Here is a 252,319-nt window from a genome sequence, read left to right on the forward strand (position 1 = left end):
AGAACGGGAGGAGAGAGTATTCAGCCATTCAGTAATATGCTTGTTTTACATGTGCCAAACTTCTCTTAGGTAATACTCTTTGCTCAGAGTGCCATGTGTCTAATTGTAAAAATCTGTCAGTATCATAGGATTCAAAAGACATCAATCATATTTGTCAACAAGAAAGAGTGATGGCTGCGTGGCTCTTTCAGCATGAAGAAAAGATGTGCTCAAGAGAAAAAAATGTTCAGGGAGGGCTGAGCAACTATCCCGTACGGGAAAACAGAGTTCCAGACTATAATTTCACCGCACATTGGAATGGAATGCTATATTTTTCATTTCATGTAGTTCCATGTGTGCAGTAAGACATTATGTAACGTGGCCCGTCTCGCCTGTGCAAAATCCACTAAGTGCTTTAAAGGGGCCATGGTTATGAAAAGTGTGGTGTATGTGGAGGCGTTTGCATGCTTCAGCTTTGGCAGAATGCAACATTGTGTAACGAGGTTAAGAGCTGGCCTGCATTCAACCTTTATTCCAAAAGGGCTGCCAGTCAAGCCACATGACCAACTGGTTCTCTTTTTCTCAAGACTTTATTTTAAGTGGACTAAAAACATTAAAATTGCTGTACTTGGACAGTTTTATGAGTGGAAAGGGAATTTTCCATATTTTAGTCCCAATTTATTATTTTATGCTAAGATTTCTGAATTATGCACAACTTGACTTTTAAAGACACCAAGACACAAATACCAATCTCCTGCGTTCTAAACCCAGCGACCTTAGGCTGGTTATTTTATTTCTCTGAACCGCTACTGTACTAGATGGTGGTGATTTTATTTCTCTGAAACGCTGCTCTAGGGAGGATCCAGGAGACTACTTACACGTGGTGTCACCAAAGCTCCTACTTCTTGATGGTGTCGCCTCAGGCAAGTTATTTCACTTTTTCGATCCTGTTTGCTTACTTATAAAATGGGCCAAATCGTGGCTACAAGTTGCAATAAAGGATTAGACAATATAGGCGAAGCTCCTACAACAGTGCTTGGCTCAGGACTACCAGATAATAACAATAACAACAATAATAATAGTGATAATCAAAATGCCACTGAACATTTCCAAAGTTAATGCGGTTGAGTTATGAAACTCTGGGAGAAGTCATAGTAAGATATCAGACCAAGAGAGAACGCGGGCCGCCCGCGCGCTCCGACCCCCTAGCAGGCGCCGCGACGCACCGGGCCCGGCACCGCTCGCCCCACCCCTACCAGGGCAAATCCGGTTGAAAGTTCCGGGCGGCGGCGCACGCTGCACCCCCTCTGCCTTCCGCTCCTCCCGCGCTCCAGCTGTGCCAGCTGCTGTGCAGCCCCAAGAATCCGCCGCCACCGCGCAGGTGCCTGGGCCCGCCCGCGCGCTGCAGGTAGGAGCTGCGCCCTAGCCCCGGCGCGCTGCGCTCCCGCGGGAGCCTGGTTTCCGGCGCTCTGGTCGGCCGCCCGGGGCAGTTGGCAGCTCCCCGCCCGACTTGGAGGAAACCTTGGCAGCGGCTTTCCCGGCGAGCGCCAGCTTCTCGCCGCCTTGAGGGCGAGATCGCTTGTGCGCGCCTCGGGGCTCAGCTCCTGCAGGGTGGACACCGACGACTTCGGCACGCGCGGTGCCAGGGCGCGCGGCCGCCTGCAGTGATGTGCCGCGCTGGCTCCGGGCGGAGGTTGGGGGCGTCCCCTTGCAGCCTGCCCCCGCCCATTCCGCCGCGGGATCCCCGGGCTGGGTGGCCGAGGTCCCCACGCCGTCTCGCGCGCCCGAGGCTCACGTGCGCTGCTGGGATGACGGGGACGGCGGGCCCTCGGGGACCAGCATCCCGGACCACCGGGACGTGCTATGTTCCAGGGCCGAGAGCCAGCTCGCCAGCTGCGCGGCCCCGGGCGTGTGGCCACACAGCTGTTCATTGTGGCGACCCAGAAGGGATGACACCGCCGAGGTGCTGCAGGGCGGGGCTTGCTTTTCTCTCTCGGCTTCGCGACCTGGGGTTCACTCCCGGGAGTGCGGGGCCTCGGGCCTCCTGTAGGGTTTGTGAGGTCCTTTGGAACCTTTGGAGCCGCCCTTGTCGCCCCTGTGTTTACCCCTCCTGGCCTCACTTTATTGCCTTCTTTACTTCTTCTGTCAAATACTCATGGAAGTAGATTCTAAAAGACCACGCAGGTTTTTGCGTTTCATCATCCCTAGGTCTTTCCCCAGAATGTGAAGTTCTGTTCACTTTATCTGCCTGGGCTGCGGATTTCTGTTCAGATAACTCTGTGGGCCTTCCTGGGGCCTCTGGGAGACTTAGTAACCAGAGCTGTATAAATTGGCTAATGAATGGTGGTGCAGTAAGAGTTTAAAGAGTGAAAAGAATCTACAGTTTGAGCTGTTAACAGACACTACATTTACATACTCCCTATTTGAATAAGAAGCTCTTTCAGTGCTAAATGTTTTGTAACATCTTTACAAAAGAATTTGTACACACCCTTTTAGCTTGAATTTGTACATAGTCTTTAAATGTTGTTTGGGGACTGTTTAATTGTGCTTCCAGCCTTTCTTCTCAGGATGGAGTACAAGTCACCATCCATATAAAAAGTGTGAGTAATTAGAATTTGAGGGAAATGTATTATTACCATGTTCGCCCCTGATGTCAGAATTTTTATGAACCATGCTAAGTGCTTCTGCTACACTCATTTACACTTTGTTGGTTCACTGTAACTAGGTTGTGGGATACCCTACATCTTGGAAGTTGTCTGATTACTAAGTATGTGTTTATTCATTAAAATTATTTGTTATATAAAAGCACTTTAACAGGATTTTGAAAGTTGTTTATTTGTATAGTGGGAAAATACACCCGGCAATAAATTTGTCATCTTAACTATTATTAAGCCCACCACCATTCCTCTACAAAACTCTTCATCTTTCTTACAGAATTTTAGTAACATTTTAATGATAATGAGTCTATTTATTAGGTTTCTCATTAACCAAAGTTTGAATTCTTTCTCATACCTTTAGAGAAAAGGTCTTTTACAGTGGAAAGGTGAAAAAACCATAACCAGACTATTTAATATTGTGTTAATGCATTCTAAAACACTAGTGTATTTGAGGATAAACTTGTCAGTTATTTCAATGTGTATATAAAAGGACGCTGAGGTTTAGCTATCAAGAGGGAGAAACAGGTAGAGAACTATTGTAGTTGATAGTTTCCTCCCCTTAATATTTAACAGAAAGTCATTTTGTCTCCTTTAGCAGTACAGTAGCACATGACTAAGTTATGCTTGAGTTCAGCTTGTGATACCTTTTTCGTGACTAAAAGCAGTTTTGATCAAGCTAGATGCTGGGTATAGTAATTTCTTCTTCACTTCAGATGTTTTTTTAAAGATTGATCTTGGAGGACTCAGCACATAAGATATGACACAGTAAACTTGCAGTTAGTCTGAGTCATTGTGTCCATGGCTGTGTGATACTTCATTTTATGTTTACAATCCATTAAGTCTTTGCATTGTTAAACAAAATATGTTCTGCTGGGTGTGGTTCAACTGTTGTTGCAGGGTGAAAATCAGAAATTCTTAACCTGAATTTTTCCCTAAGGCTGTGATGTTTCTGATGAGAAAAGGAGTGGTACAGATTGTAACTTATGGTATCTTGGGAGCATTCCATTATGTTAGTTTTGCTAAATTCACAGTGCAGTGTAAAATCTGAATTCCCCATGTTTTATTCCTGGATTTCTAATAAATTCTTTTTTTTTAAAGATTTATTTATTTTTATTTATTTATACAAGCACTGGGTAAAGTCAGAAGTGCGGGAGGGTGAGAGAATTCACCAGCTTCGCAACCCAGCGCTCAACCGCTGCGCCACCGGGGAGGCCCATCATTCCTGGATTTCTAAAACCAGTGTGTGTTAGTGTCACAGTGATACCGTAATTTCAAGTTTTCAGGCAGCGCTGAGTCCCAGCTACTAGACCACCATTTGCTGACACTCAGGCAAGCAAGCGAAAAGAAGCAAATTTGTTTAGAGAAATAGATATATAAGTACAAGTTTATTAAGAAAAATGGATCAGAAATAAAGTAGGACTCCCAAGCCAGTGGAACCAGCCTAGGGAAATGGAGTCATGCCTCAGGGAATATGTACCTTTCCCCCCTAATTATTCTAAAGCCCCTTCAGTCTCTTTGAGATTGGTTAGTTCTTGGTGGTCTCACTCACTCTGTCTTAATGCCTCTGTGCCTGGAATTACATCTTGCAACTCAGCCCTTATCTTAGAGTCTTTTTTCTTTAACATTCTTGTTCCAGGAATGTCCTGTTGCCCCTAGTGCAGGGGTGGGTGATTAGTCACTTTTGGTATTTGTTGTCCTTATCTCTGGAGCCTTCCTTATTCCTCCAAGGCTTTTCCTATTGTATTCTGACCCCAGAAGCTATCCCTATGACTCTCTTTCTGTTGTGATACCTTTTAATCAACAAACATTATAGTGATAGAATAAGATGAATTACTTATTTAGTGAACACTTGCATGGTGCTTACTGTGTGTTAGGCAGTATTCAAAGCATTTTACCAACATGAATGCATTTAATCTTCAAAATAATCCCATAAGGTAGGTCATAATTTCATCTCCATTTTATAGATGAGGGAGTTTGAGGCACAGCAAGATTGTACAATTAGCACAATGCAAAATTGGGGTTCCTGTCCAGGCAGCTGATCCCAGAGTTCCGACACTGCATTCTCACCAGAAAAATATAACCTGTGGTTCCATCCTCCTATCAGTTTTCTTTTTTCAGGTTGTTAAATTCCTACCTTGTCCCTGTTCCTTGGAATAAATTGACATAATTGCAACCAGAGTACAAATAAAACAATCAGTTCAAATCCTTTATTTTTCACAAGACGAAATTTAGGTGGAGTGTGGTTATGCTCAGGCCTGGGGTTGCTGGGGACCCTCTTCTAGGCCAAGTTTGATGTGGGAACACTGGCACAGGGCTCCTGGGAGGGTTCAGAGACCTGGGTATGTATTTTAGGGAAGGAGAGGGGAGGCATAGTATTTACTAATCAGGGGGGAAATGCCTTAGTATTTTAGTAACTGTCACGACTGTCCTGGAGCTAATCTGCTAACTACAGGCCTGGGTTATGTCGCCTAAAGAGAAGTTTCTGGCGCAGCCAGCCGTGAGAAGTCTTACTGGTTGGGCTTTGCAGTCCCAGACTACTTCCTCAGTTGCTGGTAAAGCCTATGACCCTGGGCTCCCCCCTGGATGCAGGGAATATTTGATGCTGTGCTCAGTTTTTGAGCATTTTGGATTTGGATTTGGGAACCTTGTGAAAGACTCTGACGCAAAAAGAAAACCAGCCAAGAGCAACATGGAAATAAAAATATCTTCAGTTAGTCAGTTCTTTTGCTGGGAGAGAGACTTCTTAGAGAATAAACTGACCAACTGTATATTAAGAACGGGAAAATCAAAGTTCAGTATTCAACAGTGATTTTTTTTCAGAAGTAGGATTTTACAGACAGTCTATTGCATGAAGGGGAGTAAGGAATAGACACGGGAAAGGGAAAACAGAGAAAAAGGAGGGAGAAACAAATCCAGAAAGGAAGAAGTGGACGAGGAGCACAGAAGTACAAGAGGACTAATGAACTCACCAGTTCTTTTTATACAAGCACGAGTTTAGTGTTTAGTGTGTTACCTCTTAACAAGCCCTTTGAAATGGCCAACACAATTGAAAATTATTTTTCCTTTGGTTTATCTTGAAGTGATCTTACTGTTGCTTGAAACCATTGCTGGGCAGCAAAACTTAGGGACAGTGAGATAGCAGGGAGCTCTTAGCCTCGGCTCAGGATGAAATTATGGTTTTACTTGACACCACTTTTGTATGAATGGCTTTTATTTAGAGCATGATTTTAGGATCAATGGGTTTGCAATTATTTTGTTTATCATCCATCTTCCCTTTTATTTGTTTATTTTTTGTTTTATTTTATTTATTTATGCATACAAGAATACAGAAGCAGGGGTGTAGGGCAGAGGTGTGTGTGGGTTGGGGGGCGGGTGAGAGCATTTACTAGAGACTGAGAGGGGAGCAGAACAGGCGGGTTGACTGAAATACATTGCTGAGGGGAGCAGCGGGCAAGACAGGAGAGGTCTGCTGTGCCATGTGGGTCAGCTCCCTGACTGGAAGTTGAACTCTCGCTGCAGTGGCTGCTGATAGCTGGATAGTGCTGAGACTTCACCCCTTGTGCCACCAGGGAGGGCCCCATCTTCTCTTTTCGAGGGAAAGGTCTTTTAGGTCACGGTCTGTTTTTGTCATTTTTATGAAACTGATGTCCATTATAGTGTATAATAGAGGTGAGCTGAATGAAAGAGTGCAGGATGAAGGAAAATAGTGTCATTTATTTTGTTACAACATATAGATATTTCCAGAAAACTAGATGTGTGGTTAATGTTTTATTTGCTTATTTGTTCTGCCATGCCATTTAACTATTCTTACACATACATTTGCAGATGTGGAATGGACTATCTAACATTTTGGATTATTATCTGTACTCATTTTGTTAGTCTTTTTCAGTAGTATTCTTTATCCAAGTTCTGATGCCTTTGAAATAAGATCTCTTATTTCAATATCTTGAAGTATGATATTGGGAAGGTACCAATGGATTGTGATGGGGGTGGATGTTTCTATGACTTAAAACAGAAAAATAATTCTAGATACATGGGGAAGTAATGCTGCAAATAAGTAGAATCTAAACTGGGAAATTAGATTTATAAAAGGAACTAAAAGAAGGAAAGATGTAAAGAGGAAGTTCAGATGTCATTTCTAAATCTTACCATTAGTCCCACTTTGGAATAAAAACTTAAACGCTAAGGTAAGGCTCTAGGATTTGGAGGGTGGAGTATTTTTTTGGTATTAGTATGATTGTGATGTCAAAGACATTTAAAAGCAAAAAAGGATGAGGGTAATTCCAGCCAGAATCCTACTATCCAAAGGGTATGAAACATCTGTTGTTAGGATTTGGTAAATGGCAAATATTTCAAAACTAGTAACATGGATCAAAGACTCTGTCCTAACCCTCACTCCAACCCCAAGCTGCCACTGTCTTGGCTGGAAATTCAGGGAGATGGAGCAATGACTAAGCAAAGAAAGGCAGAAAGCAAACCTTGTAAGGCACAGATGGCCCAACCATGCCCTCACTGGGAGGAGTATGACCAGGCCCATGGCTAATAGGAAGCTGGGATTCAGAGCCTACGGACTCTGGCTACATGTGCCCTAAGCTTGGTAACTTAAAAATCCATTTATGTGTTGGGCTTGCTATCTGAAAAATGAGGATAAGAACAGTACCTATCTCACAAGCTGTTGCAAGGACTACAGGAAGAATTACCTTAAAAGTGTTTCAATAGGACTAGGAACATAGAGGTGACAGTTCACCTCTTTCAACCATCACCCTCCCTTCTACATCCTAAATCCAGCAGGAGTGACATCCATAAATAACCAAGCAAACTGGAGTTACTGCTAGGAAATGTAGAGATGGAAATGTAGAGATGGAATGTAGAAATGGAAATGTAGAGATGGAATGGTAGAGATGGAAATGTAGCCCAATGGGAATGTGGGAGAGGAAGAAATTTGTTTTGTCCAGGAGGAATTCCTCAGTGAGAATGGAGTTCCATAAGACCCTCAAAAATGGGAAACAGTAGGAAGACTTCTGACAACAAAGTTGCAGACAACCAGAGATAATGAACTCTATGCCCTTGATAATTATACTTTTAGTTTATGTGTTTTGGCATTACTAGAAAATTTGATTTTTCTTAATACAGAAACATAGCTTAGCATTTAATAGAAGCATCAGCCATTGGTTTTCCCCAGTGGGTATATGCATAGAGGTATTTAAACAATTTAGTTAGAATGACGAAGAATAGTGTATATTTTCATGGTTAGAAGAATGAACTAATTAGTTCATGCCATGCTGGAAAAATGCCCCTCACATTACATTCTTTAGCTTCATGTTAAATGGGAAGACGGCATCCTTGGCACCATCAGCTTTATGGCGGCGTGGGTACCACATGTCTACAAAAATCGTGGATGGAAGTGTGGACTGTCAAGAATCCAGACCAGCAGTTTTCACACATTTTTTTTTTTAATGTGATTACTGTTCCCCATAACTAGTCCCAAAGAAACATTTTTTTCTGAATGAACTTCTAAAGCAGAGCTGTCCCTGACGTACAGTAGGCTAACTGCTCCGCCCTCCTCTCTTCCCTGCCAACCTGCTGGCATCAGCTGTCTCTCAGCTGCTGAAACTGTACGACTTCCAGTAACGGATGTGAAGGCACCGCTGTAACCTTGTAGGCAAGAGAAGCGCAAGACCCAGAAAGGAAAAAGCAAACGAAGAAAGACAGTGAACTTTAATCATTCTTTTTGCCAGTGGTGTGCTAGAACTGGCTCATACTGATTGCTGAATTTTTAAATTTTTAGGAATTTCATGAGCTGACTGTTAAACTTCTATGTTAGGTTTTAAACTGACCTTAAATAGGTTATATTGAAAACAAAAGTTAATAAATATCTTAAATCATCACTTACTAATTATTTGGGTAAATTTACTGCAATCTGTGCTCCTGAAGTGATTTACATCTGTTGTTTCTGGATGGTAAAAATATTGTAGCTACTGTACAGCTTTTCTCAAATCACATATCCAGTGACATTATGTTGGGAGCTTGAAGTTGGTCATGGTGTGAATATTTACTCATGGAAATTGGCTTCCCCTGCCCCACTGACGCTTTACCATCTCTTAGGACACACTGGCTTTCTCCATGAGACAACAGAGCTTCTCCACTACCTCCTTCTGTCTCCTGTGACCAATGGTATTTGACTATTTCTCTTCTTTTCACTGTCAGTGGTTCTGAACTGAGATGTACAGTAGTTGAGGGGAAAGAAATACATGTAATTCTGCCGTGTTTTTGTCTCATTTCCCTTAGCTGGTACAGTTATGGTTGGTTCCAAACATTTTAGATCTAAGCTGCATTCAAATTAACCCTTGAATCTATTCTTTTGTAGGGAAAGGGTTCTTCTGACCCCACTCCTCCCCAAGAACTTACCCTCTTCCCTGTCCTCACCTCCAGTTCCCCATTCACACCAGGAATCCTGAAATCTGTCTAGAAAAAAATCATCTGGGAGCTTGCTAAATTTCAGATTCCTAGGTTTCATTACATACCTATCAAATTGAGATTTGAGGTGAAGGGATACTCAAAATTAATTCTGTTGGGATTTTGATGATCATCCCATGCACTTGCTTGTCGTTCCTTGGGTCCTGCAGTCCAGCCCTGGTGTCTTCTCTGCTCTGTTTAATGGGTCAGTTGGGCTGCTGTGTCCTGACCATACAGCATGGGAGTTTTGATTTTTTTTTTAAGATTTATTTATTTATGCATACAAGACTGGGGTGTAGGCCAGGAGTACGGTGGGGGCGGGTGGTGAGAGGAGCCACCAGAGACAGAGGAGCAGAATAGGTGGATCTACTGAAATACACTGCTGAGGAGAGCAGCTGGTGAGATAGGAGAGGTCTGCTGCGCTATGTTGGTAGCTCCCTGGCCAGGGATTGAACCCGTGCTGCAGATAGCTTCATAGTGCTGAGACTTAACCCCCTGAGCCACCATGGAGGCCCAGGAATTTTGATTTTTATGTTGACTTTAAATTCCCATCCTGTGAACTGTAGCATTCAGAGGCTAATTCTTTGCCCCAAGAATTAGTTCTTTTTACCTTGGCTCAGTCCACTAGTCAGTGCACTGCTTGGAGAATAGCAGGGGAGTCAGGTGTTCTGGGTTTATTGCCACATAATATCAGTTTTCATCTTTCTGAACTATGGCACATTTTTTCCATGTGTGGGGATTGTCAGGAGGGTTTTGTTTCTGTGTCAGGTCCTTTGCATTGTGCAGTTAGGTCCCTCTGCCTGGAACACTCTCCTGTCTTTTCATGGCTGACAGCTCTTTGACATTTTGGTTAATGATAAAGTTCAAATGTTACCTTCTTAGAAAGACTTTACATGACCATAGAAACTGCCTTCTCAGATAGCATTGCTTTACCCACAGCCTCATCCCTTCCTAGTCTATTACCATTATTTTCATCCTAGCACTTATCACTATTTGAATTCTTTTTTATGTCCTTTTTTCTGGAATATTGTGTTTTCTGCATGTGAGCATAAGCTCTATGAGAGTAGGACCTTGCGTGATATGTTATGGGTATTTAACAATAACTTGTTAAATGAATGCCTCTATAAGTTTGTGTGAATCGTGGGCTCCTAAGTGATTCATCTGTTTTCCTAGTCATTCTTTTCTGACCCCACAGATGTTACCATGTTCATGACAGTGATTCATTGCTGAGATATTATTGCTATTTGGAACAAGGGCTGCTTTCAACCGATGAGGGATAGAGGGACACAAAGAAAATCATTCTGTAACCCTGTAAGTTCTTCTAGGCTGGAAGATGACCAAATAAGCAGACAGAGTCATAAGAGAAAAAAATAAGTTTAATAATGTGTGTGTGTGTATAGATATCTATCGCTATCTATCTACCTATTTATTTATCTCCTGTGTATATGGGAAAGACCCAGCATGACTAACTCACCCATCTTTAGAAGCTATCTTAGACAAGAAAGATTGGGGGGTGGGGCGGGGAGAAAAGGATTACGTGTGTTATAGGGAAAAGCAAAATAAATAAAAAATATTCATATTAAGTTCTGCCTTCTCCATTGAGAAGAGTCAAGGAGATCAGGTCTTCCTGGGAGATACCCTAATAGCCTCCACCCAGCCTTAAGAGCCCCTTCTGTGAAATTAACTCTTACTAAAAGGACTTACTTCGGAGTGGCAGATTATTGCTTCCCTGTAGTCCTGACTTTAGAATTTCAATAATTTTACATAACAAGTCTCAAGTCCTGAGAACAGAGCAGTCCATTTAAATTGCTGTGTCCCATGGTGATGGTTCCTAGGTGATATGATAGTGGGAGAACTATGTGGACTACAGTGATGTAAGAAAATAAAAACAGCTGTGTCCAATTTCTGGAGGCAGTCCTGTAGATGGGCCCCAAAGTTGAGTCTATATTATGCACATAGTAAGAGCCATTTCTGTGGGTACAAAGGGAAAACAAAGGCTAATCATTGAAGCAAATCACAAATCTGTGTCCTTTGTTGTGTTTGGTGCTAGGAGTGAACTTCTGGAGTGTTGATTAAGTTACAAAGAACATTTATTACTTGGCTGAGTATGAACTTGAAGAACTTCTATATTGTTTATTAGACTTGTGAAAAATTCAGCATTCAATCTAATTTTATTTTTGGAAAAAAGATTAAAGTGGTGGGAAAAATGTAAAGATTTGTCTGATAACAGAAGACATGAGATAGGTTTGACTAATGGTAAAGTAATTTTTATAGGTCTGTTACCCAGAGGGCAGTAGGATTGGCAGTGATGCTGTCAGCCAGTGTGTGCAATAATCCCAGCTCATGCTGGTATGGGAGAAATATCAAGTAGTCTTTTGGTGCCAACAGAGTACTTAGCATGTATTGTTGCATCTAAGATGCATTTCTGCCTGCAGAGAACTTATGGTTTCACCCAGTCAGCCAAAGGCAGGACTGAATCATGCAATGGAATCCTGCCAGCCCTCCTGAAATGAATGGCATTTTATAATGATAGTTTTTCTTGATAGTGATTTTCAAACTGCTATGCGTTTCAGGGACAGGCCAGGATTGCAACAGGGGCCGACACCAGGAATGCAAAGAACTGAGTTCTGGAACTTTTCTAAAATCTATTTTCAACAAGAGTTTTTTTATTAAAAATCACAATTTTGTGTATTTTCCTTTTTAGAAATAAACTTTTTGTTTTAGTTTTGCAGAAAACCTGTGAAGATTGTTATCAACTAAAGTCTATACTTTATTTGAATTTCCTTTTTCCCCCTAATGGCCACTTTCTATTCCAGGATATTGCATTGCATATAGTAGACATGTCCTCTTGGACTCCTCTTATGTTTTATGTGATAGTTTCTCAGACATTGAATGTAATTTGATGACCATAACTGCTTAAAGGGGTCCAGGTTAGGTATTTCATAGTATGTTTCTCAAAATTTTTATATTTTTTTATGATTAGTTTGAAATGTGGGTTTTCTGAGGAAGACAGGGACAAATATCTTTCTTTTCACATCTTATCAAGGTAACTATTGAGATGGCTTATCACTCTTGATGTTGACCTTGATCACCTAGTTGATAGTGTTTGTGAGGTTTCTCCACTATAAAATTCTCTTGTTTCTCTGTCTAAATACTGTACTCTTTGGAAGGAAGTTGCTATTCATCTGGGCAGTTATATTTCACTTCCTAAGAGGGGAGTAGCTACCTAAATCATTTGAAATTCTCTGTATGGAAGATTTGGTCATCACTGTTTTACATATTTATTGATCCAGTTATTTAATTTACATTAATATGGACTCATGGATATTTATCTTATACTTTGGGTTATAATCTAATATCATGTTATTTACTTATTTTTGCCTTTTGAAAGATTTTGTTTTTCAACATGTTTAAGATTTTCTTTAGTATTTCATTACTTTGTTTTGTTCTAAAAGCCAGTGCTCCTAGGTATTCTTGTTTCTGTGCCAATTAACACACAGACACACAGAAATACTTAAGTGTTAGTACTTGCAGGCAAGGCCTTTTTTTTTTTTTTTTTAATCACAGCTGTGGGCAGACATTTTACTCAGAGATCAGATGACCTGGCCATTTGTGCCAGAAAGATGTTTGTGAATCAGATGTTGGTTAGTGGCTTAGTGTGTGCTGGGTCTCTTGATCAGCCTGAGTGCCCTGATGCGCCTTGACGACTCAGGCTTACGAGGGGCAGCTCTGGCATTGTAGTGGATGGCTTGGGGAGAGATAGAATGTTAGTAGGAAGGCCAGCGAGGAATTATAGGGGTGGATTGAAGAAAACATGAAGGTGGAAAGGATACAGACATGTGGTGGATCTACACAGAAGCCACAGATTTGGTAGCTGATTGGTTGCTAGAGATGAGGGGGAGAAAAGATAGGAGAGTGAGGATGCAAGCTTGAATTGTTGGGGAAGAATGATGAGGCTTGGATCCCGCAGGGAAAATAGTTTGGATAAATAAATCTTTTTGGGACTTGTTATCTTTAGGAGATGGCTGGGCCAGATGCTCTTAAAGGTTGCTTTTTTAAATGACTGTTGTCAATGTTTTCAAGGTTGTTGATTATCTGAAATATTATAGAATATTTTTTTCCATAATTTTTTTTGGTTACTTTATTATTATTATTTTTTAAGATTTATTTATTTATTTATACAAGCACTGGGTACAGTCAGAGGCGCTGGAGGGTGAGAGAATTCACCAGAGCCAGAGCAGAGAGCAGAACAGGCAGAAGGACCGAGTACACTGCTGAGGGGAGCAATGGGTGGCAAGAGAGGTCTGCGCGCTATGTGGGACCCTCGCCCGGCAGCCGGGGATCGAACCGGTGCTGCAGAGGCTGCGGGCAGCTTCACAACCCAGCGCTCAACCACTGCGCCACCGGGGAGGCCCTATAGAATATATTTTTATAGAAAGTCAATGGTCTAGGACCTCCCCGGTGGCGCAGCGGTTGAGCGCTGGGTTGCCAAGCTGCCCACGGCCTCTGCAGCGCCGGTTCGATCCCCGGCTGCTCCCCGGCCACCAGAGGAGGGTCCCACATGGTGCGCAGACCTCCCTGCCGCCCGCTGCTCAGCAATGTGCTTTGGTCCTTCTGCCTGCTCTGCTCCCCTCTCTGGCTCTGGTGAGTTCTCTCACCCTCCCGCGCTTCTGACTGTGCCCAGTGCTTGTATAGATAAATAAAAAAAAAAAAAAAAAAAAGAAAGTCAATGGTCTATATATATATATGTACACAGGCACTCAGATATTTGTTGATTGGTTGACCTTGGTTGATAATTAACTGAAACATTCATATTTGTAAATAGCCTTTGTGTTGAGCCCTTCTTCATTTTGTTTATTGTTCTTTGTATGTTGACTTGCTTTTTCATTTTATGTATTGTGCATGTAAACACTTTTTGGATATGTATTCCTTGTATATATTTTTTTTAGGATTTATTTATTTATGCATTCAAGAACTGGGGTACAGGCCAGAGGTGTGGGGGGCTGGGAGGATTCACCAGAGACAGAGTGGGAAACAGAACAGGCAGACTGACTGAAACATACTGCTGAGGAGAGCAGCGGGCAAGTCAGGAGAGGTCTGCTGTGCCATGTGGGTAGTTCCCTGGCCCGGGGTAGAACTCTTGCTGCAGTGGCTGCAGACAGTTCCATAGGTTGCGTCTTAACCCCTTGAGCCACCAGGGAGGCCCTCCTTGTATGTATTTTAGATAATATACCATATTATAAGCCTCCTTGTCTAATTTTTCACACCAAAAGAATCATATCACACACTGTACACAGCCTTGTCTTTCCCATTAAATTATAAATCTCTTTTGAGTAAAGAACGTGTCATACTCATTTTGTCTTCCTCACTTTACTCATCAAAAGTGCTTATATAAACTGGCCAGTGAATGTTTGATGAATTGGATTGAATCATTGAGTCATTTTCTATCAACCCTTTAGTGAGATACAATGGCTCAGGCAATAAAAAGAAATGCTTTAAAGGAAAATGGAAATGAATGTATCTTCGGAGGTTAAAAGTGGAAGCATTTAATTTAGTAGACTCTCAGGACTATAATAGAGTTACTGATGGACACTCAGGAGCCAGAGCAGAAGCCCATAACAACTAGGGAGAGTGCTCATATTTGTCTTAAACTAGCCATTGAAAACCTTGGGCCAGACCTTTTTACCAGGGCCACAGTTTCCTCATTTGATATTGTGTTTCTAATAAATTACAGATTTTTATAATTATTTGAATGCCCCTTTGGGGAGACTTCCAAGAGAAGGAACATCATTAAGACAACATCAGAGATGGGAAAGAGTGTGTGAATTCTCTGTGCCGGGTGTGACATCTCTGCAGATGAGGCAGGAGCAGGGGACAGAGGCTGGTTTCAGAGAGCCATTGCAGCTACGACGAGGGGGTAGTCTCTATTCATTGGGAGAGTCTTATGCCAGGTAGTTCAGTGGGAATGGCTTCTTGAGAGTAGGTAGGCGTGAAGGACCAGGGAGAATCATATAGGGAAGCTGGGATTGTTAAGTTGGCCATTACTTAGGCAGCTGTTTGCTCATTTCAAGGGATCTTTTCAGAAGTCTTGCGAAATGCGTTAGCGCAATTCACCGTTCCTTATCTCCGACTGAGTAGAAGTGGCACCACTATTTCAAACTGGCTGTGGTTGATTGCCAGGAAACAGGCAGGTTTCATGGGTGTCTTATGAGGCAGTGGCAGAGGAGCCTGTGTAGAGAGAGACCCTCTCAGGTTGCCCTTGGATGAAGCTGGACTCTTCTTAGACCTGAATGTCTTTGCAATGGTAAGAAGATTTGAGGACATGCATAAGACAGTGCCACTGTCTGAAGAGTCCCTCTTCCTTTGGAGTTCAGCTGGTGCCAATAATGCCTAAAGGCGAGGAGCCCTCCAATTCATCCTCACTTCAAGAGTATGTGGATTTCATTTTGGGATCATACATCTGCCATTACTCTCAGTAGAAAAAATAAGGTGGAGTAGAAAAAAGGGTGCTGCCAATGGCCCTTGGGTGAAGGTTTGGAATAGGAAAGTTGGCCCATGTATGGCTGGACTTTGAGAAGAAAACAGGATGGAATTGAGATGCAAAGTAGAAAAGTTTAATCATGTTTAGTTTTTTTTTTTTTAAGATTTATTTATTAATGTATACAAGAACTGGGGTACAGGCCAGAGGTGTTGCGGTGTGTGTGAGAGGATTCACCAGAGACAGAGTAGGGAGCAGAACAGGCAGATTGACTGAAATACACTGCTGAGGGGAGCAGCGGGAAAGGCAGGAGAGGTCTGCTGCGCCATGTGGGTAGCTCCCAGGCCGGGGATCGAAGTTGTGCTTCAGTGGCTGGGGACAGCTTCATAGGTTGCGTCTTAACCCCTTGTGCCACCAGGGAGGCCCAATCATGTTTAGTTTTGAACCTGAGAAAACAGAGAGTTGTGGGCCTCCCTGGTGGCGCAGCGGTTGAGCACTGGGTTGCAAAGCTGCCCGCAGCCTCTGCAGCGCAGGTTCGATCCCCGGCTGCTCTCCGGCCACCGGAGGAGGTCCCACATGGCGTGCAGACCTCTCCTGCCGCCCACTGCTTCCCTCAGCAGTGTATTTCGTCACTCTGCCTGTTCTGTTCCCTGCTCTGGCTCTGGTGAATTCTCTCACCCTCCCGTGCTTCTGACTGTACCCAGTGCTTGTATAAATAATAAATAAATCTTAAAAAAAAAAAAAAACGAAAATAGAGAGTTGTGGGACCATTCAGCAGGTACTAAGCTTTCAGAGAAAGAGAGGAAAGAAGTGACAGTATTGAGAAAAACAAAATTGGTAAACCATGAAGATCTCTGAGACCTTCTCCCCATGAGAGCGTAGAATGAAGGTCAGCAGGTGAACTAGTAGAGTTCAGAACGCTGGAGAACCAATGTTTAAGGGTGCTGGGGTTAGGAATCTAAGGACTGGGCAGAGAGGAAGTCTAGGGATCTTTGAAAGGAAGAAAAGTGCATGAACAAAGGAGCTGAGGTAAGCAACTGTGGCTCATACTGGAACAGCTTGACCCATTGTGTTTGTACTTATAGCTTCTCAAGTTTGTGTATTCAGAATTATGGTCATGTATACTTGGTCACGGAATTATGGTCACTTCCTTCCCTCTCTCTAAAAAATAGAATAGCATTTGTGAGCCAGGGTCAAGCAGACATCTCACACTTTAGCACCTTGTTAATACTTTGATTCCGCCTTTTATAGTCAGTGTGAGGAGAAAACAAATTTGCTTTAAGTTAAAGGTATGGGAAATGTCAACATTTTCCTGTTGGTATTTCTTGCTCTGTTTTTTATATCAATCACTTCATTTTTCCCTGATGGCTTTTTCTCTCACAGTTGTCAGCTTCCTGGTGTGTCAGGCAGTTTTTCACCATGATGTAATGACACAATAGAACTCAAGTTGGCAAAGTTACCACCAAAAGTGTGTGTGACTCTTGGTGGTTATGTTCATGAACATCCAGAAATCCCAGTGCTACTGAACTGAATTATAGGTTTCGAGATGACCATGTGGCTCGCATTCAGCAAAAAATATACCCCACACATGTTCAAGGATTGCTGGTTTGGGGGAAATTAGATGACTCCAACATAAAAGATAGAGCCTATCTAAAGAGATAGTAGGGTGGATTTTCTACAGTACAAATCTGTTGAATAAGTAGATTTAGAGGAAACCACAGGCTTACCATACGAAATTCTATGCCCTGGGAATTAAAGTTAGTGGCTTTGTGAAGGCATTTATTGCAGACTGCAAAAACTTTTTTCATATTCTTTTGCCAAAGCATAGAAGCATAGAGAAATAAAGATGGGTTTTTACTTGACTGTTTGTATGATCTAATCCTTGTGAGCACTCAATGTGTCCTCAGCATAGAACAGTGAAATTAAACATAGCTTTACTTATAATGTAGCAATTTAGATGTGTTAAGTCTGTAGCCAAGGGAATTGGAAAACAAACTGGGGTGTAAGCCAGAGGTGTGGGGGGTGAGAGGATTCACCAGAGAGAGTGGGGAGCAGAACAGGCAGATCTACTGAAATACACTGCTGAGGGGAGCAGCAGGCGAGACAGGAGAGGTCTGCTGTGCCATGTGGGTAGCTCCCTGGCTGGGGATTGAACTCAGGCTACAGTGACTGATGATAGCTTATTAGCACTGAAACTTTAACCACCACTTCTTACTCACTAGTTGTCACTTAGGAAGAGAGTATAAAAACAAATGGGTATTTCTTGATTTCTAAAATCCTGTCATAAGGATGCTGAGTGTCTGGTGTTGTACATTTAAATTATTTTTTCCTAATTTTCCCCCTCTCTGTTTATCACAGATAACTAAGACTTAATTTTTTGATATTTTCACTAGGCTTGTCAGTTACTGTGAACTCATCAAAGTTAATCAAACAGAATTTGATTTTAAAATTAATGCCTGATTTTTTGATAATGCAAATATTTGTTCTCATTTACACCTTTTCTGGTCTTCTGAATGCACAGATACTAATGGACCCTTTCCTTCTTTATTCAAATCAATAATAGTTTTTGTAATTACAGCTTAAAATAGTAGCATTGAAAGTCTGCTGAGATGCTCATTGATCTTTTGTTGAAAGAGTCCCATATTCTTTTTTTTTTAAGTAGCAGCCTTATTGATATATAATTCACATATCATAAAAGTCACCCTTTTGGAGTGTACGAATTAGTGATTTCTAATATATTCTCAAAGTTGTAGATGGAATACCACTAATTCCAGATGGTCTATATTCTTTTATATTGATCATAGATGTAAATATGTTAAGACAAATGAAGAATTTGAAAAGCTCAGTTCTGTTGTCTCAGATTTAAATTAAAGTGCTGACTATTGGTAAGGACAGAGTTGCAAACATTTGGTCTTAATTTTGTGAGAATATGTATAAAGTCTTCATAATGGGATCTCCTACCGAGTTTATATCATTCCATCAGGTATAATTCAAAATTGTGGCTTCCATTCAATTGTTTACAAGTATTTATTGGACTTTTTTTTTTAATATCCATTTATTTATTTATACAAGCACTGGGCACAGTCAGAAGCGCGAAAGGGTGAGAGAATTCACCAGAACCAGAGCAGGGCACAGAACAGGCAGAAGGACCAAAGTACACTGCTGAGGGGAGCAGCAGGCAGCGGGAGAGGTCTGCGCGCCATGTGGGACCCTCGCTGGTGGCCGGGGACTGAACCGGTGCTGCAGTGGCTGCGGGCAGCCTCGCAGCCCAGCGCTCAACCGCTGTGCCACCAGGGGAGGCCCAGTATTTATTGGACTTTTACTTTGTGCCATGCCCAGTGCTAGGCACTGGCAGTCCCAAGTCAAACAAGACTTTCTCAGAAACCTTGTGTTCAAGTGGGCGGAAATACAGATAAAGCCATTCTGTTTGCCTTCCTGATGATAGCCTGACTCTAAGCTGAGCTCTGAGCTGCAGGGAGCTAACACACTCTGTGTACAGGGATTTTGTAACTAGAGATTTACAGGGGGGAAGTTACTGCCTCTGAAAGGAAGACTTTCAAAAGACATTTGAATATTTCATGGGTGACTAAGGTCTTCATAGGGGTTTGTTTCATTGCCTATACAAAAGAAATGAATAAGCTCTTTTAAGAATTGCATCCAGATTCTGAGAAGTTCAGTGACTGTTGCTGCAGTTTGTAAGATATGAATTGAAGGGAGCCCACTGCAATGTGGTTCACACCCTCACTTCCTTCAGATCTCTGCTTAAATATTACTAATCAGATGGCCCAACCCTGACCATCTCTCTAAAATGAAACCGTGTCCAATGTTGCCGTATCGTTTTACCCTGCTCTCTATTTCTTCTGAGCTCTGGGAACTTATGTATTTTGTGTTATTGCAGCATGCTCCACCCCTGCCTCAGTTAAAAAGAAAGGGTCATAAGAGCTCATATTTGGTTTGCTGTGCTCTGCCCAGTTCAGTATCTAGTACCACATCCGGCACAGTGCTAATAAAGATTCATTGCATGCATGAATGAAGGATCCAAGAAAAGGTGTGCTTATAGTCCTGCCTTAGGAACTTCTCAAGAAGTTCCACAATTCAGAAGTCAAATTATTTAATTATTTTATAGAACATTTCTCTCAGTCCTGAGAGTAGATCAGTCTAGTAATACCTAACATTGTATCTCTGAAAGTATGTGTGTTTCAAATTAAACCATTATATTTTAAGTTAGTTCTCATTGACCAAAAATTATTCTAGATCACATTTCTTTAAATATGTTTGGGTTAGTTTCTATTTTTATGAAGTTAGAATTTATATAGCTGCCATTTATAAACCAGCTACATATGAATTAATTCTGTTATTACCAGGTAGAAACATAAACATACATACAAATAAAAATAGATCTCTTAGTTTTCATTTAAAATGCTAACCATGTGTGCTTGTTTTAAGGAAATAGCATTTGGACTACCGATATTTGTGAAGATAAGAATTCTAATTAATTCAGTTTCTTAATAGTGCTTTCTCTTTACTTATCCTTTCAAATAAGAAACTACTCTTAAATTTTCAATTCTAAGAATTGCTCTTTGGTTCTAAAGAAAATGGAGGTAGAAAATTTGCATCACAGACATAGAATCTTGCTTCCTAAGAGCAGATTTTTTCTTCTCTAAATACCTAGAAGAAATTTGGGATGGTGTACTTTGAATTATTTCTGAAACCACACTTCTAGTCTTGTAGACTCCATTTATAAGACAAAGGTAGTTTATTTCCTTAAAAAAATTGGGTTGTAGCTTGTATATATATATATATATATATATATATATATATAAAAAATGATATGCCCATTTAGCTACATTTTTCTCTAATACTTTTATATTAAGGAAAATGTGTTCTCTATAAGATGGAAATTAAGATTCTTATTTAACAATTACTTATTTAACTTATTAAACTATTATTAACCATTCAACTACAATTAAAATGTCACAGACTTCAAGACTACAACCATTCCAAAGACAACCAAAGAAATGTCTTCGTTTCCCTGACGGTTGAGAATAGACTTCGGGTGGAGTAAAGTCTTTGTTTCTCTTCAGCCATATCGAGATTATGCCCAGTTCTCAGAAAGACAAGAGTGAAAGAGCACCTCATCCAAATCTGTGATTTTTCTTATGAAGAAAAAAGACAAAGGAAGAGTGTGAGAAAGGGGATAGATTGAGATCTTCTATTTTACATTCAGCTGTTTATTGCTGCTAATTAGCTTTGGATAAATTTTTCTTCTCTTTTGGGGCCTCCCTGGTGGCGTAGGGTTAAGTCTTAGTGTGACCACCAATGTAGTCTGAGTTTGATCCCCAGTCAGGGAGCTAATACACATGGCTCAGCAGACCTCTCCTGTCTCTCCCGCTGGTCCCCTCAGCATGTATTTCATCAGTCTGCCTGTTCTGCTCCCCGCTGTCTCTGGTGAATCCTCTCACCCTCCCGCATATCTGGATTGTACCCCAGCGCTTGTATAAATAAAATAAATCTTAAAAAAAATTAAATGTCCATATTTGTGTGGGTTTATTTTTAAGATCTCTGTTCCAATGGGCTGTGTTATTGTTTGGGTTCCAATACCATACTGTTTGATTACTGTCACTATGCAGTAAAACCTGAAGTCAAGGAGTGTGATACCTCCAGATGATTGATATAATTTCTATTTTCATGTATTTTTGAGACATAGCTCATATTTCAGCATATGATCTATCCTTGAGAATATTCCCTGTATAATTCAAGTGAATTTGTGTTCATTTATTTTGGGGATGGAACATTGTATGTGTTTAAGTCCATTTGATAAATCACTTTTGTTAATGCCATTCTTTTCTTGTTTACTTTCAGTCTGGAAGGTCTATCCATCAATGTAAATAGTGTGTTGAAATCCCCTACTGTTATCATTGTGTTGTGAATATTCTGCTTTAGTTCTTTCCTTTTTTAAAAAAATATTTATTTTATTTATTTATGCATACAAGAGCTGGGGTGTAGGCCAGAGGTGTGTGTGTGGGTGGTCGTTGTGGTGAGAGGATTCACCAGATACAGTGGGGAGCAGAACAGGCAGATCTACTGAAAGGCACTACTGAGGGGCACAGTGGCGAGACAGGAGAGGTCTGCTGTGCCATGTTGGTTAGCTCCCTGCCTGGGGATTGAACTCTTGTGCAATGGCTGCACATAGTGTCATAGTGCTGAGACTTAACCCCTTGAGCCACCAGGGAGGCCCTATTTGCTTTAGTTCTATTAATAGTTGTTTTATGTAATTAGGTGCAGCTGGGTTGTGTGTATAAATATTGATGATAATTAAGTCTTCTTGATGAATTGTTTCTTGATTATTATATAGTGCCCATCTTTGTCACTGATTATCTTTTTTTGTCTGAAAATCTAATTCATTAGACATAAAAATAGCAGTTCTAGCTTTTTTTCTCTGCATTGTTGACTTGAAATAATTTGTTCCAGTCTTTCACTTTCAGTCTGTTTGTCTTTAGATCTAATGTACAATTCTTGAATGCTGAATATAGATGCATTATGTTTTTAATTCAATATGCCATTCTGTTTCTTTTGATTATTGAGTTCAGACCACTCACATTTAGGTTGATTTTTAATAAATGAGGCCTATTTACTGCTTCTCTTTCTCTCTCTCCCTCCTTCCCTGTCCCTCTCTCTCTCCCTCTCTCATTTATCTTTCTACTGTTTCTTTTTCCATGTGCTTATATCTGTCTTTTCATTTGGTTGTCATTTTCCGGTAGTTTTCTTAGTTACTTCATTTCTTTTTCTAAGTGTATTTGTTCCAAGTTTTTGTTTTGTGGTTACCATAAAGGTTGTATTGAAATTTCTATACCTATAATAGTTCATTTTGTGCTGGTATTAACTTCTTGTCCTTTAGTTGTACAGATTCTAGCCTTTCCCCCCTCCCCTTTAATGTGTTTTTTATTCTCTCATGTTGTTCTTTTTTATGTTTCTGACTTTGAATTTCTATTTATCACCTTGTTCATGGTCTTATGTTCCTTTGTTTTTTCTTTTCATGTAGAATTCTTTCAGTATTTTTTGTAAGGCAGGTCATATAGTCATGAACTCATTAACTTTTGTTTGTCTAAGAAAGTCTGTTTCTTCACCATATTTGCATGATAATTGTGCAGGATAGAATATTTTTGTCTGGCAGATTTTATTTTATAGAATTGTGAATATGTCATTGTATTCATTTCTAGCCTCAAGTGTTTCTATTAAAAAATTTGAAGAGAGCTTATTGTAGATGCTTTTATAAGTTGCATGATTTTTTTCTTCGCTGCCTTTGGTACTTTTTCTTTATGATTGACTTTTGATAATTTAACAATCATGTGTCTTGGTGTCGGTCATTTCATATTTAGAAATTTGCATGTTCAGTCAGCATCTCAGATATCTGCGGTTAGTTCTTTTTTAAATTTGAAAAGCTCTAGCTATTATTTCTTTGAATAAGGTCTCTGCTCCTTTGTTTCTTTCTTTACCCTTAGGGATACCCATTATCCTTCTGTTTCTTCTTATAATAGAGTCTGATATTTAATGTAGAGTTTCTTCAGTTTTCCTACATCTTTTTTCTCTTCCATTTGTGTTTTTGTACAACTTTATCTTATATTTCTGAAAGTCATTCCTAGTAAGATTAAGCCTATCAACTAAGCTCGCCCTGGCTATTTTCAGTTCTTTCATTGTGTTCCTCATATCACTCATTTTTTTTTTTTTTTTTAGGATTGATTTCTTTGATGAAGAATTTCTTTCATTCCTGGAATTCTTTTCTGATGTTCCAAACCTTCCTTCTGTGTTTAATTGAGTCTTGACCTTTGTTGAGCATCTTCATGATTGCTCTTTTGACCTCTTTGTTACCTTCTTCAATTCTGAGTTACTGTCTTTCCATGCTGCCTTGCCTGAGTTGCACTTTCTTTTTTCTTGCCTTTTATTTTATCCCAGTAGGTGGCACTGTGGCTATAATTTTGGATCTTGTCTGTTCATCAAAATGGTGGGAGGGAGGATTGATAGGGAGTGGAAGTTCAGTTGCCTTGAGTAAGTGTTCACAGTCTTAGGTGGTGAGGGCGCATTAGGTCAGGAAACTCGTACCAATATTTCTGTCTGCAATCAGACCATACTCCATGCCTGGAGCCTGCTTCCCTGATCCCATTTCAGTATCTTGGAGATTCCCAAGGTTCTGATTTCATGAGAAAAGTACGGGGAGGGGGTTGGTGTTGCTTACACTGTAACTAGCCCATCACTCTGGGGCTCATTGATAGGTTCTAGGGTTCAGTCAGGAAGCAATATATTATTTCACACTTACCTTAGAGGTCCCAGTCTGCGCCAGTGTAGGTACACCAGAGCCTATGCCATCCCCAAATCTGTTCGTATGCTGGGAATGGCTACTGCCATGTACAAAGTTCCCATTCCCTCTCCCAGGTTCCAAAAACTTAGTGAGCAGCAGAACATTCACCTCAGGGAGAAAGATGCATAGGTCAATCCAGCCATGCTGTCAATGAGCTGATGATGTGTACCTGTGGGTTATGGTTATTTTCTTAGTTGTATTTGGAAGTAGGCAACTGTCTTGTCTTGCCATATCTTAGCTCCACATCCAAATTATTTTCCAAAAGGGATGTTTTGGAAACTCAAAAAGAGGTCTCTAGTGGCTAATTTAGAGTGCACTATAACCTATAAGCATCTTAGCATTGATGACCCAGTTTATTGTCAGTAATTTATAAGAGTACAGCAATAATCTTTGTTAAGCCATGATTTTAAGTGAAATTTCTGTATTTTCATGGTATTTAAAAATAGCCAAAGTACTTCCTTTTTTCCTGACATTTACCTTCCTTTCTTTCTTTTAACCAATTCAATCTTTTTCCAACAAGAAACTTAGATTTAGAACCCTGAATTATTCATAGGTCCAATATGCAATTTATTTTAAGCAGTTTAGTTTTCTGATTTAATTGGGCCTCAACCAACCATTAAGCATTCTTTACAGCTTACTGGAAAATCCAAAGTACTTTGCTCCCAGCATAAGACACAACAAAGGGAAAGACTCAAAATACATTAGAAGTTTTCAGCTAAGGCTTGCTTCCTTGGAGGCAGAACTATAACCTGTGTAGCTTTATGACTTCCATGAATTCCTGCGCAGTAGCTTTTACCTTAGCACATATTTTGAGACTTTTCCTTTTTATAATAACAGAAAATATAGAGCCTGGAGGTGATGGTCTCTTTACTCAGATCTCTGGACTGGAATGGCAAGAACCTGGAACGAGAATTTCCTTACCCATGGAATAGAAGAAAACAATAACTTAAGGTGGGAGATCTTCACCCAAATCTCAAGATAGAATTCTTTAACAATTTATCATGAAGCAGCATGTAACATACAACAACAAAAAGTAAGATTCTGGGAGAAACACAAACCAAAGGGTCAACCAAAATTTAGGAACAAAATATTTAAACCAAAGAGTTACTTAACACCCTATTAGCTAGCTTCCTCAATATTTTCTCTTTGCCATTCATAAATCTAGAGAGAGAAATAAAAAAGATTTTGCAACACTTGGTTTCCATTAGATTTCTGAAGGAAGAAAGAGATCAGGATTCTCAAGTGGTAAAAATCGTTACGTCACTTGTCAACAAGGACAGAAATCCCAGGTCTCATCCTCTGCCATCATCCCGTAAAACAACCTGGTGCCAGTCATTTGAAGATCTTTCCTGGTTCACCAAGTAGTCAGGGCACAAAGGAAATCATACCACATCCTTGTCGATTCTTCTAGGCTGGAAAATAATTAAACAAGCACTAGATGATTGAAAAGAGACAGTCAAAATTAAGTTTAATGATAATATGTATACCCTCTGTATACATGGGAGCAACTCAGCCTAACTAAATAACTAACCCACCTGTCTTCAGCTATCCTAAAAAGCTTAGCTAAGACTAGAAAAGTCCTTAGAAGGACTTTGGCAGGAAGAAGGGAATGTTAGGGAGGTTAATGGGTAAGGCACAAGAAACAAAAAGTATGCAAATTCAATTATGCCGTCTCCATTGAAAAGAGGTAAGAAGATTAGGTCTTTCCTACACAGCTATGTAGTTTATATGAAGATATCTTTTTCAAAAACAACCTTCAACCATCACCAATTTTCAGAGTCCCTCCCATAAAACAAACTCTTTGCCAAAAAGACATTTTGGGGTGGCAGATTTTTGCTTCTCTTCAAGTGCAAAGAATAGATTGTATTAATTAATTAATTAATTAATTAAATTTTGTTTAGAAGAACTGGGGTATAGGCCAGAGGTGCAGGGGATGAGAGGATTCACCAGAGACAGAGTGGGGAGCAGAACAGGAAGATCTACTGAAATACACTGAAGAGGGCAGCTGCTGGTGAGACAGGAGAGGTCTGCTGTGCCATGTGTGGTATAGCACCCTGGTCCAGGATCAAACTCAGGATAGTGCTGAGACTTAACCCCTAGGCCACCAGGGAGGTCCAATAGATTTTTTTTTTTAATTGTTGCTTATGCAAACAAATTAATTTTCTTAGTACTCTAGCTCTTTTTTTTTTGTATATTCATTTATGAATGATAATTGGGTTAGTTTGGTTTCTCTTGCAAAACAGCAGATTGAAATTTGAATCCACTTTATCTTTTCTCTTCCTAGACCTCAACATAATTCAATGTTCTTAATTTTCAGTCCAAGCTGAAAACAACTTGGACTTTGCTAATTGGCCCCATATAAAATGCATGCTTTGCAGCCTCACTTAGGACTTCCTTTAGAATGTAAGCTTCATGGGAGCAGATTAATCTGTTGTCTTTTGTATCTGCAAAGCCTAGAACAATGCTTGCCACACAGTATGCAGCAAATCAATTTCCTCCCCCTCTTAATAATTGACCGAATTTACAAGAAAACCTTACAAGTCACTAATCCCATTCATGTGGTTCCATTCTCATGATATAACTACCTTTCAAAGGCTCCACCTCCTTATGCCACCATTTCAAGGGATTAGGATTGCAACACATGAATTTGGGGGAGGGGAAACATTAGATCATAGCAAGAATTTTCTCAATGTGATTATGGTTTTTCAACTGTGTTTCTAGCCTCCCCATATTCAAACGCACTTCCTTTCTACCTTTCTCTTTCCCTCTTCCCTACCCTCTTTCTCTCTCCTGTTCTGTGCAGGGATTATCAAAGCCAGAGTATACCATGCGCTCTCTTTTGGCCTATCTGAACAGGATGTCCATCCTCCCTTGCTGCTTTCAGACAGAAACATCCTATACCTCTCTGAAGTCTTCCTGACTACCCATTTTTTTTTCCCCTGCATGCTGACTCACTTCTGCCCCCTGTGTTTACACAGCACTCTCACAAACACCATTCTTTGTACATAGTATGCTTTAGTTATTTAGCCATGGAGGTTGCCTCCTCTACTTTTATTATTATTATTTTTTTTTTATAGAGGCATGTTTTATTTATTTGTTTGTTTGTTTGTTTTGTTTATATATGCACTGGGTACAGTCAGAAGCACAGGAGGGTGAGAGAATTCACCAGAGCCAGAGCGGGGAGCAGAACAGGCAGAAGGACCAAAGTACACTGCTGAGGGGAGCAGCGGGCGGCAGGAGAGGTCTGCGCGCCATGTGGGACCCTCCTCTGGTGGCCGGGGAGCAGCCGGGGAACGAACCGGCGTCGCAGAGGCTGCGGGTAGCTTCGCAACCCAGCGCTCAACCGCTGCGCCACTGGGGAGGCCCTATTATTTTTTTTAAGATTTATTTTAGGGGCCTCCCCGGTGGTGCAGCAGGTTGAGCGTATCGCTGTGAGGCTGCCCGCAGCCTCTGCATGGTGGGTTTGATTCCCAGCCAGTCAGGGAGATTCCCGCATGGCACGGCAGACCTCTCCTGTCTCCCCCGCTGCTCCCCTCAGCAGAGCTTTCGGTCTGTCTGCCTGTTCTGCTCCCCGCTCTGTCTCTGGTGAATCCTCTCACCCTCTCGCACCTCTGGCCTGTACCCCAGCTTTTGTATAAAAATAAATAAATCTTTAAAAAATATATAAAGATTTATTTTATTATGCATACAAAAACTGGGGTACAGGCCAGAGGTGTGTGGGGTCGGTGGGTGAAAGGATTCACCAGAGATAGAGTGGGTTATAGAACGGGCGGATTTGTCTGAAATATACTTCTAACAACCATGATAGTTTTTTTGTTTTTTTTTAAATAAATTTTATTTTTATATTCCCCATACAATTGCAATCCCCTTATTTTGACCCCAATCCCTCCCCTCCCCGGCCCCCACCCCCCATAGAGTGTCTGGTTCATAGTTTTTTGTTGATTTTGATTTTCACTTTCTTATAGTTATTCATTTTCCTGGTCCCTTATTTAAGTTTTCTAGATTCCTGCTATGAGTGAGACCATCCGGTATTTTTCTTTTTCTTTCTGGCTTATTTCGCTGAGCATGATCCCTTCCAGCGCCATCCATGTTGCTGCAAATTGCATGTGTTTATCTTTTTTGAATGCTGAGTAATATTCCATGTTATATATGTACCACATCTTCTTGATCCAGTCATCTATTTTTGGGCATTTGGGCTGTTTCCAAAGCTTAGCTATTGTAAACAGTGCTGCTATAAACATAGGGGTGCAGGTGCTCTTTGGAATTGATGTTTCTGTGTCCTATGGGTAAATACCTAGGAGTGGAATTGCTGGATCATATGGAAGCTCTATGTTTAGTAGGTCCAGAAATCTCCACACAGCTCTCCATAGTGACAACCATGATAGTTTTTTAAAAATTCTTTTTCTTCCTTTTTTTTTTTAAAAACACAAAAACTAAGTTAATTCTCATGTTATTTGAAATTCACTAGAAAAGATACTTCCTTTTTCCAAATGAAAGTCCAGGCACAACATACTTGCTGCTTCATAGGAGGCATCTGTCTTTAACTTCCATCAAACTGCCTTGTTTATACCTGCCTCCTTCATATACATACAAGACTATGAACATTAAATACCATGAACACATACCAAGAACATTCCAGAGGGCAAAAATATCCTTAAATTTATTTTGTGTTCATGTTGGCATATAAATGAGTCAAAGAATATCCAAGTATACTTTAGATTCTTCTCCTGGAATATAAATCCACATTTTCTTTCAGGTTAGCATCAAACTAAACTGCAAATTCATAATTAAAATAGCATAGTATTGGAACAAAAACAGACCCACAGATCAATGGGATAGTATGAAGAACCTGGAAACAAACCCATACCTATATGGACAGTCAGTCTACAGCAAAGGAGCCAATAACATACATTGGAACAAGGAAAATTTCTTACATAAATGGTACTGGGAAAACTGGACAGCCACATGCAAAAGAAGGAAAGTAGACCACTATCTGACACCATACACAAAAATCAATTCAAAATGAATAAAAGACTTAAATGTAAGACCTGAAACTCTAAAATACATAGATGACAATAGAGGCAAACAATGACATAAATGTCAGTGATGTCTATGGATTCATTTCCAATAGCAAGGAAAACAAAAGAGAATATTAACATCTACATTAAATAAAAAATTTTTGTACAGTGAAATTATAAATAAAGTGAAAAGACACTACTGAATGGGAAAAATATTTGCATACCACACATCTGACAAGGAAATGATATCAAAGATCCTCAAAGAACTCATACAACTCAACTGAACAAATAGCCTAATCAAAAAATGGGCAGAAGAACTAAATAGGCACGTCTCCAAAGAAAATACACAGATGGCAAAAAGGCACATGAGAAAATGTACATCATCACTTGTCATCAGAGAAATGCAAATCAAGAGCACAATAAGATACTATCTCGTGCCTGTGAAAATGGCCCATATCAAAAAAGACCAAAAACAGCAAGTAGTCTAGAGAGAATGTGGAAGAAAGGGATCCCTCCTGCAGTGTTTGTGGGAATGCAGACTGGGCCTGCCTCTATGGAAAACAGTATGAGGTATCTCAAAAGGTTAAAAATGGATCTGTCTTATGACCTAGTGTTCCACTCCTGGGTATCTACCTGAAAAATTTAAAAACACTAATTTGAAAAAAACCTGTACTCCCCTGTGTGTTGCAGCACTATTTACAATAGCCAAACTATGGAAACAACCTAAGTGCCCTAAAACAGATGAGTAGATCAAAAAAGATGTGGTATGCATACTCAGTGGAATATTATTTAGTGATAAAAAAGATAAATGCATGCCATTTGCAGCATGGAGGGAACTGGCAGGGACTAATTATGCTAAGTGAGGAGAAAGAAATATATGGTGTTGCTTATATGTAGACTATAGAGAAAACAAACCCAAAAAAAGGGTCAGATAAAGACAAGTTTGAAAACTAACCCTTGAAGGCCTCCCCGGTGGCACAGCGGGTTGAGCACAGTGCTGTGAAGCTGTCGGCAGCCTCTGCAGCGCTGGTTCGATCCCAGCCAGCCCACGAGGGTTCCACATGGCGCAGCAGACCTCTCCTGTCTCACCCGCTGCTCCCCTCAGCTGTGTATTTTGTCAGTCTGCCTGTTCTGTTCCCCGCTTTGTCTCTGGTGAATCCTCTCACCCTCCTGCTCCTCTGGCCTGTACCCCAGTGCTTGTATAAATAAATAAATCTTTAAAAAAAGTTAAAAAAAAAACAATCCAAAAACTAACCCTTGAGTGTGGACGATAGAACTGAAACATCCAGAGGGGAAAGGGCACGGAAGGGGTGAAAACTATGTGGAGATGGAACACAGTGTGCTATGTTGGTGAACTATGGGTGATTTGGTGGTGGATAGACTATGGCATCTACATAGAAGAGCGAGATCCTATACTTCCTAAATACCAACTACAATGTAAACCAAAATTACTTAAAAAAAAAAAAAAAAGCAAAATTGCACTCATGATATTAGAAGAAAGAAAAGATAAGATTTAACAAAAAATTTATATGGTCATGAAGTTTTTCTTGGGTGCTGCATTTTGTAGACAGCTGTTGTCACATTGTTTTTCAACTTTGTTTCTAGCCTCCCCCGTGTATACACACACATCCACTCTACCTGTCTCTCTCATTTCCTCCCTTCCACCGCGTCTCTTTTGTCCTCTGTGCAGGGATACTCAGTGCCAGATCATAGTGTAAGAGAAGCATCAACCACTTGGGGGCACCCAGGTATTTCCTTAATGAAAAAATTGAGGGACTTACAAAGCAAAGGTAATTTGATCTGAAGAGAAAAGTGGGAAATAGTACAGATAAGACCATTTCAACACAATTAATGCAGAAAGTAGGTCTATGTTGAAAACGGATCACCATTCCTGAAGAAAGGAAATTCACCATTCAACTTAGTTTATGTTAAGTGCTTCTGCACAGCCATGAATCTTTGTGGATTTTAGGGGATTGCAGAGCTTGGCCAGCAGTGGAAAAGCAGATGAGCAGTGATTGGCTAGAGAATTCATCTGCCCACTTTCTCAGGATCAGAACCACATTTCCTCTTTATCTGTTGCATGCTGCTTGCCTAGCCCTCTGCTGGGAGCATAAACTCAATAAATGTTTTGTTTAAGGAATGCCTGGCTGGATGAATTGAATGAAGGTACAAAGAATCTAACCAGAAATGGGTAGACTAAGACTGGAAGGTTTAATGAAATTAATGAGAATGAGATATAACTATAAGACATTGCATATATTATAAGACATATTTGCTTGGTTAGCACTTTTTTTTTTTTTAGATTTATTTATTCATTTACACAAGAACCGGGGTACAGGCCAGATGCGCAGGAGGTTATAAGACTCACCGGAGACAGAGCAGGGAACAGAACAGGCAGACTGATGAAATACACTGCTGAGGGGAGCAGTGGGAGCGACAGGAAAGGTCTGCTGTGCCATGTGGGACCCTCGCCAGCCTGCCAGCATCGAACTAGCTCTGCAGAAGCTGCGGACAGCTTCACAGTGCGGCACTCAACCGCCTGCGCCACCAGGGAGGCCTTGGTTAGCACTTTTATCTGAGGTAAGGATTGCTAGGAAAATTCCCATGTTACCTATGCTAGTTGAAATTTTGTCAGGTTTGTGTTTCATATATATGTATTACACGTTGTAGACTTGTTCACTTGTGCTTTGAATATATAATCTAACAATACAAAAGCTTAAACAACATGGACATAAAAATTACAATATTTTGGTAACAGCCAGTGCATATTTATGATTATATCATTGCTTTGAAGCATAAGAGGTTCTAAAAATACCTCTTGAAATCTCAAATTATATTCAATTCTATTAAAAATAGTGTTCTTAATTCTTATTTAAATTCCTTGAAAATTGGAGGTCCAAGTAAACTGCTTAAGTAACTCAATTGCTTTATTTACCCCAGCTCTGGACAAACAGGACTCCAGAATGGAGGCTCTAGGTGGACAGAATGAAGAAGCCAGTCAGACAGGATTCTGTAGTGTGGATGAATGGTTGGCTGCTTCTTGGTTCCAGCTTTTTGAGTCTTTCTTCAGCTTTGTCCTTTCAGAAACTCACTTTCAATAATTCTTGGGTGAGTCAACCTGGACTAGAAATCAAACTCACCAGGTACTTAGGAAGGATGCTATTATATTTGTTCTGAGAAATTATTATTTCCATGTAGCACAACACTCTTGTTAATGGGTTAAATAGTCTACCAGGAAAATCTGCTGTGAAATCACATTAAGAACACAATCCTTGGAAAGTATAGAGCAGGATAAAGGATGATTTTCATCCAAAAGCACCATTTTTGGAAGCTCAGTCCCAGCTGCATTTATTGAGTGCCTGTGGTGTGTAAAGGAAAGGGTTAAGGGAGCCTGCTGTCATTGAAACCTTTCTACGCAGTGAGCTCTGTGCTTGATGCTTTTGCACACTTGGTTTTTCCAGGTTTGTGACATTTATCTCACTGAACCGGTCAATTACTGTGGAGAGTGGAGGCCTGAAGGAAGTGGCCTCTGCCCTTTAGGACATTCCAGACGTGTCTGTCCTGTTAGATACGGATGTACATGTTTATGGAGTCTTGGAATGTTGACCATACAAACGGAAATGTGTTCTTAGAAATCCATTGGATTTCTAAGTAGTGCAAAAGATCACTAAAACATTTCATTAATTTTTATATGGACCACATGTTGAAATCACATGCTATTTTGGAGGAATTAAGTTAAGTAAAATGTCATTAAAATTATTCTCATTTCTTTCTTTCTTTATTTATTTTTTAAAACAACTTTTTTTTTTAAAATTATTTATTTATTTATTTATTTTACACAAGCACTGGGTACAGTCAGAAGCGTGGGAGGGTGAGAGAATTCACCAGAGCCAGAGCAGGGAGCAGAGCAGGCAGAAGGATTGAAGTACACTGCTGAGGGGAGCAGCGGGCGGCAGGAGAGGTCTGCGCGCCATGTGGGACCCTCCTCCGGTGGCTGGGGAGCAGCCGGGGATCAAACCAGCACTGCAGAGGCTGCGGGCAGCTTCGCAATCCAGCGCTCAACCGCTGCGCCACCGGGGAGGCCCCATTTCTTTATTTTTTGAATGTGTCTACTAGGAAATTTAAAATTGCATTTGTGGCTCACATTTATGTCTTATATTATAATTCTATCAAATATTAATTATTTTAGTAAGGCATATACATGAATTGCTAGAACCTCATGGTGGACATTTTAATTGGGTAAACATTTTGAGAGATAATTTGGCAATAACTCCAACAATACAGTCTGTATCTCTGTAGGAGCTACCTTACTATAGACAGAATGCTGAGTTTAATAAAGCGTACCAAATATTATGTTTAAGTTTTTCTTCGGATGCTTTCTAAAATATATATTTGAACTATCAACAACTGTTTACTGACTGACTAGCTGTTATGCCAGGGCCTGTGTGAGACATTCTGTGTCCAACACAAAGGTAAGTCAGAGAGACCTGCAGATTAAAGTATTAGGTGAATTTCTCTAAGGAGGGAGATTCTGTAGGTACCCAGTAGCTGTGGTGCTCTAGGTAGATGATGTAAGCACAGGTGCAGCTTTGTTGGTTCCAGGGGTGTGTGGTCACTGGGCATGATGTCTGTGTTTGAACTGAAATCTGAAGGAAAATAGGATGTTTGTGGGCAGACATTGGGCAGGTGGAAGCAGTGTCCATAACAGAGAAAAACAAGAGCCAAAAAAAAAAAAAAAAGGTCAGGAGGAGGTCTTGTAGGAGGAGTTGTAGGGGCTGGGGAGTTTTCTTGCCTGGGACATGTGGAGTGTGAGTGTGTGTGTGTGTGTGTGTGTGTAAAACTGGACTTTAATAGAAGGCGGGCTAGGAAATCTAGACTTTTTCCTGGAGTACTTAAATGCCAGTGATCGTATGGTGACTTAAAAGAATTTTTTAAATATCCAATTAACAGTCCTTCTAAAATTCTGAATGCTTGAAAGAAGCATTTTTTTTTTTTTTTTTTTTTTTGGAGAGTGAGGTGACTTATCTTTTAAAATAAATACTCTTGAAATAATTAGATTCTGGGTTTTTTTTTTTTTTTCCCCAGAACTCCTTATGTGGTAATTTTGTTCCAAGTAGCAACACATTCTCCTTATGCTTGGGATATGTATGATAAAGAGGACTGTGCCGAGAGACAGGAGACTACATTTTCCTCTCGTAGACAAATTGTTGTGATGAAAAATCCTGCTGACTGTCTGTCATATTTCCCATTCTGTGAAAATAAAGAACACTTCTACAAAAATTATTTTTAAGGACATGAGGGTAAATAGTGCCGTTTAGTGTTGGAAGGACCAAATTGGCACAGATTGTCACACCAGAGAGACCAGAAGCGCTGACAGTGTAGCAGAATTTTCCAGTTCGGAGGTGAACTTATGACTGAACCATCTGGGTTCAAATCCCAGCTCCATTATCCACCCTTTCCTGTTTACTTATAATATGCTCAGATCAACAATTTTACCTCCAGTCTTTTGATTCTGCTACCTTTTTGCTTACTATCAATGCCCTGTGTATTCCAACTCCCCCTCCATTCACATTATATTCCATGGCTGTGTCACCTCTCTCCTGCCTTTTACTCTTCTGCAAAACCCAACCCTGGTTATTAAAATCATCACTATATGGGGCCTCCCCGGTGGCGCAGCGGTTGAGCGCTGGGTTGCGAAGCTGCCCGCAGCCTCTGCAGCGCTGGTTCGATCCCCTGCTGCTCCCCGGCCACCAGAGGAGGGTCCCACATGGGGGCGCAGACCTCTCCTGCCGCCCGCTGCTCCCCTCAGGTCCTTCTGCCTGCTCTGCTCCCTGGTCTGGCTCTGGTGAATTCTTTCACCCTCCCGCGCTTCTGACTGTACCCAGAAGTGCTTGCATAAATAAATAAATAAATCTTTAAAAAAAAATCATCACTATACAGGCAAGACTGCATTTTTCTCCTGTACATACCTGGAAAACAAGTGTGCGCGCGCACACACACACACACACACACACACAGAGCTCTGATCTCTGATGACATTAAATTGATCACTGTTCCCCCTCCACTGACACCACTCATTTGCAACCCCCCACATTCCCTGGTAAATTCTTCCTCCTCCTCTCCCAGGTATCAATTTCACAACTTTGCCTCTTTGCTCAAACTTCCAACCTCCCTTCTTGTCTCTCAGCTGATGATCTTGCTGCTTCTCTCACTAGGAAACTAGAAACATTCAGTAGAGAAGCATCTTATCACCCCACTACCCAGTCTTTCTGCATTCACCCTCAACTCTGGTCTCCCAACTCCCTTTCTCTGCCATGGATAAACTGTGTGTGCTCCTGGCTTGGGTGTACTGCACCCTGAAGCACCAGATACCCTGCGTCTACAGAATTCTCTCCCTAGCTTCCTTAAGGTTCCTCTTTTTACTAAACCATTGTCATTGTTCATTCTATAATACCTCACTTCTCTAAAACTAGTCCCCTTAATCTTTTGTTTCCTGCCAACTTTGCCCCAACTATTTCTCTTTAAAGCAAACCCCTCTGAATAAGTCCTTTGTTCTCGCTGTCTCTAACTCCTTACCTCACACTCTCCCTGCCCTCACCTTTTTATTCTGAACATTTTCAAACATACAGAAAAAGAGATTTTTAAAGTGAACACCCATATAACCACCACCTAGACCCTGTAATTATTGTTTTGTTTTATTTGCTTTAATACATCTTACCATCTGTTCATCCCCTTACCCTTTCATCAACCCATTTCATGCTCTGGATACATTTTAAACTAAATTGCAGGCATCAGTGCACTCTCTCCTTAACACTTCAGTGTACGTTATTATTAGATTTTGGGATTTGTTTATAGTTTTCTACTCTTTTGAGCTAAAATTTATATACACTGAAATGCAAAGAGTCTTAAGCATACCATTCAGAATTCTGAAAAATGCATACATCATCTCTGCAGTCCCAGCCCTTATTGAGGTATGGAGCATGGCTGTTACCACAGAAAGTTCCCTGGTGTTCCTCTCCACCTATTCCATGGTGTTCCCTGGTGTTCCTTTCCACCTATTCCTATTCCACCTCTTCGCCAGACCATGCACCTATCCCCTCACAGAAGTAACCACTGTTTTGATTCCCGTCCATCATGTATTATCTTGGCTTATTCTAGAAGATTATCAAAATTGAATCATATGCTGTGTATACTTTTGTGTGACTTCTTTCACTTAGCATAATGTTTTAGAGATTTGTACATATCATATGTATTAGTAATTCCACTTTCCGTGGCTGAGTATTTCTCCATTGTTTGTACAACACTTTGTTCATTCATTTTCCTACTGATGGATACCTGGACTGTTTCCATTTGGAAGTTATTAGGAATACCTTGCATAAACAAACTTGTAAGTCTTTACGTAGATAAATGTTTTCTTTTCTCTTGGGTAAATACTTACAAGTTAAATTTTTTGGTCTTTGGGTAGGTTGGTTTTGAATTTTATTAGAAACTGCTAGAACTTTTCATAAAATAGTTGTATTGTTTTACACTAAGGTTATCAGTATTGGTCTAGGTGAGAGTTCTGCTGCTTGCTTTATATCTGTGTCAGTATTTGGTTATATCAGACCTTTTAATGTTAATCCATTCTGGAAGGTATGTAGTGGTAACTCATTGTGTTTTGATTTAAATTTCCCTGATGAATATTAATATTAAGCACTTTTTCATATATCTACTGGTCATTAGTTTATCTTTCTTTGTAATGTGTCTGGTCAAACCTTTTGTTTATTGAATTATAGGTATTTATGATATATCCTACTTATATGTTTGTCAGATATGATTTGTATATATTTTCTCCCAGGCTGTGATTTGCCTATTCATTTTCTTAATGGCGACTTTTAATGAGCAGAAATTTTTAACTTTGATGGTCTAATTTTTTCCATTTATGTTTATTGTTTTCTGTGCCATACCTAATAGCTTTATAGATTTAGCTTTTACATTTAGGTCTGTGATCCATCTCTAATTAATTTTTGTCATATAAATATTTCATTGTTTTAGCATTGTTTGTTGTTGTTTTTAAATATTTATTTATGCATACAAGAGCTGGGGTACAGGCCAGAGGTGCGGTGGTGGGGGGGTGCGGGGGGTGAGAGGATTTACCAGAGACAGAGTGGGGAACAGAACAGGCAGATTGACCGAAGTACACTGCTGAGGGGAAACAACGGGTGAGTCTGGAGAGGTCTGCTGCGCCATGTGGGTTGCTCCCTGGCTGGCTGGCCCGCAGTGGATTGCTTCATTGGTTGCATCTTAACCCCTTGTGCCACCAGGGAGGCCCTTAGCATTGTTTGTTATAAGGCCATTTCTTTCTCTCTTGGATTTCTCTGTCTCCCTTGTGAAGATCCAGATGACCATTTAAGTATGGATCTGTTCTAAATTGCTCATATCTGTCTTATTGGTCTATTTGTTGATCCTTTTGAGACCCAGGGCAAGTTAGGGTTAATTAGGCAGCTTCAGGAATGGGGCAGGCAGGAACTTTGGGAGAGTTAAAAAAGCTTCTGAGGTAGAACAGAGAAATCCAGGAGGGCTAATGAGAACTGTAAATTTTAAGGCTAATGAGGGCTGTAAATTTTAAGGCTAATGAGGAGAGTAAATTTTAAGAGACCTTGGACAGGGCCAGTGAAAGAAAGACTAAGAGCTGTAAAGCTGACACAGCTGCCCAGGGATGTACAGCCACTGAGAGAGCCAATCACAAAGATGATAGATTATATAACAGAGAAAAAAGGTTTATGTGTCCCCTTGACACAGGCCCATTCAGCTTCTTTGCCCCTCCCTGGCCTGGTTCTACCAGCCCAGGAGTCCCACTTTATTTCTGTTCCTTTTCTCCTTAATCAACTTTTCCTTTCTCTAAACAAATTTGCCTCTTCACCTGCTTGCCTGAGCCTCAGCGATGTTCCTGCTGTGGCTTCGTGAGACACCAGCCTATGGTGGTTCAGTGGCTGGGACTCAGCGCTGCCACTGTAGCCTGGATGTGTTCCTGGCTGGGAAACTAGACCTGAAAACCTGAAATCATGGTATCACTATGCCAGTACCTTGCTGGTCCTGATTACTATAGATTTACTGCAAATTCTTGAGGTCAGGTAGTCTTTGGTCTTAGTTTTTGTGTTTCCTTTGGATATTCTAGATCATTTATATTTCTATATACTTTTTTTTAAAGATTTATTTATTTATACAAGCACTGGGGTACAGACCAGAGTTGTGGGAGGGTGAGAGAATTCACCAGAGACAGAGCGGGGAGCAGAACAGGCAGACGGACTGAAATACACTGCTGAGGGGAGCAGCAGGCGAGACAGGAGAGGTCTGCCGCGCCATGTGGGAATCTCCCTGGCCGTCCGGAAATCGAACCGGCACTGCAGAGGAGGCTGCAGACAGCTTCACAGCGCTGTGCTCAACCCACTGTGCCACCAGGGAGGCCCCCTCTATATACATTTTTCAATCAGCTTGTCCATGTCCAATGAGTCCAATGAGATGATTGGGATAAAAATTCTTGAATCTACAGATCAGTTTGGAGAGCTGACATCTTACTATAAGTTGGTCTTTAAATCAATAAATGGTTTATCTACTTATCTAAGTCTTTATTTTCTCCTAACAACATCCTGTAGTTACATTCTTGTTTGAACCTGCTTCATTTAGATTTTTGTGCCTCAAATTACACTGAAACCACTCCTGTTACCAGTGTCCTCCATGGTGCTATATCCAGTGGTTATTCAGTCTTCCTCTTTCCCCATCTCTGAGCTGCTTTGACATAAGTGAGCACTCTGTCCTTGAAGCATTCTGTTCATGTGGTTTTGATTCGCCATACTCTCCTGATTTTCTTCCCATTTAACTGGCCATTCTTCCTTGCCTCCTTTGCAAGATCCTTCTCTTCTTCTGAGCTTCAGTTCTCAAACTTCTCTTTTATTCATTCTGAGCCTCGTGGTTTAAATATGTTATTCAAAGCCAAGCACAATGTTTAAAGCCATATGATTTCCAATTTTGCATCTCAGTCCTGAATCCTGGACTGTATACTCAAACCTCAGACTTACATATCCAGACCCTACTATTTTTTACTGTCTAAACGTTATCTCAGACTTAATCCCTGCGAAATGGATCTCTTAATTTGCACCAAAAACTTACTGTTGGGGCCTCCCTGGTGGCGCAGGGGTTAAAGACACAGCATTATCAAGCTATCACCAGGCACTGCAACATGAGTTCAATCCCCAGCCAGGGAGCTAACCCACATGGTGCAGCAGACCTCTCCTGTCTTGCCTGCTGCTCCCAGCAGTATTTCAGTAGATCTGCCTGCTCTGTTCCCCACTGTCTCTGATGAATCCTCTCACCTCTGGTTGCACCATATGTACACCTCTGACCTATAACCCAGTTCTTGTAGGCATAAATAAATAAATTCTAAAAAAAAAAATTAACTTACTGTTCCTCCTTACTCTTCACCATCCACTGTGTTCCCTAGCTCAGTCATTTTTCATATATGCCTATCTTACAATGTTCCTTGACAACACTATTTTATACTCCACATTAGAAAATCCCCTTTACTCTATCATCACAATATATCTTAGACCTGTCTACATCTTAAGCTATCACTCTAGTCCAAGCCACCATCAACTCCTTCCTGGTTTACTACAGTATTCTAAGCAATAGGATTTCTTTCAGTCTAGTTATACATACTGAATAATCCTTGAAAATGTCACAGTATTTAGCCTCCCTGATTAAAGCCTTCTAATGCCATTATATTTAGGAGAAAAGTAACTGTGCAATGGTTTACAAAATCTTACATGATCAGACCTTCCTGTTTGCTTTTTGACTTCCTCCTTGTCTCTTGCTTTCTTTCACAACATTCTGACTTTACTGGACTTTATGTTATTCTTGAACATGCCAAGTTTGTTTTAGCCTCAGGGCCTTTGCAGTTTTTGTTTCTTCTGCATGAAACCTTTCCCCCAGATAATTACAGGACTTGTTTACTTGTTTGAGTCTCCACTTAAGTGTCATCTCCTCAGAGAGGCCTTTTTCTGATCATCCTACCTGAGGACTGTGTCCTCAACCCCACTCCATCATCTCCAGGCCCTTACCCTGCCTTGGTTCTTTCACTATTACCTGGCACTATCTGGCTTTCTATTTACTTGTTTTATTGGTTGATAGTCTGTCTCCTCTAGTAAAATGCAAGCTCCCTTAAGATAGGGAATTTCTGTTTCATTTCATTAATGCAGTTAACAACGCATGTCACATAATTGGTGCTCAATAAATATATGTTGATGAATGATCATAGGCAGATTAACTTTTCTGCACCATTTGCTTCATCTGAGGAATGGGAAAAATAAAGGTATCTACCTCATAAGGCAGATGTGAATGCCAAATAAGATATTGCATCCATAGTGGTGGCTATTGTTATATAACTATTATTAAATGCTGTAAGTAATTTAAATTATTATTGGTCAGCAAATAGATGTGAATGCTATGTAAGGCAGAACTGCCTGTTATCTGTTTTTTACAATGGTTTAGTTCAGAGGTGTAACTTGTGATCCACAGTTATTGATACCTAGAGGAGGCAGGTGTAAGTACATGAAAAGTTAAATACCATAAAATATTTAAATACGCAATCCAGACAACAGCAGAAATGTCCTAAGGTGTAATTTGTTGTCTAATAGAATTTATTGATGATGATTGCCCTATGTGTGAGCAATAAAAATGATTTTTAAAAAATCAGGATGGTCTGTGAAGGCTTTGTAGAAGATACAGGTCTGAGCTGCCCCTTGAAATGCTGGGGAGGATTTTAATGCTTTGCCGGCTAGTAGGTGGACAGTGGTGTAAACTCGATGGGGAGGAAGACTAGGCAGTTTGAAAAATGGAATAAAACAGTCTGGCTGCAAGGAGACATCTCATGAGGAAGTAATTTGAGAACAACACAAACATTTATCTTTAGGCTACAGGAATTGCCGGTGAGACTAGAAACCCTTCCTTACACGGATTGGGCAAGCCAGGAAGTGCTTCTGGTGATTAGGAAAGAAGGTAACATATCACAGGCTTGTTGCTGTCAGGTCAGTCCCGGGGTTCCCAGCAGCACAGATGGCAGGGTGGTACCCTCCACTTCGCACGCAATGGATGGGTGTGGAGCCCATGTATCCGCACAGAGGCAGAGCAGGAGGGCCCTGCTCTTCTTCTCGCAGGGCCAGAAACTAATTTTGGACTTTCTTTTATAACCCACAAGAATTCTTACTCTAGAGTTTAGGTAGCTGTTACCAGTAGACATGACTTTTACATGACCTCTTATTTTGTTTATACATATAATAAATAAATATATATATGCACACACACAAATCACTATGTTGGCGTTTTATTTATTTATTTATTTATTTATTTATTTATTTGTATTTTTGCATAGACCTGGGGTATAGGCCAGAGGAGGGGATAAGAGGATGCACCAGAGACAGAGTGGGGAGCAGAACAGGCAGATTGACTGACATGCACTGCTAAGGGGAGCAGCGGGCAAGACAAGAGAGGACTGCTGCGCCATGTGGGTATCTCTGCAGCCGGCGGGGATCAAACCGGCACTGCAGAGGCTGCAGACAGCTTCACAGTACTGCGCTCAACCCACTGCGCCACCAGGGAAGCCCTCTTTTTGGAATTTTATCTGTTGTGAAATCTATCACTTCTGAGGTCTGGTGGGGTAGTCTGTAAGGACTGGTGTTTTCTTGTAATGACAGTTCTCCCTATTCCCACCTTCTGTCTCTGTTTACAGATCTTCCCGAGCAGGTTTAATGATGCATTAATCACTTATACCCCACCTCTAGTTGTTGGCCTGGTGAAGCTTCCACCCTGAATTTTCTACTATAAGCTTCCATCATTATTACCAAGTTACAAAATGCTGTTTGTTACATTTTGCAGGATGAGAATAGATTTCAAAGCAATTTGTAGTCATTAAGAAAATGACCCTGTAAAAGTAGGAGAAACAAAATAAAATATAGATATGCGCCATAGCAGATGCTGCAGAATAGGGAATAGAAGTGAAGACAGTAAGTGACCTTGTCCTTAACATAGTCCTGGGAACGTGTGTCATAGATGAAATAATGAAGGCCAGCGGTGGGCACAGGGAGGGAGAACAAAGAGCACATTGTTTCTGCTTTTCTCTCTAAATCCTGGCTGGCCAGGGAGCTATCCACGTGGCACCGCAGACCTCTCCTATCTCACCCACTGCTCCCCTCAGCAGTGTATTTCGGTTCTTCTGCCTGTTCTGCTCCCTGCTATGTCTCTGGTGAATCCTCTCACCCCCACCCCCACCCCCACCCGCACCTCTGGCCTGTACCCCAGTGCTTGTATAAATAAATTTTTAAAAGAAATGTTTTTTAAAATTAAATTCAAACTAATTGCTCAAGTACATGCTTCTGTTCTGGTTATAGCCATAGGAAAATTAAACAGTTATAATAGTGTAAATCTTGTCATTCACCCTGGATAACCAATCGGAACTAAATAACTTTGAGCAAAAAATCCAAGTAAATTGTTAGCCTTGCCTGCAAATGGAAGTCTGAGGAAAAGCAGGATCTGCTCATTAGGCACTGAGCTCACTGTTCCTTCCTCTCCTGGAAAGTTCTTGCTAATGTGATGTAAGGGAGCAGCCGTACATTGCACTTTTCTGTGCTCATGATTATAACCCCAGAGAGCGGGGTTGGCACAGTGCTGGCAGCTGGGCAACCTTAGGTTTTAGTTTCTCAGATGGCTTAGGCAGGTTGAAGGTATCTGCCTTTTTCTACTCTGGGTCTTTGTGTTGCATAGCAGATACATATGAAAGCCCTTTGTTGACACAAATGAAGGGATTGTTATTTTTGTTATTGAGGGTGTGGAACTGGCAGAGTCAGAAGCCCTGGTCTATAATCCTGGGTCATCTTCCACTAAGTTCCCTCTTTTCTAATTGCCTTTATAAAGTGTCTGCTGTTATTTTTTCCTTCCCCCTTCTTAAATCAAATGTTCTTTATAGGTGTGTATGCTGTGTATTTGTGGGGACATCTGGCATTCAGAATAATGTTTAATGAATAAAATTAAGTGCGTAAGTTTAAATGCATAAAATTAAAATGCATGGGAGGGCCTCCATGGTGGCACAAGGGGTTAAGATGCAACCTATGAAGCTATCCTCAGCCTCTGCAGCATGAGATCGATCCCCCGGCCAGCTAGGGAGCTAACCCACATGGCACAGCAGACCTCTCCTGATTCCCCCGCTGCTCCCTTCAACAGTGTATTTCAGTCAATCTGCCTGTTCTGTTCCCCACTCTGTCTCTGATGAATCCTCTCACCCCTCACACCTCTTGCCTACACCCCAATTCTTGTATGCATAAATAAAAATAAATCTTAAAAAAAAAGACGGTTAAAAAAATGCATGGGAATACAAAGGAATGCAACTATACTGATATACAGGTATCAATATACTGAAAAATAAATATGTAATATTGTAATCGCATCTTTTATTAATGCATTACATACCAAGAGTTAGCGGCCTGTCCAGTTACTACAATAATTTTGAAGTAGTGATGAGAGGACATGATATTTTAAGATACTTGCATAATCTGATATGAAAATAGTTTCTGCCTGTGTCAAATCACAGGTATGGCTAATTTTAATGTGAATTGTTGCCTACTTTTGTTATGACGGAAATGCTAGATTTCAATTAGAAGTTAGTAAAAATTAAGGTGAAATTTTTCCCCACCCATGCTCTGAATCTGTTGGAGATCCCAGGAACTCCTTGCCTTAAATCTGCACCCTTTTCCTCCTGTCTTTTACCTTTTCAAGGGACAAACACTGCTTCTGTTCCCCAACTGCACACCCTTTTTATGTGCTGTGACTCCTGGATGTCCCCTCCTGTCCAGGCAGGTGCACCAGGACCTGTGGCACATCCATCCAGTGTGGCCAGTGTGACTTTACGCTCATCCTCCACAAGCTTTCCCCTTGGTCTGGTCATTGCTCACTTCCCTCCTTCCAGCTTGTGCATCCTCATCAGCCTGTGCATCCTCTTGTGCCCAGCTCTGTGGATGGCATTAACAACCATTGCATGCGTCAGGCCCCAAACCCAGCACGTATGAGGAAGGGAGCCAGCGGGCACTACTGCTGCCGGGGTTATCACCCCAGCCTCTTTGAGAAAGTTTGGGAAAGCATTTGCTTAAACATTTTAAAGTACTGGTCTGTCCTTCCTCCCCCCTGCAATGTCATCTAAATTTCTACTCCTACAAGGTCTAATTCCTCTTTACTAATCTTTCCAACATGTACTTTCTGATCACTTTTCGGTTTAAAATCTCTCATGCGATTGCCTCTTTGTCTCCATGATGTGATATCACAGGACTCTGGCCTCCCTTGAACCATTTTCTTCTGTCAGTGCCCCAGCCGCCTCACCAAATTCCCTCCAGGTGCTGCTTTCCCGGTCTACCCTTGAATGGCTGAGTGAGTGGCTTCACCTGAGCTTCCCTTACCTGCTGTATATAGGCCTCAATTCTCTGGCTGGTTCCCTAAAAACCTTTCCTTCTCTTCAGGAGCACCATCCACATTGCAGTTCTTGGTCAGTCATCACCCGGTCCCTTGCAGGTGGCCAGAGTTTGGCAGGGTTTCTCAAGGGGGATGTAGTGAGAAGGATAGAGTTCCTGAAGTACGTGGTTAGGAATACTGACTTGGAGCCAAAGGGCTTGGGTTCTAATCCCAGTCATACCCTAGCTGATCTTGGCAAGGTGCTGACACTAGAGGTGCCCTCATTTTCTCATCTGTAAAGCTGGCTGTGGGTTTACAACCTTGGGAACTTCCTGGGTGAAATCTGAACCTGGCCAAGTACTCGAAGGGCGGAGAACACCCCAGATTACTAGGTGGCAGTTTTAATAAGAAGGGATTTATATACAATACTTGTCTTAGGGAGCCTTGAGACAGTAGCTCTCAAGGCTGTACCCTCCATATCTTAAGTTTTTAGAGGCCTCAACTGGGTTTAGTGATGTTACAGTTCACATAGTCTCAACAATACATATCATCTCAAGATGTTGTCTTTGGGACAATTTCTAGCATAGAGAAGGCAACCAGAATGCACAATTCAAGGTCAGGGAGAGGGTGAGAAGCCTCTGATTGTCCAATCCAGCTATGGGGTCAATCAGTGGTCATGTCCTCTCAGTGACCTCCTCCAACACTGGTATAATAATGGAGTGGTGAGGTTGAAATGAGTTAATACTTATAAAGCTCTTTAAAGCCAGGCCGAACTCCAAGTGAAAGTTTGGCGTATATTAACAATTGTATAATATAATTTACATACATAATAATAATTCATTTTAGTTTTACTTGAAGGTTGTAGGGGCAGGACTGGACACTGAGCAGGTTTTCTATGATCCAGCAGACCGGGTAAAGGAGGAGTCCTGGAGTCTTCAGTGGCCTTTGCAGGTCTTTCATTTAGATTTACCAGGCACATGGCAGGCAGGGGTGTTGGGGGGCCGGGAGGCTGGCAGTGCTCCCAGCCCCCAGCAAATCCTCACTCTATCTGGGCTCTCTCTGGCGTTCTCTCTGCTTCTCTTCTTCTTCTCTCAGCTTCCGTTCGTTCTTGGCTTCTGCTGGCGTCCCCGTGACACCGCCCTTATAAACTCAGTCTCTCAGCCCAGGTGTGCCCACTTCAGGTGCCCGCCATCAGGCATGCATTCAGGACCGCAGGGTTCCCTCATCTATCCTAATGGCAGGAGGGCAGAAAAGCCTGATACTTTTAGGTCATATCCTACCATTCTTTTATTTTTTGTTGAAGTTTTATTAAATCCTGTAGTGTTATTTGGTACCAAATATTTAACTTCACCGTGGTTGATATTGGACATAGATCTTAGCAGAAATAACTTATATGAGACAAAAGGAAATATTTTTGACAGAAAGACAAAAAATTTGGGGGTTAAAGTCTTTTAACATAAATTAACATGATCCCACAAGTAGTTATCTAGTTAAGAATTTAATACATACTTTTTATGTTTTGTTGAACTCAGAAATTTTTCTTGCAGTTCTTTGGGCAAAGAAGACATAGATATTGTTCATCAGAATATTTCTTTGGAAATGCAAAACATTATGTATGTTTGCAAACCAGGTCCACACTGACGAGGTGGTTTTGAATGTAATTCAGGTCTTTTTTGCATGCACATTTCCATGTCTACTGGAAATATCTTATTCCTGTGGGAACAAAACTTTTAATGACCCTTGGCACACATCTTATGTAACGCTGATGTGCTCTTATCTCTCATTCTTCACTTCCTTTTTGTTTTTCTTCCAGCATCAAAGTGATATTTTCCTGAGGGTTTAACTGTTCCAGTCTTTCCTTGGTTTTGCCAGCAGGTGGGGTACTGGCTCCTTCCTAGAAGATGGCCACTGCCTTCAAGTTTTCTCTAAAATATCTGTCTTGAGTCCTTCATTCTAAAGTGACTTCGGGAGGAACTTTGGAACCCTGGCCTGGGAGTTGGTGAGGACGGGAGCTGGGGCAAAGGTTAGATCAGAAGGAGTCTCTGGTCTGTTCATGTCTGTTCTTGCTGAGCTAGTTATGTCAATGATTTATGTTTAAGTGTTGAGTGACTTGAATTTTACTGGAAATACATGTGAATCTATTAAACAGGTGAATTGAGTGTCCCTTGGACTATCTGGTCTGATTTTATGGTTGGAAAAAACTAAACTAATAGTAAAATTAGGTGACCTTCACCTATTGTGTTAAATAGGTCTTAATAAAATAGAAATAGAAACAATTAGAATTAAAACTGTTCTTGGGTTTGAAGGCTAGGGAAAAGTTGTATATGCTATGAAAACTTGTGAAAAAAGCTGAGCATGCATTCTTATTCTTTCTTAAGTCATAGGTGAAACATTATTGATTCAATTTTAAGATTTAATTGCCTTATGAGTGAAAAATAAATTTGTTTCTTATTTTACAAAGTGTATATATATATATATACACAAAGTGTGTATATATATTTAAAATATATATTAAATATATTTAAATATAATATATAATATATAAATAATATAATATATTTATTTATAAATATATATATATAGCCTTTAAATTTCTCACTTTGAAACCAGAGAGTGGTCATTTTGAAAGGCAACTGAATCTTTTTTAATTTTATAAATATAACCTAGATGTAGATGGTAAAACTGAATTGTGATTTTCAGGTTTACAGACACAAGTCAGAATCAGAAGTTGGATGTCCTTTGATACAGTTTTCATTTGAACTTTAGTGTTTATGAAGTTTTAGGCTTATTTAATGCTGTGTAAAAAAAATCTGATACTAATGATGGTCAGTGACTTCGATTCTCAGAAACAGTAATATCCTGTGTCCCTCTTGTGCAATATGAAATTGCAATTGTGTATGTTCCTGCACCACCACCCAGCTTTGACAACAATATAAAACTCCTTTCATGAACCTAATTGAGCCCAGACTATATTCTTCTTGTTTAAAATGAATGAGTCATTTAATACAGTCTGAGGGGGGGAGAAAGAGCAGAGCTCTCTAAGTTTGTGTGCTATCATTTTCTTGGGCAGCAAACACAAAAAAAGCCTGAAGTCTTCGTTCATTCTGTAGATAGGTGTTATTTCTCAAGGCAGCCCAGTGCCTATTTAGCATATGGGGTGTGGTTTACAATTTAATCCAAGAGTTTATAGGCTGCGGTGCTTTGTGGGTTTGACTCTGCTTGAGTTGCTAGTAGGGAGCCGGCCAAAAAGGGACTTGGGAACAGACTGCTTTCCCAGTTCTTGTAGATTCTCAACATAGTTAATCCCCGCCCTGCCCCCCCTTCACCCTCAGCTGCTGTGGAGATTAGTTTAAAGCGAGGACTCTCTTTAAAGCACTATGAAGCAACTACTTTCCCAGGGGCACCAGGTTAGTAAATAATGATTTGAACTTTCTGCTGCATTGGTTAGTTTTCTGTCTTCACAGGGCGCTACCCTGCAGTCAGCTAGCATTTGTGCTGTTGCAGCGTTTTTAAGAAAAGAATGTGAGTTCATGGATCCTGGAGAAGTTTGGGGGCGGGGGGTGGGTGGGTGGGTGTGTGTGTGTGTGTGTGTGTGTGTGTGTGTGTGTGTGTGTCTGATTCTCTACATGCATTGCTTGACAGTTCTGAATGCAAGTGGAAGCGGGGAGGAAATGACATGTGTGCGTTCGGGTTGCATTCTAGAGATTTGTACTTGTTTGTAAGCATTTTCAATTCCTTCTTCAGAATTACTTTTTTTGTGTCCGCCCACTACATATTGGAGGCATCAGTTTTATTCGCAATTGATTTTATCTCTTTTGGACAGTAGGCAGTAGTGTGTTGTGCGTAGCTGATGGTGTCCCTGGCCCTGTGTATACTTGCCTGACGCAAATTTTTCCCTCGGGCCTACTCTTTAGAGTTACAATGAACCAGAATATCACTTTAATGTTCTTTTTGAAACATCTGGCATTTGTCTAGAATGCCTCTTAAAACACCTATATAACCACCGATGTGGGTAGGGGCTACAGGTGGATGAAGCTGAACTGAAGCCCTTGCTGAGCTGCAGTTTTAATTCTTAAATGATTTGTCAAAATTCCAGATCATTTTAGGAGTAAATAAGACCGTGAAAGTGGAGAGTGCCTTGGAAAACATAAAAGCATTGTGGGTAGTAATGCAATGAGACTAAGTCAATAAAATTAATTATAAAAAAACTTCCTTAATTTCATTCACTTAAGAATCCAGAGAGCAACTTTATCGTTGTTAATTTGTCACCAAAGCACACCAGTTTCCATGAAACTTTTCTACAAGGGAGGTTCATTTTGATGATTTGTTATAGTTTGTGACACTTCATGAAATATGCTTGCTTTTATGTTGAGTATATGAGGTAATGTATTAGTTTTTTAAAATATACCGACATGCTTCTGATTTTGCCATCTTAGTCTTTTTTTATTTCCTACTGGGAAATACATTATATCATACAGTGTTCTTTCAGGTTACAAAAATGAAGGCAAAGAGAGAAAGAAATAGTTAAATTAAAAAAAATTCTTTCTGTCAATATGCTAAACATTAAAATTCATACTTCCCAGCTGTGTATAGACTGACGTGATAAAAGCTGGGGCTTTATACCTCATGACACAATTATGTAGGGGTAGATATTGCCTCTGCCTCTACAGTTATCTTCTTTAATAGCAAAATCACGATATCATTTTAGCTTTCCAAATAAAAAAGCAAAAGTTGCAATGACTGCTTAAAATATGCTATTACTGCTTATATCTGCTATTATGCCATTTTAAGTATTAAATGTTATTTAAATTTTAAAGGAAAACTTTTGTCAACCTGACTGTAGCTACCCGAGGATTTTATAGAAAAATGTGAAGCCATTTTACTCATTGATTGCTTGTTTGTAGTTAATGGGTATAGATAAAAGTCTTAAAAAGTTCACATAAAGTGCATTTAAAGCTGTTTAGACCTCAAATCTGTGTCCTCAAGTGCCTCACAGCTTTTTCATCTAGAGATGAAAGCAAAACAAGATGTCACAGAATAGAAACAAATTAGCAGGATGACAAAGTATAGAATAAGAGGGGAAACTCCCTAAAAACCAGAATTTAGGTTTTCCTTACAGGATATTCATTAAAATAAGTTTCCTCTGAATATGTGAAGAAAAACAGGACCGTACAGTCAAGTGTCAATGTCTGTGATTTGGGGATAAAATAAGCAAATCTTATTATTGATTCTGGATTTAGAACATGCTTTACAATTCTCATTCTCTTCTTGCCAGACTGGTTTTAGTTTTATTACATCCCTATCTTTTAGTTCAAATTAAGTAAAAATGGGAAATTTTCTCATTTGCTGTCTTGTAATTTCAAGTTAAGCTTTGAGCTGATTAATTTTTTTCCAACACACTTTCTTGTTGATGTTCAAAGTGCTTTGAATGCTCAAATCTCAGATGACTTGTGAATCCAGCTGATGATCCAGAAGCATGTGATCCTGTTTTCTTTTAAAATAAATTTGAGTTTTCAAGTTGAGAGAAATCCTTAGGCAAACTGTTACCAACATGAGTTGGCCCACTCCCCTAAAAATGGGGGAAATGGAATGGCAATAAAAGGACTTTGAGGAAAGATATGGAGAACCAGGAGTAATCCTGATATTGGACTTATTTTCTGACTGCTCAACTTTGATAAATTTTCGCCTATCGACAAGTTCCCTTTACAACCCTGTCAGGGGCAGGAAGTGGCACAGGGCAGGATTTCTAATCCAGCAGACGGGTAAAAGAGGAGTCCTGGAGCCCTCGGTGGCTTTTGCAGGCTTTTATTGGGATTTACCAGGTACATGGCAGGCAGGGGTGCTGGTGGGGGCTGGGAGGCCTGCCAGCCCCCAGCAAGTCTTCACTCTTTCTGGGCTCTCTGGCGTTTTCTGGTGTTCTCTCTGCTTCTCTGCTCTTCTCGTGATTCTGCTCTCTCCTGGCATCCCTGTGATGATGCCCTTAGAAGCCCAGTCTTAACCCAGGTGAATCCCATCTACACATGCCCACACCCTACTCCGGTGCCCGCCATCAGGCATGCATTCGGGACCACAGGGTTCCGTCATCTACCCTAATGGCGAGGGCAGAAAAGCCTGATACTTTTACCTTACCCTACAAGCCCAGATACCTGTCATTCTGCCCCTACCTCTCGATCTTCACAGTGCATGTTTTGGGAGGCAATAGCTCTTGAGTTGCAATTTCTTTCCTTATCAGATTCATTTGAAGCTACAACAAACATTGTGAACCTGCCCTTTTCACACCACACCCCCTGGATTCTTGCTCTCATTTCTGTTCATGAAATGTGCCAATGTGTGATGTGTGTGGGTCCTATATTTACATATCAGAAATTGGGGGCAGAAAGTGGGAAGATTGTGTTGCCACCCAACCCAGAAATTTACTATTTGAATAATGACAGTAAACACTAACCTCCCAGAGGGATTGCAATGCTGAGCACAGATTTTTACTGTTAGAGTAGATCTGACTAGGGGGTCTCCCAAGTGCAGAAGAACCCAATTTAAGCTTGACCTTCAGCCATTTCTAGGATTGGCAGCAATAGTCATCATGGCAGGAGTAGTAGAGGGGGTGGTAATAGCAATAATAATAACCAACACTTGAAAACATCCCCCGAGCACCTTGTTCTGAGCCTCCTATTATACAGGCCTCACTACAACTCTTATCTACTATAACCATTTTACAGTTGAGGAAGCTGTCCTGGGAAGGTTACAGAATTTGCCCCAAGTCATGACAGCTGGTTGGAATAATAGTATAGTGCTGAGAAGAGGTTTGTGGTGGGAAAATTCCACTATTTTTTATGAACAAGATGCAACTCTGTAAATATCGACATCTGTGCTGCTTTTCACGCAAAGATGCTTCCGTTAACTCACTGTCATGTCCATTGTGTCCTGTTTCTACCTAGTGGGGGTGAGCTTATGCTCTGTTTTCTCATCTGTTCTGCTGGGGACCAGTGGCAAGACTCTGGTAAGCAAAGGTAGATATAGAGGTGGCCCGTGACTAGTTAGGGAGAGCAGTGGTGACCAGTCCACACGTAGAATAAACCCACTGTCTCCTAACTATTTAAGCTAATTTTGAGACATTTTTTAAATTAATTAATTTATTTATACAAGCACTGGGTACAGTCAGAAGCGCGGGGGGTGGTGAGAGATTCACCAGAGTGGGGAACAGAACAGGCAGACCGACGAAGTACACTGCTGAGGGGAGCTGCGGGCATAGCAGGAGAGGTCTGCGTGCCATGTGGGACCCTCGCTGGTGGCCGGGGATCAAACCGGCACTGCAGAGGCTGCGGGCAGCTTTGCATCCCAGTGTTCAACCGCTGCGCCACTGGGGAGGCCCTAATTTGGAGATTTTTATTTTATTTATTTATTTTTTAAATAATAAATTTTATTGTTATATTCCCCATACAATTGCAGCCCCCCCATTCTGACCCCAATCCCTCCCCTCCCGCCCCCGCCCCCCTAAAAGTGTCTCTGGTTCATAGTTTTTTGTTGATTTTGATTTTCACTTTCTTATAGTTATTCATTTTCCTGGTCCCTTATTTAAGTTTTCTAGATTCCTGCTATGAGTGAGACCATCCGGTATTTTTCTTTTTCTTTCTGCCTTATTTCGCTGAGCATGATCCCTTCCAGCGCCATCCATGTTGCTGCAAATTGCATGTGTTTATCTTTTTTGAATGCTGAGTAATATTCCATGGTATATATGTACCACATCTTCTTGATCCAGTCATCTATTTTTGGGCATTTGGGTTGTTTCCAAAGCTTAGCTGTTGTAAATAGTGCTGCTATAAACATAGCGGTGCAGGTGTTCTTTGGAATTGATGTTTCTGTGTCCTTTGGGTAAATACCTAGGAGTGGAATTGCTGGATCATATGGAAGCTCTTAATTTTGAGATTTTTAAAGGCTAAAATGATAAAACTACTGAAGCAAGGAACTTGGACCTACTGATTGTTTAGTTTTAATTTGACCTAGATGAGTGTCCTCTTTGATTGTTTCCAATATGATTTCCTGCTGATAATCAAAGCTCTGGTGATTTTTGTCAGTTCTGAAGGTTGAGGGAAAGCCAAGAATATGAGACATGCACTTCCTTTAAAAACATAGTCATGTTGGGCCTCCCCGGTGGCGCAGCGGTTGAGCGCTGGGTTGCGAAGCTGCCCGCAGCCTCTGCAGCCGGTTCGATCCCCGGCTGCTCCCCGGCCACCAGAGGAGGGTCCCACATGGCGCGCAGACCTCTCCTGCCGTCCGCTGCTCCCCTCAGCAGTGTACTTTGGTCCTTCTGCCTGCTCTGCTCCCCGCTCTGGCTCTGGTGAATTCTCTCACCCTCCCACGCTTCTGACTGTACCCAGTGCATGTATAAACCAAACAAACAAACAAATAATAAATAAATAAGACATGCCTCTAGAAAATTAAAAAAAAAAAAAAACATAGTCATGCTTGTGAAAAACACTGGGCAAATAACTCACACTAGATTTGGCTAAAATTGAAATATGTGACAAGTAAATTTGGAGTCTTCAATACTATGTAAAAACATAATCCAGAGGGATTAAGGAGCAAAGTTAACAAAAAAAAAAGGAAAGAAAAACCATACATTGAAAGTTCTATTATTTGGTTGGAGAAGCACTTTCTCTTTCTAAAACCAGTAGAGGAAATTAAAAAAGGAAAAGGTTAACATTTTTAAATGTTAATGTAAAAAAGGGGCTCATTAAAGCATTATTTATTATGTGATAAGTTGGAAATAATAATATACGGTAGTTGAAAAAAAATTGCCTGACAGGCCATTATGCAATGACTACAATTTTATTTTGAAAACAAAATATAGCAGGATATGGTTATGATAGATTTTAAATTAAAAAGCTCAATGTTAAACAATTTGCACATCACATACCTTTCTTGCTTAAAATGTGCTACCTAAGTGTGTGTTCTGCTCTGGGAGAGAGCAGAAAGCAAGGTCCCTTTTAGTTGATGGTTGATAGGGCTTTAGGGTTATTTTGAAGGTGAGATTTCTGATGGTTTATATATATTTTTTGGCATATTAATACTTTTAAATATGATTATATAGAAACAAACTACTCATTGGAAGAAAGAAATGAGAACAAGATATACCAGAATTTAATCATAGGATGATATCCCCATAATCTATTGATCAATACTTAGGTAATACTAACTGTGCCTGCAAGTGTTATCTCTTTTTTTTTTTTTTGACCCTTTGTGTTTGATTTTCCTGTATTTCTCCTGTAAGTTAAACCATCCAATATTTTTCTTTTTCCTTTTGACTTATTTCACCGAGCATAATCCCTTCCAGCTCCATCCATGTTGCTGTGAATGGCATGAGTTTTATCTTTTTTTGATTGCTGAATAGTATTCCATTGAGTATATATACCACATCTTCTAAGAATGACTTTCATTTCCTCAACTACTTTGTAAAGGTTGGTTTGGTAAGGTTTCCCTTAATAAGAACTTATTATTTTATTATAAAAAATAAAAATGGCTTAGGAGTGACAAGTTAGAGTTTTATAAAGGACTTTTACTTTGAAGAATAATTATTTTGCTGCCTTTATGCATTATTTTAGAAGACTGTCTTGATTTTTATGAATCACGCCATTTAAATCTTTAGTGAATTATTATAACTAACAAAATTATTAGGCAGATATTCTATTTAATAAGGGATGTAGGAGGAAGCTAATTTAAATTCTCCAAGCATCAGTTAAAGAAAGACACATTCATGGATTCCATTGTGTCCAGATGTCTTGATAATGCCTGCTGGGTCTAAGAGCAATGGATGATGTTAAGAAACATGGAGACCATCCTTAGAAGAGATAATTCTATTGGAATAATGAAGATGGAAGAGAATATGGAATAGTGGAATTCATTCTTTCCCCTCCTTGTTTTACAGATGAAATCACTGAACACTCTTCCCCCCCCCCAAATGATTGAGTTTCCAAAACTACAAATCTTAACAGACTCAAATTGAGTTTTGGGGTCTTTTAAAGTGTCTTGAATCCCCATTGCTGTTATTTCTGATATTGCATCCTATTCATTTAAAAACATTTTAGTCATGATGAATGAAATATTTCTGTTTTCCTGGTAAAAAGAAAAATCTAATATTATTTAGCACTTAACCTAACAACATTTGAGAAAAAAAGCCAAAGACTGATTACCGCTTCTAAGGAAAATTTACCAAATTCACATGCATGATTCTTCTTCTCTTCATTGTTGTTTGAACATTTTGTTCTTGGGTACAGGCTTACTTAATGTGCATCTGGTTTCCATGTTTGTTCTGGAAGGCAGCAGCCACATGGAGTGGCTAGAGAACACTTGATACTGAGCCCTGGAAATTATTTTTAAACACGTTTATTGATAAACAATTTGCATGTCATAAAGTTAACACACTTAAAGTGTGCAATTCAATGGTTTTTAGTATATTTACATATTACATAATCTGATTTTACCACTATCATCACCCCAAAAAGAAACCTATACCCACTCTTCCTTCCCTTTCTTTCCCTCTTTCCAGCCCTAGACAGATTTTATTCTACCTTCTGCCCCTCTTGATTTGCTCATTCTGAACATTTCACACGAATGGAATCATTCAAATAGGTGAGAAAGCTGGGAATTTTAATTGGATGCTCAAATACCACATAGGCTCACATGACTTGATTACTATGTAGGCCCTGTCCTTTCTATAGTATTCTAAAATGTGAGATTGAGGCCAAGTGAACTCACTATTGTCACCTGTTTATTAGACTAAGTGACTTATTTTGTTTTCTGTAGTTCCTATATTCATGATTCAAATGATACATATTTAATATTCAAATTACAAGAACACATGAGAGTATATGAGATCCCATTAATATGAAATTGTTGTAGACTCTGCAAGGTTCTTGGTTTAGATCATTGCTTATTGGCTGAGGCTTTGTACTTATAGGTTCTTGTGAAGAATAAAATGAAACATATTTTATATATATAAAATATATGTATATATATTCCTTCTTACCACAATGCCTGATGCAGTGTTAAGTGAATGTTAGCTATTGTTATTAGTACCATTTATAATAGAATGTAGGATTATTTTGTTTCACTCTTTATAATTTCATGCTCTACTAAGAATTTGAGTTGGCTTTCAAGAATATTTGCAGAACATTAAAAATATACATGCTTACACACACATTTCTGGGAATAAAACAAAACCAGAGATGATAAAGTAATAGAAAGGTAGCATCAGAGAAAAATATAATGGCAATAGTAATGATAGCTAATATTTAGACAACAGACATTTATTTAGTGATTTTGTTAGTAGCTTGAGGGATTAATGCCAGATCAGAAATGGGCAGTGAAATCAAATGAGAACCCAAGCTGGGAAGGATCTCTAATGGGCTCCAGTCTACCTCATACACCAAGCAGGAGACATTGCCACAGATGACAACTCGGTGTGTTTTTGGAACTCAGTGTAAAGGCCAATTCTCATTTCATAAGAAGTACTGCCACTATTTATTAAGCACTTACCATGAGCTAAACTAGAATTAGGACTCAAACTGACTCCAAAACTATATAATTATGATGCAAACTTGCCTACTCATGGCAACAAGATTCTTTGTTAGTCTAGTGCAAGCATGCACAGGGTGGGCAGATTCACTGTCAACTGAGGCAAACACATAAAGAGAGTTTAAAGTCCCTGGAGGAGGCAGGTAGCCTCCCAGCCCTCAAGAATCAATCAATCAATCATGGGTGTATGGGTGCCTTGTGGAAGGAAATTCTATGGGGACTCAATCTGAGGGGGTGGGGGGAAGCAAATATTGTCTAAAAATGTAAAAAATGATTAAAAAAAGAATCAATCTCTCTCCCTCTCCCTCTCCCTGTCTCTCTCTCTCTCTTTCTCTCTCCTCTCTCTGGCATTCTCCCTCTCAGTCTTGTGTTGTCTTGTAGTCTCCCTTCAGTGTGATGCCACCCTTTTGTCCCTCCCCTCTTGGTATAGGTGCCCACACTTACATATTCATGTTTCTCTGGCCCAGATGCCCATAATCACAGGTGCATGTAGCCCTCACCTCGAGTCTTGGTCCTGGGCATCCATGAAACCTAGGGGTGCAAGACCACAGTTGGTAGCCATAAGGCCAGTGCTGGGACGGCATAAAAAAGCCTGATTCACTTCAATACCCTACAGTTAGTAAATCTGTTTTTTTTTTTTAAATGCTCTTATGCATATTAAACTGAAGTGTACAATCATGTAAGTACCCTCCTGTTCCTGATTCTCACAGTATCTTCTGCATGGAGCAGTAAACACTTACTCAGTCTCCCAGATACCTGAAAACATCATGGGCCTCACCCTGCCTTGCTTTCTTGCTCAAATATACAAGGTTACTTTTTATTGTTTTCTAGATTACATAGTCCAGCACACTGTAGCTGCGTCTTTCCCCTAGACTGTGCTTTCCTTTTGGTGTGCTCAGTAAACTCCTATGTGATCTTCAAGATTACTTCCCAAGGTACCTTTCCAGCAGTAACCTGCCCAGTCTTCAGAATGAGCACTTGTTCCTTTGGAGTCCACTATATTGTTCACACTCTGGGAATTAGCTACAGAAAGCCAGTTACCTCCCCTTGATTGTGAGCACCTGAAGGAGAGCTGTTGCGTTAGGAGAGCACTCCTAACTCCTATTCCAGCACTTTGCATGTGTCAGCTCCTCACTATAGTAGAAGAGTGAATTTTGATCTTCTTTTGTATGGATTTCTAACTATATCTGTTTTTACAGAGGTATCAATTTATAGGACTGTCTCTGTACAAAAGATGTATAGGTAAACCTTGATTGATTGAAGACTGAGGCACATAACCAAAAAGGCATAACCTTTGACTTCTCTTAGATTAAAAGTAGTGGCACCAGGAGAAAAAGATTGTGAAGGTCTTTGTCAGTTCTCATGCCATTGGTTTTCACTTGTTAACAGTATCCACATATTTCTTGATGTGATAAGGTGCTGATGTGTAAGATTAATACTCACTACCTTTGCTCAGAGACATTTAGATAAAATGACTAACACTGACAATGTGGTTGAATCACAAAGTTTATAGTAAGCTTAAATGCCAGTTGTTGTGCAACTATCCAAGGTTGGGCAGGTTGATACAGGCCTGTAAACCGGAGACACACTATGGTGGGGGAGGGGGGGTTAAGAAGGGGCGAGAGAGGAAGAACTAGAGTCAAAATAAGGGGATGGGGGTGCAATTGTATGGGGAATATAACCAAAATGAAAATTCATACATTGTACAAAGATGAAAAATGATGTAAGAATTAAATAAAATATTTTTAAAAAAAGAATATGGATTTCATCCAGAGTTTGTTATCATTCATTAAACTGGTCCATATCTTAACTAAATTCACTCCCATCCAATGGGAACATTCTACACAAAACAGGCCAGGCTCTGTGGTGTTAGCTGAGACTCAGAACTTGTAAAGTGCCTGTGCTGAGGTTCAACTTCATTCTTCTTCACTATGTGGACCATTAGAGGTATTGTCTTTTGCCACCTGAGCTTGAATTTACCAGTTTTCTTCATCCAAATTGAGTTTTTGCCTCCCATGTGAGTTGTTACAATACCAGGTACCCTAGTGTATCTATCTTCTTCGCCCATTTTCATGGTTTTGTGCTCCTTTTTCCTGCTCACTTCTTTTTCCAGAGAAGCCCATGCTAGTGGAGTCATCTCAGAAGTCTGCTTAGGTTTGGTGCAAGAAGAGCAGGGTTGCAATTCTAGAGCTGAATAGGATGAAGGGGCAATCTCTGAAACCACAGAGGCTTTTCTGTGGTGTGCTGATGCAGTGCCTCTCATAGGAATTCCCCATTTCCTTGGACTCTTCCATTTCCTGGAGAGCTCCAAGTGCTGGAAAATTCTACTTTTTGCTAGAGTGATAAGGGTTACTCCAGAATATCCATCCCTGTGTTTTCAGTTCTATCCCGAGAACCACAGAGGAAACATCTACTTATACCCACCTATTTTAACAGCTTCTCATTTTTGTTCAGCCTGAAAATGCCAGGTTCTTTCCACCATTTCTCATAATATCTCGTTTTCAGGTTTTTCTCCCAACTTGGTCTCTTTACTCTGACTGCCCTTGGTTTGCCCTTGTCGTTCTATGGCCCTCAGACAGAACATAGTGCTTACAAATATAAACTGACTAATGGGTTAGGATTATCAACTATTTTCCCGGGATGCTGCTCTTCTGGTAAGGCACCTAAGGTTGCCTCAGACCCTAAAAAATAAGAATATTGCACATGGCTTTCTGTGGGACAGTTGATCTTTTCAGGGCATTGTGCCAAAGTGACTTATGTTACTTAATTTAGTGCTCACGTAATACTGAGATTGGCGTTACTATTGCATTCCCTTGATTCTAAAATACTCTTCATAGCAAGATAAACTGTCAATTAAATTCCAGGTTTTCAGGGAAAACTAGAGAAGGAAAGTACCATCACATTAAGTGTAGACATAAAATGCAATCATCGTACCAATTTCAGAAAGTTTAAAATGTGTATTGGAGGATGAGGGCCAGAACTTAATAGAATCAAGAAATCAAGGAAATCAAGTACATTGTGAAAGGGTGCAGGGAGAGTTTTAGTGTGACTTAGACGCAAGGAAATAAGATATTTTCATTCTATTGATGAGAAGTCCAAGCTGAAATTTGATCACTTACCGTTGGCTGTGCAAGGGAGAGCAGGATTCAGACCCAGCTCTCTGACTGCCCTGTGTATCCCTACCATCTGCCCTACTCCTTCCAAGGAACCCAGAGTGACATTGGCTCATTCCCAGGGCTTTCTCACAAAACAACTATCCAGGCAGCCCCATCCTATACTTGTCGATGTGTCTAAACCTAAACACGGATGTTTACATTTATCTTTGTCAGTAAACAACTTTCTGCATATCCCCCTATTTTTAAAATGTGATTATCACATAAATATGTGTAAGTATTTTTTGGATCTGCAAACATATTACAAAGTTATGCCTGAAGGTGAGCTGTTAACAGTACAACCAGCAAAGAGGTTGGGTTATTGCAATTGTTGCTAGTGTTTAATATAATCTATTACTGGTCTCATTCTGACTGGCGGGTTTGTGCCTTAGGTATGTGGGTTACCTGGTCAAGGCTTTTATGCTATAATAGTTAATATGTGAACCTATGTGTTTCTGTAACCTCTGGATTCAGCCCTGAGTCAACGTCCTTGGGACCCACACCACCCTAAACTTTGCTCTGCTTCCCACTTGCCCTCTGCCTTTGAGCATGAGATGTTCTTCCTCTTTTCCTTATTGTAAAACCCTGAGTTGTTCAGTAGTGTTTATAGAAAGACTCTGAATCTAGAGCATGACGCACAATGGTAACAGAATAAATGGATTGATAATTAAAAGTGGTTCTTTTTATTGATCGGTTGTGGTTAAAAGAGACATTCTGCAAACATTTTAGGAGCTATCTGGATGATTAATTAGAAAGAAATCAATTCTAATTGTTCTAGTCAGGAATGAATAACTGAAGGATTTAAGGAAAGGAAACTGCCTGGTAGATTTCAAATGACAAAAGTATAGAACTCAGGAAGAGAAAGGATTCTACCTGTGTGCAATGCATTCTCTTAGCTCTGGGAACTATAGATTTGTGACTAGGAAATAAATATAATTAACTTTTATTTTAAAATGTGAGTAAAGTAGAAGACAAATATACATATCACCTTTTACTATGACTACTTTTAGTTATGTGCATGGTGTCAATGTGGAGTTACTGGGGTTTTATATCCCCAATAACCCTTCTATTTAAATAAGTAAAAGATAGAGAGTGAAAATCCATCAGATGGTTTTTAATATTCTGACTCATAGCCAACATAACTCATATGTACAAGGACATTTACAATCTTCCCCTACCTGACTAAAATTATTGGCAACTTTCTGGGTGAGTAAGCTGTGCCACTTAAAAAGAAAGTCATCAACCATATTGAAATATCTCAAGTTTAAAGTCAGATTTAATTTGACATTGTTGTTATAGTTCGTTAAAAAAATATTACTATTCAAAGGAATAAAGATACTTTAGGCTAGTTTCCACCTGTTACCAGATCTTGAGTTTAAGCAATAGCACATCTCTCTTCTTTTTTCCTTAGTGAGTGATTCAGTATTTGCCAAAGACTTAATGTATTTTTATTTGCTAGATGACACATACTTCCAGACAAAGATCTGGAAATTTTATAAGGGAAGGAAGTACAGATATACTCCCAACACATTCAGCTCCCCAGGGATCTTTCTAGATCCTTTATAAATCTGTGTGCCATTATTCAGGTGAATTAAGGTCCTGATACAGTCGTAGCAAGCTGGTTTTTATCTCAGTGAGTGGAATATTTCTTTCTTATTATCCTTTTCAGACCTTCTTTCCTCCTGTCATAAGGTCAATGAATCATTTTGGAGCTAGTCAAAAACAGTACCTTTCAAACCAGTGTTCATATCAATCACCTGAACATCTTGTTCAACTACAGATCATCTATTTCAGGGCCATGACCAAGATACTGCATTCCCTATGATCTCTAGGGTGCTGCTGTTTGTTTCTGGTCCATGGACTACACTTTGAATAACAAGGATCCTAAAATTTCTGCTGTCACTTGTCCCAGGAAGACAGGTGATAGGAAAAGACAAGCGATGAAACAAATATTCTATGGAGGAGCGTTGATTTGCTATGTTTACTTTGGCCGGTGCTCAGTTGAGTCCTGGGAGGCATCAGTGAACTTTAAGGTTCCTGCAGTCCTCACTCTGACAGCTAGCAGTTGAATCTTGGGTACATTAATAATCTCTCTAAACCTTGGTTTCTGGATTTGTGACATGCAGATAATAGGAAAACATACTTTATAAGGTTATCTTGATGATTAAATCATATAATACATATAGGTATTAGTAAGTGCTTGCTAAATGTTAGCTGTTAGCACTAATAACTCACAAAGTGTTTACTGAACACGTGCAGCAGGCCTGGCATGTCAAGGTAGGTAGGTAACGATTCAAAGGCAACTCTAATTTCAGCAGAGTTGAATTAGTTCACTTGAGAGTCCCTGGAGTTGAGATTAGTTCCTAAAACCTGATTCCAGGACCAGTGCTTCTCCTGCCTAACCTATGTGCTCCTTGGTTGTTTCTACTGTTGGGTGGCCATATTACAGCAAACCTAGTTTCAGACAACTTTTTTTTTTAACATTGTATTTATTTATGCATACAAGAGCTGGGGTGTAGGCCAGAGGTGCTGGGGGTGGGGGTGAGAGAATTCACCAGAGACAGAGTAGGGAGCAGAACAGGTGGGTTGACTGAAATACACTGCTAAGGGGAGCAGCAGGCGAGACAGGAGAGGTCTGCTGTGCCATGTGGGTCAGCTCCTTGGCAGGGAATAGAACTCATGCTGCAGTGGCTGCAGATAGCTTCATAGTGCTGAGACTTAACCCCTTGCACCACCAGGGAAGCCCCCCAGACTTTGTAATTTTTAAAAAAGATAACTAGTTGGGTAGAAGCTCCCCAATGTAACTGTCATGTTTGTGAAAATATAATAATCTCACTGAGCGGTCTTCAGATACTGAAAATGATGGAATTAAAGCAATCTTCTGCATAGGCAGCAACAAATTATGTTCTTTAGTTGCTTGACAATGTCATTTCCTCTTGTCCAGAGATTATAAGTAACAATTTGTCTGTTTTTTGTGATAAGAGGTATAAAAATGATTTTTTTTGCTGTAGGATCAAGGCAAATTGCTTGCTATTCTTGGTTGTATGGATATTATGTTGATTGATTTTTTACAACTGTTTATTATTCTTCTGTCTGAAGTTTTTTTTGTTTTCAAATTGGCTTCATGGTAATATAATTCACAAATTATAAAATTCATCCACTTAAAGTATACAATTTGAAGGTGTTTAGTACACTCACAGACTTGTCTTCATGGTACATATGTTTCTTCTCCTTCTACTGTGTTTTCCCAAACACCTCCACATTACCATTGTTTTAATCATTTGTGATACTACTTACAGTTTTAGGTAGATGTAGGTACCAGACCAGCAGATTAAGATTTAGTTAGTAATTTAAGGCACTTCCTGGTTACATTGTGGTTTTTTACTAACTGTATAGTAGTAACTGATTTAATGATGAATCAATAATCTGTCAATGATGGATAATATCAACCTGGTTTGTTTCTCTTTATGTCTGTCCTTTCCTCTCCCTAAACCTCACCCTCCACAAATGTCCATTGTCACTTGCTTACCTTAAATATTGCATTGTTTCTCAAATGTGGCAGAATGAATTCTGATGATTCTAGTAAGACATTACTTTACACAATCAAAAATCACTGTTGTCTGTGGTAACTTCATTAAGGAGAAAAGAGTAGGTTTGCTGTTTAGCCCAGTAATCCCTTGTGCCACCAGGGAAGACCCCCAGACTTTGTAATTTTTAAAAAAGATAACTAGTTGGGTAGAAACTCCCCAAAGTAACTGTCATGTTTGTGAAAATATAATAATCTCACTGAGCAGTCTTCAGACATTGAAAACAATGGAATTAAAGCAATATTTTGCAGTATCTTTTTTTGTTTGTGAAAAAACACCACATCTAGTTGGATAATAAAAAGATAACCAATTAAAAGTGATTTTAGTTAACCTAAAAATCCTATTTTAGGTAGCTCAAATGAACTGTTATTGAATGCTCTTTAGCTCCAAGCCTCCAGCATCAAGAGCAGGGAATGAGGGATGGGGGAGTGGAAATATTGTGATTAAATCTAAATACCTTAATATCACCTACCCTGTACCCTATACCCAGCTACATGGCACTGTTATTCATTTTCTTAAACCTTCCATGGTTATGAAAATAAAACATCATGGTCACATTAAAGAAATATTTAGAAATTGGCAGAATTTATTAATTGATTGAATATAAAGAGGGAAAGCATTGCTAAAGATAAGTTCCAGGATTCTTTTTATACATCTGGAAGGGGAAACTGGCGGTGGGGGGGGTGGAAAATGACAAATTCTCTTCTGATCATGTTAAGTTCATCCAATGGGGGAAGTTCATATGCTGTTGAATATGTAAGTTTGAAGCTTTGGAACAAGAACAAGACTGAAAACAGTCACTGAGTACCCAGTAGACACTTCTGATTGAGAAGATAGAGAAGACCTCTGGCTTCAGGAAGCTCCTGGTCTTCCAGGGGAGATAGAGGCCCAGTGGAATGAAATATACTCAATGGAGATACTCTGTGAGAGTTGAAGAGGCACCAAGAAAACACTAGCATGAATTGTAGCTATTAGAATGAATGAGATTACCCTCAGAGGTGAATAAAGGATGAAAGAATGACCCAGGACCACAAAGAAAACTAGCATGTAAATGGTGAGCAGCAAAAGAAAAGCCTCAAAGAAGATTCTGTTTCAGTGGCCAGAAGGGAAGAGGAAAACTAGAAGAGCTTTGGAGCATAGCGAGAGAGAAGACGAGAAAACTTGAGTCAAGGATTATGCAACAAAACAGTTTAGTATGATATGAAGGGGGAGGTGTTCTTTGAATTACACACTTTGAAGGTGGTTAGAAATTTTGGTGAAAGCTGAATGAGTGTAGAAGTGGAAGCTAGTTGTAGTGGATTGAAAAATGAAGGAAGAGAGGGGAAATATAAAGAGTAGGTAGGCAATTTTTTTAAGAAGTTGACCTTGAGAAGGGGGTGAGAAAGATAGCTGTATAGACTCTGCTGAGGTTGGAATCCATAAATATTGGTCCTTGAATTTGAATGCTTTTTCTGCAGTCATATTTGGAAACCTGGGATAGGAGCTGAGAAGGTGTAGATTTGGATTGGCCCAGAGTTTTTCCATGGGACTGCAACAGAATTACAGTGGGACAAGCAAGTAGAGGAATTTGGTTAAGAGGGGAGTTAGAGTGATGAGCAGGGTTATCAAGTCTGGAAATGTGTTGGAAATGCAGTAGTTGTTGGAGATCAGAGGTTTCTTGGTTAAAAGTTGCCTGTATGATATTCTCTCAGCTAACATGGTGATTTCCTGGTTTTCACAATGAGTGAGTCACAGGGCAGGGTTGCAGCCATTTCATCATAAGCCCTAAATTTGAGATGGTTTGCAAGTTTTATGGGAGGATATGATGCCATTAATCATTTACATTCATCCATCCTACCAAAGTCATTCTGACTGTATTTTTAACTTTTCTAGGTTTAAACAGAATCCATTTATGTCCCTTCTAATAAGTAGTTTGTTTAGGCACAAGACAGGCAGACTGGTTTCAGATGTCAGGTTTTGATGAGGAAAGTTTACAGAGAGTACATGTAACCTAAATGTGAAGACAGTAGCTTATAGGGGTAGAGGAAGTGGGGAATGTGAAGTTCAGGGGGTCAGGATTTGAGTTTCAGACTTACCACTTACACAATAAAACCCTGGCCAGACTTCCTCATTTGAATCACTGCTTTTTCAGCTGAAAAGAAGTTTAAAAATAATATTGTTTCTCCTGCAGGATTATTAGAAAAATAAGAGATATATATGAAAAATGCTTGTAGTCTGGAAAACATTATGCACATGTTCTCATTTTGCCCTCAAGTTGAGCTGTTCTAAGTCTACTCATATTTATTAATTCCTCATTTGTCCATAAACAGTAACTGAGAGTCCAGTAGAGATGGCCTTTCCCTTCAAAGAGCTCAGAGTCTCCTAGAAGGGACAGATAAAGTGGAAATGAAGGTTCCCAGTTGACTCCCGAGATGCTGTAGAGACCCTGAGAGGTATCCAAAGAAGCCTGGCAATCAGGGAAGGCTTCCTGGAGGAGGTGGCTCTGAGATGAGTCCCAGGGGTGGTAGGTGTTAATCAGGCAAAGAAAGAGATTGGAGGAAAGTGAAACTGAAAGGGGAAGGCCATGGGAAGGGCGAAACTGGGAAGGCTGAGATGTCGGCGAGCATGAAGTGTGTTTGGGTCATTCCAGCTGAGCAGCTTGACTGTGAAGTCACAGTGAGAGAGAAGTGAGGTAGAGGAGAACAACCAACAGGTAACTGAGATGCTTGAGAATGTTTTAAATGGTAATGTGGAAAAACCGACATGAGTAGGAGAGGTTGATTAGGGAGTTGATTAACAGAGGGTGAGTGATGGGTTGGAAACTAGTACAGGTGGGAAGAGAGACCCTCTGCTGGGGTGGTGGGGAGGGAGACAAACACAGGTGAGGCAGTGATGAGAGAGTGCCTTCCTGAGAGTCCCTCTTTTTATGGTCAAGTAAAACACGTGATGGCATTTTGTATCCCCAGTGCCTCGGGTGGCGCACAGAACATTGGGGTGCCCCAGAAATAACCTATTAAGTGAATTATCATCATCCAGAGCAGTCTCTTGAGAAACCCCACAAAGCTGCACCACTGGAGCAAGGTGGTGTGCCAACCTGGCTGGCACAACTGCCACTCCAGCTCCCTTAAGTGTGGCAGCCTGTCTTTCTGTTTGCCGTTTCTTGTAGCACTGATGCAGTCCACATGCTTCTGACTCTCAGGAATGTCACAGAGGCAGGTGTCACTAGAACGGCTCTGTTCCTCAGTGACATTCATGGGAAGGACTGTTTCTTGAGCAAGGACCAACTAGTTCTCTCCCAGTGAGACAGGCACCCATCCACACCCACTGCCAGAGTCTGGCTGCAGCTGAGAAAAAAGCAGTTTATCCTGCCTGTCTAGTCCTCCTTCTTACACATCTTGGACTTGGTTCAGAGTTGCATTATTAGGAAATAATCTGCTCCTACAACAGATTTGTGAGCGTGAAGGGTACATAAAGAGGTCAGAACTTCACTCTCTCGCCTTTCCTTTCTCTCCTTGGGTCTCTGTCAGCTTTTCAGTGCATTGAAGGGATTGGGATCAAAGAATACAAGATCATCAATAGATATTACTGACCAGGTTTTGTGTCCATTGGTTTCTTCAGTTTAAAGACTGTATTTTCATTTCTTACCCAATGTCTGCCACCAAAAGTATGCACCATCCGAGTTTATTCAGTTGGATTGCATTAGCTTCTCTTCTCAGACATACACATACAGACATGTACACACATGAAAGGAGGCAGGCACCCATGCATACAGAGAGCAAAAGCATTGCCAACTGATGATGTAATTCACTTTCTTCATTTAAATCATTTCTTTTCAGCAAATGCTAAAGATATGGCAGAGAGATGACAGAGGCATCATGCAGTCTTTTTTTTTTTTAATTAGAAGAGAATTTAATTTTTTTAAAGGATTTATTTATTTATACAAGCACTGGGTACAGTCAGAAGTGTGGGAGGATGAGAGAATTCACCAGAGCCAGAGCAGGGAGCAGAACAGGCAGACTGATGAAGACACTGCTGAGGGGAGCAGTGGGCAAGACAGGAGATGTCTGTAGCGCCATGTGGGACCCTCGCCTGTGGATGGGTTCGAACTGGCACTGCAGAGGCTGCGGGCGGCTTCGCAGCCCAGCACTCAACCGCTGCACCACCAGGGGAGGCCCATCATGCAGTCCTGATACTTTATGGGGTTTCAGAGCTGGCAAAAGCTTCATGGTCCAGAAGTGCCAGGGTGAAAGGAATTAGGTGGCCATATCGAGGCTCAGGGAGAAAAGTGGGCTGTAATCATGATGCTTTGCCATGAACATGTCATTGCAGAATCTGGATGCAAGTTCAATGTATTGTCAATATATATTCAATGTTATATATATAATGTTATAATCTATAGATATAGATATAAATATATAGATATGGTGTCCTTGGATTCCCAAGGAGCACTCAACTCTGGAAGGGTGAAAGAGATGTAAACAGATGACATTAGCAAAAAAATGTTGGATTTGGGCCTCCCCTAGGGGCGCAGGCAGTTGAGCGCCGTGCTGTGAAGCTGTCTGCAGCCTCTGCAGCCCCGGTTCAATTCTGGCCGGTTGGTGAGGGTCCCACATGGCTTGGCAGACCTCTCCTGTCATGCCCGCTGCTCCCCTCAGCAGTGTATTTCCTCAGTCTGCCTGTTCTGTTCCCCACTCTGTCTCTGGTGAATCCTCTCACCCTCCCGCGCATCTGGCCTGTACCCCGGTTCTTGTATAAATAAATAAATCTTTAAAAAAAATGTTGGATTTGTTTGATGGAGACCAAAGGAATGACAATTACAGAGTTTTCTACTTGCCACAGTTTGTTTGGCATTGAGTAGAGATGACTGTTACCAGGCTTTATTTTTTTCTTGATTTGATTGGGGTATAAATGGCTGATGTACATTTTCTATTAATGGTGCCAATAGTAATGCTTATATTTATATTATTCAAGATGATTTTGAGCTTTTGCTTTATGTCAGGTACTGGGTTAAGTACTTCATATGCAACATTCTGTCATCCTGTCAGGTAAGGTTGGCCCTTTTTACAGATTAAAAAACTGAAGTTCAGAGAGCTTCAGTGTAATGTAACTAAAGAAAGAGGTTACTGGCTACAAGACTGGTAAGAGGGAGAGCCAAAAGAAGATCCCAGCTTCTTACAGAGGGCCAGGGGGTACTCAGGGTCTGCATATTGGTTGCAGATAAGCCAAAGAAGAGAGATGGAGTGGATAAGGGGCTGAAGATAGGCATCTTGAAACAGGGTAAACTCAGAGGATTCAAAACTCTCATCAAATTTTTAATTGATTAGTATTTCTTTTTTATTCAGCAAGGAATTTTGTTTGCTTCCTATATCCCTCTGTGGGAATGACCCTGCATCCTGTCCCTAAGAGATTGTATTATCACAGATATGAGGCAAACCTCTGAGATACAAGTACTACCAAAAACAGAAGCCAAGTTCAAAGCTTACTGAAGGGACAGGTTACCTCAGCCTTTGGGGACTGGGCGTGCAAGAATCAGAAAAATTTTAGTAAGAAGGAGTGCGGAGTTTCATGAGGCAGAGAAACAGAGCAGAGGGTATTTAAAGTGAAAGTGAAGAGTGAAGTTACATGAGTGGGGGGGAAGGCAAGAATAAATGTACAATTCAGTGCATATTTTTCAAACAACACCCACATAACCACTATTCAGGCCCATAAACAGACCCGTGCTGGTCCCTGCACTAGCTGGTCTGTGTGTTCCATCTCCATGCCCAATCCTCATCTCCAAAGTCACTACTGTCCTCCCATTTATAGTTTCATCACCTAAGTGTGCATCCCTAGACACAAGAGTTTAATCTTGACTTATTTATTATTTGAAGTATATTTTGAACTTCTTTTTTAAATATTTATTTTCTTACATCATTGTTAATTTTGGGACAGTACAGTATTTGATTTCTTCCCTTCAGTGTAATCCCTGTAGTTCTGTCCCCACAATAGCACCCATGATCCAACTCCACAGTCCCTTGTGCTCTCCCCTCCCCTGTTTTGACACCTCTCCTCCCCCTACCCTGCTGTATATCTCAGATCTATGGTCAGCTTGCAAGTTTTGTCTTTTTCCTGATCTTTTGTTTGGTTTCTCTAGATTCTGAATATATAAGCAAAACCATCTGATATTTATCTTTTTCCTTCTGACTTATTTCACTTAGCATAATCCCTTCTAGCTCTATCCTTGTTGCTGCGAATGGCATGAGTTTATCTTTTTTCATTGCTCAGTAGTATTTCATTTTGTAGGCATACTACATCTTCTTGATCCACTCATCTGTTTTGGGTCATTTAGTTTGTTCCCACATCTTGAACTGCTTTTAATCAACAACTTCCCTTATACCTTTTCCTTGTAATTTTTCTGTTGAAGAACCCAGGCCATTTTACTGTACATGATCTGGGTTCTGCTGATTGCATCCTCACAGCGCAGTTGAAAATTCCCCTTTGTACACTGTATTCCCTGTATATTGGCCATTAGATCCAGAGACCTGATCGGACTCACACTCCATCCTAGGACCAGTTTAACCAGACAATAGCAAATGAGGAGAACTCAAGTGGGAATTGAGCTGTAAAAGCATTTTGAGGTCAGATCAGAAAATACCTTAAATGCTATGATAATGAGCTTGGGCTGTGGCATGTGTGTGAGGGAGGTGAGGGTAGGTAGGTGTAGGTATTTTGATAGATAATAGGAGGTGGGGAAACTTGAGGGAGCAACTTTGTAGGTTTTCGAGCCAGGAATAACATCTTTTAGAGTGTCCTTTCCAACCACATTTCTATACAAGAGTGACTCTATTGGTCATATATTGAAAGTGTGAAATTTTGACATAATATGCAGATGGTTGATTGTTATATTCTATAGAACTATGATATATAAAAAGGCTGCTAAGAAATTCCTATAAATGCAAGTGGAACTGTAATAAGGAATGGAAAGTTCATGGTATAAATGCTTCTTAGAGTAGCATTTTAAACATTATAAGAGAAGGCATAGGGAAAGACATATGAGTCTTAAATCAAGAATTATAAAAGGAAAAATATCTGAGAAAATGGTCTATTGAAAAAGAATTAGATATATACTTATTTGTTTAAGGAAATAAAAAATTACACTTCTTATTTTTTCCAAAATGGCTTATTGAAAAAATGTTCCCATCATTAGCAGGGCAGTGATCACACAAGTTAAATAAGGTAATATTCTCACAAGTACTATTTCTGAGAGTCTTGAGGGACTTCTTGGTTTCATTATTCAACTTATTATATTTTTTAAAGTCAGAAGAAACAGGAAAAATAATAATAATAAAACAACAAAACTAGCAGGCAACGATAAATAAGAGATTTTGTGAGGGAGGGGGAGGAAAAGGGATCAAAACAGGGGAGAGAAGAGCACAAGGGACTATGGTGATGGTTTGCAGGTGAATTGGTGGTGGGAATTTTATGGGGACTATACAATGATATAAAAGATATACATAAATTATAAAAAATAAATAAAAGTCAGAAGGCTAGTTTATAATAATATTAGCATGTGTTTAGCACTTACCTTGGGCCAGGTATTATTTCTAGCATTTTATATTTAACTAACTTAATCCTTACAATAATTCAATAAAGTAGGCATAATTACTACCACCACCACCCCCACCCCCGGCAATCACCGTTTTATAGATTGGGAAACTGAAATACAGAGAGATTAGGTTTTTTTTTGTCTAGTTTTACACAGCTAGTAAGCAGTGTAATGGAGATCCAAACTCAGGTAGCTGTATGTCTCCACTATACTTCCTCTCAGATAGAATCCAGTGGTGGCTGAGGCCAGTGGTTCAGACTTTTCCTTAGTAGGGAGACTACATATCTATTTTTAATCTGAAATATATTCTTTTCATTATGATTTAGGTTTGAATCCTGGCTCCACTATACCCTATAGCCGAATAATCTGGCACAGTGCCCTATCCCAACTTATAACTCAGTTTACTCACTTCTGCTGTGGAGATGACAAAAATACCTCCTTTATAGAACATTTTGAAGATCAAATGAAATCAAATCGAGGAGAACAAGTTAACAGAAGTAAAATGGTGTTTCTTCTATGTGTAGTAATTTTAGATGACATTGTGACTGGTATACTATAGAGACTCTGGACTCAGTTACATTCCTCTCAAGAGGCTTATGTGTTTTAAGCATGAAGATAACTTGACTTCAAGAAATCAAACTTAGTTTCTGTCTTTTCTGTGGTGGGCAGCTGCATAAATCTCTGTTGAATTCATTTCAGTACTTTCTGTTTCACTTTGACACCTACCCCATGCCTGCATAGTTCAAATTCTTTGTTAACAGAACAATCCCCCTATGGCTATCTCCTGCCCAGAATTTCCCTCTTTATTTTTCAGCTGCTGTTTTACTCGTGAAGCAAAAAGAGTGATTCCTCAAATCAGTTAAGATTATGGATTTTATATCTAGGTTTTATTTATCCGACTTGGCATGGACTGGGTCTGCCCTCAGACAAAAACAATGCCATTCCTTTCTCCCAAATGTAGATTTCCTTCCAGTTTCAGCTTGCTTTATTCTTCAGGCAGTTTTTTTTTTTTTTCCCTGAATTTTGTTGTTATATGAGGTGGCTGATCTAGCAGAAACCACACCTTCTTTACTGTAAGCTGGAAAATGTGATCCCTGAATAATTTTTATATAAAATTTCTCTTTTTGTAGCTACCACAATTCCCTACAGTTTATTCTCAGGGCTGCTAGACCTAGTTCTTCAAGTCTCTTTTAAACTGATAATGTTGTTCTTTGAGACTCTAGTTTTATTGTAGAAGTCTCACTTTCAGACCTTTGACTTCTACAGTCCTGGTATCATGTGTCCTAATAGTCAGTGGGGACAGAACTATAATCCCAGACCTTTTACTCAACATCAAAGCCCTTTGACTTGTTTCTGTATACCCATCTGACTTTGATTTATTTCTTCATTTTTTTGAAACTGGAGACTTGCTTTCATTGTTATTTTTCTTGCTGTGACTTCTGCTTGTATTCTTGACTAAGTATTTTATAAAAATGATTATGTGTTTGTAGTGAGAACAGGGTACTACATAAACTTAATCCAACTTGTTTCCAGATGTTTGTAACCGTGGTTTGTTTTTGTTTTTGTTTTTGTAATGTAGAGCATCAGTGCACCCTTAGACCGTAACTTGGGCTGCTAATTCCTGCACTCAGGAGAGAACTGAGTTCTGGTGTGGATACACAGACTTGGGGCAGGTATCCTGTAGCTCTTAAAATAGCTGAGGGCATAGGAACAACTAATGCAATTTCGGTATCTACTCTAGCCCATACTCTAAGCCAATCACTATATAGCATGTAATTCTTACAGTTCCTTAGTTCAAGCATATTACTTCCATTTCACACATTAGAAAACTGAGACTTAGTCATAAATGTAACTTGTTTCAGCATAAGTTGTTTCACTCAAAACCAAAGACCTTCTATGGCATCTTTCTGCCTCGATATTCTTCTTATTTTTTTTTTAAATTTATTTATTTATACAAGCACTGGGTACAGTCAGAAGCGCAGGAGGGTGAGAGAATTCACCAGAGCCGGAGCGGGGAACAGAACAGGCAGAAGGACCGAAGTACACTGCTGAGGGGAGTAGTGGGCTGCAGGAGAGGTCTGCACGCCATGTGGGACCCTCGCCAGTGGCCAGGGATTGAACCGGTGCTACAGAGGCTGCGGGCAGCTTTGCAACCCAGTGCTCAACCGCTGCGCCACCTGCCTTGACATTATTCTTAAAGTAATTATATAGATGTGGAAAATGGTGACTTTACTATGTTTATCAGCATTCGTAACAAGATTTGAGAGCTCATTAGCACTGGAGAATGTTTGTAGGAGTTTCACATGTCATTTGCCATCTCCATTCTTTTCATAGGTGAAAATCATATCATAGAACTTTAGACAGCTAGAAAAAATTTGAATAATAATCAAAGTCCATCTGACATTATGTAGGTTCTTTTAGCTAAGTGGACTGCCATCATAGGGTATAGAGATCAGTTTTTTGTTTGTTTGTTTTTTAAAGATTTATTTATTTATGCATACAAGAGCTGGGGTACAGGGAAAATCATGAAAATTGAGAAATTGTTTTATGCTAAAAATTGCCATATAGAATTGTTGCTTTTTTTTGTTTTTAGCTAGGAAGCCGGGAGAGAACTTGATTTCTAACTCAGGTTTTATGGACACAGTGACTGCAAGTGATTTAGCACAATCATCTACAGTCATGACTCCTCATGAACAAAAGCAGCATCAGTATTAAAGCCAAATGGAGGTATTGATATGAAGTCAGGAAAGAAGACAGTGGGAGCTTGCTGGGCTCTAGAGACTTCATGATCCATTGAGATATAAAGCTCAGGTCAAGAATATTGCTGGGGACTCAAAACTCCCATTTCCCAAGTCTGGGCTCAAAGGCTGTGAGCAGGTGATGCCACCTCACAGAGCATCTCCCTTTTCTGGGCATTCATGCAGGTAGAAGACAGAGATGAACAGGCCTGTGGTTTAGAGAAGCCAGAGGGGTGCTCGCCACTGACTGACTCTCTGAATGTGTCATCTCGATCAGCCTGTCTCATTATCTGTGAAGTAAGAATAATGACAGTTCCTATGAAAAGCCCTTTGCACACAGTTTCCATAGCAGTTTTACTGTCTTAGTTGTTGTTATTTCATCGACTTCTGTATTTCTTGAATGTTACTACTACTACTCCCAAGGGTTCTTTCAACCAGAAGCTTTTACATCTGAGATTATCTGTGGCATAGGAGAGCAGTGACATTTCTTTGTGGCATTCACTGGATATCCTAGAGCCGACAAATTTCTCTGTAAATACCTCACTGTTTAAGTCATTTAGTCAACAAATATTTATTTAGCAAGTACTCAGTGAGTTGTCAAAAATGGGCGATCATGGCTCTCCCCTCTCGCTCCTCCCCACACTGCATCCCTGTTTAGTGGGAAGAGCAACATGTCCATATGATTGGATCTCAGTCTACGGTGTTTCTCAACTAAGGGTTGAAGGGACATCCATGAATCTATGAAAATCATGCACGATACTACATGTGAGCAATCGTTCGTTTCCTTTCTGGGATGAGGGTTCAGAGATTTCATTGAAGTCACCAAGGAGTCTGGACTCAAAAGGGAGTAGAACCCTGCAGTGGATGCAGGTGCACAGTGCTGCATGCAAAGGAAGAAATGCATAAGCAGCCCTGGAGAGCAGGACTGAGGCCAGAGAGAAAGAGGAGGAAGGACATTAACTGGGTTTGGCTGATGAAAGCCTTTGGTGATTGTTTTTGTTGGGCCGGGCTTACTGGTTTCTCTGCAGTTGCTTTAGTCTAGTCCAGACATTTCAGGACTGGTTGAATGGGAGTTTTCCAGTCTTAAAGTAGCCCAGCCAGAAAGCCAGCTGCTAGATGACACATCAGCTTTGGGAAATAAATAAGAGATCAAAGGCAGAATATTTGCTAACCTGTCAGTCCTGAAAAATACTGTAATGAAAGAAACTCTCCTAAGATTTCTTTTTTTTAGGGATCACCTTGTAGTTGAATTAAAGTTACTGTTAGCAACCTACATTACCTTTACCTATAGATGTATATGTATTAACCACCCCTGAAGTGGGGATCATAGGTGGCACTATTTCCATTTTCCAGAGCACTGAAACCTTGGAGGGTGTAGTTGCCAGGTTACAGGGAGAATAGAAATAGCAGAACCCAGGTCACCTGACCTGCCCTACAGCGCTGACATTTCACGATCTGTCCAAGATGTATAATAAGCCCTTCATTGATATTTGTGGAACTGATGTTCTTTAAATAAAAAATCAAAGATCCAAGGAAAAATCAAGAGTCATTATTTTTTTATGTTATTTCTCAAAATATATAATCTGGAATGTATAATATGATAATACCATTTACTTTATTCAAAGTAAACTAAGCTCAAAAAATATTTATCGAAGGCTTACTTTGCCACTAGAGATTGAGTTTAATATATAAATCCACATCTATGATTTTTTACATTTCAGGACACATCAAGTCAATTCTGTATAAATCACTGCTGTGTAATGCATTTTGAAAGTTATGTAGCATAGATTTGCCAGTTAATTTCATTGTAATGAAAAATGGGAAAACAAGAAATCAACATGACTCAGTTTGGTGGGTTTTTTATTTTTTTAAATATTTATTTTTATTTATTTATGCATAGAAGACCTGGGGTATAGGCCAGAGGTGTGGGGACGTGGTGGTGGTGAGAGGATTCACCAGAGACAGAGTGGGGAACAGAACCAGCGGATTGACTGAGCTACACTGCTGAGGGGAGCAGCAGGCAAGACAGGAGAGGTCTACTGTGCCTTATGGGTTAGTTCCCTGGCCAGGGATCAAACTCAGGGTGCGGTAGCTGGGGATAGCTTGATAGTGCTGAGACTTTAACCCCTGTGCCACCAGGGAGGCCCTACTCAGTTTGGTTTTAAATGATCTAATGATAATTCATTTCACACTCATACATTATGATATGATTTTTAGTTTTAGACTTTTGGTGTATATTTCTCTTGGTATACACAAATAATATAGAAGAAAATATGGGGGCTTTGCCTATGTTAGCAAGGGGTGAAGCAAAGAATAAATCACAGTTATATTCATGGAACAACTTTTGAGTTTTTTGTTATTGTGCTTTTTAAAATTCTTTTATTCTAAGGGCAGATACAGTAAGGAGTAAAGGTCAGTTGTTGTCCATTCTTCCTGCCACCCCCAGTTCCACTCCTGGCTGGAAAGGTAATTGGACTTTAGAGTCAGATCAACTAGGGTTAGGTCCAGTTCCCTGTTTGCAGAAGTGTGATCCTGGGCAAGTTTCTCACCCATTCTAAGCTTCTCAGCTTAAATATGGAACAACACTTTGTATTGTGAGGCTTCAGTAAGATACTACAATTAATCTTTTTATATAGTGAAAGGCAAATAGTACATATTCAGCAACCGATTAGCCAGTCTGTTTTAATATTTGTAGCTATAGTGGACTATATTTTGCTAAGGCAGTGTTAATGTTTGTACTATCTGAAATGGACTATCTGCTCCCTGTGATGTTTCTTCTTCCTAAGCTGTTGAAAATTGAGATCAGAAGAAAACTCTAGATTTCTCTGATTTCATCACTGCATGACTAGAGGTAATTAAATGTTCCCTGCAAAGATTTTTAATTCTAGTATTCAATACCAGAAAGAAAAAAAAAACAACACAACCCTATTTACTTCCCGGATACAGATGCAAACAGAAATAAAACACAGCTGCTCTTATCTCTCCATGGGCACCATCTCTTCTTGGTACCAAAGAGATAATGATCTTGCAGTATAATTTTATAAGGAGGTAAAAAATCAATTACATTATCCCAAGTGTAAACACTGAAAGCCTTGTCCCAAGGCTGGTTAAGATAGGTTGTAACTGTGGCAACTGCTCATCCACCATTATAGATTATTTTATATGAAAGTAAACATTGGATAATAAATTAACATTTGTCAACATAGGAGCATAGATGTGCTTATAGCTTGGCAGTCAAGCAAGAAACCAGAAATACAATTATTAATGAAAAATCAACACAACACAAAGCAGCCATGGACACAACTGAAAGCAGTGAGAGGCAAGTAATTTCGCATTTTCTACTGTTAAATACTAAAATCATCACAAAAACATGAACAAATATGGAAGCCCTTTGGGTCCACTGAAATTCTGTGTAATCCTATGAAATCTTTTTTTTTTTTTTAATTTTATTCCTTGGTATTTCATTTTTTTTTTAAGATTTATTTATTTATACAAGAACCGGGGTACAGGACAGAGGCGTGGAAGGGTGATAGGATTCACCAGAGACAGAGCAGGGAACAGAACAGGCAGACTGACAAAATACACTGCTGAAGGGAGCAGTGGGCCTGACAGGAGAGGTCTGCTGCGCCATGTGGGACCCTCGCTGGCTGGCTAGGATCGAACCGGTGCTGCAGAGGCTGTGGACAGCTTCACAGCGCGGTGCTCAACCGCCTGCACCACCAGGGGAGCCCCGATCCTATGAAATCTTATGAACCACAAAAATGAAAGGTTAAGAAGAAATTCAGGAAGCTGTGAAGATATGCTGTTTCTATAATTATAATGACTGTGGAGTTATGATCTCTTTCAAGGTATGGTGATTAGAGAACCTCCTTTGTTGCTATTGGAACGTCATATAAAAGATTAACTTACAGCGCTCAACCCTGTAAAATAAAATCAGTATTTTTAAGCCTCTGTAAACAAATTCATGGCATTTTGGAACCAGACAAATATGCTTTATAAAGACAACACTTATTGTTGAGTTACCTCGAACAAGTTACTTTTAAATCTTTCAGAATAATCATAAATACCAGATGGTATCTTTGTCAATATTAAATAACATAAATGTGCAAAACTTTTTACTTACACATATTCAGCACTTGAGAATAAATGATAAGAGACTTTCTTTTCCCTCATTTTAAGCTTTTCACAATAGGCTATTTTTCTCTACCTGAAATCAAATTTTTGTTTTGGTTTGTTTCAGTGGTTCTGTATTTGTTATCCCAATTATCTGACAATGTGTGTAGATTACTCTGGTCTCTGAATGTTTTAAAATTCACTTGCATTTTTAACATTAACACTTTGTCCAGAAGGAAAGTCATATGGATAACCCTTGTTTTCTTGTGCTATGCTAAGAAAGTTGGCAAAGTAAACCACAAATCTTTTAAATCAATAGAAAATGCCTAAGTCTGTACAGATTAACAAGTATTAATGATATGATATAACCTCTTAATTGTTGTTCCTTGTCTCATTTCCTCTAAGTTTCCTATTGCCTTTTATTTTAAATAAAGCAGTACCTGACTCATGATTGGCATCAAATAAGTAGTAATTGAATTGAGGGGAAAGGAAGTATTTTCATTGTGACCAGATACAGCAGCTCCTCCATGGAGCCTGGGTAGATCCTGATTCAATTTTCTAGGTTAAACAACATTCTTCCACCTGCTTCTCATGCTCATATGAAAAAGTACTTGGGTTCATTTCTTGGGATAGGAGAAGATTTAGTTAATCACATTAAAAAAGAAGGCAGAACAATGTATAGCATCTTTTATCTGTAGTTAGGCTTTTTGTATTAAAGGGATCCTAGAGATGAAATGACTCAACCTCCTTAATTTATAGAGGAGGAAACAGAGACCTGTAGAATTTAAATGTCTTCTTCCAGTGATACTGAGCTGCAGGAGGAATTCACCTCTTGTTCTTTCCTTTTGAGTCAGTTCCTAAAGGGACTTGTTGGAGGGAGCTTGTTTTACCAAAACTTCCTTCAATTCAAAGGACAGGAAGAGAACATTGGTTTGAGGTCAGACAGACCTGTATACAAATCCCTTTTCTTAACTACCCTTCCTTGTGACCTTCGACAGATTGTCCAAAGTATTGGTCAAGTTACTTAATCTTTCCATGCCGCAGTTTCCTTACCTATAAAGGGGGGGGGGTCACAAACTCTTGATCATCTTCAAAATAGAAGTAACAAATTTTCATAGATTTGTTATTGATGATAAATGGGATAATATACATAAAGGATTAACACCAAACCAGGTACATAGTAAGCAATCAGTTCACATTAACGATTATAATATAAATCAGAAATGGGAGAAAAGTTAAAGGGTAGTGATACAAGCAACAATAGTCCCATATTTTGCTAATAGAAGGAAACAAATTTGACTCCAAACTTAATTTCAGCCAACATGGAGAAGGATGCATGATTGATTACATAGTTCAGAGAGAACTTAGCTATGGTAGGTATATTACCTGGCCAAACCAGAACCACCCTTCTCTACCCCATCTTTCGATTTCCAAATAATGTCTCTCTACAGACACAAGGTTCTAAAGACTTGTTGAGTTATAGTAAGGGATCCCCAAGTTTGCCTGAAACTCCTTAACATTTCTCACAGAGCATCTCTGCTTCTCCCTCCCATTTTCTTACGGTACACATAGGAAAGCAACCCGGCTAAGTGTCTTTTACTCAGCACATGTTGTTTTCAGGAAGCCTAGTACCTGCATGAGTCCAGCAATAGATCTGGGTTATATAGCTTATTTCCCTCACCCACTATCATGTGCTCCTTAATCATAGCAACCCGCCTTATTTATCTTTACATACTAACTCATTTGCATCCCACAGTGGTGAGTGCTGCGTAATTGTGATTTGCAGCCATAAGTGAACATGTGTGGAGGAGTTATTGGCATGAAAACACCCCCACTTTAGGGCCTAGCTGTAACTGATTTTTTTTTTAATCCAACACTAATGCCAGGGCTCAAGGCTTACATCTTAGTATTTTAAATGAAAAATAAAATCTTTATGAACTTTCCTTCCTGGGTACTGATGTGCAATGACTTGTGTTCTTAAATGTTGGAATGAAATAGAACTGGTTTTCTTAAAAAAAAAGAGGAGGCAAGTGTAATTCTAGCATGTCAGTATATTTTGGAATAGGTACACTAATCAATTTCATTTCAAGACCTGTATGTTATAACTCATGCAAAGTCAGGACAGAATCTCATATCTCAAAATGATAGCATTTCTACCTACGGAGGTAATGTAGGAAGGTATCAAAAATATTCTTAAAATGTATATTGAGGGCCTCCCCTGGTGACGCAGTGGTTGAGCGCTGGGCTGCAAAGCTGCCCGCAGCCTCTGCAGCACCTGTTCGATCCCTGGCCACCGGTGAGGGTCCCACATGGTACACAGACCTCTCTTGCCACCCGCTGCTCCCCTCAGCAGTGTATTTCATCAGTCTCCCTATTCTGTTCCCCACTCTGGCTCTGGTGAATTCTCTCACCCTCCCGCACTTCTAACTGTACCCAGTGCTTGTATAAATAAATAAAAAAAGTATATTGAAATTATTATAAAATGTCCTAAATTTTCATTAGAAAATGCTTATATTTGCTTATTTGATGTGATATTCCTTCTTTCCATGTATATATTTGAATGGAAATCAACTCTTCTTTAAATGTCTATTCCCAAAACAATGCAGCTTAAACAACTCCCCTCATTTATCCAAGTTCATAAAATTGCCTGAGAGATATGTTGGCACTTAATCGGTGTGCTGTTTCTTTTTTCTTTCTTGTTTACATTAAGGACCACACTCTAATTTATAAGCTAGGAATCCCTTAAATGTTCAACAGGAAAATCAATTAGAAGATTGAGATAAGGAGCTCACAGAGTCAGCTGACTTGCTTTTTGTGTGGTTCCTAAGCCTGGATTCAAACTGTACTCTAAATTGGGTTCTAGTTGACCAAAACAGCATTTTCCTAATTCTTTTCTTCTTTCCCAGCCCCTCTGCTCTTACCCTGTCCGAAGCCAACATGTCACTGAAAAATGAATCAAAGGTGAACACGTCTGCACTGAGGAAAATCGCTGCTGACATGAGTAATTTGATAGAAAATCTGGACACGAGAGAGCTCCACTTTGAGGGAGAAGAGGTGGAGTTCGATGTGTCTCCAGGTGATCCCAAGACACAGGAAGGTAAGGACTGATGAGCTAAGCCAGGAGAAGAGATTGTGGAGAGCACACATTTGAAATGTCTAGGAAAGGACTGCGCTTTCCTACAGGTGTCATAACACTGGGCTGAAGCGCTAGCTGTTTTATTTTATTTTATTTATTTTATTTTTTATTATTTTTAAAAATTTTTTTAATATTCTATTTCTTTAAAAAAAGATGCCCATGAAAGGCAAGTTATGCTAATATCATGCATTCTTCTAATCACTTTACCTATTTATTTCTTAGTGAATATCCCATTCTCTGCTATTTATGAGACTCAAGGATTTAAGGAACCTAACATACAGACATACCTCTCTGGCTGTCCAATAAAAGCTCAAGTTCTGGAAGTGGAGCGCTTTACATCTGCAGGAAAGGTCAGAGTGTTTATGGATGGACTCAGCTTGTATTTGGCAATAAATGTGAATTAATATATTAACTTCCATTTAATTCCTATTAACTATTACTGTGTTTTTAGTTTTCTGTAATCATTTCTACATCCTCCTCATCTCTCAGTATTTAAAGATCTAAGTAAACACCAATGGTCATTTTTTTTAATGTTATTTTTTCAAAATGTATAATCTGGAGCAGTTTGCAAGGTTAGTTTATATATTGCAGAGTACCACTCCTAGTCTTACTCTCTCCCAAATTTTTTGTTGAATTTGGATTCTTGGAGTAAAGTCATTTTTTCATCAAACGCCACTGAATCCTGGCTATAGGTCAAGGAATAGTTTAGCTTTCCTAATGCTGGTTTAGCAAAAATAAAATGATGCTGCTCTCTGGTGATAGATAGATAGATAGATAGATAGACAGATAGATAGATAGATAGATAGATAGATAGATAGATAGATAGACAGATAAATAGATACAGACAGACATAAAAGGAGCTGGTTTGGCTAGTGCCATAACCCAAAGCAGTGCTGAGAGAATTCCACTGGCATCCTCTGTCCCTCTGCTTTGTTCCTACTACCCTGCTCTTTCTGCCCCATTCATTTTTTCATCAAGCACTGGAAAGACTTTGGGAGTTAAATGTTCATCTTTATCAATACACCTAAAAGGAAAGAGCTTATAAGCATACACTGTAGAAAAATGAAGTGATATTTAATATATATATATATATACACACACACACACACACACACACACACACATTTGTCTTTATCAAGCAAAGTGCCTCTCTTTGAAATGGATTGGAGTAGGAGAAGCCATTAAGGTAGCTGGGTGTGCGCTGTTACTGCCTGGGTTCACACTGGTCAAGTCTGACGGTAGGGGGCATTGCTATAGAAGCTGGCCTTTGTGCCTTCACATTAATTCCTGGCCACAGTCTTAGAGTGAATGTGAAGGAACCTTTCTGCTGGGCAGGCTTGCCTCCCCTTCTTCCTGTTTGGTGGAGGCTGGTATGCGCTGCCTCAGTCCTGATGGTTTTGCCTATGCCCTGTCCTGACCGACCTTGGTGTCCACTTTTCATTCAGGTTCTTTGTTTGAGTAGGAAGTATGATTACTTCCATGGTTCATGTCTCCTGATACACCACAGAACACAGATCACCTAGGAATGTCTGCAAAGAGATGACCTTTGCCTTCCAATTTTGCCTACCAGCTTTTAAAATGAGAGGTTGTAACAATGAGGGTAGGGGGTTGGGGTTAACTGCACAGACTCCAGGGCAGGCCACATGATTTAATTCCTGCCTTTGCTTCATAATCTCCTGCAAGTTACTTCACTTCTCTGTTTCCCAGTGCCCTCAACTGAATAATGGATATACCAGTGCCAACCTTGTGTATTTATGAGAATTTAATAACACTAGTAGTGTTATATACATAGATTATATCTCATACTCTCCAAGGATACATTGTATAATACCATGGATTAGTATTATAAGGTATCTCTTAAATTGAAGATAAATATTCAAGCCAACTACCACACTGTCTTTGCTCATATTCTCCTGTTAGTCAAGTGAGTTTGGTTTAGTTCTGTTTTAAATCTTAGACTATATGAGAAACCAAAGAATCATTCTTATTCTACTTAGTGTTTAGTTTACTCAGACATACAAACTAAATTTGTGCAGTGTGAATGTGATTCCAAACAACACATTTTCTAATTCCTGAATACATTTACATGCCAACTCAAAGCTGGGCACTGTCTTTCTAGTCTCATGACAGATGGTACTACCTGCCTTTCCTGGTTGGAGCTCTTCTGCTTGCCCCTCTAGCCTTCCCTCCACCCTCTCCACCCTGCTCGTTGTCCCTCCAAGCTTCCTGCCTTTGTCCAAGGGAAGGACTCGGAAAATGAAGAAGCAAGACAGGATATTTGGGTAACCCTGGATTTGCTATGTCCATCATTCAAAGTCACCTGTACTCCAAGACAGCCTTATTCCCATCACTCCCTCCTTCCCGATTCTAGGAAGCTAGAATCGTTTCAAGTCTAGGGATGCTTTCATGAGCCCCAGGTTTCTGTCCTTTTTTTGTGATATCCTTATTCCTGTCACACCCTCCCAGGGTATCCATTTATTAAAACCCCTCAAAGTATTCCAATTCAAAAGAATCCCAATAGTTCTGCTGGGAGGTTTTTTGATAGATGTGACACTTGACTGAGGCTTCACAGCTGGCATTCTGCACTGCAGGAATTTAACCCTTCAAAAAGATGTGACAGCTGTTCTCTTTGTACCATACAGTCTCACAATTGCTAAGTGTAGTGTCAGATTTCCAGGTTTATGTGTGAGGAATAAAACGTGCCATTTGCAGTATTTTGTAAAGCTTCAGTTTCCTTAGATTGAGAAATAAAATCCTAGGAAATGTGGTGGCTTGCCTAACTTGTATAAATTTTCTTGTTTATTTAACTCATTTTAAATTGATCATCATTCACTTTAATGCAGTTTGTGATCACTCTCAGTTTTGCTGCATCCTTTTCCAAGAAACAAGATGGTGCTATAATGTTGTCCAAGGTGAAAGACAGCAGCAAATAATATTGAGATCCAGAACTGGGTTCCTTCAATTTCTCGTTGAAGTAACTCTTATAGATCCTAACTAAAGGCAAAGCAAGGGTTAGATTTGAATATTTGCCAGTGATCATTGGATTTCAGATTTATGAGCACAACTTGCATTGACTGTCATGCTGATGTTTTTATGTGCTACATCTACATAGAGTGGTCTTACTTTAGAAATGAGCAAAATGTCAAACATCAGTAATGAATGGCAGCCGGCCAGGAATCACCCAGAGGTTGCTGATACCAGAACCAGAATGAACCAGCAGAACAGGAGACATGTTCACTCTCCTACCACCCCACCCCCACACCCATGGTGTTGAAATCTCCCTGCAGGGGCCAGTGAATAGTAGGTAGTTCAGAGTGTTGACTAGCCCCCATCTCTCCCCACTCCCCACCCCTCCTACAGAACTTCTTTCAAGACCTCCTGTGCTTTGTAGGCATTCTCTGTCTTCGGATAGCTTTTACTGCAGCAAAACTCCTATTGGATCTATTAGCAATTTTGATTGAAAGAATTTCCTAGTCTCTAAGATAAAGTTATATTTTAATAAGGAGTGTTTAAAATTTCTAAAATGGAGATTGATTTTGGTTAAGTTTTCTGGAAAAAATTTTGTAGGTAGTTTTGCTCTTTTCCTTCTAATCATCCTGTATCTTCCCGGTGGCTGATGGTGCCTCAGGGCAGGGAGATGTTGGAGACAAGCTTGGTCCTAGGAATGCATGTCAGGAGGAGTTGGCATTTTTGTCATTTGTGAAGGGCAGATGCTACTTCTTCCATTTTTCTGTTCACTCCTCATACTTTTGGAAAATCCCTCATGGCTAATTAATCACTCTGTCTCCTTTACCTGATTTCTGCCTCTAAGTGTGTTGTGTGTATGTATTTGGAGCAATAGGATTTGTAGGCATTTGTCTTTGGTGTGATTCAGAGTTTACCTTCTATATATTTTAAGGTGAACGTTTAACAGAATATTATTTCTGCAATCAGTTGTTTTGGAAAAAATTTGCTTAAGTACTTACCCAAAATATGTAGATTGGATTAAAGGTATTACTGTTTACTTATTAATGAGCTTTTGTTTATAAGAGATTTTGAAATTTTAGTTGTTATATAAAATACCAGCCATTTTTAATTTATCACCATAGGATCCAAATATCAAACTTTACACTATTGAATTAACACATGGGGAATTTAAATGGCAAGTGAAGAGGAAATACAAGCACTTTGAAGAATTTCACAGAGAACTTCTCAGATACAAAGCCTTCATCCGAATCCCCATTCCCACCAAAAGGTAACTCTTTCTGAATTAATTATAAAGTTATCCCAGTATGCAAGTGGGGTGGAAGGAGTATTTCATTTATATTATGGGTTATCTAGTCCTTCTGGGATATCTTGACATTGAAAATATGGATATTTTTCAATTAAATGCGCTCTTTTAAAATTAGCTGTCTCAGGTAAGATACTGTGAGTCATGGCTCCAAAACCAATCTAATAGTTGTTGCGTTGTGTTTGTGTGTGCATGTTCGTGCGTGCCCATGTGTGTGTTTCAGACACACATTTAGAAGACAAAATGTCAAAGGGGAGGAGCCTCGAGATATGCCAAGTTTGCCCCGTTCATCTGAAAACAAGGACAGAGAGGAACCGTTCCATAGTAAAAGGGTAAGTTCTTTCACTGCTCTGTTGTTTTGAACTTAATTTTGTAGAAACATGGCAACTACTGATGGGTAAGACAAGCCTGGCTGCAACGTCTCTGACCCATTGGTCTAAACCCAGGCTGCTTTACCTTCTTTGGAACTGTTCACACCCTTTCTCCCCAAGCCACTCTGACCCTGGAGGTTACATAAGACCTCTGTCTGGTTCCCAGGAAGAGGAAGAATGTTCTTTGATATGATGAAGCTGCTCTCCTTGCAGGGACCTCGTGGGGCTCATTGTGAGTCAAGTTTGAGCTCATCTTTGAGGGTTTTGAGATCTACTCTTAAAATCGTGTATTTCCATATTTGCTTCAGTATTTGTAGTAGCTTGCTGTAAATATATGTAAAATCTCATTCCCAGACTCTGGATGGGGCATTTAGGATCTGAGAAGTGTGGGGCAGAGATCAAACAGGTACAACAGGACAGAAATCCCAGCCAGGGGACCCAGTCCACTCAGCTACCATGACACAGTACTGTAGACAGTGGGGGATTATTATTATTTTTTACTAATTCAGTTCTATTTTATAATCTGAGACTTTTATGTTCTGGAATGGGCATTTTATTTCTCCTTTTCAGCTGTCATCTTGCTTAAACTCTCTTTAGGAGTCTGGAAAAAATATGTTCCAAGATATCTAGGCATATAATATTCCAGTTTTGGATTACTGTATACGCATATTGAGTCCAGTTGAAAATGTTGAACTTTGGCTTTAACAGTTAGTGCTCAGTGTATACCAGAGTCCGTGTAATTGACATCCCCCACAAACATTGAGCATATGTAAAAGGAGGTTACAGTTCACTAGAAAAAATATCTTTTAGATGTCCTCTTTTTTTCCCCTGGAAAATCTGTGTAAAAATTGTAGTATATCTTCCAATAAATTCAGTTACAGAACTGAGGAAATTTAGGTTTTAATAAAAACAACAAATGCTTTAAGACCACCCACTATAGCAAAGCCTGTATTAGTAGTTAGGGAAAACAAAAAATATATACAGCTTGAGTCTTGTCAGCAGTTTGTAAAAGACCTAAGCATGTGAGAATTTCAGTAAGAAGAAGAAGAGATGTGCATGTATGTTTTTGATTGTAGAGTTGCATTTTTAAAAATTATATTGTTTTTGATTGAGTAAACATTGGTTCACAACATTGTGCATGATTTAGAGGTGTAGATGCATACCCAAGAAGAGACTTAAATAACGTCTCAGGAGAGGTATGGAAATAATGCTTAATGCTATTCAGAATTCCTGTTTGGTGACAATGTTAATAAATCTTTGGATAACATACAGAAGTTAAGATGTTACAATGATCATATCATTGTTCTTGCTTACATTTTCTGTGAATATAATGTTTTCTTATCTGAAATATTTGTATTACAGAAACAACTAGAAGACTACTTGACAAAATTACTGAAAATGCCTATGTATAAAAATTATCATGCAACAGTAAGTGCCATTCAGTGACTTAAATTTTGAAGTAATTTATAGAATAGTGAATTGTCAGCTGCATTTTAGATCATTTTATTAACACAAATGCTGTATACACTTATGTTTATTCCTTGAGTTTAAAATAGATGAAAGAATACAAAGTTGATTGACAGAAAAGATCAAATTTATGGTGATCAAACATAACTTGCTGTCTATAATAATAGAGTTAAATGAACTTGAAATGCTACTATAGTATAGGTTATCTAGAAATCAACCTTCTCTCCTCAGAGTTCCAGAGCCAAAAAACATTTATAATCCCAAAGAAAAAATATTGAGTAGTAAGTGGATGCAAACAGTTGAATAGCAATGAATACCCAAAGATTATAATGAACACAGTGAGATTGCCATATAATTGGCTTGTGAAGCCCTATAAAAAGCCTGTCTTTTCATGTGAAAGCAAGAAGCATGGGAAAAACTAGGGAGAGAAAAAACGCTTTAGGAAATCAAAGAATAAAGAAGAGGTGTAGGATCTTAGAAGCAACTTGGAGGCACACAGGAAAGAGCGGGCTTTATAGAAGGTATCAGAACACCATGAGCTCTACCCTTTCATAGGCCCTTAGAAGGGGGCTCCCCATTATCCAAAGGTTCAGGCAATGGAGACTGCACTGGATAATCATGTTTTGTACCTGTGTATATATAAAGTGCATTGTTGTGGGGTTGAATGTATTATTATGTGTATGTGCAGAATTTAAGAGTAGGTGCAAGTGATTTGACCTCTTCTTTAGAGAGTGGCCTCACGTCACAGAAAATGGCAAGCCCTCTATGTATTTACTGGAGGAAGTAAGAGCACTTGGGTTCTTTGGGAGGTTTGAAGACTTGCAGCTCTCACACGTTATTTGGAGGCTAGGGATGCTTCCACCTGGTCCCCTCTATACACATTGACCTGGGACAGGTTGACTGCCCACCTTCCATAGCTTGCACTGTGATGTTCATTGTACTTAAGGAGCTTCTGTGGCTTCCTAGTCCTGGAGAGGAGATTGTCTCAGGGAAGGCAGCAATTTGCATCCAAGATGGGGAATCTCAAAAAAAGGTTCATGAAGGAATTTTGTCCCTTCTAAGAGTCATGAATGTGTATTTTGAAAAATGTAATGAATTAGTATATTACTGCTATTATTACTAAAAATATTGCCACCCATTGTGTTCTCTGAAGTTAAATATTATTGTTTTCTTTAATAAAGAATTATTTAAATGTGTACTCATACTTGCATGAAATAATTTTCCATTTCTTTTACTTTTCTTCCTGCCAGTGACTTTGTTTATACTATTGCTTTTGGCTTTAAAGCAGTACTTCCTGAGTTCAATCTTCTCTTTTTATGTATATATATTATTGTATTTTGGATTCTCCTGTGGATGAAAGAATGTTTACTTTCTTTAAATGTTCATTTTAATTTCTTTTCCAATCATAAGAACATTTCCCAAGTTGAGCCATATTGTATTTAGAAACTCCGGGATGCCTTCTAAGCATTTCTTTTGGGAAGGAAAAACTGTCATAACTGACTATGTACATTACTCCTAATTATTCCGTCAAACAGGAGAATTCACCAAAATGACACGAGCATAGGACACCATTTTGTCTATGTTAATTCTCTAACTCTGTCTTCCTTTCCTACTAGATGAATCTGACCTATAGACTATTTTTGCAGGCTTCTACCTCATATTTGTGAAATTAGGTTAGAATCTATGTGTCTCCTTTCATAATTTTGAGAAATATTAAAGCTATCTGCATGTTATGAGTCATTTTTATATAATCACATATGCTCAGTAGTATACTCTGTATAATCACATATTTTTATAAGTGTAAAATATGTATATTATATGTATATTTGTGTCCCAAAGCTAATAGCATCATAGATCATAGCTCAGGGATTCAGAGAGGACCATGCTCCTAATTTTAATAAAATTTCAGTGAAACTTAGATATGGACAACTCATTTTTCTTATTTTTATATGGTCAGTGGTTGGGTAACTATTTAGAAAACAACCATTTCTTCCAGGTTTATGAAGAATTGCTTTTTTTTTTTTTTCCCTGTTTGAAGTTCTGGAGAACAAAGCAGTCTATAATTTTAGTGGATTCAGCATCGGACATTCCCCTCAAAGATTATTAATCATTCATTCTGTTTCTTGACTCACTTATAATATAGAGATAAATGTATTTGGCTTCTCCTCAAGGCATCAGTATGTAAAAAAAATTAATTATACAATAGTATATAAAATCTGGACAGGGTTCCCTTTGTGCTCTGTGCTGGGCATTTTAATTAGTGATGAAAAATACTTATCTTCAGGAACTTAAAGGAGGAATCATTAGAAACAGTTAATGTAGCTCTTTTCTGACTAAAGATTAAAAATTTAGCAATGAAACAAAATGCATAATTTCCAAGAGAAGGGCCCTAAGCTGATAGGATGATATAGCTAACTTCAAATAAACATCTGACTCTTGTTACCCAGACTCCTTACTTCTAAGGGGGTTATTTCAAGCTAATCACCATTCTGAAGATAAGGAATCTTGAGGGTAAATATCCCACAGATCAAAAATACTGAGTTCTCTTCCTTGTTTAGTAGGATGACTAAGTTTAGCTAGAGGGAAAGAATGGGTAAAGATTCATAAAGATGCTCACCGTGTTTCCATGCCAGCAGAGAAAAGCCGTACTTATTTAATAGGTGCATTGCAAATTAAGGGAAATAGTCATTCTTGTGATTGAGTCAGTTTTGGGAGGGTCGTTAGGCCTTGGGCAAACCTGTTACCTCCACAGATTAGATAGAAATTGTCTCTTTTCTTGGGAGCTCTGTAACCACTTTACCCAGAAGCAACCTTTCCTGGAGCACCTGAGCCTGCTTCTCCCCCTCACCACCAGGCACTACCCAATTCATGAACACTATGGGCTATCTTGCTTCTGAGAATGCCCTACTTTGTCCCTAGCTTGGGTTTTGGGGCGCCATCCACCCAAGAGTTAAGGGGGCCCTTGAGCCCCTCCCTTTCTAATTCAAAAGTGAGGTAAAGCTGCTTGTGAATTAATTAACAGGATGTGTTGTTACCCTTAGAGTTTATTTCTTGTCCCTTGTTATGGAAACCCTTTACTTCCCTATTTCCATAATATTTGACTTCTTACAAGTTTCTTTGGGGGGTAGAGATTGATTAGTACATTGTCCAGGAGATCAATAAGCCTTATAGAATATTTTCCAACTAAATTGATGATTAAATTCTTATTTCTGAGAATCACCAAAGGGAGAATGGAATTCTTTTCACTGACAATGCCAGCACTGAGAAGTTTGGAAAGCAGATCTTTGTTAAATTTCAAATTGTATTATTTAGGTTTCCTTTTAAATTGACATTGCCACAATCTGCTAAATCTGTAGAACATTTATTATCAGAGATAATAATAATATTATTATTTCTGTTTAATAAGCTAATTATTTCAGTTTGTCTTTAGTTAAACTTTATTAAACTGTGAGGTTAAATTTATAAACATCACATTACACGCAAATTTAAATGTTTTTCATTGCTAACATAAACTCTTTAATTTAGATAAAAATGTTTACATGGAATGATTTTTAAAATTTTCTTAAGTTTTGATTTCTGAATAATTTCAGAGAGTATTTCTGTAATCAACTATTTGATAATAAGAGAGCTATGTGAGTAAAATAATATACAGGGATTTATTTTATTCCTTGACTTTTGCTTTTTTTTTTCTTTTTTCTTCTTAATTTTTGTGTAGACCTGTTATGGCAAAATTCCATTATGGAACCAGGTGGCACTCAGAGAGGGGGAGGGAAGAGCCCTATTTACTCTGGCAGGCCCAGAGGAGATCTTTCTCCAAAGTGAACCACCAGCAATTAGGTAACAGAGTATTTATTGCCTCAGCAGGGGTACATTTACACTTTGGAGCATGCAGGGAGTAAAGGAGCAGGAGATTCCTAGTCTGTTATGTGGGTGTAATTCAGCTGTGTGTTCTTGAGAATGTTTATCATTTACTCCCTGGAACTTTCAGTCTACATTGAGGCTTTGTCTCAACATAACTTCAGCTAATTTACAGGTCAGCCTGATAATTTCCACTTCAGAAGAACTGAGGTGTAGGCCAGAGTTGTGGAGGGGACAGTGAGAGGATTCACCAGAGACAGAACGGGTAGCAGAACAGGCAGATCTACTGAAATACACTGCTGAGGGGAGCAGTGGGCAAGACAGTAGAGGTCTGCCGGGCCATGTGGGTTAGCAACTTGGCCAGGGATAGAACTCAGGCCATGTAGGTGACAGCACTGAGACTAACCCCTAGACCACCAGGGAGGTTCTGACTTTTGCTTTTTATTTCTTATTAGTTCCATCAACTACTTTGTGAATTTTCATAAAATAATCACATCTCTATAATGGTTTCTTCCAAAGTAAACCAGTATTAATTTTTTCTCTCTGTTCCCCTCTAGAGATAAAATGAGAAGTTATGGCTTAGGATTTTAAAACATTTTGAATCTGAATGCTCAAAATTTGCAGTTACTTCTGATAACCTATCTATGACTACATTTTCCAGTGAGAAAGCTTTTCCACAAACCAGATCTAAAAATGATTGCTACTGAATCACCATATTTTATACAAGGAATATAAAGACCTTGACTTTTAAAATCCTTATTAAAAAATACTATGTGAGAAGATATTTGATTAAGAGTGTTAAACTCCTTTTGAATTTTAAAGAGTTCCTCAAATAACCCTAAGAAAGTAATGTACTCGTTTAATTGGTCCTCATAACGACTGACAACTCTTAGAAGTTCATAATTTTTTCTTGCAATAGTTGATAGGTTAATTATTATGATGTTGATAATATTGTATTGCCAACCAGAACTACACAACCTTCATTTTACTTGTACCATTTAAAAGCCCAGTAGCCCTCCCTCTGTGATGTCATGTTAGCTAGGAAATAGTCACCCTCCTCTGTTCCTCTGTCCCTATACTCACATGCAATGTTATATTTCTTCCCACAGAACTTTGTAGATGTGGAGTGATTTCCGTGTCTGGTCTCCTTGCTGCTTTCTGAAATGCCAAGAACATTTCTTTTTGTCTTTGATTTTCTATTAAGGTTATTCACATGGTCTGTGACCACTGGCAGATTTGGGCTTACCGTGGCTACTTTTAAAGACAGTTCTGTAAATTGGAAGCAAATAATGTCCAATGCTAGTTGTTCCAAAGATTTTATGAGAGAAAACTTCTGTGTATGCTAAGAACTACAGAATTCTGATTTGTTTTTCTTTCTATGCCTCCATATTTGAATTTAGTGCTTAACTAACTAGAACAAGTTGATCAATTTAAGTAAAATAAATGTCAGATGACTTTTTGCTTTTGCAACTTAGTTTTGAGGATACTGACTGGTCTAAGCTGATGTTAACTCTACCCCTTGCTAATTATGTGGTCTTGGATAATTTACTTCATTTCTCTAAACCAGGTGTTGGCAAACTATGGCTTATGAATCAAAATCAGCCCACTGCCTGTTTTTGTATGACCTGTGAGCTAAGAATACTCAATACATTTTTAAATGGTAGAAAAAACATAGAAAGAAAAAATTTTATTGCATATAAAATCAAATTTACGTTTTATTATTCATAAGGTTTTATACTCTATAACCATGCTTATTCATTTATGTATCATCTCTGACTGCTTTTGTGTTCAGTAGTTTGTAGGGCTCATAAAGCCTAAAATATTTACTGTCTGACTCTCTGAGAGAGTTTGCCTACCCTTGTAAACCTAAGTTTCCTTTTTGGTACAAGGGGCAAAATTGTACCTATTTTAGAGAGAGGTTTGAGATAATTATGAAAAATGCTTTGTTTAGGATCAGCAGATAATAAATGTTAGCCATTGATGTTATTATAATGCTTATAGCTTTTAATCTGATTATAATTTAGACACCAAGGTGGGTTTACTGTATATAATATTTTTCTATTTGCTAAAAATAGAAGTGTCTATCATAATGTATTATTTAACTTATGTAATTATTAGAATTCTCTGTATTCCTGATGTTTGAAGATATCCTCAATTTCACCTGAACCTGCTTTGCGCCTAATTTTCCATTACCCTCCTTCCTCTCACTTACTGCAGCCTCTGTACAGCCTGTGACCTTCTTACACCATCTCCACTCCATTTCTCTCTGCCTCTCCATTTTCCATTACCTGCATCCAGCCCATCATCTACAACTTGGCATCAACATCATTCCCTTCACACTATCTTTTAATTGTGTTACAATGTGCCACACAATCCCTCTTTCTAAACAACAAAAATAAATATACAAGAATGTTAGAAGTAAATCTCTTTCTCTGGCTTTCTTGAGCATTTTGTCTAAACATCTTGAACATGAGTCACTTTCTTGTCTATATTTTAATTACATACAGACTTCTAGCCTGTACTCTTCCAGAGCAATTCTGTGGTTATTGATTTGTGCAGTGTGTAAAGTACCCCAGACATATCTGTGTTTTGAATGCATAAATTTTTCTCTTCTTAACTTTCTAAAGTATGGATTTTTGACCTTTTTTTCAGACAGAATTTCTTGATATAAGCCAGCTGTCATTCATCCATGATTTGGGACCAAAGGGCCTGTAAGTTCCAGTGTTGAATCTTTAACAAGAAGTGTAAAAAGTTGATGTGCATTAACATTATTTTTATTTTGTATATTTTTCATCATTCTTCATTTTTCTATAATGTATGCTTTCTCATCTTGGTTATAGGCCCTGTGAAATTCCCACCACTAATTCACCCATGAACCATCACCATAGTCCCTTGTGCTCTTCTCACCCCTATTGTGATCCTACTCCATCCTACCCCCGCCCCCGCCTGCAGAATGTCTCTGGTTTATAGTTGCCTGTTGATTTTGACATTTTACTTTATTGTAATTACTTTTTTTTTTCCAAATCCCTTATTTGGATCCCCTACATTCCTCCTATAAGTGAAACCATCTGGTATTTTTATTTTTCTCTCTGGTTTGTTTCACTGAGCATGATCCCTTCTAGCTCCATCCATGTTTCTGCAAATGCCATGATTATCTTTTTTGATTGCTGAGTAATATTCCATTGTGTATATATACTACATCTTCTTGATCCAGTCACCTATTTGGAGGCATTTGGGTTGTTTCTAAATGCAGATTGGTCCAACCACTATGGAAAGCTGTGTGGAGGTTCCTCAAACTGCTAAAAATGCATTAACATGTGTTTTATCTGCTTTCTGTGATGAGAGAGTTTGCCTGGCTTTACTGTGAGCTGCTTGGCTCCCAAAAGTCAGAGTAACTGAGGGGATCTATTTACACAAAACAAAGTGTCTTGCTACATTAAACAAGGGCAGCTGCTCCATCCTCTTTCTCATGTTTTTAAAGCACAGCTTTCCTTTTATCCGAAAGTAGCAGTGTTTTATGGGTAGCATATATATGTGTTGGAAAATGCATTAAAAATCAAATATACAAAATCTCTTCCTCTAATCCCTTTTAAAAGATATCTGTTTATCACTCATTTTCATGACTAAAAATAATACTATGTAAAATCTTATATAACAACATTAAAATTTACTGATTTTCCTTAATTATATGAGAACTCGACATTACAAGAACTTAACTTCTTTAGTAAAAGCATTGTTTACAGTTTTATATTCTTTCTACTACTTAGCAGTTACTATTGTTCTTTCTTTTCATATGTTTCAAGTTCAGGATAGTTCTGTTGTTAAATCTATAAGCTTTACTTTATTTCCTTGGGCATGACTTGACCTGAGAACTGTGGGTGAAATGAAGTAGAGATGCCCTGGAATCTGTGGTGGACATTTTCATTGGTCTTGACTGCAGCTGAACCAGCCCTGTGTAGGCATTTGGCAGTGTGCATAGATTTTTTCAGATGGCCACAATGACTGGAAGGCACACTCAGTATTGGGAGCCAGAAACCAGGAAGTCTTAATTCCTGCAGGGTGCCCAACAGAACAATGCTAACAAGCCACCGTCTGACCATGGTGCATTTAAAGATTAGCTGCAGAGTAACTAGGCTAGCTAGTGGCATTGAGGGAAGGAGGAAAGAATGGAGAGGAAAGTCACATAAGAATGAAAGTCTGTATTTAGTCGCAAGATGAGAGACTGTATCTGCTCAGTATGAACAGGAGATTTGAAGATGATGGGTTAACTTGACATCTCTTTCAGAGAAGGTATGATAATGAAAAGATCTGGAGGACACAGAATACCTGGTTTGAATTGCTGTGGTCACGGAAGAGCCTGCTACCGGTGGTCAAAAAGGTGGGACTTAAGAATTTTGTATGTTTGTTCTAAGAAACTGAATATTGGGAAATTTTCACATATTAGTTTAAGTTATATATCATATAGAAATCCTTTGAAAGTCATACCAGAGAAAATACTAATTTATTTAAACTTCCACATTTCAGCATCCATTTAAACATTCTGTTCAAACTTGGACTTATAGGCAATGTGTGCAGATTAGATTATATATGTAAAACCCAGTGGGTGTTGGGATTCAAAACTTGGTCAGCCAAAGAACTTACACATGTGGCCAATAAGTGCAAGTAAATATACGCTACATAATTTGTTATTAGAGGAATGCAAATCAAAACCACAATTAGATTCATCTTCACACCCACTAGGATGACTGCAGTAAAAAGGATGGACACTAACAAGTGTTGACAAGGATTTAAAGAAATTGAAGCCCTCTTACACTGTTGGTGGAAACTGGTTCAACTGCTTAAGAAAGCAGTGTGACAGTCCCTCAAATGTTAAATGTAGTGTTACTCTATGCTCAGCAATTCAATTTCCTGGTATTTACTCAAGAAAACTGAAAAAAAAATTGTCTATATCAAAACTTATACATGAGTGTTCATGACAGCAGTATTCAGAATGACTAATAAATCAGACAGCCAAAAGACCCATCAAATGCTATGTGGTTAAACAAAATGTAGTATATTTGGCCATTAAAAGGAAGGAAGTTCTTTCATGGTGGTGCAAGGGGTTAAGTTTCAGCACTATGAAGCTATATTGGCAGCCACCACAGCACAAGTTTGATTCACGGCCCACATGGCACAGCAGACCTGTCCTGTCTCACCCTCTGCTCCTCTCAGCAGTGTATTTCAGTCATTCTGCCTGTTCTGCTCCCCACTCTGTCTCTCATGAATCCTCTCACCCCTAGCACATCTGGCCTGTACCCCAGTTCTTATATGCAAAAAAATAAAAAAAAGGAATGAAGACTGTTAATGGGTATGGGGTTTCATTCTGGGTTGATGAAATATTGGGAATATTGTGATAGTTGCACAGTTTTATGAATATATTAAAAACCATTGAATTACATGCTTTTAAAGGGGGAGTTTTATGGCATGCAAGTCATATCTGAATTAAAAAATTGAAATTTTATAAAAACATAAGAATGAAGTACTGGTATATGCTGTTATGAATGAACCTTTAGAACTTTATGCCAAATTTAAAAAAAAAGACACAAAATGCCACATATATGATTCCATTCATATGAAATGTCCAGAATAAAGACTCTATAGAGACAGAGTAGATTAGTAGTTTCCAGGGACTGAGGGCAAGGGAAAATGGGCTGTTACTATAACTAGGTATAGAGTTTCTTCTTATGGAAATAAAAATACTCTGAAATTAGAAAATATTCTGAAATTAGTGGTGATCAAGCAAAACTTTGTGAATATACTGTATACTTTAAAAATAAACTTTAAAAAACTTGATCAGATTTTAGGGGTGGTAATTTTAGAGCTATATTTGTGAGTGTATATATTATATATACTATGGTAAGTGTGTATAGTCAGAGAGGTTTAATTCCTATTCCATGTCCTACGTAACTGAGAACCCCCTTGTGCAACAGTATTCTCACTGACTCTAATTTATGCCCTCAAAACACTTACCACAATGTTTTGAACATAATAGACAATGGCTATTTGTTGCAGTAATAATTTACTGGAATTAGAAAAAAAATTTTAAGAAATATCTCCCCAACCTTGAAAAAGACATGTGAACTCACATATAAATATGAAATTGAACTATGTGTTGATTAAAAATGTATAAATTAAAATTAAGATATGCTTTTAAACATATCTAAGATACAGCATACCAATAAAAAATATGATTAAGTTAAACTCTTATTTTCTGGGTCTTAAAGGGATCAAATAAATTATGAGCAAGGAAAAGGTCAAGAGATTAGACTAGGGAAAATTGAGATTTTTTTGGTGTAATGAAACATCAATTTCACTAATACAAAAAGAGATACAATGTGCTGAGATTATTTGATTTCAAATAAAATTCTGTAGCTTATATAAATATACCCATAAACTCAGAGTATAAATGGCATTGCAGAAAAATCAGAGATGCCATATGAGGTATTGTACAGAATCCTGGGAAATACTCAGAACACATGCCAAGCCAGGAGCTTAGTGGAGCATAGCCAGCCTGCCCTGTCCCTGCCTTCCTGCCCCACATAATGCCCCTTGAGGAGGCTGCTCTGTCCAGCCCACTGGGCCCTGGCTGAGCTTCCTGCTGAGCCATCCTCCCAGTCCTGGCTTTGCTTAAGGCAGCTGCTGCAGGCCACCCACAGACTTTGCCAGTCTTTCACTGTAGATTTGCTCTGAGCCGCTGAAGCCACCAGCCTGTGCACAGAGCAGGTAAAAGTAGTCCCAGCTCCAGGAGCAACCCCCAACCAAAGCCAGCAGGATCTAGCCCCTTGTCCCAAGAATGGGTCACACAGCACGTACTGTACCCTCTTCTGAGTTCCCACAGCAAGTTCACAGCCCAGTTTTTCCACAATAAAGTGCATGAAAGCAGAACCTAGATGACTTCCTCCTAGCTCTGCCCTATTTATGCTCCCTAATAAGTTCCCTAATCTGTTTCTTTAGCAATTACAATTGACCCTTGAACAACATAAGAGTTAGAGGCACTAACTTCCATCACAGTTCAAATTCCAAGTACAACCTAGTTGCTAATAGTCTCCTGTTGACCAGCAGCCTCATTGATAATATAAATTGTCCATTAGTACATGTATTGTATGTTATATGTATTATATGTATTGCAATAAAATAGAGAAAAGAAAATGTTATTAAAAATTGCAAGTGGTTTATCATAAAGGTCTTTATTCCTGTCTTCCTCACTGTAAATTTAGAAGGAGGAGGAAAAAGAGGAAGGGTTGAAAGAAAATCTATGTATAAGTGGACCTTCATGGTTCAAATCTGTTCAAGGACCAGTTGTACTTTCACTTACATGCTCGTCTCAGAGCTGGCTTCTGAGGCAACCCAATCTCAACTCTCTGCTCACCAGCTGGAAGGCATGGTCTGGGCCATTCACTTATGAGTGCCTAATCTCTGACAGGACATACTCCCTTCAATGTGGAGCTCACTAGAAGAGGAAATCAGGCAATGCAGAGCTGATAAGAACTGTAAATGATGTGGATGCAGGAAGTGATCAGAGATCTGAAGGAAAAAAGAAGCCCATGGGATAGTGAGGGACTTGACTGGAGAGTGTGGCTTTAGCTCTAGCAGTCAAGAACTGAAGTTAGAGTTATAACCTACATGAGAAGGGCCAGCCAGAAAAGACAGTGGGGGGTTTGGTGTGGGGAGATTTCATTATATAAAAGAAATATACCTTTTTAACTTTAATTTTTTTAAAGATTATTCATGCATATAAGAGCTGGGGTACAGGCCAGAGATGAGGGGGGTGAGAGGATTCACCAGAGACAGAGTGGGAAACAGAACAGGCAGACTGGTTGAAACACACTGCTGAGGGAAGTAGTGGGTGAGACAGGAGAGGTCTGCTGCGCCATGTGGGTTGCTCCCTGGACTGCAGGGGGATCGAAATCGTGCTGCAGAGGCTGCAGATTGTTTCATAGTGTGGTGCTTAAACCCTTGTGCCACCAGGGAGGCCCCTTTTTAACTTTTTAAACTTTGGATTAATTCAGACTTCAACACAGACAATCTAACAAGATATCATCTTTCCTGGAATGAAATATAAATCTTTCCACAGAAATTGAAGTCTTAGTTTTATATTAATAAGTATTTCCTGAGTCACATTCATGAGAGAGAAAATATCAGTAGCAAATAAAGTTGATAAAATAGAGTGACAAATTTAACTTAGAAAGTTTCCTATAGGAGAAGGCAACTGAGGTGTAAATGGAAGTAAATTTTTATGGTGACTATCATTTATAATTCTTTTTCATCTTTGTATCTGTAAAAGAATATTTTTATCACTTATTTATTCTGCATTGACAAATCAAGATAAGGCAAAACAGGGCAATTACACTTTTAATCAAATCTGATCATGACCTTGTCTCAAGGACAAGTAAAATAAAAAGAAAACTACAAGCATTTCCTGCAATTTAAAACCTCTGCATAAACAGCTCATCTATGGAGCAACTTCTTTGCACTTGGCAGTGGACTATAAGTTTATCTCAAATAAAATCTTAAGATAAAGAGATGTATAGATTTTTAAGATATAAATTTAGCATTTACTTAACTCTGAACTATGCAAAGAGTTAAAAATTTTGACAGTAACCCCATCCAAATTATTTCATTTACTCCCTGGGGCCCATTCATGTAACCGTTATTTAGAAAAGAAGGCTGTTTTGCCTGCAGACGTTCTCTGTTCTGCTGCATGGTTATTCCAGGCACTGGTGGGCAGACACCAGTGGGCACGATGGATGTGTGCATGCTCTCATGGATCTGACTTTCTAGTGGAAGAGACAGAAAATAAGCAAGCAAACAAATAATTCCAGTTAGTGATAAGTGCCAAGAAGAAGCTAAACATGGTGGAGTAAATGTGCTCATTCAGGCAGCTCTTTTAGATCAAGTAGCTAGCAAAGGCCTCTCTCTGCTGGAACATTTAAGCAGAGGATTGATGGACAAGAAGTAGCATTCCATGAGAAGATCTAGAAGAAACCATTTCTAGGTCAAGGAATAGCAAATGTGGAGAGCCAAGGAAGATCAAGTTTGGCAAATCCTAGGAAGAGCCAGACCAAGGCACCTGTGAACCATCACTATAGTCTTATGTTCTTCCCTCCCCTGTTTTGATCCCTCTCCTTCCTCCTCTGCTGATGAATGTCTCTTTTTATTTAAACAAGCACCTCAAGAGATTCTGCTGATCGGGCAACTTTCGGAAACACCAGTTTCAAGCTATAAAATTAGTGTACTCAGTATAGCCTTTGACTCTCCTCTGTGGGGCCTTTGTCCATTTTCCCCACCCTACATACTCACAAATTTCTCCTTCCACTTTCTTGAGACCCTGGCCTCAGTGATCTCTCTCTGCCACATGCAGCTTTTCACACCTTAGCACCTTTGCTCACTCCTCCCTGCATGTGGATGTACACCCTGACCATGTCCTTTGGGTGCCACTGGATGGCATCCATGCTGGTCTGCTCTGATACCACCTTTCTGGAGAATTTCATTAGCTCAGTCTCTTGCTCATCACATTCAAGAGTTCTCCTTGCCTTGCACCCCCAACATTTTGCATTTCTCTTCTAGTACCTTTCCCATTCGGCCAAGAATTATCCTTGTCTGTACTCAACCTACAAGCCTCACCAGCTTTTTTTTTTTTTTTAATTTTCTTTTTTTTAAGATTTATTTATTTATGCATACAAGAATTGGGGTACAGGCCAGAGGCATGGGGGGGTGAGAGGATTCACCAGAGACAATGGGAAACAGGACAGGCAGATAAACTGAAATACCCTGCTGAGGGGAGCAGCGGGTAAGTCAGGAGAGGTCTGCTGCGCCATGCGGTTGCTTCCTGGCTGGCCAGGAATCGAACTCAGGCTGCAGTGGCTGCGGGATAGCCTCATAGGTTGCGTCTTAACCCCTTGCACCACCAGGGAGGCCCCTCATCAGCTTTTTTGAGAACATGTCTGACTTGTCTTTGTGCTGTTTCTCCTGCTAGCGTAACTCTCCGCTTATCACTGTACATATCCATTATGAAGCTCTTAAATATATATTGTGTAAAATATTAAGTGGAAGTACTTTTGAGAGATCATGTCCAATTGAGCATCATTGATTAATGTTCCTTAAAATCACAAAGTTAAGTTGAAATGAATAACAGAATATGTGGAATAAAGGTTGCTTACTGGATTTTTTAAAGGGAGATTTTACTTATTGAGGATTTATTTGCCTTTTTCATAACAGTTTATGCTAGCAACTTCCATTCTTTTTAACAGCTGGGGCTCTTGCTGTCCATCCTGTAAACACTGTCTGCAGTGTCAGGACACTCAGCTAGACTTTGCCTTTCGTGTTTTAAGAGTTAGAGACCTCTGTGAAATTCCTTAGGATCAGTGTTTTTTTAGAAAACATAATAGAGGGACCTCCCTGGTGGCGCAAGGGGTTAAGTCTCAGCACTATGAAGCTATCTGCAACCACTGCAGCATGAGTTCGATCCCTGACCAGGGAGCCAACCCATAGGGCACAGCAGGCCTCTCCTGTCTCACCCACTGCTTCCCTCAGCAGTGTATTTCAGTAGATCTCCCTGTTCTGCTCCCCACTATCTCTGGTGAATCCTCTTACCCCTGCACCTCTGGCCTACACCCCAGCTTTAGTATGCATAAATAAATAAATCTTTTGTTTTAAAAAAAAGAAAACATAATAGAAATAAGTTTGGGATTGTTTTTTGTTTGATGGTTATTTTTAAAAAATGAATTCTTGGTATAAAACTAGAATTGTTTTTAAAGTCTGCTAGAGTGTTTCCTTCAGATTTATAATAATTTGTTGGTTTTGTTTTGATAATTCCCTACAACTTTAAAAATATTTATTGCCCTCTTACAGGTGGTTGATAGTGAAAGATTCCTTTTTACTGTATATGAAACCAGACAGTGGTGCTATAGCTTTCGTCCTGCTGGTGGATAAAGAATTCAGCATTAAGGTGGGAAGGAAGGAAACAGAGACAAAATATGGACTCCGAATTGATAATCTTTCAAGGTAAAAATTTCAATTTTTTAAGATTTCTATTAAAATTTCTTAAGGTTTTTTCCCCTAACCTTAAATGAAGAAGGAACTAAAAAATAATTAAAATGTTAGAAAATTGTTACTTAGAAATCATCCTTAATCGAAAGTTATGAAAGTTTTGAAGAACAGAATATTCTTCATGTGCAGTCACAAGAAATGATCCTGGGTAAGTTGATTTCAACAAAAAACAAAATAGACCCCTCAAAAATACCAATTAACCAATCAGATAAATTAGAAGTGATAGTTCACATTTTTTAAAACATAAAATTTTACTTTATAAATTAATATCTTTAATAGACCATATAAAATGTGATTTGATATACAGGATTTCTCTTTACTCACAGATTTTAAGAAAGGTATCTTGAAAGAATGCTCAAGGTACTTTTCCTTTATTATAGATTTTATTAGTGAGTGTGTGTGTTGATAAATGTTTCTTTCTGGAAAATTGTAATTATACAATATGCATGTGTCTTTCTATATATATGTTTGTCTCCATAAAGTTCAGGTTCATGCATATGAAGATATATATATATATTTATTTATTAATACATATTGACTGACATAGATATATATACCCTGGTAATATATGTGTGTGTGTGTGTATATATGAAAAAAATCCTGAACTTTCTGATCTTTCCTGACATTAGAAGCTCGAAAGTTGGGTATGGGGATGCCATGGAATTGCCATGAAAGCTTCTTCCTAGCATTGCATTCCTGCTTTCCTAAGAGCTATAGAAATAATTGGTCCCTATAGCAGTCACTTTATTGACTTATCTACATATCTTATTCCCAATTGTACATCATTGCCAAACAAATACATCCAAATCCAGCTTTCATCTGCTTCCTGGTAGAAGTGCTCTTCATTTTATCAAATAAGCCCAAATTTCTCCATTTATAATAATAATAATATATATAAATAAAATCAACATATATAATCTCTACATCTCTATGTCTATATAATATCTTTATATCTTTCTGCCTTTATTTGCAACCACACATTAATGCAGCCTGTCAGGTTCTGTGGAGATACTTCTCTTCACCACCTCTTCTCAACATTATTTTTCTTGCCTCTTCACCATTCCTGTCACCACATTTGGGATAGTTCTCTCTTATTTTTATGAAACAAAAATTGTGTTGGCTTAGAAGCATTCAAACTGTCAAGAAAACAGCTGCAACATTTTTTTTCAATTACAGAGTGGTATTCAGCTCACTGAACAATTATTTCATATAAGCTGCCTTAGAGACCATTGAGGAAGAGAAAATACCCACCCCCATACATAACTGTGCTGTGCACCAGCAAGCACCCGCTTTGAATTTCCACACCCACTTATACCCCCACCCCGTACCAGGCAAGGTTAGTGGCTATTGAAAGTACCGCCTGGATGGGGATGTCTCAACACATATTCAGTGGTGTGTTAACTACGCAAAAAACAACACTAGTTTAAGAACAAATCTCACACAGCCTACATTTCAGTTACTTTCTCTTTGAAAGGAGTAAATTGTGTACAGGGAAGTTAAGTGCTTTTTTTTTTTAAAGATTTATTTATACAAGAACTGGGATACAGGCCAGATGCACGGGAGGGTGAGAGGATTTACCAGAGACAGAGTGGGGAGCAGAACAGGCAGAGTGACGAAATACACTGCTGAAGGGAGCAGCGGGCGAGACAGGAGAGGTCTGCTGCGCCATGTGGGATTCTTGCCGGCCAGCCGGGATCGAACCCGCGCTGCAGAGACTGCAAACAGCTTCACAGTGTGGCGCTCAACCCACTGTGCCACCAGGGAGGCCTCTGGAAGTTAAGTGCTTTATAGACACTTAGCACCTGCTCTGGAGACAACTTACCTAACACCTTCATCTTTTTCCCCTTCCCCATCCTCTCATTTCCTGATCTTCCTCCTCTTCCTTTTTTCTTGCTTTGTTCAACCTTGACGGCTCCCCTTTTCTGGTTGCCTCAAGCTTTCCTTTAGCTCAGTAGGCTGCAACATCCTTTCCGGGTTTTTTCCTTCTTTTCATAAGGCTGCTTGTCACCTGAGCTGTGTGTTCCACACGTCTCCCAGTTTCTTTCCACGACCAGTGGGTAGGCCAGGATGTGCTCCTTTAGTTTTTGGGTGACACTCAGAACAGAACAAATAAAAGGCCAAAGGAGGCATCTTGGGTATCTTGGGATTCTTGAACTTCTTTTTTTTTGTTTCCCCTTTACTTGGGATATCAGTTTTGATTTCCCTTTCATTGCAGGCCTGTCTACCTTTGTCATGTCTTCAGACTTTCCTGTTTCTTTAGCAGACATGGTCTTCCATCTCTCTGAACACGTCTTAGAAATGCTGAGAAGTTGACTGAAGCATCTGGGTGCAAGTTTACAAAGAAAATGCTTATGATGGCGTTTTTCCTGTCAGCTTCTTAGGATCTTTTTTGTCCATGTTTAGGTATATTTTTCCTCAGTGAAGCACAGTTGCCAGCTGCTTGTTCCACTCTTACTTGCCCTGGCACTGTCTCTGCAGAACTCAATGTACTGCAGTGGTTGTCTTTTCCACCCCTTTGCTCTGATTCACAAGTGATACCTCTGCTTGTCACTTACCACTTTTACAGAATCTTTTTCTTGTAACTGGTTTTCAGAGGCATTTCAACTCCACTGTGTAGTACTTGTGTGGTGGCAAAAGTCCAGGGGCTTTTCACACCCTCTTGCCTCACCCCTAGAAACTGACATCTCCCCTGCCACACCTGATACTTCCCTTCTCTCAGCTCCCCACACCTCACCTGGCCTGTGTCCCCACCCCAGCAGTGTTGGCTCTTCATGGTTCAGTGGTTTTCAGAAAACAACTAAACATCAATCTCTGATGTATTGAGGAGACAAGTTTGGACACACCTAGTCTTTATAAATAGTTATTTTAGGATGTGTGAGTATAGTCCTCTCCATGCTTCTCATCAGGGTCATTGCATTTCTTCCCCACAGCATGCTCTCCTCTCACATTTACAGTATTATTCTTATTTTGGAACAGATTGGGTTTCTGTCTACATGGCAGAGAGATAGGTGGTTCCAACACCATGTTTTCCTTTGAACTGGGTGACTTCTTTTCACCTTGGTAAGAGTCACCTATACTGACATTTGGCATGGAATAACTTTTTGTAGTCTCCTATTCTGAATGTTTTTTAGCCCTTGTAGATTTGTGACTGTTCAAGGGAATTTACTTATTAGCAACAGAATAATCTAGTGAAAGTTGACTTACATCAGAGAGAATTAATGAGCCTCCTTTGCATGGGTCATTGCAAGGATCAAACTATGCCACTGAGTCACCTTTTCCCAGGTTTTTCCAATAATGCTTCCTGTGGATCTGCTCCAATCTTGAGCTGGTCCACTGGTCCTAGCAAGATGGCCACCTCCCACACTCAAACCAAATTCAGTAGAAGTCAGTCTCTGGCATTCCTGGGCAAGTTCATGTGTGTATTCTCACTCTTTGGATGGAACTGACTGATGTACTTATCCCTGAACTAGTTCTAGGAATCAGGGGCTGAAATATGCCATTTTATTTGGCTTCAGTGGACTCAGAGTGATGGAGGTATTACTCTCCTCAATCACTATCAGGATGATGGCTCCAAAAGCCAAGGGAATGGACAGAGACAGTACAAAGTGAGATTATTTTCTACAAGAGTGAACAAGTCTCTAACTAACCTTAGCTCTCTTTTAATATCCGCCTCACAACCCAGCACAGCTCTAGGTCTATAAGTACCTTTATATTTGTTTGCATGAGTGAATGAGTGAATAAATAACCTGAAAATTTATTTTTGCTTTATTGAATCTATTTTAAAGTGCTGCCAAAAAATATTTAGAAGTTGGATTTTTTGCAGTATAAGATGCCTAAAATGTTTGCTGCAGTACCAAAACAAAATGAGGCATGTTTAATTTTCATATTTGTTTAAAGAGCCAGAACACAGAGTGATTATTCTTTTCCACATTTTTCTTTTCTTTGAAGGACACTTATTTTAAAATGCAATAGCTATAGACATGCTCGGTGGTGGGGAGGAGCTATAGAAGAATTCATCCAGAAACATGGCACCAACTTTCTCAAAGAGCATCGATTTGGGTCATATGCTGCTGTCCAAGAAAACACTTTAGCCAAATGGTAAGATCTTTTTGCTCCAAGGCTGTCAAGGTTGCTGTAGCATCTAATATTATAGTGGTTTGAATTCACCTGGTCTCAATTTTTGAATCTGTGAAAAGATATACTTGACAAGGGCCTCTTTTTATAAGACTACCTCAGCACAGCTTAGTTTTCCAGTTTTTAAAGGTCTTTGCTGTGAGGTTCAAATAGGTAGTTCTATTTAGAAGTTTGATTTTAAAAGCTAAATGTGATACATTTGCTTAGTGATGCAAATAGAAGGTTTATTTAAGTAATTAGCCATAATTTAAGGACCTGAACTTACCTGCAAGATATTTCTTTTAAATAAAATTTTGTTTAGCATGTTTTCTACCATGGATTGGAAACTGATCTGTTTTTAGTCTCAGAAGAACAACCGTGTATGAGTTCAGCAGGATGGAAGATCATCTGCCCCTAGAGGAAGACAAGGAAATTAATTTGTTGCTTTCACAGCAGAGAAGAATCATGTCACTTCTGTCTACTTTGCTTCCTAGGTAGCAAATGGAAAGTTATCTTTTCAATTCTTGTTTTCCGGATATGTAAAGTAAACTGTTGGTTAATGGAGACACTAAACAGTGCCTTCCATCTTTTACTTTTCCATAGAATATCTTTCTTTCTTTTCTTTCTTTTTTGGTTAAAAAGTCAAGAGAAAAATTTGTCTTTCAGGTATGTTAATGCCAAAGGATACTTTGAAGATGTGGCCAATGCAATGGAAGAGGCAAAGGAAGAGATTTTTATCACAGATTGGTGGTTAGTATTTGTCCATGGGGATTTTGTTTGAAGGTCTCTATGTTTAGAAAAATGTGCTCTTCTAGAATGGTCCATTATGAAAACTGGCATTACCCACAGGTGGTTTGGCCAAAGTCTCAACCAATTAACTGTAATAGCTTTCAGTGAAAGGCCTTTTCACAAAACTTGGCATCTGCATATATTCTTAAAATATTTAGGTTGAACAATTTTTTTTTGTCTTTTTATTTGGACACAGACACTCAAATATTCACTTTAGTAAAGATTACATTGCAATGCAAATATATTTACAGAGGTAAGGGAAAATAATCTTCTTTGGTGTCTTTCCTCATTCTGCATATGTGTTTCCTGAGCCAGTGAATAGACTTCCCCTGAATTGTCCCATTGAAGTTGAATTAATTCTATTCTGACTATTACTATTAAAATGTCCTTGGTAATGACTTTTTGGAGATACATCACTTTAAAAACATCAGTGAGAGTTACAATGCTTATTAAAGCCACTGGAAGTCTTATAACTAAAACTCATCTAGCTTTTGGGAAGTTTTACTCCTGGAGTTGCTGCTGCCTTTGTATTCTGACTTTAGCTCCAATTATCCATCTGTCTGGTTAGTTAAAACCCATTGCAGATGCCAGCTTTGCCTACAATGAAACTTAAAATGTCTGAAATGTGTTTTCTTTCCAAGAACTTAGTTGTTTCAAATGCCTCTTAGTTTTTCTGTTTCCTTCCAAATGCTACCTTATATATGAACTGTGAACATATCATCTTAATTCATTTCATTCTAGTTTTAGATTTTGTGGGATTATTTAGGAATATGAGCTTCTCTCTTTCTACTGTTTTGTCTCAGTGATGTGAAAATTTATCATGTAGAGAGAGCATGCTTTCCCAAATGTGGTAATGACCATTGGGGCCAAGGTTATTGGATAGTTGGAGAATGTCTAGCAGCTTCAGCTTCCCTGACTTTTATCCGCTAGATGCCAGTGGCAAGTTCCCAATTGTGGTAACCAAAATGTCTTTAGACATTACCAAATGTACCCTTGGGGCAAAGTCTCTCTTGGTTGAGAATCATTAATCTACAGTCAATAGATGATAGTCTGCTGCCCATGAGCCTATTTATTCTTATGTTTAAGGAAGAAATTAAGTTTGGGCTTTTTATTCTTGCCAGACTTTATCTCTACAGTCCTTACTGAAGTAAAAGAAAGTTTCACACATAGAAGCTATTTCTTTGGTTGAGTACTTACTAACCACTTATAAAAATAAACTCAAGTTTAAGGAAATACTATAGTCTTTTAGAAAAATATTTCTGAAAGTTTGGCAAAAACATGATAGCATGAAAATAGTTTTTCCATTGAACCCATATTTTCGCGCCTTTTTGCAAGAAAATACTCTCTCTCCAGAAAGTTACAAGCACCAAAATACAGACTCTCATTTAGACATATAAAAAGATGGAATCCTGAATGTTTTCGCCTTTATTGTCAGTGAGAAAAAAAATAAGGAAGTTACTTCTTCTTCATGATGATGCTGGGAGAGCATCTTATTACAACATTCCCTTTGAAATAAAACCTATGCAGTGACTTCCGTTATACCAGTGAAGAAAATTCTTGGTATGCAAGTATATTGCAAAAGAGAGTTTTCAGAAACTTAATCAACACTAAAATATTTTGTTCTGAGAGTGTAAAGCATAGGTAGAGGATCCACATACCCCTTAGAAGCTTCTAATCTAATTCTACTTAAGTGAAAATTACGTTAATATGTTTCTAAAATAATTAGCATTCAAGAAGGGCATATATAGTAAAATGAGAAACAACCAGGGACCTAGAAGTACTTACTTTCTTTGTTCATGAATTCATTTTACCATCTGTCCATTCATTTGCCATTCACTCATTCATTCCAGAGCCATGTAGTGAGCAGTCACGATGTGTCAGGCCCTGAGCCAGGCGGAGTATAAGTGAAGACGAGTAAGAAGCAGTGCCTATCCTGGAACAGTATGGAGTCAGGAAGTCAGATACAGAAACGAAGGACTAGGGAAAACTCACTGAGAAGGAGACATGGAGGGAGCACAGGAAGTGGCAGTGACTGAGTCCACAGGAGTGTGGGAGCTCACTAGCAAACATTAACTGGTGAGTGAGTGAATCGGCCAGATGAACACAGGTGAATGCTTTAGCCAAGAACAAAGCACAGACATGTGGGGAAGCAGAAAGATATTGGAGGAAGGCAGAGGCTGTGTACAGCTTAACTATAGCGTCTTTTGTGATAGTGGGCAGAGTTGACACGCAAACGATGGGTTAGGGCCAAATGGTGGACAGTGGGTGATCTGCTAAGGAGTTTGGACTGAACCCCATTAACATTGGAAATCACTGAAAATTTTTAAGTATGGGAAACACAATCACATTTGTTTTCTAAAAGGAACCATTCACTTCATAGTGTTGAAGAGGAACTGACCAGTACTTATAGAGACCATTTAGAGAACTATTGTGTCATTCATGAGGGAAAAGGTGCTCAGAACACGTTAGGGTGCTGAAGTACTAACCTGGACAAGTCATGTCAACCTTTCTACAAGGTAATTTCTAAGGCATAGTCAAAGTAACATCAGTAGTAATGACTACTATTTGGTGATTTCTAACTAAATGTTAGAGACTAAGTTATAGATGAGAAAAGTGAAGCTCAACAAGACAGATCAGCAAACATCTTTTTACATGAAACATATTTTCCTGTGATTTTTAAAATCATATTTTATCTTTTTTTGAAACATATATTCAAATCTTTCTTTCCCTTGTTTTTATTGGATTGTTTTCTTAATATTGAGTTGTAAGAGATCTTTATACATCTAGTTACAAGTTGTTTCACTTCATTCTGGTCTCCCTGGTTTCTGATGAGAAATTCAGTCATTGAATCATTGCTCTAAGTTGTTTCTCTTTTGCATGCTTTCAATATTTTTTCTCTTTAATTTTCAGTAGTTTATTATGTTTGGGTGAATCCTTTTAGGGGATCACTGAGCTTCTTGAATCTCGATTTATGTCATTTACCAAATTTGAGAATTTTTTTTTAAAGATTTATTTATTTATTTATTTATACAAGCACTGGGTACAGTCAGAAACGCGGGAGGGTGAGAGAATTCACCAGAGCCAGAGCAGGGAGCAGAGCAGGCAGAAGGACCAAAGTACACTGCTGAGGGGAGCAGCGGGCGGCAGGAGAGGTCTGCGCGCCATGTGGGACCCTTGCCCAGTGACCGGGGAGCTGCCGGGGATCGAACCGGTGCTGCAGAGGCTGCGGGCAGCTTCGCAACCCAGCGCTCAACCGCTGTGCCACCGGGGAGGCCCAAATTTGAAATTTTTTTTATGTTGAATAACATTTTTAAATTGTACTTTTTTACAATTATAATTTTAATGATGATTTATAAAATTGAATATTATTTGGTTGTGTGGGTTGATATCTCTCCAGATGAATGTCACAACAGCACACCCACCCCCAAATTACAAGCTATTATTTCTCTAGGCTCTTCCTGCACTTCTCTCTTACTCTTCTCCTTCTGAGCCTCCTCTTGTACAAATATTGTTATTTAGTATTGTCCCATAGGTCTCTGAGACTCTTCATTTATTTTTTCAATTTTTTTCTTCTCATTATTCAGATTAGATAATGTCTATCTATCTTTAATTTTATTTCCTTTGTCACCTCTATTCTGGTATTGAGTCTGTCAGTAAGAGTTTCTTTTCTGTAACTATATTTTTTACCTTGAAAGTTTCTCTTCAGTTCTTCTATATATATATTTTATTTCTTTGGTGAGATTTTCTATCTTTCCATTTATATCAAGAGTATTCATCTTACTTGTCAGAACATTTTGAAAATATCTGACAAGGAATTACAGTAACTGATTCCAACATCTATGGTATCTTGGCATTGACATCTATCAATTGTCATTTTCCTTTAAGTTGAGATTTTTCTGATTCTTGGTATGCCAAGCGATTTTTTTTAAAAAAAAATCTTATCTAGAAGTTTTGAATGTTAAAAGATTCTGGGTCTTTTTTAAATTATTTTTTTAATAATTAAAATTATTAAATAAAAATTATTAAATGAAAAATTATTTTAAAATTATTTTAATTGAGTTAACATTGGTTTACAACACACTATGTGGTTCAGAGGCATAGGATCACACCTCCTAGATACATGTCACCACATTACACCCACTCCAAGGCACCTATCATCCTCTCCCATAGTCCATTATACCTGCTCCCCACTGTGTTTCTCCATTCCACCTCTTGTGCCTCAATTCCATAGTCAGATTTGTAGGATTTGTTATTTGTTTGTTTTTGTCTGACTCTGGATCTCATGCACATCTTGTGGATAATGTTGACACTTTTGTTTAATAGACAGTTGACTCAATTTCAGGCTGAAAATTCCAATTAGCCATCTAACTGTGTGGTTCTAATATCAGTTTTGTTTTCAAAGTCTTTGCTGTGTTGTTCAGACATGACCACTAAGTGCTCCACCTAGTGGCTGGTCTGAGCCATAATTCACTTCTTCCTGTTCGTGAACACTGGAAAATATTTAGGATCAATTCCATGTAAAGGCAGCTTAAGGGCCTCCTTGGTGGGGGAAAGGGTTAAGCACAGCACTTTGAAGCTATCCGCAGCCTCTGCAGCATGAGTTCAATCCCCAGCTGGCCAAGGAGTTGTCCATATGGTGCAGCAGACCTCTCCTATCTCACCCGCTGCTCCCCTCAGTAGTGTATTGCAGTCAGTCTGCCTGTTCTGTTCCCCTCTGTCTCTGGTGAATCCTCTCACCCCCCACACCTCTGGCCTGTACCCCAATTCTTGTATACATAAGCAAATAAATCTTAAAAAAAAAAAAAAAGGCAGCTTAAGCTGAGAACCTCCCCGCTACTTTTGAACCAGAATCTCCCCGCTACTTTTGGGATCCCTGTGGTTTCTCTTTTTAGTTCTCTACCTGGAAAGGTGAGTCTTTATCCTGGTCAGCCACACACTGTGCAATGATGACATCAACATATCCATCACCTCCAAAAGTTTCTTCTAATCCTCTATTTTGGTGATAAGAACAGTAGACATAAGATCTTCTCTCTTAGCAAATTTCTAAGTATACAATATAATATTGTTAACTGTGGGCACTGCCCTGTACAGTAGATCTCAAGGAGTGTGTCTCCTGCATAACTGAAACTTTGTACCCTTTGACCAAGACCTCCATTTCCTGCTTTCCCGGACCGCAGTCCCTGACAATCACTCTTGTTGCTGGGAATGTAAATTGGTACAGCCACTATGGAAAACACTATGGAGGTTCCTCAAAAAATTAAAAGTAGAATTACCATGTAATTCAGCATTCCCATTTCTGGACTCATATATCCAAATGCATTGAAATCAAGGTCGGGAAGAGATATCTGCCCTCCCATGTTCATTGCAACATTTTCACAATAGTCAAGAATGGAAGCGACCTAAAATTCCATCAAGATATGAATGGGTAAGAAGAGGTGGTATTTCTATACAATGTAGTATTATTCACCTTTTAAAAAGAAGGAAATCCTGCCAATTGTAACAGCCTGAGTGAACTAAGTCCCACGAAGAACACTCACTACATGAGGAATCTAATGTTGTCAAACTCCCTTTTAATCTAGCCAGAAATTTATCAACTTTATTCATCCTATCAAAGGGCTAGTTTTGATTTAAGTTTTCTCTCCTATTGTTCTGTTTTATATAGTTCTTACCTTATTTCTTTTCTTCATCTTATTTGAGGTTTAATTTATTCTTTTTTCTTCTTATGATGGCAGCTCTGATCATTAATTTTGAAATTTGTCTTTCTCATATAAGCAGTTAAAGCTTTAAAATCTTCTAAAAGGAACATTTTCTTAAAAGTACATTTTAACATCTCTGAAAACAGGATGTATCTTGTACTCAACAAAATCTTACAGTTACAACTCATCATTTTTTCCTTTTTTGATACACACAGTAATGATGTGTCTGATAAGAATTGGCCCTGACTCATTGAAAAGCACTATTATACAATTCCTTTAAACTTTGCTTATCTAATTATTAAATTAGTAAAGATCCTGACATAATGATGCTTATGAATTATACTTGCTCTCCTTGCCACAAAGAAATTATTTATACTTTGTTTATAAAATGTATTATCTTCTACATTATTATCCATGTATTATCTTTTAATGTATTATCTTTTCATGTATTATCCATGTAAATTAATGGCTCCTTGAGAGCTGTCTTAAGATACTTCAAAGTATCTAGTATAAGGCCCTGCATCCATGATACACACTTGTAGATTAAATAAAGATTAATGAAGACCAAGTTGTAAAGTATAACCTTGAAAGTGGATCCAGATCTTAAGCTCATGGAGTCCATAATTAATATGAACATTGAAAAGTTGCAGATAGATGATAGATAGAATCTGTCTTATCTTTCATGAACCAACACTAGAGTGAGGCACTTCTCTACTTAAAACATATCTCTTTGAAATTCATCTTAGATCTTTTCATATCAATTGCTGGATTTTTTTGTATGTGCAGATAGTTTACTTTTGAATTGTCTCCTACTCTAAACTAAATGTGCAAGTATTTATACTGCACGAAATGCTCCATATGTCTATTTTCTTATTAATCTTACCCAATATGTCTTTTTATTATTCTGTGTATTCTATGTCTGGATTTTGATTTTCTTTAACTGAATGAAATAGAACATAATATTATTTCTTTCAATCTCTTTAGTTTTTAAAGCCCTATCTTCTTACATGCATAGAAGACATGCTGGCAAGACAATAGCCCAAACTAGAACTCTATAAAAGTTCAGTATTTACATAGCCTACTACTGCTCCTATAGGACGTCTTTCAGCATGTAGTGGTTATTTTTATTGTTCATTCTTTACTTGTTTTTCCTCTCATTATAGGGGAGTAAAATTACATAGTTAACCCAGACACTGAATTTAGAATTCAACCCCAAGGGGAAAAGTGACTCTTGTACTTCTAGCTGTATGTGGCTTTACTAAAGACATGAGCCTGAGGATCCATTCTCACACTGGGAAAAGTTCATTTATCCATTAGGTTACCTTCTCTACTCAGAAAGTCTGAAGATCCATGGACACTTGTATAGGAAGTCAAGTGTATCTATAGCTATCAATTAGAACACTTACAGCTTGGGTTAAGAGAATGCTCAACTAATAATCGAATGCTTAAACAGGTATTTATTTAACTCATTTGATAAGAAATCCAAAGTCAGGCAATCCTAGAATTGATGGAGGGTCTCGTGATTTTAATTTTCTGGTCTTCCCCTTAGAAGTTCAGTGTGGCTGCCTCACTAAAATCATTATGCCGCCATACAACTTCCTTTTGAAAACCTCTTTTCCTAGCGCTCTCTCTCACTGTGTGTGTGTGTGTGTGTGTGTAGGTCTTTTACATCTAGGAGAACAAAATTTCCCATTAACCCCATGCATCCCATGCATACCTCCTCATGTATCTCCCTGTACAGAATCACATCATGTTGTGTTCTAGCTTCACGGGAACCTGGGAAAGCAGGTATAAAATATTCAGACTCTAGTGGGAGGTAGACTCTGACAACATAAAGGAGAAGGTAAAGAATGACTGTGGGTTGGGCAACCACTGTTGTCTGCAATTGTGTGTGTTGTGTACATGTCTGCTTAAAAGAGAAACCTAAATTGGCTTTTTGCATGGAAAAAGGCTTTTTGTTCCCATTGAAAGTTGTAGGGTGGGGGCCTCCCCGGTGGCGCAGCAGTTGAGCGCTGGGTTGTGAAGCTGCCCGCAGCCTCTGCAGCACCAGTTCGATCCCCGGGCAGTCTGCCTGTTCTGCTCCCCGCTCTGGCTCTGGTGAATTCTCTCACCCTCCCACACTTCTGACTGTACCCAGTGCTTGTATAAATAAATAAATAAATCTTTAAAATAAAAGAGGAAGTTGTAGGGTGGACTTAAACTTTGGATGACTCATCACCAGTGGAGGATGATGATAGCATGAGGGCTAAAATTACCTTTGCTTCCAGAACTTTATATTTTGTTTCAGTTTCTTGAAATCTTGGTTTCATAATTTCAGGTTGAGTCCAGAAATCTTCCTGAAACGCCCGGTGGTTGAAGGAAATCGTTGGAGGTTGGACTGCATTCTTAAACGAAAAGCAGTATGTACTTTCCAAACAACTGCTGATATAATTTTAAAAATGTTTGTGCCTCTGCTATGTCTTTTCTTTTTCAAACTGCTTCATATAAAACTTATAATGTTTCTTTATAATTTGATAGAAAGTAGAATGCTTACTGATTTTAAGGTCATTTTTTTCTTTTTTCTTATTACTCTTGAGTGCATAAATATTTTAGCTTAATTCACAGCACGGACTATATTAGCAGCTCTAATTTTTGCTTTAGAACCAGTTATGGACAGTTAATTTTATAGGCAGAAAAATGTAATAACATTTCATCATTTATTAATTAATGTAACACAACAGTTTATTTTCATTATTCTGGCATTTGAGGAAAACATAGTCATCTAGAGAATAATTTCAGTCAGATGATGTTCAGTGAGATGATATTAAAGAATATCAACGAAGAGAGACATTAAGAATTGGTGCCGTTTGGTTTCAGTTTGGGGACAGTTCATGGAAATAATATGACATTGTTTCCTGTGTAATTAACCCTATAGATTCTGGGTAAGCACTGAGTGTGCTCTTTTTGTTAAAAAAGAAAATATAAATGAGTAGAACAGAATAAGCTTACCAACAACTACTTTACAGTGATATTTCTAATCCTCTTTTTAAGTGTAGTTGATCTCAGCCATGATAGAGTAAGTTGAATTAGACTAGATCTGGATTTATTATAAATTATGTGTCAATTAGGGAGTGCTAGCCTTTTCACCATTATTTAAAACTGTCTCACAGGCTTCATTTTTTTCCTTTCTCCGTGACTCCTTTCTCCACTAACCTTCTACCTTCTTTCAGTGACATTTCCTCATACCTTCCCTTTGGCATTTCTGGAGACATTCATTGATATAGTTCCACCTCGTTGTCCATATTGAAAGTAAATGAGTTGATAATTTTTATTTCAGACATGTTTTGCCCAACAACATCATTTTCATGGCTAGCGCAATTCTTTGTCTCAACCAAATTCTATTCATAAAATTGAAAATTCTGGTCTTGAAAAGTATTATTTGTCTATTCATTTAATAACTCAGCATAGAGTTATTGAGTGCCACACTAATTAAGGATGCCACATGTGAAAAGGATTCTGTCCCTGCCCACAGAGGGCATGCTGTGGTACTCATTTCCTGAGTTCAGTCCTGGACATACCAACCTGCATACTATATATTAAATATTATATTTTAAATGGGCCATAACTTTTCCACATTTCTCTCTCTGATGTGGCACCTTCCACTTTTCTCCTGAAGACTCCACTTTAATTGGTTTTTCCAGTCTTGCCTCACAATCAGCACCCTTAGTACTTATCCAATACTTAGTACTTATCTAATATCTCACTATAGGTTTTTTGTAAAGATTTATTTATTTATGCATACAAGAGCTGGAGTACAGGCCAGAGGTATGGGGGAGGTGAGAGGATTCACCAGAGACAGAGTGGGGAACAGAACGGGTGGACTGACTGAAATACACTGCTGAGGGGAGTAGCAGGCGTGTCAGGAGAAGTCTGCTGTGCCATGTGGGTCAGTTGCCTGGCCGGGGATTGAACTTCTGCTACAGTGGCTGCTGACAGCTTTATAGGTTGTGTCTTAACCCCTTGCGCCACCAGGGAGGCCCCTCTCACTATAGGTTTTAATCAACATGTATTTGCTGAATACCTACTGTGTGCGGGGCACTTGACTAGTCATATGGGAAGTAAGTAAATAAAATACATGATTCTTGACCCGACACAGCTTAAATATCTGCACAAGCGTCAGCTTGGTACAGAGTCAGTGTCAAGTTTCAGGAGAAAGATTACTGGGCAGGTCGGTAAGGAAGCCTCTCCTCTCACAACACAAGGGATTTAGGCTTTTTAGGATGGGCAAGTGATTTTGTAATGTAAAGAAGAAATTTTTGGTGTAGGAAATGTTCTGGAGACAGGAGTTCAGATGGTTTTGTCAGTTACAGCAAGGTGACAGGGCTAATTAAGCCTGGGTCTTAGTGTAGGTAAGATGGCAGATTCAAGCAAGAAAGGCAGATGGCAGTCAAGAAGTGGAAGTTTTGTGAGCCAAGTGAGCCATTTGCTTGGAGCAGTGGAGAACTACTGTAGGGGTGGGACTGTGGGGGAGATTTTATGGACAAAGGGTGATGTGATCAAAATAAGGTATAGGTGGGGCCTCCCTGGTGGCTCATGGGCTTAAGATGTAACCTATGAAGCTTTCCGCAGCCACTGCAGCATAAGTTCAATCCCTGGCCAGGGAGCTACCCACTTGGCACGGCTGACCTCTCCTGACTTTCCCACTGCTCACCTCAGCAATGTATTTCAGTCAGTCCACCTGTTCTGCTCCCCACTCTGTCTCTGGTGAATCTTCTCACCCTCTACACCTCTGGCCTGTACTCCAGTTCTTGTATGCATAAATAAATACATCTAAAAAAAATACAGTGTTGGTAGGGGCACCTGGTAGTGAGAAGAAGTAAGGAAGATTCAGGTGAGTTGGGCATGAGTCACCTATCAGACATCTAAATGAACTCCACAGCACTTAGATAATGAACGCAGAGTCAGAAGGAAGAGCCTGCAGACTTGGTCCTCCGCATCCTGTTAGCCAGCACATGCTAGCTTGTTCTCAGTGTACTCATCCAGTTGCCTTTCTAATGCAATACTTCTCTTTGCTTTAATGAGCCGTGAACCCTGGTGAAGTCTCAGGTAAAAACCATGTCTAACTAACTCTCATTGCCCGAAATGGGGCTTTGTTCCACTTTTCATTTGTTTCCTGAAACTTACAATTCTTACAATTTTTAAATTGCTCGTAATTATTTGAAAAATTTCTTCAGGAAATAATAATACTATTAAATATTAATTTCTCAGTAGTTCACTTAGCAGAATTTCCTCCTTAATATAGCTACATCATATTATTTTTCATAAATTTTTAACACTCAGATCATTCCAAACTGACATTCCAGATGTTCATAGCACTGCTTCACATAAATAATTTAGCTTCACAAAACCGCTAGCTTCGCAAAGTATGGGGTTGAAAACAACACTTTTTCTTGCATTAATGAGTCCCAGAGGGCCACAGATTGATTACAATATATGATTTTTTTCTTCTGCCTGATTGTGCATATTTTTTTAAAGAGCAATTTAGTTTCTCTGCCTCATATAAGATGAATATAATTGCTGTTTCATAGGGGCAAAATGTAGTATTTTGTTTTCTGGCAATAACAAAATTGATATTTTCCTGTGTCTTTGACCTTTTGATATCAATGTCATCATTTAAAATAGTACAAGCCAATCATGAGAGACAAACTGTTTACAACCCAAACCAGCATCTGAGGGATTCCCACAGTTCTGCATTTACTATTTGAAAAAGTGAGATATGTTAGCTCCTAGTTATGGTAATTGTATGTCTGTACCCAACTTATATATTTCAGCCTTAGAAATAAATACGTGTTAAAGCTGATGAGATTTGCATCAAAGGAATCTTTGAAAGTAGCATCTTGGAGACCTACAGAAACAGCTTTAGGTCCTCATTTTAGAGTTGTGATCAGTAATCAATAGGAGGGAAAGCTGTCTGGGTTGTCACATGAGATAAAACAGAAAAATAAGACTGAATCTTATCCAAGTGGTGAGCTAGGAGAACATGGTTGGAAAGGAGAGAATGTGTCTTCATCATTGAGAACTGCAATTTAATCAAACCTGGTAAAAAGGAAAAAACAACTGACCATTTGGGTTCTTATATCCCAATACTTTCTGATTTTAAATCACAGGCTACAACTCCTTGTTTTCCCCTTTACTTCTCATTTTCTTACATTATTGGAAATATGTCCTTGGGGACTTCCTTGAAAAGTGATACAATTACTGATTATCCTGGGGATGTGCCAACTAAGCTCTCTTTAGTCAAAAGAAACTGGTTGCATTTGGGAAATATTTTGATTGTAGCACTTTGAACAATCATTGGGAAAAAACTGGCTCAAAAATAAGCCTCATTGATTTCACGATAAATTTTTTTTTTTTTTATTTTCATTGTCTGGACATGTGCTTTGTACATGTAAAGCTCCTAAAACTTCCTATTGTTTCTAGCATTTTCTGGTCTACTTGATTAAAAACTAATGCAAAAATAGGTCAGAACTTTCATCCTTTGAAATTCAGATCTTGTGAAGTTTATTCTGTGGAGGCTTCATGTTATCAGTCGTTGAGGTCAGCAGAGATAAAACTGTGGCACCACATAGTCAACTCCAGGCCATCTGTTTTCCTACTTCCTCAATAAATACTTCTCTCTAAATAATAAACAGTTCTCCTCAAGGCCACTAAAAGGCATTGGCAAAACAGACAACAGATGCTTTAAAAGTGCATTTTTCAAATTTCTGAGTTAACACCAGTTCTTTTTTTCTAATGTTGGGTTCAGTTGTACAAATATTTCCCACATTTTGTATAAATCCACATTCTTATAACTTTCATTGCCAAGGAATTTTTCCTTTGCCCTTATAGCTCAGAGTTTATGATAGTGTTATGATACTAAAAGAAGAGTAATTTATTGTTTTATTATCACAGAAATTCTGTCACTAATTAACTGTTTATTGTGAATAAGGGAGTAAATAGCTGTTAACCAAACTACATAAAAACGAACTTTTTATATTTAATTAATTCCTTGTTAGTCATTTATATTTAAGCTAAAAGATTTAAAAGTCTGTACCACATTACTTTTAGAGTTAATTTATTTCAATGAGAGAAGACACACTATAGAAGAAAATGTCAAATATTAATAGAGGGAGGCTAATAATATAATCCATTAGGCTAACATCTCTATTATCTCAAAAATCCATTAGTTAGGAAGGTAGATGGTAAATTGTAAGATTCAGGACATTCTTAATTTGCAGCTACCACCTATGAATAATAATCTCCTAAACCCAAGATGCAGAGTTTCATCCAGTTGAAACAAATGAACCGTGCGTGATGAAAGGTGTCAGGTGTAATGTGGTGTAATTTAGGTTGAAATTTTGGGTTTTAAACTTTGTGCCATATAATTCAATAGGAAGGTTATTTTGTAATTGTTACTCAGTATTGAATCCTAAAATATTAAAATAATGAAATAAACCTGAATAGTAGGGGAGAAAAATAAAATAATGTTCTAGTTTTCATTCAGAGCTCTCAACCAGTGGTTGTGGGGAATTCCTCAGCCATTAGAATTTAATCTGTTCTCTTCTTACCTACATTTTCATTTCCTGACTTCTTTAAACAAGTCTATTCTTAAGAGTGTGATTGCAATAATAGCTGCATTGTAATAAATAAATAAGCAATTGCAAAGGTCAGCTGTTAGCCAGAGATAATGGAATGACATACTTTTTTTAAACAATGTTTTATTTATTTATTTATTTATCTATCTATTTATTTATTTATTTATTTATACAAGAACTGGGGTACAAACCAGATCCATGGGAGGGTGAGAGGATTCACTAGAGACAGAGCAGGGAACAGAACAGGCAGACTGATGAAGCACACTGCTGAGGGGAGCAGTGGGGATTCTCGCCGGCAGGCCAGGATTGAGCCCGCACTGCAGAGGCTGTGGACAGCTTCACAATGCTGCACTCAACCGCCTGTGCCACCAGGGAGGCCTGCCATATTTTTTATCCAGCCTTTTTTTTTTTCAGAGCAAAATTGGGTTTTCTCCTAGTACTCAGACTTCCTTAACACAACCTTCAACATAAACACAGTGTGTCCCTCCAAAAATATTTTATATTGCAAATTTATATTTTTATTTGTATAATGTCTCAAAAATATTTTCAGATATTGCTAACATTAAGAGAGAGCTTATTAGTATTTTGAAGCAATATTACATGTTAAGAACATAAAATATTATTATATTTTATAATATATTCTATGTCATATGTAATTATTAGGAATGTAGAGGCCAAAACATGCTTGTTAGTATTAACCAAGCAATATTGGCAAGCTATATATGTGCTTGGTTTACTCCAAGATTTTATATCCTGTGACCATTTAAAAAATATTAACTTATGTTTATTTCACATTTTTATAGCTTTGTAAAATCTTTCAGTTCTAGTAAATTAGGTATGTTCAACCAAGTAAGGAATCTTAAATTTGTAACTCAAATTTCCATTATGAGTGATGCCTAATTACCAGGGAATATTAATTTAAACAGTAACTAAAGTATTCTTTATCACTATGGTTTATTAGATACGCCTATCTTTCTAATATTCTAGAGCGTATTATGGAAAATTTCTTTCCTTTAATTTCTAGGGTATTAAATGCCTGGTTGTAGATACATAATTGAATATGTATGCAGAAAGTTTTGGAATGCTTTCAGAGACGCTGGATAACAAGAATACAAATTAAAATGTTGCAAATCACAAAGCAATACTGAGGATTCAAACCAGAAAAGCACAAGGATTTAAAGGGTGGGGGTAAATAAGATAGGTTTAGCAACCTGTCACCATCCAGAACTAAAAAAGAAAATGCTTCCTTTTAGTACTTCTCTATACTACCAGCTGTTGGGTATTATTTATATAGCATGGTAACATTTACCAAGCAGTTTTGATTTACTGGACTCTCCCAATGACCCTATTTTCTTTTATGTCCAAGATCTACGATAAATCAATGTTAATTCATGTGCTGCTGCTAAACAAGTTTTTTGAAAGTCAGAGAAGCTGACTTGTGAAGAGGTTATTTACTAGTGAAACAGATAATTAACAATTTATTTATGAGCTCAGAATATGAACACATTCATCTTTGAGGATTAAATAATTATTTTCCACTTAAATAATTTTAAATAAAGAAAAATTCTAGGAAAAATAATCCCTGAAACTTTTAAGCAATATTTAGCATAATTTATTGCATCAGCGTTTTGGAAACACTATTATTTCAATTAATTGAAGTTCATTGAAAACAAAAAAAACCTCCTACCCTCTATAGCATAAATTAGGTCAAAACTTTTCTCAATGACAGGTGTTTGGAGATATGCAAGGGTATAGACTATCAGACACCTTTAGCAGTTGAGGTTATAATCTCAATTTTCTAACTGTAATTAGTCAAATACTGACATTTTGTCTTCGTATGATAAGTCATGCCAAGGAATGGAATGAAAGGGAGATACATTTTTATTTCTGATATTTGTGTTTTAATATACACTTATGTTTCACCTCCTACTGCCTTTTTCATTAAATATTTTGTTATATATTTTACTTATATAAAAAAGTTTGGAAAATACATGCACAGAAATGAAGACTAAAAAGAAAATCATAATTTTTACATTGTGTAAAAATTTTAATTCCTCATTGTGTTTTCTTTTCTTACAGCAACAGGGGGTGAGGATCTTCATAATGCTATACAAAGAGGTAGAACTTGCTCTTGGAATCAACAGTGAATACAGCAAGAGAACTTTAATGCGTCTGCACCCTAACATAAAGGTATTTCTGAACGTTGTTTCTTTATAAGTCTGTAAGTAAGAGTTTTTCAGATATGTGTTGTTTTGAGTAGTGGTTAATCTGTTGAATTCACTAATATATATTTTGAATAAATAGCATTGTGTCCTTCTCAGAAATAAAGCAAAATACTATGCATGCTAACCTTCCAACGTTGATGGATTCAGGAGAGTTCACAAGTTTTGCGTTTCTTACCTTGATCATTTAGCTAAGAACCTGCTTCCTAAAGTTGTTTTAAAAGTGAAAATACCATGAGATTATCAAGTTCAGGACCCCTCAAGAATTTGTCAAGTTCTACATTCTTCATTAAGAAAATCCTGGAATCTCTTAGATGTGTTCATACTGTGACATCCCTAGAAGGCTAAGAGCAACAAAGAGGGCTTCTCTAGAATTTAAAGAGGTTTTAAAAATAACATTTCCTGTAAGATACTAATAAAATAATAAAAGTGATATGCAATTTAAAAAGCTACATGCTACATTAGTAAAGACCTAAAGTCTACAATATTGGCTAGTCATTGTGAGACATCAAGACAAACTAAATCTCCAGTAAGCCTAAAGTATGTAACAATTATATATTTTGCTTTGTTAAAAAAATGAAAATGTTTCCCCTTCCCGAGAATTTGAGTTATTGATAGCATCATTTCCAAAAATTATTCATTCTTTTACCAGATTTCTTTCAATTACCTCCTATGGGCAAGAAACTGTACTTGTAAGATGAAAAGACCCTGTCTTTAAGTAACACACAGCAAATAAAAGTTGATTACAAGTGAAAATGTGTTGTTGATCCCACCAACCACTCTACATTGTATAAAATGTATTAGAAATAAACACAGTTAGAGGGATTAAATTTTTCAGCTCAGATCTTTCTGATTCTGATCTTACATTTGATTTCCTCCTTTAAAAATGATGCTTATTCTAGCTCTGCTACCTACTGTGACTGTATGGGTGCCTCTCTCTTTCCCCTTTTCCCAGTAAGCCTGTACTTAATTGAAAAAAGAGATACCTTAAGGCTTTGATGAATGAATTGAACAGGCTATCGCAGTGTGACAGAGGGTCAAAGACAGTGCCAAGTTAGAGGACAGGTCACTGTTGATGGATTCTCACCTGCACACATAATTGCAAGACCACTCAGTCTCAGGGAACAACAAAAATGGGGTTAATTAGCAAACAGGAGACTGGGAAACAGAGTTTCTAAGACCACAAATGGCCAGCTATCTCCACCCCAGATAGTGTCTGCAGTGTCCAATAGTCCCAAACAAATACCGCTTGTTCATGATGGCGCTGTCCCGTCAATGACAGTAACAGCCCATACCCCAATTTCCCAGCTCTGGAGCAAATAGCCATGCATGTATTTTGGAGTAACTTATGGGAAATAGGGGGAGCAATAAGGATCTTGTTCTAAAAAAATTGGGGGTCTGTGTTCTGATATCTAAAATCTATTGTTGGTCATGGAGATTTAGACACCTTGGTGGGCTGCATTACTGCATACCTTCTACAGCTATTGCAAGTTCCTACCCCTCTGGCTTTAGCTACTTCCAAAGGATTAAAGAACCAGTGTCCTCTTCTTTTTCAATTTTTTTTGTTCCCTCCCCTTTCATATTTCTCCTTTCCCCCCTTTTTTTGCAGTAGATACTTAAAGTCTGGGATATTTAAAAGAAACCATATAAACAGGGGAATTTAGGAAGTCTCCATACATGCTCATGGAAAAGGACTGTCTCAAAAAAAGAGCTAAGAGGACCTTCAGATTACACCTCAGGCTGAATCCTGGCCAGAGACAACCTACAACAATCAAAAAACAAAATAAAAAATCAGCAAATCTTATGAAGGGGAGATTCTGATTTCCAATTACATTATTAGATTCAAATATCCAATTTTCAATGACAACAACAAAAAACATAAGGCATACCAACTAGATCTAACAGACATAAAAAACACTCTACCTAACAACAAAATATATTCTTCTGAAGATCATATGAGACATCTTTCCAGGGTAAATCGTACGTTATTTCACAAATAAACATTAATATTTGAAAAGGCAGATATTGCACAAGAGTAATTTTCTGAACACAGCAGGATGGGATTAGAAATCAATAGCAGAAGTAAAATTGAAATATGTACAAATTTGTGAAAATTAATAAAAACCTCTTAAGCAACCAGTGGATCAAAAAAGAAATCATAAGGGAAATTAGAAAATATCTGGAGACAAATTAAAATGAAAAAATACTGTACCAAAACTTAGGAAACTCAGTGAAAGCCTTGCTAAAGGGGAAATTTATAGCTATAAATGCTTATATTTAAAAAGAAGAAAAACCTCAAACATACAACTTTAGAACTTAAAGAACCAGAAAAAGAACCAATTAGACCCAAAGTTAGCAGAAGGAAGGAAATAAGATTGGAACAGAAACAAAGGGAATAGAGAATTAAAAAAAAAGAGAGAGAGAAAATCAGCAAAACCAAATTAATTCTTCAAAAAGGTTGACAAGATTGATAAACCCTTAGCTAGACTAAGAAAAAGAGTAAAAACTCAAATTAATAAAATCAAAAATTAAAATGAGGACATTATTACCAATGCTACAGGAATAAAAAGGATTATACAGAGTACTATGAACAATTAAATGCTACCAAATTGTATAACCTAAATGAAATGGGCAAATTCCTAGAAACTCAAAATCTATCAGAACTGAGTCACAAAGAAACAGAAATTATGAATAGACTTTCAACTAGTAAGGATCTTCAATCAGTATTTAGAAATCTCCCAATAACAAAAATAAAAGTGTTGTATCTGGAGACTTCATCAGTGAATGAAGCACTAGCATTGGCAATAATGTCCTTATTTTAATTTTTGATTTTAGTGTTTGAATTTTTAACTCTTTTCCTTAGTCTATCTAAGATTTTCTCAGTTTTGTTGATCTTTTTGAAGAACTAATTTGGTTTTGCTGATTTTCTCTATTATTTGTCTTTTCTCTATTCCCTTTATTTCTGTTTCACCTTCATTTCCTTCCTTCTGCTAATTTTGGGTTAGCTTGGTTCTTTTTCTATTTTCTTAAGTTCTAAAGTTAGGTTGTATATTTCAGATTTAAATATAATGTTCTACCAAACTTTTAAAAAAGAGCTAATATGAATCATTCTTAAACTTTTCAAAACAAAGGGAGAAGAGGGAATACTTCCTAATTCATTGTGTGAGGCAAGCTAGCCTGACAGCAAAGCCACTGTTAAAAAAGAAATCCACAAACCACCATCCTCTACAGACACTGATACAAAGATCTTCAAGAAAACACTAACAAATAGAATTCAGCAACATATGAAAAGGATTATACACTACGACCAACTAGACTATACACCAAAAGGATTATACACTACGACCAATTATACACTACAACCAACCCAAATGCAAAGATGGTTCTACCTATGATAATTGATCAATTTACTATACCACATCAACAAAATGAAGGCAAAAATAATTTGATTATCTCAACTGATATAGGAAAACATTTGTCAAAATTCAACACCCTTTAATGATAAAAACAGCAAAAGAAGAATTAGGAGGAAACTACTTCAACATATTAAAATTCATATGAAAAACTCATATCTTAGTGGTGAAAAACTGAAAGATCAGAAACAAGCAGAGATGCCTGCTTTTACCACTTCACTCAACACATATAAAACTTCAAGGGATCCTGAATAGATAAAACAAATTTTGGGGGAAAAAAGTTGGGAGGCTTACACTGAACTGATTTCAAAACTTCCTACAAAGTTACAGTAGTCAAAACAGAGTGGTTGGTAGTAACATAAAGATAAACACATAGACCAATGGAAACAGAATAGAAAACCCAGAAATAAATTTTCTTTTCTTTTTTTTATAAATTTTATTGTTATATTCCCCATACAATTGCAACACCCCCATTCTGACCCCAATCCCTCCCCTCCCGCCCCCGCCCCCCTAAAAGTGTCTCTGGTTCATAGTTTTTTGTTGATTTTGATTTTCACTTTCTTATAGTTATTCATTTTCCTGGTCCCTTATTTAAGTTTTCTAGATTCCTGCTATGAGTGAGACCATCCGGTATTTTTCTTTTTCTTTTTGGCTTATTTCGCTGAGCATGATCCCTTCCAGCGCCATCCATGTTGCTGCAAATTGCATGTGTTTATCTTTTTTGAATGCTGAGTAATATTCCATGGTGTATATGTACCACATCTTCTTGATCCAGTCATCTATTTTTGGGCATTTGGGTTGTTTCCAAAGCTTAGCTATTGTAAACAGTGCTGCTATAAACATAGGGGTGCAGGTGCTCTTTGGAATTGATGTTTCTGTGTCCTTTGGGTAAATACCTAGGAGTGGAAGTGCTGGATCATATGGAAGCTCTGTGTTTAGTAGGTCCAGAAATCTCCACACAGCTTTCCACAGTGGTTGGACCAGTTTGCACTCCCACCAACAGTGCCGAAGAGTTCCTTTTTCTCCACACCCTCGCCAACATTTGTTGTTGCTAGTTTTTTTAATATGTGCCATTCTCACTGGTGTAAGATGGTATCTCATGGTAGTTTTGATTTGCATTTCCCTGATGACAAGTGATGTTGAACATTTTTTCATATGCCTGTTGGCCATTTGCATTTCCTCTTCAGAGAAGTTTCTTTTTAGCTCTTCTGCCCATTTTTTGACCGGATTATTTTCTTTGTTGTTGTTGAGTCTCATCAGCTCTTTGCAGATTTTTGTGATCAGTTCTTTATCATTAGTGTTGGGTGCAAAAATGTTCTCCCAGTTGGTGGGGTTTCTCTTTGTTTTTGTTATTGTCTCTTTTGCTGTGCAAAAGCTCTTTAATTTGATGTAGTCCCAGCTGTTTATCTTTGCCTTCACTATCACTGCTTTGGGTGATGTGTCTGTAAAGATGTCTTTGATGTGCAAATCACGTAGTGTTTCGCCTATATTTCCTTCTATATATTTTATGGGAAAACCCAGAAATAAATTTTCATATAGATGGACAAATGATGTTTAGCAAAGATGCCCAGGACTATTGGAACACTGGGAACACTGGAAGTCTGCACACAAGAGTAAAGTTGAACCCATACCTAACTCCACATACAAAATTAATTAAAAATGGATGCAATACCTAAGCATGCAGCTAACACTATAAAATTCTTAGAAACAACATAGAACAAAACTTTACCACAGAGGACTTGGCGGTGATTATATAGGTAATCTAAGAAAAAAAAGGCAATTTGTATTTCATGAAAATTAAAACTTCTTTAGCGAAAGACTCTTATTGGTAAAATGAAACCCTACAGATTAGGAGAAACTATTTACAAGACATATCCATTTAAAAATGGATTAATAGCCAGAATATAGAGAAAACTCAACAACAAAGAAGTAAATGACCTGATTGAAAAAATGAGCAAAGGATATGAATAGATATTTTTCCAAAGAAGATAAATGGTCAATGAATAAATGCAAGACACTCAACATCACTGTCATTAGGGAAATGCAAATAAAAAACCCTACAATGAATACTACTTCATTTCCATTAGGATGGCTATTAAAAAAGAAATATGATAGGTATTGACCATGATATGGAGAAATTGGAACCTTATATACTGCTGAAGTGAACATAAAACTGAATAGCTTCTGTGATGGTACCTTAAAATATTAATAATAGAATTACAATATGGCCCAGCAATTCCACTTCTAGTTATATAGTCGTATCAAAAGCAGGGTCTTGAAGAGATATTTGTACATGAGATATGCATACATGTTCAAAGCACTATTATTCAACAATAGCTAAATTGCAGAAGCAAACTAGTCTCCATCAATAGCTGACTGTATAAACAAGCTATGGCCTATATATATATAAAGGAATATTATCCAGCTATAAAAAGGAAAGAATTGATGACATGTGCAAACACGGTTGAAACCTGAAGACATTCTAAGTAAAATAAGTCATCCCCAAAAAGATAAATATTATATTGTTGCATTTATAAGGGATGTCTACATTAGTCAATTTCATAGAGAAAATGGAATGGTGGTTGCCAGGGTTTGCAGAAAAGAGAGAAGGGGTTACGATTATGGCAACTATAGAGTTTTTAATTTCATGAAATGAGAAGAGTTCCCAGATGGTGATGGTTACACGATATGAATGTAATTAATATCACTGAAATGTACACTCAAAAATGCTTAAGGTGGTAAACTTTATGTTTTTTATATTTTACTTTAATTAGAAAATATGATGTTAAAAAAGAGTTCTCCAAGGCTTTTGGAATGTTTCTACTTAAAGATAAAGTGGTTGCTCACTGGGTTGCGAAGCTGCCCACAGCCTCTACAGCGCCGGTTCGATCCCGGCCGCCAGGCGAGGGTCCCACATGGCACACAGGTCTCTCCTGCCACCCGCTGCTCCCCTCAGCAGTGCACTTTGTCAGTCTGCCTGCTCTGCTCTCCCCTCTGGCTCTGGTGAATTCTCTCACCCTCTCATGCTTCTGACTGTACCCAGTGCTTGAATAAATAAATAAATAAATCTTTAAAGATATAGGATAGAGATCCATCTGGAGTGAGAAAGAATTCCACTGGAAAGCAGGAGGTTGATAACTTCTCAAAGTACCCTTCAAATCAAAAGCTGCCAAAAATATCTACATGCTTATGTTCATGTGCTTACTATTTCAACTCAGTCACTGCCAAAATATCAATGCACTTATTAAAAATTTCCCAGAGTTAGATGTTGGATTTTTGTTTAGGTTTTCAAGATAATAGTAGATATGACATAATCTTTCTTGGAGTTGGTGGCAGGAAAATCAACTATGGATATTATATTTGAACTTTGTTGAACTATATTGAAATGTGTTGCCAACTTCAAACGAAATGGAATGCAGTTGTCCTAAAATAAGATAGGGCAGTCGAGGCTTGAAAAATGTAATTAGGAGTCTTCTTCCCCTCCTCAATACTGAGCATAAAATTAGATGTCTGGATGGGTTTTTTTTTTTGGGGGGGGGTTTGTGTGCATGTATACATAGCACATTTTGACATTTGAATTCTAGAGAATGCTATTGAGGTGAGAAAATGGACCTATTTTACTATAATATGAAGGACATTTTGAGTGGTTACATATCGGGGTTCATTTTCCTCTCAAGGTGATGAGGCACCCCGATCATGTGTCATCCTCTGTTTACCTGTGGGCTCATCATGAGAAACTTGTCGTCATTGACCAGTCAGTGGCCTTTGTTGGCGGGATTGACCTGGCCTATGGAAGGTGGGATGACAATGAACACAGACTCACGGATGTTGGCAGTGTGAAGCGTGTTCCTGTGGGGCAAATCCTGGGTTCCCTCACGGTAAGATTCACCATTATGGAGTTGCATGAAATGGAAATAATTTATACATATGTCTTAATAACATGGCTGATTGGTTGAATGAAAGGTGGCTTGTCTCTGCAGGAGTAAAGAACATTGAGTTGAACATCAGACAGAGCTGAGTTCAAAAACCAACCTGTCACCTAGCTAGTCCATAACTTTAGATCTCTTAGTCTCAGTCTCTCTGGTAAGAACAGAAAATAGCTCCAATAGAACATTTGCTACCTTGTAGTCAGCTCCTTTGTTTTCCACTTAAGGACTGATTTCCTATTTGGAAAAAAGTACATAAACAAAATTGAGTTGCAATTGAGATTTAAGTTAAATAACAATATGCATTCTTAATAGAAGTAAATGCCAAGCTATTTTTGTACTTTAATTACCTGAAGACTTGCAAAAAATAGAAGAGTGTGGTCCTTTAGGAATTCTGGGATCAGTCTGGGGTCACTTAGGAATTCTACTTGAAAGCAGGTTAACAGCGCCTCAGAGTGCCTTTCAAATCAAGAGCTCCCAAAATATCTATATGCCTGTACCCATATGCTTATTATTTCAACTAAAATGGCTACCAAAATATCAGTATTTTCATAAAAATTTTTGACAGTCTTCATCTCATTTTACTGCTGGAGCTGATGGTCACTTTTCTGAGAAAACAGCAATTTAGTGAATAGGTAACAGGGAAAATGATTGCCAGAAAAAGCATGACTTAATGTTAATCAAGGGAAGACGTTCAGAACCTCAACAGTAAGTGTAACTCATGTAATTGTATTTGAGATAAGAAGTTAACTGGTATGCAATTTCAGGAATTTGGCCTACTAAAGGAGAAACTACAGTGGATCACCTGGAATTCTTTTGGTAGTATTTACACAATTCACATGCTTCCCCCATTGGGAATCGGGTGGCTGGGGCTGAACCACACATTGTGAATCTGGAAGGGAGCCTCCATCACGTACACTTTACACCCTAGCTTGCCTTGATATGCAGAACCATATTACAGTGTAATGTGTCCTTTCTTTATGCAATGTCTTTTTTTTTTTTTAATTTTTTTCAGGGTGAAACAACAGAGTCCATGGAATCCTTAAGCAACAAATATAAAAATGAACCCAGTAAAAATCTGCCCAGCCCAAAGAGAGATGAAATGGATTCAAAACTGAAAGGAATAGGAAAGCCCAGTAAATTAGCCAAATTCAGCCTCTACAGGCAGCTTCACAAGCACCAGCTGCACAATGCAGACAGCGTCAGCAGCATTGACACCATCTCCAGTAAGTCAGTGTCTTTGCTAGAATTGATCTTATTTACATTCCTCCATAGCCAGAAACTATATACCTTCTTCTAAAATCTGTCTTTCTATAATAGAATAGAATGAGTGGCGTTGGAAGGTCACTAGCTCATCCTCTGCAATATCATGCCTTTGTTTGCATCATTTTAGAAGACTTATTGTTTTATTCACACAAAGTAGTCATAAAACCACAATTCCTATTTCTGACAGTAGCAGAATGACTAAGCATTTCCAAAATAGTACCGGGTTATAAAGGTAAAAGAAAAGTATTAAATGGACTTTCTATGCTTTTCACAGAAGAAATTTCATTTCTATTTCCTTCTAGAAATGCATCAACTCTTATCCTCAAACATCAGCTTCTGTATCTTATAAATTTACTGTTCTTTTCAAATCTGTTTTAAAGCCCTGCAATTTTCCATTGCACAGAATTTGTGAGGGATTTTATAACCTTGACTAGTTTTAAAAATGATTGAACCTGTTTTCCAGTTTTAAAAACTTGATCCACACATACATATTTCTTTGTAAAAAACAGAACTCTCAACTTTCTCCAGGTTATTGTAATCACTGTAGAAGTCGTCAGAATTTAATCCATGGTCTAAAACCCCACTTGAAACTCTTTCACTCTTCCAATGGTTCTGAGCAGGGACTCGCTAGACCTAACACGGGTAAGTGCTGCATGCAATGGAAGATGTGCCTTAGACTTCAGCTTTTGCTGCATGCGCACATGAGTGTGTTTCTGGATTGCTATAGGGACAAGGGATCATCATAATAAATAGCACCCTTAGTAGAATTGCAAGCTGGCTTTTGTGCAAACCCAGCCCTTCTCTGACTGGATCATCTGTGGAGCCTGGTAGTAATAGTGTTAACTCCTTTTTATGGTAGAGGAAACTCGGGATTAGAAATGATTAGTGACGTTCCAAGGTTCATGACTCAGATTTGTGATGACATGCAAAAATCTACATTGTGACTTTTGGCTGAGTTCCCAAGGCCATGGTTCTAGTGTATGTTTAGAGCCCCATTCACACGTCCGGAAGTGAGTCACTTGTGACTGACTAGAGCTAATAAACCTGGTTAATTAAGCTAGACCTTGAGCAGTGGTTTCCAGCATTCTTTCATCTAGGGAGCTTACTTTCCTTTAAAGGTACTGTGTTTAACTATATACAATGATCTAAAACTCCTGTGTAACTATTAAATAAATTTTTTTTAAAGATTTATTTATTTATACAAGCACTGGGTACAGTCAGAAGTGCGGAAGGGTGAGAGAATTCACCGGAGTCAGAACGGAGAGCAGAGCAGGCAGACTGACGAAGTACACTGCTGAGAGGTGCAGCAGGCAGCAGGAGAGGTCTGTGCGCCATGTGGGACCCTCACCCAGTGGCTGGAGATCGAACTAGCACTGCAGAGGCTGTGGGCAGCTTCAGAACCCAGCGCTCAACTGCTGCGCCACCGGGGAGGCCCTATTAAATAAATTTGTAGATTGTAAATTATAACATTAATCTACATTTAAAATGGGGAAGAATATGTACAGGAAAATGTTTTACTTAGCATAAATTAGTATTTGATGCATATACAAGTTCAGGGACAACTCACAGTAACACCTGTGTTTAGTGGAGTTTCAAAGCCCTGATATAAATGTAAGGAGGCATTTGAGCAGCATAGGTGCGAGGTCAGGGCAACTGAGGTGCAGAGAGTAAAGGTAAAGTGTTGGGAATATGTAGTGGTTTGTAATTCCAATGTGCACCTGTGCTGCTTTAGAACAGAAGTTACCAATAAGAGAGAGGGATGTGGTTGAGGGGTCTGAGTTATTACTGTTAGTGTTGCAAACAGCAGCACTGGCAGCCAGTGGAAAAGAACATGCAAGCCAGGTGCTGAATAGTTTAAGGAACTAAAGCCAGTGTCAGCCTGTGGGAAGTGATCCCACAGTAGTGATCTGATGACATCTATATGGGTGGTTTTCAGGAAGCTCTCTCTCACAAACTAGATACATGTCAGTTGTAGAATTTCTTATTAAGAAAGAGAAAGTAATCTAAATATCAAGAATAAGGGAACGGTGAGGAACATAATAAGTCATTTATCCCCTTGATGGGGATGAATTTTAACTTATTTTAACTTAGAGTTAAAAACTATAAGTGGGGATATAAAAATAAGTGTATATGACTCATTGATTCACTAAAGAAATATTTATTGAGCTCCTATACAATATCTCTGTTCTAGATACTAGAGATAGGAACAAAACAGATGAAATTCAATTAACTAGTTGGAGGGTAAGTAGGGGAATTTTATATGCAAATAAATCATCAAGCACTATATGTCAGATGGTGAGAATTATCGTAGGAAACAATGGAGCAGAAGGGGAAAGGCAAAGGAGAGAAACTAAAGTTTTCTTTTCATGGTCAAAGAATGCTTCCCTAACAAGGCATGTTTTTAACAGAGATCAAAAGGAAGAGAAGAACGAGGAGCAGAGAAGGTCTGCTTCCAGCCAGGGCACGGCATTCCAAGCAGGAGGAATAGCAATTGTAAAGACTAAGAGGCAGGAAAGATTGGTGTGTTCCAGGAGTTGGGCAGGAAGAGTAGAGTGGGGGAGAAAGTTAGAGAGCATTAGGAAGATTATGTAGATAATGCAGCTCTTGAAAGGATCTTGGCTTTTACTTTGAGTGAGATAGGAAGACATCAGATGGTCTGGAGCAAAGGATGGACAAAATCTGACTTACATTTTTACAGGCTTATCTTTCAGAGTAGACCCAGGTAGCAAGCAATGACCTGCCAGCTAACTGCCTTTTGAGAGTGGAGCTGGCAACACTTGCTGATGCATTGGATATGGGATATGAGAGAGAAAGGGCTCTTTCCATTACATAAAGAAAATTGCATGTAACTTCACTACATATAATTACAAATTTAGTTTTTTGAAGATTTTTTTTTTTAATTTATATAAGAGCTGGGGTACAGGCCAGAGGTGTGGGAAGGTGAGAGGATTCACCAGAGAAGAGCAGGGAGCAGAACAGGCAGGCGGACCAAAAGCACTGCTGAGAGGAGCAGCGAGTGAGGCAGAAGAGATCTGCCATGCCATGTGGGTATCTCCCTGGCCAGCCAGGAATTGAACCCATGCTGCAGAGGCTGCAGACAATTTCACAGCGCTGCGCTCAACCGCCTGCGCCACTGGGGAGGTCCCACAAATTTAATTTTTTAATATGAAAAAAGTTACTTAAAATGAGATGCAAAGGATAGTTGAGTCCTTCTGGAGAGTTCTTTGTACACTCTAATCCTTAGACCTGGGGTTTCCAAGAGACCCTGAGGACATGCCAAATAAGTGGTCTCAGACCATCCCACCTCCAGTGGTAGCAACTTCAACCAGAATAATTCCACTTATACTAAATTCTATACTGAAGATCCTTATGAATTTATGTTGGAAAAAAAGGAAGGTTTCGGGCCTCCCTGGTGGTGCAGCAGGTTGAGCCCTGCGCTGTGAAGCTGTCCGCAGTCTCTGCAGTGCGGGTTCGATCCCGGCCTGCCAGCAAGGATCCCACGTGGCGCGGCAGACCTCTCCTGTCACGCCCACTGCTCCCCTCAGCAGTGTATTTCTGTCATCTGCCTATTGGAGTATGCATGCAAGATCTCTATAGGTTTTTACATAGAAAAACTGCACTAAAATCAATTAATTTTAAATGTGATTAATAACCATGCTATATTTCTGTAGTACCTACATTAATTCAAAATCACTCATCTATCTTCACATTTTTCTTTCAGAATTATTTTGCAAGAGGGATAATTTCAATTTTCAACTTAATTTGCTTGATACTGTTATTTTTAAAGGGTCAGATTTTGTTCTTATATTCAGCAACATATTCTGTTTGCTAATCTTTTCCTTTTATGCAAGATTAAAGAGATGGTGGGGAGGGAAATATAATTTTTTGCAATTCAGTTGAGACTGGTTCTTTAGATCCAGATATCTAATCATAGGGGATAATAAATAATAAGTCATCTCTAAACTCTGTTCTCAGATTTTCAATGCTATAGGATGTATATGACTTATTTTCTGCTGTCAGAGAGCATATTATCTAATAGGTAAACATCAGTTTGAAATATCTTACTAACGTATGCTTTAGTAACTCCTCAGTAGATACCCCGACTGATAAGAATGTTCCACAAATATCACTCCTGACCCACAATTGGAAAATCCAAAATTTTTGGAAGCTAAAAGATTTTTTAAAAATATAACTCATCAAGGACCTCTTTAGGTACTGGCTATCTGTATAAACATGTAAGTTCAATAGGCAGAGACTAAGAAGGTGGAAAATCTAGCATTCCAGGTAAATATTATAGTAATATCTTAAGGCACTGACATGGAAAATACCAAATTCATTTCAGCATCTCAGACCTGGATGTGGAATGTGATAAATACACAAACATCTACCATCTCTTAGACAAAATCCAGGGAATCAGATGTGTTTCAGGAATTAGGAGATTCTAGATTTTAGAAAAGTAATGCAATACTTATTCCTTACATTATGGTACACTCCTAGCAGGGTTTGGGAAATACCTTATAAGCAAATTATTTTTATTTGCTCAACGCGGAGTAGGGTGAATAAAGACAATACCTTCTTGTCAGTTTAGGTCAGGTTTTGCTAGTAAATGAACTGTGAGAAACATTTGCATATTCAAAACTTTGGGGTTTTAGAATTTGTGTAGATTGAGCTGGTGGAAAATATGTGTACCAATACCTGGATGGTCTGGAAAGTCAGGCTGAGACCTTGAGATTTAACCACTCAATGCTGGAGAATTCCTGGGAAGTGGGGGGTGAGGTTGGAATTTGGGGGGGTTGGGAGGTTAAGGCAGTGTTTTGCTGTGACACAGGAGACACAGAGTGTCTGGCAAGCTTGTTCTGGTAGACCCAAAATCAAATACTTGGGGGAAATTTTTTCCAAAGTAGGAGTAAATAGGATTTGGGAAGGGGGGGAGTAAGGGAAGAGTGGACAAGATAGTGAAGAGAAAGGAGCCAAAGAAGGCTGAAGAGAATGCAGTAATCTCAAGGGAAAGCCTGTTTTTATGGAGATGATAATGATTGCAGCGTTACCTGTGATTTGTAAGTTCTGGTGGTACAGCCGGTAGACAAGGTCAAGTGAGGCACTGGGAGGTTTGTGGTTCTGGAGTCAAAAGAGAAAAGAGGGTGAGAAGGGTGCATCTAGGAGAAAATTGGGGAAAACCTCACCAGTGGGGAGGATCTTGGAAAGAAGGTCAAGAGGATGGTCTGAAGGGATGGTAGGGGGATGAAACCTTGGAAGCAAAGAGAGAAGGATGTGACAAAGCCAAGAGATGCTGGTTGAGGTGGGTAGGAGGACATGCTTTCCATGACCTTTAACTGCCAGTATCTGGACAAGATTGCAGAAAACAGTCACTGCAGAAAGCCCAGCCTTGTGTCAAAAGGCAAGGCAGAGCCTCCCTGGTGGCGCAGGCTGTTGAGCACAGTGCTATGAAGCTTTCAGCAGCCTCTGCAGTGCCAGTTCGATCCCCACCAGCCAGCCGTGGAGATGTCCACATGGCGGGGCAGACCTCTCCTGTCAGCAGTGTATTTCAGTCAGTCTGCCTGTTCTGCTCCCCGCTCTCTCTCTGGTGAACCCTCTCACCTTCTCGCACATCTGGTCGGTACCCCAGTTCTTGTATAAATAAATAAATCAATCTTGAAAAAAAAAAAGGACAAGGCAGATGGTGAGTACCAGAGCCAGACTGATGAGAACCCCTCAGGTCCACATTGCTGAGGTGAAGAGTTGGTATTCCCTGCTCACAGGTGACCTTGCCATCCTCAGTAACCAGGAGTATTTGGCGTTATTGCCTTATTATGTCATTAGTTCTGAGGAGGACCCTGATTTATTTGGAATAATTTTGGCCATGACTAAAAATAAAAACAAATTGGAATTGTGAGCAGGTTGAATTTAATTAGAGTCAAGATAACTTCCTGAGACTAAGAATTTGCACTGTTTTGTTTCTCTTGTAAGTGATTTAGAAGAAGATTGCTCCTTTTCATATTTATTTTTTCAACATGATTACATTTATTAAAATAGATATACTTTTTAATTTTATACATTTTACTATCACAATAATATTGAGAGGAAATATACAGATTATTAACAGAGCTGATCCCTAGCTAATGGAAAGATAGTTTCAGTTCAGTATATTTTTAACTTTTCTACAATAAGCAAAAGTTACATGTATTTTTATCCATCTGACTTTGGTAACAAGGAAAAAAGAAAATTAAAAAAAAAAAATGGTGACATCTTCTCTCCTAATTCAATAATTACCAAACAATTTTTGAGCAGTATTTAGTCTCTTGAGGCACCTACCTTGTTCCACAGTTAGGCAGTCAAATAAATGTAGCAGTGTAAAGTGAACACTAGCCATCAGGGTGTGTATTTTCTCTTTTGAACATGGTCAGATGTATTACTTTCTCAGAATCTAGTGATTCCCTAGTGGTCTGCTCAGATTAATTCTTTTGAATGTGCCCAGCTGGGTATAAGAACCAGACTCGTAGGAACTGCAAGAAGTTGTCTAGAACCCTCCACACCACATGGTGGCTTCCGATCATCACTATGAGAGAGATTACTCTAATTCATGGAGGGAAATTATACCAGGGATATGAAGCTGTAGGATCTGGCAGAGCCAGGGCACTGTGAGATCCAGCACAGACACCAGTGGCACCACCAACCACAGTCCTGGCCTGGGCCCTAAAACACACCAGAGAGAGCAGACTGGTGGTAGCAAGAGAGGAATAAGGGAGACACATTCCAGGGTTTTTCCCACAAGGACTCTGAAAGGAAACATGGAGGAGATTGTTTTCTGGTGTTTTCCTTCTTTTGGGTTAGGGTCACAGAGAAAAAAGACAATGCGCCCAGAGTAGAACCATCTTCTTTCTTTTCCATGAACTCTTTGCATCTTAGCCATCCGAGTGCAGTGGTGAGTGAAATGGATCAAAGAACCAGACTGACTAAGCTTGAAAGCTGACCCTACCCCTAGTGAACTGTGGATATACTTTCTTCACCTGCCTCCCCCGCAAAATGAGGATAATTGTACCTATGTCAAAGAATTATTAGAAGAATTACATGACATGATGCATATAAGTAGGTGTCAGAACTGAGTTTGGTACCAAATAAGTGCTTTTTTTATATGTGTCAGTTACATTATCACTATCATCATTATCATCATGGTCATCATCATCCTTATTATCATCTTTACCAGTACAAGGAGAGAGAGTCAACAGAGACCAAGTAGAAAATTACTGTGTTTCCTTAAGTCTGGAATAGCAGGGAGGCATTATAAAGGTTGGCATCATTAATCTGAAGCAGTTTATATGACACCTTTGTGCAAATTAGAAAATGACACCCCCTCTCAAGACACTTCCCACCTACTTTCTGGAAAACTATCCTAATACACACAAACATCCATGATGTCTTTTCTGGAAAAGGTTATGCAGTGCACAGCTCTCATAGCTGTACAGTAACCTGGATTACCCTCTGGCAAAAGAGACCTGGTGAGCTGTGATTTGCTGAATAACCCAGAGAGGGTGGGGGTGGGGGGTTAAAGGGAACTTGAGTTGTCCCGGAAATGCCTGGATATGTGCACAAATATTCCAACAAGGGTATGGCATGAAAGTATATGTCCAAGGAGAAGTTTCATAGCTTTTCTCAGATGTTGAAAGAAATTATGAGCCCCCCAAATTTAAGAGGACCCATTCCAGAGGGAGGAGATGAGATGAGGTAGGTGTATGGAGACTGAGGTGTTGCAGGAAATGAAGGCAGGCTTTACGTGCAGCTCTAGACAAAAGAGAGCCACTTAGTCCCTGGGAGGAGTTAGAGCTGGGATTCTTGGAATGTGGGAATTCAGAAACCCAAATGGGGCAACTGAAAGTCAACAAAGAAGGCCAAGAGCAGAGAGTTTATATTTGTTAGGTCCAAGCTAAGGAATTCCACAAGTACACCCTCTCTCTCTGAGTCTCTGTCCTCTCCCTACAAGGGACTTGCAGGCTGCTCTGCATCCTTTACCTAAGATGCAGGCCCGCGACTCCTCTCAAAGTCTACCTTTCTAGAATTCTAACAAAATCTCAGTAAAGAAGATAATGACACAAACAGCCAACCCGCTAATGACTTCGGTGACCAGGGTGCCAGAGCACGAGGCTCCTCGCCATAGATGTGGCTGGCCCTGATGCTCCAGAAGGTGACATGAACACGTGAGCCCATGCTTCCAGGCTCTGACTCACCTGTAGCTCCAGCTGGCTAGCCCCCCACTGGGCACAGGGCTCTACACAGAGACTTCCGCCCTGATTTCAAGCCACAAGCTCTGGTTGTTCACTTAGCCCAAGGCCTCAAACAGGGGCGGCCCAGAGTTCTTCTCTGAGGTGCCCATGAAAAGTTAGTGCAGAGTGTGCCAGGGTCATCTTCCTGGCGTGAGCAGTCAGCAGGGGGAGTAGCAGCAGAAACAGTGTAGTGCCCAGTGTAGTGGCAGGATGGGCCAGAGCAGGATCTCTATGATCCTATGCAGAATGGGAAAGGAAGGAGAAGTCCTGGAGCCCTCAGTGGCTTTTTCAGGCTTTTATTGGATTTACCAGGTACACAGAGGCAGGGGTGCCGGGGGGGGGGGGTGGGCAGGACACTGGCAGGCTTCCCAGCCCCCGGTGAGTCTTCACTCTTTCTGGGTTCTCTGGTGTTCTCTCTCTCTCTTGTTCTTCTGGCATCCCCGTGATGGCGCCTTTGCAGGCCCACTCTCAGCCCAGGTGAACCCACCTAAGTATGCCCACACCCTACTCCAGGTGTCTGCCATCAGGCATGCATTCAAGACTGCAGTATTCATCATTATTCCTAATGGTAGGAGGGCAGAAAAGCCTGACAGTCGTTTACCCTACACCCAGCTCAGACCTCATCCTGAACTGCGCCTGAATGTTCCTTTTTAGACAAGTGTATGTGTACATGAAAACTTTGGCTTAGAGTTTCTTAAATAATAACAAATTATCAATTGTGGTTGTATTTTTTTTTTAACTTGAAATTTGGTCTTGTTCTTTGTCCCTTTTTCTTTTCCTTTTCCTTTAAAAAAAATGACCTGGCTATTATAAAGAGCCTACAGGTGAGCAAACAAACTTACCAGCACTTTGACCTTTCAGTCCCATATGGCAGAAAAATAAATCACTAAGTCAGCAGAATTCTATTTTTAACATGATTTAGTTTTGTTAATCTTTAACATTCTGTTTTCTTTTTTAACAGTTTTTTTTTAAGAATTATTTTTATTTATGCATACAAGAGCTGGGGTGTAGAGCAGAGGTGTGGAGGGTGAGAGGATTCACCAGAGAAAGTGGGGAGCAGAACAGGCAGATCTACTGAAATACACTGCTGAGGGGAGCAGTAGGCAAGACAGGAGTGTCTGCTGTTCCATGTGGGTTGCTCCCTGGCCAGGATCAAACTCATGCTGCAGTGGGTGATGATAACTTGATAGTGCTGAAACTTAACCCCTGAGCCACCAGGGAGGCCCTAAGTTATTTTCTTATACAGGAAATTTCAATAGCCTTTGGATGATTAATTATTCAAATTGAAATAGGATATCCAGCAGTGTTTGTGGTGATTGTATTAAAACTATCGGGCTGTCAGAAGATTCCTGACGTATTTTTTTTTCTGTTTTGTATGCAAAAATGCGTCAGGACTCTTCTGACAACTGAATATTTCCCTATAAATACTTCTTAATTACCAACTTGAATGCCAGGAGCATACCTGGCAGAGAAGGCATATACTGTCTAGCACTGAGGAGTTTGTAGATCAGCGAGGGGCAGGGAGGGTGCCTCTTTATACAGTTGTCATAGTTAGAGGCACTGGGGTGAGCACTATTAGTGACTTGGAGCAGTGCTAGTGAATGCCTCTCCTGCTGGCATCTGAGGAATGTGTCCTGAGGGCAGGTTCTGCTAAAGTGACTCTGAAGGATAATGAGATTAGGCCAAGAGGGAGGGAAAACATCCCATACAAAAGGAATAACAAGTGAAATGAGTGAACTGCTCAGAAGCTTGACAGACTAGACCTGTTGAATGTCAAATGAGGGGAACGTGGGGCTTGGGGTTGTATGTGGGGAAAATAAGAACAAGAATGAGATATTGGGAAAAGCCTTGAAAAGCCTTCTATGCACACTAATTCTTATGACTTGATCCCCAGTAAGCAACAGGTGATCCTGGAATTCTCTGAAGTGCAGAAGAATAGTTCTGGGACATTGTGGTGGTGGGGACCAGACTAGTTCTATCAGTAGCTTCTGCAAGTGGTACCATTTATTCATTGAACAGCATAATTTTGCATGCAATGTCTACTTGTGCAATGTCTCTCGTGTGCCAAGCGCTGCATTTGTGATTTGTAGTTCTGCTAGTCTTCCTGCTTAATTTTTTTTTTAAAGATTTATTTATTTATTCATTCAAGCACTGGGTACAGTCAGAAGCACGGGAGGGTGAGAGAATTTACCAGAGCCAGACCGGGGAACAGAGCAGGTAGACTGATGAAGTACACTGCTGAGGGGAGCAGTGGGCGGCAGGAGAGGTCTGCGCGCCATGTGGGTCCCTCACCTGGTGGCCAGGGATTGAACTGGCACTGCAGAGTCTGTGGGCAGCTTCGCAGCCCAGCACTCAACCACTGCGCCACCAGGGGAGGCCCTGCTTAATTTTCTTTATGGTCAACACATCTCATAAAAGTACAGACTATATAAGTCAAAGTATTTACACTTAATTAAAACAGTCCTGGCAAAGGTCTTTGTAATATGGTGCAGTAGATTGCTGCTTTTGCATGTAGTGGTCTTAGATTACTGCCTGGTAGTGTGACTTTTTTCTAATGGATGTCATTTATGATTTTAGGAATATAGGATATCAGAGACAAAAAGACCTTACATTTTCATCTAGACCAAATTCTTCCTTTCATTTGTAAAGAATTTCTGACCCAGAAAGTGAAGCTTAGTGTCCCTTAGCCTTTCAATTTCAGGGCTGAAATGTGGGCTGTCTGCAAATCTGAAGATCTTGCTTTTTGAGTCACCAAAGGCAAGAATTGTGTATTATGTATGCACTGTATCAGTTGAGGAAAGGCAAAGGCATGACTTCTGCAGGGTCCCTGCATTCATGTTTCTCTGACCTGGCTTTACTGCTCTCTCCTAACTCCTCCTAGTGAGTCCGTTGTTCACAGTTTACCCTGTGGTCCATTTCTTTCAGTGATCTAGAAAGTCAAACTTTTTTTTCTGCCCCCTCCTCACCAGAAAGTTAAACTTCATTGTCTAATGATGAACCTGATTGTAACCCCAAATCCCCGCTGATACGAAACTTGTAAGGGTTGTGAAACCTTTTCAACCCACAAACTCATGGGCTGGACACATGCTGCCCTATTTAGGAATCTTAAGAAGAAAAGTTGAGAAGTTTTCAGGTGTTTAGTAAATGAGAGTTGAGCCCCCCCACTTGGGGGCCACATGACCCATTATGTCTGAGCAGGTTTCACTGTGTTCACAGACACCAGCTCCGTCCGCAGTTTACAGACAGGTGTGGGAGAGCTGCACGGGGAGACCAGGTTCTGGCATGGAAAGGACTACTGCAATTTTGTCTTCAAAGATTGGGTTCAACTTGATAAACCTTTTGCTGGTGAGTACCATGGTAGTGAGTAGCTACTTATAATTTGTCCCTTGTCAGCATCTCAAGAAATACACATGTTCATGATCTGTCATTTCCTTTGATTTGTTCTGAATATTTGGTAAAACTTTGGAGACTATGACTTGGGACTTTCCCTTGTAGATATATTTTAAAAAAGGAACATAAGGCAGAACTGACTTGTCTGAAACTTCCAGGTCTCCTGCAGGCATATTTGGTGGGGGTGGGGTCATAGTTTATTATTTTCTATGAGATGATATCCTTCCTTTAATCATCTTTTTCTGGTTATCACCTTCATCTTCCCACATTAGAATAACACATTTTCAGATGATCATTTTGCTTATATGTCTAAGAAGACATAGAGACGGCCCAGCATAGGTAACCTGGTATTGTTTCACCAGGATGCAAAAGAAAAATGTAATATCAAGTAAACAACATTGGATAATTGTTCTAACTCATGTCCATCTTGTCTAATGATTACCTGTTACTAAGTGAATGAAACATATTTGTGGAAGGTGCACGGGAAACTGTGTTCCTTAATGTGAGATGTGTGCTTCTGTTAGTTATAAAGGAATTGTTCCACCTGAACCAAAAAGGTACACATGGTGGCCATTAACCATTTCCTTTTACGTAACATCATTGGACGAGACTGGGGCTAGATGACTGCTGTCCTGGCACACAAGTCAGTGACAGTGCTTGCCTGCTGCACCTGGGCAGATTTCATTGACAGGTACACCACTCCCCGGATGCCCTGGCACGACATTGCCTCTGCAGTCCATGGGAAGGCAGCTCGTGACGTGGCGCGTCACTTCATTCAACGCTGGAATTTCACGAAGGTATGTGAATGGTTTTGTTGTGATTCAGTCCACTTGATGAGAGACAGGCCTGGTGGAGGAGAAACCTAGAGGGTTGGCAAGAAGGGGCTGCCAGAGTCCCAGCTGTGCCACCATCCACAGTTGGGTGCTTGGTTGAGAGTGCCGGGGCCTCTGGACAAAAGACAAAATTACACCACTGACAATTTAGAGCACAAAGGTTAAACGCCACCATCAGGACCTATAATTCTAACTCCTTTTAATATCTACTACACTAAGTGTTGATTAGGTGTGTTTGGCCTGGACCCATAGTCCTGTAGAAGGTTGTGGTGTTTCCAATGGAGAGTCTTGCTTAGGTGAGATGAGAGTTGGGACTTTAAAGCCCTTCAGCCCTAGCCTACATGGCATTCCTGTTAGCATAGGCTTCTGAGGGGGTTGCAGGCGAAGTGAGTTATATGACAAGGATGGGGCCATTTTTTCCCCACCAGATTGTGTCTTCTTTAGTTTGCCTTCATTACTTGTAAGAACTTGACCTAACTTTATAAGTTAAGTAACTATCATACGTTGTTTTCTTTAAATAGCGGTGAGGCAGTAATCTCCCCGACAATTTGTGAAAAAAAGATTCAGCTTTATCAACAACAGTGTCTGATCTAATTATTTGCCTATATAACATTATACAAATTAAGTGGGAGCTCTTGGAATTAATGGGTATATTTTTAACAATAATTTAAGAGGGATGAATTAATAAATGAAGCAGTATTATTTGTAGCCTATTGGCCTGATAAAGAAAAAAAAAACATTTCTAGTACTTGAGTTTGGGTTTGGGATTTTTAGTGCTTATTCTGCTCCTTGGACATCAAGAAGCTTTTTAAATCGGGACTAAAAGGACAATGGTGTAATAAAGGAGAGGGCTAGGCTTTTTTATGGTGAAATGAATGTATTATATATACATATTGATTTTCAGTGGTGCACTCTTGAAAATTATATAATGCTATAGTGCATTGTTACTTCCTTTGGAAAAAAAGGCCTTTGAAAAAGCATACAACTCTTGACTCAGAACATCTATTTCAGATGTTTAAGCTTAAGAAGCAATAATAAATAAGATAATATATTTTGATATTGTTTCTAGTAATTCAAACAAAGAGAGAGTGGAAATGTTCATTAGTAGGATGTTATTAAATCATGACTGTTCCATAGCATATTGCTATGAAATTATTAAAAATGGTATATTGTGCTATATTGCTATAGCAAGATATCTACAAAATAGTAAAAAAAAAAAAAAAAACAGTTTACAAACACTAATCTCATATTTGCAGTTATATACCTCTAAGACCAAAGATTTTTTAAAACATTCTTTACAAATATAAGGGACTACGTGGTCACTGAAAAAGAGAAAAGAAGGAAATGTAAGAACTAGAAAACAAAAATAAATAATTCACAGCCTCTGACATTATTGTTTTTCTCTTTCAAATGAATAAACCTGGATTTTTTTTTAATAATCACGAAATAGGGAAGAATGAAACTTTTTTTCATTTGAATCTTTTTTTACTGTTTTTCTTTATTTTAGATTATGAAATCAAAATATCGGTCCCTTTCTTATCCTTTTCTCCTTCCAAAATCTCAAGCAACAGCCCACGAATTGAAATACCAAGTACCTGGGTCTGTCCATGCTAACGTACAGGTAAGTTTGATTGTTCTTTTTCTCAAAGTTTCACTGGGTGAAATTACTCTTGTTGCACTAAGTGCCATTCATACTGGCCTTGTCAGTAAAACAACTCCAGAACAAATCTGAATCAACCTTTTAAAATGTTGTATTATATTTCCTATTTAAAATGTATTCAATTCACTCTTTCTAAAATTTCTTAATAAACATAATAAATTCATGTACTTAAAGGAATGCCAGTCAAGAAGAGTCTTGTCCTGTATTCCCTCTCAAGTGACCCTAGCAAGTGATACCCAATAAGCCTAGAACTGATACTGGTTAAGCACCAGACAGGTGGCTGAAACTTAGCATCTAGGTAACTAGTTATAATTCAATCTAATTTTTGTTTCTAGTTAACCAAATGCCTTTTAGAGGCTCTTTCAGTAGAATAAAGAATTTGCTTAATACAGTCAGAGAATTTTACCATATCCAGTCCAACCCTTTGAAATTACAAATCAGAAAATTCAGACCCTCTGGAGTTATGAGACTTTCCAGTAACTTGCTTGTTATTGACAAAGGTGGAGCATGAAATCCTAATCTAGTTCATTGTTACTCAATCTGCTCCCTCTACCAATTCCAGCTCAAATATCTTGAGGTCATACAGTGACAGAACTAGGATAACCACCTTCACCATTGCCCTTGATTCAAAGTTATCACTGCCAGGATCAAAAGCATTGCTTAAACAGAGATCCAGCATTCTGCTGCTGCAATCACAAATCAGGCTTTATATCATTTGGACATGGAGTCTAGTGAATAAGTTCATATAAATGAAATGCCTAAATCAGGTGCTTTGTACTATGGGCAAGTAGAGGTATGTGTATATAAGAAATAAAAAGATATTCCAGACCACAAATCAATAATAGAACAATCAAAAAGATAAACCATTTGAGAGAAATCCCTGTAGGAAACACTTAATCATCCCAGGCTAAAGGAGACAACAAATTTAAACTTAGAGGCACAGATAGATATGCATTCCTATATAAGTTAATGAATATTTTATGAACCTATTTAATTGTATTCTACTTGGAAGGGAAAATTACCCGTGCTGTAAGATAAAATAGGAACCTTGATATTAAAAAGAGAGAGAGAGAATTTAAGATTTGAGATGGCATTAAATTGATTCAGTGATCATCTTATCAAAGTTAGCAAATGTTCATTAAGCATCTGTTGGAAATGCTTTGTAGGGAATTGTGTGTATTTATGATCACCAAAGGATCTTTTATCCCAGGTTGCATATGCATATATATATATATATATATATATATATATATATGTATATATATATGTGTGTGTGTGTGTGTGTGTGTGTGTGTATGTCTTCTGATGCCTTTTGGTAAAACCTTGTTTTGCATATTCCATCCTGCTGCCCTAGTGTGATAGATACTTTGCATAACCACTGCACGAAATACGAAATGCCTCTCGAGAGGCATTTTCTCTGCATTAGTAGATGCTGTGTTAAGAGTGGGACCAGATCACTGATGTCCTCTGATAGTCTCATGGCTTTATCCCTATTGGGCCCAGGAAGTCTGGACTCAGAAATCTGCAAAACCAACTGATTTAAAAGGAAATTTACCAAGATGCACTCCTTCATGAATTATTTATTCAGTCAACATCTGTTAAGTGCCATTTGTTTGCACAGTGAAGTTACCAGCACACACTTAGATGCTGAGGGGGCCACTGAAAAGGAGTTCTCTGCCTCTGGGAACTTAATTAGCTGGAAGAGAGAAAACTGCAATATTAAAAGGATTCAGTTAACAGTGCAAGGAATGGTCTAGGACTAAATGCCAGTATGAAAGTGTGGGCCACACGCCATGAGGGTTTGAATAACGAGAAGGACAGGACTGAATGTCCTAAGGAACAGCCTGCCTGCCAAAAGATGGGAGAACCAATGGTAGCAAGTCATCTGCTCTTAATTGATGATTCATGAAGTTTAGATGCAGAAGGTGTGCCCCGGTGTGTTCACTTGCTTAATTTCAAACTGATCCTAGAGACATTAGTGGCCTTTGGAACTTTATTTTGCATTCGAGGAAAAGCTTGATATATGAATTTTTTACGAAGATTAACTAAATCAGAGCTTCCCAGCTGCGGTTTACCTGCTAATAGCTATTCCACTAAAATGATTTCCATGGACAAATAAGTTTTTGCAGATTTTTTTAAATACAGAACTTTTTAAGTGCCTTTTTTATTCTGGTGTGTACCATGAATGAATGTGATGCTGCATGCATTTCCCAAGCTTCATTGACTGAGGAGCTCTCATTTTGTTGCACATCTGTTTCTGTTTCATTCCCCACACTCTTTGGGACTGAAATTTTTTACATATGAAGAACTTACTAGACTAGAAAGAGAACAAAGGCAAAGCAACAAGTACAGAGGCTGTCACAGTAACTTAACATGTACTAATTTTGTATTTGCAAATCAGTATTCTTTTTCTTAAAGAAAACTCTTTTCCACTGCAAATTTAAAAGTGTTAGACCTCATAGAACCTGGATCCCTCCTGGTTGTCAACAGATAATTTTCAGAACTACCAAAATAACTCCAGTTTTGAAGATAATGGGTCCAACCCAGCAGGGTATCATTTTGAAGACAGGAAAGTTTGAGATGACCAGAAACTGACATAGTTCCCTGATCCGTTTCTCCTTTTGGGTTACATTCTGAGCACAATATTGTTTCACTTCACATTACTTGCTGGCTCTAAACATTGTTTATCTTGTTCTAGACATGGTTGTTTTCTAACCATGAACATAGCATGCTTAGCTGGTGGAAGCAATAATCTAATCCAATCCCTGCTTTTCCAGAGAATCCAGAAGGGAGCAGGAGATAGACACTTGGCTGTGTGTGGTCTACTTAATTTTTGGAGCTTAAGTTGTCAAACACTGGTCTCGGTTTCCCTCAGAGTTTGAGGAAAAGGAAAGTGGTTTCATTTGTTGACAGATGAGGAGGGCAGCAGACTCGTGTCTGAAAGACTACCATCCTGCTCTTTGGCAGAAGCCAGGGATATTTATACAAAGGAGTAAAAAGGGTTGATGGGTGAGGGTCAGCCTGTCCTTTAGATGCAGGCATCTGGAGATTTCTAGGGAGATTCAGGTGGGGGTCAGCTTGATTTGACATCTGGTGTTGTTATCTTCTTAGGAATGTTCTTTCTTTTCCTTAGAATGTAAGGTGAAAGGTTGTCAAACAGGACAAGATTGTTAAACAAGGAGGGTAAATAAAAGAAATAGGAATGCTTATCTTGGTGGGGCAGGAAGAGAGACACCTCCTTTTATCACTATATCATTTAGGGTCATATTTTTTTAAAACTTTCACTTTCTTCGCTGTTGCATAGCAATAGCCAAATGGCTGTTACACACTCTTGGTTGAAGAATTTATTAATATTCATCCTTAGGTTTATTGTTTTTAACATAGGTTATTGTTCATTATTTAATATAGAGACAACAAGTTTAATGAATTATAAAGGAGTAGTATAATGTAGTTAACAGAAGAGTATAATGTAGTTAACAGAAGAGGCAGATTTTAGGGCCCAACTTTGTGTTCAATTTCCAGCTTTGCTACATATTAGTTGTGTAACCTTGGAGAAATTGTTTCACCTCTCTGCATGCATTTCCTTCATCTATAAGCAAGGATCATAGTAGTACCTGTCTCATATATGATGGTTAAATAAGCCAACCCATGCCAAGCACTCAGAAAATTGCACTAGTTTGAATTATTAGCTACAAGCATTCCGCGTTCTTTAGTGTTTTTATAAGTTTATAACAAAGAAGTTGACATTTCTCTGTCACCAAGCTAGCTCTCCATCCAAAATCTTTATACTATATATTTATTGAAAGGGAAAGAAAGAGCATTTGACGAAATAAGTAATGGATACAATTCATATTCTTTCATCTGTAAAAGGGAATACAGCTATTTAATTTTTAATACAATGGGCCTCCCCGGTGGCACAGCAGGTTGAGTGCTGCGCTGAGAACCTGTCCACAACCTCTTCAGCATGGGTTCGATTCCCAGCCGGCCTGGGAGAAACCCACATGGTGCAGCAGACCTCTCCTGCCTCACCCGCTGCTCCCCTCAGCAGTGTCTTCTGTCCATGTGCCTGTTCTGCTCCCTACTATCTCTGGTGAATTCTCTCACCCTCCTGCGCCTCTGACCTGTACCTCAGTTCTTGTATAAGTAAATCTTTAAAAAAAAATAATATTGGGTCCAGTCACCCATGGGCACCTACGGGTGGTAATTCCATGCCTGCCATGATGCACAGCTGTAGCAAAAAGGTGACGCAGCCCACAAGGAGCCCAGTGCTGTGGCAGGCATGAAAGGTACTCCCCCACCGACATGAAGTTCTGCTGCTAAAAATGTCATCTAGACCTGAGAGCTAACTTCAGCAGCTTCCACTGACTCTTGTAAAATAATCTTGGGTGTTTCCCTTAGTGCTGGGCATTCTCAGAAGCCTGCCAAGAGCTCAGTGAAAACATAGCAGGAGAAAGGGGTTGGAGGAAACTTGGTTCTGAAACTGCTTATACACAGAGTATATAAACAACTTGTGTTCTCCCAAAAATGATTAACTAGATTGTAAATGCTTTCATTAGCACTTCAGATACATAACCAAGACATGTCTAGTAAAGTAAAAGAAAATGCCTGATGCCAAAGCGATGCCATAAGCGATCACTACATGGAAATAAACCTTTTTCTTAAGTTAGGCAGCTGATGTTTCATAGTATAGCCAGAGACATTAGCCATTAACTAGAGCTTTTCTCTTAAATGGGGAAATTGGATTTATAGAAATTGAACTGTATCTGCCTCTTTCAAACACACTTATTCAGATTTTTCTCAAAAAGTATTTTTTTCAGCCAGGAAAATTAAAATTTACTAACCCTTTTTTAAAAAGTTAGTACAAAATTATAGCAAAAAAAAAAAAGAAGATGAAGGGCCTCTCCTGGTGCCTCAGGCGGTTGAGCACAGCACTGTGAAACTGTCCCCAGCCTCTGCAGCGTCAGTTCAATCCTGGCTGGCCAGCTAGGGTCCCACATGGCGCAGCAGACCTCTCCTGTCGTGCCCGCTGCTCCCCTCAGCAGTGTATTTCGTCAGTCTGCCTGTTCTGTTCCCTACTTGTCTCTGGTGAATCCTCTCACCCCCTGCACCTCTGGTCTTTACCCCAGTTTTCATAAATAAATAAATCTTTAGAAAACAATGGTCTCATCAGGCTTATATCCCTGAAAAGGATATAAGACAAGGCAGGAGCCATCTTGATTCATTCAGGAGATGACTTCTCTTTCTCCTGCCCTTCCCTGTTAACCTCAGGGGAGAGTATGTGTCTGCTAGTTTTAATAAGTGTTTTTGCTTTGTCAAATCATTTTCTCTGTAAATACCCAATATTTTTCTTTGTCATTCTAACTTGCTTAACCACACATGGTTCCCTTGAACTCCTTCCATTTTGCAGCAAGTGGTAACATTTTGCCTTTCTTTCTGGCTGAATAATACTCTGGAATGTGGATATGCCACATCTTGTTGATCCACTCCTCTATCAGTGAGCACTTAAGTTGTTTCCATGTCCTCACTATTTCAAACAATGCCTTAATAAACATTATAGAGCATATAATTTTTTAATTTGATGGTTCATGTTCTTTGCTAGATGGCCAAGAGTTTATGTTCGTTGCTAGATTATTGGGTCACTCTATTTCCTTTTTTAGCTCTTTAAGGTAAAATCCTATCACTTTACAAAGTGGTTGCATCAGTTTACATTCCCACCGACAATGCATTAGGGTTCCTCTTTCTTTGCATTCTCCCCAGCTTTTGTTTTATGACATCTTTTTAATATATGCCATTTTCATGGGTATAAGTTGGTATCTATGTTGGATTTGACTAGCATCTCCATTATCAAAATCCCTAAAGAACATTTTTCCATGTAACTATTTGCCTTGTCCATATCCTCTGGTGAATTATCTGTTCAGATATGTTCCCCATTTATCAATTACTTTTTTATTGCTAACTAGAATATATTTTTGATGTATTTTATATATTAACTCCTTGTCTGTTATGAATATTTTCTCCCATTAATTATGACATTTTTTTTAAAGATTTATTTATTCATGCATACAAGAACTGGGGTACAGGCCCAGAGGTGTGGGGGGAGGTGAAAGTGTTAGGGGGAAAAGGATGTCCCAAAGCAAATTCCATATAGGCTTTGTGGACTCCACCCCCACCCCAGGTCAAAGCCAAAGACACTGGGAACTCCAAATCCCATCACCACCAAAGGGAAGGTGGCTGGGACCTGAGGGTGGGGTTAAGCAGCCAGGTGGATACAAAAGACAGACACATGGGCTTTGGGGATCCCCCATTTTTGGCGCTCGGCCAGCTCTGAGAGTGACTTTGGGTTTCCAGGTCGTCGGATCGGGTAGGACGCATTAAAGACTTTATTTCCCTATTTTCTCCCTGAGTTGTACATTTTCCTTATTTCTTTTTCTCTTGTAAATAAACCTTTTATTAACCCTTTAGTGTGTGTCTGTAGTAGAGTATTCATAAGTCCCTTTAAAGGGTGCGGGTGAGGACCCACAGCCAGAAACCCGTTTAATATCGGGGTTGCTCTATAACAAAAGGACCCACCAGAGACAGAGTGGGGAACAGAACAGGCAGATAGACTGAAATACACTGCTGAGGGGAGCAGCGGACGAGTCAGGAGAGGTCTGCTAAACCATGTAGGCGGCTCCCTGGCCTGGCACTGAACTCGCGTGGCTGCAAATAGCTTCATAGGTTGAGTCTTAACCCCTTGAGCCACCAGGGAGGCCCTAATTATGACATCTTTTTAATCTACCTATATTTTCTTTATCTCTGTAAAAGCTTTTTTGAGATAATCCAAACTGTTTCTGATTGCTTTTATTTCTCTTGCTGTAGGAGCCAAGTGCCCATAAACATTTTTATCACATATGTCATGGAATTCACCACTATGGTTGTCTTCTACATATTTAATTTTTTGAAGGTCATCTAAGTCTTTATCTTGAATTTATTGTTGTGCATTAAGTTAAAAAGTGGGCCAACTTCATTGTTTTTCTTGTGATTTTCCAGTTTCCACCACCATTTTTTAAAAAGATTTCCTTTCTTTGTTGTGTTGTTGTGACTTCTTTACCATGAATTAACTATTGATATACACATGGGTTTATGAAATTTCAACTCTGTTCCATGGATCCGTGTGTCTAATTATTTTAAAGATTTATTTTTATTTATTTATGCATACAAGAACAGAGGTGCAGGGGGTAAGAAGATTAACCAGAGAGAGTGGGGAGCAGAAGTGGCAGATCTACTGAACTACACTGCTGAGGGGAGCAGTGGATGAGACAGGAGAGGTCTACTGCGCCATGTGGGTTAACTCCCTGGCCTGGGGATCTAAATCAGGCCAGGTCCCAGTGGCAGCTGATAGCTTGATAGCACTGAGGCATTAACCCCTATGGCACCAGGGAGCCCCCACCTCCAGCATGTGTCTATTTTTATGTTAATACCATATAGTTTTAAAGTATAGTTTAAGTCAGTTGATGTGATGCCTTCCATTCACTCTTTTTTTCTTAGAATTGCTTTCACTATTTGAGATCTTTTATGATCCTATATAAATATTTTTGATATTTTTGTATGAATATTATTAATTAAATTTGAAATAAACTTAATTCAAACCACCTATGATGACCTGATCAGGAAACTTGTAAAAGTCTTCAAGTCAGGAAAAGCTGCATCCAACCTATTGTCAATCAGAGTTTTAAAGGTCACACAGTACTTTCTTCTCCCTAGAAGGTCTTAATTATCTTGATTGACAGAGTCCTGCATTCAGTTATTATAACTGTTTTGTCAGTTGGCCTGAAAGCAGCAACAATAGCAGAGTTAATTTTTAAAATTGCATAAAGACAACACACATAGAAGAAAGTATCTGCTTTTTAGATTTTGATACTAGAGGGCATGCTTCCTATAACCACCACCTTATAGTGCAGAAAGCACTGGATGCAATGAGAATGTAATCATATTGAATTAGATGCATTAGGAGTTAGAAACAAGAAGTTAGAAATCTTGTATGAATTCTCTATGTATCTATTCTCTAGGGATCCTATGCTACTCTTGTTATGAAACTGAAGTACGTATAGAAAAAAAATCCTTTCATTATGCAAAACTTTACACTTGTGAAAACAATTCAGATTGTTTCATCTAAGTATAATTTTTTTCTGCAGGTATCATCCAAAATTCCCCACAGACAAGACTTTCATCCTCATTAGGAATTGACTTTAGCCTAACCGTCTGGGACTCTTCTATTAAATTTCTGCCAGGGTTTTACATCTGGTTAGCTCCACTCTCTAGAGCACATTCTCTACATTAAATGTTATTGAAACTGATTTCTACTCCATACAGATGTTTTTGCAACAGCAATTAAAGTTTTTCTTCCATAAGTTGGATCCTCTTAAGAAAATTATTGCAGTGATTCACTCTGTACATGATTGCTTCCTGCACTTGTATTCTTTTAATTGATTTTACTCTCCCAACCATGGTGTCTCTCCTCTTCATCTTCCCCAATAAAACAACACATTGTTGAAAATAAATTAATTAATTGGGTAGCTTAGAGAAGAAAAATCATTCCTTAGGCAATCATTGCTGAAAAGTCCTACCAATTTGAGGGAAATAATTCCACTGGTGTTATGTCTTTGTTCTCTTTGCCTATTAAAAAGTCAAAAAAAAGAAAGAAAGAAAAAGAAAAGGGGAAAATTATGAGCAAATGTGAATGATGTCCAAATTGTACTGCTGGAAAATTTTTTTCTTACACTGAAGAAATAATGTCCAAATGACATCCCAAAGGATGTAAAGTAAAAACCAATCTAAATTTCAAAGGAGAGCAAAATGTGTTATATTGTGATAGATTAGAGTAGATAGGTGAGGGTGAAATAATACCACTAAATTTATTTCTAAGGACCAGGTCTTCATGCAGTAACAGTTCTGTGCTTGTTCCGTGCCCTTGGCTGGCTAAGTCTTATTAATGGGGAGTGCCCATCACAGTATTAAACTTTTTTTTTGGGTTCTCATTTATTATCCATGCCTATAAATTACACATGTTGCAACCCTCTTTACAGATGAGGAAACTAAGCCTTATAAAGATTTTTTTAAAAAAGCATAGCACCAGTTAAAATGGCATATATTAAAAAAAAGCAACCGTAAGTGCTGGTGAGCTTGTCGAGAAATAGTAACCCCAATACATCCTTTGTTGCAGTGTAAACTGATGTAGTCATTTTGGAAAAAGGTCTGGACTACCTTAAAAACTAAAAATGAAAATATCATATGACTCAATAATCCCACTTTTGGGCACCTATCCAAAGAACAGGTAACTACCAACTCAAAAAATTATATGTTCTACATATATTTATATTATAAATTATATTTATATTATAATTACAATAGCTAAGACATGAAAACAACCTAAGTGCCCACTGATAGAGGATTGGATTAAGAATATATGATATATCTACATGAGGGACTACTATCAGCTATACGGAAAGACAAAATGTCACCATTTACAGCAAAATGGAAGGAACACAAGGGAATTATGTGTACTATATTAAATCAGAAAGATAAAGACAGAGAGTGATGGAAGTGAAGAATGAAGATCACCAACTATGCATAGACTTTACAATTTTCTTAATCCCCACTCAGACACAGCCTACCAAGAACCCCATTCTGCTTACCCACATGTACCTTTCCCTCCCCTGGAGAGGATAGGACTTCTCCATGTGCTCTGATAAGAGGACTTTTCAGGACATAAAGCCAGTGTGGGTAACCCTGGGGTATTTTGTTTGTTTATTCTTTGAGATGAATATGGATTAAAATTCTGTGATTTTATATAAAAAAGAAAGATAAAGACAAATATTGAACATTTCCATGTTTTTGAGTAAGACAAGGAATCATGGCAGATAAACTGACAAAGCAAAATAATGATAAATTAGTGGGCATAAATGAAATGCAATTTCTGAGGTTAAGAGAGTAAGGGAAGGGAGGAAGAGTCAAAGGGGTATAAAGGATGGTGGTGGGAAAAAACAGCACACAGTGAGTTAGTGCTGGGGGTAAGGCTGGATTCTAAGCAGACCTACTCAGTGCCTGAGGTTGTCACAGTAAGAGCAGAGAGGCTGCGAGCGGGGATGATCACAATCACCAAGGCTGCCTTTTGAAATCATCTTCTGTTGCTATAGCCCCAAACCCATCCCCAAATCTCCTGTTTTCTCTTTCTTTTTTTTTTTTTTTTAAGATTTATTTATTTATTTATGTATACATGCACGTACAGTCAGAAGTGCGGGAGGGTAAGAGAATTCACCAGAGCCAGAGCAGGGAGCAGAGCAGGCAGAAGGACCGAAGTACACTGCTGAGGGGAGCAGCGGGCGGCAGGAGAGGTCTGCGCGCCATGTGGGACCCTCCTCAGGTGGCCGGGGAGCAGCCGGGGATCGAACCGGCGCTGCAGAGGCCATGGGCAGCTTTGCAACCCAGCGCTCAATGGCTGCGCCACCGGGGAGGCCCCTGTTTTCTCTTTCTCACTTCCCCGAGTCCTCAACTATAGTTTTTTCTTCCACCTAGAACTTCTCAAGAGTAAAGGACTCTCTTTCAGCCTTAACTAACTTATCCCTGCTGTTCAGGCAAAAAGATCGCCCTATTCAAACAGTTACACACTGTGATACAAATGGGTGACAATCAACTATAGAAAAGTGGTTATTTAAAGAAATAATTTGAGGATAGGCAGCAGATTTTTGGACAAGGTCCATTTCTTGATACTGCTTGCCTACTGCTGCTCAATCCAGGATAAAGGATAAAGTCTAATCTGAGTACTTTCCTCTCTCCCAACCCATTTCCACTTGTGAGCTTCTATGTGGATGCCAGCTTCTGCTTAAGAGACATCTGAAAAGTGCTTTTGTTTCAGCAGGCTTTCTTCCATGTTTGGACTTGGGGGCTTAGGGAAATAAAAGGAAATTAAGATATATACCAAATAATAGGGAATAAAAGCAATCCTGAAAGCAAAAGAACTTGGAGTAAATACTAAGGCAGGTTTGAATGTGGTTCTTCAAGAATAGATTCCTTTATTTCAGTGTGGGTCGACGGTATGTAAGTGACTTGGGCTGTGGATAAGATAGGGTTATCTGTTAAGTTTGAAAAGTAGGACATGATACCAAGGAAAATGACTAGTTCTAGCTACAATTTTGAGGCTAACACATGGAATCAGAAATATGCCCTTTTTTATAAACTTTAAAATTATATATTCAAACTTGAGGTTTGAAAATTGTGGGTTAGATTTGATTCTCAGTAAACTTGCAGCAGTTAGATAAGCCACATTTCTGCATGTCGTTTGAGGGGAGCATGAGGTTTTTCTTGGCTACATTTGTTTAAAATAGAAATGCAAGACAAGTCCTTCAGGTCAGCCAAGAAAAAGAAGAGAGTAAATCTTAAATTGAACACAAAAGGAAGTCAATCAAAATACATGACATATTTGACTGTTTACAAACTTTCAAAACCATAAAGTGTTTAAAGGGTTTTAGTTGGTTTGTGCATACCATTAGGGTTCAGTGGTCCCGGGGTAGAGGCAAGGCAAAGACAAATTCATATTTTCAATATGTAGGCAGATTTTTTAAATATTAGAGTAATAGTAAAAGAAATAATCCCAAGTATTATTTCCTGTATTACTTAAAAGGCAGATTGACATTTAACCCAATATGGTGACTTTTTAAAGTTAAATGAGCTTTCATTGTGGAAAAACAATAGTGGTGTGGACTCCAACAAAGGGATAGATGATGCTGTGTGACCTCCCACATTCTGTGGCTTCAAAGGATCAGGAAATTTCTCCTCCATTTTTCGCATATGTTTTCTCACAGGCTGATAACAATATGTTCTTTGTTTGGCTTTCAAATTCACTTATTTTAAACATTTAAATGCCTCTGTGAAGGGAAATAGTTACTGTTATTCTTCACAGAAAGGATGGCCAAAGTCTGACATTCATGCTTTCACCTTCATGGCAGCCTTGGCCACCTTAGATTTCTTCCCAGTATATCTTATTCCAAGAATCCCTTCTTCACCACATCTGTCCATGAAGCCACTTGAAGTCAAATAGACTTGACTTGTGAATTGAAACTTGCTTCACACTCCTAATTTATATCTTATGTAGATGTGTTTTTAAACCTTTGGATAGAGCACATTTTGAGAGTGAGAAAGGAAAGAAAGTTCACAAAAGGTTTCTGGATTTGAGAAGTCTAAGAAGTTATAGCTTCTTAGGTGGTATATAAGCTTCCCATAACTTTTTACAGAGCTGGCCATCCCGTACGGTGAATATCAACTGTCTGCCACATATTATAGGTCTTTGTGTTTGTTATGCCATTTTATTCCTTCACAGTAGCTATGTGTATGAGTGTGTTTGGGGAAGGAGAGTGGGATTTCATTTATACTGTGGAGGTGAGGGCACTAAGACCTAGCCACTAGACCATAAGGGAGTTACAGAATTATATTGTGGGGCCTCCCTGGTGTCACAAGGGGTTAAGCACCACACTGTGAAGCAATCCACAGCTTCTGCAGCAGGAGTTCTATCCCCAGCCGGCCAGGGAGCAACCCACATGGTGAAGCAGACCTCTCCTGTCTCACCCGCTGCTCCCTTCAGCAATGTGTTTCAGTCAGTTGCCTGTTCTGTTCCCCGCACTGTCTCTGGTGAATCCTCTCACCCCACAACAGTGGCCTGTACCCCAGCTCTTGTATGCATAAATAAATAAATCTTAAAAAAAAAAGAATTATACTATGAAGGAACCAGGGCCTTTGTGATATTAACATGACTTATTCAAGGAAAAATTGCTAATAAGTGCAAAACTATCACGTAGATCACACGAGTTCCTATCTTTCTGCTGTACAATTCTATACAGTGTTTCCAGAGTTACATAGAATTAGATCTATATGAGTGGTGTAAGAATCTTCTCAAAGGAGTCTATATTTTCAGGGCTATGCACCTTAACAACAAAATTCAACATAAATCTGAGTGAACTGAAAACTGAAACCTCTATTTCTCAACTTTTGTTATTTCTACTCATGAGCAATAATGTTTAGACATGATGTGAAATCAAGGTATTTTCCCAGTGTGGATCATATTTGTTGAAATTTTCCTTATGAGTTTTCTTTTGAGACATTTAAATATTTCTGCTAACAATAAAATGTTCCAGTTTTACTGCACGTACCTTATGAAATTAACTACTTTGAGGAAAGCTACTTTGTCATAAATACCTCATATTGAATAAAGAAATATTTTGAGAAAAATGCAAGCTATGGTTTTAGTAAGTACTACGTTTTGAATTTCTGTAGCTTTAGAGATGCAATTCTTTTTTTTTTTTTTTTAAGATTTATTTATTTATACAAGTACTGGGTACAGTCAGAAGCATGGAAGGGTGAGAGAATTCACCAGAGCTGAACAGGGAACAGAACAGGCAGAGTGACGAAATACACTGCTGAGGGGAGTAACGGGCGTGGCAGGAGAGGTCTGTCTCGCCATGTGGGACCCTCACTGGCGGCCGGGGATCGAACCGGCGCTGCAGATGCTGCGGGTAGCTTCGCGGCCCAGCATTCAACCACTGCGCCACCAGGGGAGGCCCTAGAGATGCAATTCTTAAGGTTATTGATTAGAGAAAGAGTTTTACCAAATCTTTCATATGTGGTTAAAAAAAAACTGACTATCAGATCACTTTATGTATTCCTGTAATTATGGACCATTCTTTTCTTTTCAATTTCAGTTGATCCCATAAAAGACAGTTTCAATATTCATTTCAAATCAGAAATACCAAAATTATTTTTATAGTGAATCTTCTGTGATATCGTACTATTGCCTAAGGAAAGTCAATAAGTATTTATTGAGCACATACTGTGTGTGCCAGCATTGTACTGCCATATTAATCAGAATACTAAAAAAATTATGACCAATAGTTTCTTAGTGTCGAAAAAGGCTTTTATGCTGTCTTTCTCCCATTCACAGCCAGAGTCTGCTCTGAAGAGTCTCTGACATGATCCATTACTTCTCAAATACATCATCTGATGTTCTCATTCATAATAGCAAATATACATACTGCTTGCTAGCTACTAGGCCTCCTACACACGTCACATTAATTCACTGAATCCTTTCTACAATACTAAAAATTGCTGCTGAACTTTGTAGAACAGAAATCTGAGGCACAGAAGTTAAGAAACTTAACCACAGCCAAAACCAGTAAGTGGTTGAGTTAAGCTTTGAACCACTGGGTTTCTGTGCATCAGTGTAATTAACATATGGTCAAGTATCTGCACTGGATGCTCTTATTGTAATCCAGGCAGATGAGAGTCTGAATAGAGGGAGACAGTTTGAGTGAGACAATTGAAGGGACAAGCCAAGAAGCAGACAGCTGATTAAAGGCAAAATCAAATTTAGATGTCTGAATCAATTTGTCTTTTAGAATATATTAATCTGAAAAATATGTTTTTGGGGAAGAGAAATAATCACCTTATCAACTCAGCTGTAGGGTGACCATATCATGTGGTTCAAGCCAAGTGTTAAAGTGATACTATGAGTAAATGTACCAGAATAACAGGTATTCTGGTGAAACTGTGGAGCTGTCACGAAAAAGAGTCTAAGTGATCCCGCTATTCTAGTCACCTTCCATTCATTAGAACCAAGTGCAGTCTAACTGATCCCCCTACTTTTAGTCACCTTAAATTCATGATAAAAGTCGTGAAAAAAGTACTCCTGAAATACTCTTTGAAGGAAGCATACCTTGTGGTTTCCAATTCTGAATGGAAATAATCCTTGGGTTTGTTCAGGACACAATTTCCAGCTGAGTTCCTTTGTTATGGATTATATCCAAGGACCTACTCTCCTATGGCCCACACATGACCCCCAAGCCACTGTAATCATTCAGTGGTCTAAAGAAAAGGATTGACTTCTTTGTAGTAACATGTCTGGTGTCTTCCCCATTGTCTTCTGTTCATCGTTTCTGATTGCTTCCTTGTAGTTGCTACGGTCTGCGGCTGACTGGTCTGCTGGGATAAAGTACCATGAAGAGTCCATCCACACGGCTTACGTCAATGTGATAGAGCATAGCAAGCACTACATCTACATAGAAGTAAGTCATGCTCATGTGAAATAGCATGACAGCCTGCCTTTCTACAAACATACATGCAAGACCTGCTGTACTAATTTGTATTGATGTGTGAAGGGGCTTCTGTCATCTGAATTTTACCTTATCCAGCGTGCCTGACAATTCACTTTACATTTTCATTAACTAGAATCTAATAGAAGTCTCACAATTTCTTATTAAAATGCATGAACTCACTATAATATAAAACAAAGTATTCAAGTGTGGATGCATATTCTTTGATTTGGCTTGAGTTGCAGGGTGTAAGTGTGAAGGCACATGCTGGTTTAGGAGAACACGCACAGGGGTTAGTTGCTAAAATAGAGACCCCTGGAGGCCACTGACTTGGAGATGTGGTAGAAACAGTGCTGGAAGGGGAACATGGAAAAGAGAGATGTGAGCACATTCAAGCAAGTACCACCTTCTTCAGACATGTGTGAACCCTGTTATTATCGAGCTTCTTCAGATCCCAGAGTTTGTGTTCAGAGAATAGGAGAAAATCTGGGCACACTGGGTTTAGTTTGGTAACCTTAACTGCACTTCAAAGTATAGCACTAAGCTTTTTTGAGAGCACTTGGAAAATCCATAAAAATGAAAAATCCATGATAGAAGTCATGAAAAATAAAACAAAACACATATCCCATCTTTATCTTAGTCTTCTCATTCCTGTTGATTTTTTTTTTCAATGTGTGGAAGGAGATGGACTAACCCTTCTAACCTATTTTCCTTCCTCTTAAGTCCTGGCCCACTACCCTTCCATTCATTAGAGCCAAGGAGGAAAGAGTTGCAGGTTTATTTCAAGGCTTGAAGAAAAAGAGAGCTAATTAAAAATATTAGTAATATTCCATGGTATATATGTACCACATCTTCTTGATCCAGTCATCTATTTTTGGGCATTTGGGCTGTTTCCAAAGCTTAGCTATTGTAAACAGTGCTGCTATAAACATAGGGGTGCAGGTGTTCTTTGGAATTGATGTTTCTGTGTTCTTTGGGTAAATACCTAGGAGTGGAATTGCTGGATCCTGTGGAAGCTCTATGTTTAGTAGGTCCAGAAATCTCCACACAGCTCTCCATAGTGGTTGGACGAGTTTGCACTCCCACCAACAGTGCAGAAGAGTTCCTTTTTCTCCACAACCTCGCCAACATTTGTTGTTGCTAGTTTTTTTAATATGTGCCATTCTCACTGGTGTAAGATGGTATCTCATGGTAGTTTTGATTTGCATTTCCCTAATTGCAAGTGATGTTGAACATTTTTTCATATGCCTGTTGGCCATTCGCATTTCCTCTTCAGAGAAGTTTCTTTTTAGTTCCTCTGTCCATTTTTTGACTGGATTATTTTCTTTGTTGTTGTTGAGTCAGCATTCAAAAAAGATAAACACATGCAATTTGCAGCAACATGGATGACGCTGGAAGGGATCATGCTCAGTGAAATAAGCCAAAAAGAAAAAGAAAAATACCGGATGGTCTCACTCATAGCAGGGATCTAGAAAACTTAAATAAGGGACCAGGAAAATGAATAACTATAAGAAAGTGAAAATCAAAATCAACAAAAACTATGAACCAGAGACACTTTTTGGGGGGTGGGGGGAGGGAGGGGAGGGATTGGGGTCAGAATGGGGGGATTGCAATTGTATGGGGAATATAAAAATAAAATTTATTAATTAAAAAAAAATATTAGTAGACCAAATGCAGTGTGATATTCTGGATGGGCTCATGCAGTAGGAAAAGAACATTAGTAGAAAAGTTAGTTAACTCTGAATAATGTCTGGAGTTTAGAAATACTAACACTTTTTGTAGTATTAATTTGAACAACTACACCATAAGAATGTAGGATGTTAGTAACTGTCTCACCAGAATTCTTTCACTTTATCTCTTTTTTAAAATCACCTTTATTTTTATATGCACCACATTACTTAGTGATGTCATTAATGCTATGTAGGTACTCGTGATTTTGGCCATGAGCCTAGTTGAACTCTCCTTAGCCAAAGTTAGAGGTCAGCAGTCACCCTGCTCTCGCTGCAAATTGCAGTAAAGGACATGGCATGTGACAAGGGTGTGTTTATAGCTGCTGAGGAATGTTAATCTTCTTGGTAATACTCAGAAAAACAAGCATGGTTCAGTTGCTACTTAGATTTGGATTGTTTGATGCCCTAAGGGGAAACACTCTCAAACAAGTTTCTGCACAATGTCTTCTTGCAAGTTTGTCTTGTGGAGGCAGTTTGCAGATTCATGCACCAAAGCATAGAAAGGGTATAGTAGTAAAATGCCAATGTTGTAAAAGGATGACAGTCATATTTTTCTATCAGTGCTTATGTGTCTCTTGATTTTGAGATAATTAGTCAAGATTGTTTTGTGATGACTTACCTTATTAATAACAAGTATAACAATCTATGTAAATAGAATATGTAATATTCACAATACTTGTACCCAATTCCTATAAGCAGCAGCTAAGTCTTTTTGTAGTAGCTGTTTGAAACAATGTGTTATAGATACATGAATAGCAGAAGTACATAAAGAAAAAAGTATTTTTTCATTTTATTGCAATATACATATATAAGTGCACATATATACATATATGCACGTATTTACAAAATAGATTTGAAGCTATTAAAATAGAAGTTCAGAAATAAGAAAACCAAACAAATGAGGCAAGGCAAATGATGGCAAGGCAAAAAAAATGATGGCAAGGCAAAGGCCTGCCATCTATCCTGTTTACAAAAAAAAAAAAGTAAACTTAGCATGCAATAGAATGTTTGCCAACGTAGAACTTTTAATCATAAGTATTTACATAATGTGTGAAACTGAAAAAAATCAAACTTCCTTATCAATTAAGTTTAGAAAGTCCCTATTCTAAGAATATAACCTAAAAGGAATTTGCATGACGAAATAATAGTTTAGCCATTTACTTAACGAAGATGTTATATGTTATATTATCTACAAATGCATGAGAACTAGTAAGATTGTTACAGGGCAGGGAGAGGGACACCCCAGAATCCCCAAATCTGCCTGCTCTAAATAGGTTCTACCACCCGCCACATCAAGACAAAACATGTAGACCTTTTTTTTTTTTTAAAGATTTATTTATTTATGCATGGAAGAACTGGGATACAGACCAGAGGTGTGGGGGGGGGGGGTGAGAGGATTCACCAGAGACAGAGTAGGGAGAACAGGGAGATTGACTGAAATACACTGCTGAGGGGAACAGCAGGCAAGTCAGGAGAGGGCTGCTACCCATGTGGGTTGCTCCCTGGCCGGCTAGGGGTTGGAACTCATGCTGCAGAGGCTGTGGACAGCTTCATAGGTTGTGTCTTAACCCCTTCCACCACCAGGGAGGCCCAACATATAGACCTTTCATGGAAAGTTACTGTAATACAATTAGTGTGGAATACAGAAAAGACAAAGAATATAGTTTCCAAATCAAGCACCCGAAGTTATCCATCTCATCATGGATAAAAGTCCAGCCAAACAGGATTGGCCCAAAGCAAGGCTCAGAAGCCTGCCCCAAGTCTAAAGCACCTTCCAGGGAGGCAACCCATGGAAAAGGGTCAAAAACAGTCAGACAAGTCTGGGAGGAAAAGAGCAAAATCAACATCAAGATAAAAGCTGCCATTGTTAACCTCCCCACGGCTCTCACCCACATCTCTTTCAGCCAGTCCATGACCAAAAGAGCAAATGCAGCTTCTTCACATGTCTCTCTGCTCCAGGTGCCTCCTCCAGGTCTCCTTCTTGCTCCACATCCTGCTTCCTTCCTTCCCCAGGCTCCTCTCCAGCTTCTTCTCCTCTCTGCTCAGCTCTACCTTCCCGGGGATCCTGGAACCTCCCCTTTTCCTGGGGACCATCTTGTTACAAGATGAGGACTTTTTTATTCTGTCATTTACTTTCCTGTAATGATTATAGTAATTAGGACATGGCTACTGTGTAAAACTTTTTAAAAATATAACAATATAGTTTTTGTTATATATATGCCACATTAATGTATACAAGTTGGATATAAAGTATGCATATACTGAACTCAGAAATGCATGATTATCCTATTTATTTCTCATAGAACCAGTTTTTCATAAGCTGTGCTGATGACAAAGTTGTGTTCAACAAGGTTGGCGATGCCATTGCCCAGAGGATACTGAAAGCCCACAGGTAATGTTCTGACTTTGGTAGGAGTTTTACTGCAGATAATACTTGTGTTTGCTGTTAAAATGCCATTGGAAAGCCCATCTAAAAAATACTGTCTTTTCCTAGCAAGCTTGTATTTAGTTGAGCTAGAAGCAGTTTATTGATTCCTTAAATCTGAGTCAGTTGCTGAGAATTTTTTAATCTATTTTTGAGGCAATTTGAGTTTTTCCAAGGCATCGGCATTTTTCTTTCCGACACCAGTCCCTTTCCCAGGTATGAAATTTGGCCAGCATTGAGCTATGGTCATTTAAAAACCAAAGCAAAATAAATAATCATCTTATCTCTCTATGGATTACATTGAAAGTCTTATTACCCCCTCTCTTATGTCTTTAATTTCATGGAATTGTTTCTTTAATAGCACTTTTGTTAAAATATAATTCACATACCATACACTTCACTCACTTAGCATGTATAATTCAGTGATTCTAGTATATACATCTAGTATATTTATAGGTTTTTGCAACCATTTCCTAAATAACTTTAGAACATTTTTATCACCCCAGAAAGAAGCCCAACACCCATTAGCAGTCATTACCCATTCCCACTTCTCTTAGTCCTGGGGACCACCACTAATTTACATTCTTCCTCCATAGATCTGTCTTGTCTGGACATTGCCATTATAACTTGTGGGCTTTTGTGAATGACTTCTTTTGCATAATCTAATGTTCTCAGTATTTATGGTGTAAAATGTGTCCATATTGAATTTATTTTTATTGGCAAGTGATAGTTCACTCTCTGGATATGCCACATTTTATTTAACCATTCATTAACTGTGGATTAGATAGTTTCCACTTTTTAATTGTTATGAATATTGCTGCTATAAAAATTCTGAACTGGTTTTTAATCAGATATTTCTGTTACTCCAGGGATAGAATTGCTGGCTCCTATGGTAACTTCATGGTTAAAATTTTGAAGAATTCTAAAAATTTTATCATTTTTGTTCTTACATTTAGGTCTTTGATTCACTTTGAGTTTTAAAAATATATATATTGTATGGTAGATAATACCACGCATACATTATATATATATCTACCATATGGTAGTAGATAACATGCAATATATACATTTTATGCATCTACCATATGGTAGAGAAAGTCTTATGGTAAAAGAAAGTCACCATAACAGCTGCTTCTGTCCAGTTTTTACATGTGGGTATACAGTTTTTCTAGCAACATTTGTTGAAAAAATTATTCTTTCCCCTTGGAGTTGACATTTAAGACTATTTTATTTTGTGGCTGATTTTAGCTCTGTGTTACAACAGCAAAATAAACAAACAAAATCATTACATTTTATCATTTCAATTCATTGAACACATACAGTAGAGAATATAAAGTATATACACATTTGGGATTAAGACATTTTTTTACTTACAGTGTCATACAGTACTTTGATTTTTTTTTCAAATAATATGATTTTTATAGATAAGAACACTTTAAAACAAAAAGTACCAGAATTGTATATAGTTCACAGTTTATATCTATAGTCTTAGTGCATCTTCATAACTTTTCATGAAGATCATATCATTTTGTTATTGTCATTGTTTTTATTGCTGTCCCCACTTTCAGAGTTAAAAACTGAGATTCAAGAAGTGATGTGACTTGTCTAAGTCACTAACAGCAATAGGTAGAAATGACTTTGCACCAGGCTTTGGACTTGTGACCCAGTGTCTCCCTGGACACAGGTACCTCCAAATCATTGACAGTTACTTTAATGACCCCTTTGGGGTCACCCCAAATTCCGGCCTCTGGACTGTGCCTTTGCCGTCCCATCTTCCCAATGACCATTTATTGGATGCAGCCTGATGCCAGAGAATGTACATGACCTTGGATGAGGCAGGCCCTTTGGCCTATAAAAAGCAATTCCTTGAGCAAGGGTCACTGTGTGTGGCCAGCACTCAGCGGTCAAGAGCTGGCACTCTGATCTGGGGTGAGCGCATGGCAACACGTTAGTGTAAGCACATCCTGCAGAGTGTAGATCTCACCTTTCGCTACGTGTCCAAATCACCATTGGGCCTTTACAAAAATACAGGGCGCTGACTCAACTCCAGGCTTAGTAGTTCAGAATTTCCTGGAATGGGGCCCAAACACCTATATTTTATGATGTTCTTACAGGTAACTCCAGGGCACAGCAAAGACTGCTTAGAACAGTGACATGGCCATGAGTATTAGTGGTGTTCTGTGCTTTTACAGGTGACCTTTCTCCTTTGCCTTCTCATGTTTTTTAAAAGAAAGTCAACATTAAAGCTATTTCTGAGATGACTTAAAAACAGTCTTGTTTAGGGGTAAACATATGTGAGCACACAGATTTCCTTCATCCTTGCCAGTCTCAGTGTATGTCTAATTTACAAAGTTGCATTGTTGAAGTTGCATTGTCTTCCTGTCACCTTTAACTATAGAGCACATGTGACAAAAGAGGAAAATAATTTTTCACGTTATTGAAACAAGTCGCAGAAATACATTGAGCTCATTGGCCTGAGCAGTGAATCCTGAATTTTGGAACTGTGAACTGCTAATAAAGAGAGTTGGATGAATCTTAACATCAGCCACTCCCCTTATTAGTTTTCTTTAGTGCAGATTGAATACGTACCTATAAGATTTGTTTTTAAGTATTTGGGAGCCTGAAATGATTTTTTTTCTTTAGCATGTTAATTTGTCGTTAAAAATCTTAGCATTTTAAAACTGGAAGGAACTTTCAGATGGTTTATGATTGAACATTTCCCAGTGATCTGTGAACTTCTCCTGAAAGAAAAAGGAATTTGCAGTAAGAGAGCATAGTATGGTAGCATCTGTTGCAGATTGGATCTCATTCTCAGAGGTTTGCAGAGCACATTAAAGCCTGGCAATTTCAAGCTTCCTTTGTAGAAAACGAGTCTATCGAATTTCAAATTGTGTGTCATTTAGCTCTCATCTCTCAGTGGTATCACTTTCTTTGACAGTCACATTTCAAAATGAAAGTATATTTCACTTTCAGACTTTTAGTGGCTATACACACGTAACCTGGAAACATTTTTTATTTTCCCCATCTGCACATTATTGTTCATCTACTGTGTTATGTCCAACTGTAAATTATGTTTTCATTTAATAACTTCTAATCTGTGGATTTGGATTCTCAGGAAAGGGAGAGGTAGTCTCAAGAAGCTCCTCTTGCAGGCTTTCGGCAGTGGGGGGCGGGCCTCCTTTTTCACTAAGAGTCACGATGTGCTATCCCCAAGCTCCCCCGACTCCTTCCCTCATTGACTTCTCTGTTCTCCACTCATCTGAGACTTGGAACTTCCCTGCCAAAGTCACATGCCTAGCAACAAGTATAATTTTGGCTGTTGGAAAAAAATAGAATAAAGCACAAAGCAGATGGAGGGAAATGACAGTCAGCATTCAGTCTGACCAAGAACACAGCCTCTCTTCCAGGGCCCTCCCACCCTGGAGACACGGGGGTCTTTAAGCTGCCAGCTCCCTTAACTGAGCTGAGCCTTTATTTTTCTGCCACGGCTGGAATCCAGCCCCACACCAATTCCCTGACGTGATTTCTCTGCTTCCCCCGCCCCTTCCTCCCAATTCCTTCTCAACAGACATAATTCTTTCTAGAAACAGGTCTTTGCAAGGCCTCCATATCCTGATCCATGACCTAGAACCACAGCATATTGTTCATCCAAAGCTTAACTAAGCATAGCTGTGGAAATCTCTGCAGAAAACAAAATGTCTGCTCTAATAAATAAACTATGCCAACCCCCAACTGAATTGAAATCTATCTTTAACAACTCAAATCTGACTAGAGATCAGGAAGAAGAAATTGTAAACTAGAATCTAAAATCATCTGACTTATATCATGAGCGAATAAGCCAAAAGAGACAATAAAACAAACTGATCCAGGTAGAAAACAGTTTCAAAACATAGTGTGCCATGAATGACGGGTGTCTCAGGGTGAAACCATTTTTGCTCATGGAAATTTGACACCCATGTTTTTGCTGTTTTGGTAAACAATCTGAGAGCAAGAGTGCATTTTGTGCTGTAATCACCACAAAGCCGACACAATGAAAATAAGCAGTTGATTTAATGCCACTATATATGAATATTAAACTGCATTAAAAATTCACAATTTTGAAAATTGTTCAAACTCTTCATGTTTCCTTCAATTGTAGCAGTGTCAGGTCTGAAGATCATAGAGGACTAGGTGTGTGAAGACCTCTGTTCATTCCAAATATGTCATCTGTGGATATATACCCTTCTGAGCACATTGATTTGTCTTTCTGCCACTATTTTTTCACCAATAAAGAAATTACATGCCCAACCTAGCTCATAGGAATGGATGTGGAAGCAATTTGGAAACCATAAAGTACCAGCTCGTTTGAGAAATTACTGTTATTTCCAGGAAGTTCATCATCTGGAAATAAACTGGCACTCTATAAATTCAAGTAAGGATGAAGAATGCTCAAAGCAACTGTTTCAGAATTAATATTTATGCTAGCAACAGAACTGTTTTAACTAAAGATTTGTTCACGGTGCCTTATTTTTAATTATTAGACGGCTACTGCTGGTTAAGGAAAACTTGCTTCAATTTCCTACCACTGGCACTTGCTCATCCTGTGATAAGTGTAGACACGTTATGAAAACACAGCATAGGAGAGTCCAGCCAGAAATCTATACCTGAATCCTCTTCCTGGGAATCAATTTTGATTCCCTATTGTTGATCTGAGAACACCCTCCCCCAAAGTATAAATTAAAATGAACAGTATCTGAAGCATAATATGAGTTCAGTTTTGTTTCATTTTAAGCACTACTTACTTTATTATTCTTTGAAGGTAGATCAGCTTTCTAATAGAAATCATTGGTTGTTTGTTGAATGATAACGTTATCAAATAAATTTCTAGTCTTTCTACATCCAAGGTATTTGACATGCATTCAATCTCATATCAACCTTATGAAATGGTTGTAAAATTATTCCAATTCTACAGATGAGGCAGCTGAAGCCAGGTGAGATCAGGTACCTTGTCATACACCTATTGATGAGTGGAAGTGATGCCCAAACAAGGTGTTTAGATCTTCATCCATGGCCTTCACCACTCAGCTCTAGAGCTTTCCTCACCTCAAGTGAAGTAGAAATTGCCTGAGAAGTCTCCCAGAATTCCGTGACACAACATTATTTTAAAAATCAGGTGTCATAGGTGAATTGGTGGAGGAAATTCTATGGGGACTACACCTGAGAGAGGAAAAAAAAAAAAGCAAACATTGTTTAAAAATGAACAATGATGTAAAAAATATATGAATTAATTAATTAGAAAATCATATCTAATGAATATTTTATGTTTTAAAGTAATTGCTTGATAGGTAAAAATTTCTAAGGTTTAAGGAAACATTTACATCCTGTAATTATCATATCCTATAATTAGTGTACTTAGCTGGAAGGAAATACCAGGTATGTTTCGGAAGCACTGTCTTAAAGAAATTTGAACTGCAGCTATGATGAAAAGAATTAAAAACATTTAAGTATGCCAACTACCAGTTTCACTTTTTTCTTGTAGGATAACCTCCAAGTTCAATAAAATTCCTGGAATAGAGGTTACATTGAGACAGAGATGACAAAAGTTCAGGGCAGATGAACTTTTAATTTAAATCATTTAATTTTTTTATTGTATTCCAAAATTATATAAATGGCAATTTCTGTGGATAGGGAGATGTCAAGTTTAGCATGGGGCACAAGCCAGCAGCCGTTTTGAGCTTGAGCACCTGCTCTGGCAGAGAGAAGAAGCAAGGGAGAGACACTTTTAAAAAAGGAGAATGAAAACAGGCTCGTAGTGGAAACAATTAAATATGAAGTTTGGTCCACTCTTACTTGGAGCATTGAGGGACATCCCTGCCAAAGTTTATCAAGTCCAGAGTGAAGCTTGAGTCATATCCTCTGGGCTAACCCTAAACACCCACCCTGTGACAGGTTGCTATTTTCAAAAGATAGGCAATGAGAAATAAACCCTAGAAATATGACTGCAGAATTGAGGCTCCTGGAGGTCTGGGGGAATGCCAGAAGGACTATAGGAGGAGAGGGCCCAGTAGTCTGGGGTAAAGGGCTGTGATTGCTTTGATGGTGGGGGTGACTTGTTGACATACGTCAAAGTGGTGTGAACCTATCCCCCCATCATAGTGTTGTAAACCAATGTTATCTAAATAAGGGAAAAAGCTAAAGTAGCCAATGAAAAAGTTACAGGTGTGTTCCCACAAGCATGAACACACAATACATACTATGTCCTCTAGTTGCATGTATAATAGACACAGCTGTTACTAAATAGAGCCACCATTTCCAGTGTACTAGTAATGACTTCAGCCCGCTCCCTTATTACAGATGAGAAAACTGAAGCTCTGAAAGGTCACTTGCATTTTATAAGATTTGCCAAACTGTGTCGCAAACCACTGAGGAGCTACAGGCCCAATTCTCACATAACTGATACTACTGTAGTATATAAAGTTCCCCTACAATATTAAAAAGCTATACCCAGCAACCACAGTTCTTATTTCTGGCAGCATTCAAGGCTGCCCGACCCTACCCTCATTTCTTTGTACTCCTCTCTCAGCTCAGAGAATCTCTCTCTAGTCCCACAAATCTTGAGAAGTTGACATATTTGAGTCCTAGTTCTTTTGTGAGAGGTCCACGCTAGGAACAATGGCTGCTTCATATCCCCAGCCACAGAAAGGGGAAAGTGATCCCATTTAAGGGGAAAGATGTTAATAATTTATAGTGTCAGCCTGCCATAACTCTAATTGCCTTGGAATTCTAACAGCTTTGAGACCATTTTAACATAGTGCCAGTGGTATTTTGCTAGTAAGTCATCATACTGGTCATTTTAGTGACTGCAAAAGGTTATATCCATTGAGTGGCTAAAGTGTAATTTAGTTAGCTATCCCCCATTATTGGACATTTATTTCCAATTTTTAGCTATTATTCATAGCACTGCTGGAAGTGTTAATGAGTTTTGAAAGAAAAATGTATGTTAACAAAAAGCCTGAGAATACAATTTGATAAATTGTCTTGAACTAAAGTGGATGAAGCAATTGCCTGCATGATGGCTTGGTGCCCACTAGCTCTTATCTTGCATTTTTAAGATTATAAATAAGTGCAGAGGAGCTCAGGTTCTTGTTCTGAGCCGATTGCTGTCATTTGTACCATTCTGACATTATGAGGGTGCAGCATTGCACGTTAGAACCCTCAGCAGCTGGGAACTGTTGTCTTCCGTAGATTAAATTAAAGAAGCAGATTGGACATACTATCGCATAGAATTTTCTTTTCATTGGCTTAAACAGACACATTTTTATGCTTTGAATTCTTAGAGCCCTTTTCTCTACAGCAGTGAAAATCTAGGACGTTTCTGTTAATTTGCTAACACAATTAAAAAGTTTCATCATTCAGGCAATTCAAGAACTGCTGCATGATCAAAAAGCAAAAACTTTGATATGGGTATAGCAGAGGCCGAAGAACAAGAAAATGTGAATATGCTGATTCCCATAAACAAAATTTGCAGGAGCATCTTACCCCAAAATATAACGTTTTTATAGGACATTTCTTAATAACCTACACATGAGGTTTCCCTTTTGAAGCCACATTTGCTTTATAAAACACAAAGATAAAAGGAACCACCTTTTACAAATAGAATCACAATACTTCCTGCTCAAGACCAGCAATGCTTCTAAGATTTTTCTAACAAGAATGAAAGCTTATGCAGGTGAGCACACATAGAGAAATATTATACTGAAGTAGCTAGAAATTAGAAACAATCTACATGTCCACTGATAAAGAATAGGTTTAAATACTATGGCACAGATGTTGTTAAAATATGAGCTCTTACGCTTTGCTATAAAGGATTTTCAAGATACACTGATAAATGATAAAAATAGCATCAAGTTTTTACAGTATTCTACTATTTATATATAAGGAAAGACTACATATATATTATGAATTTTATAAACTCTTTCTAAAAGAACATGAAAGATATTAGGAAGAGGGAGGAGAGAATGAGGCCTGCAAACAGAAGAGTGAGAGAACTATTTTCATCCTGCAATCTCCTTTCCCTTAAATTTGGTACTGTGAGCATCAGGTATTCATTCAAAAATGTAATTTATTTGGTGGCTCCTGAAAAAGTTAAACAGTCTGATTCAGAAGTTAAAAGTCTGATTCAGAAGTTCCATTCCTGGGTATGTATATATATCCAAAAGAACTGAAAACAGGGACTCCACAGACACTGTCCACCAGTGTTCACTGCTGTATTATTCACAGTAGCTAAAAGGTAGAAACAGTCCAGGTGCCCATGAGCCATGACTGGTATATTCACAGGATGGGACATTATTCAGCCATAAGGTAGGACATGCTGGCACATGCTGCAACATGGGCGATCTTGACAGCATTATGCTGACTAAAATGTCAGGCACGTAAAGACAACTATGATTCTGCTTAGATAAAATACCTAAAAATAGGTGACATCACAGAAGCAGAAAGTGGATGGAGAGGTTACCAGTGTCGCAGGGCGGGGAATGTGCAAGTTACTGTTAATTAACAGTTTCTGTTTGGGATAATGAGAAAGTGTTGGAAGCAGATGTCATGATGGTCACACAACCTGGACATGTAATTAATACCACAGAACTGTGTGCTTACAGATGGTTAAATCACAATTTGATAGATATGTTTTACCACTAATAAAAAATTTCAAATAAAATGCCATTTAAAAAAAATATAGGGTTTTTTTTTAAAGATTTATTTATTTATTTATGCATACAAGAACTGGGTTACAGGCCAGATGCATGGGAGGGTGAGAGGATTCACCAGAGACAGAGTGGGGAGCAGAACAGGCAGACTGACTGAAATACACTGCTGAGGGGAGCAGCGGGCAAGACAAGAGAGGTCTGCTGCGCCATGTGGGTAGCTCCCTGGCGGGGGATAGAACTCATGTTGCAGTAGCTGCAGATAGCTTCATAGGTTGTGTCTTAACCCCTTGCACCACTAGGGAGGCCCTAAAAAAAATGTAGTTTAAAGAAAAATGCCTGTGCCACTTAAGGGTCTACTAGAGCCTTCCCAGAAACAAGCATCCTTCCAGCCTGACCTCATCCTCTGAAAGTGAGCACCACCTCGTGCCTACTATGTGCAAAAGGCCTGGACATGGCCAAAAATAGAAAGATGTACAGACATACTTCCTGTGTTTCAAAAAAGCTTATCACCTCTCCCAGACAGCAGATGTTTGCATCCACTGATGTATCAGCCAAAGGGGTGCTGATAGAGTGTAGAGGCACGAACAAACAAACTTGGATTGGAAGAGTCAGGATGGTTTGACCAAGAAGAGGCTGTCAGCCCCCCTGATGGCAGTGGGATTCTGCAAGTTGGAGAAGGGTATTCGAGGCTCAGAGGGAGATGAACCAACCTTCTTAGTAAAAGGCTGCACTGAGCAAAGGATGGGAATGTCCTATCCCTAAAGTTGGGCTGGTGGGGATCCTGGAAAGTCAGCTGTGGCCAGATGCTGTCAAATTTAATTTGTCTGGACTTTTAGGTACTGGCTAGGGAGAAATATCTTAGGTGATTTTTTTCTCTTCTTTTCTACCATACCATATACCATTTAGGAACATGAGCCTCTTACCCTTATCAGGCAGAGAACCTTTACAGTTTACATTTCTTCCCTTTTTTTTTTTTTTCCAACTCAAACTGTGTTTGCCATCTAGTGATTAATCCATGCCATTACAGCCACCTCCTCCAGATCCCAGTGTCTGCACTGCAGTTAGGGGCACAGGCCTCAGACTCCACCCTGCTGACTGGCATTGGCTCCAACCTACTTTTCTCACTTGCCCTGAAAGGCACATGACATTCAGAGAGATCAGTAATGAAATCTGACCCCTTGGAGACAGGTAATGATGTCTCATGAAAGAAAATGCAAGTGGTTTAGCAGAAAGTGACCTTCAGATATTAAATATCATGAAAAGTACATAGAATTGGATTTGAAGATTAACCAGTGGCAGCACCTTTGGGTGAGTATATAGACACTCAGATACATGGACGTGTTTCCCACAACAGTCATTCCTACCCTTCTCTTCTTCCTGCGTCTCTTATAAGTGGACACAAGGACCTTAATAGCTTTGCTTCCAATAGATCAACATCAATCTCCAGATTTCTGACTTTCTAAATGCAGGTGGAAGTAAGGAACTACCCTTTGTTCTTCGGCTGGTGACATCATTGAGTAGCCAAGGCAAGTCAAGGCTTTTCTTTCCAAGACTGATAACTAGTGGGGAGAGTAGGCCAAGAAATATTGTGTTTTATATATAAAGGATGAAAAGCCAACATCAGTCGCTTAGAACTCTTGAAAGCCCCCGGGTAACATTTTGTACCTGAATTAGTTTTCAGAGCTAATCAGAGTTTCTAAACAATGGTGATTTCTGCACTGAGAATGTACTGGGCCTAGTAATGTATTTTTGCCCCTGAGAGCTAAGCTCTGGGAACTCATTTGCTCAACAATAATTAACTGAATGTTTACTATTTGTCAGACTCTGAGCTAAGACTATAGCTGCAATGTGTTATACATAATTTATTATGATGACATAGTTCTCAAAACTTTTTTATCACACTCCCTCCCCCCACCCCCAACCTTCATGGGATTCAGACAAGACTTTCCTATAATGAATTTTGTTCCAGAAGGATTATGCTGCAGAGAGATAGTGGGTACATGTCCCACTTTACTGCCAAGTTCAGCTTATTTTTCAGGTTGTGTGACTGTTACCTGGATAACAGTTTCTGGCCTCCAGTTCAACAGCTGCCTCTAAGCCCTGAAATGTGACAGAATGTATTGTAGGAAGCCATTCACCCGAACTCTAAAACCATGTGAACTGCTTGGTTGTCATTTTAAACTGTCACTCTATCTTTTTTTGGTGAATCTGTCTGCATCTGACTTTTTCAGGGAAGGCCAGAGATACCGGGTGTATGTTGTGATACCACTTCTGCCAGGTTTTGAAGGAGACATTTCAACCGGTGGAGGAAATGCTCTACAAGCAATAATGCACTTCAACTACAGGTGCCGAAGTTCTAAAGTTGTCTGTTTTCAGCTTTCCATCAGTCATGCATATAAGCTGGTGAAAGAAATGAAAATGTTTCTTCATATCCATTCAATAGAGCATTAAAATGGACGCTTTCTTTTACTTTTGAATCTTGGCCTGTTTACTAGTTGATTAAATTCAAATCAACCTGAAAGTAGCAATGCTAGGCCTAGGATATAGTGCAAATATAAAAGACCTAAATAATAATTTCTTTTTTGTATTCTTTGCCTGTCATTTCTTTTATATATATCTTACCTGGTCTCCATTCTCCATTTATAAGATATAGACATACAGATCGATTGATTGATCAATCTCTCTCTCTCTCTCTCTAATAAATGGCGACTAGGACACACACAAACACACATACACACACACACACATTATTGATTTACCATTATCTTTAAGCCAATAAATAGTTATCAGTTATTTCATATTCTTTGCAGTAAGTAGAGAAAACAATTAAATGCTTAAAATGTTGTAGTTTGCACCTATGTTTTTATGATTCTTTAAGAGGAAGGTTCTCCAGCTAAGTTGGTAATAGTAGCTTCTGCTAGTTAGTGAAGCATGAAGGACCTTTCCTATATCCTGGAATTTTAATCATTTTCTCTACTACATCTTTGTTAAGATTTTAGGGAAGGTGGTATTGATATTCTAACAAGCAGTTTCCATATTCACTTTGAAAGGCATGGGAAGCTTTAGGGTGCCTCCTGGTGGCACAAGGGGTTAAGTCTCATCACTGTGAGGCTCTCTGCAACCACTGCAGCACAGAGTTTGATCCCCGGCCAGGGAGGTGACGCTGGTGGCACAGCAGACTCTCCTGTCTCCCCTTCTGCTCCCCTCAGCAGTGTATTTCAGTAGCTCCACCTGTTCTGTCCCCACTCTGTTTTTGGTGAATCCTCTCACCTTCCGCAGCTCTGGCCTGTACCCCAGCTCTTGTATGCGTAATAAAATATTTTTTTAAAAAAGGCACAGGAAGGTCTAGTTTGCTTGGTAGAGCAGTATGAAGTGTTGAGTAGTGCTAGCTGGGTAGGCAGGGGCAAAAAAGTGCTCTAAATATGACCTAAAGGCACCCCTGCTTCTTTCTGGGTCACATAGCTGGGAAAGAGTAAGGGAGGGGAGAGAAAAGTGGACAGGCCTAGGTTGAATCCAAGTTCCCACTTACAGGTTCTGTAACCTGAGATACAAAAGACCCTGCCCTGATCACACTTTTAATGCAGCACAGTAATGACTAGACTGAATATTTTCTTTTATTCTCTGTTTTTAAGCACCATCTGTGTTTCCCACATTTCCAATTAAACCATTTTTGTGGGAAGGAACAAAAGAGAACTTACAGAGAATCCCAGTGGGTAAAGGAGATAAAGGCTCAGATTGGCAGTGGGGACTTAGATGCCCTCTTGCTTGAACCCTCCTCCCTAGAAGCACCCTCTGCAGGATCTGATAGTCCTCTGATACATTTGAATGCCCCATTATGGTGGAAATAGTTTTTAAAAATTCCTCTTGCTTCTTTCTCACCCTTTAGCTTGTGTCTATCTGCTACAGTTTCAAGTAAAGAATTTTTTTTTTGTTGTTTCCTTTAAGGTCATTTTGCCTGGTTACAGTACGTGAGAACTTTAACTGTGCTTTGCACTATACACTTGGATTGAAGATTTGCCTGTTTCTAAGATTATTTGATTTATAACAGTACAAACAAAACTTTTCAAGTATTTCAGGCACTGACATAATGTTTCATTGGATATTATCCACTTCCTTTGTCATTCTAATATTATTTTTGGAATATTGTCAATTGTAATTATTTTCTATATTTTTTTTGGTTTAAACCAGCTGAATGAAATAACAAGCTTGGCTTTTGTTCAGCAACCAAAACTATAACCTTTTATTATGCAAAAAAATCCCTATTTGCTGGCATTATCTTTAATAATATTAACATTTCTGAGAAATAGCTCTATTTTTAATTACTTTCATAGAGCAAGCAGATGGGGCATAAAATTTTTTATTTTGTCACCCTTTATAATTCACTGACTATTATAAGAGACTAAGAGACAAAGTCATCAGCAGAGGCAGTTATTTGAGACCATAATTTTCACTTTTAAGGGGTTTGTTTATTATTTATTATTACAGAGATAGTCCAGGTATAATAGATGTTTTTTAATTCCAAAAGTGTTCTACTAACTGAGCACTCTCACCTCTAAAGCTTTTCACCTCTAAAGCTATGTGATTTTGTAAGTATTCTTGTGTACTGAAGCATTCTGAATTTATTTTTTCTATCACCCAATTTTCTTTAAGGGAAAGATCATTCATAACCCATCCTTTAAAAAGCATGTCTTTTTGAAATCTAACATCAGTTTTATAACTTTCCCATTTACCAATCTCAAAACAATTACTTTGTGCCATTCATAGAATTACAAAAATGACATTCATATGTATTTTAAAATTTTTAAAGATCTATTGTTTTTTCTATTTTCACTTGTATTAGAATTTTACCCCTATGTTTTACAGATATCGTAATTGGGATTGGTTCATTTGAAACCTCCATAATCATTTCTTTCCTTTATTTTTAGAACCATGTGCAGAGGAGAAAATTCCATCCTCGGACAGTTAAAAGAAAAGCGTAAGTTATTGCTTTTTTTCCCTGCATGACCATTTTTTTTTTGTTTGTTTGTTTTTTTAAGTTTTATTTATTTATTTACACAAGAGCTGGGGTACAGGCCAGATTCCTTGCATGACCATTTTTGGTGAGGTATCAGTAGTCACTAATGTTTTCACAGTGTGATTATTAAATTCTGTTCACAAACAGTAATCCACAAAAATTTCAACTGAGGTAAATTACTTATTCTCATAGCATATCAGAATATAGAAAAATGTATGCATATTTCACACTTAAAAATAAAGAGTTGGACCATCAGCAGAAATGGCATAGTAAGCATCTCCAAAAATCTACCTCTACACAAGAGTGACAAAAATTGTCAAAGTCCACTTTAGTAATGTGAAGAGTATTTATTCAAGAAACACAACATAATCCTGGTAGCTGATTAATAGGCTGTATGTTGTTGTGTTAATTCAGATTATGTTGTTTTTTGATAGTCAGGTTAATGGCAGTAGTATAACAGTTGGTATAATAATTTTTAACATTATTTTTGTGGATTTTAACTAGCTGTATACTCATCTCCCTCGCCTCAGTGCCAAAGTAAACTTGAAAACCAATTGTTCCTCAATCTTTGTAAAAAAAACAGCAGCTTATCTGGTATTTTTCTTTTTCTTTCTGGCTTATTTCACTGAACATGATCCCTTCCAGCTCCATCCACATTGCTGCAAATTGCATGTGTTTATCTTTTTGAATGCTGAGTAATATTCCATGGTATATATGTACCACATCTTCTTGATCCAGTCATCAATTTTTGGGCATTTGGGTTGTTTCCATAGCTTAGCTATTGTAAATAGTGCTGCTATAAACATAGAAAACCTAAATAAGGGACCAGGAAAAAATAACTATAAGAAAGAAAAAATCAAAAATCCACAAACAACTATGAACCAGAGAAACACTATGGGGGGTGGGGGGTGGGGAAAGGAGGGATCGGGGTCAAAATAAGGGGGTTGCAATTGTATGGGGAATATAAAAATAAAATTTAAAAAAAAATTGAAGAAGAAAAAAAAACAGCAGCTTAGCAGCACTAAAGAGAGCTAAGTGGGTTTAATACTCCTATCCCTTCACAAGTGTTAGAGAATTATCATAATTTGACCTGTCTGGTAATTTAAAAACACTTTAAAACAAATACTTTAACTCTGCTTAAAGGACTAAAGGAAATAGCTAAAGAGCTACAGGGAAATTTTTTTTTTAAGGTCTCCCAAGTAGAAAATATCAAAAAATTAGATTTTTAATTTGAAAGTTTATATGAAAAGTTTATTTTAATAAAACAACCAAATATAAATTCTGGAGTTGAAAAATATAATACTGAAGTGAAATTTTCACTAGAACAGTTCTACTGGAACAGGAAGAAGAAGCAACAAACTAGAAGGTAAGTCAATTGATAAATTGAAGAACAGTAAGAAAAAAGAATGAAGAAAAATGAACTGCATCCCAGAGAAGAGTGAAACATTATCAAGCATACTAACAATGGGGGTCCCAGCAGGAGAGGTAGAGAGAAAAGTACACATAAAATATTTGAAGAAATAATGATGGAAATTTCCCAAAGTTGATAAAAGCATAACTCTACTCATGTAAGAAATTCGACAAAAGCCAAGTACAATAAAATTTACGAGATCCACACCAAAACGTATCACAATCAAATATCAAAAGACAAGGACAAAGAGAGAATCTTGACTGTAGCAAGAGAGAAGCCAATTGTCAAGTATAAGGGATACTTGACAACTAATTTCTCATCAGAAACCATGGAGTTTAGAAGGCAGTGTGATGATATATTCAAAGTGCTGAAAGAAAAGACGGTCAACCAAGAGTTCTAAAGCTCACAAAACTGGCCTTTAAAAGTGAAGGCAAAATTAATAAGCAAAAACTGAGACAATTTATTACTAGCACATCTACTCTATAAGAAATGCCACAAGGAATTCTTCAGACAACAATGAAAGGGCGCTGGACAATCAGTTGAGTCTTCATGAAGAAATAATACCAATAATGATAACTACATAGATAAATTAAAAAGACAGTATAAATGTATTTTCTGTCTGTAATTTGTTCTTCAATCTAGATTAAAAGACAGCTGCTTAAAGCAATAATTATAAATCTGTGTTAATGAGTATAAGAATGTAATGGTTATGTTGATCATAGCATAGGCGAAGCAGAAAAGAATGGAGCTATGTAAGGGAAATATAAATGATGTTAATCCAAACTATATTGGTATGAATCAAGATATTAATTGTAACGTGGGCTCCAGCTGTGTGGCAGTGAGGCAGCGCAGATTCTCAAAGGCTCTCAGTAGACTCTGGCCCACAGACACCAAGCATATATCTGCCCCACAACCACAGTGCCCAAAAGGAAAATCTTCGGGCTGTGGGGAGTGACAGAGGAGGTGCTGAAAGGAGATCAGCCAGGTGTCAACCAAACCTGCATCTGTAAATGTGAAAATGAATCCCAAAAAGGTGGCAGGAAAGGATAAATCTTCAGAAAAAAAAATGCAAAGAAAAGGGAAGAGGGGAGCAATAGAAAGGAAGCCAAGAAACTAAAGAAGAATGGAAACCTATAGAGTATGGAAAGACTAAAAACCAGGAGAATCCAACCTCTTACACCAGGAGAGAAGGAAGTCAAGTATGATTAATATCATGTATAGGCTCCCTTCTTGTATAATCAAGAGAATTATTTCTATCAACTATTTTGTAAATGCAAGTTTTTTAGTAGCTCTAGAAACATTTTCAGTAGCTCTAGAAACATTTAAGACATTATATACTAGGAAACATACCTCAGTCCATTTTTTAAGTATAAATGCTTTGTGTTGTTGTTAGAGGTGAAATCATTTGCTGGTTATTTATTTTTTTTTAATACAACCAGAAAATAGTGGAATGTTGAATGTAGTTTCAGCTAACATTCCATTGATGGGGTCATTTTAATATCCTTGTTGTACAAAACAGATGAGATAGCAATTTGGAGTCACAGTTCTTCATTTAATGTCTTAAGTATTCAAAATTATTTCTATTTCTATGTTGTTTTTGGTAGAATTTTGTCCTAATCACTCCTTGATCTGGGCTCTCCTGTCAGAATTTTATGGATACTATAACATCGTGGTCCTGGTACACCAATTTTCCTAGTAAATGTGTTAATGTTCTATGAAAGACTAAAAATTTTAATCTGTAGTATATATGACACTAAATTGTGTTTTCGTAGAACATACAATGTAAAAGCTTATCCACATTTGAAGATATTGGTACTTGATATCCAGTAAAGGAAAATTTGTCTCTAAATTTTAAGCTAGAAATTTACTGGAATAATTATTTAGAAAAGAATCACAATTGCATGGATCTTTAGGTTTTCAGTTTGAAAAGAGTTGTGTACAAATTGGAATGTCTGTGTACTGATTCTCAAAACAACCAACAAAGTCTTATGAAAGAATTTATTGAAGCACATGAAAAAGATATTAATTGTAGTACACAGGGAAAGCTCTAGAAATTAACTTAAAATACAGTAAAAGAAACAACAGGAGAATTGAAATTATATACTAGAAAATATCTTTTCGAAACAAAGGATACGGAGAAATGAAATTCAGGAACAAACAATATATAATACATGGAAAACAAAGGAAAAAATGGTAAAGCTAAGTCCTTCCTGATCAATATTTGGTTGGATATAATTAACTCTCCAGTTAAATGCAGAGATTGGCAGAATGCATTTTTTTAAATGATCCAATTGTATGCGCTTTACTAGAAACTCAGTTTAGATTCAAGACATAAATAGATTGATAGTAAAAGGATGGAAAAGTATATTTATGCTAACATCAACCGAAAACATAGCTGGTGGGGCTATACCAACATGAGACAAAAGAGATCTTAAGACAATAATTTTTGTGTGAAGATATGATATAAAGATAAAAAAGTTAATCCACTAAGTAAATACAAAAATCACAAACATATATATACCTAACAATAGAGGCCATAACGTATATTGCTCAAAAATGGACAGAATTAAAGAGATAAATAAACAATTCAAAAATAATAGACTTTTCAATACCTCATGTTCAATAATGTATAGAGCAACTGTACAAAATATCAGCATTGAAACTAAAGACTTAAGAAGACTGTAAACCAGCTAGACCTATAAGATATCTGTGGAAGACTCCACCTAATATTAACAGAATGCACATTCTCAAGTATTCATGGAACATTCTCCAAGATAGACCATATAATAGACTATAAAACAAATCTCAATAAATCTCAATAAATCTAAAGGGATTGAAATCATGCAAAGTAGTTCTGCTGAAAATAGGATGAACTTACAGATCAATAACAAAAGGAAATTTTAGAAACTCACAAATAGACATTAAACAGCATACTCCTAAATAACCAAAGAATCAAAAAAGACACTGCAAGTGTTATTAGAAAATATTTTGTGATGATGAAGATGAAAAACAACATATCAAAACTTAGCAGACACATTTAAGTCACTGCATAGAGGGATATTTCTAACTGCATAAACACCTGTATCTAAAAGGAAGATAATCTTAAACCCATAACTAACCCCTATAGGTTAAGAAGCTAGAAAAAGAGCCACAACTTAGATTCAAAGAAATAATGAAGGAAATAATGAGGACTAGAGAGTAAATAAAATATAATACCAGAAGTTCATTTTTTGAAAACATTGCCAAACCAACAAACCTCTACCTTTCCAAAACTTCCCAAATCTCTGCATTCTCTGAATCTCTAGATCCAACACACTCCCAATCAAAATCCCAACTGCCTTTTTGCAGAAATTGATAAATGGATCCTAAAATTCATGTGGAAATCACAAGGCATTTAGAATAGCTGAAACAGTTGTGAAAATGAAGAACACCCCAATTTCAAAATTCTACAGTCCTACAGCAATAAAAACAGTGTAGTTGTGACATACAGTCAAACATATAGATCAAAGGTAAAGATTTGAGAATTCTAATATAAATTCTTATAATTATGATCAATTGGATTTCAATGAGGTTACCAATAAAATTCAGTGGGGAAAAGTAGGCATCTCAGTAAATGATGCGGGAACCTCTGGATAGTAAAGAATGAAGTTAGATTCCTACCTCATGACATTTATTTAAAAAGTCAAAATTGATCAAAGATCTAAATCTAAGAGCTGAAACTATAAAATTCAACAAAACATGGGCATAAATCATGACCTTAACAGATTAAGTAATGAATTTTTGGATCTTACGCCAAAAGCAAAAGCAAACCTAAAGAACAAAATAGAAAAAGAAGCTTTTGTGCTTCTTTGGACACATCAAGGAAAATGAAAAAATAAGAAAATAACAGAATTAGAGAAAATGTTTGCAAATAACAATGCCGTTTATAAATGGGCAAGTGCTCTAAATAGACATTTCTCCCAAGATATCCAAATGGCAAATAGCCATATGAAAAATGCTCAACAACATTAGTTATTAGAGAAACGAAATAAAAGCCGTGAGGTACAACTGCATACCTACTGGGATGGCTATAATTTAAAAAACTTAAAAGGTACTGATTAGACTGTCAAGCTAGTAGGAATTCCTTTTGGTAATTCAAAATGGTGCCGTCTCTTAGGAAAACAGTCAGACAGGCCCTTAGAAGTGAAACACCATATCACCGTGAACCCAGTAATTCTCTGAATTATAATATCCCTCCCCCAACAAAATTTTTAATAAAAAATAAAAAGGAATTTACAGATACATGTTGTAACATGGATGAACATCTAATATATTACACTAAGTGAAATCAGCCTCAAAAGGCCATGTATTGTGATTCCATTATTTTTAAAGATTTATTTTATTTATGCATGCAAATGCTGGGCTATAGGCCAGAGGTGCAGGGCAGGTGGTGAGAGGATTCACCAGAGACAGAGTAGAGAGCAGAACAGGCAGATTGACTAAAATACACTGCTGAGGGGAGCAGCAAGTGAGACAGGAGAGATCTGATGCGCCATGTGGGTTAGCTCCCTGGTGGGGGATCGAATTTGTACTGCAGTGGCAGCAGATAGCTTCATAGTACTGAGACTTAACCCCTTGCACCACCAGTGAGGCCCTATATGACTCCATTTTTTAATGAGCTATTTTTATAAGGCAAATCTATAGAGACAGAAAATAGATTAGTCATTGCCGGAGCCCAAGGAGAGAATGGAAGAGGGAGTAACTGACAGGTATGGCTTCCATTTCTGAGGTGTTAATGTCTTACATTAGATGGTGATGATTGTGATGCTTTGTGAATATACTAAAGAAGGCCTGGACTTGTACACTTTAAAGGTGTGACTTTTATGGTATATGGATTTTTAAGTGATTTGGAAGTTTAAAAATTTAGGAATTAAGTTTTTGATTCATGTATATGTAGATAGGTGTTTAATACTTTTTCACTAATGGTCTTCTCAGTCTAAAAATCTTCAGGATCACTTTTAAACATAAGAAACAATCATCACCAATAATAAACTCTTTCAAAAGTTGTATGTAATTGCAGCCAGGACAGAGAAGATTTACCAGTGCATTATCCCTATCTCTATTCTCTAATGTCTTGAAATGAAGATGATAGTGAATGGATAAGTATATAAAAGATACAATGATAAAACCAAAACCAAGAATGCCATTCAGTGTGGGTAGTGGCTAGTAAAAATGCAAAAGTGAGGTTATAGAAGGATAAAAAGTCAGAACAAGCCTATTATTTTGTTCCTCAACCATAAAAATGTCCTGAGCATATTATAAAGCATTTCTTTTGGTTCTGGAACCTTTTCCTGCCTTTGCCTATTCAGGGAGGAAAATTGGATTGGGTTTTAAGAAGTAATTTCAAGAAGTAATTTCAATGTTAAACCCTTGATGAAAAGACTTTCAAGTACAAGTCCCCTGAGAAGAAGTCAAAAGCAGGCATCTCAGTGGGGAAAACGTTGATACTCTAAACATGAAGAATTAATTACATAATACCCCTTTTTGAGGTACAGTGTTGCATTCTTACTTTTGTTTTTGTAAATGTGTAGTGGGCTTTAAATACATGTGCTAGCAAATCTCTAATTCAATAGAGAACTATAGTTCTCCACTGTTTTAATTTGTCAGAAATAACAAAACTGCTGCTATGAATATGTTAAAATTCCTGAAGAAAATAGTAGCTATGACTGTATAATTAGCAGATACTCCAATCTTCAGGGATTTAGTGCTTAATTCAAAGCATTTCTTAATAATTTTTATAATTTTTGTGAATTGTGGCATTTAAGCAGCCAATTTAGTATAATTTAACACAAAATATAAAGGTAGTTCAATCAGGATTACAAATGTAATAAAGTGCTATAAAATTTTTATTAGCAAAATCCTATAACAATTCTTAAAGGCCTTTCACAAAATTTCCTTATAAACATTGAGTCCTTTGTAAGTACCAGTGTTTATAACAGGTATGCCTTGAGGGTCCATATGAACCTCTATTTTCTCAAATAACCCCATGACATATCATCTAGAAACTTCCCTGATACTTTTAAACATCCAGCACTTTATATCAGTGCTTGTACATGCTTCTGGCTTTCTTGTATGTTCTTTGAAAGTCAGTCATTTCCTTAATATATGTCCACACCACACATTAACATCGCCAACTTTCTTATCTATTACTTGTTGAGCCAGTTTTCTTCACAGAATAAAGTACTGTCTGAAATAAGCTCTCCCACTTGCTTTTACTTCTCATGTGGTATGCATGGTGGATTCATCAACATCTTACAAGGATGCCCCATTACATTTGCTGGGCCAAATGTCCACTTTGGCCTGGAACACTTATCTTTTTGTGAGGATTATGTTACTGGTACTAATCGTTAGCTGTTTTCCTTAGGAACCTTTATATATATATATATACACACAAAGTTTTTATCACTTCATAAGAATTATTAGGTAGGAATATAGAGGATCCAAATAAGGGATTGGGGAGAAAAGTAATTATAATAAAGTGAAAATCAAAATCAACAAGCAACTATAAACCAGAGACATTCTGCAGGGGAGAGAAGGGAGTAGGATTAAAACAAGGGTGGGAAGAGCACAAGGGACTATGGTGATGGTTCATGGGTGAATTGGTGGTGGAAATTTCATGAGGCCTATAACCGAGATGAGAAAGCATGCATTGTACAAAAATGAAGAACAATGTAAAAAATATATAAAATAAAAAATTTAATATTAAACAAAAGAATTATTAGGTAGGCACAGATGAGTGGGGTGTAGGTTTGGACTGTGGGCTGAGGATCTCTAGCTAATGGTTATGTTGTTGGTGCTCTTTATAGAGCCTCCTTCTGGAATGGCACTAATATGTGCCTTAGAAAATTACAGTGTATTCCATGTCTTCCACCCTCAGGTTTTTGACAACTTGTCACTATTACTCATCTTAAGAAAATTGTTTTTAAATAATTTCAGTTTGATGGAAGAGTGTCCAGAACTGCCATGTATTCTTCATCTTGATTTTCCAAATGTTAACATTTTTCCTTCTTTATTGTATCGTTTTTCTTAATAGATAATAGGATAGATAGGTGGGTTTTTCTCTTGAATCAGTTGGGAGTAAATTGTAGCCATGATGCCTATTTACCCTTAAATACATAAATGTGTTTCTGAAAATCAAAAGACATTTTTAAAGCACCTATAGTTCGGTTACCAAAATTAATGAAATTAACATTTACATAATGCTATTATCTTGTTTAAATACCTTTCTGAATTTTTTGCAATTGTCTTACCACTGCCCTTTATAGAAAAAAGGGGACAAATGGCTTATTCTGGCCCAAAATTCAATCAACATTCATGTGTTTTATGTATGGTCACATATCTTTATCTTTCTTTAATCTGAAATAATCCCTCACTCTTTTTTTTTGCAGAAGGGGGAAATTTCATGATCTTGGTATTTTTGAAGATTGCAAACCAGTTATTTTGTAGACTAGCCGATAATTTGGGAGGGTCTATTGTTTCCTTTTGATTTGATACAGATTATACATTTTCTGTATCATAAAGGGGGGTATACTTTGTGCCCCAGGTCAGGAAGAATATGTTGTTGATTTTCCCTTTACTGGTTGTATTAACTTTGCTCATTTAGAGAAGGTGGTATCTGCCAAGTTTCTCCACTATAAAGTTATTATTTTTGTAGGAAAACACATTGAGAATAAAAAATTGCCTACTTATCATCAAATAGTTACCCCCTGGCTTTAGCGCATATTAATGCTTCTTACCTGAGCCAATTGTTAACTCTAATAGTTGCCAAACACTATTTTTTAATTCCATCATTTCTTTTATATTTTTTACTTCCTACTAAATTTTTTAATTGAAAGTTTTCCCTTCCTTCTTCATTTATGTATTTATTCATTGAAATATATTAGTATAGATTTACAAATTCCTGTTTTATTAAGTGGGTTATAATTTTGGTGAGGTTTTTTTTTTTTTTTTAAGATCTATTTATTTATGCATACAAGAGCTGGGGTGTAAGCCAGAGGTAAGGGGGGTGTGAGAGGATTCACCAGAGACAGAGCAGGGAGCAGAACAGATGGACTGACTGAAATACACTATTGAGGGGAGCAGTGTGTGAGACAAGAAAGGTCTACTGTGCCATGTGGATTAGCTCCCTGGCAGTAGATTGAACTCAAGCTGCAGTGGCTGCCAGTATCATAGTGCTGATACTTAACCCCTTGCTCCACCAGGGAGGTCTGTGAGGGACTTTTTAAGCTGACTTGTTTGTGCTCTGACACATCCCAACAGCTGTTTTTTTTTTTTTTTAAGTTGGTACAATATGATTCCAAACTCATCTTGTATATTCCCTTACTTAGCCCTGAAGCTAGCCATTTCTGTAAGGGACTTGGGTGCTTTCAGTGGAAAGTGGCATTTCAAAACCAAAATCAAGCTGTTTGATATGACTGCGGTTCTAGGATATCACTTCTTTAGGTCCCTGTAAACATGTGCACGTATGTATACAAATTCAGCATCTGTTGAGTTAATCATGTGTTTTGTTTGTTTTGTTTTAAAGATTTATTTATTTATACAAGCACTGGGTACAGTCAGAAGTGTGGGAGGGTGAGAGAATTCACCAGAGCCAGAGTGGGGAACAGAACAGGCAGACTGACGAAATACACTGCTGAGGGGCGCAGCAGGCATGGCAGGAGAGGTCTGTGCGCCATGTGGGACCCTCGCCAGTGGCTGGTGATTGAACCGGCATTGCAGAGGCTTCAGGCAGCTTCGCAGCCCAGCGCTTAACTGCTGCGCCACCAGGGGAGGCCCTAATCATGTGGTTTTTGCCTTAGATTCATATCGTGTTTTATATTAATGAATTTCCTTACACCGAGTACATTTCTACCCCTGGACTGCATTTCACTTGACCATGAATGTGTATTGTTAATCTTAAATCTACAAATACCAAGGCCACATTGCAGTGTCATTCAAAGAATTATATCCCCTAACACACTTATGCAATTATAGATTTCTACTGAACCAAAACCTTTGGAGGGGATTTCCAGATTTTGCTTCTAACAAGTCCCCAAAGATATGGTCCTAATGCACACTGAGAACTACTGGCTCCAGTAGTTAAGTAATACCAGTAGTTAAAGTTAATTCCAAAAAACTGTTTATTTTAGCAAGGGATTTGGCCCATAATACCTTTTGCAAGCTGCTTTATGTCTTAAAATTTTAGGTCATGAGCCAATTGCAGGAAAGTAGGTGATACAGAGAAATCAAAAACTAAAATACTAACTTTCATCTGAATATTCATTCATCCATTCATTTATTCAGTTGTTTTTGGAACTATGTGAAGATTCAGGATGTAAAGATATATAAGACCCCCACAATAGTAAGAGAAATGGAAGATTAAATAAATATTTGTAAAATAATATATTAGGTGCTATATTAGAAATACTTTCCAGGAATTTTATGGGCACAAAGTATATAAAAGAGGATTTGCTTCTCTCTCCTAAATCAAAGAAGACTTTAAAGAAGAGGAGATGCTTTAGATTAAGCATCTTTCCAGTATACCTTAACAAATAGAGAAGTTTATTTTCAAAAATCTCATTACATAAAAATGTTTAGAAATGCCTTTCTTACACAATATGTACTAGCATACATCAGCTCTTGGCAAGCACTGCTACAATATCACTCATATAAAGGAAAGGGTCAGCTGTAAATGGGGGAATCTGTGTATAAACCTATGAATGAGTTTCTTTTCAAGTAACCAAATTTTAATAGAAACAATGAATACCACCAACCATAAAATAGAAAACACCAGTAATACATGAAAATGTCAGTAAATTGAACATGAACTACCCATTGCTTCTTTGAGTATGCTTCACTATCTAAAGGGGCAAAAATTTTCTATTTTCTTTCTATTAGAACTTGTGATGGTTTGGTTCCACTCCATTTATTCTTAGTATCAGGCTTTGCTTACCCAGAACAACTACTATGTGGGAGAGAGCCCATAAAATCTGTGACTAACACTCATGCTTGGGTAATGATTATGGAATGACTTGAATGCATTTTTTCTTATCACCTAAATGGCCCTCACATGACAATAGGACAATATTTTAAAGTACAAACCTGGTACTGCTTGTCCTGAAGAAAATTCTCCAATGTCAAATGTAGCCAGGATACTTTCATGTCCTAATTTTAATAATTTAGGAATGGACTTTAATTGCCAACATTTCTATTTGCTCAAAATCTATACAATTTAAATATGCTTTGTGCTGAATATGCTGCAAGCTATATATATATATATTCACATCAGGTAGTTTGGATACACATCTTGAGTCTGATTTAAACTGCAACAGGTGTCAACCAAGATGCCAAATGTCACAGTGAATTCGTGGGCAATCTCCTCTGGCTCAGTTTTAACTAGCACTCTAGTAGTTACAAACCAAATCATTACAATAAAATGTTCATATTTGAATATATTTTTGGATTGCCTTGACTAAAGGAAGACATAGTCTAGGCCTACACCCTATCAATACTACATAATTTCCAACACACACATACACACACACATGCACACACGCACCCCTTCCGCTCTGCTCTTCCACTCTGTGTCCTGATTAATGATATGCAAAATATAGACTAGGGAAAAAATAGTAAGCATAGAGACAGCAATATAATTTAAAGACATCCAATTAAATATGATTTTTTAAAAATGTCTACCCACCCATACTAACTGTATAAAACTATTTTTTTAGAGGCATTTTTATTTATTTATTTATTATTTATTTGTTTGTTTGTTTTGTTTATACATGCACAGTCAGAAGCCTAGGAGGGTGAGAGAATTCACCAGAGCCAGAGCGGGGAGCAGAGCAGGCAGAAGGACCGAAGTACACTGCTGAGGGGAGCAGTGGGCGGCAGGAGAGGTCTGCGCACCATGTGGGACCCTCCTCCGGTGGCCGGGGAGCAGCTGGGGATCGAACTGGTGCCGCAGAGGCTGTGGGCAGCTTCGCAACCCAGCGCTCAACCACTGCGCCACTGGGGAGGCCCTGTATAAAACTCTTTAGATAGAAAAAGTAGATCCATGGTTAATTCTGAAATATCTCTCTCTCTCTCTCTCTCTCTCTCTCTCTCTCTCTCTCTCTCTCTCTCTCTCTCTCTCTCGCTCACTCTCACACACACACACACACACACACACACACACACTCTTACTACAGCCTATTCTTCAGTTTTTGAAACCTGGGTAAGTAGTATATTAATTTTGAAAGACAAGAAAATTTTATGTGCTTTTACTGAGTTTGGTCATACTGATTTGAGCAATTTCTTCTTTAATTTACAGTTGGTAACCAGTGGATAAATTACATATCATTCTGTGGCCTTAGAACACACTCAACACTAGAAGGAAACCTAGTGACTGAGCTAATCTATGTCCACAGCAAGTTGCTAATTGCTGATGACAACACTGTTATTATCGGTAAGTACATGGTCTGGAATTACACTCCTTGCTAGTTGACTTGCCCCACACAAAAATCTTTCTCTGTATTCTTCCCAAGCTCCCTTTGAATTGAGAGGGATGGTCGGGCAATATCTAAATTTTTCTTAGGTAGTTTTTTTCTTCTTGCATCCTAACTCATTCCTATTTTTATCTATGAAGAAGCAGTGGTACAGAGCAATTAAATTGCTTTTGTGCAAATTACAGTACCCAGAGGCAGCAACTTAAACACAGCAGTGCAGTAATATGTCTGCTTTCATTAATTCCTTATTATCCCCTCATTTTAATTTTGAATCCAAGTGCCTGGATTTGTGGGATTGGAATTGGAGAACAGGGAAGGATATGTCACAAATGAGTAACTGATGATAATTTGCATATGTTTGCATCTACTAATCATTACCTCAGATCTGAGTTATAAAAGAGTCAGAATTAAAATGATACTAAAATATTGCTGCTTCAGTGCTTACCGTTGTTTCCTTAGCCTATGTTTTGGATATCACTAATTAGGAAGCAGAGAGGAGCAGCTTTTTGGGAGAGAGAGAGAGAGAGTGTGTGTGTGTGTGTGTGTGTGTGTGTGTTTGTGTTTGTGTGAAATTGTGTAGTACTAATGTGATATAGACTAAAATCTGCCATCATTTCTTATAATCAATACACAGATTTCTCAAAAGTCCTCTCCCTACTGGCAGGTTCAGGAGAGAGAGAGTTACTGGTTGTACATTCTATACAGATTAGATCAACACGGAGAGTGGATGTTCAATTTCATTCTTTTATACATATGAAAAGCTTCATTTTCTCATCATTGAATTATTTTGCCTTCTACTACTATGTTACACAAACAATGAAAAGCCAGGATGAGAAACTGAGTGTTAATAACCAACTAGATAAGGGAGTTGACCAAAAAGAGAAGTCATGTCAGTGTTCGATATGTCCCACTATTGGAATTCTGCTCATCTGTTTTAAATAAAATATAACTGCAACTAAAATATTTCCCTATTCTTTAAGAAAGTAAATATCGAGTAGCGTTTTAAAGTTTTAAGCGGTAAATGTGCTTTGGCCATCTTGATCCTGCACTTATTAAAGAAAAAAAAAACCTCATGTCTAGGAATAATGAGATTTTCCTATCTGAAACGAATTTGAAAAGAAAGAAAAAGTAGTGGTGGGCCTCCCTGGTGGCGCAAAGGGTTAAGCGCTGCACTATGAAGCAATCCGCAGCCACAGCAGCATGAGTTTGATCCCCGGCCAGGGAGAAACCCACATGGCGAAGCAGACCTCTCCTGTCTTGCCCGCTGCTCCCCTCAGCAGTGTATTTCAGTCTGTCTGCCTGTTCTGTTCCCCACGCTGTCTTTGGTGAATCTTCTCAGCCCCCCCCCCCCCCCCAATCACTGGCCTGTGCCCCAGTTCTTGTATGCATAAATAAATAAATCTTAAAAAAAAAGAAGTTGTGAAGTCAGAAAAATATATACACTCTGTATATACATATACTCTCACATGCTTGTGTAGGCAAGAGCTTAATACTTATTGAGGGCATTTAAGAAAAAATACATCTTCAATATCTTGCTTTATAGGGATTGAAACTCCCTATAGGGGTTTATTTCTTCCCCTAATAAAGAATGTTTCTCTTATTTCCCAAAGCTACTTGCCTTGCTCTTCAGAAGCCAATCTTACAATTTTTTTATATTAAAGTTGGCAGTGACAGTGGGAAGGGAAAAATATTAATGTTTGCTGAAATGGAAAAATGAAACAAGCCAAATAAAATACACTGGATCTCTTAAGTAAGGTTTAAGAACTCTTGAAGTAAAAATTGGCAGATATAAATATTTTCCTTATAGAGGTCATTTTGACTTTCAACCTGCTTTACTTTATTTTTTTTTAAACTATTTTTTTTTAATAGAGGCATGCTTTATTTATTTATTTGTTTGTTTGTTTTTTTTGTTTATACATGCACTGGGTACAGTCAGAAGCGCGGGAGGGTGAGAGAATTCACCAGAGCCAGAGTGGAGAGCAGAGCAGGCAGAAGGACCGAAGTACACTGCTGAGGGGAGCAGCGGGCGGCAGGAGAGGTCTGCGCGCCATGTGGGACCCTCCTCCAGTGGCCGGGGAGCAGCCAGGGATCGAACCGGCGCCACAGAGGCTGCGGGCAGCTTCGCAACCCAGCGCTCAACCGCTGCGCCACCGGGGAGGCCCACAACCTGCTTTACTTTAAATGAAGCAGAAATGCAAAGTAGTTTTCAGTAACAGAGCTAACAGTTAAATAGATTTGTTGAGATTGTTGATTCACTTGCTTTCTAGAAAAATCTTTGAATCCTCAAAGGCAGCAATTTATTTAGACTAGCAACAATTGATCAATTTGTATATAATTCTTATTAATTCTCTTGATACTAAGGCTGTAGCCTAGTGAGGATGGGTAGGTCTCCCTTCAGTCTGTGAAGGCTGGGTCTTTCTTTAGTCCTTCCCCAAGGGAAGAACAGATTTCCCCTAAGAAAAAGTCTGTAGGTACTTTTTTTTTCCTCCCTGGAAACTTTAATTTAATTTAAATTTTTTTAAAGATTTATGTATTTATTTATACAAGCACTGGGTACAGTCAGAAGCGCGGGAGGGTGAGAGAATTCACCAGAGCCAGAGCCGGGAACAGAACAGGCAGACTGACGAAACACACTGCTTGAGGGGAGCAGCGGGCGGCAGGAGAGGTCTGCGCGCTATGTGGGACCCTCGCCTGTGGCCGGGGATCGAACTGGCGCTGCAGAGGCTGCAGGCAGCTTCGCAACTCAGTGCTCAACCGCTGTGCCACCAGGAGAGGCCCTGGAAACTTTAATTTTAAATGGGATTTTCATTGCTGTTCTCACATATTGTTCATAATACAGAGAACCATGTTTAAAATTCTCATAGAGGAGTTTGGGAAGTTAGGTTGAGAATATTTTATCGGTCTTAAACATAAAAGAAGTTCAAGTAACCTGTGATTAATTTTGTACCTTGGCAAATTTATGCCAGAATTATTGAATAATCGACATAAGAAAAATGACTAATTATCCTCATTTTTTTCCTCATTAGCAAATATTTATTTTCTCACATTAAAAATATCTTTCGTGTATAGATTTCATTATCTGTTGCCCTGGGCGGCCCTACTAGTCATGAAATCTGTGACCAATTCTGATTTTCAAGTCCATTTTAATATTGGCACTTAACCAAACTTGTATTTACTAACTTTCCTAAACAAAACAAGACTAACCTTAAGTAGAATTTAGGTTGACTATCCTTTTGACTGAGTGAAACAATTTTAATATTCACTAATCCCCTGCAAAGCACAACAGGGAGCTAGCAACCATGATGGAAACTGCGTCACTGCCCTACAGATATCGACGCTAGAGGAGAGTCAGGTAGTCTATCCACCTGCATGAGAATCAGCAGGATGGATATTGCGGTGATAGGGGCAAGCAGATCCAGAAGCAATCAACAAGGGTGCATAGGTGGAAAACTACGAATTAGGGATCACATTCGATCTGGTCCTAAGAGTCTCAACCCTGGCTGCATTAAAATCACCCGAGGTATTTAGAAAATACATCACTTAGGGGAAAGTTTATTGGTGTCTGCAAATTTACTTCAAAGTATATCTCAAATTTGTCTGGATGTGAAGGTATACTCCTAAATATTATCTGGGCTATAAACCAGTGGCCAAACAATTAATGATAAAAATAAAATAAATCCCCCAAAAGATATATTAATGGACGACAGATAAAGCGACGGAGTGGTATTGGGAAAAATATTGATGACTGGTTCATACTTTCAGAAGTTCTGATGAATTGGTCTGGTTTGAAACCCAACATCAGGATTATTTTGCTTCTGTTTTTGGCATAATTATGTTTAAAAAATTCCCCGGTGATGCTCACTCACGTGCAGTCTTGGCATAAACTTCTCATCAGGAGACACAGGGGACACAAGTAGGTGGAAACTATGGAGTACCTATTTGGGATTAGTAGGAGAATAAGATTTTCTTTAAAGCAAATATACAGGATTGAATTTGGTGTATTGGTTGTCTGTCACTGCCATAACAAATGACTGCAAACTTAATGACTTAAATCAGCACAAATACATTATCTAACAGTGCTGCAGGTTAAAAAGCCCACCTAGGTCTGACTGGGTTAAAATCTGGGTGTGGGCAGAGCTACAATCCTTCCTGCAGTCTTAAAGGAGAGTCCATTTCCTTGCATTTTCTAGAAGCTGCCCACATTCCTTTTCTGGGACAGAAGACAGAAACATTTGAAGACAGAAACATTTCCTAAAGCATTAACCCATTCTTCTGCAATCATTTCTCCCTCTAACTCTCCATTACCTGTAAGGGCCCTTGTGAGTACATTGTTTTCACCTAGAGAGCCCAGGTGACTCTCCCAGTGTTAAGGGCGGCTGATTAGCGACTTTAATTCCATCTGCAGCCTAAAGTCCCATTGTGATGGTAACATAATATATTCACCAAAGTTGAGGACTGGGACATGGTCATTTTATAGGTCACTATTCTACCTGCCACAGAAGGATTCACAATGTCTTTAAAAAGTTCTAAAAAAACTCATGAACTATGAAGGAAAGATAAATCCAGCTGAATCCAAATCCAGAACTTCATTCATTAAAATACACTATAAAGAGAATAAAAAGAGAAACTATAAATTGAAAGAAGATATTCACAACACACAATGTTCAGAACACACAAAGAACTCCTATAAACCAAACAGAAAAGATAACATTCAAAAGAAAATAGGCAAAGGAAATTGTATAGAAACTTCATGAAAGAGGAAATACCTGAGGCCCATAAACATAAAAGATGTTCATTTTCATTAATATAATGAGATAAGGAACAGTTTTTAAAATTACCAATTGGCAAACATGAAAAAGTTGGACAATTCAAATACTGATCAGGCTGTGGAGTACCAGGAAGTGGCCTCCACTGCTAGTAGGAATATAAATTGGAAACAGCTAGAACATTCTGCATGATTCTTAACAAATAAAGTCACACACAGCAGCTCACAGTGCACTCCTGTTTATAAGAGCCCCAACTTCACTTGTGGAACCAGGAAACAGACACAAAATCACGTAGAACACAATTGTGTATCAGAGCAAAACTCTGAAAGCAACCCACATCCATTAACAAGAGAATGAATAAATAAATCCTGGTGTACTCATTTCAGGAAAATAATGCATTATAATTGCAGACAGATAATCCCAAAGTCTTAATATTGAGTGAAAGATACAAATCTGAAAAAGGATTATTTATCACATGATTGCATTTATAAAAATTAAAAATAAGTCAAAAGTGAACTTTTTTTGATTAGGAAAATATGTAGAATATGATGAACACAAAATTCTTTAGAAAGTCTTCCTCTCGGAAAGGGCTCAAAACAGGGAAGGGAAGAGCACAAGGGACTGTGGTAATAGATCATGGGGGTTATGTTGGTGGGAAAACTATGGGGACCGCACCTGAGGGGAGAAATCAAATGCTGTCCAAAAAATAACAACAATGTAAGAAAATAATGAATTAAAAAGTAAAAAAAGAAAGTCTCCCTCTCCGGAAGGGAAGGACATACATTGGAAGACACTTGAGGACTTCCGGATATGGTACTGTTCTGTTTTTCATCCTGGGTGATAAATTCAGTCCTGTTTATTTTATTATTGCCAAAGTTTTGCAGATGTGTTTTCATATACTCTTTTGCATTTTGCAAAAGAGTTTTAAAAGTTCCATGACATTAGCAGATTTAGCATAGATCATTTTCTAAAAATTAAATGGCTTTATTTTTAAAAGTTATTTATCTAATATTTTTAATTGAGATAAACACCAGATGTTGTCACTAATATGTGGACTATAGAGAAACCAAACTGAGAATCAGAAAATTAAGTGGTTTTAAATTATCAAGTCCATATCCAAATAAAAACACCACATAAAATGTAATACATGAGTCCAAAGCATATTGTTGTAAACAATTCAAACTCTAAGGGTGTGTATAGAGTACAAGGTCAAAATTCCCCATATTGTCTTCATCTCTTTGCCAGAAGTACTTGCCGCTCTTAAAAATTCAATACCTTATCTAGATCCCTTCTTCTCTCTTCCTCATTTTATATAGAATTGAGAATATACCATATCTGCTGTTCTAAAATTATATGCAGAATATGGGAACATTTAACAAGACTGTCAGTAGCATTTAAATCCATCAATACCTCATTTTCAGTATCTGAGCAATTAAATACATCTATAATTTTCTAAATCTTTCTTCACAGTCCTGTGGGTAATTCCATGTTGGCCCCTGAAATACAAGCACCGCACCCTGTGTCAAAGAATTCTAGCTCAGCAAGCCTGAAATGTATTCCTCCCTCTGCTAGCATGGGAGCCTGGAAGGGGGGGGGGTGCGGAGAGAGAGAAAGAGAGAGAGAGAGTGTGTGTTTAAACCTTCCCAGGGTGGCTCACACCTCTTTTTCCTGACAGTGAAAAGGTTCTCCCATTGCAGCAACTCCCAGCAGGAGAGTGGCCTCTGCAGGGACTCTAGGTCAGTACAGTCCCAGACCATTGTTAGAACTTTACCTCCTTACACTTCACACACCTGAGTGGGAAATGATTAACCCAGAGAGATTTCTTTGATACAAATGTTACATGCCAACAAATTTTGCCTTCCTATGGTAGCATTCTCTGATGCAGGTATTAGAGTTAACAAGTACTTGTTAATAATGCCAATGATAATTAACATTTGTAGTTTATAGATCAGAAAGTGCTTTCACATGATCTTGCTTAATTCTCACAAAAACCCTAGGAGGTCTACATTATGATCTCAGTTTATAAAAGATCAAATTAAAGGTGAGAAAGATAACATGACCTTGCCCACTTTAATGTTAGGCCATCTGTCAAACCCAAAGATAGAAGCTACGAGATTTATAACATAGTCAAATGTTAATTACAAAGGATTATTTGTTGTTCACGAAACAGTGTTTCAAAGATTCTCACTTTACAACACTTGCACAGTGCTGCCATATTTCTGTGAGGTGTTCCACTGTTGGCCACCCAAGGCCACTGTGGGCCACCATTCACATAGCAGTTAGCACAGATTTGTGTATTGACAATGGCCATAAGGTCATCAAAGGGGCAGCTTTTTCTGATGACCCATCCTTTGGGCATGTGGTCGAGCTGCTTTCTCCTTACACCCTGACTGTCTCCTCATGGAGAATAGACTTGCAGCCATTTAGCCCCACCTTTGCCCCTTGTCTGCAGAAGCAGTGAAATGTGTGACTCAGGAAAGAGGGGAATAAAGGAAAAGGGGTCACTCAGGCCCTTTCTGTTGTTTGTAGGACTTTGGAGATTCAGAAACATGAATCTGCAGTGATGAGTGCAAAAAGCAAACATGAGGTCTCTGAATACATGACTGAGGAGCACAGGACTCACGGGGTTGAATAAACATATTTGCCCTTCACTTGGGAAAGTCAACATTCTTGGCTCATTTGGATTTAAAAATAGGATAGAGGGAAATTGATACTGAAGCTGTTGGCACAATCCACAGGTGCAGCTAGAGAATAGAAACCCCAAGGCAGCAGCGCTGATCTGTTTGTGAGAGTATACTCTATTGACTGTTAAGAGGCTCTTGGGTTTTGACATTCGTGATTGTGTGACATGAATTACAGTGTACAGAGTCTGATTCTTAAGTGTAAAAGCAAAGCCATCTTCTCTATTGAGCTAGTCAACTTGTGTGTCTTTGTGTGTTTGATGATTCTATCAGTCAGAATCCTCTAAACCACAAGATAGAAAACTCAACTGGAAATGTGTGAACCAATAATGAAATGTATTGTTTCACAGAATGGAAGGTTAGAAAATCCTAGGGTTACTGATTTAAAGACCCAGGGTCTTGCTTCTTTCTGCTCTGCCATTATCTGTGGCAACATTATTTGTTACAACGTGGCTTCAGCAGAGCCTGGAATGATTTCTTCATCCAGGCTTTCAAGTCAAAATATCCTAAGGCTGGAAGAGACAACATCCTTACCTAATGTCCAATTATAAAAAGGAGAAAAATTTCCTTTTGGGTCACACTGACTAAAATTGTATCAAGTGCCCGTAACTAAGCTAATCGCTGTGTAAATAGTGAATTTACCTTGGCTGCCTCAAAGTGGTCAAGATTAATCCCTGGGTTAGAGGAGGGTTTCTCCTCTTTAAAGCATTACATCTCTTGACAACCTGAACAAATTTAGGGTTTTCTTAGCAAGAATTTAATGGGGAGGGCAAATATGTATAGGGAAAATTGTTCAATTACACTGTACCCCATGTAGGCTCTGCCAACATAAATGACCGAAGCATGCTGGGAAAGCGAGACAGTGAAATGGCTGTTATAGTGCAGGACACGGAGATGGTCCCTTCAGTGATGGATGGAGAAGAGTATCAGGCTGGCCGGTTTGCCCAAGGACTTCGGCTGCAGTGCTTTAGGTGGGTCCTCTATAGCTCTGTCTCTCACGGATTTCCACTGCTCTAGGGTCTGGAAACCAGAGGACACACACCATCTTCCCCAGGTTCTTTATCTGAAACTGTCCCACAATACCACTGCCCAATGTCCCTGTGAACCATCATTGGTATGAGATGACTTTATGTGGCACAAACATGTTATATTTTAATAGTTCTTGTTATTTTTATTGAAAACCAACACTTTATTTTTAGCACTATTTTTTATTTTATTTTATATATTTTTACATCATTTTTCATTTTTGCACAATGTATGCATTTTCATCATGGTTATAGTCCCCATACAATTCCCACCCCCCTTATTTTGACCCTCCCCCCCTCCATAGTATGTCTCTGGTTTATAGTTACTTGTTGATTTTGATTTTTACTTTATTATAATTAGTCTTTTTCCTGGTCCCTTTTTCTGCTCTGCCATTATCTGTGTCCTATCCTCAAATGTTGCTCCCCAAAGCTTCTTTTCTCCTTGTTTACTCTTCTCCTTGTTCACACACATGCTAGGCATCCCCTCTTGTCTGTGCAGCAACCCTACTTTTCTCCACTCCAGGTGTTTGCAGTGAGTCACAACTCTCACTCTACAACTACATTTGCCAGGATGGGATTTCAGTGGGCACTACGGTGAGATGCATCTAGTGTTCCTGATTGAGGGCAAACTTACAGAAGGCACTGCACAGAAGCACCTCCCAGAGCTACTGCTTTAACCCTTCCAGCATATGGTCAAGTTTGGGAACTGGCTTCTTTGTAGATAGTTAGGTGGTCATTGAGCATCCCCACTCCCTGGACATGCTGGCAGCCTTTTCCTTCATGTCTAACAGTCCAGAACTAAGACATGCTTCTGTTCCAGAGACTTCTTTCTGCTCTCGCTGCCCAAGGAGCTCAGCAAATCCATTCTTCAAAATCTGTCAATACCTTTCCGCAGCTTTTACTGCTGTGTCTATTGCCTTTGTTATTGATTGTTTTGCCAGTAAGATTTTTTTTTCAAACCATTGACATTTCAATTAGCTTCTAATGTGAATTTTTTTTATTTAGCAGGGACTGAGTTTAAAATTAACGTCTTGTTAATCAACACATCAATTGCCTACTGTAGCATATATAAAGGAAACATTTTCTTGTATAAACTAAAAATAAATGTCATGCATGTTCAGTTCCTAGAGAACTTAAGTATTCTCTGCAGAGTAGTGGACTTCTTTTAACTTACTAAATGCAAAATAATTACAGTTAGAAGGTCCTGATTACAACCTATTTTTATGTAGAAATTTTGGAAAATATAGAAAAGTGTTAAAAAAAATTAACTTCCTCTGTAATCCCACCATCCACTGCTGAAAATGTTCACATTTGATATATGTTATTTCACTTTTTCTATGCAAATATTACTGTACTGTATTTCTTTTTAAAACAACATAATTAGGATCTTGCAGTTCTACAACATGATTTGTTATTTAAATAATAGCATACTTTACCATGTCATTAAGTACATTTAGCAGATGTACTGTATTAAATGTGCTGTAATAAATAGAATGAGTATGCCGTAATTTCTTTAATTAATACCTCATTTATAGGCAGATTTTTTTCTTATATAAAAGATGGTTATATCTGCCTCTTGTTTACCTTCTTACTCATTTCCTTGACTAAATCCTAGCTAGGGAATTTCTAGTTAGAGGAAGTGTGAAGTTTCCTTTTGTCCTCTAATTTCTTATTGTTTCACCAATAATGTTTTAGAGAGCTTATTCTCCACCTTAACTGAGTCCTATTATTTACTTAATCTTTACCAGTTTGGTAGATTTCAAATGAAATTTCATTATTTTAATTTGTGTTGTTGAAGGTTTTTAAAAATTTTTTCTTACTTACCTGGCAGGGGAGACACCATGATCGTGAAGGTGGTCTTCACAGATGAGGCTCCCCCATTGCACCCCAGGTGTGCTGAACCCTGATTTCCCCAAATGTGGGAAACTCCACTGCATAATTTATGGTATTGGGGAACTGCATTTCAGCTCTCCCATGAATTTTTTGGTTTAATTAAAGTAGTTGTTTTTGACAGTTTTCCTACCCCTCTCCCCAAAAATGTTTGCTCATTAATCATATGTAAGTGTCCTTTTGTCAATTACCTTTTCTGTTGATGACCTTGGCCCATTTTCTTGGAATATTTCATTTTCTCATAATGATTTATAAGAATTTAGGTAGATGAAGCTAACGAATATGTCTTCTGGGAATTTTGATCCAAAAATGATTTGTCAGTTGCCCTTTAACCATATTTTAGGAAACTTTCAATTCTTGTTAATCAGTTTTTTATTGTTGTTTTTCTCCTTTTATGCTATATTATAACTATACCAGCCCAAGATCAAATATTTACTCATATTTTCTTCTAGTGCTTGTTTGATATTACTTTTTATATGTAATATCTGCAATTTATTTCAATATAAGAAATAAGGCGGTAACTCTCTTTCCCCTCAATAAACCAATTGATTCAGAATAGTATGGTGCTCTGTGTCCCTCTAATATGGAATGCACCTCCAAACAAAATTGCCAAATATCCCAATACATCTCTAAGTCTATTGAATTCTGATGAAAGTCTATTTACTTTCATGGCAGTGTGATACCATTTTAATTATTACAATCATACATTTTAATACTATTTCTTGCCATACCTTTTCCCAAATAAGTATTCTTTTCTATAGTAATCTTGTCTACTCTTAAATGTTTATCCTTCCACGAGGACTCTAGAATTATTTATGCAAGTTTTCTTATTAGTTTTTATTGGGATTACAGTGGATTTAAAGCTTAATATAAGAAAGGAAGGGCATCCTATGGGAGGACAATGTATAAATTTCAGTCTATCCAAATTATTTTATTTTTAAATAAGCTCTAGTGTTTTTATTATTGGGAGTGAGGGAGGTTCTTCAATAATCACTAGAGTTTTCTTTTTCTTTTTCTACACATATCTATTTCATGCTACATTTATTCCTAGGTGCTTTTAGTTTTCCTGGTAATTTTCAAACTGCCATAAAAAGACAGTTGTTCTTGAACAATCATTTTCAGTTTGCCTCAGTGGCAAAATCAGATACTATGTTAAAAATCACCACAAAAACTTTGTGTTGATTTTAGGTCTTTTTATTAGATGTTCTCCAAGATAAATATTGTAGCCTAGAGTACAGTCATTTTCTCTCTAAAAAAAAAAAAGAAATGCAAGTTCAGTCTGTTTTCCATCTGGGGCTATTTTTGAATAGAAACAGAGACACATTTCAATGTGAAATCAATTCTAAATAGAATCCACCATCAGGGTACTGCACTGAATGTCACAACTATGTGCGGAGCAGTTCATTACGTCCTAGAAAATTATCCAAACTGTACAGATGAAACCATCCCTCAACAGAAGTGGTTATCCACACAAGCAGAGCTCAGAATCATTTAAAGTGATAGACATGCAGAATGGAAAGAAAGGAAAGTATTTTCTGCAGTTTCTTACTGTCCCACTGATGCATAAACGTTCTGTAATTGAAACATCAAAATAATATCAAAGTAGTTTTCTCTTAAGCCCTAGTCTTCCAAAGAATATCCAGAGTACTTTATGTTAATTTGTTGTGCATTTTCATATAAATTTTTCGCAATTAAAAAGCTGACAGGGATGGGCCTCCACAGTGGCGCAGCAGTTGAGCGCTGGGTTGCGAAGCTGCCCGCGGCCTCTGCGGCGCCGGTTCGATCCCCGGCTGCTCCCCGGCCACCAGAGGAGGGTCCCGCATGGGGCGCAGACCTCTCCTGCCGCCCACTGCTCCCCTCAGCAGTGTACTTCGGTCCTTCTGCCTGCTCTGATCCCCGCTCTGGCTCTGGTGAATTCTCTCACCCTCCCGCGCTTCTGACTGTACCCAGTGCATGTATAAACAAACAAACAAATAAATAACATGCCTCTATTAAAAAAAAAAAAACTGACAGGGAAAGTAACTTACTACCTAATACTATCTGTGTAGACTTTTTTTTAAAGATTTATTTATTTTACACAAGAACCGGGGTACAGGCCAGATGCACGGGAGGGTGAGAGGATTCACCAGAGACAGAGTGGGGAACAGAACAGGCAGGCTGACTGAAATACACTGCTGAGGGGAGCAGCAGGTGACACAGGAGAGGTCTACCGCGCCATGTAGGTAACTCCCCTGCCGGCTGGGATCAAACCTGCGCTGCAGAGGCTGTGGACAGCTTCACAACACTGTGGTCAACTGCCTGTGCCACCAGGAGAGGCCCTGTATAAACTTATTTAAACATTTTTTTTCTACAGGTAAGCTCTTAACTGATATTTTCATGTACACATTGCCTTACCTCTTACCTAAATTGAAAGGAAAATCACAGAAATACTCTTTTCAATGTTCAGCTGGTTAGCACTGACTCAAATGAAAGGAATTATAATTGACTTACTGTCATAACTTGAACTGTCCTTCAAATATGATGCAGTATAATTTTGCTTTGGGTCTTAATAACTTTGGGTCTTATATAACTACAAACATCACCCCTTAAATCCTTTTTAAAGTCATTCCTTTATAGTCTGAGGGAGACATTATTTAATGTAGAAATAAAATTTTAAGGCTATAAAACTCTAAGAATCCTAGTGAAACTGTGGTGCCAGGTACATTTATTTTAAGGATTTTTTCCATAGTAGAATAAGTGAAGACCGATAGTAAAAATGAAATGCCCTCTTATCCCTATAAAACTGACCAAGATTTTTCAGGGATAGATAATGTTGGAAATTATTAGGAGCACCTGCCCGGTTAATTAATAGCATATGATTTGGAACTGCCATTCTTGCAGTAAATTTTGCCTATTCTTTGACCCAGGAATTTAATTCTAAAATTTTTCTTAGTGAAATAATTGAAATTCACAACTATTATATGTGATGAGTAAATTATGTTCATTGTAGCATTGTATGCAGTAAATAAAACCTGTACACCACCCAAAGTGCCACAAATAAAATAATTGGTTAAATAAATTTCCCATGAATGGAAATTATGGAGCCATTAAAAATGATGATGTAATTCTACATTAATTTAACTACAAAGAAGATAATACTATAATGACCTCCACACCATTAAATCCAGTGGTTAATTATCCTCTGAATTTATCATAGTTCTACATGATATACTACTTTGTGTAGTTCTAACATATCACATCCTCTGCTCACTAGCGGCTCCTCTACTGTTGAGATTCATTGGGTCCTCATCTCTGTCTACACTCCTTTTTTTTGCATAGAAGAACTGGGGTACAGACCAGAGGTTTGAGGGGTGAGAGGATTCATTAGAGATAGAGTGGGGAGCAGAACAAGTGGATTTACTGAAATATACTGCTGAGGGGAGAAGCATGTGAGACAGGAGAGGTCTGCTGCACAATGTGGGTTAAGTCCCTGGCCAGGAATTAAACTCATGCCATAGAGGTGATAGCACTGAGACTTAACCCTAGGCCACCAGGGAGGCCCTATGCCCCTTTTTAAACCTCAGTTAAAGTCACATGGCTTTATGACTATATATGAGGGTAGATATTAAATTTATATCACCTAGCCAAGTTTTTCCTCAAACTCCAGAGTTATTTGTCCAACTGCCTACATGGCATTGCCACTTGAATATTTAATAGATGTCTCAACAGGTTTCAAATTGAGTTCCTGATCTTCCTCCACAAACTGGTTCTACCCTTAGAATTCCCCATCTCAACAAATGGCAACTGCATTGTCCTAATTGCTCCAACCAAACACCTTTTAGTTTTGGTTGATGTCTGATTTTTTTATACTCAATCAATATCTTCTCTATTAGTAAAACATGTTGATTTTGATCTCCACCCTCCAAGCCCCCATCATTTTTTACCTATATTACTGTAGTAGCCCCTGTCTGCTCTTCCAGTTTTAACTCTTGCCCGAAACAGTCCATCCTCAGTACAGTAGCTTGTTTAATAAGTGAGTCAGATCCTGTCACTCCTCTGATGCAGTATCTGCAGTAAGTATATGTTTTACTCAGTATAAAAGTCAAAGTTCAGGGCCTCCCTGGTGGCACAAGGGGTTAAGACGCAACCTATGAAGCTATCCACAGCCACTGCAGCACAAGTTCAATCCCTGGCCAGGGTGCTACCTACATGGTGCAGCAGACCTCTCCTGACATTCCTGCTGCTCCCCTCAGCAGTGTATCTTGGTCTATCTAGCTGTTCTGTTCCCCACTCTGTCTCTGATGAATCCTCTCACCTCCCCCACACCTCTGGCCTGTACCCCACCCAGTTCTTGAATGTATAAATAATTAAATAATTAAAAATAAGATAAAATAAAAGTTAAAGTTCTTCTGAGGGCTTTTTCCCCTCTGCTCTATCCAGTGCACAAGCCTGTTTAATAGTCCTTGAACCTAACAGGCATGTGAGAAAAAGTCTTTGAAATACAACAAATTAAAAAGCATTTGTACAGCAAAGAAGACAGCATCCAAAACAAAGAGACACCCTACAGATTGGGAGAAAATACTTGCACACCATAAATCAGATAAGGAACTGATGTCAAAGATCTACAAAGAGCTTACACAGGGCCTCCCTAGTAGCTGAGGGGTTAAGTCTCAGCGCTATCACGACTGCCAAAGTTTGATCCCCGGCCAGGGAGCTGACCCACATATAGTGCAGCAGAGCTCTCCTGTCTTATCCGCTGCTCCCCTTAGCAGTATAGGTCAGTGAATTCATCTCTGCTCCCCAATCTGTCTCTGGTGAATCCTCTCACCCCTCCCCCCAAACTTCTGGCCTACAGCCCAGTTCTTCTACACAACGTAAATAAATCTTAAAAAAAAAAAAAAAAAAAAAAAAAGAGCTTACACAGCTCAACAAAAACAAAGCAGACAACCCAATCCAAAAAAATGGCAGAAGAGCAAAAAAAAAACCACTTCAGAGAAGACATCCATATGGCCATCAGGCACATGAAAAAATGTTCATCGTCACTTATCATCAGGGAAATGCAAATCTAAACTGCAGTAATGGTGTACTCATAGCAGTGTGTAGGGTATGTTAAAAAAAAAAAAAAAGAAATATCAAGTGCTGGTGAGGGTGTGGAGAAAATGGAACCCTCCTTCACTGTTGGTGGGACTGTAGACTGGTTCAGTCCCTATGGAAAGCAGTATGGGTGGTCCTCAAAAGAGTAAAAATGGATCTGCCATAAAATCCAGCAATTCTACTCCTAGGTATCTACCCAAAGAACACAAAAACACTAATTTGAAAGGAATCCTATACCCCATGTTCAGTGTAGCACTATTTATAGTATCCAAGCTATGGAAACAACCCAAATACCCCAAAACAGATAAGTGAATCAAGAAGATATGATGGAATATGAGTCAGCTATCAAAAATATATATATAAACTCATACCAGTTCAGGCAACGTGGATGGAATAGGAAGGGATGATGCTATGCAAAATAAGCCAGAAGGAGAAAGATAAATACCAGATGTGGAATATAGAGAAACCAAAGACAAGCTTTAAAACCAACTCTTGAAAACTGACCTTTGATCTGAGTCATCCAAGAGAGGAAGGGAGGGAGTGGAACAGGGGTGGGGGTGGAAGGCAGGAGAGCACAATGAACTATGGCAGAGGCCGGTGGGTGCTCTGGTGGTGGGAGAGCTCAGGTGACCACACCTGAAGGGAGAAATCCTGTATTGTCAAAATGTTAAGAAAGATGTGAAACAATAGCACGGAACTAAATAAATCAAATTGAAGTGACAAACTGAAAAAAAGTAAGTTGATATCTATAGTTGGGTGACTGAATTGCATCACCAGTATAAATAATGCCTTACTGCAAACTGCATTATTTTAATTTCTCAATTTGGAGGTCACTTGTGTTTCAGGGTTGTCCTTGGCTATCTTTCTGACCCAAGTGAGGACATTCAGGATCCAGTAAGTGACAAATTCTTCAAGGAAGTGTGGATTTCAACGGCAGCTCGAAATGCTACAATTTATGATAAGGTAGGTTTACATAATTCTCCCGTTTTTTTTTTTTAAACTGGAATATCATTACAAAAGCACATAATTATTTCTGCAAGTTATTTTTACACAGTATTCTTCATGAGTGTAAAAAAAACCAACACACTGGGCCTCCCCAGTGGCGCAGTGGTTGCGCGCTGGGTTGCGAAGCTGCCCGCAGCCTCTGCAGTGCCGGTTTGGTCCCTGGCCACCGGGTGAGGGTTCCACATGGCGCGCAGACCTCTCCTGCCGCCCGCTGCTCCCCTCAACAGTGTGCTTCATCATCTTCCTGCTCTGCTCCCTGCTCTGGCTCTGGTGAATTCTCTCACCCTTCCGTGCTTCTGACTGTACCCAGTGCTTGTATAAATAAATAAATAAATAAATGTTTAAAAAAAAAAAAAAAAACCTCTAAATTATGGTAAAATGCCTTTTGTAGACGCTTAAAAAACAGTGTCAAAAAACATCATAGTTAATATTTTAAAGAAGCATATGATACCAAAAAGTGAGTCAGATCAAGGTTCTATCCAGCTCACAGCTCACCAAATCACTGTTGATATCACCACGTATAGTGACTTGACTTTCTGAACCTCTCTTTTACAAATTGGGAGAGTGATTTTTTGCTAGGGTGATTATGAGAATAGAGAATAATCTGTTAAATGTATTTAGCACTTACTGTATGGTAAGTGGTTTCCATTCTTATAATGAAATTTATTAATAATGAGTAATTTCCTTTATTAATAGCTCTAATTTGGGAGAGGTGTTTTGAAACCAATTCCATTTGTTAGGAAGGCCAAATGCATCTTCTGCTAAGTTATATCCACTGGTTATGATAAAGAACATGCAAAAGTTAAGTTGTCCCACAGTGTAACAGGTTACTCCATTAAGTAGCCAGATTCCTGTCATAGAAAATATTTAAACTGAGATCCATTGACCATCTATCAGAAATTGGGGAAGAGTGAGTTTTCCTTCATGACTTCCAGAGTCCCTTCTACAATGGCGGCTTCACTATTCCTCATGAATCATGACAACGGTCTATGGGGCTTTATATTTGATCTGCTGTGCCCAGCCTCTTTGTGGGGGGTGGAGGTAATATATATAAAAGACATTTTTGGAATAACAAATAAATCTGAATGTGAACTATATCTTATATGACACACAATGGATTTTTCTAAATCCAGAGAATGATGTTGTGGTTATTTAAGTACATGGTCTTATTTTTAGGAAAAATATGTTGAGGAAATCTCCCTGGTGGCCTAGGGGTTAAGTCTTAGCGCTCTCACCACTGCGGCCTGAGTTCGATCCCCTGCCAGGGAACTAACCCACATATGGTGCAGCAGGCCTCTCCTGTCTCACATGCTGCTCCCCTTAGCAGTGTATTTCACTTGATCCACCTGTTGTGCTCCCCACTCTGTCTCTGATGAGAGCACTCCCCACACTTCTGGCCTATAACCCAATACACACATACACACACACACTCACGCAAACACACACACACACTCTCACGCAGCCAGGCCTGTTGTCTTCATGCTTCTGTAGTCCCGGTACTCCATTGCACTCCGTCACTCTCCGCTGCACTCCTCCATCTTTGACACCACACCATCACACTGCACTCTGCTGTGCCACCCTTATAAGCCCAGTCCCTCAGCCCAGGTGTGCCCACCTTTGCATGCCCACACCCTATTCCAGGTGTCTGCCATCAGGCACACATTCAGTGCCGCAAGGATCCACCATTAAGCCCAATGGTGGGAGGGCAGAAAAGCCTGATACTTTACCTACCCTACACACACACACACACACACACAACACACACACAAAGTATTGTGAAGTGACGCAATATCTGAAACTTCTTTTAATTGAAAATTGAAACAACTGAGCAAAATAAGTGCACAACTGATAACACTAATGAAAGTAGTTTTAACCCTTTTTCAAAACAAAAAGTTAGAGAAAATATGTAAGTTTCCTCTTAGACCAGTACATCCAGTGAATTCAGAGATGACTATTTTGTAAAAAAAATTAACCTTAATGTGGAGTAACATCAATGAAATTCAATACCATAAGGCTTGACTTTGTCCCGGGGTTAATGGCTTATGTATATCCCACATACAGATCAAGCCATGATTTTCAATGAAAGCAAATCTAGCAGTTTGAAACAATTCTTCAATCAGATTTATGCTGTAACATAAAACTAATATATGTTTCCTAAAACAAAAATGTCGTCTGTTGGAATAGGAATCTTTCATAAAGAGGATATGCTTCCTTTTGAACTTATCACTCAGTTTCCTGTTTGTGTTTGAATCAGGTGTTCCGGTGCCTCCCCAGTGACGAAGTACACAATTTAATTCAGCTGAGAGACTTCATCAACAAGCCCATACTAGCAAAGGAAGATCCCGTTCGAGCTGAGGAAGAACTGAAAAAGATCCGCGGCTTCTTGGTTCAATTCCCCTTTTATTTCTTGGCTACAGAAAGCCTGCTACCTTCTGTTGGAACTAAAGAAGCCATCGTGCCTATGGAGGTTTGGACTTAAGAGCTGTATTTGTTTGCAACTCAAGGACTTCCTGAAGAGTACACTGCACACAGTGATTTTCTGGAGACCTAACATCCAAACTCAGTGCCCATGCACTCTTGTACCCAAGCATGGAGACTTTGGATTGCCAGGCAGCACTGCAATCTTGCTGTTGTAAGGACACACATCAGCAGGGCTGTCGTTCCTGGCCCTGTCCTTATGAAAAGGGGACTGAGTACTTCTTGATAGCACACACTCAACAACTTAAACACATACTCAGACTCATGCTGTGCACCAAAGTGCATTTCCTTTGCTAACAAGAATTTAACTTTAACTGTGGTCTAGGTTGCTAAAAGTCATCTGAACCTCCTTATTCATCTCTGACCTTCATTTATGCAGCTCATGTCTGCAGACCTGTCCTCATCTCATGGTCCATACAGAACTGTTTGAGAGAGTTTATTGCTAGAAGATGCTGTGATAGTCCTTCAAGGTTCTTCAGGGTAACTTGGGCTGCTTTGACCTCAGGTCCTGTAGGATGTGGTCACTATTCCAGTGACTGGAAGGACAGGACAGATATTGGGAACCCAGCAGCCCGTGTCAGGCTCTTCTGATAACATTGACACTGTATATCTTGACACCACAGAGCAACAGGAAGGAATTAAATTCAGTTGTTGAGGCAGAGATTTAATTGTGTCTTCAAAGACACTGACAAGATGTATCGTTTTGATAGGACCCACTGATCAAATTTGAAAATATGTATAGGATATTTTATTACAAAGTAAATGACAAAACTCAAAGGCAGAACATGTGGCCTTCAGAAACCTCCAAGGGGGTGGTAGGATCTGATCCAGATAAGAAAGGAAGATTCCTTCTAGTCTCATAAAATTTCCTGTCATCTTTAGCTGCTGGATTGATTGAAATTTGAGTTTCCGCATTTCAAAATCAAACCAGAAAAGCAATTTGTCTTGCAAGAGAATCAGTGCCTTCATCACTCCACTCCTACCAAGTTAATAAGTCTAACCTTAGTTGACATTCAACTCTCCAGCTACTTTTATCTTCTTTAGGAAACTATTAATCTATTATCTATTTATAAACTATTTATCTTCTTTAGGAAACTATTAACTAATTATAAAATATATGCTACTTTGCTTGTATTATTAATAATTAGTCATCATTAATATATATTAACATTCCACCAAGGCTTCTGACGAGGTGAGAATATTTATTAATTCACTTTGTCCTATTGTCTGTGAATTGTTCTGGAAATGTATTTCCCCTTTTTGGATGTTAGCATATCATTTGGTGTATCGTAGCTCTAATTTTACTAAGACAACTGTTCCTATAGCCTGAGGAGCTAATATGTTTCTCAAATGACCTGTACCCTTCAAACATGGCATGCGTGGCATGATTACATGTCTGTGGATTACCTAGATAGAATCTCATTTGGGTTTTTCTTCAAAAAAGTGAGGCCCCAACCCTTGTTTTCATGGAGCTAATAGTGCCTTGGGAAGGCTAAACAGAACTCAAAGTTGGTGATCTGGGTTAACAGGAGAGAGACAGTGTCACATCCAAGATAGGATCATAGCTAGTAGAGAAAACACATTTCGCATTTCACAAATGAGGTGGGATCATGTAACCAACAATTGAAATAAATGTGCTTTTATTTATGGATAAATTATTTCTCAGATGACTGAGATATTTGCTATTTATGAAAGAAGTTTAGATTGGTATTGAAAATGTTGTATGTGTATGGAATAGCCAAGGATTTCTCATCTTTTTTAATTCTGTCATTTTTTATTGAGATAACATGGGTTTACAACACTGTATATGATTTAGAGGTCCAGGTTCACACCTCTGCATGCAGTTAGCACACCATAGCCACCACCAATAATCCTCCACCACAGTCCACTGGGCCCCCCACTTTTTAAAAATATAGAAGTCAACAAAGTGGCTCTCAACTTTGGACAAGATGCCTCTATAAAACTATTAAAAGCATGAAAAGACCCATTCTCTTTTAAAAAAATCACTTAATCCAAAAATCACTTAATCTGCATTGTACAGATGATTAAATGAGACCCAAACGGCTGAAGTACACTTGAGTTTACCCAACTTCAGATGGTAGGATTGAGACTAATGAAACTGTCTCAAAAATGCAGTCCATGATTGGTGTTTTTCACTTCATCATTGCCCCTAAATGAGAAGATGCAGCAAGTAGAGATATTCGACAGGATATCTTGGAACCATTTATATCTGGTGATATTACGCATTTGTGCTTATCCATGTTTCCCTACTAGAACATAAATCTCCCAGGTCAGGGACTTTCATTTGCAGAGTACGCCCAGGGCCTAGAACAATGCCTGGCACATAGGAGCTACTCAGTAAATGTTGGATGAATAAACAAGATGGAGAAGAGAGCTAGAGAAATGAAAAACTTAAGGAGTTTCAGCCATAGAAACTGCTGGTTTCTGTGGAATTTTTTTTTCTCTACTGCCTCTTCTAAAAGGCAAGGTGCTCATCCCCAAATATGAGAAGCCACAAGATTTACTTAGATGGATTTTATGGAAAATTCAGTGCATTAATTGCCTGTTTTGCAATAGCAGTTTACATAATGCAGCATTCTACAAAACTCATATGACGTGTGGACACGAGATGTACTGTCTGGTCTAATGACCTGCGTTGTCTGACAACGCTACTACCAATACAAGTTCAAATAATTTATCTTTAATATCACAATGCCTGATATAAACTTCAAAATGTAATTCAAAACCTTGAAAAACTATAATGAATCTGTTCAGCCTTTCGAGTTCACTATAATATTTTGAAATGTCTATAAATGCTATATCTCACAGTCTGATAATCGTTATAATAATTTTTTATTTTCAAGAGGGAAAATGTCTGAGATTACATGAAATACAGGGTAAAAAGTCATCATAGTCTATTAAAAGTATACAGGTTCACCAATCTTAGTGAGAGGATCCTCTTAACATACCAAGTCTGGTACAGACATTGGCTCTGTAGCAAGTGTCTGCCCAGCAACTCACTCTTTCACTGGGATGTTGTGAAATACATTATAGAATAGTCTGGAAAGTTGATGCTTAAATAACTGAATGACATACAGTAAAACAAAATAAGGGTTTTATTTTAATAGCACCTTTGGGGAAAATTTTGTTGATACATATCAAAAAACCTAAGTTAATCTGTGTAATAATGTGGAAAATTATCATATATCATGAATTACAGTCTTCCAGAAGAAAACAGTGAGAAGCAATTTTGCAGATATAAGACCACACAAAGCAGATTTTATGTCTGTCACAAAGAACTTCTACTTCTCTCTTCATCGTCTCATGGTCTCATTTGTTATTCCTTCAATCTGCATCTCCAGCCAGAATACCTCCTTAATATGTAAACCATTTCAGAGGACAAGAAAAAGTTTTCTGGAACAAAATGAGGCCTCTACAATAAATCTTCCGTTTAAGTGACTGACAAAATATTGTCATTTCTTTACCAAGGTAATCCTTTTTAACACCACTCATCTGTCTGCTACTTGAGAATTTTCCGATGCCTGTCACTCTCTATATCGGGGTGAAGAAGACACTTCATGTCTTCTTGTCTCTCCCCACTGTCTCTTGTATAAAATGAGCAAATGCTGAAGGATTTTAAGTTTGCTTAGGAATACATTTTTCATTCATTGGAAGATCCTCTGAGGCCAATTACTACTGGCAGTTTGGAGGTCAAAAATGGGTTTTACCCAGGCACAGTCCTTGAGAAATTATTGATCTAGAAATTCACTGAAAAATGAATTCATCAGCATCTATCAAAAAGTTTCAGGTAAAGAATCAATGGTTTTACATTATTTCTAATGGGGGAAGATACCATAAGAAAATCCTTCATGGCGCTTAATTCACATGTGAGATGTTAATTTGACTAGCTGAAAGGATGAAAAGAACCAAAAATTATGTGGCTTAATATCATATGGATGATTATTTTATTCTTCCTTTAGACAATTTTAATTTTTAAGCTAGAAACAAAAGGTCAGCAAGCATAGGGTAAATGAAAGTTGTCAAACTAATGATTTTAAAGTTTTAAAGTCAGACTGGGGTAGCAATTACACCAAAATGAAGGCTTAGTTTCTCTTTATTTATTTATTCCCAAGCGTTGGCCACTGGTCACTTTATTCTAGACAAATGCATTTAAGTGAATGTAATGCTAGTTCTGCTTGAATCTAGGAAATGTAACATAGCCTTCTACATATCCACCCTAATCCAAACCCAGAATATACCTCCTTGGAATCTTCACATAAAATGGTTTGGACCAAAAGTACTTAAATTCTTCTAACCAATTTACCAATTTAAAAGTTCATACCAAAGTTTTATAGTTGGAGCACATATCTCTCTGACATAAGAACCAAATACTAAACCATCTTCTGAACATCCATTGAGAATATTCAAATATTCTCGACAGAACACAGGATCCTACCTATATTCACCTTTACCTCAGGATTTGACAGACTAAGATTGGGACTCCTGTTTTTACAAAGCTGTTTGAGCACAGCCATGTCCATTTATTGGTATGACTTAAATTCATATAATTCACAAATACTAAAATATTTACAATCTTTAAGAAAAGCTTGCTGGGCCTCCCTGGTGGCATAAGAGGTTAAGACTCAAACTAAGGAGCCTCTGCAGCACAAATCTAATCCCCGGCTGGCCAGGGAGCTACCTACATGGTGCAGCGGACCCCTCTCCTGACTCACCTGTTGCTCCCCTCAGCAATGTACTTCAGTCAGTCTGACTGTTCTGTTCCCCACTCTGTCTCTAGTGAATCCTCTCACCCTCCCCACCCCCACACCTCTGGCCTGTAACCCACCTAGCTCTTGTATGCATAAATAAATCTTTTTAAAAAAGAAAAAAGAAAAGAAAAGCTTGCTGACCCTCTACAGAGAGCAGAGAATATCAGAGCAGTGTGCCTCAACCAAACAGATTTGGGAAAACTTGAATCTCTTCAAAAAATAGTATCTTCAAGTCTCCCTATCCCAGAGCCCAATGTTCTATAATAAAATTATTTAAGAATAAGGTCAAATGCTTTCAGGAATGAAAATCACCTGTGTTTACGTTCTGGAACAATACTGTCAGCTACAGCAGGCTTCTCCCAGATGAACACTCAAGAGGCAAGCATGGTGATAATGTTTGTTACTAAAGTGCTATGTAAATGAGGATGGATAAGCCAAAGGGCTTTTAATTAGAATAAGAATTGTGAATTCAGGAAACTCAGTTTCCTTGAATATTCCTTTTCTTTTCTTTTAAAGATTTATTTATTTATACAAGCACTGGGTACAGGCCAGAGGCGTGGGAGGGTGAGAGAATTCACCAGACACAGAGCGGGGCGCAGAACTGGCAGAAGGAACGAAGTACACTCCTGAGGGGAGCAGCAGGCGAGACAGAGAGGTCTGCCACACCAGGTGGGCATCTCCCTGGCCAGCCAGGAATCGAACTGGTACTGCAGAGGCTGTGGACAGCTTCAAAGCGCTGTGCTCAACCCGCTGCACCACCAGGGGAGGCCCTGAATATTCCTTTTTAGCAGCATTGGAAATGATACCTGTATCCATTTTCTGCTTCACAATCAATACTTTCTGTGCCTGATCTCATAACTGCTTTTTTCCATGTAAATATTCATTAATTAAACAAAAGTGTGAAGTCAATTTGAAAATAAGCTCCCTTTTCCTGCACACGAGAATTTGAAGCCAGTGTGCTACAAGTCTGAGCTAGAGTCTGAAATGCATCTGTGGAACCCAACCCCACACACTGGTTGTGGGCCCCATGGGGGTCTGTTAGACTCTCAGCTTTCCCTACTGCTCCCAGTATACCTACATTTCAGTGCATGGAAGTGTAAAGCTACTTCCATTCCCAAAATAAGAACGTAGCTGAAATAAGAGACAGTTGGGTGCAAGTGTGGGAAATTTGCCAAGTGGGAGAGAACAGCAAAGCCTGGGGTGTGATAAATACTAGCATTAAGGACACCAGAGTGGGAACCTTGAGACAATAATGATGACTACCAATAACAATAGTAACAATAGCTAACAGTGGTGACTTTGTTGGCAGGGCCCCCTCATGCAACATGCTTCTGCTCATTCACTAGTCCTCTAGCTGGTACTCTGGAGAGATGAACAAATTCCAATGTTCAGGCCTAACCATGGCCTTGACGGTGCCTTTTCCCCCGTTCCAAGCTGTGGAGCCTTATACAGCCCTCAGGTCCATGTGAGCAAATGAGCAGCAAGTACCAATGGGAAAATGTTGGGGTACAATTTAATAAGGTTAAAATCCAAGGCCCACTCCTTGCCCAGCAGAAAGGTTTGGAAGGCTTGACCAAATAAGGAAATTGATAAGGCTGCCTTGGGACAAGATTAAACCGACCACCATGACCAGAAATACCAGCCCAGCTTCAGGAATGCAGAAGCAGAGGCCAAGACATGTTTCTGTGTCAAAGACCAGCACCCGAGAGCAGACATCCCAGTAGATAACTGGTGCAAACTGGCATCTCAGGTTAGAAAGCCTGTGAAAACCGCATATAAAAGAGAGCTTCAAATCCTCTTTCATGCACAGACCTCTCCCATCATGCTTGCTGCTTCTCTTAGCAGTGCATTTCAATAAATGCTCTTTTTTCTGTGCTCTGCTCTGCCTCTGATGAATTCTTTCATCCTCTGTGTCTCTGACCTCACCCTGAGATTTCTCACACCTACAGAAAGTTTTGCACTATATTCAAGCTCACCTAAAAGTAGGGTCCTGCTACTTGCCACCAGTAAGTACTTGCCACCAGACTTCCTAAGCGAAAAAAACTGTGAGGCCTTCAAACACATGGTATGAAGGCCTCACTCATGAAGGTCAATGAAATACCCAGTAAAAGCACAAGGCCTTCACATACAGGTGTTTGCTATCATATCTGTGCTAGCCACAGCAGATGCCTTTCATTTACTCTCTGAAAGTGAGTCCAGGTGTCTTGAATGGAGACGACACCACCGCCCCCCATGCCCACACCCACCACAGCCCACACTTATTTTCATACTTCCAGAAGATCAAAGGGAGGGCGGCCAGAGAAAGAGGTGTCTCAGGAGGTAGGACAATAGGGTTGTTTCCTCCTAATCCTGTTGTGCTTTCATTGTTGATCTCCTGCACCAGAGAAATAAACCAAAAGGCATGAACTGATGCCCCACAAGCCAAAGAGAGAAGGTAAAATTCCGAAATTCTTTCCACTTTTATTTGGAGAATGAAGGGTCTCTGTTATTCTAAATTTTGTTATACTCTGATGCAGAGGTTGTAAATTCAAAACTCACAGTCTGCATTTTGCCCACAGACGTGTTTCTTTGGACTACATCATATTGTTTGACATTGTAAATTAGTTGCCAAATATAAAAATTAAGAAATTTCACATAATATTTTGGTTTTCTATATTTTATGGAAAAAAAAAAAAAAGGCCTAGAAGCAACAGGCCACATTGTATCAGTTCTTGCTGGTGCTGAAAATCTGTCCACTGAATGCTGCATGTACTCTCCAGAGCACCGGAGTCCCCACCATTCCCAATAGCTAGAATGTGGTAGCATGGCCATGGAAGGCCACAGGACTCCGAGGACTGAGAGGTGGGCAGGCTGCAGTCTTTATTCACAAACTACCATTTCTCATTAGTTGAACGTGGTCAAATTGTTAGGGGGAAATGATGTCCTGAGTTAATCCCATACAGGCTTTGTGGACCCCACCCCCACTCCAGACTAAAGCCATCAAGACATTGGGAAAGACAAATCCCATCACCACCAAAGGGAGGGTGGCTGGGACCTGAGGGTGGAGTTGGGCAGCCAGGTTGGATATAAAAACCAAACACGTGGGCCTTGGAGGGGCTCGTTGATCGCTCGCCTCCTGGCTTCACGGCTCCTGGCTTGCGGCCAGCTCTCAGAGCGCCATTTTGGGATTCCTGATCAGCGGACCGGGTAGGACTCATTTAAAAACTTTGTCTCCCACTTTTCTCCCTGAGCTGTACATTTCCTCATTTCCCCTTCCCTTGTAAATAAACCTTTTATTAACCTTTCGCGTGTGCCTGCAGTAGAGCATTGATAAGTCCTTTTAAGCGCGTGGGTGAGGACCCACAGTCAGGCACCCTGTTTTGTATCAGGGTTGCTCTGCAACAAAATCACCAGTTCTTCTGGAATGCCCACAGCAGACTCAAGTTAGCTGCCTTGGGTCAGAAAGGGGCAGAGAGAACCTATAGGTGCAAAGTGTGGGGGAACTGCCCTCTGGGCTGTGAATGAACTCCCAAGTGGACTAAGGGCTAATACAGTGGGGTATCAACAGCGCACCCTAGAATGGGCCTCTGATTTTTCATGACTGTAAGTGAAAATGGTCAGGATTTTCTGCCCTCCTGCCATTAGTATTAATGATAGACTCTATGGGCTTGCACGCATGCCTGATGGCGGACACCTGGAGTAGGGTTTGGGTGTGCATAAGTGTGTGCACCTTGGCTGAGAGACTGAGCCTATAAGGGCAGTGTCACAGGGACACCAGCAGTGGTAGAAGCAGCAATGGCAGCAGCAGAGAAGCAGAGACAGCAGAGAACAACCTGCGAGAGAACTCTAGAGAGCACAGAAAGACTGAAGACTCCCAGCCCCCCCCAGCACCCCACCTGCCATGTACCTGGGTGCCACACTACAAATGATGTAAAAAGATCAATAAAAGCCTGGAAAAGCCACTGAGGGTTCCAGGCCTCTCCTTTACCCATCGGCCCAGATCATAGAGAACTTGCTCTGTGCCTTGCTGGCACTACAATGACATAGTACATTTGACCACTGAACAGATGGGAGAGGGAAGTAGCGAATCTGCATAACTTTTGATTCCCCAGAAACTGAACTACTAAAAGTCTGCTTTTGACCAGAAGTATTACCAATAACATAAAGAGTTGATTGACACAGTTTTTGTGTTTATTATTTATTAAGTGGACCTTCATCAGGTCTTTATCCTTGTCTTCCTTGAGCAGGCTAAGGAGGGGAAGGAGAAGGGGTTGTGCTTTCTGCCTCAGGATAGCAGAGGATGAAGATTTCAGGGAGCTGGTAGGAAAAGTGGGAGAGACAGGCATATTAGTATAATTTTATGGAAGTACATCAAATTTTTTGTCTGACTTTTGTGATTTTCATTCTAAAAAATGTTCCTAGACAGTATCAATCCTTTTCCCACCATTTGTTTTAGTCTCAGTGCCATTAGTACAGGAGGGTCCATGTCATAATAAACAGTTTTGAGCAATCAAAACCTGTCAGATTGTCCAATATTAGTTTATTTTCTAGGACTACTTCTATATTTTCCTCATCATTGGGTACTGACCCAGAAGTGGTCTTCTCCATGAAGTTGTCTTCTGTTAATTTCTCTGTGTGGTGTTTACCTGCTAATAAGTGGATGTGCACAGTTCAAACTCATATTTTTCAGAGTCAATTATAATTCTTTCTTTTTTCTTAAATATTAACACCCATATTTTTTGTTAGATTAAAATTAGGCAATGGCCTGACAATAAAGAGGCTGCTTATGGAATATTGGTATGTTAACCTTTACTTACAAGATGTTAAATCCTTATAACAAAGCTTTTCCCCCAAAAAAGATTAATGGAAACACTGATTGCTTTTCAGGTTGGATACTTGATACTTCAAAAGGTGATTTTACATAAACACTAAAAAAAAACTTACACAACACAGTGGATTGTTTTTATTTTAGCATGCATCCATATCTCAGCATTAAAATGTTCTGAGGAGAAAAGAGGAAGAACAGCAACTTAAACCCACCAGTTTTTGGAATCTGCTGTGCACCCAGAGTTCCTTCTTATCCCTTACTGAATATCTCGAGAAGCAGCAGCACAACAACAAAGGTAAGCACTGAATGCAATGTTTTTTTTTTTGTTGTTCCAGTTCTCAGATTCCAAAATAGACCAAAATGTATTGCAAGGATGACCAAATGAGAGCCTTAAAACCTCCTCAAGTTTTAAAAGCAAAAGCAGTTATAGGAAAAGAAAGCAATTCATTCTGAGGGATCAGATGTGCTTACAAGTATCTTCATGTGGCATTTCTCCAAGTTTAACTACCAAGGACTTTGAGAGCCGGCATGTCTGAGTACCCCTAGTGACTGTTCTTTCACCTTATCAAAACCTGAGCTAAAAAAAAAACCCATCAGCTGTTGATGACAGCAGAGGATGGCAGGCTGGGGAACCAATATTCATTTCCCAGACTGGTGAAGAGTAAATAAATGTGGTTTCAAAACTAAACTTGGGAGGTTAGAGATTCTTTCCAACCTTTCCTGGTGGCTTCTAGCCAGAGCGTGCAAGTGTCATGGATAGTGCTGGGTGATACAAAAAGGGACTTGAGGAAGAAGGGAATAGTAGTACCCTTTGATAAAGGTGGTAGAAAAATATGGGGAAAGCCATATATTCCTATGTTCACTGCAGCACTATTTACAAGAACTAAGTTATGGATACAACCAAATTGCTGAATGACAGATGAGTGGATAAAGAAGATGTGGTATATATACACAATGGAAAACTAGTCAGCTATAAAAAATGATGAAATCTTAACATATGCAATAACATGAGTGGAATTGGTGGGAATAATGCTAAGTGAAATAAGTCAGAAGGATAAAAACAAATACCAGATGATTTTGCTCACATGTGGAAATAAAGAAAGAAAACAAAAAAACAGACAAAACAAAAACAAACCCCAGAAATCTCACTGTAAAAGTAAAGCTACCAGGGGGAGAAGGTAGGAGGTGGCAAACAAAAGGGGGAGGGGACCCAATGGATTTTGGTAGATTAGTGGTGCCTTGGTGGTGGGTGTGTTATGATAACATGCATCTGAAGAGGTGTAAACCTCTACATCTGAATAGTGTAATGTTATAAGCCAGCATTACTTCAACAAAAAGCAAATTGATTTAAAATAGACTATTTTCTAAATCTGCAAAGTCTTCTTCATTCATAGGAATTTTACATTTCAGTGCATTTTCTAGAAAAAGATATAGGGATCCCCATGCTCAGCAAAATAAGCCAAAAAGAAAAAGAAAAATACCGGATGGTCTCACTCATAGCAGGAATCTAGAAAACTTAAATAAGGGACCAGGAAAATGAATAACTATAAGAAAGTGAAAATCAAAATCAACAAAAAACTATGAACCAGAGACACTTTTAGGGGGGCGGGGGTGGGAGGGGAGGGATTGGGGTCAGAATGGGGGGGCTGCAATTGTATGGGGAATATAACAATAAAATTTATTATTAAAAAAAAAAAAGAAAAAGAAAAAGATATAGGGATCCCAAGGTAGAAGACAAATCAGCAATTTCTTATTGGCAATTTAAATCACCCTCCCCCCATCCCACCAATTCTTTCAGGCCTAGAACAAGCCAAATCTGTGTCACAGACTCCTCTTTATTTTGAAACTGGTTTGGGGTATCATTGGATGCAACGCTTCCTTGTCTATCACTCTTTCGTACACCCTCTCTTTTCAACAACTGGATCATTTTCCATCTCCTTTCTCTTTTTACTTTAGTTTTTGACTTCTAGTAGAGGGTTGAGTAGATTGCATTCCTCAGCCTAAGACCCATTATGATTCTCCCTTTTGTCTAATTTACTGAATCTTATTTCCATATCCCATGCATTTTCTCCTTCTTCCCTAAGGCCAGCTGTTTTATGTATTTTCAGACATCTTTTAATTTGAAATATGTTAAGTATATTTTACATGTAAAATGTGTTTTGTTTGAGAAAGTTTTATTTATATAACTGGTATTACTTCTAGCAAAGCACGGTTTTTAATATCGCACCATGTAGATAAATGTAAGTCTAATTTCTTGTGTTTAAGCATTATATTTAAAGTTATACGATAACACATATCACACATCATTTTACAAAGATTGACACATGATTCCTACAACTCCACACCACCCCATACATGCTGCACAAAAATCTTAATACTGTACTTGCTTGAGTAACCACGGGACATGGAAGTAGGCTTCCCTCTCAGTGAGTGATCCAAGAGAGAGCAAAGAAGAAGCCACATGTCTTTTATGACCTAGCCTTGGAAGCCACAAATTGTCACTGTAACAATATCCAATTGGTTGTGCCACTCACCTAACTCAGTGTGGGAGGAGACTATACTGAGCATAAGTACTAAGAAGCAGGGACCTTCGTGCTCATGTTAAAGGAAATCCACTATGTATATTGTACATTATGGTCCTTTTTTTATTTCTTTATTCCCCAGGTAGAGATTTGTATTTTGCTCTGCTCTTTGCATGAGTTGAATATTTGTGTGATAACTGTTTTCCAGAAGTACATACCTTCCTTTAATTGCAAAATCTCCAAAATCTTAAAAACAATACTAGAAATCACTGATTAAGAAGACAAAAAGGTTTTAGAATTTTGTGTTTTTTTAAGGTTTTGGAATTCTTTTTTTGTTTTAGCAATACAATGGGAAAACAATCATTTTTATTAGAAAAAAATAGAAAGAATGTAAATTAAACCATGCCATATTTTATTTATTGAAACAAAAATACTGTTTGGTACAAACGCATCCAAAGAGAGCTATAAATGAGCATTAAGAATCTGAGGGGAAACAAAGTCACCGAGGCTGAATTTGTACCATAATGTGGGACACAAAATAAATTATTCAACCTTATCTGAGTTTCTACAGCTTTTATCTTAACGACTCATTCCTTTTATTTTGAGGTGCCCAAAGAATTTGAGGGCCCCAAAGAGCACTGTGTTCCACTGTTGAAATAATGGTCTGATGGGCCATTAACAGGCCCTGTGGATCTGGCTCAGGGTGAGCATGCCACCTACGTTGAGGCAGACACAAGTCAGAAGACAATCAATTTATTCCCTTCTAGATGGCATTAATGCCAGTAAACTGATTTTTATTGCCTGGATTGATCTCTCCAGAGATTTGCAATTAGGAATGGCAATTTAGAGGAATCAAATACAGATGATATTAAGTGAACAGCCATCAAAGGCCATGTTAATGAGTTGACTGTTGAGGGGGGACTTTTAATAAAGAATACGTAAGTCAATAAGAAAAGTGCTCAGAAAATCATAAAGGGTCATATTAAAAAAAAAAATCATGTGCCCAAGACCAAAAATAGCTTCAGAATTACTTCGGGATCACTACTTTGGGCTCAGCAATTCCAGACAGAATGCACCAGAACAAGTACCCAGAATTTCTTTGGTAAACATATCTCTACTTGATAGCAAGGAGTCAGGGCCAGGAAAATGTCTGGCCCTCAGATGATATGGTTGTATTTGTGGGTGTTTTTCCCACAGACCATGCTGCTCCTGCATTTACCATTTCAGAAACTTTATTCACCAGAACATTCCAGGGATATATAACAGAGATTTACCAGTTCAGACTATAGAAAGCTGCTGTAATACCATCAGACAATCTACTCTTCTCCAAGGCACTATAAACACTTCCAAGTATGATCTCAGAAGTTGCTCACAGCAGATAAGAGCAGCTGTTTTCTAGATTCCTGCTATGAGTGAGACCATCCGGTATTTTTCTTTTTCTTTTTGGATTATTTCACTGAGCATGATCCCTTCCAGTGCCATCCATGTTGCTGCAAATTGCATGTGTTTATCTTTTTTGAATGCTGAGTAATATTCCATGGTATATATGTACCACATCTTCTTGATCCAGTCATCTATTTTTGGGCATTTGGGCTGTTTCCAAAGCTTAGCTATTGTAAACAGTGCTGCTATAAACATAAGGGTGCAGGTGCTCTTTGGAATTGATGTTTCTGTGTCCTTTGGGTAAATACCTAGGAGTGGAATTGCTGGATCATATGGAAGCTCTATGTTTAGTAGGTCCAGAAATCTCCACACAGCTCTCCATAGTGGTTGGACCAGTTTGCACTCCCACCGACAGTGTCTAGAAAACTTAAATAAGGGACCAGGAAAATGAATAACTATAAGAAAGTGAAAATCAAAATCAACAAAAAACTATGAACCAGAGACACTTTTTGGGGGGTGGGGGACGGGAGGGGAGGGATTGGGGTCAGAATGGGGGGGTTGCAATTGTATGGGGAATATAAAAATAAAATTTATTATAAAAAAAAGAGCAGCTGTTATTCTATGTTCTTTTTTTATTTCACGTGTTATGGAGCAGAGAGATTAAATAACTTGGATAAATCTAAACAACGGTAGAGAGCGAAACAGACCTCCTAGGTGTTTAAATCTGACTGAGTTAAGCCCCACTTCCCATGAGGTTGGGAGAATGAACCCCACTAAAAAAGCCCGTGAGCCGGTCTGTGCGTCTTTCGCTCTCCCGCAATGTCAGGGTTCAAGTAGCATGAACAGCAACCCAGGTTCAAATGCTTCATTGCCATCCATGCCGCAAATACCAATGATCTATTTGATAACTGAAGGTTATCTTGAAAAATATTTAGGGAAATTTTTTAAACATATACACTTGTGAGCAGAGAAGCACTGCAGGGTTGCAGACAGCGAAATAGGACGGCGGTGTGAGTCTCAGAAGTCTACTAACGGTCTCAGCAAATTGTCCACAAATCGGGTGGCAGATCGTCCAAATTATACATTGTTCATCTATAGTTCAAATTTAACTGGTCATTTTGATTTTATCTGTCAAGCCCATCTTAAAGGCTACCGGAGAGTAGAATGAAGCACACGAGCTTATATCTGTGAAGGGCATCTAAGTATCCAGAGACTAGGGGAAACAAAGATAATAAGATCCATATAAATGCAAATATTTACTTGACAGGAGGTTATAAAAGTTAAGTAATGCAATCTATTTTATCTCTAAAAGTTACTCTACTTTAAACTTCTCTCTGGAATATTGTATTGCTTTGAAGGAGAAAGTAAACATTTTTAAATTGAGTGCCATTAATCTGAATTTTCAGAAAAGAATATTTTAGTATCAAGTTTCAAGACAGCAAACCCCAAGTTATGACTGTGACACAGCAAAGTCATCTTTGTTCTTTACAGGCAGGAACCTTCAATTCCCCTGAAGTCTATGTGATACTGCTGTGATATAGTTATACCACTGAGTTCTTGCCGGAATAGTTTAATCTTTGAATTTTTTTTTCCAGTCTGCTTTCTATTAAGCAATAATTCCTTATATCAAAAATTTGATCTAAGCATTACTACAATCAATATGATTGTGGAAGAGAACATAGGCAACAATGATCAATAGTGACAGGTCAGAGAATGCAGATATGCAAAGAACATTCATAAGAGAAAGGCTGCATTTTTCAGGAACTAAGTGCTTTAACAGGGAACTTTAGTAGACTGAACACAGTAAAGCTCTTCTAGAAATCAAGTTATAAAAATAGTACTCAGGGGCCTCCCTGGTGGGGCAAGGGCTTAAGACACAGCACCATGAAGCTATCTTCGGTCACTGCAGCACGAGTTTGATTCCCAGCCAGGGAGTTACCCACATGGCGCAGCAGACCTCTCCTGAATCACCCACTGCTTCCCTAAGCAGTGTATTTTCAGTCAACCTGTCTGTTCTGTTCCCCACTCTGTCTCTGGTGAATCCTCTCACCCCCTCCTCACACCTCTGGTCTGTACCCCAGGTCTTGTATGCATAAATAAATAAATCTTTTAAAAAATAAAAATAGTACTCAAAGTAAACTTGTAGTATATGGAGATGCAAGGTCTATGATTAATAAAGACTTTGATAAAAACACAACATCCTAGGCAGAATAGCCTGGACTAAGGATACCGTGTAACTCATGGAAATGTGTAAGTAGAACCAGGCAATGTTCTTGAAGGGAGAATAAACTGACTAGCAAGACACATTTCTCTAAGTCACACTTGCTAAAGATTCTGAGTAGATCTTTAGAGAAGGAACATTGTATACAGTATAAGTTCCATATGTATGTTATCTTATATTTTATTCTTACATATTATATATTATTCTTATATATCATACATTGTATATATATATATTCCATATGCTTAAAATTTTTGTAATAAAAAGTTGGGGAGATCCAAAGACTCATTTTGGAATAACATGGCACTATAAAACCTTTATATTGTAAAATGTCTAAAAGTATATATCTAACTACAAATGCATAGAAAACTTGTGTGACAATGCACAGAGAATAGTGTTTCCCTTTGGGAATGAGCCTGAGAATAGAGAGCTGTCTAGAGAAGATTTTAGCTTTTTCTCTAATATATCAAGTTTTTCAAAAATGACTTGGGGTAGTACATTTTAAAGAAACACGTATTCATTGATATGTGGCATCCATAATATATGGTCTCAGGAGTCAGACCTCACTTACACTATCAGAGTAATCCTTCAAATCTAGAATTCTGTTAAACAGTCCTGTGTACCAACACTTAAGGGAAAATTAGGTTAACTGATCCAATGGCCATCTATATCCAATCCTGCTTTTGGCTAAAAAAGGGAAAACCCTACTCTCAGAATATCAGAGCCTTTAGCCTTGCATGACACCATGACTTCTTTCCTGAGCTTTAAAGAAGAGTCATGACTTCTCGTGTGCTGTTTTGCTGACAAATTCTTTCGTGTATGGGAGAGTTCCACCTGATTTTCCTTTAGCTATAACATATCACAGTGGGGAGGCTGTGAAGGAGACTTATGCATTCACAAACTCCAGTCATGGAAGGTAGTACCCACCATCACAGAAACCAAAACATGTGAAAGATCAATTTGCTGGAGGCAATTTACAACATTGATTGTTAAAAATTGTATTATTTTTTCTGTCCTGTTACTGAATCCGGGTCATACCTGATAAGGAAATACAGCACATGATTCTTTCTCCTGCTTTATCATATCCTCCATATATTCCTCTTCCTCATTTATTCAGAAAGTATATTCAATCTCCTTATGAAGCTTCCATTATTCCTCATTTAAATTCTGTGTTGTCATTCATTTCGGCTTATGATGCTGATATCTCAGTGGGATTATGAGAAGTTGGCATAAAGATCATTATCTACACTGGAATTTAACTATCCAATTTGACTTATGGAGCTTTGAAGAAAAGCAACAGAACACTCATCCAGGAGTGATTATGTGAAGACAGGAGGAGCAAGTTGTAAAGATTTTGGATTCTTAATATCCCAGTGAAATGCATAATTGGCATGAAGTTACTGCTCAGTCCTCTAGTGTTTTGTTTTTATAAATCAAACAAAGCTGTTTCTAAATCCTGACTTGCCAATGTACTGAGAAGGTTAACATCAATCATGATTAAGAAGATCCCTCCCTCTAGATCTAGGGTCACTTAAGAAACCCAGGAAGCTCAGACAGTACAAAAAACTTGGGGACAGGCAGGCCTCTAGTCTTGAAGACTGTGAAACTATTGTTGCTGTATGCATTGTACAATCCTTCTGCTACACTGGAGAGAGGAAGCTATGGCCCTTCATCCAAACCGGGGTAAGGGGATCTTTAATGCTTCTCCCAATGCTATTGTAGTGGACCGTTAGGCTAGCAAAATTTAATGAATCAAATCTCCCTATATTCATGCCCTTGTGTTGTTCTTTCCCACAACTCAAGCCCTTGCCATGTGAATGGTTTTAGCCACACATTAGCAAATATGATAGAAGCGTGTCAAGGGTTTACACACTCTATTGCTACTGTGGGACCACAAAGGCCATTCTCCGGATATGAAGATGTGACCACATGGAACAGAATCCAGTCACTCCAGCTGAGATCTCCTAGACCACCATGCACCCAGCCAACCTGCCAGCTGTCTGCAATCACAGGAGTGACCTCAAATACAGCAGAAGAACTGTCTACCTGAACCCAAATGCTGACCCACAGAATCACGATGAAACTCAAAGTTGGCTTTTAAGCCACTATGCTCTTTTTTTTTAATATCCCAAAAGGGAGGTTTATTATTAAAAGAGAGAGGAGAGTAGAGGACACTGCACAGACACAAGTGAGCAGAAAAGAGCTGCCCCAAAAGAGATAGGTTTGTTAAGAGAGGCCTGCATAGTCACATGGGAGGAGTGTATCTTCTGCTGTTTGGCAAAGGGAGAAGGTTGGCAAAAAGACACACCTGCACAGCACAGGCGGACAGGAGAGTTGCTGCCTAAGCCACTATGTTCTAAGATGACCATTGCAGATGGTTTGTAGAATAGCCCTGATGATTCCCAATTTCATGTGCTCACAATGTGCATAATCTTTCCCCTCGAGTGTGATTCAGTGTCTTGATTCAGGTCAACATAATATGGCAAATGGGAAGGGATTTTTCAGCAATGATTAAGATCAGTTGATTATGAATTATTCAAAAGAGAGATTATCTTGGGTAACTATGGTTTAACCAACCTCTTAAGAGAGTGACAGGGTTCTCCCTGAGGCCAGAGGCTCTTTGCCTATTGATGGCTTTGAAGAAACAAGCTATCTTGAGTCTTATAGCTGCAAGGAGATGAATTCTGCGAACAACCTGAATGAATAGGAAATGAAGTTTCTTTTCCCATCAACCTTCATGTGAAAATGCAGCTTAACTGCACTTTTATTACAGTCTTATGAGTCCCTGAGCAGAGGACCAGCTGAGCCATACCCAGAAATTGTGAGATAATAAATATGTGTTTCTTAAACCACTAAGTTTGTGGTGATTTGTTATGTAGCAATGGCAAACAAATATAGTTTGTTAAATGACAATGTATAATTTAAATAGTCCCATTACCAGGAATTCTGTCCCTATATATGTATCTTTGAACTTTGAAAAGTTCTGACATTTTCCAATATGTAATCCAATGACTTTCCCACTGAAGGTACTAAAAGTACTGTGTCCCCAAAAACCCCTTAGCCCAGAGCAAACTGGGATGGTTGGTCACCTTAATAGCAATAGGTCAACACTACATGCAGACTGGTTGCTGAGATCCTTCTTCTCTCAAGAGAAATTGAAGTTCTTTGTCTAGAATGTGTCCCAGCCCCTCCCTAGCTTTCATCGTCCATTTTCATTTGGGCATTGATTTAATCCCCTTCAATGAGCCAGAAAATTGTTGTTGGTGCCCTGCCCCTCTCAGAAAGCAGTGGTGGGGCAGACACAGGTGGGAAGCAGAAGGGGTCATATGTAAGGAGCTGAGACAATTTTTACTTAGTTGTGATTCTGAGGTATAGGATTTCCCCCTGCAGGCATTGTTACACACCACACATCCCCATAACCCTCCACCATAGACCATTGGGCTCTACCCCACTTTGTTCTCTCTCTCTTGTCCTCCCTCTCTGGGTAGCCTCTATTCTGCAGTCAGATTGCTAGAGTTTATTATCTGTTTGGCTTTACATGACCCTTTGTCTTGTTTCTCTATTTCCCATATCTAAGTGACACCATCCAATATTTGTCTTTTTCCTGGTTGTTTTTGCTTACCATAATCCCCTCCAATTCCATCCATGTGACTTTCCTAGTAAAGGTTTTGAGAGTTCTGTGTCCCAGGAAATCCCTTAGTCCAAAGCAAACTGGGTTGGTTGTCACAAATGACAATAGTCAAAAATAGTTTATCTTAAACACATGCAATTTGCAGCAACATGGATGGCACTGGAAGGGATCATGCTCAGTGAAATAAGCCAAAAAGAAAAAGAAAAATACCGGATGGTCTCACTCATAGCAGGAATCTAGAAAACTTAAATAAGGGACCAGGAAAATGAATAACTATAAGAAAGTGAAAATCAAAATCAACAAAAAACTATGAACCAGAGACACTTTTTGGGGGTGGGGGGCGGGAGGGGAGGGATTGGGGTCAGAATGGGGGGGGTTGCAATTGTATGGGGAATATAAAAATAAAATTTATTATTTAAAAAAATAGTTTATCTTTTTTCCATTATAGTTGAGTAGTATTGCATTGTTATATATACCACACCATGCTGATACACTTATTTGTTTGGGGACACTTAGTTTTTCCCCATAACTTGACTGTTGTAATAGTGCTTCAGTGGACATAGGAGTACATATAACCCTTTGAAATAGTGTTTTGTATTCTTTGAGTAAATACCTAGGAGTGTTGGGTCGTATGGTAGATCCATTTTTAATCTTTTGAGACACCTCCATACTGTTTTCTGTAGAGGCTGGATCATTCTACATTCCCACAGGTAGTGTAGGAAGTGTTCCATTTTCTCCACATCCTCACCGACACTGTTTCTGGTCTTTCTGCTGTGGGCCATTCTCGCAGGTGTGAGGTGTTATCTCATTTTGGTTTGATTTGCATTTCCCCCACTGTTAAGTGATGATGAGCATATTTTCATTTGCCTGTTTGTCATCTAAAAGTCTTCTTTGGAGTTCTTCTTCTCATTTTTTAAATATACATTATTCTTATATTGCCTTTCCTCATGGAGTCAGATATTTCTCAAAGTGTTTCCTTGTGTTTTTCTTTTTCTTTGTATTTCTTTTTTCCACCTGTATTCTTTGTCCATTATTATCTTTGTGGTCAGTGATTCAATCTTCCCTTTGTTCTATGCTACTTCCACAATTTTCTCCAGAGTTTTCAAAATCTCTTCTATTCACCTTTTTACAGCCTGTATCTCTGTTGTTTTCTTTATAGCTTCAATTTTGATCTTCTGTTCTGTTCATTAATTTTATCAGGACATTCCTTTGTTTTTGTGAGTTTTTCATATATCTTTGATCAGCTTTTCTGTATTTTTTTCCAGTTCTGTGTTTATCATGGCTTTTTTGAAGTCTCTTTATGGTAGGAAAAAAAGATCTTCCATGCGTTGGTGTGTTGGATCCTAAAGATTTGTTCCATTTGTATGGTGTAGCATGCCAATGAGGACTCAGGTTGCCATTTGGTATAATTTTTCATATCCCCATTATTGATATTTTTTAGTATTTAATATGCAGAGCTTATAGTTTTCCAGGAGGTCGCCTGTATATCAAGAAGAACTAAATTGTAACTGGATATTTTGGGGGTATGTGTGTTAGAGGGTGGGGGTCATGGATGGTTCCATCATCAGTGATCTTGGTGAGTATAGGTGCACCTCTTGCCTTTGGGATACTGATCGTCCCTCTCTCTCTGAGTTTTCGACATGCACCTCTGTATTGGTGGCCTGGGTTTTCCATGCAGTTTCTTGTTTTGCCAGTTCAGTTTCACTTCATCAGCTCAGTCCTTGTATCTGCCCAATCCCAAGGCAAGTGGAAATGAGGAGTTGTGCCTTTTTCACCTTTGTCTTCCTCACTGGGCTCTCTGTCCAGCCTGATGACCCCAACACTTTCAAATGCATTTCACCAAGCTTAGATCCATACCAAGCAGTTTTGCCTTCCCTGGGCACTGTTTAGAGCTGTCTTTTTGCCTCTGCAGATGCTTCTCCCCCCACATACCTCTTGTTGCCTAGAGTTGAATTTCCTCAGTGTCTCTTCTGTCTCACAGCATTTGTGGGTCTCTGATAGTCATAAGGTGCTCTGATTTCAGCCCACGTCATGGGATCCTCTGAGTCCATTGTCTATCTGGACTACTCTAAATTATTCTCCTGGGAGGCAGGAAATCTCCTCTGATACCATCTTCCCTGTCTCTTCTCAGGAGCTGAGACATTTTAACGGAAAAAAATTCCTGGTCGGGATTAGAAGAAAACCCTTTATATAACAAATTCAAAACAGTCCAAAAGCTAGGGGGAAAAGTGTTATTTTTTTTTCATTTCTTTTTTCATAACTTACCTTTTACAAACAGAAAAAAGAATTAAGGTAGGAAAGGCAGTGTGAGATAGGAAGGGCTCTTGATACTATTCAGGATTGACAGATTTAGACCAAAATTTCTCTTCTTTAATTTTCCTGAGTCTTGCTCCAAACTAGCTTAGAGTCCAAGCTATGCAAAACCAGAATGGCATGTCAGCACGCACCACTTTAATCAAGCAAAGGTTCCAGAGTGTCAGTTCACTGCCTGTTCTACCTGATCTCTATTCCATACTGATTCTTACTATATAAATAGTGGGCTACTATATAGCCCTCTTGCTGGTTTTAGTATCTTTCTGTCCTGTTCCTTCACATTGGTATTACAGATTGTTTCTTGCTTAATATCTTTGCCAAACACCAGCCAACCCCAACTTCATACCCCCTCTGGACCTTCAGCCTGAAATATGACCCTTGATTTATCCAAGATGGAGCTAAGATATATGGGATAGAAAATATGGAAATACTGGACTCACTAGCAATTAAGAATGGTTGAAGTTCCAACCCAGACCTGATCCTAAGCTTTGTCCCAACTCCTGCGTCCCTTCAACTGTATCAGGGATTCCCTGGGCTCCTGTTATAGTTCTGATACCCTCTCCTCTCCTACTTTAAGTCACAAAGTATGCCAACTCTAAGGGGTACCCCAGACTTATTGTACAAGGCTAAAAAACTAATACAGCAAAAAAACCCAACTGTATTTGTAAAGAGAGGACTCAAGTGGGAAAAACAGAAAACTGGCAGGTGTTCTCACACCCAGTCTTCTATCATTTAATGAGGGAAGGTGTGGAAAGAGAAGAAATTCTTTACAGTGGGCTGCATGAGGCAAAATTAATTATCTAAATAAAAATCAGACCATATTTCCCCCCCAACCCCCATTCTACATAAAACAGTAGAGGAATTGCTATTTTAGTTCACAAATAGTCCAACTATCAATTTTAGATATGGACTATGCTCCAGTTTTTACAGAAAATTTAACATTCTTGGGCCTCCCTGGTGGCACAAGATTTAATTCTCAGTGCTATCAAACTATCACCAGCCACTAAGGCATGAGTTCAATCCCTGGCAAGGGAGCTAACCCACGTGGTACAGCAGACCTCTCCTGTCTCATCCTCTGCTCCCCTCAGCACTGTTATTCAGTAGATCCATCTTCTCTGCTCCCCACTCTGTCTCTGGTGAATCTTCTCACCCCTTGCAACTGTGACCTGTACCCCAGTTTCTGCATGTATAAATAAATAAAAATAAATCTCTAAAAAAGAAAACTGAACATTCTTTATCCTTCAGAATAAATGTGAGGATGACAATCTGATAGTCCTTAGATTAACCTTCTGTTAATCTTTCAACTAACCCTATAAAATAGTCATGTATATCAGTAACATATTGTCACGAAAATGCTTCTTGATAGTTTTAAAATCCAATTGTTTAAAACAATGATCGCATACTCTTGCTTATGCATCTGTGTGTTGGTTGGAGATTGGCTGAGCTAGACTGAGCATGTGAAGGATACACCTCCCCAAAATGTTTAGGACAAGGTTTTCCAAGATCTTTTACTTTGGCATGTGGATTATTTTGAGTTAAGGTCACTGGAGACCCTGCAGGCTTATGAAACTGTTACCTCTCCCTTAACTACCCAGAAGAATAAAATTTGGGAGCATTATCCAGCTTTAGGATTTTCAAGAGAAAAAAACCTTTTTATCAGAAACATCCAGTTACAGAGCATCCGGTCTTTTCGTATGAATCATCCTCTCATGGTCATATGAGTCTCCTTGCTCTCTCCTGGAAGTTCCAGTCTGCTATGGCATTCCTTAGTTCAGGATATATACCCTCATTTTGTCTCATGGTTTTTAGAAACTGCATCCATGCAGATTCTCCATATGTATGTATTAACTTTGTTCTTTTCTCCTACTAATCTCTCTGATGTTAATTTGATTGCTCTAACTTCTATTATCTTCCACCTAGAGGACAGTAGAATATTTCCTATCTGCCTCTATATATGCATTTTCATCTGTTCCATATATATCTGTCCTCGTCTTCCTTGGACCACTGGGGTGGCCTCAACATTTTCTTTTTATGATAATGGCAGAAACAAAAGAGGGCATCTGAAAAGACAAATGCCTACTATATACTAAACTGGAACTGGCACACATTCACTCTGTCTCTATCCCATTGACTACATGTCAACACCCAACATCTTGTGGGAGAAATTGCAAAGTCACATGGCAAAGAATATGGTGACAAGGCTGCAAAAATTTGAGTCAATAAGTTAATGTTCCAAAGCATACACTTACATCTCACCAAGTCAATTCTATTTTATATTTCCTTAAGTGTCCCTGTAACACCCTAAATATCTGCATTTCAGCCTTTGCCTGACTAAGCTGCATCCTCCTGCTGACAACCAAGCAGAGCCCATGACTTTTCCTCAGATTTTGGCTTTCCTCAACAGAGCGATTTCTGAAACTTGGGGTTAATTCAGCCTCTTAAATTTATTGCTGGGGTGAATATAAAGACTTGAGCAGTTCATGAAAGACTCATCTGCCCTGCCCTCAAAGAAATAAGATCCTTCAACTTTCCTTGGGGGAAATTTTCCTGATTTAAGTACCTTAGAATATGTTGTTTTTGTCATTTCCACAGAATATGTATTTCATTCTTTTGTTTTCTCAGAGACTTAATATGGTTCTGGCCATGTTTTCCTAACTACAAATCAGAAACTCAGGTTGACAAGAAGGAAGGCTGGAGGACTATTTAAAATTAGCAATTACTGCACTTGACTTTTGTCTATTACTGAGAATTTGTAATCTTCATATTTCCCCTCATGGGGCATTAAATTTTGATTAAACCCAAGGACCTCTGACTGTCTTCCATAAGTAGAAAAAACGCGGTAGAGTCCTAGACAACATTTTTATATGCAAAACGAGTTGCTAACTTATCATGCTAATTTTTCCGGTGTTTATCCCCCTAGGTCCTAACTGCTCCCTTCAGATTTGCATTGAATCTTCCTACCAGCCTATGGCATTCTGTGTGATAAGCAATATTTTTTTAAGAGGTAACATTTCAGCAAACAATGTATCACCTTCAAAGGACATTTATACTTTGGTTTACCAGAATCTTCAGTTAAAATCATTCAATGAAAAATTGTAAAAGGTTCTCAGGAATAAATAGAGATCAATATCACTGCTTCTTGGTCTCTAGGGCACAATCTAATTCTGAAAAAATAATAGAATTTCCTGTGCACCAGGCCTATTCTTAGCCGTTTGCATATACCACCTTAGTGAGTTTGCATATACCACCTTAGTGAGTCTTCACTATAACGGTGAGAGAGGTGCCACTGCCTCCTAGCATACTGATGAGAAAATTGACCGGCCAGGCCATATATGGCCTGGCCGGTCAATTTTATATACACACACACACACACACACACACACACACACCCCTATATATATATGTAGAGAAAGAGAGTCAGAGTCTGGATTTGGACTCAGAAGTATCTGATGCCCTAGTTTATTCTTAACTTTTGAAAGTGTCCTTTAAACTCCATTTACGTGACGAGGTGAGATTATGATGGGACCCCCAACCTCAGATGCATTACCAAAGTCTGCATGTGTTGCATATTATATTGACCCAAAAGAAGAAGCTCCTTAAGAACTGTCTTTGAGACTAATTGTAATAAAGTAAAAATCAAAATCAACAAGCAACTGTAGACCAGAGACACACTATAGAGGGGGCAGTGGGAGGGGAAGAGGGATTAGGGTCAGAAAAAGGGGGTGGGAATTGTATGGGGAATATAACCAAAATGAAAATGCATACATTATGCAAAAATGAAAAATGACGTAAGAATTATATTAAATAAAATAATTCATAAAAAAGAGAAAAAAAAAGAACTGTCTTTGAAACCTGATAATCCATCAAAGCAAATCCTAAATTATTTCCCCATCCTTCTCCTGTGTTTTAAAGAATGTGGTTCCAAGAGTCCCCTGGTTCCTGGAAACCAAGGATCCAGATGCCATCCCCCCAGACATCTCCAGATTGCTCATCCTAATATTTCTCACCAATACATAAAATTGTTATAATTACACATTTTGTTCATTGCTTTTTTTTAGTAAAGAAAGTTTCTTGCTTAGAAGGATGAATTCCACACAAATATTCAGAATAGCAAAAAACTGGAAACAATCCAAATGTCCATCAACTGGTGCATGGACAACTAAATGGTGGGCTATTAATATCATGGAGCACTATTTAATAATTTAAAATATTAAATACAGATAAATGCTATATATATATATATATAGCATGAATAAATCTCAAGACATTCTGCTAAGAAACCACATACAAAAGAGCACATTCTGTAGGATTACATTGAAATGGGATGCTAAGAAAAGGCAAATCTATGGAGGCCGAAAAGTCTTTGTTAGCTGTTCGGCTCTGGGGCAAGAAGAGGGATAACTATAAAGAGACAGGAACTTTCTTGTTGGTAATGAGATGCTCTAAAACTACAATATGGTGATGGTCGCATTACTAAAAATTATTGAGTTGTACATTTGAAATGAGTGAATTTCACAGTATGTAAATTATACCTGACTAAAATTGTTTTAAAGAAAGAATCAATTTATGGATGACATTTTCAGTCACTCGTATAATTGATCAAATTCTTTGCACAATAAACTGAAAGATTAATTTCTTCATCAATATAATGAAGACAGAAATTCCTGTCTCAAAGATAATTGCCTGAATATCAAATGAAATATTAAAATAAAAGTGCTTTAAAAACTAAAATTTAGTTAATAGAGATGAAAAATTCCATTGACTTAAGAGTGAACAGAAATTATTTCTCTCCTCTAGGTGGTGCTAGAATCTAAATATGAGAAGCCCCTAGGAAAATGTTTTTCCTTTATGCAAAATTAACTCTCCTATGGGGAGTTTTTAGGCCAATTTAGGCCTTGAGTCCAGTGCCTTCTTCTGCATTAATCTTAGGATAACAGATTCCCAACTCTAGTGCCCAGTCCACTGTCTACTCTTTGTCCTGCAAAAATTTCTTCTGATTGAACCACTTCTTTTACTTCTTTCCATTTTTCATGGAAGCTTTAGTTTTCATCGCCTTTGTACATTCTCTTTGTTTGTAGTTTCAATGCTCTCTGTACTTTAGTTCCTAATTGGGAATGAGGGTTCAACTCATCAAACTATTTTAAGATGTCTCAAAAATATACCCAAACCAGCCAACATGAATGCATCAACGAAGAAATGCAACTTCGGTGTCCCTCTGATCACACCATGTGTTGGTGGCAGGAACAGCCGAGGTGCTGTTCCATTGCTGTGCTCTTTCTTGCTTTCTTTATATGTAGGAAGGTTCATGCTTTGAAAATTGTAAGAAGAGTTTCTGTATCATGTTTGGGGCTTGAACCTCAGTCCCCTTTCTCTCTTTCAGAAAAACAGATGAGTTTTTAGGTTTTATTTTTGCTTTTCATCTGATGGTTTCCAAAACATTTGGAACAAGTTGGAGAGCCAAGTGCCCAGGGTGCAAGTCATGTGAACCCCACTAGTGCAAGAAGGACACACAGTGCCATTAGCAACACCCCTGAACTTCCCCGTATCCACTTTACTTTGTCCTAATGGTCCTTCCAAGGAGTAAGAAAACCAACACTGTGCCCCTGGTTTTCTCACAAAAGGACAAATACAGAAGAAGCACAAGAACACAAATGCAGGAGTCATGCAAAGAGACAGCACATAACCAAGAATTCCTCACTGGTGAATGCTTTCCTACCAGCGGAAGGGTTTGAAAAACAGTTCCTGCCTCCTGGAGCCCTCTCTTCAGTGGAAACAAATCAGCTTTTAAACTACAATGCCACAAAAGCTTTAAAAAGTGGCATTTAAGCAGCATGGAAATAGCCTACGAGAAATTAATGCAAAATCAATTCAGGCACACAATTTACATCTGCTGAGTTACCCAAAATGGCTCTCTTCTATAACTGGAAACCTATGGGCCTAATTCTGGGATGACTGGAAGGAGTTTTATGTCTTCTGGGATGTTGTTTGCAATCTGTCACCAGGAGGGAAACCTGGGACCCTAATGTTAGAAAATGAATAATTAAAATTAACATCTAACAAAATAAATGTTTACAGGTCTAGGTCTTTAAACCTACCCCTCTGCCCAAAGCTATGGTCTTGCATCACCAAGGAGGCTTTGTGTTTCCTTAATACAGTTCCCAGCAAACAAAGGGCTTTGAAGTTGAGTGGGAATGCCAGGGAGAGATGGCTAATCTCATCACTTTGCTGGAGCAGAAAAGCTGGCTTCTCATTGCATCTCCGGGTACACTGAGGTCTGCAGTGGGCCATCCTCTCTTGGCTTTCTCAGTCCCTCCCACCCCCCAATGGACTGCTGATTTAGTTCATCAGAAACATTGTGAAGTCATTGTGCACAAAGCATATGATTGATTATTAAAAAGGACCCTGAGAAGCAGCATCAGAGAAGTAGGTGGGGGAAAAGGGTGGTCCTGAAAGTCACTATGATTTCAAGAAAAGGGAATTTCAAGGAAGAGGAAGTGGGTAAGAGCATCATGTGCCACAGAGATGTGCCTCGACGGGGCTCGCACCTTGGGAAGACTCTGTTCAACTTGGGAAGCACTTTAGAAGTGGGAGGAGAGCTCTGGGTTGAGCGGATGAGATGAACAAACAATAGGTGTTGGACTTCCGTGGCATGTCTTGTGAAGAGAAGGGGAGAGTAGAATGGAGATTGCCATAGGGAGGCATGAAGGAGATTTTTTTTTCACATTGCAAGGACGGTTTTACTACATTGCATGCCTCTATCCAGTGCTGAAATCACCTCCGAGGAATTCTAGTCCTGTCTGAGGCACCATTTTTCATTGAAGAGCTCATGGTAGGTTTTCAATAACTATTGGTGGAAGGAAGCAAGACTGAACTCTCAGAACTGTATATACGCAGCCTGTGTTGAAAGTAGCAATTCTTTTTAATCTTCCAGTAAGATTTCCACTCCTTTTCTGTCTTAAGATTTAACATTTCTAAATAAATAAATCTTAAAAAAAAGAAAAAGAAATCTTTAAAAAAAAAAAAAAGATTTAACATTTCATAGTGTTTGACCTCAGACAAGTAACTTGACTTCTCTGGATCTGTAGCTCCTCCTCATGGCTCATGTGTCAGGATGCATGGCTCAAAGAAAACAGATTATATTGTTTGTTTTTATTGTTGTGGTCCTGGGAACGAGGAGAGGTATGTGATATCTGTACCATGTAGTCAAATAATTCAGAACATTTTTGCGTGAGGAGAAAGGTTTGAAATACAGCTCCCAAGTGTCTACCTTTAGTAAAAACAAAATGTTTTTTTTAAATACAATCCCACAAAAGTTCTTTTTTAAAAGACCAAATACAATTTCAAAATGTGCTTAAAATAATAATAATAATTAAAAGGCAACATTCAGATCAAGCCCTAATGTAAAACCATGGACTTTGGCTCACTGTGATGTCTGAGTGTAGGTTTAGTCATCATACAACATACATCTCAGGGGTGGAGGGGGGAGGCTGTGCATGTGTAGAGGCAGAGAGGATATGGAAAATCTCTGTACTTTTGGTTCAGTTTTGCTGTGAATTTAAAATTGCTCTAAAAAATAGTTTGAAAAATAAGCCTGACAGCAATGCCCCATCCAATTGTGTTTGGAAAGGAGGGAACTAAGGCTTCATGCCAGAAACATGGATGGCAGCTACGTACACCACTAGGCCACCAGTGACCAAGGTGGGGTCGGGAAGAACCCAGGGGACTATGGTGATTGTTCACGGGTGAATTGGTGGTGGAAATTCTATGTGACTACACCTGAGAAAAGAAAGTAAACATTGCAAAAAAATTAATTAATTAAAAAAGAAACATGGCAGCCCAGCTATGCCAGAGCAGCCGTGGCTCTGGAGAGTTGGGGCAGAGAAGCTAACCTCTGTGTTGTGTGAAGGGCAGCCAGCGGAAGGGACTAAAGTGGGGACTTACCCAGTATTAAGACTAATATCACCTTTGGGGATGTATTCTGTTGATTTTCCTGTACATCTAGGATGTAAGTGAACCCTGGGGGGTGGAGAAGTGGTGTTTCCATGTTAGATATTTCTATTAGAGAGAGTGCCCAATACTCATGCCCATATCCATGATCAGGTGAACTATGGCTTGTCTTACAAAATACCCTAAATGAGACAGAGGGAGACTCTCCCAGACTTAGAGTCAGGGGTACAACAAGATCACTGTTCTGCCTTGAAAATCAAGCAGGTCTGGTTTGAAATCTTGGCTCATCACTTAGGTATGACATTGGTTGTCCCGCTTCTGACCCTTTGCTCTGCATTTGATAATTGTGCCCAACTCAAAGGGCTGGTATGAGGCTTTGATGGTGGGAGGGAGTTATGGTGTGAGACACTATGCTGTGCTTGGTGCACAGTGGAATTTTTTTTTTAATCAGTGAATCTAATGCTTACCACCCCTTCCATAGAAAAAAATTGTAAAGATTATTTTCAATTCCTGATGTTTCATCAGCTTCTCAGGAGAATGGAGATATTCTTCTTCATTCTTACACAGATTCAAGTTTGAAGAGGGGTATGAAAAGAGTTCTTGAGCCTAATTTCCAGTGTTGAGTGAGTGTGGAATCTTCCCCACGCAAACAAGCAATTCTCAGTCATTAGCAGGATGTCCAAGAATTCAACTCAGCTCAGCTCACCTCTGACATTATCTACCTGGTGACAGCTACAGATTGCACAGGAAAAGGACTCAGTATCCCAAGATCTCCCTTCTCTTAAAACTCAAGTCACAAGCCAGGCTGTTACCCATGCTTCTAACCAACAAGTTACAGATCAGAGGTTTCCAGAACTCGCTCTTGAGGTCTCAGGTGCCAGCTGTAAGCCCAGATGGTTGGTTACCTGTGCATCTTACTGACTGGCTAAATTAGAGCTTTGCACCACCCCCTCCTCAGGTTTGACTAATTTGCTAGAGTGGCTCCTAAAACGCAAGAAATCCATTTATTCACTATATCATCAATTTATTACAAAGGATATGCAAAGCTATGAATCAACAGCTAGATGAAGAGATATATAGGGCAAGATATGGGGAAAAGACACAGAGAGCTTCCACGCCCTCTCCAGGTACCATTCTTAAGTCTCTACTTGTTCACCAACCCAGAACTTTCCTGAAGCCCCTCCTTTTGGGGGATTTTATGGAAGTTTTATTACATAGACATGATTGATTAAATGATAGGCTTGCCGGTGATTGCACTCAATCTCCAACCCTCTCCTCTTTCTGGAAGTGTAAGTATGGGATAAGAAGTTCCAACACTCTAATCACTTGATTGGCAACCAATCCCCATCCTTACAGTGCCTCCCCCAAAGTTGCCTCATTCATAGAACAAGAGATACCTTACTTATTCTTCATACTTAGAAAATTCAAAGGTTTGGGGGGAATTGTAAACCAGGAACTGTAGATGAAGACCAAATTTATATGAGAAATATATTTTGGTCATCAAAATAGCCAAATCTGTATTTCCTATAAATCACAAAATACAGAGTGAGTGATAAAATTATTTTTCTCCTCTCTAAATGTTAGAATCAAAGTTCATGTTTCTCTCTGACTCATCTTAGTGTCTAAAGCAAATTATATGTTTCCTGTCTCATTTTCTTTATCTGAAAAATGGGTTTTATTTAATTATTTTCCCTCCCCATCTTTCAACATAACCCTACTGCTTTGGGAAACTCTATAAACTGCTTTCAAAAATTTCCTCTTTCAGGAGATATTTTAGATTTCTTTCCAGCAATTAGGGATGGAGGAAGTATTTCTCCAGTGGCATCTGTGCTACCATAGAGCAGCTGTTTTCTACTCAGGCTGGTTTTGACCCCCAGAGACATTTCTGAGGGTCTGGAGATATTTTTGGTTTTCACAAACAGGAGGATCCAGGTGGCCCCAGGTATCTGGTGGATAGAGGGGTTGCTGCTAAACATCCTGTATCACACAGATTAGCTCTCCCCAGCAAAGACAATCAGTTGGCCCAAAATGCCAATGATGCCAACGTTGAGAAACCAGCCATAACGGTTTCAATGTATTAATTTTTCTCACTTTTTTTCCTTTTACATTGTTGTCTTTTGTCAGTTTTCTCCCTCTCTTCACTAACCAAATCTCCTTTCTCTCTCTCTTTCTCAATCTTTCTATTCCTTCCCCCTGTTACCACTGAATCACTTTTCATTCTCTCCAGTCTCTACTCTATTCGTGTTCAGTATTTCATGATCTTCTTACTAAGTTCCCAATCCATAGAAAATAGTCACAAATTTTCTCTTTTTTTTTGGTTTTTAAAGATTTATTTATGCATACAAGAACTGGGGTACAGGCCAGACGTGTGGGGGTAGAGTGAGAGGATTCACCAGGGACAGAGCGGGGAGCAGAACAGGCAGATCAACTGAAATACACTGCTGAGGGGAGCAGCGGGTGAGTCAGGAGAGGTCTGCTGCACCATGTGGGTAGCAACCTGGCCAGGGATCCAACTCATGTTGCAGTGGCTGGTGATAGCTTGATAGCACTATCTTTAACCCCTAAGCCACCAGGGAGGCCCATCACAAATTTTGTCTTCCAATTTGGTCATTAATTAATCATGTGTCCTTGGGCCAGTCATTTCACCTCTCTGGGCTTTACCTTCCTTCCTTGTAAGTGGACACAGGGCTGAATGATCTCCAAGGTGTAAATCTGTGATTGACAGTTGGCTTGGCAATTTGAAACAATCTTATAAATAAAATTTTAGTGTGAGAGAAGACCTATAAAAAACATTGAGTTTATTGGTATCTAATCTAAAAGAAAAGGATGTTTATGCAATTGTGTGAACATGTGGAAATTCAATCCTATGCTGGCCTTTACAGAAAAGATAAAATCTAATTTTCAAAGAAATCTATAGGAAACTTAAATGAATTAAGGAGGCATTGAGTACAGCATTATTTGTAATAATAATAGAAAACTATAAATAGTAAACAATTAGGGACTGAGTCAAAAAATGTTATATTCATATGATGAAATAAGATGCAGCTATTAAAATTAGTAATAATTAAAAAGAAGAAATAAAACAGTAATGAATTATTACAACATGTAAATATCTACATACAGGAAACAAAGTTGTATATACTCATATTTAGTAAGAAGGAGTATCATTTTCTAGAGCAGACACATTTTTTAAATTAAGTCACTGACTTTTCCTACTTCAAGGGTAAAACATGCTAACTTGCAAATAATTTCCAACACTCAAATAAGAAAAAAAGGGGGGGATCTGTAATATAACCACCAGAGTTAACTCCTGAGACATCTTTCCTGTTTCATATTTTATTTTTTAAGATAGCAATAGGATTATACTGTTTTGTGACCTGCATTTCCTTTCCTTATCATTGAACAGTCTTCTGCAAACACGCTGACTTCAGTGGAATGGAACTCTTTTGCATCTGTACTGGATCTACCTGGGGTAAATGCAAATTCACAGAAATCTAGTGGACCTGAAGTCTTGATGCTTCTTTTCACTGATTATCAATGCAATTACCCAAGTGTAGACTTAAGCAACATCAGACCTGTTAGCTGCAATCACAGCATTATTAAATAGCAAGCAGGGTGGGGACCCTGGAAGTCATTTAGTGCCACCCTTTCAGCACCTCTCCCCTCCCACCATTCCAGTACAGGGAGGAGCAGGCTTCCAGGCTTCCTACTAACTTCTGACACAGTGTATTTGGTTTAATCAGCCCACAGCAGGACCCCACTGGCTTCACACCTCTCTCTCCTCCCATCTCCCTCCCCCTTCCTGACTTCATCTGGTTAGGATGATGGAGCTGCCTGTTTCCCAAACAGGCAGGGTGGGGGTTGGGGGACTTCTTTCTCTCAGGGTGGGGGTTGGGGGACTCAAGCCTTGTTTGTCATCAAGGTTCTGTGACACAAGCCCAGTGTGGACACTCTTCCCTTGGTGATTCACTGTCAAATCTGCATTCTGCTTTCCTGCCTGGGAAGGGTATGATATCAGACTCATCTGGTTAAAGAAAAAAATCTGCTTACCGGCTCATTTCTTCAGCTAGGCACTCTGCAGTCGTCTAAGTTCACATGGGCCTCACCACTAGGTGAGAGAGGCCCCGAAGACAACTGCTCTGGCCTGAATGACATTCTGGAGGAAACAAAACTTGCCTTTGTTCCAGCAACCCCTCCCTCTGTGTCTGTGCCCCACCTCAGATCCCCATCCCCAGTCTTTCCCAGAGCTCTCCCAGCAGACAGAAAAGTCCTGGCAAATGGACTGTTTTCCACATTCTTTGGGGATTCAACATGCCTCTGTTTGTAAAGAGAGCTAACAAGGGGCAGTGCTTAATCCAAAGACCTGAGTGGACAACTCTCAGACCTCAGATTTCTCTCAGGCTGTTGGGCAAACAGGTTCTTGCTTCTAAGTCTTTTGCCAAAGGCTGCACCCACTTCACTCACACCTGAAGGGCTAGAGTAGGGGGGGGAGCCAACATTCACTGAGCCCTACAGCATGCCCAGCACTATGGCAAGTGCTTTCTATGGGTTTCCGATGTATTTCTCACAGCATTGCGCACTGTGCATCATCATCCCAATTTTAACACAAAATAACAGATTTCTAGAAGTTAAATCATTGACAGAAAAGGCCAAGTCAGGATTCGAACTCAGAGCTGCAAAGCACAATGTTACCTCCTAAGGCTTCCTCCCCATAAGATTAGGACCTGAATATTTTCAAAGAAAAACAAAACAACTGACTCCTAAATTGGTGCCCTCTGAGATTCAACTCATACATTAATATAAATGTCTTTGAATACAGTAAACATCACTGAGTTCCTTTGCTCCAGGCATCTGAGATCCTATTAGGTTAGACAAGAAAAATCTCCAATTCACCTGGTCTGATTCTCCTGGTCTGTCTCCTCTCCCTTACCCTTTTGGAAATGCTTCCTGACGCAAAGGTAAGCAAGAAGACCCTGGAGAGGGGTTCTCAAAGGGTGATCCTGGACCTACCACATCCACACCTCCTGAGGACTTGCTTGGAACACGTCTTCTTGGGCCCTACTGGAATCAGAAATATGAATCAGAAATGCTGAGGGTGGGACCCACAATCTGTATTCAAATACAGAAATCAAGTCCTCTGCATGATTTCTGACATGTGAAAACCTGAGAACCACTGACCTAGAAAATGTCATTGGCGTAAATCCTTGGCTCTACCCCCACAACCAAGCCATTGCTAAGCTCATTGAATTCTGCCCATACCTCCTAGTTAGTCTTGTTTTTGTCCTCCTTCGGGCTCTGTTATTTCTTCTGGATTGTGACACTGGCATCCAAGTAAACTCCTTGCCTCTCATCCCTCTCTCTCTTTCTGCTCACGTCATCCTGGACACCACAACACCCTTCTGCTCAGATGATGTCATATGCCTATTGTAATAAAATTCAATTCCTTACCTTGATATTCAAGATCCTCCAAAATATTTATCTAACATTCATTTTCAATCATATAGCCTATTTGTCCCTCTATGCAACCCATATTCTAGTCTTTCAAAAGCACTCACTTGTTTGCTACAGATTCATACTTTCTTACCGGTATGCATTTGCTTATACAGTTCCCTCTGCCTGGAATTGCAACCCACTCGTTCCCCCAGAGCTGCTAAGGTTCGGCTCAGAGGTCATATCCTCTATGAAGTCTTCCTTCATTCTTCTAACTACTTCCTTCTGTTCTCAAGCTCTCATAGAATTGAACTTCACTTCTCTTATATACTGGTTAAATGATACTCTGGGCTTTTCTTGTGAACAAGTTTTATCTATTAGGTAGTAAGAGAACAGACCTGTGCCTTTTTTTTCATTTTTTAATCTCCTATAGCATCCAGCATAGTAGTGGTGCTTAATACATGGTTGTTGAATGAGTGAGTGAATGTTGGATCCACACAATAAAATTGAAATATTTCCATCTGTTATTTTTCTAAAAATGCCTATTATATAAATGCCAGTGATATTATTAGGCTATTTTTCAAATACAGTAGTATCCATTTTATCACCTCCCCAAACCAGGCCTGTTAGAAAGCACAGATTATAACAAAGTTATCAGGGAAAACAGTAAGGGTAGAACCAGATTGTTCCCATCATATCTGTGGCTTGAGTAACAATATAGGAGAATAAAAGTACAAGTTTTGTTGCTAGCTTTCACCTTGAACAGCACAATCAAGAGCCAAGTTCTAGCAGTTTCTTGTGCTAAGCAAAATAAGGATAAAGCACAAATAACTCTCAAGGAAATGTTTGTGGAACTCTGGAAGTTCCCAGTTCTGGCCTGGCTTGATTCCAAAGTAGGGAAAGAGATCTTGTGTTCAGAAAAATAGAACTGCACGGCCCTTCTCTGCTCCATCTTGATGTCCTGCCCTTGAAGGTCTTCCTCCACAAGGCGGGGGGGCGGGGAGATGACAGGGCCTTTTTTTGAGGCCACAGCCATGGAGCAGCAGCAGCAGTGTGCTGAGCACTTGGCAGAAAAGCTCACCCTGGGTCTCCGGGTTTACTTTTTAGTGGAACAGTCTGTAGCTGTGGAGAAGCAGAAATGTCTGGCATTATGGGTTCAGGGCTATGACAGGTTTTTAATTTTCCTGGAAATCCAAGTCTTAGAAATGCGATCTCTCCTCTCACAGGCTCTGGGCTCTGAGTTCTGTGTGGTACCAGACTTGCATCTTCTCTCTGACTCGACAATTATCTTTTCTTGGTAAAGATTAATTTTTCTAATGCTCCTCCTTTCAAGAAAGTAGTCAGTCCTTTCCCTAGCTTCCACATATTCAAAAGGGAGAGTTAGGGAAATGGAACTAGCCCAACATCCCAGAGTCCTGGGATGGCTGGCGTGGCTCAGCTAAAGGACAGCAGCCCTTGTCCTCTGCCTCTAAGCAGACAAAGCTGCGGCATGCGCAGGCCTCTTGGCTGTTGTCTCAGCCTTTCTATCATGTGTGGTGACTTCAGTCTGTCATGTTTGCTCTGCTTTCTGCTGCAGGAAGTTTCTCATAAGAAGCATGAATAGCCTTGAAAATAGTCATTTTGTGTCTAACTGTAAAAGTCTCTTCTTCCAATATTTGAGGTGCCTGGACGCATCTCCTTAGCTGTAGGTTTCCTCATAGCTCAAGCTGCATTGATAAGTGGACATTCCCTTTGGAGCTGGTGTCACTGCGAGGCAGCCTCCGGCACTGTCAGAACATGCTGTTGGTGAGGGATGAATATTTAATGACACAAAAAAAAAATGCTCATCATATATTAAGTATAAGATACAGGCTCCAAAGTAAAGGGAATTATGCATATACTCACACACAAATAATGTGTAAAAAAGAATTGATATTAAGTATTGACACTAGTTATCTCTAGTAAGTGGGTGGATTTTTCTCTTTCCTCTTGTTTATCCTCCTGATACATATCTTTATTTTCCAAATAGTCTACAAGGAACAGATTTTGTTTTGGTGATAAGAAAAAATAAGTAAAAATATTTTCCATCTTCTGAATAAATCTATTATCTCAATAAATAAATCCTGGAGGGAAAAAGTTTCCAGAAGAGCCCCTAGGTTAGTACATCTCCAGGTCTGGATGTGCAGTATGATACATGGCCCTTAGCCTGATAGAATGGGTGAATGGGGCCTCCCCGGTGGCACAGCTGTTGAGCGCTGGGTTGCAAAGCTGCCCGCAGCCTCTGCAGCACCGGTTCGATCCCCGGCTGCTCCCCGGCCACCGGAGGAGGGTCCCACATGGCGCGCAGACCTCTCCTGCCGCCTGTTGCTCCCCTCAGCAGTGTCCTTTGGTCCTTCTGCCTGCTCTGCTCCCCGCTCTGGCTCTGGTGAATTCTCTCACCCTCCCGCGCTTCTGACTGTACCCAGTGCTTGTATAAATAAATAAATAAATAAACATAAATAAATAAATCTTTAAAAAAATATATTAAAAAAAAAAAAAGAATGGGTGAATGGGGGTTTCTGGGACTCTGCCTGGAGACAGTGAGACCCAGGTTCCATAACATTCCACACACAAGCGGACATGAATGGGGCCAGTCAGGCAGTGGACAATCCTCAAGTGTCAGACAGGTGGGGGTTCTGCCTCAATCAGATTTGGCAACTGAAACAGGACACAAGTAAGCAGTGCCACCTCCTGAGGAGTGGGGAGCAAAGGAGATTCATCCAAGGAAATGAAAAGGGTCACCTGCCTTCCCTCAGCCCTCTCCTGGGTGTAGATCACACGTTATGTTCACATTTCAGCAAAATTCTTAAGCATTAACCCCATGTTTATTAGTAAATGCCCACTGTCAGACAAGTCACTTGTTTTTCAAGGCCTGAATAAATTGGATGAAAGAATCTTGAGAAATGTCATTGGTCTGGGGAAGGGTACATCATTGTCTTACTCCTCATGAAGTTGCTTTGCATTTCACTTGCTTTCCTCTCTAAATTGCTTAGGGGTTCAAGGGGGGTCATCTGGGGAAAGACCATCACCAGTGTGGTTCTGGCACATGTTTGAATCAGGACAAAGGGCCCTGGACCCACTGCAGCCATGAGAGTTGCCTGGTGTCTCTACATTCTGCATCTGGATCTGGGGGTCAGCTGAGCAGAACAAGACATGCCCCCTAGTATTGTTGTTCTTCCACTTTGTCGAATTCTTCAACTATTCATCCTGGAGACTTCACCTTGAAAATGGAAATAACAAAGGAAATGTGTTTATGGGGTACTGACTCTCTTGTGAAGCTGTGTTTTCTAGATGGTGCTACACAATCTGTTTAAAGCTTGAGGCTGAACATATGGTCACTTTAGCATAATTTTTTCATTTAATTTCAACACTAAAAACACTTTTCTGTTCTCCTTCCCTTAGTATAGTCTCCCTCCTTCTTTCCCTCCCTCCCTCCATAAAAACCACTTGTTTATTGTCCCAGGACAAAATCCTAGGATGTGGGGCATAGCAGGGCCTCTCCCAAGGCTGCTGTAAAATCTAGTGGTTCAAAGTGAAATCCCAGAGGATGGTTAGATTTAATAATAGGAATAGAAAACTCATTCTTTTCCTAAGTACTTTTCATTAAGGGTGAATCTGAACAGATGGCTAGAATCATATCTAAGAGATACAGGAACAAGAATTTGAGATTTTTGTTCCATAACGTAGGTACAGCACAGCTATAACCTGTAACATTTTTTTAAGATGTATTGACTCTCTCTATTATTCTGGACAAATGTCCTCATTGCCCCTAAACCACTGAAAATCATATTATAAATCAATTAAATGACTTAAGACTTCTATCTTACCTGAGAAAGACTTCATTATGTCGTGAAAAGAAAAGTGTGACTTTAAGAGATGAGATTGGTATGATCTCAACAACATCAAAAAAAGCTATTCCTATGCACAGGATATACTCCAGAAAACGTGCTAAAATAAATCTTTGAGTGGTGAGGTCATAGGTGATTGCTATTTATTCCCTTTGATTTCCACAGTGAACATGGTTAGTTTTATTATCAGGCAGAAAACTTACAATTTAAGAAAGGAAAGTTGCTAAACAACAGTTATTATGTGGCTCAAGGAATTAGCTTCTTGATTTTAATCTGCAGTTGGGTCCCTTCAGATTCTTGCCTCACTTATCAGTTTGGCCAACAGATTGTTGAGCACATACAACTGCCTGGGATGTGTTTAAGAGAATATGTTTTTTTTTTTTTTTAGCGACAACAGAAAATTCCAAACTGTCAGGGGAGCAATGCTCATAAAAAGAAAGCTTTTGAAAAAGAAGTTATTCTCCCCACCCTTGGTACATTCCACCCCATGACCAAGACCAATTTAATGACAGAACTCCTGTGTGAGGACATGTGTGGGGAAATTTCTACAACACAGGGTTGTATTGTACAGAGAGTCTGTGTCCCAGGGGCCCATGGCAGCTGTGTGCCCTCAGGTCAACATGAACAAATTCCCTGCAGAGAGAGAGCCCTGCCAGGAAGCTAAATGAAACTAACTCAACTTCAACAGCATGCTTAAAAGCCAGAGCTGCAAAGAGTCGAGAAGTTTGGGAATCTAAAAAAGATAATTCTATGAATTATTTTCTTGCTTTTAAGATTTGATTCTGGGCCTCCCCTGGTGGCACAGCGGTTGAGCGCTGGGCTGTGAGGCTGCCTGCAGCCTCTGCAGCACCGGTTCATTGCCCGGCCTCCGGCGAGGGTCCCACAAAAAGAAAAAAAAAAAAAAAAAAAGATTTGATTCTAACTTAAAATTGTGTGGGGGGGAGGAACATGGGGGGGTGGGAGAAGGGGGTGGAGAAGGAAGTTTCCCATAACATTTACTTTTTCTTTCCCACCTCTCTTTCTCATCATTAATTCAAGTCTTGCTCTTAACAAGAGTTCCCTTGCCCTGCAGGTGATTTCCCTTAGCTGGTCTTTAAAAGTCAAGAAGAGAGAATAAGAAAATAAGTCAGGGATCGAAGTTGTGTGATATTGTTTGCTATGACCAAGAAATACAAAAGGTAATTCTGTTACTTTCAGAGATTTATAGGAAGATTTATAAGAGATTATGTCATCAGCACCCACATGGAAGAGTCTGGAAAGTATGAAGTTAAAAAAAAAAAAAAAAAGGAAAACTCCCTCAAAGCTTCATAGTCCTGTAATTTTCATACCTGACTAGTGAAGCATAGTAACCTCTTAGGACTTAGTTTGGGTTCTGGGGTATCAGGCAGCATCAGAAATCATCTTGCTCAGACTTTGCAAACCAAGTGCCTACAGGGGCCAGGAAAGTGACATAAACGAGTGAGAAAGACCAGGTATAGGTAACAAGGAATGGGGTGGGGGGAAGTGAAGCAAACCAGAAGTACATGCATTTTTCGAAAACACTGTGGTGAGCCAAAGAAAACACATCTATTAGCCAATGTTGTCATGCGGGCTGCTCATTTGTGACATACAGCTCCAAATAACTCCAAACTGATTTTGTAGATGAAGAAATAAAGACTCAGAGGGTAAAGTGACTCACTCTAGGATAGCAAGCGCTGGTGGAACCAGTACTGACAGTCTGGTAACTGGGCTCTTGTGCCCACTACTACCCCCCAAGCCTGAACACTGGGTGTATTTGAATCACTGAAAAGAACACCTCCCTCCTGTTATGAAAACTGATACTGGGCATTTTAGGGAGTCCAGAGAATATTTTCCTGTAACTCCACATAGGTTGTGATTTACCCAACAGGTCATGCCAGCTGTAAAGGACACCACTATTTGGCCTCCCACATACGCTGACTTTCTTACTTTGACAGCATCTGAAGAGTTTCCCTCTGTTGGGTACAATTTCCCTCTGAGTACAATTTGGAAAATGACTACTCGTCATTCCAAAGCTTCAGGCAACAAAACTATGGTCTGTGTCCAAAACTGAGTAAGGTATTCTCAGCATTGGTGCAAGTTTTGCTGAAAGTTACCTTCAAATTTGTTGGAGGAACTAATTAGTAGTTGTAAATCACTTTGAAAATTAGGGATGAAAGGATCCATGGATCCACTAAATATTATTATAACTAATTAATACCTATAAATAAACTGTGGTTAGGAGTAATGGGCATTCTTCACAGGTTATCAACTGAAGAATCTTTCAAGCAAATACATTCAGTATCATCTATTTTACCAGAATCCTTTTCTTTGTAATTTGCTCATGAGTGTTTTGGCCAATGCAAATAGTGTATTTTGTGCTTTTAAAAGAGTATAACTGATAATTATTATACACAATGAGTTAATAACAATGTATATTACACATAATTTTCATTTTCAACTTCTCACTCCTAAGAAACTTTTTCAAATTTCCTCAAGCTTAGTCTCAAGGGGAATCGTGTCAGATTATATGTATTTGTAACTTTCCTCCCTTGATTGGTCCTCTATTTAAAAGTTCAATCCCCTTCTGGTTTCCAACTAGGAGGGATTCTTGAAACATAACTATCAAACACAATACTCAACAAATATTTAATGAATGAGTGAGTGATAGGCCACAGTTGACAGAACTGGGCTTGGGACACAGATGGCTTACACATTCTGAATTGGGAGACTTAGCTCTGTAGGTAAATAGACAACATGTCTTCTAATAACTGGACTCAACTGGAATCTTTGACTTCTAAGGCTTGCCTTGGAATTCCAGTCAATTTCTCAAGCCCATTGTGTAATTGGTAGTGATCTCACTGCTCACTCACTGGTGGTAATGGGTGAGAACTTCAGTTCATTGGCATGTGGGCTATGGGTAAGAAATTCAAAGTTATTGGCCTGAGAACAGACCAAAGTAATTGCAGTGATTTCCTGGCACTCACTAACCACTTAAGTGCAGCTGTGAAACAAACATACTTTGGTTCAAATCCTAGCTACTAATAATAGCAAATTTTTAAGCAGTGATTGATTACATGATGCCTGGCATGGCACAAAGTACTTTCCATGTATTATCTCACTTAAACCAACAATTATTTTATGAGGGAGTTACTATAATTATGCCCACGTTTGTGTTGAGAAACTAGAGGCAGAGAAGTAAAATAATCAAACTATGCTGGTAAGAAGCAGAGCTGGAATTTGGGGTGCCATTTGTGTGATTCTAGGGTCTAAGATCTTAATCCCTATCACATAGACATATAATACAGTCTTTCATCAAACATAACTTTGCTACTTATTACCTCTATAAACTTAAAGTAGCAGAGCTAAAATTTGGGGTCCCATTTGTGTGATGCTAGGGTCTGAGGTTTTTTTTTAATTTTATTTTTATATTCCCCATACAATTGCAACCCCCTTATTTTGACCCCAATCCTGCCTTTCCCGCCCCCCCCCCCCAAAGTGTGTCTCTGGTTCAGAGTTGTTTGTTGATTTTGATTTTTTCTTTCTTATAGTTATTCTTTTTCCTGGTCCCTTATTTAGGTTTTCTAGATTCCTGCTATGAGTGAGACCATCCAGTATTTTTCTTTTTCTTTCTGGCTTATTTTACTGAGCATGATACCTTCCAGCTCTATCCATGTTGCTGCAAATTGCATGTGTTAATCTTTTTTGATTGCTGAGTAATATTCCATGGTGTTTATGTACCACATCTTCTTGATCCAGTCATTTATTTTTGGGCATTTGGGTTGTTTCCAAAGCTTAGCTATTGTAAATAGCGCTGCTATAAACATAGGGGTACAGGTGCCCTTTGCAATTAATGTTTCTGTGTCCTTTGGGTAAATACCTAGGAGTGGAATTGCTGGATCATATGGAAGCTCTAGGGTCTGAGATCTTAATCCCTATCATATAGACATATAATACAGTCTTTCATCAAACACAACTTTGCCACTATTACCTCTGTAAACTTAAATGAGTCCTTGGCCTCTCAGACTTCAAAATGAAGATAGTCATATCCACTTTATAGAGTATACTCCTGAATGCCAGTCTCTTCATTGTTCCTTTTCTGAATTCAACAAGGTTCAAAGGAAA

General features: G+C 38.9%; 1 protein-coding gene across 4 annotated transcripts; it reads left to right on the plus strand.

Moving 5' to 3' along the window:
* Nucleotides 1-80,074: 80,074 nt before the first annotated feature.
* Nucleotides 80,075-209,309, plus strand: PLD1 (phospholipase D1; the record flags this gene model as incomplete). 4 transcript variants are annotated; one of them, XM_084231968.1, is made up of 26 exons in its annotated part: nt 80,075-80,234; nt 80,496-80,629; nt 84,362-84,507; nt 84,767-84,875; nt 86,277-86,342; nt 92,892-92,950; nt 94,525-94,617; nt 101,130-101,282; nt 105,276-105,425; nt 106,107-106,190; nt 114,243-114,324; nt 121,618-121,728; nt 128,851-129,051; nt 130,115-130,325; nt 130,894-131,007; nt 141,840-141,968; nt 142,692-142,810; nt 144,354-144,467; nt 159,485-159,595; nt 163,656-163,744; nt 174,693-174,806; nt 177,387-177,436; nt 190,216-190,350; nt 198,655-198,808; nt 206,671-206,788; nt 209,085-209,309. In XM_084231968.1, the coding sequence occupies 26 exons, from the start codon at nt 80,075-80,077 to the stop codon at nt 209,307-209,309; spliced, it is 3,231 nt and encodes a 1,076-aa protein (XP_084088094.1). The 4 variants fall into 4 exon arrangements, with proteins under 4 accessions (XP_084088094.1, XP_084088095.1, XP_084088096.1 ...); XM_084231969.1 differs by having other exon boundaries at nt 80,496-80,623; XM_084231970.1 differs by lacking the exon at nt 130,894-131,007.
* Between the last annotated feature and the right edge of the window lie 43,010 nt (nt 209,310-252,319).

This window comes from Talpa europaea, assembly GCF_964194135.1.
Source record: "Talpa europaea genome assembly, chromosome: 4".
NCBI classification, from domain to species: domain Eukaryota; kingdom Metazoa; phylum Chordata; class Mammalia; order Eulipotyphla; family Talpidae; genus Talpa; species Talpa europaea.